At 37.7% G+C, this 245,942-nt stretch overlaps 1 protein-coding gene across 6 annotated transcripts; it reads right to left on the reverse strand.

The window, feature by feature from the left end:
- Window positions 1-14,634: 14,634 nt before the first annotated feature.
- Window positions 14,635-217,731, reverse strand: CNTN1 (contactin 1). Of its 6 annotated transcripts, none has more exons than XM_079303574.1 (24): window positions 217,533-217,731; window positions 159,038-159,083; window positions 84,468-84,597; window positions 76,660-76,789; window positions 75,441-75,613; window positions 73,488-73,583; window positions 72,434-72,640; window positions 71,122-71,218; window positions 70,780-70,961; window positions 69,479-69,603; window positions 67,327-67,444; window positions 65,618-65,768; window positions 65,022-65,149; window positions 64,164-64,339; window positions 52,776-52,896; window positions 49,561-49,719; window positions 46,167-46,316; window positions 43,305-43,375; window positions 39,788-40,022; window positions 36,168-36,271; window positions 30,611-30,797; window positions 29,072-29,184; window positions 27,767-27,923; window positions 14,635-17,203 (listed from the first exon to the last, which is right to left on the reverse strand). In XM_079303574.1, exons 3-24 carry the CDS (start codon window positions 84,577-84,579, stop codon window positions 17,124-17,126), a joined length of 3,072 nt encoding a protein of 1,023 aa, XP_079159700.1. In that variant the 5' UTR covers window positions 84,580-84,597; window positions 159,038-159,083; window positions 217,533-217,731; the 3' UTR covers window positions 14,635-17,123. The 6 variants fall into 6 exon arrangements, with proteins under 6 accessions (XP_079159700.1, XP_079159703.1, XP_079159702.1 ...); XM_079303577.1 differs by lacking the exon at window positions 217,533-217,731 and adding an exon at window positions 189,583-189,599; XM_079303576.1 differs by lacking the exon at window positions 217,533-217,731 and adding an exon at window positions 168,702-168,776.
- Between the last annotated feature and the right edge of the window lie 28,211 nt (window positions 217,732-245,942).

Genomic DNA, 245,942 nt, shown 5'->3' on the forward strand with positions numbered 1-245,942 from the left:
CAGCCTAAATGCTGAAATGTGTTTTCAGATGGCAGCATCACTGAAGTGCTGCAGTGGCCTGTGACAGCACTGGGGATGTACAGGGCACCCTGATGGCCAGCACTCTGCTCAAGCATATAAAGGAGGCTCAGGAAGCACTAACAAACTGCAGCCTCAGCAGAGGATATTCTGAAAAATGTTTCTTCTGCTACCCAGGTGCATCACTGTGCACTTGCTTCTGCCCTCTGCCTTAGCAAGGAGAAAAGTAGGATGGTGGGATGGTGCATGATCCCACAAATTCCACGTAAGCTACATCACCCTCTGCTAGCCTATCTGCAAGCAGAGACCAGAAACATTTCAAAACTCAGCCCAGAACAGCTTTAGTTTTCCCAAGGGACAAACAGACCTTATGCCAACCCCTTCTTCATCAGACTCACCTCTGTCCTGTCTGTCGGACCCGATCTGGCTGAATCTGTGTCTCAGGAGGGACTGTGCAGCTGTGCAGCTCTTCATGGAAAATTTCTCATCATCTGGGCTTGGCTGGGCGTGGAGGAGAGCACCAGGTCTCTCTTTGGGAGCTCCTTGTAGTAGTAGGATATAGGCTTGGCACTGGCCATATGCGAAGAGTGGCTCTTTCCTCTGTCTAATTACCATTTGAGCTGTGGGCCAGGAGAAGTGAGCTCTAGCTGCCAGTTCCATTGTGTGCAGCTCCTGCAGAGAGGAGCCATCTGGTGCCTGCCTGCTCCCTGGTGATGGAAGGAGATTCCTCTGAGAGGACTCCCACTGCCTGCCTCTTGGCTAGGGGATGACTAAGGGACAGCAGTTTCACCCCCAGCCCACCCTGGGACCCTACCTATGGGATCAAGCTCCTTATCACAAGCTATTTTCCTGCTCCATTAGTCTTATGCTCCTGTCAGCAGGGGCTGGGGTCTGACAGGAGCATGGGATGTGGTCCCTTTCTCTGTGCCTCCTCTTGAGGCTGTTTTGCTGCCTAATGTTTAAAAAGATGCATTATAATCCCTTAGGAGACAGAGATTATCCAGATAGTCTAAGAGAGGCTGCAGATCAGATCCTATCTGAGGAAGGAGCTGATACCATCAGAAACCTCAGCACTTCTGCTCATATAGGAGACCATTAACCCTGTCATGAACCTGAAGGTCTCCACATTCCATGGGCAGAGAACAGAACACAGCCCTGCTGTGCTTCAGGGCCAAATGGTGGCATGAATTCAATACTCCTATTCTATCATGTCCTGATGGTGGTTGTGTTCTGATCCTGCTTGATGTGCAAAGCTTTCTGGATCAAGGTGTAAAGGCAGAAATCTTTCCTTGAGTAGGAAATATGTCTTACTTAGGTGGTCTAGATTTTACTGCCAGATATATCTTTCTGCCTGTTGTACCTGTCTGCTTCATGTGTTGCAATCTCTGTCTTGCCCTTAGGCACCAGCAAAAGAAAAGTAATAATCAAGTTTTATATCAACAACTGGTTGGAAACAAACACATTTCTAACACACCATTATTCCTTGTCAGGTAGAGAAGAAAGACCTATGGCACCATAGTGAGAACAAGCCTCACAAATGTGTCTGCTTATTTTCATGTTCCACAGGTAGCAGAGTAAGGGGTGGCAAAAATTTGACCTCCATGCATTCTCTGAAGTGGTCTTTTTCCCACTTCTCTTGTATTTCAATATATTGCCCAAAACACTCAGTTACACATCTGAATTTCCTCAGATTGTCAACAGAAATTTAGGAATTTGGCTCTTTTCCTAGGATGGTATGGCTGCAGCTAAAGGAGAGCAAGATTCTTACATAGCTTTCTAATCAAGTGTTCTCTGTGGGCAAATAGTCCCTGTCCCACCATAAGTGTCTCTGAGGAAAGACACATGCTGTCCCACACTCCATAGTCATCAATTATCTGAGCACTACCAGCAGCATTACTAAGATGGAAGAGAGCAGCTTCCTACAGATATGCATCTCATTTGATTCTCATGTAAAAATCATTTTCAATTAGCCAAGCAAATATATTCTGCAGGGAGCATGTGAAGGCTGCTGGCCACAGCTGCTGGGTGGATTGCTCTGCATATGTGGAGGGGACTCACCACGGGCCTGATGGGGGGCTGTCATGGCATCAAAGTCCAGCCTGGCCTTCACACCACTGGGATCAATCAATCATTTTTTTAAACCAGTGCCACATTGTGAATGGCCTTCAGCCACTCCTCTTTGTGACCACATAATTTACAGCTGTAGATCCAATGATCATATGATTGAGTGTGGACAGCCTGTGGCACAAGCCCATTGCAAAAGTTTAGTCATGCTACTGTGTCACAGTGTACAGCCTTTACAGCTGAATGATCACAGAAGCAGATTATACACTTGTTTTTGTGCATTTCTGGAATCTGAATGAACCTGTGACAGCTGCAGCTGAACAAATTACTCCTCTGCATTAAGGAGAAAGTTGGGGCCAAAGTCCCTACAGCATCCTTTGCTTCCCTCCCTGACTTCTGCAATCATCCCTTTGTAGTAACCACTGGCAGAGGTTAAGCATTTCATTCCTTTCTCTGTCACTCTTTGGGTAGCCAACCTGTTCTCTCTGTCAGTAATACTAATGTAGTAGCAAGAGTAGATTGCCTCAAGTTTATGGATATTCATGTGTAAGAAACCACAAGATTTCTTAGGTGATCCACATACCTGAATTTGCTGTGACACTTTTGTGGGCACCTATAATGAAGCAAAAGCAGAGATCAACCTGCCTTGACCTGTTTGCTGCCTTTAGGACTTTTTCAGCAGCCCTGAAGTTTTGCCTGAAGTAACCCAAAACTGCCTCTTACATTGTCATACTCATTCTGTGGGGCTCACAGCAGTTATCTGACAAAAACTAACCCCAGACATTTCCAACAACAAATTAAATAAAATAAAACAAGTACCAACAATCAAAGATGCATGGATTCTGTGGCCAAAACCCATAACTTATTGGCTGTTTACATTCCTTTAAAAAACTCACCACTTATTCTACAGATGTGTTTTGACGGCAGCATTTTGGGCAGCAGCCAAGTAAGCATAAACACAGAGAGCCAGTGCTTGTAGGGAAAGCACAAGAAATGGAGAAATGAAAGAAAAAAAAACACATGCACATAGAAAACCCAAAGGATTTTACAAGTAGATCAGGAAATGGAGAGAGTATTTAGAAACAAGTCTGTAGCATTGGGAATGACTTTTCTGAGAGAAGCCATCACAGCACTAGGACACGAAAGGTATGACCAGCCAGTGGGCAGACAAGTGTGACCTCTGCTGTCCACAGTGACCTGACATGGAAGCACAGGCAGGTGCTGCAGGGCTGTATCAGCATGGCACTGTGCTCATACTTAGAGGCAGCTGTGAGGAGAGCTGGTTTATGTCTGATCCCACTGAGGGTAGTGGGAATGCTGGGTTTGTCTGCATCAGTGTCTATAAGCCTGGGTAAAATAGCCTGGCTGAGGCACAGACTCATCACAGGCCATGCAGGTTGATGAATTGGATGAATTAAAAGACTAGGATCTCCCAGAATGCAATTATTTCATTGTCAGTTAGAGGGAAGGTGTATTTGGACTTTCAAGTTTCTGAAAAATGTTGAAATTTCTTCAAAAAGAAAAGCTTAGACCATATGCTTTTCTGACAGTTATTTTCTGCTTTTCCACTACTTCAGTTTCCTCCTGTCTGAGTTTTACTGTGAAATCCTTGACCAGTGCCACAACCTAGTGCTTCTCTCCATCCTGGCCCTTATGAACACTTTTTTTCCAAAACAAATCTCCAGATTTTTCTTTGGCATCTTTGAAATGTTCCCAAATCCAAGACCTTTCCCTTCTCACTTTTCCAAGGATCTCCCTTAGAAACCTCTGCAAAAGTGATGGTTATAGAGTAGTCAGCTAGCACCCAAAAGTGTCTGAACAGATACTGAAAATCAAGATTTGATATGCATATGCAGACCTGATATCTGAAAATACCCACCAGTATCACAGAAGAGCCAGGTGAAGATATGACTAGAAGAAAAACCAAAAGCAAGGATGCTGTGTAAGCAGCTTAAATTTCAAAGGACCAAGCACCCAGTAAATTCCACTCAGACCAAGAGAATTATTGTCTGATTGTGGCTGTATTTAATACAAACTCCAGTAACAGAGACCGACACAAAAAGGCAAGATTACACTGGCTTTGAATGTGAAAGCTGATTAAATGTATTTTCCTCAGCCACTATTTGATGTTACTTGTCACTGTATCTACTGATTACTCATTCCTTCTGCATATCATGCTTGTTTTTGCCATACTAAAGCACATATTGTTATTCAAATAGCCCAGATACTGAAACACGAGCCTGTTGCATTTTGTTGGCCAACTGCAGAAGGAAGAGATATTCTAAGCGTATACAAGAGATACTTTTTCTTAACCTTCTGTGTAAGAGGAAAGAAAAAAAATAAAAAATACAATTTCCACCTTTTAGAAACAATTCCCATCCTTTTATTTAAGTCTTTCCTTTCTATTTAAGTCTTATCATGAGGAATAATGATCATAATTCCTTGAATTACTGAACTGTTGCAGGTTGAAATCCATTACACATGGTGAAGTTGTCCCATACCATTGTAAAACACTAATGACAAACACCCAGCTCATTACCAAGTTACATAACTTAAAAGTCACCAACCTGGTTTACCAAACCTACTTATCTGATTACTATAATCTGATGAAAATACAATTTAACCCCAAAATACGTTGCTTCTGGATATTTAAAGATCAGTGCCTGATGTTACCACATACAACTCCTGGTTGCTCATTAGGATGTGCTGTGGAGTAGACTGTGACACAGTGAACTGCTGCTGGTAGAGGTTTACATCCCCATAGTCTAAGCTATAAATTCAGCTCTAGTCTCACACTCCTGAGCTTTGCTGTTCTTCAAACCTTCTGCTCCAGGAATGCTTCTACTGCCACCACCCTTCCCTGCCCAGCCTGTGGCTGCTGTTCTGTTCTCTTGATGGGAGTCAATGGGGCAGGCTCTGGTTAGATGCTACAAAGGCCTTGACTGTCCCTTTTTTCTTGAGACCAGAACTGGAATGTACCTCTTGCTGTTCAGAGAACATAATTACAGGTGAGTTTAATCTTGCTGGCTGATCCCCCTCTATCTGCGTATCAGCTCAGAGTACAACACTTAATGGAAATCCAGTATTTCCACAGTCCTCAGCACTGTACCTCAAGCATAAGTAGGAGGTGTGCAGGGTGTGAGGAATGTATTAAAAGCACATATATTTGAATGCCTAAATGCCTGTATTTGCCAGCCTTGCCTCCCTGGCCTCCCTTGATAGTCAGTGCAGACAGAGCGTCTCCCCCAGCGGGCAAGTCAGAGCCTATATCCAAGGCTTCTCTCTGAGTCACCCCCAGAGGTGTTACCCTCATCCCCTGACTCTGAAGGAGAAGAGGGAAACTTATTTCTCTATATGTAGGCATCCCAGTTCAGTGCATAAGCCTGTCTGTATTACTGTTTTCCATCTTCCCTGGATTTTTTTCCTATCTCAGTTTCTTAAGGGAATAAAAAATAGTGAAAGAAGTGCAGGTATTACAAGCACTTGAACTAAACCCAGACTAGAGAAAATAGACTGTTGCCACATTGGCTTAATGGAGAAACAAGCCCTGGCCAGGAATGTGTGACAGCAATGTCTAAATCTGAAAGACAGACTGGGATGATTTTACATGGTGAAGCCAAACTTCCCGACTTCTAATGAATCCTATGGCATGTATAGGCCCATAAGCAAGTGCTCCATATATGGGGGGAAGCTGGTTGTTCTCCAGTGCATCCTCAACTCTATGTAAACCAGAAGGTGAGCAACTAAAGAAAGATTCAAAATGAGATACCACATAGTTCTTTCATCCAGTTTTAAATATATGAATATATAAATCAATGTGCGTGTTTATGTGTCTGGCTCCAATTAATAAGCACCCGTCCTATGCCTCAGGCTTCCTGACAAGCATCAGAATTAATAATTTAATACATGGAAGAATGATAATCTTGTGGTTAAGTAATTTGAAAGTTGGATCAGTTCTTGGCTCTGCCATAGATTTCCTGTGTGACCGTGGGCAAGTCACTTAATCTCCTTGGCCAAGTACTCAAAGGTATGTAGGTGCCTGATCCCACCAGTTAGGCGCCACTGCTATCTTCAAAAAAGCATTGCTTAGCTGCTCCTTTAGTTGGTAGGTGTCTGATTTCTCTCAGTAGGCATAAACAGCATTTGCTGACATCATCCTACAAGTTAATGAGCCACTTTGAGGCCTTATTCAATTTTAAACTCCTGGGTCCCCACTGTGTCACAGCTGGAAAAGCTAGCTCATGGGACCCTGCATGGAGGTGCAGAGGATGTGCCTGCCTAGCTGAAGAGAAACAAGCAATTTTGGCTGGGGAAAGCACTGCCTTTTTGCAAGGAGTTTGGCTGCTAAAAGTCTGTTCTCAGCCAGGAATGCTTTTTCCCATCTATCCATGTCTGGATCCCTGCACATTCAGTTAGGTAGAAGGTAATCTCAGTATAGGCGACATTATAGGAAGGACAGAGGCTTAGCCTGGGCCAGGGCAATGCCTCATGGACAGGCAGCAGCCATATCTGGGCAGTGTCACCCTGCCCACAGCAGCCCAGCAGTGCCTGAAGGCTGTCTCTTGACTCACTGTCTCCTCTTTGTTGCAAGCATCCATTGCCCTCCCTTTCCCTTTCTCCTAGTGCTGCTGACTTTCCAAGGAAAAAGCTAATGCACATCACTACTGAAAATCCTCACAACAACAGCAGTGGTCAGTGCCCTGCTGAGTCCCCAGGGGAATTGGAGTTGTGATCTGAAACTCAGAGCAATTAAAAAAAAATCCACCAAACATATTTGCCCTTGTGACAGACTGGGGGGACATTGACCAATGCCATGTCAGGAAGAATCATGCATTCCTCCCATTTCCAGCTATTGCCTGAGGGTGCTGTGAGGGGCATCTTGATATTCACTGGCCAGAGCTGCTGCTCAGAGACCCCTGCCCATCTTTGCAGAAGGATCTGGAAACCTGAGCAGACCCAAGTAAATCCCAGTGTGCAAGGCGGACAACCATAGGGAACTACTTCCACATTTTGCTGTACTTTTCCATATTCCTTTGGAAGAAGGATGTTTTTAGACTCAGGAGTTTGGCTTTGAGGACTGGATTTAAACAAGTCAGTCATGTTGTTCAGGTCTTTAGCATACCTTCTAAGCTCAGCCAGTTGTACTTGATCCAAAGAAAGAATAAGGAGCGAAATTTTACACGGAGGAAAGGAGCAAACAGAAAATACAGCAATGAATTTAGCGGTTTAGGAAATTATTCCAGCTAAAAGCTCACTTACTCTGTTAACCCTTTTAAAATATTGCAAACCAATCAAAATTATATAGAAAATTAGATTTTCTATATGTGCTTTAATGATTTCCATAAGAATGTGTAGCTGTTAAATTTCATTAACCATACATGAGAAAATAAAAGATCGCTGAGCACAACTGAAAAGCACTGAGCTACCAAGGTAAGGAGATTTCAAGCTGATGAAAGCTATTCCCCGAGGTCAGTGCATTTGTGGATGCACAGGGCTGCCTCTCGTGCATATATTGTGGGGGTAGCAGGAAAAAGCAGGTCCTAATGATTATTCCTCCTTGTGCTGAAAACACAGAGCTCTCTTTTTGTCTCTTACTGCCCAGCCCAATGGAGTGAGTCTTCTTGCTGCTGCTGCCCACAGGGAAGAGCTCCCAGCATGGGGGATGAAGACCTTTCCCAGGAAAGCTTTGGCTGTCATTCCCTGTACAAATGCCAAGCAAACTCCATTCTCTCCCAGTAACAATAGCAACTTGATGCTTCAGTCTTGTTTTGTTCCCTATTGTGCAATTGTAGCTTCTCTCTTCCTACAGAAGCATACGCAGGGAGGTACAGAAGAATTACACAACAAATCTCAGCTGTGGCCAGGAGGGCAAAGGCTGCCCCAGCCTTGCAGGTGAGGCTCTCCCAGATGTCAGCTGGGATCACAACTCCCCTGGCTCCTGGGTAGATTCAATCAAGCTGGAATGAAAGCCAGCTTTACCGAGTTCATTGCAAAGTTAAATAGACCAGGGTTTGACAAATTAACTCCCCTGATATACATTACAGGAGAGAAGTTAAGGTTCAGGGTTTCTCCTGGGCCTCTATGTTGTCACGGAGTGCAGCATGGCAAAAATGAAAATTTAGGAGCTTCTTTGTGACAAAGTTACCCAGAAAGTGCTTGGGATGCACAAACAAACAAATAACCCCAAAAAACCAAACCAAAACAAAACACGGGAGATTCATTAAAATATCACAACATTTTTAAAATAAATATTGTAGAGAGGCAAGCAATTCATTTATACTTCTGCTGTATGCATCATCCAGAAGCAATCTCAGTCCCAGTCTGCTGTCACTAACTGCCACAAATGCCTTTAGGCAGGATCAGGTCGTTGCTTGTCTTTCTGGGAAGGTTTTTTTTAATGGCTAATATGATGAATAGAGTAAAAAATGTGCTAGTTAACACTTTTCCCCTTCAGCCTAATCATTATAACAGTTGATTTTTTTTTTTTTTTTTTGGCAGTTGATCCAGTATATAGGCATTGACCAAATAAAGAGAGGATGGAAGCTTAGCCAAAAAATTAATCAACCTGTAGATGGACCATTGGTCACAAAATGTGAAAGGCTCCCATGACAGCTCTTACACTACCCTGGGCCAAAGGGAAGGCTTTTCCTCCTATTCACTGAAAAAAATCAACTGTTTTCTTATGGCTCTGAGCCACCTGGTCTAGTGGAAAGTGTCCCTGCCCATGAAGGGGGGCTGTAACTAGATGATCTTTAAGGTCACTTCCAACCCAAGCCATTCTATCATTCTGTGATCATGTTTTATTGTTTAAAGGGTATATAGCCATTGCTTTCCATGCTACATTTTACAGGCATATAAGCACGAAACACTTTGTGAGCTTAGTCATTATTATACCTAATGATAAGCATTTAGAAATAGTTTATTAACATCTGGCAGTCATCAGCTTGTAATGAGAGTTAATTTTAATATATCCATTAAAGAAAATTACTTTTTGATGCTTAATGGACAGAAACATTAGCATCCATAATTGAAAGATATTTTTTTTAAAACATCTTTCTACATATTTTCATTATTTTCCTATTTTTTTTTTTAATTAACAACTTTTTTACTTCTGGTTGAGCACACACTTTGCAAAGGAAAATAATGGAGGCTTCCTGTCATGAGCCAAAGTAAAAAATAATGACATTTTAAATGGGTATTGTCAAAAAACCACATAATTCTTTTTCATGTGTCCTTAATGAAGTGTACATTTGCTTTATCTAGATTTTGCTTGAAATTATACTAGAGAGAAGCAAGAAGCAATATGATTGCATATTTGGTATAACTACTATTTTATCCCTTTGCACAGTCCTTTCAGTGGTTTGCATAAACAATTAACTTACAGGTCCTGTCAGTATCTACTCATGGGATTAAGACCTGCAAGATGTAATATTTTTTTCATATTTATTCCCATGAAGTCATCAGAGAACATTAGACCAATGAAAAAGCTATTATTTAGAAAATCAGGAATATGGAAATCAGAAAAGACATTTTACAAATATACGTGGAAAGGGAAAAGCTTAAAATAATGATCATACATTTGTCATTTTGGAGAAGGATCTACTAGATGCAAGATATCCCATTGTATTCTTACAAATGCTCTTTCTCATGAGATTTTTTTTATCCTGTGTTTACTTGCATTTTTAAATGGCAGAAATGGGATTGACTTCCTTGGAGTTTGATTTTGCATACTAATTCTCAATAGACATAATAGCTTTTGACATAACATCAACATTATCATAGTTTATATGCAATTATACTCACAGTAGGTTCTAGTTCATTAATTTTTGAGAAGCTAATACTGCCAACAAGACTTTACTTTTTTAATGCTATCATTAGAAAGAATCTTTTTACCTCTCAGTTTGTTATTTCTCCAGTGGTATGTTCTACAATAGTAACTCCTTCATTTCAGTTGCCCTGAGGTTCATCTGTGCTAGGATGGTACAAACTTAATTTCTCTTGAGCAGATGTCCCACAGGAACTTACTTTTGGTATAACAAGGTCCAAGTATTTCACTGGTAACCTAAATTTTTGAGCATCTCAAGATCCTGAAGAGGGGAAAAAAACCCCAAAAACCCAAAAAATTCCCCCCCCCCCCCCCGCCAAACCACATATGCTGGCTGCCTTCCCTAGGGCACACAGTCTCCCTCAGTTTCCTTTATAGCCCTAGGAGGCAGCCAGCGACCCAGGTGCTCCAAACTAGCTTCAACAATGAGCACAGCTGAGGTGAGCTCTGCTTGCCACAGGCAGAGTGAGGGTGATCAGCCTGTCTCAGGGCTAAATGGCTCACTGCAGCTTGCCTAACTCCCCAGACATAGTGCTGGTTATGGTGGTATGTGAGCTGGGGTGGAGTGAGTTGTCCATGGCACATAAATCCTTTATTGATGAGAAAACCTTGTAATTCAACACCAAGCCAATCTTAGGTACATCCTCCCCCATTCTGCTACACTGTATGTTAGAATAAATGCTGGCATCCAAATATCCAACATGTTCATTATGAAACTAGATTAAAAATTGCACATTGGCCATTGGGTAATGCATAACACTTGTGGTTTTGTTTAGTTTTCAGAGCACGTGGCTTCAAGTTCTTTAAGATGTCCATGACACTGATGTCAAGTCTTTTTAAATCACTGGAATATATCCTTGGCCCTCCAAATCTGATTCAGAGCTTTGGGAAGAAGCCTATGCAGGGCTTGACAGAGTAAAAGTCATGCTGGTTTTACCTCCCTTTTTGTTGTACCAGAACTGTCCATGAAATTGAGTGCTTGCAAAACCTCTTGGACACCTGGATAGTCATCAAGGGATTTTTTCTTGTTTCAGAGCTTAATTAGCAATAATATTCCCTAGTGAAGGCTTTTTATTATCAGTGTTCAAGTCCCTATTCAGTTTTTATTTTGAGAGAAGGAAGAGAAGAAGGGAAAAGAGGAAGGCAAACAAGGAAAAGGGGAGAGAGAATATAGAAAGAGAGAAAGAAAGAAAGAGAGAAAGAGAGAAAGAAAGAAAGAAAGAAAGAAAGAAAGAAAGAAAGAAAGAAAGAAAGAAAGAAAGAAAGAAAGAAAGAAAGAAAGAAAGAAAGAAAGAAAGAAAGAAAGAAAGAAAGAAAGAAAGAAAGAAAGAAAGAAAGAAAGAAAGAAAGAAAGAAAGAAAGAAAGCTAAGTATTTTGATCATTGAAATATCCATTTTTGTTTATGTTTGCTGAAAGGCTGAGTGCTAGGAGAGCACTAGCCAGAAGCCAACAGGTTATCTAATTGCAGCAAGGACATCCTAGAAAATGCCAAGTAGGGAAACAAACTGAGTTAACTAAGTCCATGCCCCCTGTGCTCCTGACAGTGAAGGCTTCTAGCTTTCTCAGTACTCATTAGAAAAAGACCAAGCCAGTGATTATGCTGTTTATATATTTTAAAAATCCTGTATTCTTATCTCCTGGAATCAATAAACTCCAAAGGAGTAGGTTCTTTTGTTGTATGCCAAGACACAATTACTAACTGTGAAAATTAATGCTATTTTCTAGATTATTTGTATTAACACATTTGGCTCAGTCTTGAGTGTTTGAATTATTGATTCCTTCCTTACTTACATAGAATTGTTTTACCCTCTTCTCCTGTACTGCTGTCTAAGTCATCACCTCTGCAGCATCACAGAAGTCAGTGCTGTAGGTTGGTGATAGAAACCTTTGCTGGGCAGAACCCAGTGGAGTCATTCTGTGTGCACTTACTTGGCTCTTGGAACACAAAGTTTAACCTGTCTGTATAAAAGCTGCCACAAAAAACCAAAAAAAAAACCCTGCAGAGCTCCTCTCTGTTGTTTTGAGCTTTTTTGCTTGAGGTATTAATTTTTGTCAGATTATGTTACAATCCCAGTGCATGCTTTAACCTACTTGCACAAGGCTCACATATATAAATACACCCACCCCCTACAGACCCTTTTGTATCATTCCATCATGAGGTTTTTGCTAGGGATAAATCAGATACTGAAGATGGCTGAAGAGTCTTGTGATTTGATGCCAGAGGAAACATCATCTTGGCTTTGGCACACATGTCAGAGGCCTGAAATTGTTCTTTGGTGCTGTCAGAGCAGGCTCAGAGGAGCATTGTGGAGAACTGGCTGATTTTCAGCAGCTCTTTGAGCTGCAGGTAGATCCATAGGGAGTTTGATATGCATTATTCTGTCAGAGTACAGTTAAATAAGGATCCATAATTAACTGCTTCAGTCCTGTCACAGAGATCTGACAGAGGTTTATTTCTCAGTATCTATAGCTAAAACCTTTCTAGGCAGAGAAAACAATATATGACTTCATGAATATTATTGGCTCATCATCCACTCACAAGACAAATAATAGCAGTTTAATGTTGAAGCACAAAAGGGAGGGTCAGCAAAAGCCTCATCACAGAGTCTTTCCCTAAAGCCCTGTGCATGTCTCCATTCCCTTTTGAATTGCAGATAGAGATAAATTAGTAGTAAGGACTGAACTGTTGTGGAACTACAGCAACCCTGAAGATTTTAAACTGAAAACTAACAAACCCAACCTGCAGCTGGTAGTGCCAGCCCTGGGACACAGACTCCTCCACTGCCAAGTGGCTGCCAGGGGCTCTGGTGTGGCTCAGGGCTGTGCTGTCTGAAAACAAGTCCTGGGAGAAGTGCTGACCATGAACAGTGCCCGATGAATTGTGTAGGAAGTACAAGATTTGAGCAGCTGGGAAACACCATTTGGTTCCACCAGTCCAATTCACCCACCATGTCCCATGAGTGCTAGCTACCACACTGCAGTTAACTGCAGCCACTTTTAGAGAGCTGTCTGGATGGGATGAATTCCCCGAGTCTAGTGACTCTGGGAATCTGATATTTTTTTATGTGTTTCTCCCTGTGAAAATCAGAAATTAATGTCAATGTGTAGCTAGCAGAGTTATTGGCACATGAGTCGTCCAAGTTGCTGTGCATTCCCAAAGGCTTTTTTTCCCCCAAAGGGTAAAGGATTTAAGAAGGATTTAAGACCAGCCTGCAGTCAGGTAATGATCCCCAGTACCATTCACCCTTATGGCATGTACCCACTTGGAGCTGCATGCCACCAAAGAGGTTCTGAATTTGCCTGACCTGGATTATCTCAATGCAATGGAAACACTTCTCTATGTGCTGCTTTCTGCAAGCATCAAATAATTGAAGGACTGAGGTGACACAGGTGAATAGCTGCACCATGACAGCCATGAGCAGGAGATGATGCCCAGTCAGTATCGTTGTATTCTTTGGATTTGCCTTTTTGCCGGCAAATGATATTACATATTGTTGTGTCTGCTACCTGCTTTGATAAAAAAACCATGTCATACCTTTTTGTGAAGCAGATGGTGGCTGAGACAATACAGTAAAGACCAAAGGCATCAGGTGTTAAAGAATCCAATCATCATTTCTCACTGGGGCTTGCCTGTTGAAGTTACCACCTAAATCACGAGCTTTCAAAGTGTTTTGGAGAATAAAAATTGGCATAACTTCCAGTGTCATTCATATTAATCAAGAGAATAAATCAGAGTCAAGACCAGCTAGGGTGAAAGAGGTACTCTTCATGTGTCTTTTCATGACCTTGAGACTTGGGTTAATTGGCATTGAGGTAAAAGAAAAATGTATTAGTCTGGCAAAAAAAATACAGTGCTACTTCTCTTGAGATGTGAACACCATTTCTTGTTTTCTATTAATGAGGACTTTTGTGCATTTTCTCCTTTCTTCTGCTTTTGGAAATAAGAATTTTTAAATGGCAAAGCAAAAAGAGGTAAAAAAGTTAAAAAGACCAACGGATCATCTCTGGAAGAAATGGAGAAGGGAGCAGAAGTTGGGAAATGACAGGTGGGACAGTTGATCCCAAAATGACCAAAGGGATATCCATATAGACCATATGACACTATCCTCAGCATACAGAGATGGGGGAAGATGCAGGGGAGGAGATGGAGGAATGGCATTTGTTTTCCCCCATCACCATAGTGAATCCCTGCTTCCTTGGCAGGGCAAGATGGATGAACACCTATCCATGGGAAGTGGCAAGTGAATCCTTTGTTTTGCTTTGCATCTGTGCACTGCTTTGACTTTTCCTATTAAACTGTCTTTACCTCAATCCATGAGCTTTCCCACTTTTACTCTTCTGATCTTCTCTCCACCCACGTTCAGGCAGAGAGCAAACAGCCATGTGGGGCTTAGTTGCTGGCTGGGGTTAAATCACAGCATATATCTACAGGAATAGAAAATGTTACCTGAAAAAATACTCTCCTTAGTTATCTCTTGTTTCCAGAAGTGCCAAAAAGCTCTCAGGATGCTCTCTGTTTCTGATTTTAGGAAAATCTTTCTATCTGTATCACCTATAATCAAAGCAAATCATCCAGAAAAGCTCTTAAACTCCAGCAATAGTCAAAGAAGGCAGGGCAGGGATACACAGGACTTCATTCTATCCACACCTTTACTAGCAGAGATGACCACATCACTGTTATGAAATTAGAAAGTTCCAATTCAAAAGACAGTTATAATACTTTGAGTAACATTAATACATTTATTTAATTGTCATTTACTTTTCATTCATAAAAAGGACAAAGCACAGTCCTGTTCTACTCATTTGAAAAGAAAAGATAAAAAGTAACTAAAAAACCAGTTCAATATTTATCAGTATCAAATAATAGCAATATCAATTTTCCTGAAATATAAAGAAACAACAAATATGTCTATCTATATAAATTTTAATTAAGAACCTTGCATTTTAAAGCAGATGATACATTAGTTAGTTTTTCTTGACAACAATTTGAAGCTGAAGGTCCCAGTCAAATTTACACAATTATGTGAAACAGAAAAGTCTCCAACTATCTGATCAGTATGTGACACCTACCTCATCCATGTTGCTGATTTGAAAAAAGAGAAGTGGCTTTAATTCCCAGGTCATTTCCATGCAAAAATGAAACAGCTTTGCTTCTTACACCATGTATTAGAAAAGTAAAAGGCAATCATGCATTTGGCAAAAGATGTACTTGTGGTTGTATATTATATAAAAATGAGTCATACTGCAAAAGAACAAAACCAAATGAAACACAATAAAACACATTTTTTTTGTACAGAAGGCTTACAGCATATGTTTCTTATGTATGAAGACAGCTCACTTTTCTTTCAAATAATTATACAATTTATGAAACTCAATAGTATTTGACACTTTGACATTCCTCTATAGGGGAGTTATCACTTTTGCCTATTTAAAAAATTTTCATCTTGTAACAAATAGTTAAAATTAAACTAAAATCATATTATTGATATTTAGTAATGAAGACACTACGTTTTACATGTAAATATATAGTACAAAATATTACAAATAAAATAAAGGGGTGTAAATTATTAATAGACCTATCCTTGCTTCATGTAAATATTATTACAGACCTCTACAGTATCAGTTCTAAAAAGATAAAATCTATTTCTAAGTAGCTAGCAAGGTTGTGCTAATAAAATATGATTCAAAGCTTATAATTCTTGAAGCATCAGACATTGCACTATTACTTGAGCCAGCTGATTCAACATCACTGTGTTTCTTCATCATTCACACTCAAACTAATCCCAGCATACCATGAAAAATGAAAGGAATGTGCATTTCTTTAACAACTTAAAAACCCCCAAACAAACCAACAAAGAAACCCAGCACTGAAACACTCTAGACACAGTCAGAACAAAAACATTCTCTATCTCTAATAGAGTTCCCATTTTTAAAAGGCCATAGTAAACATGTAGATTTGACTAACAGTTGGGATCTGACTTTCACATACTAACACACAGTTGGATCACCCAGTACTCTATCAAATAGAGAAATGGTCTCAGAACTTTAAAACTCTTATTTACAACACTATGAACATTAGAATAACATCAAGTTCTTGAAAAATCATATAGTTCTCCCAAATGTACGCCTTCAATACAGAAAGGTAACACCTGGTGTCTGCAGCATAAAAATGTAAATATAATAATTTTTTTTTTTACTGTGCTACTCTGCTTTTGCCATTTATTGTATATCTTTTTCTTTTTTATATTTTAAATCTTTTCACTTTAAAAAATAACACACGTTACCTACCATTTCATGGTCCACTTGGCTGATCTTAGCATGGACTCACCTCCAAACTCCTAAGTGTTATATTGCTACCTTAATAATAACAATAGGAATAGGACTAAATCAAAACCAATACATTACGCTGCTTCCCTTAAAGCTGACATTTGACTCCAAAACCCAGCAACAATTACCATAACAGAATTTTTCAACAAAATTCTTTTAAGAAAAGATTATAATAAATCTTGGGTCAGTGAAGCACAGGTAAATTCCTTTAAGCTGAGCATGCTATCCATGCCTCAGGTGTCCAAAAAATATTTAAAACAAAAAAATCCTTATCACTGACTTTTATTTGAATTCCTTCAAATTCTATTCAATAACCTCAAGAAATATAACTCTAAATAATGAAATGTTTTTGCTTTGACTGTCTCTCTAAAAACCAGTAATCCCAATAAATGATGACGGGGCTATTCAAAAATATGCAGTACACAAAACATACAGGATAGTACAGACAGACGTAGTACTCTTACATTTATCACATACAATCAACATTTCAATCTCTATTATATTTCACAATTTGTTATTCAAGTTAAAGCACCTACGTATGGTGATTTTACTTTCACTGTACAGCCTATGTTATTGGGTTTTAACACTGTAACTTGCCCCATTGGACCGAATCATGCAACTGTCACAGATCAGCATAAGTGTTTTATAAGGCATATTGGAACAAGTTAAAAATATTTCTTAGCCGTTCAAAAGTTGATTTACTTCATGAAGGAGTTCCTGGATGCCTCAGTCCTCTTAAAGTTCATAGGAAATTGGTAGGGTTATTCTTTTTAAAGTGTAACTTATTTGGCTTAGGATGGTGCCACAGGAATCAAAAAGAAATCGTGGTCCTCATCTTCAAAGGGAGTCCTTTGTGTTAGGTGGAGGACAAGGTGAATCCAGCTACATTCAGAATCCCGAGCAGGCAAGGACACCCAGGGCAGGCACCACTAGGACCAGGAGCAGGGTTGGTACTCCAACAGCGGCACCTGTGCATCAAACAGAAAACAACACAGAATTGGTCTTGGTCTTACTTTAGCACTACTTGTATGGGGGGAATAATCCTGAAGTCCACAGAGTAAGGAGGCTGGAGACCAGGTGGTATATCTCAGCACAGCCCCTACCTGTACAGACAATCTGAAATGGACAAAGAGATTTGCTACAGTACAGCAGAGAACTCACTCTTTTATACTGCAAGAGCTGCATGTTTATGCAGCATGTTTATACAAGAAACAAGGCCATTCAGGACACATCACTGTATCTTGATTTGGCCAGTCCAACAAGCCAGGAGGTTATTATACCAGGAGGCAAAAGGTCAAAATAAATATTTAATCATGGGAAAACAAAATGAATGGAGTCTTTGAAATGTGACAAAGCAAAGAGACACCTTTGGAAATGTTAATGCTCATATGAACAGCAATAATCTGAGAGATGTCAAAGAGCCTGGTCCATTTGTTTACTTGCCAGATTACAAAGTCCAGGTGGCTGATTTCTAGCAGTGTGGCATTTGTGTCTGTTAGAGTCACAAGAGTATTTCTTAAACAAATATTTTAAGACATAAAATATTAATCTATGGCTTACAAACTTTACATGACTCTCTCTGGCAAACAGAAATAAGAATTGCTATTGTTAAGCAGTTTGTGTTGTGATGGTTCAGCTCCCTGTTGAGAAGCATCGATAGAGAAAAAAACCCAGCCAAACTGTGCCTGGCAGTCAGTCGTGGAGATGGGCCAAAGGAGCCTGAGAACTGGCTATTCTTTCATCCCAGAGAGGGCTTGTCTGTATCAGGATGGAGATGTGCAGTGCAGGACACAGCTTACTGCTTGGCTTGCTGTTGAACACTGAGCACAGATGTGCTTGCAGCTGGTGCTAACAGTCCTGAGGCGCTGCTGGAACAGGCCTCCAGAAAATGTTAAATGAAGAAAAACCATACTGAGAATGTAATACACAAACTGAATGGCAGAGATTTCAGCAGGCCTAAAAACAAGCACAGCGTGACAAACTGTGAAAGTACAGGTGTATATACATCTCATTTTTTTAGTGATTTATGAGGCACATTAATATTTAGTTTTTATTCCTAAATATCAAAGTAGAGGTTCTGAATGAATGAAGTCATAGAGGGAAAAAATCTGGTTTTGTGTTTAAGAATATCCATGTATTCTGCTTTTGTCAGACCAGGATAATGCAGTTGGAAAGACACAAATAAAAGTTTTGAACTCCTCTAATGGAGGAAAATGAGACAAAAGGGTTGCTGAGTGAAGTTGAACGATGTGCAAGTATGAGGAAACATCTGTTTGTGTGTTGTTGCTCTACAAAGAGAAAGCAATAATAAATCTTCCCCTGACATGTGCTTACTGGCTCCAGAACAGTTTGCAATTCTCCTCATTATAGTGGTTCCTTACAAGGTTTAGGCACCGTTGCAGAGATATATTTACCAGCTTGCTCAAATAAAGCAAGTCCTATCCTTGGACAGCAAATTAACAGAGCATTAGCAGGATAAATGCACTTTAAACAGATCATCTTATTCCTTCTTGTTAGATTACTGACCTACATGTAAGGATCCATACTTTACAGGTAACACCATTTGCCATTCCATGACAGACAGTACACTCCTGCAGCTCATGAATGGAAGTTAAAACAATTTTCCTAAGAACAGGTAAGATTTAATTCTGTGCAGTAATGCAAATGTGATCTGTAAGCTTTAGCAACTTTTAAAAGCTAGAGAATGCCAGATAAAGACTTGATGTGTGTACACAATAAATATGTGGATGTAAGTTAAAAGAGAATAAGTTTTAGGCTCCCTCTGAAGTCAGACCAGGTATGAGCTGGATATAAGTAGTGCCTGAAGATTCTTTCTCTCCTCAGTGCTATAATGTGTGATCTCTCCTCTAAACCAGCATTTTATGGATCCACTGTGCAAGCAATTGCAAACTAAAGCCATCAATGTCAAAACCAAATCAGCACCACACAACCCAACTACCACTCTAATGTACGTACCGTGTGTGAACTCACTATCAAGAGTCCTCATTTCTTTTAAATAAACATAACACATGCCCTTAAATTTGGCTAGTATTTTGTGGGGTTTTTCGTGTGTGTTTGTTTGTTTGGGGTTTTTGCTGTATTTTGCTTGTTTGGTTTTGGTTTTTGGTGGTTTTTTTCTTTTCTTTCCCCACCCCCCCCTCCGCCCCCAAGAGTCCCAAGCAAAACCAGTGAAATATTGCATGAGCTTTACTACTGTCTGGTATAGAATTACTGCAGTTATTTTAAAGTTTATTAGATATTTTTTAAGTTTAGGACTAAACTATCTATAGAAACATGTAGTCAGAATGTAGTTTAAGATAAAATAAAACCTGTAGGGGATGCATGCAGTTAACCTAACTTTTTTACTGTCTCCTATTCTCAGGAGCCTTTTTCACAGAAGTGATTGTTTATCTGTCTGAGTAAAGGAAAAGAAGAACTGCTGGATGGCTTTTCCTTCAGCAAGATCTTTACATATCACAGGAACTCCTTGTAAAGTCCCACTAATCCACAGCTTTCTATTAGTACTTGAAATTCTCTGTTGCCATCTCAATCACATAATATCCAGGATGAAACTTTTACATTTCTGAAAGGAGATCCTAAATTTTGCATATTGAACACTATGCAACAGTCATCCAAATATACTCAAAAGAAATGAAATCAATGCCTAAATGAAACAGGCACTAAAACAGTTCAGACTTTGATGTATTTCCTAAGCCTTTGTGACAATTTGTTACATTATTATTTTCTTTAAATGTTACTTATCTTTATATGTGATACTTTTGTCCCTTTTCCCAACATAAGTGTCTTTTCATATTGGATTATCAAAAAAAGGATCTCTGAGCTCTGCTGGACCATAGTAAGCTGCAACCTCCCTCTGAGTGGGGCTGCTCAGTCATGCCTGGACCCAAGATACCATCAGAGCCAGCAAACTCTCAAGTTTGCTATGCTCAGAGGACTGCTGATGAATGCCAATGACAGCCTGGGCTGATAATCCCACTCCTTGAGAAGTGCTCAACCTGTTGAGAAGATACAAATACATTCAACACAAGCTCTTCACTGAACTCAACAGGAACATACTCCTTTAGTGTGCATGTGAGTGTGAATATGCCATAGCAATTGTACTGTGAATGTTGCTCTCTTAGATTCACAAGTCAGGCCTACAAGACAGTTACTGATGTGCCTGCAGTAAATTCTGCAGAATCTCTTCTGAAATTGTTCAAGTTAGGCTATTGAGTAAGTGCTGTTAAATTTCAAGTGCTGCTAAAACATTTAAGCCTAAACTGTTGATCAAGTCCAAGGCTGAGTTTGGTAAGGGGGACCCCTTCAAACCTTTTGACACAACTGGAGAGTCTCCCTCATTCCTTTTTATGTTTACCCTTCCTCACCCATATATTTTTCCATTCCCTGCCTCCATGTAGATAATTTTAGGTTGATTTTAGTTTTAGACTGAGTGATTTTATATCAGATTATTCTGATTTCCTAAGTACATTTTGTCATGCCTTCATTTTTACATTAAATCTGTTTTTGCTGATACCTTTGCCGCTGATTCTTCAAACAACCTAAAAACTCATTCTTGACAGTCTGCTTTTCTGTCTGTTTTGCAAAACAGATTTCTGTTTTTCTGAAAGAATGACCAAACTCCTACCCATTTTTCTGCAAATATTACTCTCCTTTTGGTCCTTGATCCAAGGACCTATATTCCATTATGGCTGTCTAGTTTTTATCTCTCATTTTTACTATAAGAAAGGTTAATTGCAAAGCCTTCTCATATTCTGTTTCTCCTTGCATCTAACTACTTTTGTCCACTTCTGTGTGAAAAAATAGCCTACCTGAAAAAAATGAATGGATTTTTGCCTCTTCCAAGTCATTAGTTTCTTTATCAGCTATTAGGCTTCATTTGTATTTGTTTTCACAATGTTTTCATATTTACTCAGGTACAACAGAAAAAACAGAAATGGGGGAGAAATATTTATTTAAGTTAAACTAAACTGCATAAAAGGAAGAGGTGGGTTTTTTGTTCTTTCAACTGGCTGTTGGAAAGCTCTTGTCCCAGCTGGAAATACTGTCTTCATGAAAGACTATTGCAAAGGAAATAGGTAGAAATCAGCTGACATGATTTTAATTCTGTTATACCTATTCATGGTAAATGGAAAATAACAGAACTAATTATAATACACTTATCTTGCATCACTGGCATCATTACTAAACCATGCATCCAACTTTCCCTTGTCTAGGAAACCTTTGTTTGTGCACGAGGAAATTTTCCTCTTGCCTGTGCCATAAACCTTTCAAGAAAGGCCCTATGGAGTGATTCACAACTCTGTGATTTACTGTTTTTGCAGTACTAGATGTATGGGATGGAAACAAAGCTGCCTGTCCATCTGCCCATGTTTTGTGCTATGCTAAGGTTGCTGTGAATCTAGGGAACAGCTTCATCTATCTTAAGAAAAACTTATTTGAATTGCTGCTGATGGTCTGGGGGGTTTTTCCACCCCATGTTAGTCTGTCCTCTCTTACTTGAAAATTCAGAGTCAAGAAAACATTTTGTTTTATTCTGGCAATAGCACCTGGAACCTTGGCATTGTCAGCAGGCAGAAGCTGGGGCTTCTTTTTCATTGATTCTAGCCTTGCCAACATGAAAAGACCAACAAGACCTTGCCAACAAGAATTGACCTGGGCTGCCAACATGAAAAGATGACCTGGACTCCAAGAAAAATCAGAAATTTTTCAGTCATTTGATTATTACTTAGCTGTCAATAAACATAGGTATTTCTCAAATACCTCTTCCCCTTCACATACACTAATATTCAATACAGATTCCTTCATATGGAGTGCAAAGTAGAGGACCACTGGTAACATCTTTTTATAAAAAGTACTCTTTTTTAAGTTGTGCAAGCAACAAATAATAGCATGAGGAGATTCCCCTGTGACTTAGCCAGAGGATCTTCTTTGGCCAGCTGGCATGTCTGGGGATTTCTGAGGGAGGATTCTACTCCTCCTTGTTCAAGAAAATAGGGATCTGTGAATTTTTCTTACAAATAAATTCAGCCCAACTATATACCAGATGTGTCACTCTTTCTGACTTGCAAATAGTCCACATTTTAAAAACCACATGGTACATTGGGCAAACAGCAGAAACTCTTCAGGTGCAAAACAATGGCACAGCCTCACTGCCTCTGCTCTCTGAGCACTGCACCATCACAAGGAATGATCAGTGAGAACAAGAAGCACCTAGGGCTGGAATGCAACAGGAAAAACATGCAGACAATGAAAATAATGGACTGAGTAGCAGCAAGGAAAATAAATTAGTCCAACAGGACAGACCAGCTTCAACTTGGCCTTGGTTTTCAGTAAGGCAGAAAAAAATCATAAATCGGACATTAAAGTCACTGCAGAAAGGAAGAAAGGAAACAAGGATTATCACAGGATAATGCAGTCTAAGAAAATACAACTATATATGAAAAGAATTCCACTGTCTGTTCAACCTTTGAATTTGAATACATGAAAAAGAGAAAAAATTGAAATTCATGAGAATGTGGCTTTTCAAGAAAACACTTGTTCTATCACTGAGTATGTTGGAATGCATGGAACTGTCACCTTATTCAATCAAACTAAGGCCTAAAAGGAGGCAATACCAATAAATTAGAATTGGGATGAAATAAAATGTGATGATGAAGAAAAATCAAGAAAAATACCAGAGAAAATATGTTGATTTAAGCATAGATATGTACCAGGTTAGAGGGCATTCTGGATATTTTCTACTTAATTTTTGAGTCATGAGACAAAAGCAAATGCATTTTGAAAATTACTCCTCCTTTAGAGGAGAACTCTTTTGGAGATGTACTTTTACTTTAGTAGAAGCTTTTTGCTATATTTTTGTACCAGATGTTTAAATCATTCCAAGGTGAGTAACAAAGGACTGTCATGCCCCAGTTAGACATAGTCTGTTTTCTTCAGTATTACAATTTTTACCTGTGTTCTCCTCCTCTTATTACTACAACAATCTTTGCAACAGATGGACACTTTCAAATCACAAACAAAAGATTGCAATTATACCACATGAGAGGTGAATGGTCACCTGACTTACTTGATACTAATATGTACAATAAACATTTGTCCCCTTTCAAATAGTAATTGAAAAAATTAAAAGTTAAATAATTAAAAGGATTGTGTAAATTAGTACAGGAAAATTTATGGATTTTCCTTTGAAAGAGCTGTACTTCAAAGTAAATACTATTTCAGGATACTGAAACATGCCTCTGGCAAATTGAATTCATATGTGTATATATATGTGTGCAGTGAACACAGAGAAACTTTAATTTTGTTCTCTTTCTAGAAGCATATACAATACATAAATTATTCTTTGACCATGTCACCATTTAAACTGAGACATTAACCTAATTTCACATGAGAAGATGAAAGTATTTTCTTTTCTTTCCCAATATTTACCCAAATGAGAAGAGTAACCTTCCCCACTCTCCCATCCTGGATGAAATTTTAAAACTTGAGAGCTTGATTCTATTTTTCTTTATTCTGGCATAAAGCAATTGTACTGAGGCCAATGCAGTTACACAAGTGAAGTGAAAAAAGAGCCAAGCACCATATGGTTTTAGTTCCTACTGATTGCAAGACTGTTTTGATTACACTAATATTAGTAATATGACAAAGCACTGCAGTCCAAAAATCATGAAAGAGAGAAGAAAAAGATTCTCAGTCTTTACTATATTTCAAAAGAAACAGATAAGCCTATTATTAACTGTTGAAAAATACTCTATTGGTTAAAAAAGTTGTTCCAACCTTTATCTATTTGTGGTAACTCAGTAATTAGTTTTAAACTGTGTAGCTCATTAATTCACTTTAATGGGCTTGAAAAATACCCCCAAGCTCCTTATTCTACAACAGGCACTGGCCAATAAAATACAAAAGATCATGGCTGTATTTTACACTGATTACAGCTGTATGCTGGAATGCACATATACAGAGAGCAATTTTATGATAAGAACTTTTATTTCAAGATGTTGACAAAAAAGAAATATATGTGAGATAACTGTGTTTGGTAAACTTCCTTTATATCACTCTCAACTAAAATAGTGTATCCTGTTGGAAGCTGACTGGTTACATGAGAGCAAAGTAGCTGTAGGATATTTGCCTCTCCCTTTTGCAGGTGACTGGATTTTCTGTGAGATGGAAAAGGATGAGGAAAACAAAAAGGAAGTTTTCTCCTTAAAAAAGAGATTGAGACAGAAATAAAATCTACCTCTAGTTTCTTTTCCATTTGACTTTCAAATGTAATTATGTTAGTTAAAACATGCTACAGTCTTAATTCCCATGTTACGACCTCAGGGCCAGTTAGTGCTCCTGAACCTGAAATAAAGGATAAAAGATGTCTTCTGGTGTCCTGTCTGGCCTCCACCTTTCTGGTGTCCTGGGGTGACTTTATGATGCTGAATTCTATTCTCATTCGTCTCTTTATGCCAGAAATAAGTTTTGTGCCTTTGAAACTAGATCTGACAGTGAAGTAGGGGAGAGGGAAAAACTGGGATTTTTTGTGGCTGTATTCAAAAAGAGTTAAGAGCTTCAGCTCTCTCCTGGTGCATGTCGTCTGCAGCACAGGCAGGGAGTGAGAGAGAGCTCTCCTTTGCTTTTAGTTAGTTTTGTTAGCTAGCTGAGGCAAACAAGTTACCTGGACTTTTGTTTTTTATTTTCCTTTATTTTTATTTCAAACATGCTCTGGACCAAAAACCCATAAAAAAACACCAGGACTTCATGTGTGTGGCCCACTGGGGCTCCATTCCAGCACAGGAGGGACTGAAAGACACTCAGTGAGAGCCAAAACACACCCACAGAGGACTCTCTCTGAACTACAGAATGACTTCCTGAATTTGTCAACTCCTCAAAACAGCAAAAGGTTTTATTGTTTAATATTATTCATTTTTCATGCTTATAAATACTTTGCTTGTTAAATAAAAAAGTTCTTTCCACTTTTCTCAAAGGAAGTTTATCTCCCAAACAGGTGGAGGGACGAACTGCTGAATTTTGCCATTTAAGGAATCATCCCTTTGGAAGTTCCCTTCCAAATTTTTCAGAACCAAGACAACCTGCCTATCCAGAAGGTCTCAGGGCCCCCCTATTCCATGCCATGCCTGTCAGAATTGTGTGGATTTCCCTGGTAAACTGGGACATCTCAAATGCTACAGGCTTTGTTTAACATTCTGAAATACACCCTAGATGACAGCTGATCATAATGGGAGCTTAGACACCTTACTCAGCCATATTAAGTAGATTACTTTGGATTTGACACCCAGTGAACAGCAGGAAAACACCCATCTGGATGAAACACTGGTGTTGTAAAACACTACTTGTTTAAGATCTGGCCATTACTGTTCAGCATATAGGCTATTTGAAAATTCTGCCCTAGCTGCATAATTCTGCCCATTTATCTCTGCACGAAATTAGGTAGGTTTGCAAACTCTGGAATCAGATGTCTAAAGATCATGTAAGGCAATATTCTTCTCTGAGTTTGGTAAGATGCCTTATGTTTTGCTCTAACTATTGTTTATATCTCTGTGTAAATATGTAACTTCCATTTTGTCAATCAAGCATCGAAACATGCATTCATATCAAACTTCTCTTCTTTGCAATTCTCTGAGAAAATCCATAATTAAAAGAAAATAATAATTTCAGTACTCTATCATTCTTTTGGGGCAATTATTCTAAACCCTGATGCATTACTGGAAGATTTCCTTAAGGATAAAAATGAGCAGGCATAATTTTAAATGTGTAGGTGTTAAAACTATACCTTGTTCTGCTTTTTGGAAAAGCAGCCTAGAAATAACCTGAAATTCTTGCCTGATATACTGTATCCTATGTATTCCAAAGAGATTACCTTGCCTTCTGTCTCTTTTTCAAACTTTCCTAAACTGAGTCCAGGGAATGCTGCCTCTGTCTAGGTCACCAGAGGTACATTCCCTGTATAGCTGGTGTATGGTAGAATTTGTGCATGAAATCTTGTCTGCAGTGTGAAAGACCTTTAATGCAAAACTCTGCAAACCAGCATTTGTAAGGTGCCAACTCTCCTGGTGGTGCTAATTCTGTACAGGCATACTTGGGGCAGATCATAATCTTGGCAAGACTGATCAGCTTGGGCTTGACCTTGTACTGACACAATGCTTTTGATCTGGGAAGCAAACTGCCAGCTGTGACCTAAAGGGTCTTTGCACCACACCAATGGCAGGCTATAATGCATGCTTTATACAAAGATACTCAGGACATGTCCTGAAGACAGCAGCAGACTCAACTTTTTTACACCATATAAAATATGTTGAAAGTGATTGTCCCAGTGTATTATAATACAACACAATATATTCCAGCTTTTTTAAGCAGTTGACTTACTATCCCAAAATATTCTCATAGAACATGGTGTACACAATTAACATGTATGCTAAATGGATTAAAAATTCAATCACCAGCAGATTTCAAAACACAATTATTGAAGAATGGCCACTGAATTTCTAGCGCAATTCCACACTGAACAGCTGTAGACTGAATACAATCCAAATATTTTTATCAAAAACAGAAGTAAGAACCTACAGAACCAAAATGGCAAATAGAGACAACAACATATTAATACCAAATTCAGACAGCACAGGGACTTGAACTATTCAAACCAACTGTGCTTTGTCATAGTCACAGGCAAAATGAAACATGAAGTTAAAAAGACATGACACTGTGGTGATACTCTGAAAAGGATGAGACACTGCATCCTGGAAAGCAAGGATTCCAGGAAGGATTTAGAGATGGTGTTGGACAAACAAGATGAAAATCATTTAATAGCCCCGTGCAAGGTAATAAATGGCTAATGAAAGCTTTTCATGAATAATGCTGTAAGTAGTTAAGTGTGGGGAGGCAAGAATATCTCTGCAGGCAGCTGAATTGAAACATGGCCTATATAGTATCTACAGTCCTAAACAAAGTCTCAGAAGCTGGAAAGGTAAAGAAAAGAGTTGATGAAATTATTTAAGAGCTGATGAAAATGCAAATGCAGAGAAATTCAAGGTACACAGTCTTTTCAACATTTGATTAGTCACTTGGCTAGTGACATTAGTCACATTTCTTAATGGGAAGAATATATTATATACAAGAAGCCTCTTTAATCTAACAACAGCTATAAAAGGAAACAATGCCAGATAAACACAGATAATAAAATTAGGCAAAAAATGTCAGCTGTGCAGGTGTTCATTAGAACAAAATACACACAAAATACATACTTCATACAAATAAAAATGGTGATACTAATGAGCTCACACCAGGTGATATAAGTTGCATATATTATGGAAAGCCTGCAGATAGGAGGTCCATTCCTTTAGGAATGAGCAGCTTTCCTCACAGTACAGATAATACAGCATAAGCATTGTTCTTTAAAGATATACTCTTATTCTCAGTGCAGTCACTGCTGAAGGGCTACCTTCCCAATTTTTGATGTTCCCATTTCCAAGGGGTGTGGCAAAGGAAAAGGGAAGTTATCTGCTCACCTGAAATTTTTATTTGGGCTACTTCTCCATCTCCTCCTTCACTGTGTGCTCGCACCTCAACAACATATTCACCATCGCTGGGGACTGGGACCTCTATCGTGTGCTTTCCAGTGGAAAACAACTTGCCTTCATGCTGTCCATCTGGCCTATAAAGTACCTAAGAAAGTCATGGTAAATTATTAAAATGTTGCATTTCCATGAAGATACATTTATAAATGTACAGTGTGTCAATGAAAAAGTAGTCGGTTTTTATTCACATGAAACATTATATATATATATATACATACATACACATACATACACACACACACATATATGTATATATATATATAAAAGCTAATACAGCTTTTTTCCCCATTTACATAAGGTGAATCTAGACAGGATGCTTTCTCATTTTGTGTTACAAAATTTTGCCACTTCTGAAAAATAATTTCAGCACTTACATGCAAAATAGGTAATTAAGTGATGGAGAATAATAATGCAGGCTGGCAGAGACCATCAAATAAAAATGTAAGAACTAGCTGGGTTTTCTGACATAAAATTTATAACCATTTTCATAAGTGAAACTATTATAAATTTTAGTATTAACTCTCAATGACACTAAACTATTGCTAATGGGATGGTACATATATTGTGGGACCTTTAGAAAAGATCCCACTTCTTTCTGAAATAAACTCTATGAAACACTATTAGCAATTCCCAGGAAGGAATTCAACTCCACAATCAAATTTACAAATGAAGAATATGATACTAATTTTCTTACTACCAAGCAAGCAGCAATATTAAACAAAAACTAATATCTGAAGATTTACACATGCCCTATAGTTGGTATATACACTTGCTGTAGTTACAGAGTAACAGCATCTAATTATGGCAGAGGCCCCTTCCCTTCCTCTATCTTCTCAGACTTTAAAAGTTTACGTTTCAGGAACTGTAGTCCCCATGGAGATGGGAAAGGAAAACTGGAACAATGCACACTGATACAAGGAAAAACTATAAAGTGTACAACTTTTCTATGCATTATTTTAAGCCAACAGACAATAAGTGTGATTATTTGAGAAATGAGGTTGTTGCAGTCACTGCTACGAACTCTCTCATAAAATTTCAGTGCCCCAATATTTTTTCATCATATTGACTAAGCCCACTGGCTTTGCCCTAAGCCTGTTGGATGGTTGTGATTGTTCAGCACAATACCTTCCTCTTCAGCATTCAAACAGGTCTAAGTCTGATTATGTACAAAAATTCAATACTATCTATAAAATGCACTGCATGAATCATACAGAAAGATAAAAAATATTTACATACTTTGTATCCTTCAACAGCAGATTCATTTGACATTGCCCTCACGTGATCCCAGGTGATGATGTACCTTGAACCAGATCTTACAGAACTGATAATTCTTGGACGTTGGCTTGGAGCTGAAAAGCAAAATATGTATAATGTACACATAAATGAGATTTCATAAATGTTCAATAGTATTTTTATAAAGACATGTAAAAATGTGAAAATGGAAATTAGTTTGCCCTATATATGAGCAAGGAATAGTCTCCTTCCTGGAATGAACTGCTACAGCTCCAGCCAGGCAATTTTGGATGGCTTTGTGCAGTGGCTGCATTGTGGGTCTGCATTTCTGTGTAGCCAGAATGGAAGTGGCCAACATTACCCTTCACTGTGTTTGCTGGTATGCAACTACCTTCAGAACCTCCCAGAAATGTGGCGTAAGCCATATTTATTCACTGATATCAAATATTTAATCAACTTTTTACAGCCATTTCTACATCATTTAATTCAGTTCAGCAGAAACAGAAGTAGCCCACTGCAGAAACCACATCATAACTTACACAAAAAGCTTAGAAAATGGAATCTTATTAATGAACCCTGCACATGCAATTTGTACAATACACTACTTACTGAGATAAATCCTCAAATTAATTGCATGCATTTTTAGCCTGGATAACTGTGTTTTAAACACAGATATTTTTATTACATTGTTCAGTCAATGCTAGTGCTAGGTATCCTCATTGAGTCAGGAGCAATATTCATAAACCTGTAATGGTATGTTAATGCTAGGGTGAGATTCAGATCACCCACTTCTCAAGGATGCCTGAGTCTGCTGCTCTGGTGTTGATGAAAATGGCAGTTGGTCACATTTAAATCATAAGAATCCTTCTTGCTACCGACTAAACAGAAAGGCAGTGTATAGATGTCTAAGTAATAGCTGGTCTCAACTGTTCACCATTGAGAATACTGTGTCCAGCTTTGGGATTCCCAATAGTTGAAACACACTGGTAATCTGGAGTGAGTTCAACAGAGCAATACCAACCTGGTGGGGATCTGGAACACTTGATTTGTGAAGGAAGGGTGAAAGAGCTGTGCTTGTTCACCCTGGGGAGAGACAGTTTTGGAGGGGACCTAAGAGCCCCCTTGTCCCCTGGATCAAGAAGGATTCAGGCTCTTGGATGGCATGGCAGGAGGACAAAATTGATTAAGAGTCTCAGACTACATGCTCAGAATAAGTCAGGGACTGGAAGGGGTTTCTCAGAGAGGTTGTGCAATCTCTATTCCTTTAGATTTTTAAGATCCAGCTGGACAAAACCCTGAGCAACCTGATCTGAGCTTGCAGGTGACCCTCCTTTGAGTATATAATCTTAGCCTCTTTACTGCCTTTTGTAAAACATCCCCATCAAACATGGCAACAAAAGAGAGGAAGGAGAATTTTAGCAGAAATTTTCAGACTAACAAGCAATACCACATGAGGAGACAACATCTGGGATATGAATGAGAAGTCATGGTTGAAAGCATAATGGACATGATTATGCTTAATCCAGTGCTCCATTTACTCACGTGCTTTCCTGGTAACAACATCAATGGTGGTGCTGGGAGGTCCATAGCCTGCACTGTTGAAGGCAGACACATCTACGTGGTAGCGAGTGTTAGGCTTCAGGTTTTCCAGTTTGGTTGAATACTCTTGATTGCTCACCTGTACCCGCTGTGCAGCTGCTTCTTTCTCATGAGCAGCCCAGTAACGAATCTGTAAGCAAGCCAATAGGAGGATTAAATTTAACATATTTAACCATAAAGAAATTTTATAAAAACAGATGTATTCCCATACTATATATTCGGATATAAGCCAGCTAAAAGAAATATAACAGCAATGGCATAGAATTCCTCCTACAGGCTGTGATTTTAACCAAGTTGTGTATAGGCATAAAGAAACTGAAATAAATGTAGAATTTATTATGTATATTTTTCTCACAGTGGTATAACTTGTTCCCAGCTAAGTCACTAGAAGCCTGGGAGCTGGATAATGCCTTCAAAGAACAAGACTTTTTTTTTCTTGCTCTTTTGTTTTTGCATTCTACTCTGACGTTTAGTACTATTTTCTTACACTAGTAGAGACTAAACTCTGATAAAGTTTTTGGTGTATTTTGTTTTGAATGTCTTAAAAAAATTAGGCCTTTTGTACTTCTGTCTACAAAATGCAAGGCATTGAGTCATGTTAGCTGCATGTGTAGGTCTCGATAGGTTTATATAACCATTTTCTAGAGTTCTTCAGCTAAATTCAATCAGGTTTCATAGCACAATATGACATTTATCAAAGTAGATGAACATGAAAATACTTAAAATATGGGACAAACATGACTGTAAGATTGTAACACCTTAAAAACCAAAGCCATTTAAGAGCACACAGAAATTCCAGGAGGATAGTTTTTTCTCCAAGGAACTTGGCCCATCCTACTTTAATTCATTATGCATTACAAAGCACCAGGTTAAAACAGTGTAATTCCTATGGGGTGATGCCATGCCATACAGTCCCTCACATACACAGGCCTATTCTGCATGGCCTTGTGAGATGCAAATGAGAGTGAAACGCTGTCAGTCTCTGGGTCTTGTCTGGTTTATAACCATTTGCATAAAACTGAATCACTGCACAAACCTGAAAGTGCAGAAATGCAATGTGCCTATTACATTTTGGTTCTGAGTGTTTCCACCTCAGCATTTCTGCTCAGCTTCTGCCTGACTTTGTAATGATTTTTGTGTATGCTACATGAAAGCATTTTAAATTTTTTAGGAAGAAGGTAATATTGTTGGTAAATTCAGGCTCTAGGAAAAATCTTACTTGGTAAGACATTACTGGTGACATGAGGTAACCTGTCATCTTGTCTTTTAAATAGTAACTGCTTTGCCCTTCTGTTCTTCTGACATTGTCCATGAAAACTTCATTTAAGGAATAGGTTAAAAAACTGAAATCAAAGTGTTAATATCACAGCTTTCTTCTTTACAAGTTGTGCGTACAACCCTTGTTTGGTGAGGTTTCATTTTCTCACATTTACATTTAAATTACAATATTTAATAAAAAATATTGCTTTATTTTATCTTAGAACACATGATGTGGTTGAATAAGAAGAGACGCAGGGGATTTAGTAGGGGATTTCTCTATTTACTTCAAATGTCTTTGGACATGAGAACAGTATCACTACATAGAGATTACAGTCAACTAAATATTTCTTGTAGCTTGTCTCTTATCAGTGTTTTTTTGCCACAGTCCTTCCCACCAGTGTTATTCACTGATTAATAAATATGTGACATCTTAGTGGCCTTTGTCACTCTTTCCTGCTGCAGGGAGAATCACTGTATCTGCAGACCAAACTGGCCTCACTTTTTAAGTTCAGCACGCACACCTGATTTTCAGCAGGCACAAAAAGATAATCTTCAGTTCTATATGTGCTGCATTCTGTAAGTATCATCCACTAGCATCCTAAATATCAGTTTACTGTAATTTAGTAATTTAGGCAATCACACTCATAACATTTGTACTTATAAAAGTGGCTATTTTCCTGTGAACAGCCTTTACCCTAAAATGAGTGAGGACTCTGCATCCAGTCCATTCTGCAGGCTTCAGCAGTAGAGTGGCAATCTCCACCAGATGAATGGTTTCAAAGTGGCATGGACCTGAAACTGACAGCCATTCAGCTGAAGGTCTGATAGTGATCTTCAAGTCAGAGTTTCTTTTATATGATTACAATTAACATATAGTTCTAGATAAGCAGGTCTTGTTGAATGTACACCATAAGGTGTTAACTGTAAGTGGCTGACTCAGGTGAGAGAGGGTGTGTACATCAGGAGCTAGAGAACGCCATGTCTACCTCTGCCTCTAAGTTCAAACAAGTTTCTAGCCTGCAGCAACAGGATGTCTGTAAAGTTCTAGGTGGCCAAAAGTTTCTTAACCATGACATTACCAATAGTAGTTTTGTTGTTGATTTTAGCTGGCCACTGAAAACTAATTAATTATTTTTTAACATGATCTATTATGTTAATTAAGTATCAGCTTTACCTAAAGATAGATAACATACTTTATATGAAGCTTTTATTAATCATGTGGCATATTCTGGAAGCCTTTGAATTCCTCTACCTTGCAAAGCTTTTTACAATCTTGATGTTTGTTTTCAGAACAGGGATGCTAATGGTGTAATACAAAAGTAACACAGAGCATCAAACAAGGCCAGCAAGAACAACGAATGAAAATGCAAATTTCTTCACTGAGAACATACTACATTTCAGACAGAAGTAATATAATTTTAAAATTAAATAAAATTTCAATCCCAAATACAATTGTTTTTCTACAATGTTGTGGACTTTACTCTTATACTGTGTGAGCTATATCTTATGAACACAGAAAGTTCTTCTCTAATACACAGCCATATTTCTATATTTGGAACATTGTAGCAACTCCTGGAAAAGAAAGATTACTTCTCTGAAAGCTAAGAAAACTACCGTCTTCTTTATAATATTTCTACATTTCTCACTTTATATTTAAATAATTTCAAACATTCTTGAAATAATTTGGAAATTTCTTTCTTGCTTCAGGAATTAAACGTGCCACATTGCTTCAAGAGGTCACATTTCCCCACTCTACTGAGAAGCCCCTCTCTCTTTTTTAAAAGATCTTATATAGTAGCTCCAGACAGCCTTCTAATTCCTGGTGCTCTGCATTTACTTTGTTAGAATAATCTATGGGCAATGAAACCCCAGAGAACACAGAAGGGGATTTTAACAGAACTCTATGGAGTTTTTGTGGGAAATAAGCCAATTGTGATTTGTGTGAAGGAATGCCTTAGCCATCATGCATTAATGCAGCCCTCTGTGTGAAAATCAGGGAAAAACCTGCGTTTCATGGTCTTCTCCTCTATTCAAACTTCAATATACTGAAGCTGTTTCTGTAAGTGTCATGAAACAAAAGCTTCCATATTCTTGGAAGTTCTGCATAGGACTGACACAAATATATACTTATATTAAGAAATAATGCTAATAGCATATTTCAGTCAACAAGAGACAATGGTGGTGAATAATGATAAATTTGTTTAATAAAATAAACCTACATCTGTTACATAAAAGCAGCATAAAATACAGATATTATTGCTCGTGCTGCATACACTGCAGAGATGTGGCTGTTAGCAGTCTATTGTAAGAACTCATAAATCTTAAATCCTCTGTATGGATGGAGATAGTTTTCCTACTTTATCTCTTCTTTAAGTGTGAGATGAGGATACACCTCTGTAATGGCAAAATGTATCAGCTCACACTCATCACCATGGGGGCAGTCATCCTGACAGTATGCACTAGTGTCAGGAAAATCTGACTCCTCCTGGTGTGAGAAGCATTGTGTCACAGGTGAAATACCTCAGGTTCTCTGCTCCCAGGGTACTCCCACCTCTTAAACTCTAGCATTCAAAAGTCAATTATGCAATTTTCAAGTAACGATAAAGACCAAAAGCAAACAGAAGGTGCTCTGGTGAATGATGATTTCTATTAACCTGTGTAATATCTGAGCAGTAATTGAAAGGTAACTATTGTAGTATTTATCAATACCAATAGACACAGAGCCTTCCAGAGATAGTCACTAGAATTTTATAATGCTGTTTGAATACTACTTCCACCACAACTTTTACTGCAACTTCACAAATGCTATCGGTGGCCTTAACCTTCCAGAACAACCCTCTCTATTTTTGCCCTGTCCTATGGCTCCTTCAGAGCTCATGGGGTTTCTGATCTTCAGGAACACAAGTCTTTCTTTTCATTCTCAGTGAAGAAGAATAGACTTTCCTTTTGCTGCCTTCCCCTCTATTAGAGTGAGACTGGTGACTGCCCTGGGGAAAGAGATCTCAGAATTAATAACCTATTGAGCATTGTAAGGCAGTAATTTAGGACCACCAGCCTGTTCATCATCTAACCAGATGGAATTTTTTACATAGTCCTGATAATTAGAAGATTGTCCTAGAAAAAGAGGGGGAAAAAAAGAAGAAATTTCTATTCTAATGTAGCTGCTCACTGTACATGTACAAGGGATCAGTTCACACTGGATTAGTGAAAGTGTATTTCTCCAGGAATAGGTGAATGAAACTACACTACAGCTATCAAAACAAACATCCATAGTCCCTGCAACAGATAGTCCATTCCCAGGATATCCCATCTTTCTAACAGTTATTTTCTTTTCGGCCCAAAGATCCCCCACATTTCTTTTTTTTTTTTTTTCCTTTTTTTCTAAAAAAAATCCAAGTACTACTTATTTATTCATAGATTTTAATTTAAAAAAATACATTCCATGAGATTACTCCTCATTTGTGTGTCCTTATTTTGGAACATAGAGGATATTTTCAAGTTGCAGAAAACTCAAATCACAAGGCAAGTCACAAACTAAAGACCCCAACCCCTATTTTGGGTTGGAGCCAAAGTAAGCAGATTGCATACTGCAGAGTTTGTCAGCATCCACTGTGCATGGATGATGTTAAGACTTCCTTGCTAGAGTACTACATGGCCATTTCTCACTGCACCCAGCCTGTGGCTGTTGTCATCTCTGCAGAAGGACAAGAACAATTTTCACCAGTAACATCACTGAGATGGATCAGATGGAACATGCACCAAAGCTCTTCTTCATGTGGAGAATGGAAACCATCAAGAAAACATCAGTGTCCTGCATAATAGCAGTGTCTCTGTTATACTGGATTGCTGGCATTTGTCAAGTAGTCCCACTTAATATACTATTTGCGAGTGAAATATATTAAAAACTGTGGGTAATTTAAGTGGGCCAGAGTTATTTTAATTTCAATATGTTTTAAGAATTTATAGATAGGCATTCAATTACATAAAGAAATTCTTTCATGAAATCATGAGCATTTTGTTAGTTGCAAAGTACAAACATACATTTCTTAATCAATTTTAGTGTTATGAAATATATAACACAAATAATCAGTTTCCCAAGATTTAAAATCTGCATGGAACATGCTAACTAAAGAGAAGTGAACCCTAAGAGATGGAATGCCAAAGTAGGAATTATTGTTGGCTATAACTACTGATAGTAAATGAGTAAGAAGATTCACAGTGTCACCACCACTAAACTCACCTGATATCCTTCCACAGATTTATCAGAAACATGGTGCCAAGAAACAGACATTTCAGAAGATGACAAAACTTTTACACTCACATCTGTAGGTATTTCAGTTGGAGCTGGAAGATGAAACATATGTTAAACATTCAATCTGATCCTGTGGTAATATTATGCTTGTTTACAAGGACTCTTCTCACTTTAGTATTTTATATTATTTTCAGTATTTTATATAATTTTCCAGACATCACTGAGCCAAGTGTTAGTCTTTAATCTGGTTTTCCTTGAATAAACTTCAAATCCAGTGATGATCTGTAAGGAAAATGACTCTGTAAAAACAAAGCAATGATCCTATTACTTGGCTCAGACTATATATTTTTATGCTTCAATGGATTTCATCCTGAAATTTGTGTAAACTAAAAAGAGCATTTGATAAATAAAATGAAGCATCCAGTGATCTTTTACTAAGTGGGACAGCAGCTCACATATTACATACATCAGATTTTTAAAGTTATTTACATGCAAATACTTGTGTATATCACTTAGCCCTAACAACACAAATTTTTTGTGAGAGCAGATATTAGATACACAGATGTCCAGTGGCACATAAAAACTTGAACATAGGTGTGAAATAATCCAAAGCACCTTTCTGTAAGGCATGCATCATAAGGTTGATTTTGTTTGCATTCTTAGTTCTGAACATCAGCCAACACAGAGTACAGACCATCACAGTGTGAAAGACTTTTATTCAGGGCATAGAATACTAAGGTCTAGTTTCATTTCACTGCTGCTTGAATTTTAAACAAGGTAAGGAGTAAGGCATAAACTTAGCAATGTCTGTTTTCTGTCGTGAATTTTTTTGAAACAAGTTGCAACAGACAGGCATGGCAGACCCAGCTGAGGAAAGTTTTCATACACTTAATCTTCCAACTGGGCATCCAGTCAACTATGTATCAAAACAGCCACTGCTAAGAAAAAAAAAAATCACTAACATCTCTCATGAAAAGTGTCCTAGGTAACAAAATAATCTTATATGCAAACTTACTTTTTGTAATTGTCTTTCAATGGCTGCTCATAATGCAAATGTCTAATTAAAAAATTATACATTATTGCAAAATTGTTTTCACAGTGACAGGAATTTAGATAAGCAAGAGACCTGTGCACTCATTACTAGCCATCATTACTCACTACTAGCAATGGCAGATATGACTAGCAGTTGTCAGACATGGAACTTGGCTTATTACACGTGGGAACATAGAAATTCCCGAGTCATGGAAGGGAATAACAATGCCCACAGTTACAACTAGAGAAACATTGATCTATTATAGAATATACAATTTAGTGAAACTGGCACTATATTCATGTACACATGGATATTTATACATATCTGTATGGAATATTGCATGACCATATTGGTTTAAGATTTCCCTAATACCTTTGAGAAGTTGTGTTGTTTAACAGTAATAATATCACTTGCTAACTCAAAGGTACAGAAGTACACGTGGAATAGCTGTGATCATTTAATCTATCCCCAAAACACTGTCAGATTCTTCTCTATTGTACCAATTACAGAACTTGCAGAAAAATTTCATTCCAAAAAGTTTCAGCTGCCAGGGCTTTTGCTGATACAATACTCTAACAATATTTCATCTGCTCATACTTGTTTATGAGCTGAAATAATTTATATCCCTATTTGTCATTTATGTTCTACAAATATTTTGCAGCCTCTCCTGAGCCAGAAATATAGCATAGCTGCTTTCCTCCAGCCTTCTAATTCAGTATTTCTAGCAATTTTTCCAAAAGGAGGAATCACATGGTCATCACAATACATTATCTTCACTGAAAATACAGTGATCATAACACATGTATCTTCTAAGCAAAACTATAAAAAGTTCAGGCTGGCTGCCAGTAAGCACACTAAAAGGTATGGAAAAGTGATTTTGTTCACATCCTGATGCCAGGAGACAGCACTCAATGCTCTTCAGAGTAACTTCCATTATATCTCTTGGAAAAATTCCTTCTAACCTGCCCTGAAGTTCTGGGATTGGATATAGGCAGTAGTCAGGGTCACAGCTCTGCACAGGAGCTGTGAGCACTGCTGGTAAGGTTTGTACTCTTGTGCTTGAAATCAAAGCAGTAGGTTCACTGAGCTTCTATTTCTTTTGCAGTCTGCATTTGGCATCATCTAACCACAAATGCTTTTTATCAGGTGACTGGACTCTGAACTCTGTGTTAGAACATCAGCAGCCATTCAAGTGACCTCCTTATCTGGATGCTGGCCCTACTGCACATTTGCTCTTTCTCTGTCTTTTTGAGCTACTAGGCTCTACTATGTCCCTGAACTTAGAAACCATACAAACACACTTGCTACTCCTGACACAATATGGATAATCCTAACATATACACTGGGAGCTTATCAGTCAGTTGTTGATAAAGTCTCTGAGCAAGGATTTCAGTGTTATTTGACCAATATTGTTTTCATTACACCATAGCTATTTCCTAACACATTTATACAATTGCAAAAAAATCCTCTGTGTTGCTGCAGCAGCAGTTGAAGATGATTTCCCAAGGAGCAGTTTCCTGAAAAAAAAAGATTAGTATTATCCTCATCAGCCAGCATGGTATTGAGGACTCTTTTTTCTTTACTCTGTGTGTGGCCGATTTGTGAGCAAAGTTCCCATTAGTGCTAATGGGAACCATGAACATAAATCTTCCATAAAGTACACAGAGTACAGAAGAAAATCGGAAGTGTGAGAATGTTATCATATCCCTCCTCTTGGCTCTTTGGTCTACATCAGTTGACTTTGTGAAGGAGATTTTTCTCTGTGGAAAGAAAAATACTAGCAATTCTTTGGGCTTCTGGCAGAAATTAATAAACTGCATTTTTTTAGAACAGGCTTGAGTGATGATAATGCAATTAAAGATGTATATATTTCTCCTGATTTAAGGTATACTTTCTTCCAGTACCTCCTCTCTTCTGCTAAGTTTGGAAATGTCATTTTAACTTCAGTCCTAAAGATCACAGCATGTAAAATAATTGCAGTAAGAATTAAGAAAAATATTTTAATGGAATGTGAAAGAGGTTAATATTAAATTACTCACTTGATAGCTCTAACATGCAAACCATAATAAAGAATATAACAGGGATAATTATATGAGATTATTCCAAACATGCTGGAAATGTAACTAGATACAATTGAACTATCATTCCTTTAAATTTTGGGGAAAATTTTGATACTGATCTACTAAAATGCTAGGCTTTAGTGTGGTCTGTTAAGAAGAAAATTTAGATATGTCAAATACATGTTTTAAGATCACAGAGACATTGCTGAATAAAGATCTAAATATTTTAGGCAACCACTGTGAAGACAATAATTTCTTTTTCGATATTCTGAAATTTTTTAACAAGCTGTGTGAAGAATCCTGCATGCTGCTGTGTATTGCTTATTGTCAGCAAGTACAGCCAAGTGCTCTGCATTATAAAGAAAGCAGAGAGTGGAAACTGGCTTTCAGAACAAGTTTTTGTGCAAGCAATGCACACACTCCCTGCTGAAGATGTGTCAAGGACCAGGTTCTACTGATGTTGGTAGTGCTGATCTGGACCCACAGTGTAAAACTCATCTGGGACATTTACTCACCATCTTGTGCTGAATAAATTACAGCAGTGAGACTGAATGGTCCATCTCCTTTGTTGTTAAAGGCTTTCACTTTTACTTGATACTGAGTTGAAGGGGGCATTGATTCATCCTTGTGGACATATCGGCCAATTTCAGGATTAGTAACTGTAACTCTTCTCCATTCTTTCTCACCAAATGGCTTGAAGGCCACTATATAACCAAAATTATTGCCATAGTGGTATTCTCTTGACAAAGGCTGCAGAGACAACAACAACAAGAAGAAGAAGTTAATTTTTGCTAAACAGTTAGGTCTAGAATTAAATAGAAACAATGCAGAAAGTATTGATATGCACATTGTAAAAACACCGATCTAAACCTCAACTTTGTCCTGGTTTCCTTCAATGGCTTAATTCCACCCCCTTTATAAACAGGCCCTCTTAGATCTGCACTATTAGTGTATTTCCTAGGAAAACGTTTTAAGATAATTTTCCTCATCTGAACTCAGTGCCACACACATAATGTTACCTCCCACAGAAAGAAACCAAGAATAATAGTGCAATAAAAAAATCTGTAGCTAGCAAAAAACCCCTAAGGAATGAGGCACAGGAGATATGTAACACAGTCATATTATGCCAGTATATGGGTCCGTGTATGTGTGGAGATAGATATTTTGAATGTATCTATAAATGAAGAGAAAATCTATGCGGCCAGCCCAAATGATATTAATTTACTGAAAGTTTGTCACCTAGGCAACTGGCACAGCTGATAAAGAGAGATGAACACATTGAAAGAATGACTCATCCTAACACTTTTCACTGATGATGGAGGGGATCCAGCTGCTGATTTAGATTACTTAACTTCTAACTGGTAAATCTTTTAGTGAAATGACTCCCACTTTCAGTACAGGCATTAATGGTACCTATGCAAAATATTTCTTAAAACTTTAGCTAATTTCCTATACCTAGGAATACAAGAAAGTACGAACTTAAGGAAAACAATCTGCCACAATGGATTTTTGCTCTACATTCAGTGATTCCTTCTCAGTCCATGGAGCTTTTACCACAACTATTAGACACTGCACCCAACCAGCCAGAAATCACATAATTCATCTGTGCATCAGGAGGTTGACCAGAAGTATCCTTTAAAAACAAGCTTCCTGCATCACCTTTTTTCCTAATGGAAATTTCAAAGAAATGAAATAGCTTATCTTGAGGCAAAGGTCTTGGAGCAGTGACAGAGAGAGTAATTATTCTCCTTTGGTGTTTGCCCACTACTGCAGCACTTCAGCTAACATGTGTGGAGATATTCTGACCAAGGTTTTATGAAACTTCAATGTAGCTGATCTTCTAAATCTAGCAATGTAACTAGTTGCTTAAAATAAACCAGAATTCAATCTCATATGCCAAAGTAAGCAGACTGGATGAAGCCCTAGCCTCAGAATGTTTTTCGGCCAGAGCAAACTTTAGAAAGCCAGGACTGGTGCTTAAAAAATATATTCTGAAAGGTTTTATATGAAGTTTGAAAGCAGCTTTCCTTCTAATGGCTGCACATAATAAGTAGGTATAAGTAGCTGAATAGTTTGTATAATCCACTGAAAACTTTGAAAAAGAAAATGGGAGAGGGAAAGACAAATTGGGAAAAATGAGGAAGAATGGGCATGCCACTCCTAGCTCTCCTTCTCAGTTCCTCTTTCAAAACAAGTCTTAGAAGAGCTTTGATTGCATCTCTGGCTGTCTCATTCAACCTGGGCTTATGAATCATAGCAGAAGCTGAAAAGGGGTTGGCAGCAACATGTGAACCTGCCATACATTTTGTTCTTCTCTTCTTAATTAAGGACTATTTAAGGACTATTTATTATGCAAATGTCAGCACATTTGGGGAAATCAATATATATTTTTATCTTAGCCTTAAAGATAGATATATTGTTGTCTGTCAGACTCTGTGAATCTACACTCTCTATTTAAATACCCTTGCTAGACATAGAAGATTCTTGGGAAATAAATACTTGAAGCCATGCTTCATTTGTATGACTAAAGGAGCTACTCAGAACAGATGTGAAAAGCATAACATTAGGTAAGAGAAATATGAGAATATAATTCTGCCTGACTGTACAGGAAATACTAAAGTGGTCTTGTACTTCTGATCTTGCATTAATCACTATTGTCCTGGTTATATTTTCTTTGTGTAGTTTGGTCACAGCCAAGTTACCACTGTATTGGAAATTGCATCAGTACCAATCTTTACATAAAATGCAAGAAGCAGCTCTGTAGTTTGTTAAAGCTTTTAGAAGAAAAACTTGTGAAGTTCCAGGTCTTCTCCATCTGTCCATTGCATGTGTTCTTTTGCTCTTCAAAATAAGAGATCAGAATTAAGCCAGATAGGACATTTCATTCCTAACCTATTAATAGGGGAACTAAGATACAACCTTTCCAACCTTTCCCATATATTGTCACAGAACTGTGGACCTTCTTTTTCAGAAACTTACAAATATTTTCTTTACTACTAAAATACTTAGGAAAACTGAATAAATATTTTGGACTCAATGAAAAAAACCAAAAAACCTCAAAAACCCAAAACCCCAAAACAAAACCCAGCCAGGAAAGCCCAAATCTGATAGCTCAAAGATATAGCTGATTATTTCTGTCATACTTGAGAACTTTCACAGACATATGATCAATCCTAAGTACAAAAAGAAGGAAATATGCATATGGATTAAAATCTGCATATTCATAAGGAGAATCCCTACTCAACAATATATGCTATTGGAATTAAGACATCTTTACATTACTTCCCACAAGAAAAAGAACTCTTTCTAAAGATAATTCAGATGCTATATGAAACAACTATTCCCCAAAAGACACAAATGGTATAATGTGACTTTTGTATTTCATAGCCTTATGACGGTGAACAGAGAGGTCAACACAAAACAAACTTGGTAATTTTCTCAAGCATAACATAACCATCTTTCTTTGCCAGAGGTAATGCTGCTGTCACTCTGTTTATCCTGGATACTGATAGGCTATGACATGGATCCAACAATTATTTTTTAAAATTTCTTCTCTCTAGGCTCGCCAAATTCTCTTCAGTAGATTTCAATTCTCTCTTCTATGCTACTTTTGCCTCTGCAACTTTGTTTATAAATCTTTATCCTCTCTTGTGCTGCATTTTGCTTTGCTCTTTTCACTTCCTGCTTTATTTATATCCACAGTATAGGCAAGTTTTGAAAACCATTGCTTCAATAGAAGAATGAAGGCTGCTTTTAATGATGCATTATCACAGCCAGCATGTGTTTCAATCTCTTTGTTTTAGAATGTTTTAGATTATATTCTAGGAATATCCAGCACATAAACCCATAAGGTACTCTCTTTCCCATTCCTTTTCATGTAGTTTTTCATGAGAAAAGTCTGAAAACCTATATATTATGTACAAATCCTGTTCTCACAAGACCCAGAGACAAACCATCCACAGGTTTCAGAAGGAGCAAGATCAGATATGAGATAGTACAGGTTTCATGCCATCTTGCATGTGCCATACTTACCATCCATGTTATTGTCAGCTCTCGATTGCTTCCACCCCCTCCTCCAACATCAGAAGGAGCCACATTAGGAGCTAGTGAAACAGAAAAGAAAGAAAAATTACTACAAAGTATGCAGCAGACAGCTGCAAGGCCAGTGAGCACACGTGGCACACCCAATTAAAGTAATGATGGTGAGCAATCTGCCAAGACTAATGTATAGCTACTGCTTCAGGAAACGTGCCAGTTGTAACCATAGCTAGCAATCATTCTTCCTTTTCCCTGCATTATCTACAAATATTTAACTGAATATTCAGGAATGGAAAATTTCTCGTAAGTCTTCAAAGAATCACTCTGTATTGTTCCTGTGCTTTCCCAGATGTTGGTATGCCAAGGGCTCAAGCACTGTGGACTTGCATGTGTAATTACCTTAACACACTGAGATCAGTTCCACCTACTTCAATAGATTTACTTGCCATGTGTAAGGTTAAACCCATGGGTCTATCTTTGAAATACTGGCAGCCTAATTGTATTCTAGACCAGTGGAACATATCTTCTTGATAGTCATGTTCAAGATTGAGGTAGATGTACCTAAGCAAAGCTGACATAGCACTTTATAATTTACTAATTGCATTTTGCACTGCTATTCTGTGTAATGAAATATGATTTGTTGATCCAGCATTGGTGCACAGCTGGGTGGTAAAGCATGATATTTTTAGGACTCCATTATAAATAATTTCTATTTTGTCATTTCTCTCAGACTCTTTGCATTGAGTGCAATGATTCTGTTGCTGTCCTCTATGGTGTTAGTGTATTTATCTGCTATTACTCAATACAGACACACAAAGTACCACTGAAAACTTAGGACCAGATAGCCTACCTACAGAGCATTAAATATGCCTCAGATGTGCATGTATGAGCTACATGCCTTACCTAAATTAATGTGTTCTTTGCACAAAATAAATCTGATAGGATCAGGCATTTTCTCCACTTATCAGTGAAAGCCTTAAGTCATAGTGCTCAAGCACTATGTAAGCAAGATGTTTGCTAAGGCCTTCTCTGAGGATCAGCTGAAGAGGAACACAAAGCAGAGCAGAACTAATGTTTTCAGACAGGATAAATAATATGTAAAAGTAAATTTGAAATTTAAATAAGCATTCACTGCATTGTTTGCATTATTTATTTCTGGCCTTTCTGAAAACATATTAATTGAGATCAAGACTAAACATACATATGACAATTTGAGAGAAAGCTGGAGTTTGTTACTTGACCTTGTAGTCTCACTATCTATTATAAATATATAGCTTTAGAGCTATGTTAGAAGCAGAGGATTGCTAGAACAGTAGAACAGAATTGCTTAAATAGTCAAAGAAGATAGACAGGATGCCAAAGAACAGAAAAAACCCCGACTGTTTCAAGTCTAACAAGTCATTCTTTTCTAAAGTTTCTTCCTTGTTCTCTCAACCATTAAACCCAGGTTTCTCTCTCTGTTAACACCAGGTAACTAAGTTGACAACCATACTTAAACAATTACTCTAATGCACCCAGAAGCTAAAATACATAAAACCAGACCTTGATCCATTGGATTTCAAGAAATCACTGTGAAATGTTATTGATAAAGCAAGCTGTTTCATTAAAAATAAAAAAACATTGCACACAGTCTTAGCATGCTAATAAGTTACTGAAATTAGTTATCTACCAGAAGAGAGACTTCAAAATTGTAAAAGACACTGACAACTTTTAAATGTAACAGACATTATTTGTCGCCCACATAGTACAACAAAGACACAGCACTAATTGCTGCTGCTTAACACAGAAAATGTTAACAATAACTACAATATGTGGACACAGCTTGTTGCTTGTTATTTATCTTTTTCAGAATTACATGAAAATTGCATTCAGTTGTGCATATTACTTCTGTAGTATCATTGCCATTGACAGTGCAACCAAAATCCTACTGCTGCTTATAACAAATTCCAGCTTCTGGCAGAAAACCCACTTGGGCACAGAAGTTGATCTGTAAACTGTGAATTATTTATACCCTGTTTTGACATGGCAAGAAGTGCTGAATGATGCCTAAGAAGACTACATTACCATTTTCCATGGTTTGCCAAAAACTGTCTCACAGTCTGCCAGAGCACAGTGCTGTGCCTGGGGAGTCAGACAGCAGACTAAATAGACCACTTCTTGCAAAAGAGGTACATCCTGCTACAAAACTGGAAAGTATGCCATTTCTGGGGAGGCAACAAAAAATGCCATGAACATGGCACACAGAAAACTGCAGAACACTACCCCTATTCCACCTGCTATCCTTAAATATGCTCTGAGCTATTAACACTGATTAACCACAGTAATAAGAGAGTGTGTTGTGTTGGACGATGTCACATATGTGACATGAAGTAAGAATACACCAGACTTCAATCACAGGAAATCAGCATTATCCAGTAGAACTCACATCCTGTCATGCATTCTTTAGATAGAATACATACCAAATGGCAAATGGACATTTTCCTTGTTAGATGCATGCATGTGTTTTCCTAAGTCCTGAATCACAGTCCCAAACATGTGCATGCGCTCATACACACACAGCCTGGCTGACGGGGGGATGCCTCTGAAAGATGCAGTATGGTTCTATTTCAGCAATGGAGACAAATTTGCCATATCATGATGTTTATTTTCTGTCTGCTTTGATGCTATCACATCTTCATTTTTTGGTACCTCCTTACCACAATCTGTAGTACTGGGTGGCTGAAAATATATCCTCTGCACACCGGATCTTATAAACTGGGGTTTTTAAAGTAAAACCTAAAATTACCAAACTGGTGAATGAGACTGTGAAAATTAAGAATCACATTTAAAAAACCCTGACATTTTCTGTTTACGTACGCGCGCCTTCAGTTCTAATCCTCTGTGACGGCATACTAGGCTCTCCTGTCCCCAGCGTGTTTGTTGCTATTATCCGGAATTCATATTCCATCCACGGAATTAAATCGATCACTGTAGCAGATTCCATATTTCCTTCAATATCTGATGGGTCTAAAAAAAAGATTAAATGCTTTAGAAAACTTAGCATTTCCATTAAAAATTAGAAATCAGAATTTTTCATTAGAAAGCATTTTCACACTTAGGTCAGGAACAGTGCAGTTGATTGTGACAAAACTTGCACTATTCTGCAAACACACATAGACAACTAAAAGGAAACTTGATGTTGTACATTAGGAATATCACATTTTACAAGAAGCACCATAGCAGTGATTGGGAGTTTGGAAACTATGACACTATCTTGGATAAACCCTTATTGACTTCTACGTTTTAAGTGGGTGTGAACTATACATGTAGTTATGAGATTTGCTTACTAATTACATATTATAGCTGTAGAATTTCATTTTACCTACAGACAAATGTAATGAGAAACCTGTAAAGCAGAAACAGTAAAATACAAACTAATTACATGGACAGAGAAGGGCCAGACATGTAGGGTTTAATCAATTGATGAAGACTGGTTTATAAAAAGTGGTCCTAATTTGGTGCACGTAATTAGTGAGCATGTTACAACTTGCTATCTGGTTCTGATCAACAAAGGTAAATGTTCTTGTAATTCCTGAGAAAAGACTTGTTATTGCCATAAGGATGAGCTTCTTTATCATAAATAAAATGAGTAACTCATTACTATCTGCAATTCATAGACAATAGGGGTTGTTTCTATAGCTGTCTGCACCTATGGAAAGACAGAAGATTTTAATTTATATACAAACAAGAGTTGTTTGTCAAATTAGAGTCTTGTGTTCAGAGGAGGATGAGAACTGAGATATTCTGCACTGGAAAGGCAATGTATTTGGAATTAAAATATAAATGCAATGCCTGAAAAAAAACCAGGCAACAACAATGTAAGCACTAGATGTTGACACCACTTCACTCTCCCTAATGATCATTAAAATTTCATTCCAAAGTGAGGTCCTGAAGGAGAAAGGAACACACTTTCCATTTTTCTTTCTACCTGCCCACCTCCCTCATCCTTACTCAAATTATTTTTCTGTCTAGTCAGTAAAACTACTGCAAACCTCCCATGTCATCCAAATTGTGAATTAAATTTAATGCCCCTTCCTGGGCTACATCTGATTGCTTAAGTTAATTTTACTGTCCCACAGATTCCCAGAAAAATTATGAACACTTAGCACAAGGAGAATTTGATACCCTTAACTGGAAACAGCAACATAAGTATAAAAAACTTCTTACATAATCCTTTCATACATATTTCCATACTGTGAAGCAGAATACAATTCTTTCACAAAACACACTCAATATTATGAAACCTGAGATGAATGATTTGGTTGGGGAAATAATGCTAGTAGTAATAATAACAATACTTCCAAAATGCAGTGCCAAAATATATTTTCTTTTTTCACACATTGCAAATTAGCAGCATTAACTGATAGCCTAAGAATTTGGTGACAGATCAATTTGGACTGCTCATCATGCTTCATTAATCTGAAAGTTAACACTGAATCAAAATGGGAGCAGCTCAGCAATTAAGTAAAAGCTTGCAGGGATACCAGTGTTAGGTACTATGGTGATTTTACCTATTTTCAGGGAACCTTCTATTTATGAAAATTCATAAGTGAGGCTCAAATGAAAAAGCAATGATTTTGAAAACACCAAAATAGTTAATTTTAATTTTTCAAAAATTAATAATGTATATCTTTTGTAAGCGCATTTAAAAAGGATTTCAACAATCTAGAGTCCTCCCTGTCCCACACAAAATGTAAATTCCACTCAGCACTCTTAAGGGTAAGATTCAAAGTCTGACTGAATGTCTCAAAGACTATCTCATTAATTCTGAGAAGCAGAGAACTCCAGTGATGCAGAGAAATTCATCTCATCATGCCTATAACATTCAAAGTAGGAATCTTCCCGAGAAGTGAGAGGAGTGGTTTCAAATCTCTGCTCTGAACCAGACAGAATGAAGATCTGAAACCAGCACTTATGTTAACTCTTACATTTCCAGTTCCAGTAACACACAGGACAAAACAGCATCAGTTGCCACCTGGAATTCTTCATATTTCCTTATTTTCTTTAATTGAAAACTACAGAATGAATAAGAAATAAAATTAACTTATCCTAAGAAAAGCAGAGGCTAGCCTAAAAGGAACCTCCCTCCTGTTTTGTTACTGAACCAAAGAATCAGTTATTTGATTAGCTCTAATTTCTACATTATTTCTTTTTTTAAGTTCAAAGAAATCTATTCTACAGAAGCCATTAAACAAGATTAAGAGATAAGAAGGGGCTGGAGAATCTTCTGGGTTTATTTTCCAAGCTACTTTGACATAAAAAATATCACTGCTGGCTGATGGAGGCAATCATATCCAAGAGAACTATATATACTACATAACCTGAAAGAAAAATATGATCTAAGGCAGAAGACCTACTACATCTAACTTCTTACTCTTAAAAATGTGACAGATTTTCAGTTCAATATGTCAGTCTATTTCTTACATATCTGCAGTTTCAAGTGAAAACTTAAATGGAAGACCATGACTGAAACTATTAATATTCTTAATATTCTGAAATGCTGAGTATGTGATATCTTAATTCCGCGGGAAAGCACTTAAGTTGTAATTTATAAGGGTGGGATAATAAAACATATTGATAGAAAAATTCTGTATAGCTTATGACAATGCTATCCTTCATAAAACATTCAGAGATACTAGTAGTTAAACATATTTTTAAATTTATGCTTTTATGTTAAATTCTGCTAAAAAATTATGTTAGCATGTCCTGTGCTCAGGTAGGTTCCTCTTTAACTGCAATTTTGTGGCACAATGATGACATCCAGTGGTTAAAAGGATAATCTTAGCTATGTTTTCTCAATGACTGCCAGTTTAAATGCAATTGGAACTTAGTCTGCTCTCAGGAAGTAGCAGACAATTTTAACCAGCTTTCTCCATACCAAATGCAGAAACGAAGACATCCATTTTTCATCCAAATTAACCTGTAAATAATTTTTATGATTCCAGTAGTTGATGTTGAATGTCTCAGGCAACAAGGCAAGAGGCAAGAAACCAGGTAGATACTCTAGCCAGTTCTTTCCTGTATTTCTTCATATTCAGTTCAGGCCCTCCAAATGCTGGGAACAAAACTGCTGACAAGACACTAACAGGACAGTAAACCTGCAGCAGACATTAATAGCAAACTTGGTTTCCTTCTACTTTCTGATTAGTCAAACTTTCTAACAATCCTACTTTAAACTTACTGTCCTTATAACTTCTGGCATTACTCTTACCTGTTTTGGCATCTTTCCACTCATCAGATAGAAAGGTTTTTGACTGGATAGTGTATTTAGAAATAGGACTATGATTGTCTGTTCCACGACTCCAGGTAAGTGCTACAGCAGTGTCTCTAATTTCTTCCACTCTTATACCTCCAGGGGGGCCTGGAGGACCTGGGGGGGGGAAAAATAGTACAATTAACAAATTAAATATTCTGAAAATATTAAAGTTCATAAACTTTTAATATTCTACGGAATGATTCATAGGACAGCTGCTCTTGAATTTTATAACTACTATATAAAACTTCCATGATTCTTGCCTAATCAATACTGAGATAATCTTAAGTGAAAATATGATACTTTGAAAATGTTGCTGCTCTTTTTACCAAACAAAACTGAACTCAGAATAAAACCACAAAAAAATTTCCTTCTCAAATTATACCTAATGATAACTTTACTGGGGGCCCATCTTTAACCTACATTTCTGCCTTATAGGCCCTGGCTACAAGTTACATGGAAAAACCTTTTACTTATTTTGGAGAAAAATCATACCTTAAAAGAGATTTCTATACATCTCTTCCCATTTTTGTTGGCCTTCCTATTACCCCCATGTGGTAAACCCTTCATCAGGTTCAAAGTTCCTGCAAAGTTCTGGTTTTGTTATTGTGCTTCTGTTTTATATTATACAGAGGTGTCTGATACATATTAACTGTTGTGTAAAAACAGATACGCTGCATGAGGACTACTGAGACATACCTTCTGCTTCAACATTCAGAGATAATAATATGCCAACAGGATTCAGATAATTATCCAACAACCTGATTGAACAAGTCCCAGAGAATATTAAAAAAGCCCAACAATACCATAATATATTTCTCTGCATTATTTACAGAGAAACCACAGAGAATCAAAACAACAACAAAGAATGGAAGGAGATTTCTACATCAGATCTAAACAAACAGTGTGCCAAATATATTTTCAGCTCTTGAATTCTTTTTTTCTGCATACAGCTGAGGAAAGGACTCAAATGAAATTAACTGAATCAAAAGCATACACTAGCATATGTTGCTGTTCCTTGGTTTCAATGAATATACCCTTCAAGCAAGCAATTTCATTCCTTGGACCTCCCTTTCCTCACTGCATGTGGAAAAAGTTTCTTCCTCTTCACAAAGGATGCACAAAACAGAAATTGTTGTTAAGAGCAGATTTTTAAGATGAGGATTGTTGTTCAGCTCTCCAGCCTGGTAATGTGCACATTAGCTATCCCAGCTCTAAGGACACACATAGGTAAGGTCTAATGAGAGAACCATTCTCCTGCAAGACTGTTCACTGCAGAAGCCCACAGGCTGGAAGGTATGGAAAGGTTCATCAGACCCAACAACTTTCCTTCTTTCTTCAAAAGATACCTTCTTCAAAAGATTATTTCACCATCAGCTTCTGAAAATGGCATCTTTCAGGAAACACCAAGGGCCACAGGAAAAGGGAAAGGCTCCATAGGAATGCTGACACTGGACCCACAACTAACCCCGAAGCTGGTAGTTCCTTTAGCAATGGGGCACAGTTCCACTGGGTCCAAATACAGTGGGCAGAGCCAGGTGCTGATATGGTAGTCCCAGGTACCAGGGGCACTGAACTGGGTGCATCCGGGTGGCAAACTGCTGCACATATCCCAGCAGTCCATCCAGGAGGCAGCAACCCAGAGCACAGCCTGAAGCACATCCTGCAGGCAGAGCTGGAAGCAGACACTCTGCTACACAGCCCCAGAGAGGCCAACACAGACCCTGCAAGGTCTGTAGGTGCACACAGGGGCTGCAGAGTCTTCAGCATACTAACATCACTAGCAACTTAAACAAGATCACACAGAACACTCCATGGGAACTGCTACATTGTTTTGTGGACAAAACATCATGTGCCCACAGTGGCAGTGGCTATCCTTTACTGCTCCCTGATGTGCTCTGGAACACAGCTCTTTACTTACATACTGTTGTCACCTCTTCCTTCCTTCATTACAGCGAAATTACAATCCCAAATTTGTCAGATTTCACAAGATACTTACTCTTGGCCTGGTAAGATGCTGAGTCTTGCCCTCACAAAAAAGGCAGCCATAAGCAGAACTGTGTTCATTGTATAAAAATCTTAATTTTGAGAACAAAATGAATGCTAATTTCTTCTACGAAATAGTCTCTGAGCAATGGCTCTAATTACTGGGATTGAAGAGGAATCAGAAGTTTGATAAAGCACCTTGTCTTTTAATTTTTATAAGGAATTGCTTACACAATACCAAGGCATATGAACAGACCCTACTCTTTTACTTTGCAGATCTATTCTGTAGTTTCACCACTTACCATATTTGCTTTGACATTTAATCCAAAACTGAAGACATTTCATGGGCTGTTAATACCCAGCAAAAATTAAATGCAGAAATGTTCAACTGCTCAACAATCTGAGATGACAGAAGTTCAGAACCACAACAGTAGCTGTACTCCAGCTGCTACACAGCTCTATGGTGTAACTTGAATGTGGGGCAAAACACAACAGCAAGGCAACTCAATGTAGAAGTTATAGTGCCTTTGAATTGTGAGCAAAACAGAGTATTAGCACTTCAGAATGTTATGCCCACAGGCATAAAAGAGAGCAAAATGCCCAAAGGACATTATGCCATTAATACTTCACAGTGTGACAGATCTTGTAGGATACATACTACATGTGCAAGAAGAACATTTTGAGACTTCAGTAACACTTAAAAACATTAATCGAATAAAAACAGAGTGACAAACTTAACCTCAGATGTCTTGGTTTCTGAATCCTTGTAATGTAGGCCTAGTATTATACATAATAATTTAATCCGTACAGCTTTATGAAAAAAATAGAAGTGACTTAGAAATGTATCTAGGAGATATACAGAAATGATCCTTGAAATCAATTTTTAATAATGAATATCAAATTAAAGTATCTAAAAATTGCTTTCACATAAGTAAAATATCCATAACCAAAAACATCTTTATTTCTTTTCAGGAAGACACATGCTCAGTTTTACCTCTGAATGTTTGTTACCAAATCAGTACCCTGAGTAGAGTTTTATGACTTCACATGTTTACGTGCTACTCATTTTAATTTCTGCTATCTGTTGATGAGAAATGACATATCCTAAACGATCAGAAACACTCGTGTCTTGATGTCTTGTCTAGGTGAAAACCAGTCCCATTTTTGTATTACCTGGAGAAGCTTACCTCTTACCACAAGGTCAGCTGAAGCTGAGGAGTTGTCCACAATTGTCTGAGCAGTGCACATGTACCTCCCTGCATGCCTCAGTTGAACATTTTTAATCAGCAGCTCACCATTGGATTTAATCTGTCACAAAAACAACACTTAGTGAAACTGGCAAACATCCCCGTGCAGCTACACAATACCTGTCTACTCTTTCCTCCCAACTGATTTACAGTGGTTGCTATTTCTATAAAGTAAATGCTTACTTTGAGAACACATCACCCTCAAACATACATCTGATTTACAGTGATGCCTGGAAACCCAAGGCATCAATATGACAGCTGTTGAAAGTGTCCCATGTTTCCTGAGGAGCTGCAGCTCTTTACTGGAGATGAAAAAAACAGACACCTTAGTAAAGGATTATTAACAAGTCAACATTTCCCTCTTACTTTTTGAAGTCCATATTTGAAAACTAAACTGAGTCAAGAATTTGTACATAAGCCACAGTCAGATGACTTTTCTGCACCATTAATTGCTTTTTTTAAACATGTTGGCAGGATAGTGTGACATGGAGTCCTACTAACAGAGCAGGATGCTGTTTGGCTCTTCTTTTTTAATCCTGAAGCAGTACCTGAGTTTTTATCTCAGAGAGGCTACAAGCACAGCCTAAACAAAGGTGCACCAAGACCTGCCCTGTACTCCTCTCCCTGTACTCTCCCTTGCTACTGAGGCCCCTGTCAGCCTGCACATGCTCTTCCCCTGGCTCAGCTCTCACTGCTCCTTGGCAAACAGCAGGACTCCAGGGAAAGCAATTCACTGTTCAACAAGCTTAACACTCTTTCACCATTGCCAGACTATGGGAAAATATGCAGCCATGTTTTCAGATGGCTGTGTGGGCCATTGGCTACCTTTGGCTGTACAGAGAGACAAAGAGAATATAGTACTTTTAACCTGTGACACTTCTGAATAACCAGATGTGCACCTGTAAAATAACAGGTAGGACAGAGACTGCTTGATGCACCACAGCTATTTCTTAATGAAAACACATTTTCATTAAGACTTTAACTTAAGTGTCAAAAAATAACACACTTGAAATAATTTGCTTTTCCATTTTGAATTTCATCTCACAAAAAGATTACTAGGCTAAATCAATGGGTTATACATGTGCTAGTCTTAAAGGGATTTCACAAAAGCCCCAAATGTTCTCTCCAAAATACATCTTAACTTTCATAGGAGTAAAAGTGCTACAAAAAATTAATACATGGATTTATATCACACTCTATCAACAGGGGCAACATTCAGATTTCCTAATTCACAGAAAATTGTTCAAAAATACAAATAGAAACACCCTCCCCCAAAAACAATCAGACAGTGAGATAACTTACTGCAATCCATAGACTCTTACAAGCAGGAATAAAAGCAATTCAGATGTGAAGTGGTATGTACAAAAAGAAACTTAAAACATATTTAGGTGTAAGAACTAGTGCTACCATCATCACAGATTTTGGGTAACAAAAAGACCTTCAATACAATCTCAAATATTAGGGCTGTCTCCACATTTAGACATTCAGAAGAAATGAAATAAAGATAATGCATCCAGTTTATGTTTCCTGATAGAAAAGGATAAGGGAAGAAGTAAGGTTAAATCTTTTCCAAATGCTCTGAAACTAGAATGAGAGCTTATAGCCTATATTTAGGGGAGATTAAAATACCCAGATAACACTACCCTTTTCCTTTCCAGACTCCAGTGAAGATTTTGGTTGCCAGCTTCAATTTCTGCTGGCATAAAATTTCAGCACAAACTGAAATTCGTTGACATGATTTTTTTTTAGATCCAACATAAGAATTCACATATTTAAGAAATTACTGTGGTAAATAAATAATTGAGTGAAAGAAGAATCAAGCACACATGAAAGAAAGTGCTTGATTCTGGCTAGCAGTACTTCAGCTGACTGCCTTACAAAGGTCAGCAAGCAATGCAGGTTACACTGTGCCTTCTCTCTTCTTGAGTGACACAAGTGCTGGTAGCAAGATCAAACAGATGTCCTGGATCAGTGAACAATCCAGTATTCCTGGATATATATATATATATATATATATATATATTCCATATAATTTCTCTCTTAGTTGTTGCTATTATTAAACTGTTTTCATGTGTATACCTATATTCATACTTTTCACTCAAAGATAATATGACATGGCTTTTAATTTGATTTGTCAAAGTGCATGCAGCCTTGCAGAGATGAGCAGAGTCTGGGGTAGTGTCATTTCTGTGCTCATGCCTCCCCAGTTTATTCATGAGAACTCCAAGGAGAGAGCATCCTTTGAAAATCTGCTGGAATTACTGCATAAGTGAGCACTGTCTGGCAGAACACCTGACTAATCACATGTGAGCCTCACAGTGGGCTGAGCAATCCTGTCAACAGCTTCCAGGGAGAAAAATCAGTCAGAGTGTTGGCAGCTCCATGGGAACAAAGAAGGCAGAACCTGCTCCTCTGCCCTCCAAAAAATTGCAACAAAGAAGCCGAAAAACATCGAACTCTTTGAGTTTTCAATTCCTGTTTTTCACTTGGTTGTTTTTGCTGCTTTTTTTTTGCTTTTTTTTTTTTTTTCTTTTATTTTTAATTCTGCTGTTATTGGTTTTGGTTTTAATAAACAAGACAAACAGTTCATTATTTGACTGCTGTGCTTTAGTTCATTAACACTAAATGTCATCCTAGAAAGAACCACAGTTCCTGTGATTCCCTGATCATTGCTTGCATTTTTATCTGCAAATGATGGGCAAAGCAAAAAGGTTTAGAAACAGTCCAAAATTCTCATAATCATATTATTCAATAACAAATTATAACAAATCCTTATTAAGACTAGTACTTAATAATTTCTATGTTAGTACCATAATTTAAATACTTTATTGTATTTCATAATGATGTGCCCATATACTTGCACTAACAATAATTTCTCTTATGGGAACTTGGTCTTATAACTTAAATGATGAAAAACAGATGGAAAAATACAACTTAATTTTAAAAATCATCAACCCATAGACATGGTGTTGTATCTTGTTGCTTCAGAAGCTCTCCTGAAACAAGGTCTTGGTAATGAAGCTTTCCATACCTCAGAAGAAGCCCAAGTTCTTGGTGGTAAAAGAAGAGCTTACAAAGCAAAATGTGAGCACAGGCATCAGCAAATTCTGCCCACAAATTAGATATGAATGTACTGTATGTTTTCATCCAAAAACCTCAGTTTGGCTACATTTAAAAATGCCTTCCTTAACTCAGAGAAGACTGAATCACAGACTGGAAATAGTGATAGAAATACTCAGGGATGTTCCAAGGGTATCTGTGGTTCACCACTCAGTATTTATCAAGTTCCAAGCCAATATTTCCATCATATGAGCCCTATATTTATGATTTAATAGTGATGTCAAAAATAGCATTCTATGACCTATTTCTGATAGCCACTGGTTTTTTTGACCATCACCTTTGCCAGTGCACTAAACTGCCAAAAGCCATCAGAATGCGTCCTTGTAGAATTGAGCATCATTTACAGGAATCTAGTGTTTTGATGGAAAACTGTGTTTATCCACTTTGGTTGGGCCCTCAGAGACAATAAAGGAACTTCTGTTAATATGACTTACAAGTCTTTTGTAATAAGAAAGTTAACTGGGCAGAAATAGAAGAACTTGGTAAGCAAATACAGAGGGTTTTTTAAAATTCAGGTTCTAAAATTAGACATCTGATCTTCAGCATTTTTGACACAGAGAAGATGTAAAATTTTAAGAGAATCAATAAAAAGTAATCTGGAAGAGGTGGGATTCTTGGTGATGAGATCAGTTGGTTCAAAGCTAGAAATAATTTTAAAAATCTTTTTCTTCTACCTGTACCTTAAATTATTAACTCTAAATGAGCTCATATGAATTGGTTTAATCCTGCCAGAATTAGCTGTGTGGTTGCTAAAACCAGATAATCCAACAGCTGTTGAGGTATGTTATGTAAATGTGATTATAGATGTTTTCTTGATACTGACATCAGAGACATGAGGACACTACCACCAGTGCAACACTACTGTCTTAACCCTATTCACCTGAGACCTTGTTTTGTGTTATAAACCATAGCTACAGATAAATAAAAAATCCAGCAGGATAATGATGAAAGTCATTCCCACAAAAGAATCTTTTTCTGGAGTGAGCTATATTTATATATAAAGGATATACAGGGTTAATTCTATGCTTTAGATGTGGACTGGGAAGTACTTCCAACAAATACATTATTCTTCTCCATTCAGCATACCACTGAGAATTCCTGAGGACACAGTGCTTTGTACCAGCATCCCAGTGGTAATGGGCCTTGGAATTTCTCTTATAAAAGCAGAAAAAGCCTAGGTACTTGCTCACTTATGCTCATGGCTCACAGCTTTATGACTGATGACAAAAATTCACAATACACTGCAAACTACTCTTCTCTGAGTAGTGCTCACATCTGGCTTTCCCAGCTCCTGCTATCTAACTACAGATGGTACATGAATTTTGGTAGTCTGGTAAGTCTCACAGCCACATAAATGTTACAGTCAACTGTATTTTTTAATTCTAGCACAGAAGTTGGCAGATCTTCATCTTCTAAATGAATTACAATTCTTTGTGCTGTAAGTAGAATAAGTTTCCTCAAAGGCTTCTGCCAGAGAAAACTGCTTGTTGGCTTTGCCCTCAGCATTATTATATCTTCTGCTTTCCTTCCCCTCCTTGCTCTTAACCACTGACTCCATCCATCTCATTCCATGCTCACTAGGTCATTATTAGACCATTGCCTCTAAATATTACTCCAAACCCAGCTTTGGAATAATATTTAGAGTGACTTCCAGCTCACTCATGTAGATAGCACCTCCCTAATACATCAAGGCACTGGAAGCAATGTATTGAGACAGTACCTTGAGAGAGTCCTGGAGCTCTTTCACTAAAAAAAAAACCTAGTTAGCAGTTCATTTAGTTGGTCATTCTTCATCAGCAATCTCCTGCCACTTTAATACATTCAAAAACTGAACTAAATGAGCTCACTACAACTCTGGCTTTGTTCTAGTTCATAAATAATGTCTTCCTCCTAATCAGTGTGTAACTGAGTTTTCCTATTTTGAATAACCTGGTTTCAACAATAAGGCGACCTGTTTACTGGATGAGGGAAAAGCTGTGGATGTTATCTGCTGGACTTTAGATAAATCTTCAACACCACAATTGCCACAACATTATCCTGGAGAAATTAGTTTCCTATGGCTTGGATGGGCGAACTGTTTGATGGAAAAAACTGTCTGGATGGCCGGGCCCAGAGAGTGGTGGTGAATGGAGTTACATCCAGCTGGGCACCACTGGGGTTCCCAGGGCTCAGTACTGGGGCCAGTCCTGTTTAATATCTTCATTGATGAGCTGAATGAGGAGATAAGTGCATGCTCAGTGAGTTTACACAGGACACCAAGTTGGGCAGGAGTGTTGACCTGCTGGTGGGCAAGAAGGCCCTGCAGAGGGATCTAGATAGGTGGGATCAATGAGCCAAGGCCAATTTTATGAGGTGAAGGCCAGGGGTGGGTCCTGCACTTGGGTCACAACAACCCCTGGCAGTGCTTCAGGACAGGAGAAGAGTGGCTGTAAAGTGGCCCAGTGGAAAAGGACCTGGAGGTGCTGGTTGTCAGCAGCTGAACAGGAGCCAGTGTGTGCCCAGGTGACCAAGAAGGTCAGTGCCATCCTGGCTTGTATCTGAAAAAGTGTGGCCAGCAGGACCAGGGCAGTGACTGTCACTCTGTATTTGGCACTGGTGAGGAGGCACTTCAAGTACTGTGTTCAGTTTTGGGTTCCCCACAGCAAGAAAGACATTGAGGTGCTGGAGCAAGTCCAGAGAAGGGCAACAAAGGCTGTGATGGGGTTGGAGCACAAGTGTGATGAGGAGCAGCTGAGGGAATTGGAGGTGTTCAGCCTGGAGAAGAGGCTGAGGTGGGACTTCATCATTCCTCCCAACTACCTAAGTAGTGAGGTAAGGGTTGGTGTCTTCTCTCAAACAACAAGGGAGAAATTTCTCCATGGAAAGGCTTGTCAGGCATGGGAACAGGCTACCCTGGGAAGTGGCTGAATTATCAACCCAAGCACTTAGAGACAAGGTTTAGAGGTGGACTTCACAGTGCTGGGTTAACAGTTAGACTCAATGTTCTGAAAAGGTCTTTGCTATCCTAAAATATTCTATGATTCTATAATTCTATCTAAATATTTGACTCCAATTCTTCAGTTCTCTTGAGCTTTCTATTAATTTCCTAATCTACAGCTGGAGCTAGACTAAACATGCTGCAAGGAGGATTATGAGGGAAACCAATGAATGAAAATGGAAATTAAAAACCATGTATATTTTCTGCTGCAGGCAACAGTAGAATCATAAAATAGTTTGGGTTGGAATATAGATTTATACAATAAAACTGTCTTCATAGCAGACTACTGAAGCAGGACCATGCAGTAGAATAACTTTGTCTATCCATGTCCAGCCAATTAACTGCAATTCAAAATAATGTACAAAAACCAGGCAGCTATACATCTCTACTCCTCTTATCTGATTTTTATAGTTCAATTTGTTCTTTGTTTACAAAACCATCTGTTTTGGAAAAGAAACAAAGTGTTTTGGCAAACACTGCCTCCAATCTAGAGTTCATCTCACCTCTTTCAGAAATAAGCACTGTGAATTTTAGTTATCTGGACTAACCACCTTTAATACTGGACTAACCACCTTTAACAATTAAATAAAGAAACAGGCTATTCCATATGTGCTGCACTTAAATGAAAAGTACCTGTCTGGCTGTGTATGTCCAGAATATTATGAGTGTCATCCTAGAAGACTGTAAAGCTTTCTGTACTTCAAAGAGAGATAAAGTAAAAGGAATAATATTTGCATAAGGAAAAAGCAAGATTTTTCAGTATTTAGAGAAGTCTACACTACTGCAGGTTAACCACAAGATAGCTGCAGGGATACAGAGCTGCTTATGCACAGACACCTTGGATTCAGAAGCTACTTCAAAGCTGAGTAGAGCCTCAGCTATGAGTCCTGCAAGCTCTATGCTGAATACATTTGTCTGCCTTTGTGCCATACCCCTGCACCTACAAATACTGGAGACAACACTCCAGTGTTCACACTCAGGATTCACACTTCAGAGTCAGTGTGGAATCAGCAGGTCTTAATTCCTGATCTATAGTAGTCAAGACATTGAGGCATGTCAGCACCAGCTTGAGAAATTCCCATTTATATGAAAATGTCAAAGGTAACAACTCATTTGTCTCTATGACAAAATTCATCACCTGGCTTTACTGTATCTTTCCATCACCACTCACTCTTTCTTTGAATACTTAAAGAAGAAAGCTATTTTCAAGCAGGTCAACTTTCTGAACACCTGTGCAGCAATTCAATTGAACTTATTAAAGGTAAGGTGGTGATAGAAATATCAGGGTTTCAGGCTCACTGATATCACTTAAGACAAATAATATAATGTAGCAAATAGAAATACTGCTGGGATGGAAAGCATTTTAAGTGCTTTTAAAAATGCATTTTAAAATGCTTCTAAAATGTCATGTCACTAAGACAGCTACAGACTAAATTTGAACTCTTCCTATGTCTGTGTACAAGTTTCTGACTTGTACCAGTTAAATGATGGAGCTCCTTTTCCTGACTATCCATACAAATGGACTAGTGGGACTCAAAAGTGTAAAAAAAAGACTTTTTTTTTTTTTTTTTTTTTTTTTTTTTTTGTAATGAACTTAAAGGACTATTCTTATTAGGATACTGTACGTATTTTTAAATATAAATACCTTTAAAGTAATCTTTTCAATCTCTAAAAATATATGACAAAAATCAGATCTATAAATAACAAACAAACATTAAGAGTTTTCCAGATTACTTGATGAGTATCTTTTTGGGACTTGAAAAGATGTGTTTATGTTCAGTTCCTCAATCAAATAATCAGAGGAACCACCAAACATAAAGTTAGAATTAATCTATTTAATAGTAACATTTTGAAGATTCCATTTGACTCTTTGGAAGCTAACCAATTTTTTTTTTCCTTTTTTTGCCCTTACATACTGATCTCACAGGAAATGAAAACTAAACTGACAAATATCCTTTTGATAAATTAATTTTAGTATTAATATAATGCAAATTAGCTTTGATTTCAGCAATGATGGAGATACCAAAACTTGCATTTAAAGAAAGAAGAATTACACAGGTGTTTACCTGAATTTAATTAGCATTTCATTATGTCTATATGACAATAATAATAGTTTTATTTTGAGAACTGAAATACTGTGGCTCTATCAAGTTTAAGCAACCTGATCTGCATAGTCACTTAAATTAATGGTGATATTATCAGAGGGACAGATGGGGATTCTTCATCAAAAGGAAATTACAGCACAGAGCACATACTTCATATACCAGGCAATCTTAATATTCCTAGTGGAATATCTTTTTCTTCTGTGTTTGTGAAGTGCTGGTAAGCACATTTCAAGCTCAGCAGTTCAGGCTGCTGCTGTCAAGTGTAAACCAGCTCACCCTTTACATCCAAGAAAGCCTGAGCAAACCTGCCACCCAGTGACTTCAGCTCAGAACTGCCAGGGAGAGGGAAACTGGCAAGAGGAAAGAGAAAATCCCTTTGCAATCCCTTTGCTTGCCCAGGAAAGAGAAAAACTCTTAATGCAACAATACAATAACAAATGAATAGAACAGAAATAGTGCAGGAAGTGGATATTCCTCTTAATTATATCCTGCATAAATCCATAAATCCATTGCATTGGATTTGCTGAATTTGTTAAATATTCAGTATTTTTTATTACTTAAGCACCAAGCCACCTAATACCTACAAATGCAGACTTCAAATGAAATCCTACTGTTACCTCTGTCCCAGATAAAGACCAAGGTGCCTGTGGAAGAGTAACAAGACTATTTGCACTTACTTTGCAGAATTAAGCCCAGAATTAAGGCTTAGGAATGCAAAACAAGAAGATGCCTCTGCTAAAATAATTTCTACCAGTATTGACAGATTAAATGCAAAACAAACCAAGAAATATCCTTCAGGAAGAGGTTATATATTGACAAGTAAATTAATTGACATATAGATCTAAACTATGTAATTTTAAAGGTGTAATTGAATTAAGAGTTCTTCAACTTCTGAATCCTGTGGAATATCCATCCCTATAATCTATTCAAAAAGGAAACATTCCAGCACAAGATTCAACACCCACATGAAGAGAAGTATCTCTTTTCCTCCCTCTGGAGACCACAGAAATTTTGTAGAGACCAAAGTAGTCTACTAAAGTTAGGGTAATTTGGTTTTGAAATGAAGCAATTCAATAAAGGGTCCAAAATACTGCGGAGATAATGAGAATTTGAGATCAGGAGCCCAGGACCACTGACTATCTGGAAGATAAAACAGGTAACTGAGAACCAAATACTGCCAATCTTCTAAGAGAATTACACATTTTCTGAAGGCCTTATTTGGACCCACATTTGCCAAATTTGCTAGAATGTGCCTAAAATCAGGATTAAATTTCAGAATTAATTTCCCCTAAAAGGAAAAAAATAATCCAGTTTGCTTCCATTTTCATTATTTAGAGGAAAAAAGTATACATCAGTGATATAAAAATTTTTGTTTAATATGTTTGACACATGACCTACAGATGGAGAAAGCTCAGGTTCCATTCTCTTGCACTACAAACTCACTTGATAAAGATATTTTTACCTTCCTTCCAGACCAAAATAACAGATTCATCAACACTTTTTAGTCTGATTTTGTTTTCTATGGAACAAATTTCTTTGTGTGATATCTTTCAGGTAGATAAACACAATCAGCTAAATAAAATCTGTGATATCTTTCAGGTAGATAAAAACAATCAGCTAAATAAAATCAGACTGATTTTATTTGCTCTTTTTGCTCTTTTAACAAGGAGTTAGTTTACTAGGGCTTTACTTTTTAAGCTCAATTTGTGTCTGACACTCAGACTCATTCCAGTCTTTACCTAAGGACAAACTAATGAAATTAGGAGGCAATTCAAACTTTTTCAAGGTATTCCTATGCATTAATTACTCTACTGGAATGTAAATTTAGACCTATCAAAAGTGTGACTTAATAGCAACCTGCAGGAAATGTTTTGAAATATGCCAGTGCACAGGAGAATAAATACAAACTTATTAAACACAAAATACACTGCAGACTACTTACTACCCTGCTACTGAGTGTGGACATAGACTTCCAGGAGATTTATTGCAGAAAGGAGTGTGTCTTTGGGTTTCAATGTTTAACAGCTGATCTTAGCATACTTCTACTGGCTTGTTGGACAAGGACATGTTCTCTCACTGAAAGAGAGCAGTGTGGCTTCTAAACTGTCTCTTAAAACTCAGCAAATGATCAGACTGAGTAAACTCTTCACTCCTCACTGGGCTGTTTTGTTTCAAATCAGACTAAGATAGCTACATTTTAAACATCTTTTCACATGGAAATAAATAGATACTGAAAGCAAAAAAGAGGAATCTCTTGGTCCATGGATGATCAGATAATATTCCCAGCCTAGCAGAATGTCTCTTTAGGACCACTGGTTCATCATTTTGAACACAGATCTTAAACTAAATGTGATCTCTGGTGTTGTTCCCAGACACAACAACTACCAATAGCAAAAAAAAAAAAAAAAAAAAGAAAAAAAGAAAAAAAGAAAAAAAAAGTATCTAAATATGAAGATTTTTGTATAATTTAAATCCAGAATAACAGAATAAATATTTACACAAATAGGCAACCACTTGGAGGTTACTGAATATTAGAAAAAATTAGCATGTGATTAGACATAACAAGAAAAGATTTCTAATAGAGATATTAATTTTAAATAAACCTGATAAAAGACTCTAAAAACATAACCATATATGAAAATAAAAAGGAACTATGATTGTTCTGTATGCCAAAATTAGTATTTTTGTATTAACTTGTTTAGCCTTCACATAAACTGTTCTTCCTCAGTGTTTACAGACTGTTTGACTCCTATCCACCATCTGGCCCAGTTTTGTGCCAAAATCCAGAAATGTTGATGAGAAAAACATTGGTAAGTAAAAATGAATGCATATGCAAACTTTCTTGAGGTAATTTGGACCCTGTTTACAATCAGGCTATCTACTTACCAGCTACTTTCACTAATAATCAGAGTGAGATTTATCTGAGGTACAAAAATAGTTACATCAATTTAGATATCTAATTTCAGGTATCTGCCTGCAAGTGTGCATGTGTCCGTAAGGTGTCTGAACTGCAATTCTATTTTATGTTCTTGGCCTACTGGACCCCAACTGACACAGAAAAGGCAACTAATCACAACAAAGGAAACCAGGCTTTCAAGTATTAAATAAGGATCTGTAGCATCTTACCATAACATTCCGCTCATAATGTTCGTGTTCTTTCTCAAAATCTATTACAAAGCCATTTAGAGACCAAATAAATGTCAGGTCTAATGTGGGATCATGGGATGCAATGCATTGCATGGTAGCATTCTCTCCAACGGTGACATCAACATTCAATGGAGCTAAAGTAATCCTTGTAGCCTCTGTGAAATTAATGGCAAACATGGAAAATTCCAATAAATAAATATTTATTCAAATATAAGCTTGGCTTCCTAACTGTTTGATCATACATTAAACTACTCCCTCAAAGTCTAGTTTTTATGTTATTCATACAACTACATTTCAAAGGACCAAACTGAAGACAAAAAAGAAAACATTTTGCAACTAAAATACCTGACTTCTGTTTAACTGTTTAAATCTCTGAATCCCATTACAATATTTTTATTCATTGACTATGTGCCAAGTAGAAGGAAGACACATGATGAATCTCACGTGACTTCTGTTGCGTTTCTTGTTTCAATTATAACATTTCCTATGTTTTAAAACTTGTCTCTTTAATGAATGAAAACTTCTACTTGGTCAGGCTAAGCCAGAGAGCTAAGCTAATACATTGAACACATTAAAATATCAATTTAATCTATCTAGTTTAGCAATCTCTTATGGAAAAATAAACCCTGAAAATTGAGATTCAGTAGTAGAACTGATACAAACATACCCAATTTCAACTGAGCAATTGCTTTAAAAGCATTTATTCAGTGTCAATGAGCAATTAAATATGAAAGATGTAGAACAGCTTGAAAAAGTAGTGTAATGCTGGAACAAAAATTAGTCATTTTGAATTAAAGGATTCTACCCAGAACAAACAAACAAAACTCTGAGGCTTACCTGTCATTTCTAGAACACCAGTGCTATTGGCTTTTCCTCGGTTATTTTCTGCAAAACAGGTGTAGCGCCCCTCATCCAGCTTTGTGACATTGATAATTTCCAGGCTCCCATCATCCCAGATGCGTATGCTATGGAAAGTGCAAAAACACACTGAGAGAAGTTAGATTCTGTATTATAAAGCAACACTTCCTGTAGAACTGTAGTAAGTGAAAGGACAAACCACAAACATAATTTGAGAGCTCACATCTAAATACTGTAGAAAAAAATACAGTAAAAATATTTTAAAAGGCTGTGACATGATTAGATGTCTCAGATTGCTGGAGCAAGAGAATGTACTTCTATTCACTTATACTCATTCAAGTATTTTCTTAAAGTTTTATGGTACAATTCAATTCTTAAACCAGACTGGGTAAAGTTGGATACCCTGCTGGCTCTTTGAATCCATACCGCCAACAACATTTTGGAACATTATTTTACTGAAGTGACACATTCTCCTGTCCCTGAAGTCTGCCAAACAGAGAATCATCCTACAGGATAGATAGATACATAATGTACATTTTTAAGGCTCAAAGTGTTCATTAACAGTCAATACTAACCGACTCCCATTTACGAGCAATTCTGTTCCTTTGCTCCAGGAGAATTTTGGCTTAGGAGCAGCTTTAGGCTTGCATTCAATGATTACACGCCCCCCTTTAGCTGCTAGGATTTTCTTCTTCATAGGGTTCAGTTCAAAAGTAGGAGGTGAAGCTGAAAGCAAAAATTAAGACAAATGTTAGTGATTTTACTGCAAAATAGAATTGCAACATACAATAAATGACAGAACTATTGAATTGTTTACAAATGTTCATTATTCCGACTAGTGAGAAAAATATTAACAATACAGAGATGTACTGGGAAGAGCATGCTGATCTACAAGAAACATGAAAAATCATTACATAGTTCTGTGCTGTGTTACACTAGAGCTTTCTTTCTATTGATTTCTGAACTTTCATCTGAGTTTAATCTAACAAGATCAAAGTCCACTGAAAGTTCCTCCATTTCAAAAGGCCTTTTGATCAGTCCTAATAAAATTCAGATTCCTGGAGCTAAATTTCTTTAACAAGTTGCTCACTCAATCATAATTCCAAACAATAGTTGAGTTTACTTTTCAGTGGTTCTAACCCACTCTACAAACTAAAACTGTGTCCTTCTTATTCTTTGTGGTTTTCTGCAGGTCCAGCTGGCTTTAGGTGCACTCTCAGATGTGCAAGAGTATTGAGACATGACTGTCATAAGCACTGAGGTCAGATCTTTGCTAACTAATTTACTATTTGTTTGAAACCAAATAAAAGAAAAAAAGCTTTTAATTATTTTGCATCTTGGCATACCATCAGCAATCATGCCAGCCTGTGCACAGACTGAGGAAATAAGGCTATTATATAATTACAGCAGTAGAGAGCAAAACTCTGACCAATAGCCACATATTGCCAACACTGAATTTTGAAAAGTGCTCATTTTGTGTAAACCAAGCTAGTAGTGAGTACACAGTAATGGAAGAAAAGTGTAGAATGAAGCATTGTTGTGCAATGGGTTGGGAAAACCAAGAATAATTTAGCTCTTGGAAACTCTGAAGGCAGGTGTGAGTTGGAAAGAACAGCAACTACTGAAGGGAAATCTAGAAAAATATGTCATACAGCGTGTCTGCTCTAATGAAATCATAAAAACATCAGAAATTATTTTAAGGCTGAGAACTCCAGATCTGAGAGTCAAACTTTCAACAGGATGCACCTTAGGAAAACACAATGGATTCATAACTACATCCAGTAATCAAATGGCACAGCTATATTGCATACAAACATTGTGACTTTGGTGTAAGGGATTGTAGAAAGCAAAACCAAAGGGGAGAGTGAAGATTAAGAGCTTCAAGGGCCAAGTAAGTGACAACATGGTTACTTAAAAAGTAGATTTTGCCTCACAGAGGAGTGATCATATGTGAGCAAAAATGGAAATGCTTCTTAAGGAGTTTTGCAAGCTTAAAAGTGTAGGCTGTAGCTCTGTGTGCTTCATGTAACTTCAGTACTCTGAGAGGGAACAGCAGGAAACAAAAATCATAAATACAAACAGAAAACATGCCTCACAAGTTGATAAATTTATTCCTCAAATGCTTGTCAAAAAACAGCTATAGAGCTCAAATAAACCCGATCTCACCTAGATTGAGAGTTCTTAGCTTCATCCTAACAGGAATCTGTTACCAAACAGTACTTGCAAACATAACTGCTATCTTACTGAACCCTGAAATAGTAAATAGAGAAATAATCCCACTGACCCACAATCTTCAGTTCAGCATTTGCATAAATAATTCCGTGCATATTTTCTGCTATACACTGGTACATGCCGGCATCGTCAAAGGTCAGACTTTGCATTCTTAGTTCACCTTTCCGGAACTAAAACACAGAATCAATAAAATAACAAGATATTAACATAAACCACAAAAGCTGAAAAATCCACACCCATCCACATTCTTCTTTTCATCTTTTTTTTTTTTTCTTTTTCAATGACATTGGGTTCACCTTTTTTAAAGAAAAATTCAGTGTCATTTAATAAAATTTCTGACAAAGTCCTAGTTGAGTGTCAGTAGACAAATTTACTCTCAAGACCCCATTATAATATCAGTGCAAAAAGTACTGATTCAGAAATAAGAAACTAGGAATTAAATTAATTTTATGCATATAAGCTTTGTTATGCCATGCTCACTGGTCAGTACTTTCTGTTGTTACATTATTTTTCAACAGGAAAACGTGAAAGCAAGTACCAGTGAGGTACGAGTTTTTCAGATTCCTCTGGGAGATAGTACAAAATACTTTCTATTACTTTGTTTTCATGCAAAAAAAGAAAAAAAACCAGTCAATCAAAGTAAAGTAGTTAAAGTGGGGCATTTTGTAAATTACAAATAGATGTTAATCAGTTTTTGACAGATCATGTTAATGTATTCTATTTTTTTGTGAAAGTCAAGCTGAAAGTCTTAACTCCTGTATCTAAAGTATATTGGAGCAGATTGACTGGAAGGTAAAGAGAATAGTACTTAGCTGAAAAGAGAACAGATTAAAGGAAACATTTTCTGACTGTTTTATGTGACAATATTTTAATCAGATTTTATACAAGGAATCTTTGTTGCGTGCTAAATGAACTGCCTAATTACAAGTTATCCGATTTAGAAGCAAATGATATTTTTAAGGCAACAAACATATTTCTGCTACCTTCTATTTGGACATCATCTTATCATGATGGTAACACACAGCATAATCTTCTGGTGTACTACTGGAGACTTACACACTGTGCTCTGCAATCCAGTATGCAGATTTTGTTAGTGAAAGACAAGTTCAGTAGGGAACAGCAAATAACTCACTTGCTAAATTATTTTTTTGCAATAACTACGAAAGCTAGACAAAAGCATTGTTTTTTCCTGGTTTAAGCCACCCCCATATAGCAGATGGTGATATCCCTGCTCTCTCTACAAGATCATACATTTTTCTATAGATATACAGTCAAAAAAACAAGCTGCTTCATTGTCTTCTTTTGTTTGCTTGCCAAGATAAGAGTCACCACAGCTCAACAGATGCAGAACTGCATTGTGCCCTCGCATTCTCGTGTTTTTTAAATGGCTTTTCATATAGTATAAGCAATAGATTTTGAATACACTGTTGAAATGCCTGAATAGGCTTTTCTCAGAGAAGCTGTGGATGTCCCATCCCTGGAATTGTTCAAGGGCAGGCCAGATGGAATTCTGAGCAACCAAGGCTAGTGAATGATGCCCCTGCCCCTGGTTAGGGGTTTTGAACTAAACAATCTTTAAGGCATCTTCCAACACAAACCATTCTATGATTACATGATTCTAAAATCAGGACAGAAAATTCAACTTTTTTAAACCAAGTATCCAATGCAATAGAATCAAATTATCAAACACTACTTCTTCAAATTTCTTTAAAACATCATCTAAACATTTGCAACACTCTGTCTAGAAAAAATGAGAAAAAATACAGGATATATAAAGACCACTGATAATTTAAAAAATGATCTTTATTGTTATATCTCCACTGAGTATTTTGTCTTGTATTTTTAAAGACACATTCATGTTTAATGTGGTAAAAAGGATTAAGAGAAGCTGATAGACATTTTTTATCCAGAGTGAAAAGTGTTTACTTAAATGGGCCAGGAGAAAAAGGGACATCCACCTCCTAAGTATGTGGTCAAAAGTTAAGTTCATAATTCAAAGGTGAATACTAAATAGCCTGAAGAAATAAGAGAAGACTGAGATGAAACATTAAAAAGCAGATTTTATTGCCTTATGCAAGTGTCATCAGCAAATATTTGGATCATTATAATGAATTTTCCTTTAACTTTTTAATAATGCATGCTTCAAAAAACTGTTTTTATGAGCAAACCACTCAAGCCTGTGTTACCTACAGCAATACACTCACCGAGGCACCATTCTTCAGCCACCGAATTGTTGGAATAGGCTTGCCTGTAGCTACACAAGGCCAGTACAGGTCACTGCCTATATCCCTTTCTGTGTCATTGATATGTTCTACCCACTCAGGAGCAGCTGCAGAATAAAATACATGATGCATTGTAAATATAGCACATATGTATTGGTATTATCTTGTATTAATTTCACTGCTTTTTTCCATTATACTTAAACAGGCAACTCAAAGTAATGATGCTAACTCAGCAATGCACCAGCACAAGAAACAAAGGAGTTTTTGTCTTACAACCTAGATTAAAAAAGGCTTCAAACTACTTTTTATGAGAAGAAAATATGGAATTAAAATAACGGCTCCTGAAGGTGTAAGATATTACAACTTATATTGTTCTGTAGATAATTCACTGTGGAAATTACTCAGCAGCACTGTGAAAATGATAGTTAAATGACATGAAATTGTGCAAAACTGTGTATGTACTGAAAGGATCTTCAAGAAATTATTCTCTTGGTTCAAAGAGTATAGGAAAGAAGTTAATATTGAGAATGGTGCAGCATATTTGCTTTTGCTAAGCAAACAAACCATTTTATTAGTTTAGTTATTATAAGCAGTAATAACTTTACCACACTAATTTTTGAGTTTGTTCTACTGAAGTTCTAGCACTTAATTGAGGATCTTAGCTCAGAAGATCTTCTGTACAGCCAGTGAAAGAGACATAAATCTCCTGAGGGTGGCTCAGATGTTATGTGTGAGCTTTACATGTCATGGTTTTGTGGCATAACCTCAGACAAGAAGGAAGTTACTTGGGATGATTTCACTATCAGCAGTAAGATACAATTTTCAGTTGCCTAATTTAACCAAATGCATTAAGAGAAGTGACAGAGGGCAGATGAATAAAGAACTGTGCATAGCTAATAAGACAGAGAACTACAACAGAAAACACAAGCAAAATGAGAAAACAAGAAATCCTAACAAACCTATTGGTCTCTTTTTCTTCCCGGAAATTATTTCACTTCAAGTACTATAAACTGATTTAATTTACATTCTGCATGAGTATATTAACACAGAACTGTCAAAGTGTACCAGCAATCATAACCAGACAAATTGAGAAGTTTATCAATTATTACATAAATATCAAGCCTGGCATTTGCAACAAGAATTTTGATGCTGCTCTATTAGCTTGAACAGCAGTGTGTGAGATGATAGTATGAATCAGCACTGACATCAACTGTGAAAACACAGATATTTCCAACATAAGTGAAAGCAATGCATATCATCAAGAACAAAACTCTTCTTCCTACCTTGCACATAGACTCTTGCTTGATGTTTATCTTTTCCTTTATAATTTTCAGCTTCACACTCATAAAGTCCTTCATCTTCATACTGAATATTGAAGATCTTAAGAACTGCACCAGACATGCTTATCTCAGCAGAGGCTGGCAAGGGTTCAAGGTATTTACTCCATCTGAGTTCAGGAACCGGACTTGAAAAGGTACAGTAAAGTACAAATCAGCGTGTTCAACAACTGGCGGTTAAATTGCAGACTACAAAAAGAGCATTTGATCATGAAATATGTATTTTCATTCCCTGAAATATGAAAGCAATTTCAATTTGTGCTGTACAAAACTTTAAAACACACTTACTTTCCAAGAGCAAAACACTCCAGTGTCACATTTTGCCCCAGGAGAGCATACGTGTCCTTGAACTTCACCTTGATATCAGCAGGATATACTTTTGCTCCTAATATGAAAAAAAAAATTCTAAGAAAAGGCATGTCAGAAAGTTATACAGCTATTAAAATTTCCACAGTTAAGTAAAATTTTACTTAGAATTACAGACAAAATTCTTCTTTACACTGCATAGACAGCCTGTCAATTAATAAAGTCTGACTAAGCACTGAAATTTTACTAGTAAGACAATTGTTTTACTCAGCAACTAGTTATCTTTCTCTGGATGACAAATTCTAATATTTTTTAACAGAATTTCTAATTGCATTTGAAGCTGTGTGGGTAGACAAAAACCTGACTTGGTTTTCCACAGGTTTTTTACTGGATAGAATACTTCAAATTATTTTGAATGTAAGCACAATTTTATCTCAGTAAGGGTAGGAAGGAGCTAGAGCAAGCACATCTACAGTTTAATGAGCACACAGGGATGTAAATATAATCAAATCTCCCTGCTAGCAATCGCTGTAGGAACACTCTAGCAGTTCTAGATGAAGATGTCAATGTGAATACTGGAATATTTGGTCAAAGATGGCTAACTTGAAATTATACAAATTCAACCAGCAATATGGGAAATTGTACAGATGAAAAGGTTGCTTAAAATTTGATAAGTTTATGAGAATCTAGTTACTGACAGCCTGAAGTGGCAAAAGGGAATTTGGTTCCTATTTGGAAAACATGCAGTTCTCCTGAAGAAACGGTGGCAAATAATCCAGCAACACAAGCCAAAGAGGCATTTTTAGGAGATTGACTGTGAGACACAAAGCTCTTAGGCCACCACTGGATAGGAAGTTAAATGAGGGGAAAAGGGCTTTCCTCTTTAATAGGGGATTTTCTGGGGAAAAAAAGAAAATCCTGAAGCTGTTCATCAACAGTTACATGAAGTTTCTGCTTTACAGTCATACTCCTTTGAACCAATGCCAAGACTAGAAAAGATATTGAAGATTTTGGGATGAGATCAGGGGCTTATCACATAAAAGAGATGGGGATTCTGGGGATAAGAACTCTGTTGTCAATCATTTGAAAGGAAGTTTGTGAATTAATCCATGAAGATTTCTTTCACAAAGTTTTCACTGTGGATGGGAATGATTTGTAAATCTGCATCTGAAGCACCAAATAACATTGTGCAGTAGCCATTATAATTCTCCTTACAGAAATGAAAGTAGTTAAGAATTTGCGAAATTATAATACAGTTAAAATGCCGTGCATGGTATTTCCAGTAAATACTTACGATCAGATTGTGGAATAAGTGGAATAAATTTACTGAATACACTCTTTGTTATCGAAGGGCTGGACACAAAACATGAATAATTGCCCTTATCTGATGCTTCCACATTTGCAATGTAGAGATTGCCATTTGTCTGTGACACAAATCGTCGCTTGTCCAAAGCAATGAACACTGGGAACTCATTTAGAAGCCAGCGATAACTGAGGTCATCTGGAGGAAAATATTTTAGTCAATATTAAACCCAACACTATCAGCTATTTAAACCACAGAATACTGTCTGCATATAAATTACTTGAGTCTGATTTCTAGGTTATAGATTTTTTTTTTGGAAGGCAGCTATGTGAGAGAGATGTCTCAGCAGCCAACTCATTCCTGCCTACACTGAACACTGGGGCACTGCTGCTGTCAGTGCAGGTTACTGGGGACCTGGCTACACTGTGAACACCTTTCCCTGGTCACAACCATCCCAAAGGAATTGGAGTGGGATGGGATGAGAGAGGCAGCTGGGTCTTGACCTTATGCAACAGAGAAGCTGGGAAGTTTTCAGCAGTCTTGTGATTTAGACAAAACCTTAGAATATTTTAATTAGTAATGTCTCCATTCTTCAGTTCTTTGCAATGCTTAAACTGAGCATGAAAACGAAATCATTATTCCATTTTACAAGGTAGAAGAGTTGCTAACATTTCATCTCTCATGTTGGAACTCCATATGCTGGAGATTACAGGTATAATCCCTGCAGAGATCTTCAGTAGCTAATGATAAAAGAAAGACAATTCCAGAGAAAAAATAACCTCATCTCTAGGGGTGCTTCTTCTGCTTCATGATTTTAACAGAAGCTCATGATCACAGGAGTTGAGGAGACTTTAGTAGGTGGAATGAATGGTCTATGCATGGTCAACAACAAATATATTTAAAACAGAAATCTAACTTAAGTGGTGATTCTCAATCTGCACAAAGGTTACTGCTTAAGTAAACACAAAGGAAACTTGCAAAAACAAATACTGATTTATTTTTTACTCTTAGGACATTGAAAATTAATCAATTTTAGCTGAATTACCTGGGTAGTGGTAAGGGGGCTCACAAAGAAGCACTGCTCCAACACCTTCTCGTACTTTAACCTCATAACGTTCCTCAGGTGGAAAGGGATCCAGATCTAGTTTTTAAAAAAGCAAGGGGAGGAGAATAGGGGTTTTAACTACAGTAACTTTTTATTATTATCACTACTTTCACTCCTATAGAGATTACTGTAGAAATACATTAATACATGGCAGATAGAAACTTCTTGACCCCTAATTCCAGTTTTACTTATTTGTCATTGAATTTTTTGAAGTTATTTTTGTCATCATAATTATAAATGCCAGGGGAAAGAAATAAGCAATTCAGAATTTATCTCAAAGTAGCTAGGTTTAAAATATTGTAATGAGTTTTGAGGCACTGGATCTAAAAGTATGTACATATTCTCAGATAGCCTAATTGATGAAGTATATTAGAGAAAGTGGGTTTTGCTCCACAGTTTCAGTAAATTAGACAGCAAAACAAAATTACAGCTGGTCAAGACTTTTGAACTTTTCTAAATGGTTAAAGATATTTTTCAATCAGTTTATGCATAAGCAAAAGAAAAAAACTTACACTAAAGATCAGACATTTTCTATATTAATTTTAGCAACTCCATTCAGTTCTCTAAAAAGAAACGTTTTTTACAGGTGATCAATAAAAAGGAGAAAGGAAGAAATACAACAGTATAAAGAAGAATGAAAGCAGGCGTTTTTCTAAAACTTATATTTATAGTTTTTCAGCTATCTTTTTACTATTCCTTACCTCTTTACCTATTTCAGTTTACATATTGAAATCTGTTCATTAGGGTTCTGTTCAGTACACTATCAACATTCAGCTCATGCTGAATGGGAGCTGGTAGGCAGAAAACATGCCTCAGATTGTTTTGGTTCTATTTATTCATCTATTATTATATTTTAATCCTATTGATTATTCAGGACTGACATAACTGAAGCCTGCTTTAGCTATAAATAAATATCCCACAAACAGAATGTTGATGTTTTCTCCATTAAAAGGAAATAACAACCTGGCCTTCAATTTTTTTTTTTTAGAAATATACTGGGTAAATACAGAATAAGACTGTATCAGTGATGAACTGATCCCTCAGCTCATTATAGCTTCTGACTTTCTCTAATATTTGTGGTCCCACAGTCTTACAAGTACTATCAGAAAGCTGAACTTCTCACTATGTGTCTAATCTTCTACAGCAAGGACTTATGGAGGGGCACTAAATCCTTAGTGTCAGGGTACACAGGGCTTTGTGAATGGACCCAGTTAGACTGGGTTCCTTTTTTTGGGATTCCTTTTTTTTGCCCTCTACTGATAAAATATATCTGGGGAGAAGGTAACTTGAGGTAAAATAAAACAAAAATCCCAAACACTGTCTTAAGTTTAAAACATTTTACTTTAGTTTTCATTTAGTACATCCATTTTTTACAATTCATGTATTTAATGATATACAGGTCTTCACAAGACTAGCTCATGACTGTCAGAAGTTGACAGAAATTTCCCCCAGCAGGGTTTATTGATTGCAGCCTAGGAGTCGGGGCACACTTTACTAGCAAGAGCCACTGTGCCTTGCTCCTGCAGTTGTATTTGCATCACCATATGCCCTCACTCGAGTCTTTCTTCTGTGACTATTTGCCCTCTGGTCCTACCATGATTTTAAAAGAGTCTGAACATTATTATCTCCAGATCTGGCTCCATGAGTCTCTTCAATTAATAATTTAACAATAACTCACTGGGAAGGCTATTATGTTATGTCAGCTGAATGCCGAAGAATATAAAATGCTTACAAACTTATTTTGTGTCGATCTCTGCAGACTAAGGCATTTAAGATACTGTTTTTACAGAGTAATACAGATACAGTACATGTTAGAATACACTGCAGTGTAAAACATTGGGCATTCCAACCTAACCATAGCTTTTCTATATTCTAACAAAAACAACAGCTTACATCCAAAACTCAGAGTGGCTTCACTGCTTCTGACAATTCCAAAGACATTTGACACTACACAGACGTATTTTCCAGCATCCCTTGATTTCTCTGGATTACTGATAACAAGTGTGCCTCCCACCATACTGTAGCGCTCCTTTGTTAAATCAATATCCCAGTTGTTCAGTTTCCACCTATTCAAAAAGAAAAGCCAGATGTAAGATTTGGCCCCAAAAAGCAAACCTGGTAAGAAATATGATGTGAACAATAACTCATCAATTCTGACAAACTATGCAGAAAGTTATTAATATAATTATATACAAGTTTTAAGTTTTCCTTCAGTAAGAAATACAGATTTGAATTCCACAGGTCTTTTAAACATAACAGTGTCAGTTCTTCCTTCTTAGAGATGTGACATAGTTTGTTAAAACACAGTTGTTGGCCAAGTAGTAAGAGATGCTTGAGCTGGCTGGGAATGACCTAGCCACTCACCAAGCACACAGATTTCAAACATATCTCCAATAAATATCTAAGGCCAGACAGGATAAAAATGTAATCCCTCTGCACTTTTAAAGTATGGGGTAATGAGAAATTTTTGTAAACCTGCTGCATATAATGAAAATATTTTATAAAATAGAATGTGCCAGTAAAGCCAGTGCAAAAAACTATGGCATGCTTCATGTAAAACCTACTTATTACTACTTCAGTAAGCTGGACACTCTTCCCTTAGTTATGGTAAAACCCTACAGCAAATTCACTGAATTACCACAATTTTCACTTGAGGGATTAAGAGAGAAACTGGCAGCCCGGTTCTGACTGATTTGTACTTATTTTAAAAAATGCTAAAAAACATGGAGTGGCTACCAGTACTCATTATTTATATTCGTGTTTATTACTGGGTCCACAAGAGGGAGCCTGCAACCTTAGAAAGGAACTGCCTGGTTCCTATGCACAAATAGCAAAGATGCAGTTTTAATATATTTAGAGATCATAAAATTATTTCTGCATAAATATTTTCTTTTTTCATAAGGTGAGGTTGGCATTAGTACTGTTTTTAACACTGATTAGACATTTTGTTAAATCAAATCAAGATTAAGGCTTACTCAAAAACTGTGTATCTCCCCATTTTTTCCCACCTTGAAGACTTCACTCTAACCTTTTAAGACAGTTTAATAACACAATCTGAAATAGCTGCTGAATGAAACATGCAAGATCTTAAAATCAAAACAGGAGATGTTACCTGTAAGTAGGAGAAGGAACTGCTCGAGCTCTGCAGTTCATTGAAACTTGTCCATCTGAAGATTCTTCTGGATAGATGGTATCAATAGGTTGCTCCTCAAAAACAGGTCCATAACCTTTGTTTCCTTCCTCTGAAAACAGAATAGAGTTTCAAAGAGAGCCCTTTTTAGCTAGCAGTCAAACTGAAGATGAATTTGTTTCACACATTCAAAACGTGAAGGCAAAATAGTGAATCCCCCAAAGTTAAATTCTATGTGCTTCAGCAAAACTGGAGCAGTATGGGTAAGAAAAGACTAGTCTGTCCTTTACTGCCTCCTGAGAACCAAAGTAACTCACACTCTGTTGCTCTAATACTACCTTGTGTGCCTTCTCTGATGAAATTAATTATTTGTCACTGTTGAGGCCAAATGCGGAGATAATTAGGAACTGAAGATATGTCCCTTAGAAATACCAACTTACTTCACAGAGAAAAAACCATTCTGATCAAAAAGATCCACATCCAAAACAACTACCCAGAGTTATTCCTCATCTTATAGCCTAATCATGTCTAATTATTTTGTGAATTTAGAAGGAATCTTTACTACATCAGACAAAACCCCCCTTCTGTTGTGCATTAAAGCTGAAAATTATATTGCTTCCAGATCACATCTGTCTTTCCTTTTAAGCTGAAGTATGTATTAGCTTCTACACTCCAAAATACAATTTTGAAAAGGTCCTACACTGAAAATAACTTCAATTTGCAAAGTCAAGCACTTAAAGGTGAATAAATGTAAAACAGGTTTGAACATAAATTATATTTTTAAATCTTTAATTTGTGGATGTTGTTGTAAAGTTGGTAGGGTCTGCCCACCCCTGCTGCACTCCCTTCTCCTTTATCTCCTCCAAGCATACAAGGTTGCTCTCTGAGGTCTAAGAAGCAAGACTAAGGGCCAAGGTGGAATGTTCTGGGGGAATTCTTCACAATAAATACAGGATGTAACTAGGTTTTTTTCTGTGAAAATGTCAAATATGCATTCCAGGTACAGAATGACTCTGTCAAGAGGCAGTGGATTCTTCCCATAGATGAAATTTTGAGAAAACACAGTTTTCTAATTCTCACTGAGATTCAAATAACAGTATGGACACTAGTAAGCAAATTCATGGGAGAACAAAGGAGTACATGACTAACAGGTTCACTTTCCATTCAAGTTGAGAGCTTTGCTTCAAATCCTAGAGATGCCAGAGACTTGTAAAATGATTGCAAGAATATTGCAAGGGAAACAAAACAAATACAGTTTTAACCAATAAGGTCTTCAGGGGTGGCTGAATGATTTAACTCAAAGACTGCTTAAGGATAGAAATGATTTTCAAAAGCAATAATCAAGGATGGAAAAATTCTAACATTTTGCTTGTAATTAAAAAAATCTTCTCAGATCAGTACATTGGCCGTGTAAAAGATGAATGTTTTCAAATCAAATTATGACTTTGCCCTTAAAATCTTGTGTGTGGTCATAAAACATTTTAGACTAAATCAGACATTTTTTAGGAAACCTATAAAAGAAGAAAAAGTCTCTCTATATACCTAAGGAATGTGAATTATACCAGTGTAAAAATATTAAATATACATAAAACCACTCTTTCTGCAGATACTTTTTTATTTTTTTTAAATTCCCTATTCATAGATGGACATTGGATTACAGCACTAGAAGAAGACTGTTTACAGTTAGTTCCCTTTTGACTTCAAATCTGGGGTAAAAAAGTCAGCATTTCCCTCGAGGACACGAACAGGTATAGAAGATATCGTTATGGTCTGAGATATAAGGTCAGGCAACATAATTTTTAAAAACTAATTAATGTAAAGAGAATTCCTTCAAAGAAGCAAAGAAGAGCAGCTAGAAAGGCAGAGGTTTTGAAAAATGAGTTGTTTTCTTTCACATTTTAAAGCAATATACACACAATATAAAAATCTACATATTGCTAGACCAAAAGAGGAACTAATTTCAGATTGAAAAGGCAAGATTCACATACTTGCTCAGAGACTGGAATGACTAAGCCAGAAACCTGATGGCATGTTCTGTGCAGTTCTTAAATATGAATACAGAATAACAGCCTCTAGCAGCAAATAGCCATATCATATGCAGCTGACTCTTCACCTTAGGACTCAAAGGATGTCACAGAGCACTTAAGCATATCACAGCATGCATTTTTAATGCTGCCAGAACTATTAATTATATTGAGTGAATGCCTGCTTCTCACACCTATCAAATGTGCTTTATAAAGGCATTTCTGCTGCAATCTATTATGAATCCAGTTTCAGATGTCTTTCTGCACAGAATAAGAATTTCAGCAAACAATAAATCTTTCATTCTCAGCAACAAGGTGAGCATGGACCGGTGATACAAAACAGCAAACAGGAAAAAGAGAAGAGAAAGGGGTTGTGAAAAGATCTGTAAGAAATATTCACACTTTAAGTGAAGTACCATGACTGTGTGACAAAGTTTGAACAGTGACAAAGGGAAGACTAAGAGTACAAGGAAAAGAAATAGCTCACCTACATGAAAAAGAGAAGTAGAGAAAGAAGAAAGTTGGTGCATTAGGCAAACTGAAGATGCAATGAGGAGCATATTTTTGAGTTTGAGTTCTGCTTTAGACAAGAGGATGGACCATCTGACCTCCCAAACAGTGCCCTATGTTTTGGGCAAATTTCTTGTGATTTTTTTTCTTCTTTTAATTGGAGCATAATCTATCACCTGCATAACCTATTCTTCCATGAATTCTGAAAACAACACCCAGACCTTTCAATAGTGTTAAAAAGTATTAGAAAGTCTGTGGAAAGGTCAAGAAAGTATTTTCTCAACTGATGAGATTACAGATCCTGTATAAGAATCATTCCCTCTGGAAGACAGCCCTGTCATCTGCTCTCTGAGTGACATTTTCTAAGGAGTCTTTCCTTCTCTTTGTGCTTCCTGTACACCTATCTATTTCCCTGGCACTTAACACTGTCAAAAGTGGCTGCCCGAGACAGTGGCTGGGTGTGAGTATTTATCTACCCCGACGTGTTGTATCCAGTTACATATTTTAACATGAGAGAGGAACAAAGATCTGTTGACATGGTGCAGGGCCAGATTAACCTCTAGTGCTAAAGGATGTATCTGTTTAACTAAGTTTTCAGGTGCTGCATTAGCCTTGCAAGACCAGAAGCCATTGAATATTTAGAAGCAGATTTTGTACTGTTATCAGTGTCAGAGAAATGAGGACGCACTCATGTCTGAGAAGCTCATGCTCAGAAACAAAGATAGTCTGGGGATGAGCCAAAGTATCTGTACTAGGCATCCAAAAACATAAACAGGGCACTTCCACATTTCTGAGCACTGTGATCACCAAACACATTATGATTATTTATTTACAAATTTCAGACACTCAGTAGTAGCACAAAATGATCTTCTAAGATCCAAGCAACAAGACAGACAAGGTACACAGATACTAAGTATATCCATCCATTTTTTTTTTTTTTAAGAAAATTATTTTCTCTTTAGAAAATGTGAGTAATTCTGTATGATAAAAAGCTTTAAATAATGTAGATCCCAGCCCTCAGTTCAGAAATAACTTTTTGAACCTACTGTTCTGGAAAATGTCCAAGCATTAATAATTTAAGGTTTGGGGCTTGATTGCTTTCTTTACTTCTCTCAGTCATGTGGGAAAAGTTGTACTTGGCATTCACAGGAAGCTTATGTGCTGAAGCAATAACGTGCTCATGTTGAAAAAATTCCTAATGTGGCATCACCATGATGGAGAAGAGAGGGTACATCATAAGTGTAAGTCATCAAGATGCTAAATGAAAATCATTTTCCAAGAGCCAGTCATCACTCAAGCCAAAAAGGTAACCACTCCAGCACTCCCATTTCATATTACATGAAAGACTAGGATTGTCTTTGGGAAGGCTGCCTCTATTTTTCTGTACCCAAGGGAGCAAGAGAATCTATTTCCTATGTGCCAGTGAGGACACTGAAGAACTGCATAGTTCATACTATGAAGAGCTGCATGTAAAAAGTAGAAGTTTTATGAGAAAGAAATAAACAGAGGGACATTTTGCGCTATTGATTCCTTTCATAGCCTAATGTAGTCTACTATACATTAAGCACAGTAAAATCCAGAGTCTTTGCAGCTTTTGATTAGTCTTTTGGAAGAACAAAACAAGCAGTAGCTGAAAAACAGTCTTAATTCTTTTGGTTATAGATTGGTACCCCATGTGAAGATACACTTTAACTCATTGATTTATATGGGAAGTAGCAGATGACAAAAAAGTTTGAAATTCAGACTTAGCAACAGGACATGAATCTAATTGGGAGTCAAAAGCAACTTGGAAGTGCATTGAAGAAATGTCAGGGGGAAGTGGAGAAGAGTCAAATAGTATCACTAATAGGCATGAAATAATTTTTTTGGCAGTGGACTGACTGACATGTTCCCTGAGGAGTGATTTGCTGTTCTCATTTGCCTTGCACTACTCAAAGTGCACTCTGAAAAGCAACCCTTGTAACAACTGTCTGTTCTATCAGTAAGTGGAAGACCAAATTATTCATGGCTTTTTCACCAGCTTATATCTGCAAGACTACATTTCAAGCACTAATTTACCTGAAAAATAAATACTGCTCCTGTCTCATTGCAGAAGATTATCTCTGCCTATGACTCTTATGCACTGTTTCATAAAATCTTTGCTTCCCTTCAGTTAAGTAAGTGCACATTCAACGAAATAGAACTGGCTAAAAAAATCAAGGTGTTTACTCCAAAGAAAACTCTAAATTTCTAAAAACATACATATTTCACTTGGTGAATTATGTATTTTCTTAGAACTTCTTACAACAAGGAAAAAAATTTTGAAAACAACACCTCTCAGCTTTTAGTCTCAGAATACCTGTCATCACTTCAGGTCCAATTCTGAATATCTCAAGTCAGTGCAGCTTCAGGTTGCCTAAATACTTCCAGCTGTTGAAATCTGAAAGGTCTCAACACTCAGTCAAATACATGAGTTCTAAATACTTTGAGGGTTTTTGGTTGATATCTTTGAACCTGGGGACACCCATGGAGACATCTCAAAACAATGTATCTGCAAGCTATGAGTTTCCTGGGTCCAGCGCACTTAATCTAGCAGTAGGTCTGTTTGTTTAAGAAGCATGTGTTGCAAAAATCTAGACTACAGAGTTACAGACAAGTTTGCCATTTACAGAGTAGAGAGACCTAGAACTGTGGATTCAGCACCACCTACAACTGTGGATCCAGCACCACAGAAGGCAAGAGAAGACAAACATACTTCCAAAGTATGTTTTGCTAAAAGGTGCTAAAACAACTTCTTAAAGACTCTGCTTTCAACATGTGCTTCCAGTTAATTTGTCTCTTCATTCTAGAACATGGTCCATCTTGCCATTTAAATAAGAGCTCATGATCTTTACTCAAAAGTCATCCCCAGTTTATACATCCTCCATTACTGCTGACACCACCAGCATTCCCCTTTGTAATATCATGTGTGGAAGAACTAGAACTTTACCTGATCACTCTACTTGTACTTCGTTTTGTCCCTGCAGTAACTTTCACTTTTTAACCACACTGAGAATACTTCTAAGCAACCTGTTCAATTTCATCTTGGTTTCTGCAGACACATATTTTCTTGGACACAATGGCATTTTCATTGTCCAGAAACATATCCAAAAGGAGAATTTGCTAAGACTAACTGCCAGCAGCTCTCACACCCATTTGAAATGAGAAGCCCTCCAGCAAGATTCAAGTGCTGGGGCTGAGCAAAGACTGCAACACCAGATTTACATAACCTAGATAGGCACCATAAACTTTAGATGACAGAAGAAGATTTTCTCTCCACTCAAAAGGCTATTTAATGATTTATGTGAAGTAGAGCAGGTCCAGGAGCAGACAGCATGTGCACTACTCAGCCTTGCAGTAATAAACATCCTCTGATTATATAAAACTAGGAATCTTCCACATTGAAGGGCGGTGCCATGCCTTTAGAGATGGTCACAGGTCTTAACTTTGGCTTTTCATGAAAACTGCAAGCAAGTATTTATTCCATACCAGAAGATAAGTTAGGACATTTCTTTGAACAATAACAGCACTATTAGAACCTGTCCTGGATTCACAATCCTTCACAGCAATGGCTCCTATCTTGTTGTGGGAATCCAAGGCTGCCAGAACAATCCAGTGAGAGATCAAAGGAACCTTGCTATGGCAGTGTGTGTGTACTCACGCTGCACTCAGTGTCATGACAGCCCACTTTGCTCTTCCTATGACACTTAGTTGTGACCCTCACAGCACACAACCTTCCAAAGCTATTCGCAGGCACTTGCCAGCAGCTACATTCTGGGGACAAGGATTTAATTTTTTTTGCTAATGGGCACAATAGTGATGTGCAGAATACAAAATAACATTAATAATTCAATCCTGCCTGTCAAGAAATTACCTGAACATTTTTTCTCCCTGATTGACACTCTCCTTTTATCTACCAGTGTTCAGCATTGGTTTGGCTACTGCTGCTGAATTTTTTTTAAATGTCAACAGGTCTGGAGAAAAATCATCTGTGTAACATTACTGATAGCATTTCACAGTCTTTTTTATTGCTTTTATTCTTTCAGGAAAAGCCCAATATTGAATGAAAGTGGTGAGCTGAAAGTTTTAATTTTGGTGCTATCAGCAAGCCTCATATCTGAACAACAAAAAAACCTCTTGAAACACACAGCAATTACATTGTGAAGGTATTGATTTTTATTAGGCATCAGTAAAACCTCCATCAAACTCAGACATGGAATAAAGAACAGCATTCAAAATCATGGAATAAAGTAATGTTTGTGCTATACCAGAAATAATTCTGTGAGCTCTGGACTAATTTCTTAAAGGCTATGAGCTTAAATCACAGTATAAATCAGATTTTTTTGACTCAATAGTAAGGAATATGGTCTCATGGTAGTGAAATTGAAGCAATACCTGAAACTATATGCCAGATCAAGCAAGTCTGTGGCCCTCCAAGTAGAAAAGGCTCTAAAGCTTATCTTGAAATGAACCAAAACATTAGTACACAATCTTTGCGCTTTTCAAATATTGGTCAATATTTTGTGCATGCTCTGTTTACACTAACAGTAAAATTCATCCCAGCAACTAAAACCCAGCATTCATTTAAATTGACACGGATATCTGAAACAAGCTTTGCAAATCTCAAAGCTGTTTGGAACAGTTGGAATTTTGCCTTTTCACAGATCTTCCTCTATCTCTCAAAATGGAGAGAAAATTTCAATTGCAAACATTTCTCTAAATGCAGGTGCTAGAACTATGACTCTAGAATATTATTTATAGCCCCACATCTATTTATGAAAAAATTCATAATTTTTTAAATAAAAAATTGAAGTCAGAACATGCAGAACTTCCCCACTGTATTATGAAAACTACCACTACACTGGGCTTATGGAAAATTATGAATTCTAGATGGTGTCAATAACACAGAATTTTGTTTTTCATTATTCTAAACATTTTGATCATCTGTACACAATGGACAATTGATATACTTTTTATAACCTAGAAAATATTTCATTCCATATATCAAATTAGACAAAACCAAATTTGAAGTTCAGATCTGTCTTTTTGTCAAACTTTTTATTATGGTAGCCATTCTAATAAATATGCTTCCTGCCAGTTTCTTTATTCACATTTAGTAGTATGCTGTATCTGCACAAATAAATTAAAACCATACAAATACAAACATTCTACTTGTCCTTGAAACATATTAAACTAACAACAGTTACTTTAATGAATTAACGCAGAAGATCATCTTACCTGCCAGGGAGTAGGCAAAACAGGGTGTAATAAGATAATAGATGAAAAACCAAATGGTTATCTTCTGTTCAGCCATTATCTCAAAAGGAATTGTGCACTGCAATGCCATCATTCAGAGAACTAAAAATGCCTGTTAGAGAGAAAGAAGAGAGAGTGAATAATTCTGACATAAGGCTTTCTCTCTTATCATATTTGGCCTGGTAGATTATGTGACTAAGCTGAATACTTAAGAGTTAATATAGGAGAGAATCTTTTGAATAATAAATGCATCATCAGAACTTCTGGATCAAATTAATTATCTCTACTATTCAGAGAGCACTCTATTTCAGAGTACTCAGATTTTCTGGTGATAGTATAATAGGGTAAATGTTAAAACTGAACATCCTTTTTTGCACTTTTCTTCTGGATACTATCCTCCATTTCAGTAAATACTACATTTCAATTCATTATTTCAAACTCTGTGAAAAGAAGATTACAGTGAAACTGAAGTATATGCATCTCTTTCAGATTCATTTTGTCTATACAAGATACAATTAACGGTCCCTTCACAACGGTGATTTTTATGAGTTTCCTTTTAAATACTGAATAGAATCATTATTGCAATGTTATTTTCAAAGGCGTCTCTTTTCCATATGGGATAAACTTCACCCATATATATATTAAAACCAAGCTAAAAAGCATGCATCTTCTTTTGAATATTCTAAGATTTTACAAATTATTTTTCAGATACTTCTGTAAGATTTGTTACTACTTTCAATCAGAATATTTTGCTAGTGTTTGGTTTCTCACTGGGGACTGTTATCTATTTTTTTTAGGGAAATGTCATCATGTTTGCAATGTACAATTTTCTAGGATTTTTTGATGGATTTCTTGTAATGAATATATAAATACATCTTTTACATCCATCAGACCTTGTCCTTGGCTCCTTGATTGGTTCTGCTCTAGCACTCATTAAAAACTTTACACAAAGCAAGGCTTCCAGCTTATCACTGACAATTTTGTATCTCAGGACCATGCTGATATCATCCAGCCCCCTCAGTATATTCATTTTGTTACTATTTCATTATAAAATATGTTTATACATACTTAAACACCCTTCAGTAATATGCATCGCAGGACAGGGTGCATGATAAAAAAAAAAAAAGACTTGTGGACAAGGAACATTATATAGTGATAGACTTGGGCAGTTCTGGGTTAGCAGCTGGACTTAATGATCTCAAGAGGTCTTTTCCAACCTAAATGAGTCTATGATTCTAATAATGAAATGTCACTTTTTTCAAGGTATAATCTCAATGCTCCTGCTTTCCAGCCTCCCATGCCAGCAATTGATGACTCTGACAGTGACAGTCCACCTTTTACCATGATTCTTGCCCTTTCCACATCAAAAATTTTACTAAACTGCTCATTTCCAAAATCCAGACATTTTAGATCTTGTTTTGAAACTGCCCCATTTCCCACCTCCAACATCAAGAAAGGGAAATTTTATATTACAAAGCCTAAGTACAAATACACTTGACTCCCTAAGTACAGTCAGGATAAATCCTGCCCCTATTACAGAGAGTCTCTCATCTGACTGCTGCCAGACATGCCTGCTGCAGTGCATGTGTCTCACATCTCCCCCTAGGAATGTCTTGGCCATTGGGGCCTTTTATTTGTCCCTTCTTTCTCAGAATAAGATGTCTATTTCAACATGCCTCAAATAGTGAACTTTCCTTAGAACAGAGTTTTAGGAGTGTGTTGATGAACTCATAATGCAGGAAAATAACAAGAAATACCATAAGAAATTCTTTTGGCTCAAATTACAGCAGCTGTTGCACATCACTTTTCTTTTTTTCATTTTTTAAGTAGAATAAATCCTTAAAAAAAAGTTAGAAGATATATGACCCTAGAATTATAGCTGTTACATGAAAACTGTGCTCAGCAAAACAAAGACAAGAGTTAAGCAGTGATTCCCCAGAATCAAGATTTATTTAGAAATATTCCCTAGAAAAAGGCTCTTACATTGGCAACAACCAAATTTGCGTACTGTAGCTGGATCCAAGGAGAAAACAATACTAAACATCTTTACTTGCCCACTTCTGTTGGCACTAAAGTTTTTTTCAGATTATGTCACTAAAAGGACATCCACAACTATTTCAGGTATCTACCTTGAAAACATATGAACTACTGTGTCTGTATGATTCATCCAGGAGACAGTGGTAGGTTAGATCAAGAAATGACTTTGTATACTTTTCCAGCAGCCACGCCCTGGCTATGACATTCTCGTGATATGACATTGCTTTGCCCAAAACATTTCTTTCCAAATGACATGAGAAAATTGCATAGTTATGCTGCAATAATGCACATAATTAAATGGCAAAGAAATAGGAACTCTTTAGGGAACAACGGTAATTACACAGCAGCTCATGGTGATAATAACTGTGTTCAAGTGTATTGATAGAGGAGACTGTTAAGAGCACTCTGTTCTCTGACATTATGGTCATAGATGGAAAATCCCTCCTCCCTCTCTTCAGCAGAATTTAGATTTGATTTTGGAAAGATATCATGTCCTCTAGCTCTCAAGAAAAAAAAAAAAAAAAAGGTTTGAACAACGGCTCCAATTGCAGTAAATAAAAATTGTGTCAGTAGATGCTATAAATACTTCATTTTATTCAGAGACAAAAATATCCACCCTGCCAGGATTTAAATCCTTTCCCTACTCTCACTTGTTTCGGCTGAGTGGGTTCTGTATATATAGCACAGCCATCCCTCCCGATTCATCTCAGCTTGTGGGTGAGAAGCTGTTTCCCATCGCTCTGCTGAGTTTTGGCAGAAGTGGCTGCTATGAGATGAGACAGCACGCAGGTGATTGCTGTGTGTGAGGAGGTGGAGCTGTGCACAGTGTTCACAGCCCAAGGAGTCGTCCTGGCGGGTCTCAGGTAGCAGCACTGGTGCCACAGGCAGCCCCGTGGGCTGCAGTGCTCAGGCAGCACCATCTACTTTTGCTTTACAGCTAGCTCTCAACCTTTTTTCTTTGCAGAGTGAGAAAGATATTGCTGCCTAGTTAAAACTCAATTCTGAACAAACAAGCAACTGAGTCACTTTTCTCCTCTGAAGAAGCAGAGTGACTACATACCTAGACAAACTTCCTTTGGTCTGCACAGTACACAGTCTTGTTTCTTCCAAACAAAGCATCACAATTTTAGCATAAAAGTAAGACATTAAAAAAAACCATAATAAAATGAGTAGTCATTTAACTGCAACCATGCTATATTTAATTACTAATGCTCATTAACACAGGTCTCCTTCGACTGTTCAGTCTCTAAAAAAGCTAGTCACCACTACAGAGCCTTTGCTAGACTCAATAAAAAAAGAGTTCTGGTGAGCTGTCTGGAGTGTAATCCTCCCAAAGGAGCTGGAGAAAACTGGGGCATTGGCTATGAACAGGCAGCATGTTCAAGTTTGAGCACAGGGACCTGCCAGAGTGCTTCTGGAGGCTTGCAGTGTCTCGTGATGCTTCATTAGGATGAGAGGTGTTCCCAGGACACAAGGACAAACCTGTCTCTCTATAGTATCCAATTGTAATGATTCTTTACTCACTCAAAATGCACTTTAGGAAAATGTCTGCATTTTCTGCCATATTCTATGTGTCTTTCTTCAGATCTTCAGTGCACTTTGGCATTTAGTAAAGAGAAAAAGTCACCTATTTTACAGCTATGGAAGCAGACAGTGTTTTCCATCACTTCCCTCCTAAACCCAAACATGCAGATGACATCATTGTTTTGCAAGGACATAAAACATTTTTAAGTAGACACAAAAGGAAATTATAAACAGTGGGCAATTGAAGTCAGTTGAATAAAAATTTTCAAGATCAAAGGCAGTACAAATAAGGTACATAATCTACTGGATTTGAAGTCAAGAAGGGATAAGGATAGACAAGGGACTGCAGAGCAACAGTAGGGGATGTTGGAGGGGTGAAGAGAAGACAAGGAAAAGATCTCAACACTACAGAGGGAAGAGAAGCCATGTGGGACATGTAAGTGATCTGTGGGAAGGTGGAAACAATAAACCAACCCAAAAGAGCTGACAGAAAAGAAGGCAGAGAGGGAAAGAGAGAAAGACATAGGTAGATGAAGGTGTATGAGAATTACCAGTCATCTCTGTCAGTAAATCTCAACATTTACCATGAAAAAACTTTCCTGAACCTTGCTTGTCAAGGCTTTTAGAGTGGGAGCAGCGTGATTACTGCATCAGCCCCCAACATCCACTCCAGGCTCCAGTCAGGAACCTCAAGTGCTGAAGGGGAAGAAGGGGCAGAAGGAATTTAGGAGCTCTGACATGGTACACTTAGCTAGAAGAGGTAATGTTGGTAAAGGAATAGCAACGACTTACGAATACTTAGTGCAAGGTAAATCAAGATGCTTGATATGAGCATCATTTCCTGGTATATTATGATAATTATAGACATTCAAGTTTTAGAATTGGTAGAGATTCTGTCCAGATTAGACTGTAAATAGATATAGCAATCTAGAAGAAATATGTGGTTCTCTACCCTTTTTCAAAAAATGAATATATATAATTGCAATAAATCCACTTGCAAATAAACACAGTGGCAAGTTATAATCAAAGTCTTTTAGAAGTCACACAACACTTCATATAATCAGTGTTTTGTATTTGTTTTTACTTCAGACTCTTTCAGTGATTTTTGTAAGCATGTAATTGCTCCTTGTCTTTATTTTCTTAACAGAATTGGCATTTTCTTCTATGCTAAGTAACTCCTAACAAATCTTATCAGTTGCTCAGTATGTAGAAATACCGCAGAATATTCTGATTTTAAAAAATCTATGTGCATTGCATATTATTTATTGTATAATTTGTTGTCCTTTTCTTCTATTGTGCATTTGCAAATTAATTTTGTGATCAATGAATGAGTTCTGACAATCTAGGTAAAAACGTGCCATTAAAAAGAACACTGAATCTTGTTCATAAGTTTGGTTTCCCAACCATCACCCACACACAATCCAATTTACTTCTGAAGCCAATACTTTAGCCACTAGCATTTATAGCTTTCTCTATTACTGGAAAAGTGATGACAGTCAAGTTCCTTGCCACTGCACAGATTTGTCTCATTCCAGTGGTCTGGGATTGCTGTGAGCAAAGTTCCAAGCCAGCCCTGCTCTTACATCACTGCTGCATCTGCAGAAGATTTTAGGTGTTAGCTGGCTCTCACCTAGGAGTCCAAAAGTTACTTTAGTTCCCTTCATAAAAGCTTGTAGAAATACTTCATTTCCTCATGATTTCTATAATTATAATCTTTGTTTTTGACACATTTGTTCAACTGGAAATGGAATCTCAAATCCACCACACACAACACTGCCCACTGGCCCAAACAGTCCATCACCAACAGTCGTGCTTCTAGTATTTTCCACTTCATCCTACATAAAGGACACAGCTACACTCTCCCTTTCACATGAATGAAATCCAGCTAAAAGCACATCAATTTGATAGCCCATAAGTAAGATACTCTTCTTGAACAGAATTTACGATTTCAAGGACAATATGCAAAGACATAACAAAAAAGCATGAAGTTGGAGCAAAGTGAAGTCTAACTCTTCCCCTCCTATAACTCATATTCTTTAACTGCTTAGAGGTGCTAAATAACCAATAATTTAAAACCACAAACCCAGAATCAGTTTATTAATATATTTTAACAGGCTAAATTAGCAAGTGATTCTATCACCACTGGAGTCTTAACTCTACACATTTTCATTTTCAGTCCTTATTCTCATACAACTCAACTCAACTCATTTTCTTCTACAGTCGTTTTTCTTATACACTGTCTTTTTTTCTCATAAGCCTCTCTGTTAGCTCTGTACAACTCTGTCTCCTCTCTGTTAATTCTGACTCCATTCTTTTATTAGCATCTTATACTGATTCCTTTACCTATGAACAGTTTCCATGGCTCTGGTTCCTTCTATCTTTCTGCATGGCTGGCTACCCCAAGCTTTCCCTGTCCCATCTAACCCTGGACTGTCCCTCATACAACATTATCTTACCTTACCTGTCCCTTACATGACTGCATGTCCCTTGGCTCCTCTCAGCACAGCCAGCAGCCTTCTGATCTCTCTGCATCTCCACCTTCAAGTGCCAGTAGAAAGCTGGGCTCAGCAGGTTGGAGAGATGGACAGAGAAGAATTGTCTGAAATTCAATAAAGGCAAATGCAGGCTTCTGCACTTGAGGAAGAATGCACCAATTCAGGCTGTATAATCCTTTCTATTTTCATTATTTTGTCTTCATAGTTCACATAACTAATAGTATGTCTTATTTTTCTTACTTACATCCACTGATTCATTATGAATCAACATCAAGTTTTTTCCCTACAAGGGCCTTAGAGCAGTCACACATCTGTCTCAGCCTGCAGTTAACCAACACCTCTGTAATGAAGGCTCATCTTTTAATGCTATTACAAACATGTTTTCAGGAACATTAGGCATCTTCTAATTTGTGGTAAACCAAACAACTCATCTTTGCTATTCATCATTAATACAGTTTATTTACTTTTCTTAAGTCACCTGTAAAAACATAGTTTTGAAATACTTTCAGATCATGAAGTGTTGCTTAGTGGCACTTATGCACTGTCTTTAATTATCACATCAGCAACAAAGGGGCAGACAGTCCCTATCCACACTATTTGCTCTACCAGCAACTGGTTGCTCTTCTAAGGTAGTAAGAAAAATATCACATACAACTGTAATAACTCACAGGCATCACTCACTTCTGAAAGCTTGCTGTAAGGGCTTTTCTGCTTAAAGACTGCCTAGTAAAATATTTCAGTAACAAAAATCAATAAACCTCTTTCCAAGTCCTGAGCCTCCCACAGAACAGTGTACTCTGTTCCCATATGTACAAGTAGCTTCCAATTATGTCTTAAAGACCAAGCAGTTTAAATTTGACTCCAAGGTAACCAAACATAACCAAGTCTCTAAAATCAGCATGAAAAAAAACATCAGCCATTAATACAAATAAATATCAATGACTAAAACTTCATTATAACACAAATTTTAAAGTTACCTTGATCAATAACTTTTAAGGGACTAAGCATATTAACTTCAGAAAAATTAAGTGTATAATTGCCATTAATTTTCTGAGCTTTAAATTTTGCTAAAGTTTACAAAAGAAAAAACCACAATCATCAGAATATCATATTGAAATTAAATCTTAAAAAGTTCAGTTTCTAAGAAAAGCAATCATTTTATGTTTCAGAAAAATGAAACAAAGACTGTATAAAAATCTTTATCATGCTCTTGGCATTTTCATTTGAGTTTTGCATTTTCTTGAACTTAGTAATACCTTGGTATTCATCAGTAAATGGAGATATTGGAATGAATCATGTATATTCAGTAAGTTCACAGCAGATGTATTTATATACATAAAAATGTAACAGTTTATCCATATAATCTGTAACTCAGGATACCTTATAACATACTTCTTATTACACAGCCAAAGACAAGCTCTGTGGGAGATTTCATCTTCAAAATGCACGTTTCCTAGCAACTCTCTTGAAATCAGAGTAGCATTTTTAAAATTTACATCAATCACTTGGAACTATCGAGAATACTTAAAAACATCTCTTTCATCCTATGAATAAACAGTTAGAATCAGACTAGCAGCTGCAAAAAAGGAGAAAAAAGGAAAATCAACTCAATGTTTACTAGGACTTGCTGGTGGATTTTGGAAGAATACATTATTTGTGCCTTGTGGTTTTAAGCTTACACAGTTCAGAACAGATGTTGGTGAGATCCACTGGCGTTTTTTATAGGTTTGAGCTGCCATCACCATTTCAAAGATCCTCTGTGTTTTAAAAACTACTTTTCAAGGATACATACTCATGAGGCAGGCTTAGGTGTACTCTGAAGATTTTAGCACATGAGTAATGGTTTCATTCTATTGGTTTAATAATCTACAACTAAAGCATTGTTTCTGTGGTCTTCAGATTTTTGGGGAGAAAAAAAAAACCAACTAATTTTTTTGAAAGCTTAGTTTCTTGCCTTCTAGTTGTCAGCTGATAGTTATCACACGAGTTACCTATCAATGCCAGTAGAGCCTCAGAGGCACACATCATGTACAGAAATCTCTCTTAACACTTAGACAACAAGGAGGGACATGAAGACATATACCATCAGAATAGCTTTTGGAAATCTCTGTGCCAAAATCACTACTCCTGGCATAAGAAATCATATTTTCCCAAAGCTACTCAGAATCTTGACCTCGTGATTGCACTTAGATTAAATCAACATGGATCAAGGAAGAAAATGGACAGGCAATGGGACAAAAGGGTCTGGTTGTGACTCTTCTGAGTGATGAGTCCCTATTCTGTGTGCATGTGCCCACCACTGGGATGGGACCATGATCTCTGTGGTGGCAGCAGCAGGAGACAATAGAAAGTGTCAAAGGTCTGAGTGGTGGCAACTGGCTGCAGGGATCCACATACCCAGGCTGCCAGCAGCTAGGGAAGCTGATTAGGTGTGTTGGTGTGGGTGTGAATGCCAGTGTGGGATTGCCAGCAGCCATAAAACAATCAGCAAATACAGCAAGAGGCTTAGGGAGCAGGTACTGCTTAGGCTTGTTAGCCACAAAAAAAGATATTTCTCTTTAGCTATCAAAATTGCATTAGGAAGTCCACTTCAGTCAACTAATTTCAAATATTAAAAATGCTTTAGTTAATAATTATTCTATTGAACATATGAGTGTATTCTCTCACAGATGCTATTTCACTGTGGTGATAAGCCAAGAAATCAAATTAACCTCAAAGTGCAAAAAATTGCAACGTCATGCTGCCACATCTTGCAGCAACTCCATGTTTTTCCATGCAACAGAACAGAATCCCCACAGACTTCATTAAACAGCTGCCTGCAGGTCCTGCACAGCTAATCTGTATTTACTGAATTGCTGCCATGGAGCTGCCATGGCTTCCAACACAGGGGCTTTCCCTGTTTAGGAGCTTCTCACAAAACAGGTATAATGAACACTGAAGTAAATTATACCTGAAAAAGATAATCCTTTCAAAATAGGAATCCTATTTTGAATAATAGCTCTGATTTGAAATGATGAGAAAGTACGTAGTACTGTTAGGGTTCTGTGCTTACTACTGTTTTTCAGCACTTAAGAGAGTTCAAACATACCATGTTTATAGTCTTTGCTTAGTAAAACTTGGACAGACAGTAATTACGCACTGAAATTTTGTTCATTTTTCCTATTATGACCTAAAGTTTTTATCTTTAGCCAAAGAGCAATATTTTCTACTTCTTGATTCCCAACTTCTGGAAAAAAAGAATAAAATAATAGTAGTAGTAGTAATAATAATAATAACTATTATTATTATTATTATTATTATTATTATCATCATAATCATTATCATAATCATTATTTCATTTTCCCAATTATTTAGGTTTATTTGAGGGGTTATATATGACCAAAACTGTTCAACAAGCAAGGCTGGTGATTCAGTACAGTTAAGTACACACAGTATTAATGTTCTGATTTTCCATTGACTGGTACCACAACTGAAGGGCAAGAAACCCACTACCTAAGAAAAAGAAAAGCATATAATCATCTGCAGACATTGTTCTACCCAGTGAAAGAAAAATAACCAGCATATATTCTAATATCACTGGTGGTACGCTAGTGGATCTACAAATTAGGAACATCCACACCTTAATGTCTTTCAATGAAACAATTTATGGATGCTTTAATCCATTAACTTTTACACATACTTTCTATCACACCTGCCTTTGCCCTTTTCCTCAAATGATCAACTTTTCTTAATTGATCTAATTTAAATGGAGAGGCATGCTAGGTACTTTTCACATTCAATTTATTTGCAAAAAAAATTGATAAAATTACCCCCAGATGTACAGCTGAAATGACAAGAGAACAGACCAAGTGTTACTCACAGTGATCAATACCAGAAATAAAATAGCATCATTACCTTCACTGGAATCTCTGTGCTTTCACATTGATGGAGATATAAGAACACAATTTAGCATGTGTAAGAATATTTTAAAAGGCTATATGAAGGATGATGTTATTCACAGCTACCCAGAACTGCTGTACATCACATGGTCTGCTAATGCATCTGTCAAATGAATCATTATAGCAACATAAACCTAGTCATTTAGTAGTTCCATTTCTCAAAATATTTTAAAAGGTTATATTTTTTTGCATGTACAATGTACAACATCTGTTGTCTAACATTGTGGGGGGGTATTTGCCTTCTTTTGGTAAAAGAAAGGCAAATGTACAATTTCCATTACATTACCAACAATATGGAAAAAATCTTTTCATGGAGAAAATTAGTACATAATATTCAATATACCAAATAAACTAACCAGGCATTTTGCATCACAGTTTTATAGATCACCTTTTTCTTCTTATAAGAGAGTAGCTACAGAGTAGCTCTAGGTCACAGCACAGGTAACTTCTGTGCTGATGGTATAACAGAAAAATCCTTTTTTAAGACATTGAAATTTGACAATAAGTCAGTATTATCATCTTACATTACTATTTGCTTTGGTAATTTATTTTAAGGCTGTAATCTGGCTTTCCTTTTATAGCAAACACAGAAATGCAAGGGCAATTTTGAAGAGCTAAAATTTCAGTACTTGTGATCCAACACATGATCTCAATTCCAAACTTTGCAGATCATTTTTTGGGCTCTTCAGCAGAAACATGACAATGACAGGAGCACACAGCCCTTTGTCAGTATGGCATATCAGCACTGAAGGATTTAAGTAGAAGCACAGTGGCACAAAGGAAATAACACAATGGTTCAGGATCCCAGGGCCAAGGTTAGGTTATCATGAAAAGATGAGCTTCAGAAAACATGCAGCAAACTTCACTCCAGGAGACACAAGATCACCTACGAGACCATGTGCCAAAGAATTGAGAATTAATGTATATTAATATATCCCTTTCTTCTACATGAGAATTGAATAAAAGCTAGATTTTTCCTGGTTTACATGGGCAAATTCCCCTTTGTCTATGATTAATATAATGTGGTCAAGAACAGATTTTTTGATACAGACAAAAAGAAATTCTCTTCATTTCTGCCCTCATATTTGACACCTGAGATTACAGTTGAAGAGATTATTTAAGACATTCTGCTATATTCTTCAGTAAATTGTGTGACTTTATACTTGTGTCCATGTCTTATGAGAAGAAAAGCAATTAGATTGAGGAAAAAAAACAAAGTATGGAGAATTTCATTCCTTTGCTTACATCAGCCTTCCTGTCTTGATGTTTGTTTTCCAGTATACAGTTTGAAGAAAACAGTAACTAGTGGACAAGTTTGCTATTCACAAAATATTACAGTGCTGTGTCTATAACACAATGTGTCAGATTATTTCAGTAAGTGCTCCACTATTTTATGCTTCATGGCACATCTAAAGATTATTTTTTCTAACACATCATTTTTAGAAAATGTTTGTGGTTGGCAATTTGGATTTATCTTGCAAAGAGTGTTTACCTACAATGAATACCAAATGCATCTGAATCAAATACAGATAGAAATGGTCAGATGATGGTCCTAAGTGACCAATATCAAGAGCTTTTGGGAGTCCATTATGTATTAAAATTAATGTGATTCATTCAATGTCTCATATATTTTATTGAAATCATTTAGCTAAAATAAAATGTAAAAACATAATAATAAACTAAAATAGATTCTGAGGATAAAACTAAAATAAATTTCTGATCTGAAAGTGATCATCTGTTGTTGTGAAATGAATTTAATGAATTTGACTAAAATCTGTATATATTTTGAAGATATTTTGAATAACTTTGTATTCAAAACTGAATATGTACCTTGAAGTTGGTTCTGAACAGTTGTTTTGTGTTTGAATCACCAACTTTTCATTACTGATTTTGCACATTTAATTCTTCATTTCCTATGTGGTGCATAATCCACTTCTCTCCCAACTTCCCAACAGACACAGGTTAGATCTTACAGTAACACTCAGGTGGAAGAAGTCTGACAGCCCTTGTTAACAGCTCTTACAGCAGGCATTGTGAAAGTTTCCTTCAATTCAAGAAGAGACTTTAAAGTACATCTTTTTGAGGCTATGTGTAAGGGTCATTTTGACACAGGAAACTTCCTTTCTGATGTCTTCCCTTTCAGAACTGTATTGATGTTCATGCTGCTAGGCAGGCACACAACTGCAGGATACAAGCAAAGCTCTGAAGTCTTGGTCTTTCCCATGTAATAGTGTCAAAGGAAGGACATGGAAAAATAAATTTTATTTCAGAGGAGGTTTTTGACCTGTTCAGCTTGGTAATACTTGTCATTTGGAAGTAAATATAAGTTCAGTCCTGGTATAACTGCAAATGAAAAAGTCTGTTTTAAGAAAAATCACAACAGTCAGTACATAGCAGCCACAGTGCCCTTCCATGCTTAAAAAACCAAGGCATTCATTGCAATAAGGAATAAATTATGGAGATCATAAACTAGAATGGGTGCTCTCTGAACAGCAGCAACTCTGATAAACATCTAAGGGATACAGTGCACAAGCAATTTTACTGGGGTTTCCAGGACAATGCTGTGGCTAAAAACTGTGTGACCTTTAGGATTAAATGACTAAGAAGTAAAATTATCATGTAAATTTGCTTGTTAGAAATAAACAAATTTGCTTGGAACTATCATGACTCATATATGAACACTATCAATAATTGTGATGCTGGGAGATATTTGTTTAAAGAGACTTTTAAAAAAAGAGTATGGAGAGATGTAAAATATACACGTATATACAAATGGAGTGGAGAAAATGCCTTATGGCAAGAAAAGAACTTGGCTTTTCAACCTGTCTGGCATACCAAGGAGAGGACTGGGGAATATCCTGGTTACAGGACATAAGTATGGCTTGGAAATATGGGAGACAAAAGGGTACTGCTATCTTCCAGAGAAAGACATAATAAAACTAAAAATCTGGAATTTTATTCCGGAATCATTTAGATGGGATATATGGTAAAATTTTAGCAAGGCATACAGTGATATTCCCAGCTCCTGAGGTCTTCAGTAACTACTGAACACTTTCTTGCAAGGCTGCAAGTACCAGCACTGAGGCAGCTGGCTGAAACTCGCTGACCTACCTTGGAGCTCTCTGCCTTTCAAGACCTTGAGCTGCAGACAGAAGATGTTCTGGCATGGTGTTTCCCCAGAGTGGGATCCTTTCAGACTGACAAGCTTTGTTCCCTGTTCCCAATACCATTTTACAGCCTCTCCCTTTAGTGTTTTCTGCAAAGAATGCTGTGAGTCCAGAAAATAAAGTGCCATGCTCCAGTGAGGTTCAAAATTGATTACTCTTCAGTGAGCAGCAACTTCTGCTGTTCCTAACAATTAAAAATACTCCAAGCTATTTCTTTGCTGAATACTACAAACAGCTGTGGAAGCTGCAAACAAAGTTGGCATCAAGAAATCAAAAATATAGAAATTATTGTAGAAGAAGAACTTCTTGATAATAGCTACATCAATTACAAAAGGTCTATTTCTATTTGCGTAGAAATAAATTACCTGTAAGAAAAATAATCTTTACAACCAGCACACTCATCATTTCACCAGCAGCAAGGTAAAGAAACAGACCTCCATGTACTATGGATAGATCTCACTGCTTCTCTCTTTAAAAACAAGCTTCATGGAACATATTAAATGTATGCAATAGACCACATGACAAAGAATACTGAGAAACTTTAAACTTGATACTTCAAACACTACATGCAAAGATTTTCAAGACTGACTTCTCTATCTATTATTAAAAATACAATTTTCAAGTATTTTTCAAATATTTTTGGGTGCTTTCTTCTTGCCTTTTTTTTTTCCCTAGGCATTTTACCCATTTCCACCAATTAATTTAACACTGATACTTCAAATCACATTACTCAAAATGAAATGCTGCTCACTCTAACATCTTCTGCACTCCCACTCCTTCCCCAAAAACAATCAACTTCTTATGTATTATTTTTCATTTTTCACAGAATCACTAGGTTGGGAGATATCTTCAGGATCATAGAGTCGAACCCATGCCCTAACATCTCAACTAAACCATGGCACCGAGTGCCACATTCAGTCATTTTTTAACACATCCAAGGATGCTGACTCCACCAGCTCCCTGGGCAGACAATTCCAGTACTTTATCACCCTTTCCGTAAAAATTTTTTTCTGGATGTCCAACCTATATTTCCCTTAAGGGCAGCTTAAGACTGTGTCCTCTGTTTCTGTTGGTTGCTGCCTGGAGAAAGAGACCAACCCTCACCTGGCTACAACCACCATTCTGGGAGCTGTAAAGAGTGACAAGATCACCTCTGAGTCTCCTTTTCTCCAGGCTAAACACCCTCAGCTCCCTCAGTCATTCCTCACAGGGTTTGTGTTCCAGCCCCTCTCCAGCCTTGTTGCCTCCTCTGGATGTGCTCAAGGATCTCAAGGTCCTTCCTAAACTGAGGGGCCAGAATTGGATACAGCACTCAAAGTGTGGCCTTACCAGTGCCGAGTACAGGGGAAGAATGACCTCCCTGCTCCTGCTGGCCATACCATTCCTGATACAGGCCAGGGGCCATTGCCCTTCTCGGCCACCAGGGCACAGTGCTGGCTCCTGTTCAGTTGGCTGTCAACCAGCACCCCCAGGTCCCTTTCTGCCTGGGCACTGTCCAGCCTCACCATCCCCAGCCTATGGCACTGCAGGGGGTTAGTGCGGCCAAAATGCAGGACTCGGCACTTGGACTTATTAAACTTCATCTTATTGGACTCTGCCCATCCATCCAAATGTTCCAGGTGTCTCTGCAGAGCCCTCCTACCTTCCAACAGATCAACACATGCTCCCAGCTTAGGCTCGACTGCAAATTTACTAGTGAAAGACTCAATACCCTCTTCCATGTCATGAATAAAATATTTAACAGGACTGGCCCCAGCACAGACCCCTGAGGAACACCAGGAACACTGGTGACTGATCCCCAGCTGGATGCAGCACCATTCACCAGCACTCTCTGGGCCCAGCCATCCAGCCAGTTCTTAACTCAGAGTGCTCCTCTTAACAGAGTGCACTCTTAACAGAGTGCTCCTTTCCAAGCCATGGGCTGTCAGCTTTTCCAGGAGTGTGCTATGGGAGACAGTGTCCAAAGTCCTGCTGATGTCCAGGTATACAACATTCACAACCCTTCCAGCATCCATCAGGCAGGCCATTTGGTCATAAAAAGAGATCAGGTTGGTCAAACGTGACCTACCACTCCTAAATCCACACTGGCTGGCTCTGATATTCTGCCCATCCTGTAAGGGCTAACCAGTATAAACTGGTTTTGGCTATTTTTGCCTAATTTCAAGCACATTCAGATAAACACATGTACATCCATTCAATCTGCCTGCATCTGTCTCGTGCCAGGACCCAGTAGCATTAAGAACCAGCCTTTTTGTACTTTTATTTACTAAACAAAAGCTTCCTCCAATAGCACTTTACCGTTGCTTGCAGGTATTAGTTGAGTCCTTGTAAGTTAAGTACTCTATGGCATTCACCCCTTATGATAAGGCATGCTTTCAAATGCTTCCATTATTCTCATTATTTTTCTATGAAGCAACTCAGATATTTTAAGATCTGCCTGAAAGGCATCTGCAGTGCTTTCCTCAATCTTACTGAATATTTCCTATTTTATTTAATTGAACATCAGAGAAGAATATTTACACACAGCACTAAGATATTGATTATCTCCAAGACTTCCTATGTCTTTTTTAAAGCCATTCACCTCATGGAGATGATAAATTAATCCACAGAAATGTCTGAATTGTACAGATACCTACCTCGAGGAGGAGGAGGAACTGAAAACCCCAGGAACTGCTTGTCTGACTATCTTTCCATTCTGTTCTGCGTTGCAGCTATTCAATACTAAAGAAGAAACTATTCATTCCTTAAACCTGTTTTTAAAAATCATGTGGCATGTTTTTGGTTCTGTGAAATGCAGTTAATGAACTATGCACAATGATTTTCAGTTAGATCCTGGCCTTTCCTATTATTTAATTGGCAATTAGTTCAACACACTGCACCACGTGCACTATTAATGTTACCACATTACACAGACAGAAAATATTTTTTTTTTTCTGAAAGGAGAAAAACAAAGAAAAAGGGTATATGAAATTCCATCATTGGAAAAGATGTTTGAAACCCCATCACTACCAGCCCTTGGCAAAGACTAAAGGCTAGCAGATTGAAAATAACCTGTCTTCCTAGGGAGCATCCTGCCAAAGGGCCAGTGTGATGGTGCATAAAAGAACAGAATAAAGGAGGCTTAAAAAGTGAATACAGCATTCTTCAGATTTCTTGGCTGCAATCCACTTATGAATCTTACAGTTTTTATTAGTTTTCCCTTCTTTTAATGAAAACTGAAATATGACACAACCATTTATATTTGTAATGTTTCTAGCTTCAATAAAAAAGGAAAGGAATTATTAATATATTGGCTGCTGTTTTTTTAGCATGAATAAGGTCAATATGGCTTTGAACTATAATCTAAATTCTTAGACAAGTCAGTCTAAGTGAAGCACAGATTTTGAAAGTGTCCTGAGAAGCCACTTGATTCACCACTGTGCTACTACCCCTCCTGGATAAGGTTATATAACATAAAAACAGAAACAGTGCACCAGGGTACAAGAAGTATGTTTTAGCTGTAAAATTTTCTGTTTCTATTTAAATAATTTGTCTAGAAGGTTTTGTGGGATAAGAAATGTCATTTTAAGAGTTAAAATAGAAAACAGATGATTTTAAACACAGTATGGACTCTTTTTTTTTTTTTTTTTTTTTCTAAGTAGGGAACTACAGGCAACAATCTGTCCCAAATGTCTTGTAGCAGATAAAGAGTAAGTGATGTAAATAACTATTGTGCATCCCTGCTGTGATGCAGCTGCTGCTTCTGTGTCACTAATGGACTCCTCTCTTGGCAGAGAAGGAAACTCCAGTCCTTTTTCAACAGGTGACAGGCAAAAATAAATTGCAAATTCCTGAGTTGGCCTGTCAGGGAGACAATTACCATTTCAGCTGACCAGAATCACTTGAAAAGAAAAGCAAAGAAGAAGAAACATGACAGAATATGACAGAAAAATGACAGGAAAAAAACCAACAGAGCTGGGCAAAAAGGAAAAGTGGATTCAAAGCTAAAAATATGAGCAGTCTCAAAATAAAATTAGGATAGCCTCCTAGTAGTTGTGCTGTTTTGCTTGCTTTCTTTTTCATTTGATGGGAGTAAATGCAAAGACCAGACCCCTGCGGATCTTTTCTGGTATCTTAACAAAACACACTTTGCCCCTGGCAAGTTTTTACAGTTCATTATTTCAGTGATTTGGGTTTTAATGGAGTGCTGCATCTTATTCAGCATTAAGTACTGGCATGAACTTGAGAGGCAGCACGGGTAGAAGAAGAGGAGGAGACAGAGGGAAGGCTTTCTCATCCCTCCAGTTGTAATACACTTCACAGCTTGCCCAGAGGAGGGAAGGGGACTGGCCTCAGCGACAAGGATGCAAAGAAAAAAGGGATAAACATGGTGATTTGGCTTAATAGCATGCTGCCTACCATATCAAACTGGATTAGATACAGTTCATTTCCTGTAAAGGTTTCCCAAGCTTTGCTCTGCATTGCCTTGTGCCAAACCAGAGTTGTTTCCTGCTATCCCATAAATGTGGGTTTAGTAGAAGGATACGACTCATGGTCCTGATGGTGAGTCTCAGCATGTGACACCTCCTACTCTAAAGCTTGCTCCTAAATTGTCCTCCAGTACCTCAGCTGGGTAAACAGTGACACCCAGGGTAGATGACAAAGATCTGTCTCACAGTTGCAGTTCTACCACATGTAAAAGCTTAGAGCAAACCAATCTAGAGACTGTTTAATGAGTGGCAGCCCTAACATAATACCTAGATGTTTCCTTCCTTCAGAGTTTGCAGAAATCATGCCAGTACATGTGGTGTTGCTGGTTTCATAATTCACAGTCTAAGGTGTTTGATTTGATTTAATTTATACATAAAAATGAACTGGAGAGAAATGTAATAGGTTCTCAGGGAACTTTTAAGTGTTTGTAGCTCCTGACATGGCTGGTATCCTACTTTCCACACTACTGGCTTTTTTCAAAATGTTTCATTAGAAAAAAAAAATAAAAAATTGTTCTCTATCAGATCTGAAAACACTTTTCAGAAACTTCCCCTAAAACCGCTTAGGTAAAAAGACAAGCTTGTATCAGTATTCTTATGCTCTAGCACAGAAACACAGGGCTGGCATTTACTTACTGTCACAAAATGGGGGAAATGTCCATTTGTCTCCCCCTAGAATGCTGTGTAGGAAATTATTATTAGAATTGAAAAAGAAGAGCTGGTACTGAACAGTACTCAGTATCTAGGTAGTAAACTAGTATACTAAGTAAACCTGGTATACTACTAGGTATACTAAACAGTAACTAAACAGTACCAAAGATCCTAAAAAAAATAAATAATAAACAAACTGAAAATGGTCTTCAAAGAATTATGTTCTTAGCATATGGCTGCAGGTTACATGGAAAGAAGACAAATATCTGATGTTTTTATAACTGGGATCTATCCGTGTATTTGGTACAAACTGGAAAGTTGTTCAAATTCATGTTTTCAGATATGCTACAAGATTCTGTTTTATCAATGTGTATCAAAGTTCAAGAGATTGTATTAATATCAAATAAACTATAATTATATCCTCTCTTAAATCTCAAAACTCATTTGACTGATAATGTTCACATTTATAAAATGTTGACTGGGGACTCAATACCTCACTGTGCCAAGTTTGCCATTAAGAAGAGTAGGGCAAATTGCTCAAACAGAGCTGGTCTGATTCTATGCCACAATAAAAAAAAAATGCTTACCAAAGATTCTGGGAATGCCCTTGATTAAAGTAATTCTGCTGCTCTTGAACTGCATCTTGGTATTTTCACACCTGTTTGAACACACTCCATAGGTTCCTAACCCAGCTATGAGAATGGGCTGTGAGAAGCCTCCCTGAGGTCTCCACTCATGCATGTGCTGATTCTTGGGCTGGGGGCTATGCTGCACTCAGGCTCTTGCCAGAGAAATGCTGCAGACACCTGTGCCCAGACCCAACCATGCCTTGCTGACTTCAGTCCACATTGGTGATTCAGACTCTTGCCTGATTCCTGATTTCCATCACTGGACCTCCTCTGCTCTTCTTATGCAGTTAAAGATAGGGAGCTGTATGTCTACACACAAGTACATATACCTGAGTATGGTGGCAGTCATAAGAAATGGAACGATCTGCAGGTTTGCATGTGTCTGTGGGTATGAAAGGTGAGTGGGGAAGGCTGTTGCAGTATGTAAATGGGGACTGTAAGGAGGTGATGTGTGTAGGCAGCACAAATGGTACTGGTGTCACTGAGGACACTGGCCCTGCCTTGGCTCATGCAGTGCCTTCCCCTGCCAAGCAGCCTGCTCTTCCGGGCCCTGAGAAATTGCATCATCTCCTTCTGAAAGCACACAAAGAGCTGAGCTTGTACACAACGGGACAGAGACACAGAATAGGTAATTTGACAGAATGTAACAATTCACATCAGACATGATGAAGTCACAGAAATACATTTTGAATTTATTCTATCCAACAGCTTAAATAGCTTACTGCATTTAAATTCAGATGAAGACAACTGGCTAGCTTTCGTATCAGTGAGACACTTTCACACTCTGCATGTCTGTAGGAAATAAAATGAAATTAAAAGTTTAAAACTTTCCCGTGTGCTCTGTAAGCATCCAAAGGATTATTATTGTTCATTAACAGCCAAACTTCAAGTTCCATTTGTAGAGTCAGAGAAGAACTCCAGGACAATCACTGAAGCATTATCCATGCTTTTGTAATTGTGTGGCAAGTTTCCTATGTCATGAAAGCAGCTGGAGACTGCTTACTTCCAAATGCCCCAATGCCAAGTTTGTTTGTCCCAGTTTCAGAATGTTACAGCACAACAAAGCCAATTTGCACACTTTCTTTTCTAGTTTTCTGCAACACTTTCATTTTTACTAGCCTGTTTTGAATTACCAATCTTTAATAAGTGAAGATGATTTTAATCACAAAGGTAGCTGTTCAAAATTTAATTTTGGAGATATCTATTCACTGATGTTGTCTACTGCTAGTATTTAAGGCATTTGATGACACCCCTGCTGTTGAACTGCCTGTAAAAGTACATATAAAATAAAAAAAGGAAAACACATACGTACAGTAAAAGATACATCAAAATTATTTGTATTTTGCTTGTTCAACACTGATCTTGCTTGTAAAAATTCCATCATTTTATTTGACGATGAAAGTATTAAAAGCATTCTACCTCTATTCATCGTAACACACAGAATTGCTTTTTTTTTTATAAGTTTAAATAAAGTAAGGGAAAAGAACAGCAGTGAGAAAAGTCTATCCTCTTTTAGCTGATGTTCTGCCAACACTTAATTGCCATTATTCTGCACACACTGATAGAAACTATCTACCAACTAATCTTATGATTTCCATATATTGAGAAATTAGAATAATACTTGTTCTTAATAAACTAATAATTTTATTTGCTTATGAACAGTTTTAGTACTTAGCTCAAGAAAAAAATATTTATCCACAGAGACATTCATTCAGGTGCAGATTCATTCAATGGTCCTGCGTCTTCTTGTTCCCAAAGCTGAAGTCCTTTATGTGGCTTAGAGTGAATGAAAAATCTTCACACATGCTGTATTTTTCTTTCAAGAGTTATGTCACTTTAAAAATCCTGCTATGGTTCCTATCTTTCCAGGAAAACCTAAAATCTCAGCAGTCACAGTATTTCAGTGTTCTTTGTAATATCATGCTATGTATCATCCCCACCATTTTGTTCCTTCTTTGACACCAAATCAGGTGTGAAGATATGGACAACTGCTTTCCAAGGAAAATAACCACATTAACGCGAACTTTTATTTAGTGGTAAGGTAGTAAAAAAATAAACCTATTTTTGTATAGATAACTGGCACACAGCCTTTTAGTTCCCTCTTGAGCCACTACCTTTTCCTTGCCATTCAGCCTGTAATGAAGGATTTTCTACATGCTTCCTTTTTAAATGTCACAGAAAAAGAACTGCTCATAAAAAAAAAAAAAAGGTTTGTCTCTACAATTTAAAATAAATTCCATCATGGGATTAAATCTGAACTCTATCCACTTCATGATGTGTACAAGGTCACGTAACTCTGCAAAGAAAAACTGTCTTAAGACAAATGTATCTTTTGTCAGTGCAAGGAAAGACACACACAAACCCACAAACTCTCTCTCAAAACTAAACTATAATTTTTTGCAGCAATAAATTAATATTCAGTTCAGGAGGATCATCTGTGTTACAAATGCCAAAACAAACCCAAATTCAATAAGGAGACACTAGTGATGGAAGCTAGATCCTACAATCTGTTTTGTTCTGGTCTCTGGCAATTAGAGAGAAGAAATATCCCATAGCCTACCGGCTCAGGGTGAAGTAACTGGACTTGCTCTGTCTCTCAAACTGATGTCTTGAGAGGCTACCTAGAACAGAGGCTAGACAGTGTTTAAGGAATAAAGGAGGGATTTATTAAAAAGCCTTCAAACAATACACCTTGGGCAGTACAAGAGCCTGGACAAGGCTACACCCAAGAGGGATGACCAGTCATGAGTGTTCACACTTTTATAAGTTTTGGTCTATTTACATATTGGGGTCAATTGTCCAATTACAGCTTCAGGTTATGAAGTCCCACCCTCCCAGTTTGCTCTCCTCAATTAGCTGTTGTTTATAATTTTTGGACCTGAAGCTGCAATGGTGTCCTTGGTTTCTCAGGCTGGAAAAGGATTGTTTTGTCTCACTAAACTGTGAGAAGAGCTTTCTAACACTTTACATGAAGTTCAGAGTTATATACTAATGCAGTACAGAATCTGGAAAATATGAAAGTTAAAACTTAAGGCATCATTCTTTAGCTGCCAAGCCCTGAATGTTCTGTGCCCTTCTCAAATACTTAACTTCCAGGAGACAGTTCTCACTGTTCTGCCAGGAACTGACCAGCAATTCGGAGCCAAAGAAGGCTGTTGTCACAAAATGACATTTTCTATAGGAAGAAAATCCAGGAGACTGCCCATCTCCAAGAGGGGACAGAAAATGCCTTGTAACACATGTTATGGTATAACCTGCTTCTTGTGATGGTGGAAATAGTTGCAATGCCTCTGCATTTCACTTCTCTGCTGTGAAAGTATGTCAGACATGATGGTGATAGTGTTTTTGCTCAATCTTAAGGTTAAGATAATCAGGAATTTCCAGTAAAGTTCACACTTAACAGCAGAGTGACTTGTTCAGTGATGGCAAAAGTCTGTCCATGTCCACCTACCGCAGTTTGGTGGGCCTACAGGCCACCTTAGCAATGCTTTCCACAAGCAGATTTTGCCTTTAAATATGCTGTAATCATGAAGGGGAAAATTATGAAGTGTGCTATATAGTATTAGAAACTAGTGCTAGTACAGTAGGTTAAAAATAATAGAAGAAACACTGATGGAAATTCTTTAATCCCTTTCAACTGTCTTCTGAAGAAGAGAAGACAATTGCCAAAGCATCTCATCTGCTCTAGTCAGCAACATCAGGTAATTGCAATGGAGTTTCCTAGGATGGGACTCTTTTCCATTTACATGGTATAGACTAAGGTTTTACTGTAAATGCTTCCAAATTTCATTATGTAACTATCTGAAAGCACCTCCAATCCTACACTGCCTCAGCTTTATTATTTTAGAGCTATTCACATTTGGACATTTATTCCATTTTATTACCATTGGCACAATTAAACAAAATTGGCACCTTACAGTGATCCTTAAACATAATCATTTAGATGAATTTGGAGACTGAGTCATGGCTAAAAACTGATTTGAATAGACCTTTGTTCATTTAAGCTGGAGGATAACAGTTCCAGAAGTGGAGCAAGGAGTCCACTTCTTTGATTACATTGATTTTCAGTAACTGCGTTGCTGTAATTTCTCAGCAGCGTCCAATAGCACCTTCAAGTGTTTCTGTAAAAAAATTTGGTACAAACAGTAATTTCAGTAGAGTGTAACTGTTGGGCAAATACCTCTTTTTGAGAGACCTTTGCAAATGTTTGAGAGAAATGGGACTGAAAACTAGCAAAGGTATTTCAATAATTAACTAATATAAAACAGAAATTTCCTTAGGGGTCTGTCTGAAAGAAAAGTAACATACACTATAAGAACAAACTGGAGAGCACAGAACATTAGTAATGTGGCATAGGTTCTCTATTAAACCCCTTTTACTTCTTGCTGAAGAAGCTTAAAGAGACAAACTGCAAATCTCATGGCTTCTCCTAAAGCTCTGGAAGGATGTGCACTTACTACTGAAGACAGCCTGTTTTTTTATAATGCAATACAGAATCCAACTTTTCTTGATACTGATTAAGCCACCAGAGAGGTGCTAAAATCCTTATTTCCACCAAATGGCAAATTCCAGGGATACTCATTACCAAACATTTCATTCCAGTGAGTCTCAGTAGTAGTTACAGATGTTCAGCACCTATAAAAGTTAAGTCCTTTATCACTCTAAAGTAATCAATTGTTTTAATTTTAACACATCTGGCCATAATGTGAGATTTTCACCAATTAATGAAAATACATAATAAATGCCATAATAAATGATACTTGTAAGGAATTCATTCAACCATCCTAAGAGATGAAAGAGTAAGACAGTTTTAAAGAGGTTATCTTTGCTGATAACTCTGGTGATTTAATTCTTCCTTAGAATTAAAATTTATGTGAGCATTTAAAAAAAAAATTGTATCTCATTTATAAGAAAAAAAATCTACCAATTTTCATAACAAATGACTAAATGCTTAATCTCCATCATGTGCTACTCTCCTCTACTGTTTACTGTAGACAACAGCATTATCCTGGTACCAATGAGACAAAATCCATTTACTGCTAATGAAGTTAAGCCAGCTTGCCTTTGCACTGCAGAGAAGCTGCCTCCATCTAAGGTGCTAAGGTTCACAAACTGTTTAAATGAACAGAAAAATGTGAAACTGAAAAGAAGACTGACAGAACTAGAAATTTATACAGTGAATGTGTAGAAGATTTTTTGTGCTTGGTGTGGAGAATGACTGTATTATCTCAGATATTATAGTAGTAATGTTTGCAATACACCAACCTATTTAGATCTGGAATGTTTTAAATAGATGAAAACTTGGTAAGATTTCCTAACAAAACTTGCTTTGTTGAATTTTTTCCCCCAATTTAATCCATTTTGTCTTACATATCTTTCATATCTAATGGAGTATACTATCTCATTAAATTGAGATAGGAATACAAACTAAGTATCCTTAAAAAAAAGGTGTTTTGGTTCTCTGGTTGGTAGTGCAGTCATACATCTAATATAATTAGGTAGTAAACATAAATTAGTATATTTGAAGACAAACACATTTTAAAAACTTCCTCCTTGAGGATTTTTCCCTAGGTGATATTAGGACTAGTGCTGGAATGTTCTTTTCTGCCATGTTGGCATTGGGAACATGAATGGACTTGAGTGTTGTTAAAAGTGGCATGTTTTACTAGTAATGACATTTAGTTTATATTTTGCTTTGATTCTTTTTCCTTGTCAACAGACCTTTCCAATAAATGGCTATTGTTAAAAAGATTTACTCTAACAGTGCTGACAGAGATAATAACACTAACAGTTTGATAAATAATTTAGAAACTTACCTATATTGCTACAGGGTCCTAATTTGTGGAGTTTAGACCTAAAGTTCTCTTAGTTAGGGAATTACCAGGAATTAATCAGGAATAAACAGGCAATGTCTGTTTTGCTTCATTAGAAAATGTAAAGGATACTGGTTATCACTATAATTGTGCTATAAAGAATCAGCAGATTTGCTACAGAAGCTGTAATATCCTATGGTTTATAGTAGCAAATTGCATGCCATATGGACTCAGTGGAAAAGCAGCACTATGTTAAAATATCTATTCAAGAAGACCATTCGTGGTTTGGAAATTTAATTAAAAACAGCTAATGATTTTAAACATGCTTCTTCTTTTTTAAAAAAACAAACAAACTAATCAAGTTAATGCTTGGTGGGAAATTACATTTTAATGGGTGATTTTTTTAAATGAGTATCTTTTACAGTTGCATAATCTTGAAGCAAAGGCTAATGCTCTGAAGCACATTCTGAAGCCCTATTATTACAAACTGAAGAGCAGAGTCATTCAACACACTGTCTATAATTGGAGGATAGAGATCTCCTGACCACAAAAACAGCTCAGCCTACTGAAGATCTAAGTGTCTGAGTGGGTGCTCGACTGTCTTTTTCACTTGCCCCCTCCTAAGAGTGGCAAAACAGACTATAAACCTGCTCGTGGATAAAGTTAGGTGTGACAAGACTGGTTCCTGGTTCCTAACATTTTGGCTTATTAAAAATGACAAAATCTGTATCTCCTATTCTTTTTAGAAGCAAATTTTCAAAGAGTCAGACAAAGTGCTTATGAATAGCATAGTTTTGAGACCATTTCTGGTTTAGTGACAGTGTCTGGTTTCCAGTTTTATCTTCTCTGATACATAGCATGTCTGTCTCTTCACAGTCTCAGTTATGGTCCCTCTCTGAAAAGAATACAGCACTCAACAAAACAATGAAGCAGAAAAATGGAAATAAATACATGATTTCTCACTTTGCAGAACTGGTCTGTTCATGTAAGATTGTGTCTCGGGGGAAGATAAAAATAAAGCATCATAATTTCTGTTGGAGAGGCTACTTTCAGGTTTTTTTATAGGCAAAGCCCTACTTCAATATTCCCAGTTCTGCTGATACTACAAAGACTCAACAACACTAAGTTACTGAGAGAAGAATCTAGCCTTTAACTGCTCTCATTTACACCTCCAATAGGAAAGAGCAACCTCAAAAACTGCTGAAATTATTCTTGAAAATGTATGCATTTAAAAACTAGTCACTCCTTCTAATTGATATAATACATCTAGAGGGCAGCTGAATGCCTGACAGTTGTTACTGCCATGAAGTTTTCATCCAGTAAGTGTAACAACATCCTAATTGCATGTGCCTTGTACTAACATTTAGTATCAGGAGACCGAATGGAGCACAACCTGTTAAAAACCCGAAGAGAAATTTAACATAAGAAGAACAGTTTGTAGCCAGCTGATATTTACAATTTCTCTTAGGTAAAGTAGAAGGATATATGGTTTCAGCTTCTGTTGTCAACACAACAAATAAACATGAATTTATCCCTAATAGGCACTGCTGGAAGTCAGCTATGCAATCTTAATGATCCTAGACTCTTTTGCTAAAGCATAGTTTGTAATCTCAAGCAGATTCCACAATTCTATGTCAATTAGGATATCATGCAGAGGAACACAAAAGGCAACACCACCTGGAGGCAGTCACTGAATCTCATTGTCAACGCAGCAATAAAAGAAATCCTGTTCTACCAAAATAGAAAGCATAAAACAAAGATAAGATTAATTGGGTCAGGACGTAAAGCAATCCTAAACTGCCACCTTCAAATGGCTGAGTATTAAAGATCTTTGTCAGCAGGCTGGGAGGTGTTGAACTGGATGGCTCCACCGGATGTCACTGGTGCTTCCACAACAAGCTGCTGAAGAAACATTCATCAGGCTGCTCAGCTTGCAAATGGCAGTACTGGGAGCTGGAAATACTGTCACTAACACTTTTCTTTCAGCTGCTTTTCGCTTTTATAATTTCTCCAATTTACTCCAGAGGCTGAAGTTACTCAGTAAACCTCAATAATAAATGAAGAAGTGAGCAGAGAAATTATCATTTCATAGCTAGCAACCATACTGCTACAATTATCCTAATCCTAATAAAATGTTTTGGTTTTTTTTTAAAGTAGGTATAGCAGGCCTTCTGGAATATCATCTGCTGTACTTACTCTTCTGTCTACTCAACATAGAATAGAAAATTCCCTTACTGTGTGCTAGCATCTTCATGTTCTACCAGCCACGAATTTTACTGGCCAGGTAAAATGTGACACACACTTACTACAAACCTAAACAGCAGATTTTTGCAGTAGATGGATCCTAACCACCAAACTTGACACACTTACTGTTATCTTTCTTAGGAATTCAGTCATGATACAAGTTTCCTTTCAAAAAAATGACAAAGATATGATGGAAGAAATATTTTTGCTCTTATGATTATTTACTGTAGTCTACTGGCAAATCTAGAAAGAAGGGGAAAATAACCTAATCATCTAAGTGTTGTATTAAAGCATCCTCTGCTGCTGATTGGCTCTGTGAAGGAAACAAACCCAGAAACTGACAAGGAAAAGGATCCTGGAGACCTACATGCAGCCTCTACCCACAGCTAACAGGGCACTTCCCTGGAAAATACTGTTTCCTTCAAAAACCTCTTTTTGTAGATTAATAAGCAAAAAATAAAAAGAAAAATAAAGAAGTGTAGACATAACGGGTTGGTTTTGACAATGGAACAGGGTATCAGAGGGAGATATTTGGCTGTGCAGCAGATCCATAAGGGTGATGAAAGGGGGCGCAACACTGAATTGAGTGCTGAAGATAGAACACTCTTCAAGGCAGTAAGATCTAGAAGCTGTCTGTGAAGAATTACAGGAGATCATGATATCAAGTTACTGAAGGTAAAATGGTAAAATACCATTTATTTATATCAGAAATTCAGTTATGATAATAGCAAGTGATGAACATTGGGAAAAGTAACTGCACATACAGAAAAAAAGGGTCTAAATCAGTCATTACCACTCAACCTCCCCTTCATTTTAGCACAAGTCTCCAACAATATCAATCCAGTTTTCAGCAGCAGTCAAAAGGAACTAGACTTGGGAATACTACTGGTCCAGTTGCAGCTATGATAAGCTCTAGATAAAAGCAATTGCAGTTTCACAATAAGAGGTACCTCGCATGGGTGTAAAAAAAACTAAAAAGCCTTCAGACTTTCTGACTCTTTGGCTCTTAGCAGAAGCAGCAGCTTTCCAAGCTCACAACAAGCTGAGAATAATTTTGAGTTCAACTTAACTATGTCATGCAGCTACACCATGTTGAGCAGAAAGGGGGTGTTAAGTATGCTAACTCTAATGGGCAGCTTTAAATGAGCTCTGCAAACACTGTGTGAACTTGCTTTGATGGAGAAAGAAGCCTCCCACTGTCATATATCCACAGATATCACATACAGCCTTCCAGGGGAAATCATACAGAACAATCATTTAAGAATAGTAACCCACATGGAAAAATGATCCTACCTCATGTATTTTTCATCTGTCTCTACTACTCAAGCAATCCTCAGCTTTGCTGAGCTCATGAATAGGAGCAGCCTCTCCTCACACAAACATCTGCTGCCACTGGACCCAGCTCACACTGGGGCAGCAAACACAAGACTCGGTGACTATCTGCACAGCCTGCAAAGGAAAGAACCACCCCAACTCCCACACCCGCACGCTGCCCCTACATCTGATGCAGTGTACCAAATGCCCTTATCACAGGTGTCTGTGTGGTTAACACTCAACAACCATTTTTGCAAGAAGAAACAATTTTCCTTCTCAAATCAATGGAGCTAAACCAAGACGAGCATTTTTGCTGATCTGCAACCCAGAAAAAATATTTTAAGGAGAACATACATTACTGCCTTGCTATTCTGAGGAACTGGAGAGAATGTGTCATAGGACATGCAGGCATCCTCTCCCTACATCTAGTTCACACTGGTTTAGGTGTCCATCTGAAAGATGGACAACAGGCTACAATCTAAGTGAAATTCAGCATACACAGATAGAGAGATATTATTCAGACTACAGTGAGACATTAGCTTCTGCTTCCTCATTTAGAAAATGATCAGTTTCCATAAGCTTCACATTCTCTTGGATTTATCTGCCTTCTACCCCCTCCAGCTCATGAAGAAAGCAGCTATCTTTCCTTGCAACCATGGCAAGGTCACTTACTGCAAACTGGGAAGAGACAACTATCTGCAATTACTGGATGTAAGCACAAGCACTTATTCTCCTCACTTGAGAAACTGAGCTGTTGCTATCAATTACATGTATTTAGCTCTTCCCTGGCAAGCATAAATGATTGCATACAGTAATTACAGCTGCTCCAATGTCCCCAGAAGGAAGTAGAGGAAGAAAATAAATTATAATAATTTGTTTTTATTGCTTCCCACTTAAGTTTTATGCTTTTAATTACATAATGTTACAATTAATAATTTAAAACATATTTTCTTTTTAATAAAACAGTTTTCTCTAGTGTTTTGCAAACTTAGGCCACAAAATACAGTAGCTTTGTAAAAGCTTCTCAAGATCCACTGCAGTGCTTGTGGGCTCAGAATAAATAATTTGATACTCATGGTTAAGCATCCTAATTGATTTGATAGACCGTATTTCAGCTATATATGTGTTATGTCAAAGAAATTTACCACTGTAATTAATAAAAATGCAGTAGAATACATTCTTTTACATCATAACTGTTTAGTAGTTAAGACACAACTGAAATTTACTTACTAAGAGATAAGTAAATACCTCTGTAATAATTCTTCATGCACAGACTAAAAACCACAGCATTTTTATATTCCTTATGTATGCTATATTCATTTGCAGTCATTGATGCTACGTGCTTAGCAAGAGCAAATTAATTATTAGGAATTGAACACAGTATGTAATGGTATTGGTTTTTGTGGAAAAAAAACAGCAGAGAAATTAAAGTATTTATGTATGTTATGACAGAAAGCAGCAATTATTCTTTTAAAAATTAAGTCTTCAATGGAATGACAACTCAAAAATTCTAGTATTTGTTAAGTGTGATATACCAGGGAGGATTAGTTGCATTCATTAGCAGGCAACCATCCCTCCCATTTCTGCTGAAATTCTTTGAGGGACCCAACAAGATAATCAATCTATTACTCATTAACAGTGAAAAAAAACCTCAAAGCTTGCTAAGCATTACTAGGAAAGAAACAGAAACTTCACCAGAAAATGTCGTGATGCCATCCCATAAACGCCGATATTTCCAGCTCAGGTGCTTCAAACAGTTCTGGGATTTTCATTCTCCTCCACACCAAAACACTAGGTGGAAAGGGTGCCAGTAGGTGGAAGGGTACCAGTGACTGTCCCTGCACTGACCCCAGAAGCAGAGAGGAGCAACCACCACCAGGGACCACATCCTCACCTCACACCACCTGCACTTCAGGGTTCCACTTCTGCCCAGCTCCAGTGTGGTGGCACAACTGAACCCTGGTGTGGACCCTCCACCAAGGACTCAGCTGTCTGTGGAGCCAGACTCAGCACAGCCCAGCTGGGCAGCCACTGCTCCAGTTTATTCATGAAGAGTGACAGGAAAGTGAAAACAGTATGTGACCTACATATGTGAGGTAAGAAAAGTGCAGAAAGCAGTGATGTTGAGAAGATAAAATACAACAGCAGAGTAGTTCATAAGAAAGATGTAATGGTTTAGAACTGTTAGGTTTTTAAGGTTTAAATTCCCAAGGTCTAAAACCCCATGAGTAAAAAAACAGGACTTGGAAGATGGCAACTCAGGAACACCAAGGATAATAAATCATCATTTTCCCACATGGCTGATGCCCACTGTGGAACATCAGGACACATGAAACATCTTTCTGAGAGTGGTATTTCATAGCTTTTTAGTTCTATCTACTGCATACATTAAGCAGCAAATCTGAATTCCCAAACTGCATATATCTTGCTTGCAGAGTCTCTTGAAGAACAGGTTACTCATGCAATGTGTCCCAAAGAGAGCATTCATTTAAAATAAAGATGCATGTGAAGCACAAGTTTCACATCAGTTTCCTCAGAAGAAATTCAGTTTGTGTACTGCCCATGCCTTTACAGGGAAAAGGAAAATCTGGCGATTGCCATCAAAGCTCACTCCTCAGTAGGCATGCATACTGTGGATCTCACTACTGATTATGTAAGGATGTCAAGTTTCTTTGAATTAATTCAAAAGCAATTACACAATCAAGCAATACAGAAATCTCTAAAACAAAATTAAGCCCAAAGATGGCAGCTGTGATTTGGGAATTCCCAAAGTAACAAACTTCTGGAGATAGACAGAATAATGTAGGAGTACATTATGCAAACTATTCCTTTTTTAATACTCTTCCTTCTTTATATGTTATTTCAAAGTCCTAGAAAATACTAGATTGACAGACTACTTAAAAATCTTACATAATTCCTGTTTCCACACAGTTTTTATTGTTTGTACTGCATATACAAACAGGAACATTTTATATGCATGCCCCTTTGAATCCAAAAGAATTAAACAGTAGTTTTCTGTTTTCCTTTCATTTTTTATTACAAAATATGAGCTTTTTCAGAGGTGGCTTCTTTGACTTTACTTTGTTTGTCATGTCAAACTGCTGCCTCAACCAGATGAATGAATTTGCTCAAGTATTGCATAGAAGTTAGGAGCTATTATACACATATATATATACACACACTATAAAACCATTTTATACACAGTAAAACATTCAAATGTCAGTGTCAAGAAAAGCCTGGATAACCAGACCTCTTAGTTTAGCCATAATCACACTGGAATACCTCTCTTCCCTGTAAACTCAAAGGACTATCTAATATAGACTATTTCTGTTCAAGACAGAGTATTTTTGTACACTCCCCTGTTCAGTCTGTACTAAAATGACAACATAAACTGAACTCAATCCACACTTGTGTATTCACCATAAGCTTAAACTTCTAGCATTGTGACCAAATGCTGGCCGTGCTGGACACTGTCCCCTCTCAAGAACTGTGATTACACATCCTGTAATCCCATCCTGAGATTACACAAATTCCCTGGTGAAGTCTACACAAGGATGAAGGACAGACCTTTGGTACATACTGACAAAATAATTAGTCCTCCATGGAAAACAATTTTCTAAAAACATTAGCCGTCTATGGAAAACAATTTTCTAAGACACATATTTTGGTTTTTGGAGGAGGGGAAGAAAAGAACACTGTTCAATCAAGTAATTTCAAAGCCAGAACTAAATCAAATGGATTTTCAGGACACTGAAAGTAATTTCTTCTGCTAAAAGCCCATAAGAACCCAACATTTATCATTCTGCCTGAAGTCAATCATTTTACCACGCAGATTTTTGTAAAGAGAAAAAAAAAGGGTTTTCAGTCCCCTAATTATCACATAATCACAAATTTATTTCCACTTTGAAAAAAAGACCAGAGGCAAAAATATCTGTGTTAAGAAGGGTTGTCTAAGAAGATAATTAGTGTGTGGAAACATTGATAATTTTTTTTAATGATCTGGGTGAAGGGATTGAATCTACCACTGGCAAATTTGTGGACAACAACAATCTGGGTCAGTGTGTTGATCTACTGGAGGACAGGAATGCCCTGTAAAAGGACCTGGACAGGCTGGATTGATGGACCAACACCAATGGCATGAGGCTGAAAAAGACCAAGTGCCAGGTCCTGCCCTTGGGTGACAACACCCCCAGGCAGCGCTACAGGCTGGGGGCAGAGTGGCAGAAAGTTGCTGAGAAAAAAGGGCCTGGAGGTGCTGCTTGACAGGGGCTAAACATGGGTCATGTGTGCTCAGGTGGCCAGGAAGGCCAGTGGCACCTGACCTGTGTCAGCAATGGTGTGGCCAGCAGGACCAGGGCAGGGACTGTCCCCTGTACTTGGCACTGGTGAGGCCACACCTCGAATCCTGTGTCCAGCTCTGGGCCCCTCACTACAGGAAAGACATTGAGGGGCTGGAGCATGGCCAGAGGAGTTGAGTGTCCTACAAGGAGCAGCCAGGGGAGCTGGGGCTGTTTAGCCTAGAGAAAAGGAGGCTGGGGGTGATTTTATTGCTCTTGGCAACTACTTGAAAGGAGGCTGTGGAGAGGTGGGGGTTGGGCTCTTCTCCCAAACAACCAGCAGCAGAATAGGGTTTAGTCTTAAACTGTGCCAGGGCAGGTTTAGGTCAGACATCAGGAAGAATTTTTTCACAGAGAGCGTGATTAGACATTGGAGTGGATTGTGCAAGAAGGTGGTGGAATCACCATTCCTGCAGGTATTTAAGTAAAGATTGGATGTGGCACTCAGTGCCACGGTTAAGTTAACATGGTGGTGTTTGGTCTTAGGTCACACTGGATGATCTCAGCTCTTTTCCAGCCTACTTGACCCTGTGATTCTGTGACTGGGCACTAGCAAACTGGGAGTGTCTGCACTGTCCTAACAGGAGAGCTCATATGTGATCCAGTGTCCGGAGCAACCTGTAGTTCCTCCTTTAGTAAACCTGGGTTCTTGAAGGCAGGTTAAAAGTTCAAATATGGTATTTTAAATAAAAATTACTTGCATTTTAACATCATGAATCTACATATCCATTTGGAGTTGAATAGAATTATCTTGTCAGCATTTTTGAAAGCTTAATCGTGTTTACTTAAGGACTTGAGAAACTGACGTTAAAGGTTCAGAGAAATTTCTTCCTTCTTGAAGCTGCAAATGATATAAATACTATCTCAAGGGCAGTGCTCCAGCCTCTAAATGTCCAAAGGTGACAAAGCAAATCCAATGACATTTATTTTCAAAACACCCATTATTGAAAGGCTTCCATTTGATATTTAATGCTTCCAATCCATCCATGTTCTAATTTTACTGATCTCATACTTTACTGTGTGTTTTTGACAATATCATAGATTTATGTATAACAAAAAGTGAATCTTTAACTTATCATTTTAAAACAGAACCACAGAATATCCCGATTTGAACTGATCCCCTAAAAACAAAATCCAACTCCTTGCCCAGCACAGGGCCATCCCCAAGAGTCACAACATGTGCCTGAGAGCACTGTCCAATCACTTTTTGCACTGTCAGGGATTGGTGCTGGGACCACTTCCCTGGGGAGCCTGTTCTAGTGCTCAACTACCCTCTGGGTAAAGAATCTTTTTGTAATATTTAACCTAAACCTCCCCTGACACAGCTTCAGACTATTCCCTCAAGTCCTGTCACTCATCACCACAGAGCAGAGATCAGTGTCTGCTGCTCCTCTTCCCCTCACAAGGAAGTTGTAACTGCAGTGAGGTCTCCCCTCAGTCTCCTCCTCTGCAAGCTGAACAGACCAAGTGACCTCAGGCACTTCTTGTATGGCTTCCCCTGAAGGCTCTTCACTATCTTTGTAGCTTTCCCCTGGATGCTTCTTAATTGCTTATTTTTTCTTATACTGTGGCTCCCAAAACTACACAAAATATTCAAAGAGCAGAGCAGAGCAGGACAATCTCCTCCCTTGCCCGGCTGTGATGCTGCTCCTGATGCACGCCAGGACAGGGCTCACCCTCCTGGCTGCCAGGGCACTGCTGACTCACATTCAACTTTCCCTTGACCAGGACACCCAGGTCCCTTTCTGTGGTGTTGCTTTTCAGCATCTCCTTCCCCAGTCTGTACATCCAGGGCTGCCTCATCCCAGGTGCAGAATTTGGCATTTGTCTTTTTTAAACTTCATTCAGTGCTGATTGTCTCACCCTCTAATTTGTCGAGGTCTCTCTGCAGGGCCTCTGAAGAAATCAACAGGTCCTCACAATGTAGTGTCATCAGCAACCCTATTTAATATACCTTTGCACATCCAAGTTATTTATGAAGATTTTGAAGAGCACTGGCCCTAAAATGGAGCCCTGTGGAATGCCACTAATGACCAGTCACCAACCTGATGTCACCCCATTTACTAAAGCCCTTTGTGCTCAAACCATGAACCAGTTGTTCACCTACCACATGATGCATCTATCCAGATGAGTGCTAGAAGCATCCTGTGAGAGACAATATCAAAAGCTTTACTGAAATCCAAAATGATTACATCAACTGGCTTCCCTTGGTCAACTGGGCAGGGACAATTGGACAACTTAGTTTAAGTTCTGCAATTTTTTTAAATTCCACAAAGTTTTACTATCAAGCATCTGCATAGATAACTCTTACAGCAATTTCTAACCCATCCAGGCTGCAATTTTGGGGAAAATATACTGAGGTATTATGTAACCTGAGATCAGAGAAGAAAACACCCTCATCCAAACACCTACTTGTAGACAATTATTTGAGATTCTGCAGTTTGGGAAGGCAACCCCAACTGGACTCCAGCCTAGGAACTGATATAGCCTAAAGCATGGCAGATCTGCAAAAGCCTGAAGCACTCAGAACACATAGAGACAGGCCCAGGGCCTGGCATCACTGCACTGCCAGCTTCCTGTGGTATAACTGCTGTGCCCACTTGTGATGTGTGGTGTAGGAATGGCCTAAATACTTCATGTCTGAGCACTAACTAATATTCACAGAAAACAGATGGGTTGGAGGAGTTTCCAAATGCTCTTATTTGTCCTCATCCTGCTCCTGTATGGAGTATCTGGCAGCTGCACTCTAATGTTTTCATTTGTTTTGAATCAAACTTCTCTCTGCTCCTGTCCTATCCATTTCTTTATTCATACTCTGCTTGTGACCCTCAATGCACATGGGTCTGTTTTAATTATGAATCTGTTTGAGTAGGGCAACCTGGCTTGGCTTATCATAATGTTTACCTGCAGGTCCTGGGAGATTTTTTAAGCAGCACTTTCAAAGCTAGATTAATCTGTTACCTTGTTCTACACTATGGTTTGCTACAGAAATCCTCTTAGAGGTCTTAAAAAAATTTAACCATGGTTTAAAATAAAATAAAGAGGATTTTCTTTAAATATGACCTCTGAATTTAGCCAATGAAGTTAAAAACACTTCTGCAAACTGCCCTGGTTTGTGTAACAAAATAATTCAACCCCTAATAATTGTGTTCCTGCATCTCAGAGAAGTGTGTAGCTCTTAAAGTCTAATCAATCTGGGCACATTCCATTAAAATGAGAAAACATTTCATTGCAAAGACACAAAATGAAGGCAAAGTCTTTAAATGACTCAAGCATGTGTTATACATATATGTGAGAACTTGTATATATACACACACTGAAGTATAACAGATCTAGATGGTTAAAATAAAAGACTGACTTGCCTATTCTGATCTGATTCATCACCCATTTATTATTTAAATCTGATAAGTATCTTAGTTTGATTCAATGTCATAAATGAATATTTCTATTAATGCTTAATAAGGCATAAAAGTTACCATGAAAAAGCCCTTCTGACTACTGCAATTTACGGTTGCTAGAATTAATATCAAAATGAAATTATTTAAAGAGAATTGAATGCCACTGAAGTACTGAAATTAATTTTCTTTTTTTTTCCTGAGATATTATTTTAGACTGAAATCTAGACTAAGATTCATCTGTATTTTATGACTTCCTGATGTCCATTATAACTCCTTTAAGTTCCTCTAGTTCTGCTATTCTTTTCTCTGATTCAAAAAATCAATTTGGACCACCTTCTCCTCATATTCTTTTTATTCTAAGTAAACATTAATAACAAGTAGCTCAAAGACAAAAAGGAATTAAATTTATTTTTTATTAGCCTTCTACAGGCTTCATCTGCTTGTACAAAATACAATGTTCACCACTGCAGCCTTGGCACGGTGCATTACTGCTGTGATTGGCTACGCCAGCAGTCCTGATAGCCTGAGAAACCTCGATGGCTTATCTCACTGCCAAGGGACTCAGAGGAAGAGCAGATTCAGAAACTTGACAGAAAAACAGTCAAGAGGTTTCCTGCTGTTTGGTTTCCTGCCCCACTCTCATTTTATGCCTCTCCAACACCTGATTCAACTCTATAAATCTGGAACTGCTTTATATACTGAAAAAGGCTGAGAAGCAAAATATGGATTTTTGTAAGAAACTGGTTAGCCTCACTGAACAACCAGTCTAATCAAAGGATGACCTTCTTGAGTTTAATAACTGAACTACAGCAATGTTTGAATAGGCTGGACACCAGGAAAGAACACCATTGTATTCATGTTGGACGGAAACCTTCAAAAGTTTGAAAAAGGTCCTGCAAATTGAAATAGGGTAAAAAACCAAAAAACAAAAACAACAACAACAAAACCCTAAAAAAAAGCAAATCATCAGCACAAAAGCTGGCCTAACTTGCTCAGTTCTGAATGAATGAGACAGGAGCTACTTTAAGACACAAGAGTTCAGCCTTGACAGGAATTTTTAGCCCACAGGGTTTTAATTCTCCTCTGGCTCAGAGGACAGAGGGCACTTTATGGTGCCATCTGCTCTAGACTCCAGAACTGTGACAGAGTAAAATACCACAGAGCAGGTTCCACCAGAGAGAATTTTTGTCTGCTCATCACTAAATGTGTTTGATGACCTTTCAGAGCCCTGGTAACATCAGGTAGGCTCACACATGACTCGTCATAGGTACATGCCTGACGCTACCAGTGAACCTGGACAATCTACATCCCACTGTCTTGAAGACATTTTATTGATCTGATTATCATGAATAATGCACTAGATGCTCTCTCATCAACCTTGCACTAAGAGAGCAAGAAGCAAAACCCAGACTTGTCCCTGCTTGTGCTTTAGAATGAATAACTTCACAAGGCCTGAGAGCTGTAAGAATGAAATGCAAGGGCAAGAAGAGATGCTAGTTTCATAATGATATAATGTTAAGGACTTCAGGACTTTAGAGTTACTTCTGGTCAGGACAAATAAAAGTGGGACTGAAAGATTCCTTAAAACTTCTCTTAAGTGAAATCTTTAAAGATATGCTGTCCCTAACAAATTCTTTTGTAGGCTCCCCTGCATCTACAGAATAATTGGAACAGAAGGACAATAAAATAACTTTAAAAGTCTTAGTCACAAAACTTGCCATGCTGCCCTAAACTGCACTAAAACCATGTGTAAGAGCACATTCAAATTGTGTGGATACTGCATCTCAGAACAGCAAAGCCGGAGGGCAGTGATACTATATTTGAGAAATGAGGCAGAAGGAAAGGCTTGGTTGGGTGCCTAGGCACGTTTTCTTTACATGTCTCTGATCTAATGTACAGCAGTGGTAAGAAAAGAAGCAGAGAGAAGCAGGAGAATTTCCACTCCTGGGCATATGATACAAGGTAACTTAATGTGCACAAACACATTATAACAAGGATGGCATCTAGAAACCAGAAACCAGACTTCACAGATAACTCTTCAGAGAAGTATTTAATTCCAGGATCAGCTTTAGAAAAATGAATTGGCTTTTCAAAGAATGAAATCTATACCCACCAAAGGAGGGGGATTCTGGAACAACCTTCCAAAGAAAAAGCCAAAGAAAAAAACACTCTTAAAAATTGAGATATTTTTGAAAGAAGTTAAACAACAGAACACTTTCCTAATTCTACATTTTAAAATAAAATTATTATTAATAAAGTACTAGAGAATGCCACATTAAAAAAATTAATTCAGCCCACAGGCAGCCACTGCAAAGTGGTTAAGTGACAGCTTATGAGAAGGGATTGTTAACTTAAGGGATGAGGGATTTACAGCTTTCTTCTTCTATTAGTAGCAAATTTTGGGCTAAAAAACCCCCAATATTTGCAATTAACCATTTCTTGAACAAGACAAAATAAGTTTTTCAGTTGGACCCCTTAGACAAAATACTTAATTTTCATGTTAATATCTTAACTTTTTTTAAAATTATATCCAGATAATTTACAATCTAACATCGTTTTAAAATGAAGTGCTGGAGATGATAATGTCTAAGCATAGTGCATAAATCACATTATTCACTCTTTCTGGGGAGAGAAAGAAGAGCATTGCTTGCTGAATATGAAATCAGCCCAAGTTCTATTAACTCAATATCTCAAAAGAAATTAAAAGAGCAAAAATTGTAATTCTCATGGTATAAAGCCTTAGCATTTAGTTCTCAGCCTCATCATAAATAACTTATAAAAATTAACTGAGTCCATTTTAAGTAGACTGATCTATATTGCATGAATGCTGTATATATTAAGAATATTATCTACAAAAATTAGCAGGAAAAACCTTAAAGCTACTCTTAAAGTTTTAATTTATCCCAAGCTATCAAAATATGAATAATTTTTAAATTAACCAGCTGTTCCCTAATTTGAGCTGTTTCTGAACTGTCAAAGAAAAAACATTCATCCACTTCTATTTTTAGATTGTTTTTACCTTTTATAATATGTTGGAGCCAATAAGAGAATCTTACTGGTATACAGGGGAAGGATTTAGATGAATCAATTTACTTCACACTTTCTTACAGAGTTTGTTTTTAAGATATTAATTTTAAAAAATGGCTGTGACTCTACAACATCACTCACAACCTCAGCTACTGAGAATTTCTTGTTACATTTTTTATGTTAGATCAAACAAACAGAGCTTGAAGACGAATTTTAGTTTTATTCACTCAAAGTCATACAGAAGCATGTCATATGGTTTGACAATGAAGAGGGCATTGACCTCACCATCTTTCAGGTTCTCTGGCTATTCCAGACCCTGGTGGCATTCCCAGAGTCTTTCACTCCAGTGACAGAGCACACCACAGGCCACAGCTGCCTGACAGATGTGGCTCCACAGCCCATCTGAGTTTGCAACCTGCAAAACTGGGTATTTTTCCTGTGGCTGAAAAAAAATTGAGTGACTAAGCAGAAGTCTTTTTAAATCCAACTACTCAGTATTCATTAATAAGAGGACAGGAATTGAATCAAATCAGTGAAATGACCACACCCTGAAATTTAACCATCATTTTCAAACTTGCAATTCATCTCAGAAATCCCTCATCTCAGTCTGCTGCTCCAAAGACATCACTTCTTCCCCTTATATTTTACTTAGTGATTATTTGTAAATTATTATGAATAAATGAAAATTTTATTTATTCATTTATTATTATTTTGGCTTCTATGAACATACACACATAAGCCACTGATGTATATATATCTGGTCTGTTCCAGCACAGACATTACTGCTGAAATGTCTCTGAATAATTAAGTACAGTGAGTGGGTTATATGTAACCATTGCCAGCTGGGCTCCAGACAGAAAGAAATACTGACAAAGATGTAGAGAATATTCACAGAAAGAGTTCTGACATCTTTCAGTGCTGGAGAAAGTTATTAAAATCAAGGACACAGCTATCATCTGTGCTACATTAAAGTCATAAGACTCCTAATGAAGGCTCCAAAAGCTGCAGTTCTGCATGCAACAAAATCTATAATAGAGTTTCCCAAGCATTTTATTCTAAATAAAGAAGTTCAATGAACATGGAAAGAATGAAGCATTGCTATGCTCACATTAAATTTGATGAACTTGAGTAAAACAAGAGCTTAGCATGTTTGTCCTTCACTGCAACCAAGAGCAGAGCCCAGTCCTTGTATTTATTCCCCAAGATAAATCTTCAGTCAGGAAGGAGGAAGGATTGCCCTGCACAACTACATGGCACCTACATTTAATGACTGGATTCACAGGATCAGGCCACTGGGCAGGCAACAGGTCTCATTTCATAACTGGCAACTTCTAGTGACCAGTCTCATTTTGCCATTTGCTCATTTGGTCTGAGAACCACGGCTGTCAACCTCTTTCATCAGAAGTTACGGTTGAAACTTCATTTAATATAAGTAAAAGTTTTCAGATGTGCACAAAAATCAGACCAAGCATAGAAGGTCACTACAAATGGAAACTACAGCATTAAATGTATCCTTTTACTTCCGGAAAAAAAAAAAGATGTCTGGAGGTTTTTTTCTAATTCTCATAATAACTTTCACTTTTTAACAGAATTTAATTTTAAAACATTAGTGCAAAATACTAATATTTATATAGGGCTCAGTTGTCCATACTTCTTTCAGGCTAAGAGAAAAAACAAACATGGAAAGTATAGAAATGAGTAGCACACATATGCTTCTCTTCTTCATTTCCTCCAGTCTCCATTAAAAATAGCTGACAGTATAAGGCATTCTATAATTCAAGGTAAAATGCATGCCAGAACCAGGGAAACAAAGTCACCTGTGAAGTGTCTGCAGGCACAGCAGAGATACAGTAAAAGAGAAAAACTCCTGAAAAGTCACCTTGGAAAGTACTAAGGCACAGCACTTATCTCCACTGTGGGAAACAAAGAGGAAGCACATTATAGCATCCAAGACACCGTGGTAGTTAAGAGAATGGAGTTTCTCTGAAAAAGCACACATTTCTGGATTTAAAATCTTTTATCTTCACACTTTCCCTGCCTGAGGTAGTTTTGACAGAATTTTCTAAACTCCCATTGGATTGAAAACAAGAACATATTACAAGTACAGAGAAGAGTGTCATGAGAATGCTTTTCCAAGCATTTGAAGAGAAAAACCAGTTCAAAAAGAGATTAAACAAATTCCTGGTGGACGGGTTAATCACAGACTACTGAACACTCACCAGCTGGCTCTGGATCAGGGATTCTCTGAGTAGCTGAAGGCTGGAAGGTAAAGCAGGGGAAGCATTTGTTGCTAGTGACTGTTCAAGCTGGGATGCTGGACTAGGTCTGGTCCAGTACAGCCCTCCCAATGGCCTTGCATTGCTCCCAAAAGATGGATATGCATATGCTCCCCAAAAAATCTGAACTGTATCCACTTTCACCCAAAATATCCTGTGAGATAAAACTAGCCCTGTGTGTCTTTGATAGGTATAGATGATCTGCAGGAATGATGGCAGAAAAAGAACCAACACTACCAGTTTTCTGAATACTACTAAATGCTTACTTGGATGAAGTCCTTGGCAAAGGTACTTTACCAGATTCTGGAAAATATTGGTTCTCTTTTTTCTCAACAAAAGTTCATTTAAAAAAATCTTCATAGTCTGGATTATTACCAGGTTACCAATGAACTTCAGGTTGCTGTAGCCCAGGCAGATCTTTTGAACAGAAATAACAGGCAAGAGAAATCTATATTTTATGACAGATGTCAACTGTTTGGCATCTCCTTCTTTAAAGTGTTACCTCATTAATGACTAGATTCCAGGTGAAAATGAAGGTAGTCTTTTTATTTTTAAATGTGTCCCAAATAGACATTAAAAGGATAAGATATTGGGGGGAAGAGGAGGAGAATATTCCTGTCTTCTTAGTATGTGATCTATAGCTTGACTATAGCTCCTGCAGTATATGTAAGCAGTATTTTCACACCCAAGTGTGTCTGTGTCTATTTCAATTTGGAGTGGTTTACTTTATCTGACTCGTGTGAACATGCCTTAATTTTATAGAACATGCAATGTCTAGAAGGATTTTTCATTACTTACTCTATAAGATTATAGCAAACAAACATTAAAAACAAACAAATATCCAAAATGCCAGCCTCAAAATCATAAAGATGATCCTGCTTTGTAAAATACTAGTGAGTGACAGAAGGTACACATCCTCTGAAGAAACTATCACCAATACCAGGAATAGTAACCTCCTGAGTTTGGCCTATAGTTTTGGCTTGTGGCATAACCCAGAAGGTGATGAGGACTTTGGCAGCATCCCAGTGCCTGTGATCACCTGCATATGGACAGCTCTGCTGCCCAGAACCTCCACAGTACCACACACTGCAGCTCATCTGGCCACCAGCCACACCGCTGGCAGACCCACACCGTAACACCCGAGAGCAACATGCAGGCTAACACCAGGGTGTATCTAATCTGCCAATCCTGCCCATAGCAGGGTCCAGAGAATCTGACCAGGATGCTGCCCCACACTTCCCCAGAACAGCCTGTCCTTACAGAATTTGGGGATTTTGGAACTTTCTGCATCAGACTTGGCACCTTTCTGCCTGACAGTCTTTAATGGATTGCTCCTCTGCAAATTTGTCTCATCACCTTCTCAGCCTTGTAAGAACATTTTGCACCTATACACTCTGTTGCAATAAGAAACAGTTAAACTGTTTGTGTTAAATTAAACATACTTTCTTTCACTTATTCTGAAGCTTTTCTCACTACAGAGCAAGATTTGAATGAAATAATTACAAGAAACAGTGACAGTCACTCCCCTCTGCACACTCTGCATGCTCCTCTCACCCATCTGCTCCCAAGGCTAAGGACACATGTTTTATATCTATGCTATTTCATTTGTTTTCAAGAGTCAGATTACTGCACTCCCCAACAAAATTCTTCCAGTTTTATACTTCTTGCAATGTTGCATCAGGCTTCCTCCTCTCAGCAATACCAAAGAAGTAATCAGACTAGATATGAACAACTGGAATACAGTAAATTATATCTGATGAATCAAGCACTTCTGGTAGGTGCTTCCTGTACATAAACTGAAGGCCACTAAAATTACTAAAACTGATATGAGAATTATTTTCTCTAAATGGGTACAATTCAGGAGTTTAGTGCTCCAGTGTGTAAGAGTCAGAAACTTTTTGTAAAATGCATGTGTGTCCTTTGTTGATATCTGTGTTAGCCCCAGTTCAGGAAACAAGCAAATCTGGAGGATTTAACTGAAATACAGCTGGAAAGGGCTGAATTCAGCGCCTTGCATCAGCAGTGAGATGCGATTTTTGAGGCAAAATCCTGCCCCCATCACTTGCAGGTATGGCTAAAGCCTTGCTCACAGAACTAGGGCAAGTCCTGGGCATGAAAGGCAAAGTACCATTCTCTTGGCAGGCAGAAACTCCAGCAATGGAGTATTGCAAGTGCAGAAGATTGTTACATTTTCTTGCTTTACGAGGACCATGAGATGACATAAGGCCTCCTTAGAAAAACTTTATTTATATGGTTTTCCTTATAAATTGTCTCAATTCTGAAGCTCTGTTGTGGGTTGCAGCTGCTTGTGCACTGCCATCAAGATGAGACTTCTTGCCTATTTAGTAAATTAATCAATAAACTACAATTTCATACAGTGCATGTGAAACCCTTGGGATGCTAAAAATAGACTGAATGATAAATTTCTTTTTCTGGATTTTTCTATGCTTCTTACTACTAAAACCATGAAGAGAAAATACACAGGAGAGTATCATACATCATTGGTGTCAAATTATTAATTAGAAAAGTCTAACTTCTGTGATGAGAATGCTGCCTGTAGATTTCAAAGCAGTTATGCAGGCTAGGAGGACAGGAAGAGAGGAGGGGGCAACATGCTTTCCCCGAGTGTTGAAGCTGCCTAGTAAGAGGATGAAGAGCTTATGCTCAAAGGTCAAAAGGGAGGATGATGTGCCCTGGCCCCAGCACAGATGCTCGGGGTGCTTTGGGGTCTGAGGTGCTCTCACTACATGAGTTCTGGAACAGGAAAGCAGAGGAGGCAGAGCAGAAAGAGAGGCTAGCTCGAAGATGAGGAATTGAGAGAAGAGGAGGAAGTAAGAAGGAGAGAAACTCAGCAGGAACTGATGTACTGTTTTTTCTCCTGGTACCTTGGCTCTGCTGAGCACGTTTCAATGCCTACAGCAGGCGGTCTCAGCAGATTAAATTGACTCCATGCAGACACAGCGTGCTGGGAAGCATCAATGCTCCCCTAGTTAGGGTGGTGTAACAGGGGAAAAATCCCCACTGGAACTCAGACACCTTTGGCTTGTATAGCACCTTATTCTTTAACCTCTAAGGAGACTAGTAACTAACAAGTATTTCTCTACAGCTCTAGCAGAACAAATGCCCCATTTTCCATCCCCAGGTACTTTTCAAATGGATGCTTCAAATCAGGGGAAAAAAAGGAAAAATCAGGTCAGGAGCTCTAAAAGATAAATGGCAGAACATTCCTATTTGCACTGCAATGTTCAGTTCTGGTAAAAACAAAGATTTGGAATCAAGTAAATAGGAAAACTAATATTTTTTTTCTGGAATAGCAGCCGTGATCAATACAATGCTTCATTACCATCACAAATGTTGTAATACCCTAAAAAGCCAATTCATTATTTCCTTCTGTCTTAATGTAAAAAATAATATATTTATGTGGGTTAACATCCCAAATTTTCTTCCTTTCCATGAAAAAACCTGCAAAACTCCCAAAGTATGATGTTGCTGCAGGCAAGAGATCAGAAGCTACTGATCAGAAGATCAGTGTTGGCAGTAGCAGCCAATGTGAAGATCCTGAGCTACACATAATTAATAACCAGTTCAGGTACATCTCCTAGGCTTGGCTTACAGCCTCCATGGACAATGTGGCTGTCTGAAACCTTAGCTGTGGTAGGAAACCAGCACTGTGTTGGGCTGAGGCTGCCACTGCCAGTTGATGTTGAGTCCCATGAATCCCAGTGCAGGGAAGCAGAGGGGCTAACATTTCTATACTATTATTTCTGTTCATATTGAGCTTTGTTTTGAAGTGTCTGATTCATGCAAGATGTAATAATCATAGAAGAGATGATTGTGTTGCCTGGACAAATCAAAATACCTCAACAATACCAATCAATGCTATCAGTAATTCACGTACTCCTAATTTGTGATATTAGATTCATAGAATCACTTAGGTTGGAGAACACCCTATCCTAAAATATTATGAGAAGTTGGCAAAGCTGTGACCAAACAGGTGCCACTGTATTCACAGAAAACTGTTCATTATGAGACCTTCAAACCCTACCTCAACCTAAATAATCTCAACCTAAATAATCTTCCAGTCATTCCAAACAGACCACCCTGATAAGATGTGAGGGAATCTGGAGGTCTTGCTTTTCCTTGCATGGCTTCCCTTTTTCCATTCTAAAACCTCATCCTTCTGAAAGACAGCAGAAGCAGCAGCAATGGATGGGACCTTCTACTGGCCTAATTCCCATTAAATTACACATTAATATAGCAGAAAGGACTCAATTTATGTTACTCTAAGAAACAGATTTTCTAAAAGAAGTGAAAACAAAGTAAAGCAGAAATCCTTCTGATACTTCTGTCCTATTTGGCAAGAGAAGCTGTCTGCCAGTTTCCAGCTCACAGCCCTTGGCTGTTTCCCGGCTGAGACTTCTCCCTGAGACTGTCCCTGAAACATTCTCATCAAAGAGCACAAGGGAACAGCATGCTCTGCCCCAGGAGGAAGACAAAGACAAGCCAAATTTGTGCCCACTCTGCAGTCATTCCCTGAAGCTATGAAATCCCACTCATCCCCCACTAAGAGCATTTTCAAAGGGGCTCAGTCTTCCAGACCTGGAAACTTAAATCAAGAGCAAATTTAGGAAGAGTCTGGTTCCAGCCCTACCATGAAAGTCTACATATTTTGGTCCATAAGATCAGTTCAACCTTCCCTGCAGATCGTAAACTAGAATATGTCACAGGCTGGATACAAGGTCCTGAAATATCTAAGCACTTTCTGATGATGGTGTCTAACATATAAGATCATTATTTTGCCTGTCTAATGAATTAAAAGACTAATTTTCTTTTCAGATGTCAGTGTTTTCCTGTGAGGAAATATGACCTAAACTTTCCCCAAGTGTCTGATTGGATGCAAAAGTGAACATCACTACCAGAACTAGATATGTACATTTAATAACACAGTTTTTTATTTCCATCAGATAACGTAATGGAATTTTGTATTTAATTTCTAATATTACTTTCTGATCAGTAACAAGTATGAAATCTTGTGACACAAAAATGTCAAGCTGATGGCATTCATCTGATGTCAAGAGCAGCAATAGCACTTTTACAGTCTGCTGGGTTTCTCCACACAGAAGCAAACAAGCAAGATCACCAAGGGTAATCTGTTTCATCCTGTAACAGGGTGCAGTGGGAACAGCCTCGTATCTAACAAATAAGATCATTGCTGCCATGCCTTTGAAGAAGGACTCAGGATGGGAGGTTGGTTGCTGGACTGGACAGAATAAACATTGTGGTTGAGTCAGATTCCAGCACCCAGAAGAATGGCCTGTGTTTGAACTCCCGAGGCAAATTTTGGTGCCATTATGTTATGTAGTACACCTGCTTCCAACATCAAACCTTGAGGAACAGATTTTGCTGTGTACAACCATTTCATTTTCTGCTATACTATTCCTCCAGTCCTTTATGCTTTACTGTACCCCTTCCAGACCAGGTTTTCAGATACTAAACCCATTTTTAAAATAGAGAATGCAATGTAGCTCAAGAATCTCAGCTGAAAAATTCTAAATAATTTCACTGACCTACATTAATCAATGAATTTGTAGCCTCCAGCCCAACAGGCAGGTGAGTAATTATTTTTATAAAATAATCTTTAGCGTGCCAACTTTTTTTTTTTTTTTTTTTTTCAGTAAAAGTGCTACCAGCAGAAATCCTATGACATAGGCTTCTCATACCAATTTCTCCTAAGAGACTGAAGACCTAATTTCCAATATATTTCAATATTACTGTACTGTGAACAATATTTTCAGTAAATGATAGAGAAGTTTCAGTTCTCTTTTTGCTCATCTCGGTCCAATGAGTTTTTGGTGCTATCCATAAGTGAAGTTTAACTGAGCTCTGTAATCCCTTTAATTTTATGCATAGAAAAATGCTAAAAGCGGGAAAATGTGCCTATTCTCAGTTACTGCTGAAAAATTAGTACTTAGGGAACAGATTTGTTGACTAAGCAGGTATTACATACAGATATATTTTTTGTTAATAAGCACTGGTAATGTATCTGTATGTTATGTGCTTTAAATTATTTTGTGCAATTGCTAATTGTTAAGTATCTTAAGACCTATTTAACCATTCAAAAGCAATCTCATTCTCAGTGATTACTTCTCAACTATGGGATGAAATGAAAAAATAAATAAATTACTAATATCAGTTTATAATACAATGAATTACAGGAAAAAATATTTTTTAATGTGTTATGAATAATTTAGAAGCATGTTCCTGCTTGCAAAGATACATGCTGAAATATTTCCTTACAGCTAATCTAGTATTTTGCCACCTTTGAAACAATACCAACTGCATGATAATTTAATATACACTAATTCTTGTTATTAATTCTTCTTACTAATTTGCATTAATTATGCTTTCTCTTTATAGTAACAAATGCAAACCAATATCGAGCAGAAGAAAATTTTCCTTTTACTTATCACAAGGCCATAACTCAGAAGTATGACAATGCTACTTTACTGCAACAGGGAGTGAGAGCTGATCTGTGTTCATTCGAGTTCACATGATGCCTAAGCATCAGCTCTTAAAGCTCCTGATTTTTCTGCCAGTCACCCCTTCAGTTACCAACTGAACAGAATGGATCTGCTCTACAGCCAAGAGCAAGAACAAAATCAATAAGATTTGGTAGCATGCATCAATTCTCTGACTGCAAATGTATTTATCAAAGGACAATTTTCCAGAATTAAGTCCAAGTCAGTTAAAATTTGCAAAGTTGCAAATTGAGAAAACTGAATACTGTAATTGAATCTTTGGCTTTATAATGTGAACAAGAAAGACAATATTCCAACACTTTATTAATGGATACTTTCATCTGTATTAAGCTGCTTTTTCCCCCTAACAGAATCCCTTACTAATAAGATGATTGCAAGATTGTCCCTTCTTGACCCGTCTCTGTATAGCACCATGGATTACTTATTGGTACTTTATATTATATAATTACCCAGTTATCTGAGGAGATTGTGCTCCAGAACACCACCACCATCAACGACAAAAAACTGTTCTTCCTCAAATCACCTATATTAACAGCAAATAGTTACTGGGCTGCCTTTGCTTTCCTCTTTTTATTCAGGCTGTTTGCTCTGCAGTGACTAAAATATTTATGTACACTCCTCTGAAAATCTCAGCGACTAATAATCATGGTCCCTAGGCAATTTCAATGGGCCCTGACACACATTGGAAACCCAGCCATTATTTTTTAGAGACTATTCGTATTTCCAGTTCTTTACCTTTAATTGATATATCTGTTTTCTCATTAAACAGGTAATTTAAGTACCTCGCCTTCAATGTGAAAAAAAATGAGAATGTTGTTATAAGATCCAAGTCACTGTGATTATGGCTGTGATGCTTTTTATTTATGACAAAGAATGCGAGCAATGCTCATTCACGGATACATCTGGATATAGTAACAAAGCACTGCAACAGCTGAGCCATACTTCAGTAAATCACATATATTCCAAATTCACTATTTGAATGTGCAATCCTTAAATACACACACGTGAAATTCTCTCTCACAGAAATACATTTCCATTAATTTACTTAGTTTCCATTAAAACTCAAGTTAGGTATTCCCTAATTAACTGAATTAATGAATTTAGGAGTTTTTTTTTCCTGCTGTTAGTTATTCTCATTTTTACATCTGCAAATTGCTCATTTCAGGTAATATTTCGTGGCAGAAGCACAGAAAATAGAGTAAATCCTCCATGGCAAATGACGCCTGACTAGCATCTTTGCGAGCAGCCAGCTATGGCGCGCATCTCCCTCGTTAGCCCCGTGTAGCTGTCCCCGCCGCGTTCGCCTCCAGCCCACGCCAGAGCCGGGCTGTGCCAGGCGGGGTTTTTAACCCCTCTGGGTGCGCTTTCCCTGCCCTGCCGCTGATCTCGCCGCCGCGGCCGCTCCGGGCCGGCCCCGCCCCGCCCCGCGCTGTGACTCAGCATCCCGCGCTGGGGCCGGGCCCTGCCGCCCGCTCCCGCCGCTTCCCCGGCACCGGCACCGGCACGGCGAGCCCCGGCACCGGCACCGGCACCGGCACGGCGAGCCCCGGCACCGGCACGGCGAGCCCCGGCACTGGCACCGGGACCGGCACGGCGAGCCCCGGCACCGGCGGCACGGCGAGCCCCGGCACCGGCACGGCGAGCCCCCGCACACAGCGGCGGGTTCAAAACTGCCTCAGCCCCATCCACGATGGCTTGGTTCCACTCGGGCAACGCTAACAATGCCTGATCTCTGCCTGATCAGCGTTCTTCCAGCTGATTATTCTGTAATTAACAAGCGAACACACGCTGTTCACTGAGGGTTCCGTATGTGTTTCCGCGCAATTGTGGCATAAGGACTCAGGGACCAAATCTGGCCCGTCAGTGCAAATGCAAATATAAAATTACAAGGTAAACTCAAAAGAATAAGGCATCTACCCAAGGAAGGGTGGCATCCTGTTGTGAATGCCTCTAATGCTTATTGGCAATACCTTGTTCTTTGAGATCAACTAGGAAATAGCTTTCAGGTTTATTAAACTAGCTATTTCTCAATACTCTCTGACAATATATCTCTTTGAAACTATGGGTATGACTTCAAGTTACTGAACACAAAAGTTAAAGCATTTGTTCTCCTTTTCCAGAATACGAAAATCTACAAGTGAAATGATACAGATTTTTTCAGCATTTACTGTGGTAAATAATTTAATTTAAAAATGTAATTTAACTTCTTTAAAAAGGTGGTGTCTTTACTGTATATCTATATTAGTTAGACAATTTTCCTGAATATATCCAAAATTGTCAAATTACAAAAATGTAGAATGTTTTAATTGTGAAGATTTCCAGCAAATTCCATAATTAGAAATAGAAATAATTACAATAGCTGTACTTATATGTAAAATTTCTAAGAGTACATAGTTTTCTGAAGGACAGTAAGGACAGGCTTGTCTATTCACTCAATGCAAGTCTAAATTTTTATCCAAAATATAACAGTATGATCACCTTTGTTATTTACAGGACAGAGAAGCAATAGATTCTGGAATGCATTTTCCTGGCACACATTTTACTGTAGCTTGCAAATGTTACAGAAAATGTACAGAAAGAGGAAAAAGTCAATAAAATTTCATTGTCATTATTCATTTAGGACCTCTAATGAAATAGATCATATTATTATATTGATCACCTCAGTGACTGTCCTGCCCCTCCCCACAACACAGTCACCTATAGCAGACAAAAATGGATCAGAAATGTGCACTCTTGAACAAACTGCAATATTCAAACACAGTGTTCAGTCTTAGCAACATTTAAACAACTATTTTAAAATAATCAGACTAGTAGGATCTCTGCAATTATATCCACCTCAGAACCCTGACTCTGCATTCCAGCCCAGGTATCTGAGTCAATGTAACCACACTGCATCATAATCCTGTCTCAGCATAATGCCTCTGCTGCACTCAAAACCACAAATAAAAAATTTTACCTTTTTATCTTAGATGGTGAATTCCTTCTTGTTCTTTTGTTCATAGTAACTATTCCAAGTTTACATCTTTGAAAAAATACAAGGATAGTTAAACCAATAAACTTCACAGATCCTCTCCTGCGGCAGAAAGCAAATTACAAAAAAAAAAAAAAAAAAAAAAAAAAAAAAGACTTCAAACTGTGACCTCAGAGAGCACAGCCATTAGCATCCCTCAGCCAACCTTCAGTAGAGAGCAGGTTTAGGCAGCACGGAAACGGGCTCTGTACATGGCTGCAATGCTTTAAAATCAAGCTTTCTGTGCTGTAAGCTCAGGGATTTATATCTTCTTAAATAGGCCGTCCCACTCAATGCTGCTTGTGTGCATGAAAATATGAAGCATTTCACTGCAGTCACTTTATGCAAGAAACTACCCCAGTCATCTTTACAATCTCTGTCACTATGCTCTGAGACTAAAGAATGAGGACAGCATGCATAATTCATGCATTAAAATTTTCTGTGCACTTCCTGCAGCAACTGTTACATCCAGTAATGGGGTATCGATCAGCTCATCGCTAAAACAATTGGGGCTGGGCAATTGCTTTGCTGCAACAAACAATATTCCATCCAAAACAGGATGCAGACACAGGCTTCCCCCTGCAGCACTCAAGCATAACTCCAACATACATGGCATGGTATTAACATATTGCAGGGTATTTAATCAGGACTCTGCATTTCTTTGACCTCCAAAAAATGCTGCGTTATCTGAGCATTTTATTTGAAGTCTGCATTCTCAGCAGACTGTTTCTCCTGTAACCCTGTGCAGCATGAGAAGCAAGTATGTTTTCCTAACCCCATGTTCAAATCACAGTGAACCTCTGAAAGCACAGAGCAAATGTAAAAGCTTTCTACCCCATTCTTTGGTGGTAGAATATTCTTTGCCCCATACACACCTGAACCATGTTTACACCAGGAAACAAGTCCATTCTCACTTGAACCCTTTTATTGGAGTGCATATATTATATTATATCTGCATAGAGATGCATAGATACACCAATTTTGTCTAGCACAACACACAATTTGTATCTGCCAGGTCAATTAAAACATGTCCCAGAGTTTTTACTTCTTCCCACAGATCTGAATATCTTCCAGACTTTTCAGCATCGTCCTTTTTCCTGCACTCCTGTCAGTCAAACAACATTCATCAATAGTGTATCAACCCTGTTTTCAGCAGCCTCTGAGCATTCTCCATCTCTGACTACCATGTGCTTCTCTTCCCATACTCAGGAAAACCACAACTGCCACTGTTTCGTAAGAAAAAGATGGACAAAAGGAAAACGATAAAGTCAATACTGAGGTGAAACTTCAAAGCAGTATTGAAAAACAAAATAACAAGCATCTTTGATTACCCTGGCATTGCCAAACAGCATAGACACTGGTGTGTGAACCACACAGACCTGTCGTTTCTTGAAAGTCATGGAATTATTCCTTAACCTTGACATTTTGGGGCTGCTCCTTAATCACTAAAATATATCATCATCACTAAAATAAAGAACTCTTACTGAGGTTTGGTAAAATATATTCAAGAGGGTAGTAAGATAATGATAGTTATTTACTCCTGGCAAAACAAAAAATCTTGATGAAATGACAGCACAGAGACACTCACATATTGACAAAAACCTGAATCTGGGCTAAAGTATCAACTCGCCTGCATTGTACCCATTCAGAGTCCTCCCAAGTAAGTTAATGGAAAATTGTCTGGAGTGAGCAGGATTTGGCATACAGTCTGGAAACTTGAATGAATAGAGGCTTTTTCAGCAGAAATTTGGGAAGAAGTTCTTCTTTGTTTGTCTCTCACCAAAGCAATCACCTTTCAGTGCATCCAGTGTCTACTGCTTTCCCTTGTGCTAAGGCATCCCCATACATTTCAGTGGGTTGGCAAATGCATCTCCAAGAAATTCCAGTATGTCTATCCGGTATGTCTATCCTTTCTCAACAGCTACCAAAGCTATCATATAACAGCAGTTAATCACTACTTTGGGATACATCAAATCAGAAGTTTGGTTTGTCAAATTCTTCACCATTACCATATTGACTATAGGTCACAATAACCTCTGACAAGCATTAAGCTGGAAGTTACAAGTCAGATCAGAAAATGTGATGCTGTGCACCTGACTAATTAATCCAATTAGAATGGGAATAAACCTCACAGAGATGAGAATCATGCCCCAGGTCATGCAATTACCATAAGTTTACTCTGGTCTTACTCTAATCAGTTCTAAATAGGAAGTTTACTGGGAAAAGAATGCTCATGTAGACTAGTTCATCCTGCACCTACCATTACTGTGGATATCTCCCACTTCTCACTATGTTGGGAGTGTGCTCCAGATGGGTGTCTAAATTTGGAGAGATAGCAGCACATGCCTGTGCAAGAGTAAGATGCCCATTCTCTGTCAGAAGTCCATCAGAACCTTTTCAGCTCTTGTAGTCCATTAAAGGGCAAGCTGAATAATTCTTATATTTGTGGACTCTGTTGATTAGATTTCTGCCCAGTATGAATGTCAATCACATCTACTAACATGTAGATCACTCAATTTACACATTTCATACTGTCACAGAATCCCCTTTCATGTCATTTAGCAAGAATATTTCCTGGACGTAGGTTAGGAGACATGGCAATTTTGGGAACAGGATCACTCTCCCTATTCAAGCTATGTTTGGGATTCCTTAAAGAAAATGAGCAATTGCCTAAACCAGATTCCATATGTAAATGCCACAACATAAGTGACATATTGGATAGTTGTGTCCAGAACATGAATTTTGATCATTAGCTCAGAAATAAGCTAGCTTTCTGCATTTTATTATGAAATGAAGTTAAATTACTCATTGAATTCAGAAATTTGAAATGAAAAACGTCTCAATCTGATTGCCATTGGTACTGTAATACATCACTTAAATAACTGCTTCTGTGGAAAAAGATATTGTTAAAATGTTTACAATACTTGCCTGGTATTTTAGAACTTGTATGTAATATGGTGGGTTCCTCAATGGAAGGCTTAGAAGCTCTGGAGAATAAAGTCAATCTTACATCTATCAGAGAATTTCAAAAGAAGCCCAAACAATACAAATAGAAACTGGTATGCTTTCTTTGGAAAATAACAAAGATAAGAAGAGGTTTACAATTTAAGAGCTAGAAACTGGACAAACTAGTGGTTTCTTGAAATTACTGGCATCAGCAAATACAAATAAGAGCGTTACAGGTATCATTACACTGAAGTACTGCTTAGGTATTTCACTGTGTTAGGCATCCCAAAAAAATCTACCAATCCATGCTGAAAGAAACTGTGACAGTATTACAATTCATGCTGATTGCCTTCTCTGTGTATTTAATTGTATTTTTAGCATTCCCTGACTTGCTAATGATGAAAAGAAGATAATGAAAATGTCCTGCTCTCCTTGCTTTACTCCTCCTATTTCACACTTCTCATGTAAATGAGACATTCTCATTTTTACTATGCCTAGATAGATGTCAGTACCCCACAAGAAAAATTACAAAGATTTATCCTTCATCATGAAAACCAGTTCCAGTACAATACACACCCTCACAGCCCTCACAGCAAATTACCCCTTCAAAGCAGAAGCTCCAGAATTGGGAGCTTTCTCTTCAGTTTGGAATGGGAAAGTACTCATAGCATGTAAGATTTTAAGACATGCTATGTAGCAGACTGCCAGGTACTTTCGATCACAGGATGCCACTTTTAGCAGAGTGTATTCTGAGACCACAAAACTATTTAATACAGCAATTTCTTATGAAGATCTTACAACTCTTCATTTTATTTCAATAGATTTTTCAAATTCTGTTGTTTCATGCACCTCTATTTTTCACTCACTATTCTCTTTTACTATAGTCTAACCTCAGCCTTGATTTGTAGAAACATGCAAGCATTTAAGTTGAAAAGATCCTTGAGATCAATTTCAACCATTAACCTAGCACTTCCAAATTCACCACTAAACCATGTCCCTCAAAACCATCATCTCCATCATCTTCCTCTTCCTACACTATGCAAACCCTTATTTTTCACAACAAATTACTTCTGTTCTCCTTCACATTTTCTAGGTATAAATCTTTAATTTTATCATTTATTTATAACATCCATGACCATCATTTCAACTCCAGTGTTCAAATCCTCCTGTTTCTCCTCTTTTTTCTCTGCCTATTTCTCCAATAGAAATAATGGCATAATAGACAGACATAACAATTTGATTTTTTGTTTTTCCTTTGCTTTGCCTTCCTTTGCCTACCTCATCCCCGAAGAACAGAAAATTATTGTGCTCAGTCCATCTATTTGTTCTTCCTTTGGGGCTCCTTAGAGCCACACCAATTTCAGTGTTTACCAGTCCTTCAGAAACTCATTTCCCCACTGCTGTTTCATTCTCTTCCCATTCTCACCACTTTTACCTTTCACAAAGGAAAAACTTCCCTAGTGTTTCCCTTTACCACCAGTACATCTCCCTGCTTTCCTGTTGCTTTTTAATAGCTTTAAACTACTGTGTGAAGTTTTTCTCTTCCTTTCTAGATGGCTTTTACCTATTGCACTCAAAAAAGTACAAATGGAATTTTTTAGGTATCTATCATTTGCAGTACATGTCAATAGTTTTTTATTTTAGGAGTTTTTAGTTCTGATGTTTTAGCTGGCTTGGGACAATCTTATCCTGATGTCCCTAACTGTTGTTCTGGATATCATTCAAAGGAGCAACTCCATGGTTTCTTCTATGCTTCCTGGAGAAATTTTTGGTCTTCTTTCCTCCTAAAACTTTACTCTAGTACAATCTTATCTACAGACACAGTATCAAATGCTATCTCCTCTTTAGATGCTGCACCTTTACTTCAATACTACTTCATTCTTTTCAAATTGATATCTCAGACATCAGCTTAGGCTCCACATAGACAAATGAGGGTTTTCATTATCCACCCCCACAAACTCAATCTGCCAGATCCTTTCTGAATCACTGTGTACAGTTTGAGTGTTATCTCTAAGCCAAATTATCCTTAGATCAATTAAATACAGACTTGCAAAATCATTCTGTGTAATATTACTTACATAAAATCTTTCAATATGCACTTAATTAATAACTTTTTCCAGATCCTCATAATCTCAGAAACAAATTAATCCAAAATCTTGTCCTCTGGCCTGGACAAACACAGCACCTTACCAAAGTGCTGCTGCTCTGAGTGTGTGATTTCTCTCCTTGTCTCCACTTCTTACTTTGGTCTGTCAAATAAAAGCAAGTTCGCTTTGGTTCCATGGACCACTCTCATTATTATTCTCACTTGGTACTAAACAGCCAACTTAAAATTAATCCACAAGTTATTCTTCATTATGCCCTTGTTAAATTCTCAGCCAACCACTTCTATGCTTCCTTCCACTACACTTCACTTTGGAAGAACTCTGCAACACCTGCAAAGTTACTGCATTGCCCTCCTTCAAAACCTTTCTTAAATCTTGTTTGCTATGATAATTGCAAATTAAATTGACAGCATGTAGGCTGCTCTGGAAAGCTGAGACCGCTACCCTCAATGGCTGATTTTCTTTCACTCTTTCTTTGCAATTCCCCATCTGTCTTTGCTTTTATGTTATACTTCCAATCATAACTACTATGAGTAATTCTCACTGGGAGAGGCACAGACTTCTTGTCTGTTCAAAGGGATCTCTGTTTGATGACTCTGACTTTTCAGCACTACAGTAATGGAAAGCACCAGAGGGCACAAAACAACAGAAATTTAACCAGGACTATCTCATAGAACCTATGGAGTCAGACACAGAATTTGAACTAGCCCCAAATTCTAACCAAGAAATCACATGAGGCTGAACAAAATCAAGGCTGCCAGTTCAGTCATTTAAGCTGAAAATGAGACCTTCATCTTCTGAAGACCACTTTGCTACCAATGCCTAAACATGTACCACAACAAAACCATTGCTCATTCTGCTTTACTGTTTAAGTTTGTGTTCCAAGATGTCAAAGATGCTGATTATATGAAAATGCTTTCTTTCATCATTATTCACAAAAAATAATGAAATTTAATACAATTATATAAATCACATGCCAATATGATTGTCCCTTCTACATATACTGTATTATATTCTGTACTATAGCATAGGTTTAAAATATCATACTATTTACAGTTACATTATAAAATAAAAGAAGACTAAAATAGTAACCACAGTTATAGGTACAACAGACTACGGACTACTATACGTATCCAGCCATATTTATAGTGTAAAAGAGATTATATATATACTGAGAAAAATGCCACTTCAAATGTCCCAAGAGCTCCAAGAGCCAGTTACAGCTAGAGAGCTTTGATAGTACTACTTTCATGTTCTCCTAGGCCTTTGCACTAAAACAGCAATAAAGGCTGTATCCAAGATGAAACATAAAACTTTCCTCCAAATGGTTTACGTTTACAGAGTGATTTACTTCATATCACTACTGATCCAAAACTAGCATCAAGTGCAATATGACTTGCTGCAGGGTATTACTCTACAGACTGTCTGTAATACTGATGTGAAAATTCTCTTCTTCAGGTCTTCTCTTCATGTGGTTTTTTGGTCATAGCTTTGTCCTTGGGCCAACTGGCCAACCCTTAGAACAACTGAATATCTTCATACATTTTGAGCTTAAGAAACAATGTGTTTGATATAGTTTTTTTCCTGGAACTTTAATACTGCTGGTTTTGCACTCTATTACGCATGCTTTGTCTACTGTGTTCCTGACCTCTGGATTGATTGTTCTAGCTGTCATTAGTTAAGAACTCCCTTTATTTGTTTTATTGGTCATCACAGTAACAACTTACATCACTGGATAGACAAAGCAAGCCTATGCCTGATCCAGCAGCAATTCAGTGCAGGGCTGCCTGGCATTAAAGCCAGTCTCCTTCCCATATCCTGATCCAAAGACCTAAAAAAATTCAGGTTGCACCACAGGAATCAACTGAATTATGTGTTTTGCTGAAAAGTAGAAAAAGCCAAGTATCCATTACTGTGAGCAGAAATTCAGGGCCACTGCCTGTGCAGAGCATAGCAACAAGTTCAGGGCTGCCAGCTCTTTTTAAGCATGAAGCTCAAGCCAATAAATGTTTCCAGCTGACTGAAATGCTTTAATGACAAACCCTTTACCATACAAACAAAAGGCAAACTGCTGCATCCAAACATCTTGCTGGGGTTGGGTGGGAGGGGGCACTGGGTGAGTGCAGGGGCAGGGGTAGCCAGGGGCCACAAGCAGCCCTTGCCTTGGAGGCACAAGTCCACAGCCCCTGAACCAGCAGCGTGGGGCTGGGCTGATGGCAGCCATGGATCCGGATCACTGGACAAGACCATTGCAGCAGGGCAGGCCTGAGATCCTCCCCAGAGCACCGCATGTAACCCATGATAAGTGTCCATGAAGGAAGGTAGCAACAAATAAAAATTACAAATATGCAAGTCCTCTAGCTACCCCACATGAAAACTCTAACTTTTGAAGAATATCAGAAGGTACTAATCCTGTTGTGTTAGCTTAACTGAGTGTTTGAGGGTTACAATTTTTATAGTTTACAGAAAGCAATGGATTTCATTCTGTATATAAAGCTTTTATTTATATCAGCAGTAGAAGCTATGGGTACTGACAAACAATGAATCTATCACCAAACCCTGAAATAAATTGCAAATATACCATCTGGCACTTAAGATTTAACTAAATGTCACTGATACAGCCCACCTGTTCTGAGAAGTTTTGTTATATTTAAGTTTCACCCAATTTCTCAGAATTTATTTATTTCTTTCAAGCATGAGGATGGTCTAAAATAAAAGAACTGTAGGTATATAACTTTAAAAGTAAATAACAGAATTTATTAATCAGAGAATCAAATATAAATTTATTTAGTGACCTCTAAAGAGCAAATTAAGTTAGTCTTGAACTTAAAAGTGATATTGGCCATATTCCTCCTCTTCCCATTGTTTTCAGAGCACTTTCTGCCAAAAAGGTTTTGTTCCTTTCAGATTGAGTAATATTCTAAGATAACCTGACAATGAAGGTCAGGAGTCTTCTAACCAATTCAATTTTTATCTTACCAGTGTGTTTCCAGACTAATGATATGTTATCACATCTTAAAAGCTAGTAATCTCTTGCAATAAGAGCACCAAATTTGATAGATGTCTCTTACCAGTATCTTCCTCATTATTTCCTAATACAAAACAAAACTGCTGCACAAAACATAGAGCACTAATTAGTGACATTTAAAAGACTATACAGGCTTAAAACTGTGGCCAGGGTTTGAAAAAAATCATTTTTCTAATCTATAGGCTCCAATTATGCCATGGAGCTACTGGCAATTTTATGAACCTCAGCAGGACTGCAGGATTATTGTAGAGTGGGAAATGTTTGTTTTGTAGTAATTAGTTATGTTTATCACAAAAGTAGATACTTATGTTTATGTGCTATCTCCATAAACACAAGCTGAGATATCAATTGCTCTGTTGCTTTAAAAGGAAACATAACTAACTGGAACTATCAATGGGAGAGGACAGAAATACTTTTTGCTTATACCTGTCTAAGGCTGGATGGGGGAGGTGGGTTTGCACCAGCAAGCAGTAAACACTGTCCTGCATCATGTGCAGTGACTGTGACAAAAATCTATGTAAGGGACACCCTGCATGGAGGACAACATAATCTGTCAAAACCAAACTCTATGAAATTCACCAATGACAGAGCTTTCACTGGCCCTATCTCCTCCTCTAGTTCCTCAGTGATGTATGTCTGTCTTAAATGATGGTTTTTAGAGTAAAAATACTGTGCATAATATATTCTGTAGAGGGCTGAGGTAATTGAGTCAGCTGCTCAAAAGGTAGTTTTGTTGCATATGTTGCACAGAGGAATCTGGGCCCTTGGAAGGCAGGGAGGGAAAGAGCATGACTTTTCCATGGGCTTTGCTCCCCAGGCTCAACAAACTCACAAGGTGCTCCCTGCCTCCTTGGAAAGCCTATGTCCCAGGATGTCACTCACCCAGTGTGTGGTTAGCTGCTGCAGTAACAGGGGTGAACCAAGCTGGGACCCTGTAGCTCAAGGCAAGTAGGAAATCCCAGACTGGATCAGCAACTTTCATGAGATAAGGAAGAGCAAATCAGAATCTTTGGAAACAGAGGGAACTTCACACTTGTTTCACCATACCAGAGGAAAAAGCCAGTGCTGCAAGGGTACAATGGGAGTGATGGGTATTCAAAGCCTTTTATTTTTATGCGTTTGCCTACAGCTTTTCTTATTTAGAGTTTATCAATTTGTGTTGTAATGAAGCTACCTTTTAAGTCCCATTTGGTCTACTTAAGTATCAGATAGGAACAAGGTAAACCTCTGTTACTTACCTCTGTTCTGCAAACAAACACAAGCTTGCCACATAAATGGATTTAAAAAAAAAAATCTTCTGACTTCTCAGTCCATCTTTCTGTTATCAGGGAACACTTCTCTAAATGTAAGTATGCTTGATACCTTGTTCAGTATGATATATAGGGTCTCATTCAAAAAAAGAAGTATGCAACTGCTGTTAGAGGAAATCAATAACCAGTATCAAATGCTTGGAGGTGTGGGACCTGTCAGAAAGATGGCACAAATAAGACTTCATTTGTCACAACATTAAGCCCAGAGAACAAACCCATCAGAGATAAACTGGAGAAAATGAGTCTCATACAACTCTCTCTGTAGCTCTGCAATGTGTCTGGAAAGTACCTACAGTGTTCATTAGAAAATAATTCCTCAGAAATATGTCTAGACATAAGGCAATACAGGCAGTTGTAGCATTGCCCTGTGATAGCCTTTCCCCTTCATAACAAACCAGGTCACTTTTCTGGGTTTTCCTTTAAAGATGCAGACGCAGATCATTCTTAAGGGAAAAAAAAAACTAAACCAACAAAAAAATACACACCAAACAGAAACACAGCTAAAACCTAGTTGCATCTCCAGCTTTTATGGTTCTCACTTCTGTCTTTGCATGTACTACAACACATGACATTCACTTCATATGTGACTCCAGCCAGTCACATTCTCTGTGCCCTTTCCAGCTTTCCTTCCACCATAGCATTAAGCTTCTCTTGGACACCAATCATCTGGGAGCACTGCTGGTATGGGAAGCTGAGGTGTAGGACTTGTGTTCATAACTTTGGCACCCAAGCCTTGAACTTTATCAGAATCTGTGGCCAGGAGAAAGAACCAGCTCCCCATCATCCAACTGGATGAGGAAAATATGAGTTCTCCTGGTTGCTGACATCCAGAAGTTTCCTTGCAATTATCCTAGGCTTATTAAAACAAAAGTTAAAGAATATTGCTGAATATCGTTCCATGCAAGCAAAAGGAGACCTGCCCTGAACTGCTTCAGCATTCAAAATTGCCACGGACAGCAATGGACACTGGCAGTAAAGACTCTTTCCTGCATGTTTATCCCAATGGAGAGTAAAGAATCAATGATGCATAAACCATCAGGGAAGATAAAGTGTGTTAGTGCTACCACTTCTCTTCAGTGTTCACCTCAATGTGGTTTATGCTCACTGAAAAGCAAGAACAGCTTGTCAAGATGACCCAGCCTTGATTTTGTCACTATGTAAAGTCATTTTTATTCTCAAATTCTCCTTTTCACTGACACAGAGCCCTAGATCTGAGATACATTTGAAGATTCCTAACTTCTCAGTCTCTGCTGCTTTTCTTCCTAGATTTGAAAAGAAAGAATTTTACCTTTTCAGGGTCAACTCAAAATACTCAGATTTTCTTGCTTTCCTCCACAAGGAAAATTTTGAAGATTTATTACCTACTCCCATGTGATCCAAAAAGTCCACCTCCAAGTCACAAAGGATTTATTTTTACCAGAAATAGTAATAATTATCAGTAAGCAAGAAAGTAAATACATTGCATTAATATTGCTAAGGCTCGTTTATAAACTAAAGGAACCAATGCTTTAATTCCTATATGCAGCTAGATTCACAGGGGGATTTACACAGTAAATTTACACAGTAATACTATTAATAATTATTGCTATAATTCCCTTATTATGATGATCATGGAAGCTTTAATTTTGAAGATGTAACAATCATCTGGGCCCCAATCCAGCAAAGCACTTTAAAATGTTAATTTTCATCATAAAAATAACCAACTGGATTTGAACAGGACTGACATGCTTAAGATAATCTTGGCTTTGTTAAGCCTATAATGGGAAAATCAAGTAGAAATGTTATAAAGGTAGTCCATGAAATCCTGCCAGAACTTTGCCTCAATATTACATCATTATCATACATTCTCCAAGGAGCTGCTTCCTGCTAGGAGACTACCAAGTAAGATGAAAAACTTTTACAGGAACTAATTTAGGAAAAAAAAGTCCATTATGGAGCCAAGGACTTTTAAAACAAACATACAAAGAGCCAAATAATCACAAGATCCATTTCTGCTACTTAAGGCCAAGATTTAAGCATCTGACCTGAAGCCAAACTCTGAACCAGACCTTCCACATTTGATTTTGAAATGTGTTTTCATTTTCTTTACTCACATTCTCCCATAAGCAGTTGCAAAAGCTCCTTCAGAATAAAAAGACTTGGGATAGGTAACTGGGTGTTCAGTTGCAGTTAATGGGAGAAAAGGAAGAAATACAGGAACACATTTTATTTAACATATTGGTGACATCTGCCTTTGGACTGAGTAGGAGCTGATCACAGTAGTTATGGACAAACTGCCAATCCTCTGCAATCCAACTGGAGAACAGACCAAGACTAGCTGTAGGAGGAAGTTTTAGGAATGTTTTTGGACAAAAAATTCGATATAACTCAGAAATGAGCACCTGCAGCCCAGAAAGTGAAACATATCCTGAGCTTCATCAATAAAAGGCATGATAAGCAGGCCATGTGAGGTGACTCTGCCCCTCCATTCTGCTAAGACCCCACCTGGAGGGGGTGTTTAGCTCTGGGGTCCCCACACAAGAAGGGCATGGACCTGTCAGAATGAGTCCAGAGGAGCACAAAGCTGATCACAGAGCTGGAGCACACTCCTGGGAAGACAGGCTGGGAGTTGAGGCTGTCAAGCCTGGGTATGAGAAGAGACTAGGGAGACCTTATAGTGCCTTCCAGTATCTATTATCCTACAACAAAGCAAGAAAGGGACTTTTCACAAGGGCATGTAGTGACAGAACAAAGGAGAATAGTCTTAAACAGAAGGAGGGTAGGTTTCAATTGGATACTAGAAAGAAATTACTGTGAGGGTGAGAGACACTGGCACAGGTATACCAGAGAAATTGAGCAGAGAAAACACTCACTATCCCTAGAAGTGTTCAGATTGTATGAGGCTCTGAGTAACTTAATGGAAGGTGTCCCTACTGAAGAAGGGGAGTTGGAAATAGATGATCTTTAAAGTCCTTCCACAAATAATTTTGTAATTCTTTGAAGGGATCCAACCCCTTTTATCTTACCTGATGTAGAGTGCCTGCCTCTAGGGCTGTGAGCCTGTCAGAGCATGACATTAAAATGCTACCTACCTATCAGCTTAAAAGAAGCAGTGCACCTCTTTAGAGTCCTCTAAAGACTTTCTTCAGTTCACTAAAAATTTACAAAAAATCACTAGTCATAGTGTTCAACCTTAAATTTAGAGGCTTTTTGGAAGCGTAGACCTTCCTTTTTTTTCCACAACCATGAAAACAGTAGTGGTCAAGGAAGTGTGTCTCTGAATTTTTGCAATAAAATTTAATCTGCATTTAGTTGCAGCAGGATGAATTCTGAAGAACCCAAATAAACTGCCAGCAGTTTTTGAGAGCAACATGAGCAACTTGCCTTTTTATTCTACAGTGTTTGATCATGCTCTCCTTTTTTCTTTTGCTCTTATTTCAGACTAATTACATTATCTGGTCATATATTTAAACATTTAATGTTATATATAGAGTCCAGTGAATTCATCATCAGTATCTGATAATAAAACATCTGCCTACACCTCTTGGCTCTTACCCTATCCTAGACAGACATTTCTCCTTCTAAATTAATTCAGCATAATTAGGAATGGAATACAATGAGGAGTTTCCTGTAAAATCACATTTCAAATGTTCTTTCCATGTTCCAGACCCTTTTATAATGTAACTTACCAAATTCTAAGTGCAGGTTCCTACCTCTCTTCTCCCTGAGTAGCTAGTGACCACTAAGTTCTATTCCAGTGTACACAGCATTTGGAGACAGCCATTTCCCCTCTCTCTCCACCTCCCATTTATATTACACACATCTCAATCAGCCCTTACACTCACCTTTGCACTTAAAATATTGAGGTTCCTAAAGTAATGTTGAGGGGTTTCAAACATTATATACTTAGAACCTTTAATTTCAAATCATACCATCTCCCTCTGCCTACTCGGAGCATAAAGAACAACCAGAACAAAAGGACATCATATTGAGAAGGCAGGAAACTGGGAGAAGATGTAAAGGCCATTTTAAGGTTTACATGTTGCATATTTCAACTCTATTAAATATAGCTCAGGACCAGAAAATATGATTACATATATATTAACTGTACTAAAACAAATTATATTAGAGCTGCTGAAACTATAGTGCACTGCTAGTGGAACATAAGTGGATTGTCTGACTCATTCAGGCTGAAGGTTAATCCTAGATGTTTCAGAAACCAAATGGAATAGAAGCAAAAAAACCACCACTGAAGAACATTTCACTAATTATATGCACTTCTATAGAGCTTCGAATCTTGATGCCAGTGCTTTACAAAGAAGACCAGGGTGACAGTTCTTTAGTTTTTAAGTTGTGAAGCATATCTCTAGGCCATGTACTCAGCCAGCTCTGGAAGCAGCAGCAGGTGACCTGTCCCCAGCCTGCAAGGAGAGCCCAGTAGCTGATGAGTGCAAGTTCACCTAACAGTCCTTCCCACATCTGCAGTGGTGGCACAAACATATTAAACATCTTGAACATGCCATGGCATTGTATAGGCTGGCTCATACAAAACAAACTATATTCCCTTTTTAATGACTATGTTGACATTGCTCCAGCTATGTCCTAATTTGAGATGATACCTGAATGATACCTTCTCCTTACAGCCTTTTCTTCTTCCCCTCTTCTCTCAAGGTGCATCACTTTCCTAACACATCAAGGCTGGAAAGAAGTAATGTTGTATTTAAGGAGATCCTCTAAATTAAAAGTCTAACAGGTAAGGACTATTGGAGTGTGCATGTGTCCCAAGATCAGGATTTTGGAGTATGTCACCGATGGCATAAATGCTGCAGGTATCCAAAGCTTAGCTTAATCTACTCCAACATCCTAAAAACAGCAACTAGGAACCTAAAGAGAAAAGCATTTGGATTTCTTCAGTGAACACCTTTGTCCTAAACATTTTCTAACCTTATGCCCTTAAAACACAAAGAAATGTATTTTTCCTACCCTCTATCAGGGCTATCAATATTTGGCTGTCCTTTGGAATTTTGTTAACCTCCTTAGATATACTAAACCATGGTGATAATGTCAATAAATAATTTTGCAATATATGCTTCCCTTTATTATTTTTAAACACTTTTGAAATAATTGGATTATTGGATTACAAGGTCACTTCTTTATTAATATTATTGGAAAAATTAGGTGGAACTTTATGGCTAACTTTGTTCATCTAGTTTTCCATTTATACTTTCACTGGAAGTATTTCATCTGCAAAATGAATTGTCCTAAAAAATTACTTTGCAAAATAGTTCACCTGTGCATCAAAACATTTTTCTAAAATGTCTATTTATTCGCATTTTTTAAGGTATTGTCTAACCTGTTCCAGGTATGTTTGTGCCTTTGTGCTGACAGATCACTTACCTTTGATTTTAATCCTAAGTCCTCTTTTTTGCAATTGTTCTTCACATGTCATTCAAAGTATTTATACTTTTATTAAAACTGATCTCCTCTAGGTGAAATGCCAATTTTTCTGTCCCTCATCTTACCACAGGCACTCTGATGAGCTCTCTGGCACACTGGTGACACCAGAAGGACAAGGGCAAGTCAGTGGTACTCATGTCTCCCCACACTGGGAATCTACATCTCTGTCAGATGTCAAATTTAACAAACTTTACAGCACTCATAAAGGCTTTTTCCTTCACTCAGCCTGGATAAGACACGTTATTTCATTTCCTTTTCTTTATTCTGGCTTGATACCAAAGGCCATTCCAGCTTTTATAAAAGCAAATCTTCTGAATGTTATGCTTTGTTTTTAGAAATCATTCATAGGACTCAAATCCTGTAAATATATTGATACTAGCAAAAATAAGAACATAAATTACTAGCTCTCAAAATATCACCAGTGGTGAAGTATTTAAATTCACTTGACTCCATACAGAAGTCTAATTTTTTTAATGTTCTTCTAGAGTGACATTTAATGAGGACTAAAATTAATCTGTTGAAAGACCAAACAAAAGTATTTCTGAAGCTGTACATCAGACAGCTGAGCTGTACCTCAGACTACTGTCAGAAAACAACAAAAAAATCACAGCTAATAATTCTGAAGTAAAAAATTCTAAAATCTAAAATAGCTCTAGCTGCATTAAGCATAAATGTACAGGGACTCAATTTTCCACTCGTTCTCATCTCTGAGGCATCTTATGTCTAAAGCTACATGGTTGGTGAATTCAGTAATTATGTTACTGAAAACTGAAAGATGAATGGTGAGCTGGAAAAAAAAAAATGCATTTGTTCTGTGGTCAACATATGCAATGAAACAAGATTTCCTATAGACAGATGTCTTACTCCCCTCATGCTTCTTAACCAAAATAATTTCAACTTCTCTCCCAGCACATGTATTTTCTGACATCTCTTCTGGGCAGGAGACATCACCTGCTGTGCTTAGCCCAGAGTTATGAACATGTTGGTTGCTGCCAAGAAAAATATATAACAGTTTTCCACTCAGGAGAGCACTGATTTGGGCTCTTCCTCTTTACTGAGCCACGGGCACTGTTAAACTTGTAAGAACTTAATTCTCTTCAAGGCTCACAGAAAACCTCCTTCCTATTAGCAGTAGTTAATTCAGCAGTTCAAAAGTTGATGGAGAGGACTGACAGGCAGAAAGTGGTTGCACAATCCTTGTTTCCTTAGGAAACAGAAAAATGTTATACCAACTTAAAGTTCCATTACATTAGCAGTGCTGGCAGCACAAGCTCTATGAAAAGTTCATCAGTTTATTAAATTTATTGAGTTATGTAAGATTGTCATAATGTAGTTAAATATACATTGAAAGTATATCCTAAAATGCTTATTTTTAATTTTATATGTACCCTGCACAGCATAGTTTATATATGTGATGTGTTGTCATGTGAAATAAGTCCCCCAAAGTATTTTAATTGTATTCATGATTTTTTTTTCAGCTGTTGGTTCTCTTCAAAATAGAAACCAATCTAAATGGGTCATGAGATACTCTGATCCTTGCACACCTCCAAGGCTGAGCAGCTCAAGCATGAGCTGACAGTGCCTGGTTCCACAGGTGCCTCTGAACACAGCCCCAGGGCTGTGCCTAAACCAGGCAGAGCAAGGGGCTGGAGTGGTTCCCAAGCCATTTCCAAGAGCTGTTCTGTTAGCTACTCACTCATGATTCTTCACAGCTTCTACTTCTAATATAAATTTTATGATGAATATAAAGAAGCTTTAGATTTACTTTGTGCTGAAAGCAAAGGTCAAACAGGATTAAGACCCAGAGTTGCTTAAGTATTTGTTTCCTTCCTACAACTTACATGACTGTTCATTCCCTTCTTAGTTACATCCCTGAGAAACAACTAGTCCAGGTTTGGTTTGAGCATTTTGGACAGATAATGTTCCTTGTTTTGCTTTAGGTGGTTTCCATTCAGGAAAAGCCTCTGAAAAACCCTCTGACACATCCTGGTTTCTGCACTTCTCATGAGGTATTTCCAGATTCTCCTTCCCAGCCCTACTCTGTGAGGCTGAGCAGTGTTGCTGGCAACCAGCTGCTTGTTTCACCTGTAAAAACATCCACAGTCTGATTGCTCCTGTCACAATTTCCCTGATGCAGTTTGGCTATTACATGCAAATGCCTCTTATGAAATGACTATACAAAGCTAAATGAAAGCCTCCTGTCAAAACAGAGATTGTGATAAAGATGTTGCTCACAGAACCAACACCAAATTCACATAGACATATTCCCAGCCTGCACAAACATCACTCACTTTGAAAAGTACTGCTTCTCGTTTTCAATAAAATGAGGGGAAGAGAGAGATCAGAAATAGGTTGCATCTTCCAACTTAAATATGATCTTCAAGGTAATTTCTCTAAGAATTGGTTATCAGGAGGCAAGTAACTGATAGCAAGTTAATGCAGCTCAGAAATGTACTCTAATAACTCACACATGGTCTACTGAAGCACATAATTTAATACTTGAGTTTCCTAAACAATAGGCATGAAATATCAATGCCATAAATTTCACTCTTCCAGGACTTCTTCACAAATGATTGTGACCAGTTGGTACAGTATTGTTCACCTGAATTTCACTGCAAAAACCAATAACGGCAATTTTGTAAAGCAGTTTTGCAGGCACACAGACACACACATCTGGTATGTACCTAAGACATGCATACAGACACAACAGTGAGCAGGGCCCAATAGCTTAAGCAAGAGGGAGATTTCAATCATAAGCCACAGCTTTCATCTGGGTTTGAACTTCAAAATATAAATTAAATAGAAATAAGGCTGACTTTCCATAATCACCATGAAATGAAACATATAACATTGTTTTCAGTTTCTATTACTGTTTAATTTAAAACCTTTATTAACTCCAATGCATGCTGTGGCTATAGAAGAACATTTTAATTTAGAAGAATATTTTCATCTTCAAACTCTGTTGTGAAACAGAAGGAGGAACCTTTTCAAGATGCTATCAAGTCTGTGGCCATAAAGCAATGTGCTGGCCATTTTTGCTTTTCCCTGGGCAGACCTGGTAGAGAGATGGTAGCTGCTAAGTTTGTCACCCTCAGTGCTCCATACCTGTGATTTTTTATGGAAGAAAATTTCTCACTGCTTATAAGATTACTGCATTAGGTAATTATTGCTATGGTTGTGAACAGGTTGGTATCTGGCAGGAATCTGTAAGATATGTAAGGGATAGATGTGGTTAAGCATTCCATACTTTCAGTCTTCTTTGCCTTCTTTAGGCAAACCTAAGTGAAGAGACTAATAGCTGGTGACAGTTTAGTGGCCTAAAATTCTTTTTTTCTAATGTCAGATAATTGAGGACTGGATTTTATTGGAAGCAATTACTCCAGAAGGATTGAAACAGTGACAGAAAGAGAAAACTGAGCTAAGAAAAATGAGGTAAAATGGAAAGGAGGAGAATGAAACAAAAAATCTCAGCAGGAAAATAGAGATAGGAAGCACTTGGGCCATCTAGATCATTTTGTATACCTCAGCAGTATACATGCCCTGCACAATTTCATACTTTGAATACCTAGTTTTGATAGAGCTCTAGAAACAAACTCAAGTTTCAAAATGAAGTTATCCCTAGCAAAAACAAGAAGTCCTTGCAGAGCACCACCCCCCCTATGTTTCTGTGGAGAAGATCATCTGTAGCAATATTTTTTTAGCAAAGCAGATTTCCTTTGCCAGTACTCAAAGTGCTCTGCAGTTACAGACTCTGATGGCAGACTCAAGTCTATCAAGAACATTGGCCAATCCAGCTAATACCACTATCACCTCCAGCTGTGGAAGCCACTTTTCTGATCCATTATCTATCCCATACTTATCTCCTGGGAGAACAGCCCAAAACAGACTCACTGCTTTCCCATCATGATGGATCACATCATGCTCTGCATTTCAAGGTACATGCTGATGAGTATTGGAGAAATTTTCAAAGTTAAAACAGTAGCCAGGATACACTCTGTATTAACCAAATACTTCAAAGCAGATTATTGATTCTCTGAAGCTTATTATGTGAAAGCAATCAAATACAACATCCTACTGCATCCACAGGAGTGACTAAAACAGGTATCATCCAGGAGAGAACAATTCCATTAAAATCTCTTTGTGTGTATGCATTCATTTATGTTTGTATAGGTATGCAGGTATATGCAGATGACATTAGAAAGAGATAAGAAACTGTTAGCTGTTTAATTTACCATGGTGCAGGATTAGCAGAGCATGTGTAACTCAGCAATTTGTAATACCTTATCTGCAAAATCAGGTATGCACTGCTCAGTCATTTATAATTCATGTTTAGATCAGATTGTTGTCCAGCTCAGTTACAAAGTATTATGCTTCTGCTATTCTTTTTCAATTTTAGAATGGTATTATTTTGAAGAATAAGCATGAAATATTATCTTTAAAATGGAGAGCCATATCCCAAAAGGCTCTCAAGCAAACTCAGCAAGGACCTGGAAACGAGCTGAAAGTGCATTTCTAGTGTGCAGTTTTAGTCATCCTTGAAGTGATAAACAAGAGAATTGTATACTAATGCATAAATATTCTTAGAATAAATACGTAATTTATGCTTTTATATCTAGCATAATTAGGATAGTACATGATATTAATAAAGTCATTACTAGTATTCTGCATTTAGCCCTTAAATCAACACCTTAAAATTATATTTATGACCAAATGAAAAGCTACTGTTAATCACAGTTGTCAAACTTGCCTCAGGCAGGATTTAAAGAACTTTAACCTATCTGGTTATTCAAAAGAAAACTAAGATGAAATTCAGCACACAATAACAGATTTCATACTATCTGCAGTTGTTTGGGGTGAGATTCATACAACCTATTGTTAAAAAAGTCTGTAGTGTCAACATTAATCTGTGATCTCGAGTTGCTTTATAGTGAATAAGCATTTTTAATGCAAGTATCAACAAATGGAGCATCTTACTGAGACATCTTTAAAAAAAAAAAAAACCCAATGCATTTCAAATTAATGTCTGCACTGAGGAAAGGTTCTGTGTTCTGCAACTAGCTAGTAATTGCTTTTGGGTCTTAAAACCTACAAGTAACAACTGTTTTGCATAATTACTGGAAGGTCCAGTAAGCACTATTTTGCAGAGTTAGTCTCTTTATAATGAAAAACACACACTGTTCTTGATGCAAAGTGAAAAGTCACATACCAAAGATGTCAGAGTTCTGCAAGGCCATTTGGCACATTCTATTTTCATCCATATGAATCACTTGTTATTTACTTGGCAAAATTGGCAACACATAAACGTGCACTAATGTCTTGCCTTGATTCAAATACATATCACCACACCCATGATTTAAGTGCCTGACACAGATGCTTCTTTTCTCAAGAAAAGGAGGTGGTGTTTGAACCCAGCATGAATTCCAGTAGTTGGCTAGGAAAATATCTGGATAATCTTCCTCCCACTGGCTCTGTCTAGGGAGTGCAGAATGAACAAAGGAAACGTTCTGAGCATCTGCAAGTATTCTGCTCCTAATCTACAACAAATTATTTTGTTTATGCAAACAGTGCTGAGAAAAATACAGTTTAATTTTCCTATGCAAATGAAGGGCTTGTGGGTTATTCTGGGAACTTGTATACACCATCTCTGTAACTTCAGTTACTGTGTTTCCTCCAAGGCTACTGGCTTTTGTGGTCCACTCTAGCAAAGATGTCTATGGACACCCTCAATTTTTAAATACTTATGCCTGACACTGCTGCTGGTTTGATACTGATTGCACTCAGTGCTTTGCAAGAGCTACATATGTGCTTCCATACTGTCTCACCAAAGTCAAAGGACTTTGTCACCAGTGGCAGTAGCACTTGGGAGGTGCCTTTCAGTAACACACCAGCCACATTTTAACCCCAAGCAGTGTGGAAAAGTACTCAGGCATGTTAAGAAAGTACAGCAGTAACTCCACTGAATTATGCATGTAGTAAACACAAACTTTTAAAAAATTTAATTTCTAAGGCACATGGTCCTGTCACCTTCAGAAGAAAATTAGTCAAAGACACAAATACAATTGATTCAGGCAATCTTAGGCCTGTTGCAATGTATCAGTGTATCGATCAATAACTCAATTTCTGCAAATTTGTAGCAGTTAGGTAAGATACTGCTGTGCACATTGCTATTAAAAAAAAAAAAAAAATGGTTTTCTTTTAAACATAAAAATCCCAAAAGCACAGTTAACTGAACTGTTGGGAAAACTAGTGCATATCCGAAACAGCTCACAGGTGAAAACCTTTTACCAAGAAGTCAATGCTATACATTTACATTTCTGCCAATTTGCTCCACAAGAGGAGCAGACCACTCCAACAGTACAAGGATAAGAATGAGGAGCAGCAGAAGCCAAGGCAGTTGAGTAATTCATCTCTCTTGAGAGGAATAAGACATGACTGCACTCTGTACTGGCTGGCACAAACTCTTGAACAACAGTCTACTATTTGGAAAACAGATTGGCCTTTATACTTTGCTTAGGCCTTTACCAAGAGCATCTTAAAACACTTCAGTAATTTGAAAATAATGCCTCCAATATAAAAGGCAGATGCACAATTATAGAAATTAATGTATAATAAGCAGAATATATCCTATGAAGGCTTTTCCAGGGATATATTTATTGGACCTATTTCTGGTCATTTGAAAGTATCCAAATGGAATTCTGCAAGACTGTTGGCAAGTATTTAGTGTGAAGTAACAGTTATAACCAAACAGATCTAATCTTTCATGCTAAGAGGCATTGCAAGGAGGAAGAGAGTGTGCTGCTCCACAGAAATGCAACTATATTTGAAAAGCGCTAGTTTTGAATCTGGATATTTAATTAGCACATATAATGCCTCAAAGAGATTTCTAGATGAGATGCTACAGCTTATGCAATCATAACACATCACTATTACTTCTGCTGAATACCTGAAGGATGATATGCTTTCAGCTCAACCTTCTCTTCAAATACATGAAAGCCATCGTGCTTGGTCTTATCACAGAATCATGTCTCTGAGTCAGACACAGAGAGGCACACAACAGGCACTTTGTGCCACTTTCCTACAGCCTTGGCCTCAGTGCTGGGTTCTGCCAGATCGCTCCTCTGTGGCAGCTCAGCATGGCTCAGCATCTCTCCACACCTGAACAAAACATGAGTGACTGGCAGATCCTACAAACACTGGCTAATCCCTGTAAGGTCAGAGAGTAATAGGGAGGCTTCAGTGCTGCATTCCAGCTTCACTGCCTACCCCCAGCCTCTGTCATTTCACATGACAGCCACTGTCTAAAGATGGTGATCAGAGCTATATGCTTAGCATGTGACCTGCTCCCTCTCGGCATCCCAGGAGCGAGCTGTGCAGGAGACAAGTGGCTTACTCCCAGCTGCTTCTTTCCCTGAGGAAAAGTACTGAATTACATCACACCTGACCTGTGGCTCAGTGCAGCTGCAAGGACCCACAGCACTACCAGAGATTAAGCAATGCTATCTGCCACTGAAGGGAAGTGCACACTCCCACACTTCTACCTTCCACAGCTCTATAAGGATCTTTGTTCTTAATTTTCCCCTCTTTTTTCCCAGGCAAAGAACAAAAGTAATATTCATCTTTACTGATGAAAAAATACATTAGAAACAGCAGGAGATTGTGGCCATTTTGAATGAAGACAAAAAGCAGCAGGTATATCTAGCTGCTCCTGGGATCACGAGCTCATTCATACAGAAAAATAAGCAGTTCTTTAATAAGAGAACAACAGCATGTGCCATGCCAGTTATGGGTTTATTGGTAAGGAAAGTATAACATGTACTTGGAAAATTGAGTGTGAGGAACAATGCAACAAGGGTGGATAAACTCTTTCTCAAACAGAAAATGAGCATGTGAACAATTTAATGGATCTCATCTCAGATAGGCAATAGCTTTCAGGAATCAAAGACCTGTCTCATAAATACTTGTTCCACGTAAAAAAAAGATGCCCTTGTGAGCACAGAGGGCAGAAAGCCTATGAACATCTACTTGCAGCAGTGTGCATTTGCTGCAAGTCTAAGAAATGCTAATGGCTCCAACAGATAAGAAACTTCACTTGTATGTGAATCATACTAAGAGCCTAAGCACAGCTGTGTAAGGACTGGAACAGCAAGGTATGATATGATACTCATAATCCAAATAGAAAAGCATTGCCAAACTTCCAGAGCTCTGATCAGACAACTACAATCACAAAAAACTATTAATAAGCTGCACTTACATCTTTGTGAAGGAAGAAACCAGTTTTATAGAATGCAAATAAAAAGTTTAACATATGAGTTAGCTCTCTCCAGAATTATATGATAAAACAAGGCCCAAAGACTGAAATAATTCCCAAAATGTATGCCATTTCATTAGCATTGAACATTCATGTCATACTATAAAATACATATATATTAATGAACCAGCATATAATCTACATACTATCATATATACAAAAAGTCATATCAAAGTGATTTGGAAATGGATGAAAAATTGACTCTGTAAGAATGAATTAAAGAGTAAAACTGGGGATTTTTGGGCTATTTGTCAGACAGGTTAGCTAAGGATGACTAAAAACTGAAGTCTGATCTACATTAATTTGTTTAGTAACTGAAGCAGTATGTGAAACAGAAATGCAAGGAGGCATTTCACAAAAAAACCAAACCACAATGAATATGAAAAATTACTGTCATTTGCTTATATTACACAGATCCCTTAGGTCCAGTACTACAGAAACATTCAACAAAACAGCTTGTCAATATATCAGTCAAAGACACCAAGGTTCAGCCTTTCAGAAATATTGCTTTAAAATTGTATGTAAGAGCTGAAAAAATAAAAGCCACCAACCTCTAATAAGGTAGACTCTGTTTCACTGGAGATCCAGAGGCAGTATCTAGAATTGAATAAAAACAGGGTTCAGTTGTTTGTCCAATCCTCAATTTTTCAGATACCAACTGTTAGAATCTTTTATGCTCATTTCTGTAACATTCTTGTACAATTGGCTTTTCTAAGACATTTCAAGCAATCATAAATATGTGGGTTTCCAGTTAGTACACACCCATAAAATTCTTTTAAAATAAAATGTCAAAAGCAGAGTTTACTCATGTGGTTTTATTTTTCCTGATTACTCCACAAAAAGCTATTATAGGCTGCCTTTCCAAACTGCTTGGGTGAAGATTTAGCTACTTTTCCAAGTTATTAATACTTTATCAGAAACACTTGATCCTGAAAATTACACTGAGATGCCTGCTCAGATACATACTACCACCAAACTCTTGCTCTCTATAACACATAATTCTTCTCTCTGTGCTATCTCTTCTGACCCCTCCTTATATCTGTCTCCATCCATCAAATTTTGGCATACCCTTCAAAAAAAAAAAAATACACAACTTTGTGTATGACTTCTACATACCAACTCTTTTCTGATTCACAGCTGTAGATGCTGTCAAACTACCTCCAAATCTCAATTGCCTCACTTAGCAGTTTGGGAGCAACATCCACTAAACATCTTGATCAGTCGACCAAGAGTAGGAACACTCCATTGCTCCACTTGCAATTTTCAAATGCTTCAAAGATCTACAGCAACCCCAACCACTATACAATAGAGAATTCACTTCAGAAGTTTGCTACATAAAAGGAAGAGATTTTCAGATTTTAACTGTAGTTCATTCATATTATAAATATGATTTTTAATTTGGGTTAATAGCCAAAAGGTCAACAATTTAGGTATGTAAGATATGGAATTATTTTATATATCTAAAGTCCAATTCCTAATTCTACAAGTTCCATAAAAAATCCAGGCACTTAGGCTCCAAAGCTGTATTACTCTGTAGGTAGCTTAGTCAAGGTGTGCTTGTTACTCTGTTCCTCTTGTACTCTGACTTACTGTACTACTTTTCACTGTGCTGAGAGAAGATGAAGATGATGATGATGACTGTACTTTCAGGCTCATCCTTCTCCCTACTTATGAGTCAGAGGACATGTTAAGACACCCAGGCTTAATCCTTCTGCTGTTGATGACACAATATCAGGGTATTTCCCATCTATAAAACTTTATTATTTCTACCTTTTTGTAAATTACTACTGAGAATATGTGGATAAAAGTAATTTTAATAATTTTAACTATTCTTACAGAGTCACAGACAGAAAAATACTGACTTTGCCATGCCTAAGTTTTGTTCTCCATTCACTTCCTTGCTGAGTACTTATTTGCATAGTCAGAAGTCTTAGTAACTCTAAAAACCGGTTTTCAAGAAAGACATTTATCTTGAGTATGTAGCTCTTGGAATAACAAGTTATTGAGTACACCATCAGAATAATGCAATATATTCTGTCGTTCTTTCAGCTCTAAATAGAAAAGTCTTCATGCTTGCTTCAAAATTGATTAGCTGGGTTGGAAAATAAATTAAAACAAAAAAATCCAGCATCAGGCTTCTGAATGGTTTTCTAAAATGGCAAGCATTTTAAGAATGTAGATTTTTTGAGTTCTCTAGGCTAATTATGTATTTTTCTAAAGCAAAGGCATGAGAACTATTTACTACCATATTCAGTGAAAATCCCTAACACTACTAACAATAGTATTTCTATAACTTTCTCTATGTTATTTTCTATCATCCCTTTATTTTACACTAACCTTTGCATTTCTTGTTAAAAGACTAACATTCATTTATTTCAACTAAAGCTTATGACTGCAGTGCAAAGTAATAAGAAAAAAGAAGGTTAAAGAAATCACCAGCAAATTTAGTTCTCCCAGCTCAGCGGCTCCCCTGCCCACATACCAGGACACAGCAAGGCAAGGAGATGCTCCAGCAAGATTCATTCCTGGTGACTAAATAAGCATCTTTCACAGACAGCTCTGAGAGCCATCAAATCATACTCCTCTTTCATATTTGAGTAACAACACTGAAGTCAAAGTATTTCTACCTACTGGTACCTGAATCAAGACACTGAATTAGCTGGGAAAGCAATCACATTCATTTTACAATGACTCACAATATTGCATCAGATGTCATAAAAATGTGATTTGATAATTTTAGCCTGTAATGTAATTAAATGAAGACAGGCAGAATATTTTCATTTTTTCTCCACTTTTCCCATTCACAGTGGGCTGTAAAATATAATGAAGTGATTTGTATGAATCTCCATACTTTAAAACTTATAGAAAAACATACTGAATTTTAGAACATCTTCGCTTCTTCAGCCTTAATCACACTGTGAAGTAAGAGAGTGAGCTGTGATGGATAAAGATTACTGCTGAACTCAGTAATGCCAAAGCAATCATAAGGAGATCTTGAAAACACCACTTGCAGACTTTGTTAATCAGAAGAACCTACCAGTCCAGCACCAGGCACTGGCTGTGCACAGCAATGGTAAAAAAAGCCATTATAAATTAATCTCCACTCAGAGAAAAGCCCTTTTGTAGTACTTGTCACATATATGAATATATTGTGATGACACTATAGGAGGAGTATGTAATGCAAAACATCACCCACAGACAAAAAACACAGGGAGTGTCAAAGATGCACAAAGTTGTTACCTACCTAGTGATATTAAGGCTCAATTAAAATAGCAATATGCTAGCTTGTCACAGAAAAAAAAAATCTTGGTATGAACCATTAGACAAAGTTTGTACCATTTTTAAAGGTACAAACTGCATTAAAATTTCTGTTCTGACTCAGAACAGTAAGGACTTCTGACATTTTTCTAGTAGCTTTAGTCAAACTGCTAGCAATAATTTCTCACCCTTCCATAAAGCCCTCCTCTGCATCTCCACATAATCCTTTTAAGTATCTTTTTTGTTCTTCCCACACATATGGCCTTTCCTACATATCCTTCACATACCAAAATATAAGCTTGAAAACTGGAAAAATTATTAGGGTAACTTAGCTCTTTCTGGGACTATTGTGTAGAAATCACACTAGTATTCCTTAAGTTCAGATGTTAACTCACATCATATGCTGAAGGCCAGGCTTAGATTCACATGAAGCTATGCACTGGTGTAAAAAATTTCCAATCATCAGAAGCCAAATATTGAAAAAAAACCTCCTTCATAAACTATTAACTGTAGTGTCATGGAAAAAAAATCACAGAATTATCTACAATCCTAGAAAAACCCTCAAAGTGTAGCACAACACCAACACAGGAAAATACCAAAGGCATGAGCCAGAAAATGTAAGTCATAGTGTAAAGGAGTGAGTCAGGTAAAATCAGTTTTAGCAGAAGTAAACAGACGAAAAAGTATGATATGAAACAGGGAATCAATTAAGAAAGTACAAGTAAGCCAACTGTGCTGGAAAATGCGTAAAAATGTCCCTTAGTGGATTTATGAGAAGGCAGTCAGGGACCCCCACTATTAGCATGCCACTCGTCCTTGCACCAGTGTGCTACTGACCCATCATTAGCATCACTCATCTGCCCCTGCAGCTGTTCTTGAGAAGTATTGACACCACCAGGCTGCAGACTCAAAGGATGCTGAAAGAATGAGTGAATGGAACACGTACTAGGAAGTCTGTGTATAAATTGTATCAATAACTGTAAGAAGCTGGGCTGAAGTAGCAGTTGTCTCTTGACTAGAAAGTTAAGACTATAGCTAAAGATAAAACACAGGTCCTTGCATCACTCAGCATTTCTCTGTCCCTGTAACAGAGGCACAGCCCCTGCAGTCCCAGGCTAAGTACCAGAACCCTGCCTGCCTTTGGCAGAGCTGCTACCAAAGACATGAAAAACCACACTTCCAGCTGCCACCATCAAGTTACAGTGAGATTAACCCATTTTTAAAATTGCTTTCATTAATCACGGCAACATCTCACCATGTTTTACTGGCTGCAGGCTGTTCCATTAGCTACTGAGGTCTGCAAACAGGGGCAACAAGATCTGTGAGCACTGGAGATCCAAGGTCTTGCCCTTCTACAGATGAGCTCGTTGCACACCCAAGCTATAAACAACTCAACCCAACAGTGCAAAAGAGAACTGTCAGTGTGCCAAGAGCCTGTGCAATGCTTGTTCCCTGATTATTCTGATTTTAACTCGGGGCCAAAGCTTAAGTCACTGCTTTCGCAAGGAATTAAAACTGAGTATTTAAAGTTCATTCATACTGGAGGTATATCACAAAGCAAAGAGACAGATATGGCTCCTGCCTGGGAAATTACAAAGGCTCTTATCTTGAAAAAAATTTACATATCAGGAACTTTATTCACATAAATATCATGAAGGACCAGGACCTTATTTAATCTTTTTTCAGAAACTGAGCTTATACAAACAGCACGCAGATGCTGCCTCCACTTCCATCTGCAAGTCATTCATTTTATATTATCACTTCACTGCTAATTTAGCTGTAGCGTTGCAAAGAGGATTTCCAACATATTAAAGTACTATTGAAATAATATAAACTATTTGCATTTGAAGAGTATATTGTCTATTCCAAACAATACAGCAGGAGATCCCCTCCATATATTAAGAAATCCCTAACTAATCACTTTAAGGCAATGATACCCATTGGAGAATACATAATTCTGTTCAAAATCTCCTTGATAAACCATTCTTTATGCAAGACAGAAATGGCTTCTGGCAAAGCCAGAAAGATCTGCCTGTGGCAAACTGAGTGTATGCATGAATTTCTTTTGCTATGAATTAAAAAAGAGGTTAAAAAAACCCCAACAAACCAAAGGTGCTTGCCTTTTGACAGACACTAAGTTTCTTCTTTTTGATTAAACCACCCTTTATTCTAGAGAATCTTGGAGCTTGCTTTGCTGGTATTGTTTCAGAAACCATGTGATAACAAACTTTAGTTATGTAAATTACCATCTACCACATACTACAGCACTAGAAAACATTAAAAGTCTTTGTAATGTCCTCTGGGTATGAGATGGAGTATTCCAAATGTCTTAGTGGGAAGCAAGTTAGAGTCACTCTAAACTGCAAGCCTCCTCATTTCTATACTATTTTAATGCTGAAGAAACACCAGAAAACCAAGAAAATCCTCTATTTCATAGCTACCCTTACCACCATTTATTAACAGTTGGGCAATTAAATATTTTTTATAAAAATATGGGACTATTTTTAAATGGTAACCAATATGTTGCAGGAATTAATGAATTTTATTCTATACTCAGAATAAAGAAATTTACTTTGTGCTATTTATTGTTATAAATAGTGGTAATAGTTATAAATATAAGTGGCATAAATAGATATAAGTGGTGTATTCAAGCTGGCAACTGGTCACATTCATGTATCTTTAAACTGCCAGTTCATTGAAGGACAAACTAGTTTATTAGTTATTGGATTTCAGTGATCCAATGAGCATGTTTGGACAGCCACAGATTTTGCTTATGCATTACTCTTTGAGCATTAGATGCATAAGATTCTGTGAGATGTCCCTGTTCTAGCATGTGTCTGTTGATTATGGCTGGGATGGTTAATTTTCTTCAGAGTAGCTGGTGTGGGGCAGTGTTTTAGATTAGGGCTGGAAACAGTGCTGGTAGCACAGGGATGTTTCAGCTGTTGCCAAGCAGAGCTCACCCAGAGTCAAGGCTTCACTGCTCCATCCCTCACCCTGCCAGGAGGAGGCTGGGGGTGCACAGGGAGTTGTGAAGGGACTCAGCCAGGACAGCTGACCCCAAGTGACCACAGGGACACCCCAGACCATGTGGTGTTGTGCTCAGCATACAGAGCTGGGGGAAGAAAGAACAGGGAGATGTTTGGAAGGATGGTGTTTGTCTGCTCCAGTCACTGTTACCTGTGATGGAGCTCTGCTTTCCTGGGGATGGCTGAACACCTGCCTGCCCATGGGAAATGGTGAATGAATCTCTTGTGTTGCTTTGCTTGCACACACAGCTTCTGCTTCACATATTAACTGCCTTGATCTCAGGCTGCCAGTTTTCTCATATTCTTCTGATTCTGCCCCTCACCCTGCCAGGCTGCTGGTGCTTAATGGCCTGCAGATAACATAGCTGTTATCTGGGTTTGGTCACAACCACAAATGACTCAGACAAGTTTCATTCACATAGAAGCAATAACAGCTACACACCTGAGATCACTCTGTGCACCAGGTTATTATAAGGGTATATCTATAAAGAACAAGGTATTTCAATGAGGTACCAGTATTTCAGCTTAGGGTGGTTTACCCAGTATTTAATACAAAGGATGTTCTTCACCGTTGACCAATTAGAACAATTACTAGCCCAGTTAAGACTAGCTTTGAAAAGTGCTTTCCTATTTCACACAAAATGTATCAGGAAATGGAAAAAAATCACATTTACTGACTCCCTCATTTTCATGTATTGTATGTATCACTACTGTATTTGCTCTGAAAGATAAAGGGACATTTGAAAAAATAGCTACAACAGAAGCATCTACAGAAAACAAAAAGCATCAAATAAAAAAGGTTTGCCAGAGTGAACCAAGCTCAAACAATTTATCAAGGGCCTTCAAATTTAGGGTTGTCAAAGACCTGTAATATATTTCTCCTGGTACACAAAAGGAAAATCATCTTGTACCCTCGAGAATAATGTTAGCAAAATGCATTCAACCAGCTCAGGCTGAGTTATGCTAACAACCCTGTTCACCTCTGGACATGGAGACCTTCAATCCATCACTGTAAAATTTGATAAAAATGTTCTAGGAACTGCCAAAAGGTTCATATTTTAATTATCGCTGGAATCAACAGAAAGAAATATTGCAGAAAATTACATGTTCTACATCATTTAAGTTTTCTGATTCCTGACTTGTGGGCTTCAGAGGTAGCCTGTATTACCTTCTAAACCCTAATTCAACTGATTTAGAAAGAGTAATTAATTTCTACTCCGAACAACATAAAACTGTCACCACTTCAAAGTATGTTCCACAAGTCTGGATTAACTGGGAAGAGCAAGGAGCTGCATCTGCCTTTGTTTCTATCATGCAGAACACCCATTAAACAAATGATCCAATTCTTCATTACAGGCTTTTCAGCTGGTGTGTGCATGCCCAAGAACTAAAAAGAGATCTGGATTTAACTCTACTTACAAAAAGAGAAAGGACATTGTATCAGCTCCTTGGGAGCAACCAAAATATTTTAGCAGGAGTTGGAGAAGAATTGCCTTAAAATTTCTGTCAAGAGGCAGAATTCTAAATAACTTAATATAACAACTCCAATTAGAGAACAAAAGCACTAATTGTGCAATCCTTAAGGTATGTTTCTATGATAAAATCAGATGTTATATTCAATACATTACTACAAGTATCAAGCCTCAGGAATAAGCATACTAGTGCTGAAATGGTACACACACACAAAAAAAGGAAATTAAGTATTGGGGTGTTAACTTTTTGTGCATGGCACTGAAGAGAGCTGCTAAAAGAATGACACATTAAAAGCACTTCATTTTAATTTGTGAAATACTGTTAAGACATTTCCATTAAGAAAAGGTACCTGTTTATAAGACAGAAGAATATCTACCTCTAGCTGTACTAGCAAGTAAAAAACCCTCTCTTATATCTGAATTCTGCTTCCATCTTGCTTAACAATTCACCTACACATACTAAACCAGAAAATGCTTAGCAAATTTTCTTTGCATTTACTTGAATACTCATAGAGCAAATGCAAGTTGCTGCATGAGCAGATGACTGAAGAAGCCTTAGATACATGAATCCTGCAGCTTCTCCTGTCTGCCTTGCCTCAGTAAGAATTCCAGCTTCTTTCCTCACCGTATGCCACTATCCCATGGCACCTACAGCTGATGTCCACACTCTGTAAATCACCCTTCCAGTATCCCCACAACCTGCCTGCCATGTATCTCTCACTTAAGAACTCAACAAGGTGCAGCCTGTTCTGCAGGTGTGTGTGCTTCCAGCACAACAGGTAACCATGAGGTAACACTCCTCACTGGTCAGGTGCACTTACTTTGGGAAATTGCATTCATCCTCAAACTTGAGTTAGAAATCACACAACAGCTATAAAAGTTACCACATAAACACCAGTAAGTGCACAGTACAGTCATCTATGTCTCATTTCCTTAAAAACAGGCTAAATAATATGTAGGCCCTTGTTTTTCATTAAATGTTTCTCTGCAAAACTAGATACTGATGAAACCCTTAACATGTCATGGGATTTTCTGCCATTCTACTAATGTAAACCTCACATTTATATATAGCCAGGGAAGATCAGCTTCTCCTGGGCTAATAAGCAAAATAATTTTTACTTTTTGCAACTTCTCTGAAATTAACCAATAAATGAAAGTATCACTTTATGCAAAATTACTTCATTGAGAAATGAACTATATCATCAATTCCTGTAATATGAACTACCATCTCTAAATATCAGATATTCATTCTAGTCAGATACTGATCACTTGGATTAGAATAAATCTGAATTAAAATTTAAATAATTTCTCTACTGTCATGTGCTCCCTGATCAAACTACCTTTCCATAGAGGATTTTTTTGATAAACATAAACCAAAATATGTTTCCTTTAAGTTTAAAAACGTCACCAGTAGTAAACATACCTTTTCTTTCCCTACCGCCCAATTGAAATGCCAGCTCATATTCTATGTTGAATGATTTAATGATTTTATCTTGATGCCAAATTAACCAAAGTCTGCTCTGTAAAATCAGTATGGATGATATCATGGTTTGGCAGAATTGGCATTGTAGACACAGAAAATGCTAATGCTGTTTATCACATCATGCTTAGAAGTCCATCTCCTCATTTTTCTATTAAGCCAGCCTGCTGGGCTTAAAAGATGAAAGTTAGAAACCTATCTATTAGGCATGTAGCCAGATCAGAGCCTCACAGGACTTCTTGAACCCATTAGAGAATGTATTTTACTGCCAGGGGGTCATCTCCCTTCTCAACCAATGCAGTAAAAACATCAAAGTATGTATCTTACTGTTATGGTATATAGATTTGGACTTATGCTTAGCTTCACAATAAAAATATAAGATCCTGAGTAAGTATCTTCTGAAGAGACCTGTGCCCCAAGACACACTAGACAGAACCATACACTTGTACACCTCACTACCTCAAAGGAAGGCAATGTTTGAGTGAGTATAGGTGGAAAGGAAAAGTGGATGGAACACAATTTATCTTTTTTATGCATAGTTTATGGCAACAGTTAAAATTTCCCCAAACTTCGAGGAGAGTGAGAAGGATGATGACATAACCACTATGACTTTAAGAGAATAACTGTGCTGAAATTCTGTTTTCATTAGTCTTCCATTTCTACAATTCATAGAAAACAGATTTCTCCACTGGCAAAAATAAATAAAACACTGAATTTTAGGATTTTGGATGACATCACTGACAGGAAAAAAAAACTAAGATAAGCTCTCAGAGATATAAATGAACCCATATAATGAAAAATGAGATTAAGACTGTTAGGAAAGCACTATGAGAGCTTTCCTGATTAACATTATGTATATTATGTCAGATCACAGAATCCAGAGAGACTGGGGCTCTGTTATCTGTATCATGTCACACAGCACCAACACAGCTCAGCCTGTGGGATGCTTCTATCTAGCCTGTGGGGTTTCTTTTACCTGATGCAAAAGATGCAGATCAGCTGTTTGAAGAGTAAATCAAGCTCCAACACTAATGCTCCTCTCCTGTGCTTGCAAATGGGACCATGCCCATGGCTGCTGCATGCTCTGCCAACACATGACAGAAGTGAGAGGTTTCCTCCTATCCACACATGGGCTGCCAAAGCTCCATTGCTGCAGCTGCCAGTGAGTCATGAAACTTGGATCCAGCAGAGCTTGAGCCATTTCAAAGTGAGTGCTCAGTCCCCCCAGATTTCATAGTCAGAGGAAACCAAGACAGGCAAATGACAGGTGGGAAGGAATGAAGATACAGTAGTGCAGCAACTTGTTTGTGAGTGTATACATAAAGTGTCTACTATTCTGATAGTAAGTGGATATTTTTTAGTCCATGTATCATGAAACACTAAGAAAATTCTTAAAAATAATTACAATGAAAGAATATTTAGCTTCTAATTTGCTCTCATCCCTCACAAGGGAGATATTCTGTGACTGCTTTCAGAAACAAGCTAATGAATTATACCGATTAACCACAATTAATTACCAGTCTGGTTTTGTCCTCTGTTTCATCTGTTTTACTTTATTGACAGCCATTACTTTGCTCACAGCACCATGAGTGCCTGCCAGAGGGAAGAAAACCTCTTTGAACCCCAGAGAACTCCCTGATCTTTATCAGGCTAAGAAAATAACATTTACCTTTGCTTTGCTTTCCAATCCTTCTCCAGTTAGTAAGGATAAGGGAATAATAAGTACAAGGAACAAGCAATAAACCACTACTGAATATTAATTTCTGATAAAAGAAGGACCCACATCCCAAAAACAAACTTATCCTTATATCAGAAGAAAGGAGAGAAAACAGACAAGTCAACAGTGGACTGTGGCCTCCATTTAAGAGAGGACACTGCTGTTCTGGCCCATCCTGAGAGTCATGCTACTCACTACCATCATGGACTGCAGAATGGCTTCTGCAGCATCTGCCAAGAAAGAAGCTCTCCCAGACTGTCCTTCACCTTAGGAGAACATCAGATTGAGTAAATGCATCTCCTCTTCTGCAGGAGACATCTTTAAGGCAATTTTTTCACTGCACCCACTCCCTCCTACCTCTCAGGAGGTCAGATCTTACTGATTCTCCTTGACAAAGAGAAAACAAAATCCTTTGCCCCTACTCCAGAGAGTCTACAGCTCTAACAAGTCTTGAAAAGTCTTCTAGTGCTTATATCTCATAAAGAGTGAGAATTAAGAAAATAAATGTTGATTTCATTATGTGATGCTATATTTATGTTACAAGGTTCTCTCTTACATTTATAGTTATTTCTAGAAAGCTTGTGCTAATAAATAAATCACGTCTTCCATCTGTGCTTTGTTAAGATTTTGTAAAATAATAGCCAAATTCAGTTCTGACTGAAATCACTGTTAAAATTTCCACTGATCAAACTGATACACCACCCTATAATAACTGTATGATCTAAATGTCCACATCATCCTAGGTCTCCCTTTAAAATATGAACTATAGAGAAGGTCATTCATGGTTGCATATTACAACACTACTTCATGAACAGATGTGCACTGCTTAGGAAACTATCACTCTCCCAAGCATGGTGCTTTGAACCTTGCCCTTCCCAACATGGTCCCTTGAAAGCAGGGAGCTTGGATAAACCAATGATGGATTATATGATGTGCAAAATCTAGATTTGATTTATTGTTTGCTTTTTTCCTCTCAGAAGCACACATACATCAGATGTATGTTGATATATCAAGGCTAAATTTCAAAATCAAAGGTTATATAAGAGAAAACAATTTTAAAGGAAGTTATAACATGCTTTTAAACACAATCAGATGACAAACTTAAATTCTGTTTGTGTTAATGCTGAGTTGTGTCTCACAACTGGCTGAGCTATACCTGGTGAATTTCCATGCCTCCTATAAGCCTTGGCCTGGTCTGACTGCATGGCTTATGAAATCTGGCTATACTGTACCAGTTAGAAAGCTAAAAGCCAAAAACAGCCTTAGAAAAGAACATAATAAATGTCCCATGTTCCAGAGATTAATGGACTTTGAAACGTTTTTTTTTTTTCCCTCAAAAACTAAGTGGATTTTTTCAATGAGTTATGAAACATTATTCACAGTGGGACTGCTTTTCACAACTGATAGGCTGGAAGAAATCTTCTCCTTGGCCAAGATACCAGTTTTATTGTAACTGAGAACTGGTTCCTCCAATCTATTTCAGATCTGTCATTACTAGGTTAGAAATTAATTTCTCATGCTTTGTTTTCATTTTAATTCTCAAAAATAACTCACATGAGGGGGGGGGGGAAGGCACAAATTTTGAAATGTTTTCTAATTGCAGAAAGAGTTTGGGGATGTAACAACTTTTTGAGTCAGTAAACAAAAGCTTTTTGAAGGGGATTATCCTGTATGTTATACATTTACTAAGAGGAAAGTGGAGGAGCGGTAGAGGAAGATAAACCACAAATAAAGATAATGAAGGCTTTATGTAGATGGGAATTTCTGGAAGATCAAAGTGGTTTATAAAATATTATGGAAGTGCCTGCTACAGGAAAAACACTGCAAGATCTATACAGATGGTTAATGTTCTTTGCTTACTTATTTTTAGGACTAAGAAATTTAGTTTAAGAAATGCTTCTCATTTTGTTTCCTAGTATACCTCCTATAATTATATATTTTTGATTAAAAACTCAGAAGAAAAACTTGTTTGCATTTGCTTGAGTGGTGCAATCTGCTTATTCTTTTATTGTTTTTAAAAATTTTTATTAAGGAAGCCTTAACAATCCACCTGCAGACCATGTTTTTCTCAAATCTAATTTCGGCTCTGCTTTTTTTTTTTTTTTTTTTCATAGATTGCAGAATGAGGGAGGGGAAAAAACTGTCCAACTCCTATGTCTATCCAGTATGGTTTCATGAGAATCCTGTCCAGAAAATCATTTTGCTAGACCACAGTGTTCCCTAGCAAGGAAACTACATTTTTGAAATTAACATAAATAACTACCAAGAAAGCTATGTTTAGCAGAAAAAGAAATAGGAGAAATAGCCTGCCACAATTCAGATGGACACAGTGACAGATTCATTGCTAAAAGTATGACATAATCAAACTGGGATGGCTTTTATTGTATTTTTTTTCCACAGTTAAATCTATTCAAATAAATAAGGTTCTTGGACAGCTGGGAACCAGCAAAAAATACAGCAAGGGACGAAAACACTACATTCAGTGTAACTAACATATTACAAAATCTGGAGCTCAGTTCTGTATATGCAATTTCATCCGAGAAAAGTATCAACATTGCAAAAACTCTCACTCTCTTACAGTTAGAATCATGTTGTCATTGGCCCTTCAGCATCCTCAAATTTCTTCTTTCAAAACCAAAGATATTTCAAAACTATGGTTTTACTTTCAGCTAAGAAAATCCACTAAATAGCCTGTTACCTGGGTAGGAAAATTCAGATATTTTCGCTTTGGTTTCATACTAGGTGAGCTCAATTAGCAGACAAGATATTCCAGGCAGTCTACTGCCTAAAACTGTAAAACAGAGCTGCTTTTGTGTAGCTCAACTCAACTATTGACTAAAGCTTTCACTTCTTGACACAGAACTCTTTCTATCCCAAATGAGAATTTTTTTATGTTTATCATGAGTGAGTTGGAATTGATAAAGGAAAATATCTGAAGTTTCTTCTAAAGTTGCTTCATTCTCAAAAAGAAATTTTTATTCCTTCATCTCACTGCTTATACCAAGGACTGTCTTGAAAATCTCCCTTGAGAATATAACTGTAGATGGAAGCTGAACTGTACTCCACTTTTGACAGATCCAGCTAAACATCTGAAAGCATCCATGAATATCAAGGAATACTATAAAGCTTTGCAGCAATGTCTTTTTGGATGCTCTAAATTCAGAGTATTTAACTAGTTTAGGTTCCAATTTGAGCCTTTGTTATATTGCATATAAAGTCTCCTGTGTTTTACAGAAATTTATAAAAAATGCTTTTACAGACTTTCCCAATACATGTTAAATTATTTCTCATACCTTTTAGTTGTAATTCCATGGCCATCCAAGAGATGCCTAACAGCCTGCATTTTAACTCCTCCCACAGTTTAAATATATTATATATATATGTTTTCTGCTCAAAGAATTTTAATTGCAATCCTAAGAATTTGAATTAAGTTTAAAAAAAAAAAAAAAACAAACTACTTTCCTCAGTGAATAGAGAAACAGAAAGTAAGGCAGATAAGTCTTGGTTAGAAATATTTCCATATTTATTTCCATTTATCACCCTGAAAACCTATTGGAAAAACATCCCTTTCCATGTTTTTGCTTTGTTTTGTTTTACTTCCACTGTTATTTATTTTGCAAGAAAAAATTTCCACATTGGACAACAAAAATGTTTTACTGTATCCTCCAACTGAAGGACAAGAAACAACTTATATTTTTCTCAGTTACTAACCCTGCACTTTTCCCAAAATATTTTCCAGAATCGATGATAAGCTATTTCTTTCCTGAGTTAAAGTAGAAACAATGCCAATATAAAAATCAGTAAAAACTGCCTGTAACTGTAACCTCTACTCTACAGATCCCCACTTTCATATCAATTTGTGGTATGTTTGGCTGTATGTTTTGTGTTGTGCAGGCCTTTGAAGTAAACTGGTTGGTGTAGCATCCCTGAATGCCAAGTGGAGACAGCAGATACTAGGAGGAAGCTCACCAACAACATTTGTATTAAAGGAGCAGTGATGTCTCCTGTCACCTTGTAACATCTCTTAATGCAAAGGAGAAAACAGACACTTACTTGTCACTAGAGACTGAGGATGTAACTTTCCTTCAGTATTTTCTACAAAAATGATTGTTCTACATTTTCTTTTGACTGCTTCATCAGTTTGCAGACTGCTGAAGAAAACTTCCTATTTTAGGCCACACACTACCTTACAAAAAATCCCCATGAATGCAGGGAATAAACAGTAACAAGAAACCACTCAGCACAAAAGAATATTAGCTGTTAGAGGAACTCTCAGTGTTCCAAATAATAATGCACTATCCATCTCTGAATTCTGACAGACAAGAGTTGGCAAATGCTGAAGTTTCTTTTCTTTTTTTTTTTTTTTTTTGTTCAACAGCTGCTTTTCCAAACCATCCCCAGCTGAAGAACTCCCAGGACTGTGGCATACATCACAAATCCCAGCTCTCAGAAGATTTTGTCAGTACAGTATCTCCCCTCACACAGACTTTTATTCACATGTAACCTCAATAATTCAATTAAAACCTGACTTTGCAATAAATGAACTTAGGACATGGCAAGAACAGCTTATAAAGCTCCTGGGCAGTTATCACATTTCTAAATCCCTTCTAGCACGTGGAGAAGAAGGGCTGATGACACCAAGAGGTGCAGCAGAAACTGTACAGGACCCTCTGTCCCAGAGTGCAGGTGCCTCCTCAGAGGGAGGATTACACTGACTTTTGCTGACATTTGCAGCCAGCCAGTTCTGCAACAGACACACACACACACACACACACAGGGTGCCAAGTCTCAAATTATGCTAAACAGACCCAGGGGTGCTGAACTACACTTGAGGAATTAAAGTTCTTCTTTCTCGACTCCCTTTTCACATCAAAGTGGGGTCAAATTCTTTGGTTTCTGAACTATTTCTGATTGCTCTTTAGAGCAGCAAGTGCTACTTCAGCCCTCCTACAGCTATCCTGTGCTTCAGCTTTTTTATGATATGCAATTGACAACATTGCTCAAATTAGCCCTGACAAAATATACATTATACACACCAATAGGCTGAATTGCAGGGCTGGTTCTGGCAGTTGTATGACAGTTCTATTACAGCACAATTACACCAGAGCCTACAGGAATGAAAATGAACAAGACTTATTTTTCTTCCAGTGACATAAAATACTTCAAAATTGTATGATGAAAATAATGCTCTGCTCCTTGTTGTCACTGCAAATGAATGCATACATAAAAATTAAATCCACTGGACTTCCACTGTAAGACAAACTACTTTTTTCCAAACAGAAACTCTGGCCTATACTTGGTGTTTTGCTCTTCCTGAGCACACTGGAGAATGTGTTGGAAGCATGAGCAACCAAAAAAAGGGCACGCAAACATGCTGATGTGCATTTCTGTAAACAACCCTCTTGCTTTGAAAGCAACTAGATGTTAGGTCCTAACACACAAGGCTAACACACACACAATGATTCAAAACAGGCAATAAAAAAATTGGATTATGCAGACTGCAAATACAAATGGCACCATGCTATCTCACATGGCTTTAACATATGAAACAAAAATGAAAAAAGAAACATGAGAAATTCAAAGAAAAATTAGTCAAATTATACCTAGCAGCCCAGACAGCTGTATGAATCTTGTGAATGTAGTGCTATAGTATCTGAATTTCACACAGCATTCACATGGCATTTCTATAGTCTACATAACAAATGTAAGATTATATTTTTTATATGAGGCTTTAAAAGAAGTATTTGGGTATTGGCTGCCAGAAGAAAAACAAGTGAAGCATTCCTTAAGCTCCTTAGGAATTCATATCTCACACCTCTTTTTTCAGTCCTGTTTCAATCTTCCCTATGTGGCTGGAGTATTTGATTGTTTACTGGTCTTAGCAGTCACAAAAGCCAGAGTCTGAACATGACTTGCTGCCAAACATACTCTGACATCACCTGTAAGCATAAAGATCAATGACTTGGCTTGGGGGGAGAAAGAAAAATCCTCTTGAGTATTGATATGATGCAAAAGTTCTTCACAATAACCTGTCCACTGGAGTCTTCAGTGAGGTGTAATTATAAACTTCTGATTAAAAGGTACAATGAGAAGAATTTTTTGTTTTTCCAGATAGCAAGAGTTTTGGTGACAGCTGAGTTGCATGCAACCAATGCTGGAATTATCAGGCTTTGCTTAAGAGTTCCAAAAACACCTGCTGATGGCAGGCTTTGGAGTCTGCTTCCCCCATGGCTATGGCTGGCACTTCTTGCCTGAGAAATGACCTGGGGAAGCCAGAAGACTATAAAATATACTGTTCTTAAATGCAAAGCCTCTGGCATCCTAGGACCACTGTATGTAAAACATAGAATCAGACATTTTATTGTAAAATTATGAATCCTTCACACTTTTGTACACAGGAGGGCAGATTACTTCCCCAGAGAGCAGAAATAAGGCAAGCAAATACTTCAGCACAGAGCCTTGCCAAAGAGAGCAGAGCATGCTTGAGTTTTACTTCAGAGCAGCACCACACCAGCAGATTCTACAGCTCCCTGAGGCAGCTTTTTCTAAATAAAAAGTAGAGTATCTCTGTCAGTGATGTTTTTCTTATAAAGCAGGGAAGAAGGCAGGGTTTCAAGTTTCCCCTGGCAGCTCTAGGCCACCAGTGCTGCTATCACAGCTGGGGCAGATGTAGCTGTCAGCAATAGCCAAGTGTTTTGCAGTCAGGTGTATTTCCAGTTTCAAACACTGACTCTTACACTTCTGGGGCATCTGTTTGGTTTTGATACCAAACAAAATCTGTGGCTAAATAAAAGGCAAGAATATTAAACCACACAGCCGACTCCTAAGAATGAAATTATAAAATAGAAGAAATTTCTCTCTGATCTTGAAGAGACTGATCAAATCCTATTGTAAATCTGAATCAGAACCGTATCTTTACTGTGCAAAGAGAATTGATCAGCAATATAAAAATAGATCAGCAAAACAGTAATTTCTTCTCCATTATGGGAATTGTACAACCCAAAATAAACATCTTCCTATCCACCAGCTGAATGTGAGAGTTATTTTCGAGGGTGAAAACTGCCTGCTCTATTTATGTAATTTAGAAGTCTGAAGTATTTATATCATAAAAATCCAGCATGTGGTAGAGATCTGATTTTATTTGAACAGCTCCAGGACACAGACTATACTAAGATGTACTTTTTTCCTGACAAAAATGGGGAAATGTTACTTGACTGAATTTCTAGCTAGGAATTGTTATTTAAAATAACAACTTGGGTAGTATTGGAAGGACCAGTTTTATAGCAAGACAAATTCTTGTGATCTCCCCAAGTTTCTGTCAAACCCCCATTTCCAAATTTGAGTGTTAGTAGCAACTTCAGAGAGATGGACAGAGTCAAAAGAAGTGATAAATCTCTTCACATCCTCCATTAGTTTGCTGCCCAATTTCACTGCATATAGAGAGCTCAACCTTGTCTTCTAAAGTTCATAAAAAGAAGGCAAACTCTAACTCCAATGCAAAACATCTGTGGTTTTGCTTTTTGTGTGCTCAAGCAAATTATTAAAATTTGTGTAAGATTAAATGCCAATGCTTTCATGGTTAATTGACGTACATTATCTAAAGTTTATTTCCGTAATTTCATTTTGCTGTATTCCCTGCTCATTTTGCATTCTGAAGGAGGAAGGGCAGTTTTTCAGCTGACCTAATGAAAACACTGCCATGACAAATGGGAAACCAACCTGTGTGCAGCGGAGTCTGGCTGGAGAGAATGCTAATTCTCTGCCTCAATACTGCCTTCAAAGAAATTATTCAAGGCTCTCTCTGACATGGAACACAGTGACCAGCCAGCAAATGCTAGAGATGAAAATAACCTTTATCTGTTTTAACAAAAAGGTGAACAAAAAAAAGCAGTCAGTCTTACCCTTAATGTTTACTATTAGCAATGAACAAAGTGACTTTATTTAGTGCTTATTCAGTAACTTTCACTGACAGGGTTTTTAACTGTATTTTTTAAACTATTAAATCAGAATAATTTATCTACATAAGGCAAAAGATGAAGAAAATAAGCAATAAGAACCAAATGCTGCTTTTTTTTTTAATTACCTGTTACTGAGATCTAGCAAATGAGTAAGAAATCTGGAAAAGAGATTCAAGCTACAGCTTTGCATACAAAAACTACATACACTAAAACTTTGAACCTACTGTCCTTGTCAACTGGGTGGAGCTGTTACAGAATTCAAGTATCAAACACCCAAAAGCATGAAGACAACTCAAAGGAAAAAATGAGACTCAGGTCCAATCAAAGATGCATGAATGAACCAAAGTCAGCAAATTAATCAAAATATTAAGAGTAATGAAAACCTTCTTAAGGTGACAAAATGTACAAGCGGAGAAATGACCTGAGAATTCTAAACTTCTACGTGCAGAAAACCAGACTGATGTACAGTAAGTAGCTTATACTACCATGAATGCACCTAACTCATTAATACTAACTTTTTTTTTTTCCTGAGCAGTATTCTTAATGAATTTTAAACTATAGTAAGTACTAAAACTTAAACTATAGTAAGTACTACTAAATTACAGTAAGAGGCCCTAGCCCTCCTGAGAACAGAATCTTAAAACAAGACTCTATTGTGACAATTCTGTAGGAAAACACAAGTTTTTAATATCTAAAATTGAAGTAATTTAAATATATGACAAGAAAAACCCACAGGTTGCCAGCCTCACATAACACATATTTCAAGGGCAGAAATGAAAACTATATATTGTGCAGGTACAGCAGTTCCAAAAAAATTAATGAAGACTTACTACCTATAGCAAAGAACTTCGAAAATTTGCATAGCTCTCATTATTTTAAAATATATTAAATTAAATCATAGAAAATACAAAGCTCTTCTTAAAGTCTCAGAAATAAGGTGTATAATACTGTTCAGGAGTTTGTCAACCCCTCTAATAGGCAGATACAGGTGGTGAACTCCATAGCTCAGTTGTACTTTGCATCCTTTCCTCAGGGCACACAGCTCTTGCTGCTGCTGTCGGTATTAGAAAAATATTGAAAGAATTAATCCAGAAACAGCTGTTAACTGTCCCCCAAAATGCTCCTCTGACAGAGAGACAACATAATGCTTCACTTGTGGCTTCCCAGGATAGATTCCCTACCTTGAGCCATCTTGCCATGTTGCATGGTACAGGTCTGCTTGTTTCTAGAAGATGTTTCTCCAAACCATTCTGATGTGCTGTTATTCTTCAAATGACAACCATATGTGAATGGACTGTGGTCCAAGTTCACATTCTGTATTACAGTGACCAGCTGATAAAGCCTTTAAAACCCCTCAAGTGGATAACTGCTTCCTGATTCCCAGGAACTGCTTTCCAATCCAAGACTATTATTAGCTAACTAATAACTCTGATGGCAGAGCTGTTCAACAAACCCATCCTCCCTATCTTCGGCCTGATGATCATAAATGTCAAGACAGCATTACTCATCATTATCTATCCCTCATTTTTTCCCCTTTGTGTTCCTTGGTTCCAGCAGTTTACTGTACATTAACTTCAAAGGTGGTAATTTTTAATCATCATGTTTAGTTGCATGATTTGTAGTTTCCTATTATGTTTTCTTCCATTACACTTATAAGCAGGAAAAAGTAAAAGCACTACCTTTCTACAGCCATTTGCCATCTTCTTTACATCAGCTTTTTCTTGCCTCAATGGTCTGAAGAGGTATTGAACTAAGGGCTTTGATACTTACTAAATGCTCTTTTTACATTATTCATAGGCAACTGTCAAAGCATCCATAGAGTCAGTAAACCTTTCTGCACATGAAAAACAGAAAGCTACAAGCCACACTGCACAATAGGTAGTTGAAATTGTTTTCTACGTAGAAGATTTACATTTTGCAGCATCAAGATGGATGTTTAACGTGTTTCAAGGATGATGTGAACACCGCCCCTGGAACCCTGCTGGCTTTCTCCCCCCCACCTTCAGCAGTTTTGGGCTTAGCCATAGAGACACATTTGAACCATCCCATGAGCTGCATTTGACAACTCAAACTCTCTGGCTTGGCCAATTTTACAGTAACAGAAAGGGCAGATGCAGTGGAGAGGTCTGTTTTCACCGAAATGTAGAGTAAGACAATAGCACCTTGAAGAAAATGCTGTTTGGCTTTCTCATGTGATCAGAACTAGGTTTCAGCCCCTGAATAGGATCTTAAAATGTCATCCCAGTTCATTCACACAACAGACAGGAACATGGGTCATATAATGATCCACCTTCCAGACATCTACATCAAGAAATCACTAACAAAAGACATCAGTCTACAAGGACCTATCCCATACTGTTTCTTCCTCATTTACTTTCTCATCTCTTTAAGATCAGAAGTTTATAATTGCTTCTGTCTTAAGAGATGGTAAAACAGGCAGTGATCTTATTGGCTTATTTTATACAAGGTAACACTACAGCAACATTGTCATGAGGAGGTCCCTTCCTCTCTGACACTTTCAGTGACTGTAAAATTCACCTGTTTCTCTTCTTATTCAAAAACCTTGGTTCTGCTGTGAACTAGCACTATCAAACGCATAGCAGGAGAGTACTGCTGTCCCTGTGCTCCTGAGAAAACATTTTTTCTGCATGAGGCAGCAAAAAAATTTAATAAGGGGTACAGAAATAGATCAAAATGACTAGGACCTAGTTTTAAGAAGCAGAGGTAAGCAGAGGTGAGGCAAAACCAATAGCTTCACTGTCTAATGGACACTTGGATAACTACTTGAGAGAATGGAAACTCACTTGTGCTACCATGTTTCAGCACTGCATATTCCCAGAAAAGAAATGCATACACTCATCATTGGAAAAGACAGAGCAGAACATTATGCATTCTTTTAAAAAGATTATTTTTGACACAATATTCATTAATTGCTTATTAATTTTAAATAATATCTAATTAAATCTATTTAGTAAATATAATTAACTTCATTAACAATTTGCCTTTGTCTTCAAAACTGGGAGTCACCCCTCATACACATTCCCACAATTTCACTTAGTATGCAAGAAACTCATCTGAAGCAGAAAAACCTCAACTGCATTAGGCTGAAAGTCAGGTCTTCCAGTTCTTGGTTAGTGCTCTCCAGAAAAAGACAGCTAACCCATCCTCTGATTGTAAAAGGTTGTTTCTTTCAAAAAAACCCCAGCAGCTGAGACCATACTGCATTTGCTGTAGGTCTGCTCTGAGATGAAAGCATGAGATGTTCTTTCTTTGAACACATGCAGGACACTGATCTCTTCAGAGGATTTAGGTAAAGCAGTACTTAAATCAAGATTCATCCCATCTTATTACAGCACTTCACAGAGAAGTCCAAGTCACAAAAGCCACCATGCCGTGTAGGCTCATTATGCAATGAGTGAAGAGACACAGGCACTTTCAGGCTGTGATTCATGTGTTAGGTATGTACTGGCTGCTGAGAACAGGAATGTTTGAAGAGGGAACAGAGTCAGTGTAGGAACCTGGGCAATTATCAGTCAGAGAAAATCCCACTGTACTAGAAAGCTCCTGTTAAAGTGAGGATTGGGATTTGGGCACCAAGCCCATTATTAGGCAGAGCTCTCATTTACATCTGTTCTTTTGCCTATTTCTTAAAGCAAATTAAAAAATTAAGAACTAGAGTAACATTAGAATTAACCAGTTTATTACCTGGATTTGCAGATAAAGATGCAGTAAGTACCCTGTGCTTGACTCCATTCATAAGAATGTGCATTTAAAGTTCTGAGGGCAACTATCAACACTGAAACACCCTATTCTGCATATGTCATCTTTGCTGCTAAATTAATATTTATTATTGCACAAAAAATAGCTGCAAAATGCAGCCACTCATTTAAATTGTCCTCAGAAGTTATGAATAATGACAGGTACAAAATGGACTAATAACTTATGGTCAAAAGCTATTAAGATGAAATTACTGTATTTCAGAGTATAAATGCAAGAGACAATAAAAGTTTAACAATGAATCAGATAGGAATTCAAATAATAAAATAATTGTTTTCTGGCTACCTGCATCTTCTCTGAACTTGTCAAATTTATTTAGACAAGTTATTATGTATCATATAAATCTGACAAAATATGTTCTTATTCAAATATAAATAAACTACTCAATTATATATAAATAATAAAAACTTTCTCTATACTGGACAGTAGATGCAATGCTGACAAATGATGGCCCACACAAAGATTCCAGAGCAGGAATGCAGGAATGGTACCAATGTATGAATTATAAATACTTTGTATTATTATTTGTAATATCAATACAATGTATGAATTATTAATACCCAGCTCATAAATTACTCTGATTGTGTACTTGGGAACAACAGAATCCCTATTTCCCCTCCCTAATTTTTTCTCAAAATATAATATGTATCTAGTAATGAAAGCTAGGTAGTCACTAATAAAATATTAATTTTAATGATCTCAGTTTTTAGATGGTTGTATTCAGCAAAAAAAAAAAAAAAAAAATAGCACTGCTTTCACAAAACTGTATAAGAGAGTGATTGCTCAATATGCAGAACTTCGCCTCTAAACTTTCTCACAAATTGTTAACAAATTTCCTTTTCCTGTCACTTGCTGATCAGTTGAACAAGTTATGGATTTTAAATGTCAAAATGAGAGTGACTCAAGAAAGTGAAGTATCAAAACTACACAAAGTTCAGGGCTGACAATCTGAGTACAAAGCAAGTACAAATGCTGCTGCCTAAAAAAGACATGTGCTTCATCATCCAAATCAGTCATCTGCACTGTTGAACATGTGGAGGAAGGGCTCTCTTTTGGAGGAGCCTCCTTCTCACTGCTGACTCCAGAGAAAGCACAGAACAGTAGCTGAACTGGACACACACCTTCAGATGACTGAGATTTGCTTAAATGTCTAGGTGACTCACTGCTTGCCACCAGCACCATGGGATTTTTCTAAAATTCTTCTTTTTAACTGCAACAGTACAATGATCCAGATAATTGTGAGGTCTTCCAAGTACTAACACAAATATAAGCCAGAGGACAAGAAGATCCAGTTCAAATCAACGAGGATGCCAGACTTTCTCTATTGATGGCAGAGCAGATTTATAGAATAAAGAAAATTGCTTCTCACAGTACAAAGAATGCCATTACTTTCTCAGTGTTTTTGTAGCAGAGATTCTGCCTGCACAAGCAAGGAATTCACTTAGTAGATTCCACTTATAAGTATATAACTCTGCTTCCTAGTGATTTCTAATAAATAACTTTTCTGATGTTTATTTTAGCTAATTAACTATTAATTAATAATATTTGATGTCAAAATTATACTCAACTAAATCCAATTATTTTACTTGATTGTGACCAGTGATATATAAATAATTATACTCTATTACTATTTCACAGACAAAAGAAAATTATCTCAGCTTTACAGTTCTAGAAAACAACCCTTATAGTTTTAAAAAGCATCAGTATCAGATATAGGAATCAGCATTATCAGATGCAGGAAGCTAGATCTTGGAGCTTTAAGCAGGTGAATGGATTAAAATGACACTGAAGAATGGAAAGTAGTTTGGGTCACTGAAGAAATTGTCCCAGTGAATAGACAGCCTTATACAATTACAGTCTACCACTAAAACAGTATAACAAAATTCTGCCAGGTTGTCTTTCTAGTTTCTGAAATAAATGTATGATTTTAAATATTCAATTATAAGATAAGGAAATTACAAAATCTGAAATGTTTGTGAATAGTGGCACAAGTTATAACAAGTTCCAAACAACAACTGGCACAGGACTAACAATAGCCCAGTAGATAGGAAAGGTGTCAACAGTAAGATTATTTACAATGTGCAGCTGAACAGGAACTGGCAACATCCCGTATGTGTTAAACAGCTGGAAGTGCAATCCCTGCTCCTGCTCTGAGACAGGGTTTCTACCAGCATCCCAAGGGCTGACACCTCATAGGGGCTAGAGAAAGGCAGGGGAAACTGGCATCAGGTCAAGAAATGCTATGAAGGAGCTGTACAATTGCAATTTCTTCAAGGCAATAAAAAACCTACATCTCTATTTTTTGGGAGAAGCAGTTAGCCAATTGTAAAAGCACAATACTCAGGACAACAGCTGGTAGGTGATGCATGACCTGGAAAACAAAAACCAATTCAAACATACACAGAACACAAACGTAGCTCAAGTGTAGGCAGCTAGACCCCACAGAGCAGCTCTTGAGCTGGGGCACAATATTCAGCTATCAACTTATCTCAGATAAAGAAGTTTTTGTGGCAAATCCTCGGACAATTTCCAGCCAAAACTGACTAAACCTAGTCCCAATAAGACAGAGGACAGCACACAAAGCAAGGACCATCCGAATACACCTAGTAAACTCACAGCAGCCCAGAGCACCAGCAATGGAGCATAGCCCTGGCATGACCCACAGCAGCCAGCAGGACCACCTGGAAATACAGGCATAGGAAGACACAGCCAGAACAAGAGTACTCTAAACTCTGCACACAAGCTCATCTCCAGCAATGGCCATTGCCAAAACGAGATGCCAGCTGTAGATGGTAGACACAGCTGACTCCCTCTGAACACTTCAGTTCAGGCAGATTCCATTGTTACTATTTAAAATTTCGGAAACAAAGCTCCCTCCTAAGTCCACACACTCCAAGGAGTAATATGAGGGAAGAGATGATGAACACTTTGCTGGATCTGCACAATAAACACTTTGAGATGCAGGAAAACAAAGAATTACAAAACCAGCAATGGAGTCGATATTGCAGAACAGCTATCGAAGCAGCTTTATAGATCTAGCTTCAGATGCATAGCAAGCATAATGGCATCAGTTACATCTAATTCACATTTTAAAATACTGAGTGCCTACAGAACAAGTACCAGTGGATGAATGGTATTCTACATAATACACTGGACAGCAAGACAACTTCTTCAAGGAACTGCTCTTTTTAAAGAAGATTCATAAAAAGATCTAGTCTCTAGATCTCTCTCTAGTCTCAGTATTCTGACCCTTTAGCAAGGGATAGGAAGCAGTAAAACACAGGGTAGTTTCCTCAGCCTGATGACAAAGCTCAATGAAACAAACACATATGTTGCCACTGGCACAAACCTTCAGCTTCTCAGTTACTGTACAGAAATCTGCCTTTTTCATCTCCATTTGATTCAAAAGCTTCCCAGGTGAAAGACGAAGTAAAACAACTTCCACTCTTCTCACAAGTGTAGTTTCCACACTCTCAGTTCCATTCATACAACTAAGGACCTTAACTTCAGTGACCAAAAAAGTTGTGTGTCAGCCCTGACCCCATAAACCCCACGCCACATTTCACTTAGTGCCTGAGTTTATCTATTCAAATCCATAGAAGGATTAGTTAGCCTTCTGCATCAACAGTTAAAGTCTCTTTTCTCCCTACTCCAGAGTGCCAAGGGGTAACCAAGAATGCAGCAGACTCATCACGCCCACGTCTCCTGTCCTAGCAAGCAATCATATATGCTGGGTTGATCATCCCACAGAGAAGATGCTACCTTTTACTCCCATTATTGAATTTAATTTTCTCAATTTCATGCTGAAGCTTCCCTTAATGGTTTCCTTAAATTCACAGACTAGGCTATTTTTCATGCCACCATGTGAGTAGGCAAATGCGTAATAACAAATTTGGTTGTACATTATCTATTTGCTGGGGAGAAAAATCATTGTACCAAGCTCTTGTACCACTAAAAAAATAGTAATTCATTTGATTCATTTAGTAATATTGAAAATTCATTCAATTGATAATATATAAAAAAATTGATTAATGTTCATAGCAATTGATTAATTACAAGGATATTTCAATGTGATTGAGTACACAATCTCTGCAGCAACAGTCATACTTTAAAAATAGCAACCAAGTCTGTTTCCCTAACCACCAGCTGGAAGTTTAATTAGTTAAATGGTAAGTTTTAGCACTTACTTCCAGAAGAGATAAGATAAATATGAATTATTTTTTCCAGTAATGTGCATATTGTGCATGCCACTCAAAAAAACAGCAAATGCAGTTTGGGAAAGTTTGCATCCTTTTCATATCCCTTGAGGATATCCCTATATCCCCTGAGCCACTTACTAAATATAACCAGGGTAAATTTTTTCAAACCATTTATTTTTCAATTTATTATGACTTCATACTTGGTGATGCCATATTTTAAAATTATATTAGGCTGGTTTTAGATAGTAATTAGTTCTATATAAAACCCAACAGCCTCATTGAACATAAAGTAATGACATTATCCCTTCAGAGTACAAACTGAATTGAAACTACCTAATAAATTCTTTGAGCAAGGACAATACATATCAGAGAGAATATTATTCTACCATTATTTTTTATTATATGAGCAAAAGTAGATCACAGCAGCACATGGGCAAAAAGAGCAAAACCAGATGCTGGAACTGTAAGCACACTGTTTTAGCTTCTGTTAGTAAACCAAAATGCTAACAGTTTTTTGTGTTTATTATGTACATTTGTATATAATATTTAATCTGAGGTAACTGACACTTTTCTTGGTAGAATGGGAGCCGTTTGTTCATTCTGCACAAGAAACTGCTAATGAAGGAAAATGTATTACTCTGCCATAAGCAACTTTTTACAGCATTGCACGTTAATTTCTTTAGCAAACTCCTACTCTTGAACAGCACACAATATTTACTTTCTTAGCCATATAAACCTTCAACCTTTGCTATTTTACTTATTTCAGTTTTCTAAAGGAAAACTCCAAAAAGCACAGAAAGGAAAAAATAGAAAATACTTTCACAAAAGTAACAATTTTAACTTTTCTCTTCCATAGTAAAACACTACATTAATCAAAATTCAACTGAAATTTCAAAGAACGTTAAATTCTATGAATAAACTGAGTTTATTTTAAAAGTGGTTCTTCACTGTCCTGAAACACTGGATCATCAGTGTTGTAAGATATTACGTGCTTAGAAATGCTAATAATAAAACATTTTCATGCTAATAAAAATCACATTAAAACACCCAGATAAAATGAAGACTGTAAGAGCTCTGAAAAGACTCAGTGTTTCATAACCATTTCTTCATAATTTTTCCTCTAAAATGCCAGCTAATTTGCTGGCAAAGTATTTCTAGTAAAGCAATAATTTATGCACAGAGTATTTTTTGTAATATGTAAGCATGCTTACATTCTTGCATTACTGCATTCTCAGTACAATTTCAAAGCACTCCACAAATAAATAGTTCAAATCTCACATGAAAACTTTTGTGCTATGTGAAAAATTACTAGAAGAATTTATCATTCAGGTGATCTCTGTTCACCTTCTGCTTAAAAAAAAAAAAAAAAAAATCACATCCAAAATGGTAGCTTCAGTACAAGGAAAGCAGATTTTCATACACAGAGAAAAGTGGTAAAGAAATGTTTAACCAGGTCACACAGAAAGAATTCTGATCATCTTTCTTAGTCGAATCGCATTTTAAACCTCAATATCCACAGAATGTAAAGGAAAACCAGCCAGCAAGGATTGGTAGAGCAAAAGTACTTCTTATCGCTAACACCACTAGTCATATGTCCTTTTGCATTAAGTGAAATCTTCAGTCAAAAAAAAAACATAGAAGGAAAGGCAGTGAGAAGAGATGCACAGCAGTGAAGCCGCAGATTGTAGTGGAAGAACATTCCAGTCTCCCAGCGCCTGGATCCCCCAAACCGAGTTGGTAAATAGTCCCAAAATAGCACAGAAAGGTGATTGGAAACTCTGTGCAAAGCAGGCCAAAAATGAAGCATTTAGCATGCTCAGGTTCAAAGACCAAAAGCAGCATTTTCCTGCAGAGCTCCCTGCAGAGCCAGCCACAGGCAGCCCCACGCACGGGGTCTGTGTGCGAGCAGCAGCCGCCCCTGCCCAGCCACTGAAGCACATTGAGGACAAGCTGCACAGCACGGCAGCATGGCCTAATCAACACAGAACAAAGCCATCCCGGGCACTGCCAGATCAGCCTTTGCAAACATGTGACTAACATGAACATAGTGCTATCTTTGTTCTCATTCTGAAGCAATTAGCAAAGAAGATGCAACGTGAAAAATTGATATAAAGGCGTGCGCAAGTAGGAAACTCTTCACGGAATTTATCTGAACACGGGCTTCAAAGACTAGAGTTTCTCATCTAGGGACTTAATATAAAAAATACTAAAGTTCAAACTGCTTCATTGTTCTGAAATCATGGCATGATAATGAACTTGCTTTGAAAGATTTAAAAGTAATTATACATTTACTTAACTTTTATAATACTACCTATTTAGGAAATAGAAAATGTGACTGCACACTTACACCATTATGACGTTAAGTATTTCCAGAAGAAAGTTTAAACACTGACTTTTATTTGGAAAACCAGTTTAAAATTTGAAATTAAAATATCAGCAGAAGCTGATTTATGACATCACAGTATCAAAATATTAAATCACTCTCCTGTTTTGCTAATTTCCAGTGCTCATCTACAAAGCAAGTATAACCATCAGCAGCTCAGCTCTATTTCAGAAGCCAAGGTACTTCAGTGGTCTGGTGAAAGCTGTTCTTCACACATCCAGAAGCAGAAGAGAGAATCCCAATGAAGTTCACCTCCTCCAGCCTTCAGAATGTGGCACATGAGATAGTTACACCACCGCCTACAACTGACCTGCTAAGATCATTCTTGAGTGTGATGAAAGGTGAACCCAGGTTTGCCATCTACCTGTTGATCTGGATTAAAAGTCTTAAGAGTTTATCAAAAAGTAGTATCAGGCTACACAGATTGACATATATTCTAGAATGCTTATCAAATAAGTAACCTGCCCTAAAAGAGGACCGACATTAATAATACAAAAAGGAGTGGGACATATCATCTCTTCAGACATCTTTTTCTGTCCCTTATGCTCTCAGCAATTTCTAAAAATATTTCTGCCAACATATTGTGTTGTGTCAAATAAAAACTGAAGACATTTGAGGATATGATCCCTGTTTTTTATGCTTCATTGTTATAAAATTAGCCTCAGATTCATTATTTAAGAATAGAAACAGTTTTAAATGTTTAAACATAATGAGTGTGCATCTAATACTTGGATCTGTGTTTTACCTGCAGAACATTTTGCATCCTGTTTGTGCCCTAGGAATTGAGTTTTATTATTTTCAAAAGAATTAACATAGTTTTGATCAGAGAAAAACAAAACAAACAAAATAAAAAACTAGCCTACATTAAATTGTTAATGCTGAAGCAGATCTGGTACAAAAAATAGGTATGCAAAAATGTGTAGTCTATTTGTGTTTACTTTCAGCACACTGTTTCAGAAACATTTCTTCCAATAGCCACAATATTAATATATGTTCCTCATTTAATTAACATTCATACTGAATAGTTCCTGAATGTTCAGAGTGTACTGAAAAGATTTCTTTTTTCATTTCACTTTCATGTACTTACTATTGTAAATATCATTGTACTGCAACAGGCATTAAAAATATAAAGTGCTGGGTTGGTTGTTTAGGGTTTTTCTAGTGAGATAGGGGAACAAATGGAGCAATTCTTTTTCAAATAAAAATTAGTAAAAACTATCTAAAAGCTCCTTTAAGACAGACACAATTATGAAATGAACTTTCAGGTATGGACAGATGCACCAAAACATCAGCAAAAGCGTGTTTTTAGCTTTCCTGGCATACCTGATTCAGGCATCACTTGGCATTGCAGAACTGATTTTCTGCATACTTTTCAGACAAATAAACTGAATGGTTTAAGTAATGCACTGGACTGTTTAAGCACATTTATCACCTCCTATCACAAACTTCCTTCCGAACCCCTGTTCTGGATAAAGGGTGCTTCCTACCTATTCAGTTTCTTATCCTAAATCACATCCTGACCCAGCCCCTCTCCCTTTCATCATGAGTGAAGAGTATACCATTTATGGCAAACCTGGGCTAAAGTCAGGTAATGGGAATATTGTTATTATGCATCTCCACACTGGGTAGTTTGAGAGAGATTATTTCAAAACATAATGGTGGAAAAAAAAAAGTTTGAATTCATCTGACCTAGTCTTTCATATTTTTTTTAAATACATGGGTGTCAGGCACTTACATTCAATTGATGTTCAGTGAAAATTTGATTAAGTGAATCATTATGGAAATATGCCTACTCCTCCTGAGTAACTCAGACAGATACTCACCTTTTAGATACCTCAATTGGGTTAGATGAGTATCAGCAAAATATTTAAGGAAACATTCTGATGGATCATGAAAACATCCCAGACATCCCCACACTTCCAAAGGCCTGAGTACAGACCTGCAGAGGAGCAGAGCTGCCACAAGCAAGGCAAAGACAGCAGCAATGGATCCACACTGTGGGCACTGTCCAGATTTTCTCAGCTTCTACTTAAAAGAAAATTCTTTGCATATGAGACTCAGCTGACACAACTCTTTTGCCTTTAAGAGGAAGATAAAATCATCTAAGGGAACTTAACTGTGGAAAGGAACCTGTGTATTACTATAGAAATAATATTTTCTTACTTGCCCAGGGAGATGGGGCAAAAATACTTCACAACATTTCCAAGGAGTTAACAAAATTTGTTTGCAAGCTGTTCATGGAGAGAGATGAAATCAAGATTTGATCAGGAGGTCAAATTTAATGAGCAAGGGTATGCCTAAAAGGAAGTGAAATACAGATCTGACGGTACTTGACTGCAGCTCTACAGCAATCAAGCATATGAAAATATTTAATAGGCACGGAAAGCTGGAGATAAATGAACACTGGAGAAAGCATTTTTATTCACTCAAGTAAATTCATAAAAGGAACATAAGAGTAACTTGATTGGGATCATGCAGCTTAGTAATTTTTACAGTAAGAAGGCTTTTCCTTGCTTATTAGATTACTGGATTAGGTGCTTGAAATCAAAAGAACTCTAATGTTCTTCCAAAAAATTGAGTGAAATTCATTAATTCACCTGATTCTATTTTGAAAATTTCACATGAACTGCTACAACTCATTCTTAACTGTAATATCATGTCAAGAACAATAGTAAATAATACGGGTCAGAGGCTTTGTCTGGATATTCTGAAAGAATCTACTTTTATTCTAGTATTTGCTGTGCCACACAAATTGTACTATGCTGAGGATGTTGCATACTGTCACTGTTTATTTAACTACTGGAAAATTGCCAATAGAAAGAAAAATGGGATATTGTTTTAATGAAGTGGTTTCCTGAACAGTCTTGGATGAAAAGTCTCTCTCCATATGACTTTTGAGCTGCACCTCTAACACTTCATCTCTATACTTCTGTAGTCTCTATCATCTAAGGATCTTAGAGCTTTTGCCAATATTTATTACACTTCCCAGCAATCTTATATGGAAAGAAACTAATCATATCACTCCATGATAAATAAATAATGAAAATGTTGTAAAGTAAGACAACATTAAAATGGTTTTGAAAATACTTCACTTTAAAAAAAATCTAGGCTGTTAGGTTTGTTTTCATATAGTATAGATTAATTTAATAGATTATGTTGGATCTTTTATATATAGTTTATGCTTATAAGAACTTAGGCTTTTCAAAACTGGTTTTCTGTTTCGACTAACATAACATTACCATGAATCCAAGTTTAGTTCTTTTGCCTGTATGTCTCAGCTATGATGCAACATACTACTACTGTAATTCTTTGCCAATATACTCCTATAATATATTATGAAAAGCCATGTATGCTAGAGAGAAGGATTCTTGCTGATACACACTTAAGGACTCTAATCCACAAATTATACTTTTAGCTTTCTGTAACAGCAAAACTGTGCAGTGATAGGACCACCACTAGGATATGCAGTTAAAAAAGACTCTATGACCAAAATGGCCAAAGTAAGAGCTTAGTGTTTGCAGGTAAAATGCATACCACCAACCATTATCAGTAATTCTTGCATCAAGCTCTCATAATTTCTGAAAAAACTAACAGCTTCCAGAAAATAGATTAACCTTAACCAAGATTGACTAAGAGTAAATAACCCTTCTCTTTTAAAAAATACATTTTACTGTACTTTACTGGTATATCTTGCATTTTCTAATTCCAGCTTTACAATCATGCTGTACTTTGTCAAATTAAAGGGCTCTCTAACAGGAGCTTTCTCTTCCCAGTGTAGGTACTCACAATCTTTGATCAAGTCAATTCTGAACTCCTCTTTATAAACCAAATAAATTGAGCTTCTTAAGACAGTCACTGCAAGATGTTTTTGCTGGAATACAAAGTATTTTTGTAAAAGCCATATGCCTTCAGATCTTTCACAGTAGTGAAAAAAATTCTTCTGCTTTGGAATGCATGTGCAAGAACTAAACAAAACACTAACATGCTTTCTTAATAAAATTAGCCTTTATTATTTCATATGATCAATACATGAATTTGGAGACTTTTCATATGTCTATAGGCTTTCACATAGTTGTAGAGAGAGCTGGACTCAATGATGCTTATGGTTCTCTTCCAACTCAGAATATTCTGTTATTCTGTGGAGCTAAAAGGTCTCCTTTTTCTAATTCATGATTTCACATGTTCCCATGAACATACTCCTCCTGCACATGTACACACTTCATGTTCAACAATGCTGATTCAATTACTTATGTTTCACAATAACTTTACAATTACTGCTATTAAAGTAACATTTCAGCACACAACACAACGTATTTCCTCACTGTTAAGGAAATCCTAAGGTTCTTTCCTTTAATAGATTTATGGACTAGTAAATGCAATTAATGAAGCTTTAGTTTAAGGAAGTTACCACATTTTCACAGGATTAGCAAACTTCAAATTGTATTCAATCAAGAAAAGCCTTATTCATATTCATCTACCTACATCTTATAATTTTCTAAGCATTTTCTCATGTGAAAAAATTTCTGCTTCATCATTCATTTCCAAGAAGCATGAATTCACTTTTGTGGGTGCATTAAGTCATCACAATATTTACTTTGTCAATGTTGCTTTATTACTAAGCACTTAGCTGTATACTTGCATGGAAGCAAAATTAAATCATTTTTGCAGCTGACAATGTGACACACATTTCTACAGTACCAGATAAATCCATAATCATGCTGCTGATTGTCAGCAAAACTACAATAGACAGTTTTATCACTGCTGGCAAACAAATGTCACAGAGTCCTCTGAGAGCCATGCTGTGCCATGACTGCTGCATGCAACACACTGGAAAATCGTATCTCTGGAAGGGTTAACCACTACTCCCCTGCCAGCAGAGACTGTAGGCCACATTAAAAAAATGAGAATTGACAATTAAAGTGTAGGGAGATTGTAAGTGGTTCAGTCATTACTGGGCTTGATCCAAGTCTGAAAGAAATAACTGGAAGAGTCCCCCAGATGATGCAGACTGTAAGTAACATGACTTAAAAAAAACTATTCAAGAATAGGCTTGAAGTTGGCTTTTATATTTTACACATTTAGAAGTACTAAGAAAAGAAAACTGCTACCACTTATAAGTTTTATTTTTAGCACATATCCCTCTGAAATACTTAATTAGGTAATCTAATGTTCCACTTTACTACGACATTCAGCTCTGCAGGAACACCAATAAATGGCATACAAATTAAACACACAGCAAGGCTAAGGTTTTTTATGACACCTCCCTGCAATTCAGAAGGCACAATAAACATCAACCAGTTCACAAACTAATCCAAAATTGACACTTCACCAATAAAGCAGGGTATCTAGTAGAATTAGTGATGAAATTAACAGGAGCTAATGCTGACTGCATTGTTTTTTATTCTTTGCCTTTCCCACCCTTTTTCATTCTTCATCCACTACCTGTTGTGAGCAAATAGCTTATTTTAAGGACCATGAGGGATTCTCCATGAGCACACTCAGTCTTTCACCTGCTTTAAATGACAGTGTTTTCACTTAAATGTTACATTCTGGAATAACTTTCCCAAGACCAAAAATGATTTTTTTTTTTCTTAAATACCAGTTACATTGGGCCTGAGTAGTTTTTCCTCAAACATATGCTTCAAAGCCATTGCTTTAGAATATCACTTTATCCTAAAAAGGTGTAAAAGTTAGTGTGACCTACTTTATGATACTTGTATGCTGACACTGCTTTCAAGTGAACATCTAATTTGCACAATTTAAAACAAAGGTGAACAGTTTAATAGGATAGGGGAATTATTCACCCTGAACTTAATGGGAAAATATAATAAAATCATTCCACAGATACAGGAAGAAGAGGTGTCTGTTAGGGGGAGAGGCTTGCATGAACTAATCACAAAGCTAGGAACCTTGTTACCCAAAAACTTTCATTTGTAGCTTCCCTATAATTTTTCTTAGGCAAAACTATGCCAACTTAACAGTACTCATCTCCTCCTTAATACCAGAGTATGCCAATAAGACCTCTGTGTTGCTCTATCCCAGTTACTGCAGTCACTGTCCTGGAGATGTAGACAAAACAGAAGTGTTCATGGCAAAAACAGTGCCAATCTGCTTTGGCTAAAAGACATCCTTTCATAATAAATGAATGTTTTAATTTTATGGTACCATTCCTAAAACTACTTATGTGATCTTTGCAAAATTATAATTGCAGCATACTTACACTATCTACGTGCATTGTTGACAATACCATCAGTGTGGTAGCATGGAAAAAAATTGTTGATTAATTGCTCAAGAATTTTTTCAGAACTGTATTTTGCAGCTATTATTGAGCCTTATTCTCCTAGACTGTCTCCTTAGAAATTAACCCAATTAAGAGAATTTAAACTTAGGTCATACAGATTTATGACTGCTAACAGTAGTGTTTCTGACAGTGGATAAGGGACCTGCTGCTATGCACCTATATTGTCCTGAGTTTCCATGGGATTTAGCTTGTACTGATTTTTTTTTTCCAAAGCAAGGATGAAAACTTCCTAAATCAAAAGGATCACCTGTAGCTCACTAGGAGCCATATATTTCCAGGTTAGTAAGCAGAATGAATAACAGATCTTGAAATAAATCACTGAACTTCAGATCTGAGGGAAATGGGGGAAAGGGCAGGAGGGTGTGGAGGGAAGAACAAGAAATTGAAGTGGAATTAAATTACTAAGAGCAACTATTTTATCCACAAACAAATCTCACGACCAGCATGCAGTCAGTGAATTACACTCCACTTGAGCTGGAGAATGTTAAGAATGCTTGATGCAGTCTGTCAGACTGGGCTGAAAATAGAGATGTGGTCCATGCAGACCAGAAGATGGCCATTCCTTTTTCCTCATAGCTGAGGATGTGCCATTTTTCCTTCATGAAAATGTAGGGTGTATGCTTAGCCAACAAATACACTGAATCTAAACACAAAGTAACATGATCAGTATAGTTAGATTTACTACGCTCCCCTGTTTGTCCTTGGATAGAGTCTCTTAAATCAACTATAATATCATTTTCTTATGGAGGACTACTCTTGAAGTGTTTCCTTGTATTGATATTGGAACTCTACTACTCTTCTCAATTTGTCTCCATGACTGTGTGATATGGCTTTGAGTTTGTCACATGCTTTGATGTTTGTCACACACTCCATTATTTGCCATGAGTCTGTAAACCCTTCAGCATGTCACTGAGAAATAAAAGAGGTGGTTAGGTCAGAAGGGCAAGTACATCTCAAAATTTCTTTTTTAAAACCACTTCTTCCTCTTGAATCAGAAAACAAGTTCTCCTATTCACAGGAAGAACTGCATTGGGAAAGATTAACTGCTAGCATCATCTGTTAATCCACAGTGAGCCACTACAACTTCCTTCCACTTCAGAACAATTCCCAAAGAAAAATGTGATTAGCAGGTTGTTGGCACAGTTGAATCCACACTCACTCAGGCTCATGCATTTTCTCTGGAAATAGAGAAAATATTTCTGTCTCAGCTATTAACTTGAAGCAATCACAGATGGTACATTATATTACATATGCATTTTTAAGCCAACAAACCCAAAGAAACGCCTTTTGTAGAATAATATAGAGCCTAGTTACCAATAAAAGTTTTCCAGAGTGAAAGAAGAAAAAATTTGTTGTGAAGGATGGGAAAAAAAATAGTCACTTCTACTAAAAATCTGGCCAAGGCACACAATACTTGGAATTTTTTTTAAATTGTTCGTCAAGTTAATTCGTATGACACAGCTGTGTCTACTCTAGAAATTAAAGTTGCTTAGAACCATACTACCTGACATAGACCATTGCAGCCCATAGCCACACTACTGTAACCTTATACAGTGGGGCCAAGCAGACACAAACTCTCTCCTGGGAAATGGTTTGGGACCATATTAACTTTTAAACTATGCTCAGGATATTGATATCTGTTTCTTGTCCCAGCAAGAAACCCTTCTAATGAGTTAGCAGGACAAGCAGCTGAGCATAGCTCTCTTAACTAGCATAGTGCAGTTATAAGGCAAGTGTTCCTAAGATTATTTCCAGCAAGAGTATGAAGACTGAGTATTATTCCTACACATTTACATACTAAGCAGAATCAGTATTCCAAAAATCCTGCAGTTAACAGTCTGTGATTCTAAATGAACTTGGTAGTACCTTGAGTCTAAATGATAGTATTTGTGAAACTTACTTATTTCCATTTAAAAATTCATATTTCTCTTTGGTCTCAAGACTTTTGTCTAATCTCATTGGTAATATTCAAATGCTCATCCTTTTGTGTCATTAGAGGAGCTGCACACACGATTTCAGATTAGCAGCAAGTCTAACCACACAATTTAAGATGTTCTTTACCTATAAAGCCCATTCAAATTTTGAAGGTTATCTCAGTGTGCACTCAGCATACACTCACTGACTGTTTGGCATCCTCAGTAGAGTCACCACACTTGAAAATGAAGATGCTCTGGCAGACAGTGCTGTGATAGCCTTAAAGCTGTACAGCATCTGGAAACAATAAGGATGCAATTTTCATAGAACATGCATACACGAATACACACAAGTGGCAACATGAATTCATAGCTCATATGAAAAAGCAACTAGCATTTTAATTTCCATGTCATTACAAATAATGACCATTGTCAACTATATATCTATAGTTCAGATGTACAGAGATATCATATACATCTCTACACATCTGGACCCCACACTGAAGTCATTGTGCTCTGTGTATACTCCATTACCAGATGCATTGTTCTCAAGATAAAAAAGAGCTTGTTGTCTGGCTCAGACTATGTTCTCTGTAGACATTCACTTCCATCCACAGTCACATCTTTACAAGAGAATAAATTTTTAATTACAGACTGTTACTTCAAACGCAGACAGTCCTTTTGGTCTTTCTACAGTAAAATCCAAAACCAGAATGAATATTAGAACTAATAAGTATAACAAGGCTTAAGATATGCTTTCAGTTCCCAGTGTTATAAATGGATATTAGATGTGTTCAATTTTGTCCAATTAATTAAACCATAAAGTTCAATTTAGCAGTAATTTATTAATAATAGCAACTGTATATAAATCAAAATATATGAGTTATATAAATTTGAGTAAATACAAAATTTAGCAGCAATTTAAGTATAATAGAGGTCCAGTGGTTTGGTTGAATAAAGCATAAGCAAAACCAACCAGGGGATACCTCGACTGGGGGAACGGGCAGGGCCATTCCTCTCACACTGTACCAAATCAGTCAAGCTAAAATCTCACTTATATACTGTTTACTAATGCATACTAATACAGAATCTTCTAGAAAGCTCCTCCTCATTTCTGTTCCAAAAATGTATGTCACTCTGTTGTGTTGTGCATGCGTCACCAGTGGTGGGGGTCTCTCCTCCTTTCAGGGTCTTGTTTTGATGAAGGTTCTGAGTCTTCCTCAGTGTTCACTCCTCTCAGGTAGTGCAGGTGCACTTAGCTTCAAGTTACATAATTAAATATATGTTCCCACAACAGGCCTTAGTCCAGTGTCCAATGCTTTGGAATCATCCCAGTTTGGTCCAGTTCAAGGTCAAAAACCTATTTCTACACACTGCTCTTAGGCCTATACCCTTCTCATCCTGCCTCCCACCTAACATCTGGAGGCTGATTTTTTTTCTGCTTTAACCATTTCCTTTATTTCTTTTTGCTTTATAGCATTTAAATACAATTTTTGATTAATTATAATGCCACAATTTTGCCAATATTGTTACAATTTAATTAGTACAAATCACATATATAACACCAGCAAAGCAAAATAATATCTTTATATGATCCTTGAAGTAATTTTTTGTTCAATTTATGCACCAACCATGAAGATTCCCTCACTAGGCTCTTGTTGGATAGGGGTGCATAGGCCAAGAGCTGGCATGGGCAATGGATACACTACAATCTTCAGTGTAAATCCAGACAGCACTTAAATAAATCCAATTATAAAGCAAAACTTAGATATGACAAATAAGCATAGAGACGATCATTTTGCACATTTTTTTCTTTCAGCATAAGAGTATCTTTACACTGCTTTTGAACAAATTAAAAAATCCTCCATCGGAATGAAATAAAAATATATTGTTAAAACCTTGTTCCACTCAGAAATTGATCAGACTCAAATTATTTTTAGAAGGTTACATTTCATGATAGTGACCACAGAAATGAAGACATTTGAAAGATCAGTAATTATGCTGCTACTGGTCATGAAGTTCTACAGCATGTAAAAAAAATAAATTTGATTAAATACTTATGTTAAAGATAAACCAGTCAATATTAAGTCAAGTTTAACATGACTTTTTTAAAAAGTTCAATTCTCTCTTGGATACAGGAATATGATATTCCAACACTGCACAGTGACTCATCTACCTGACCAGAATGCACTAGAATGCTTTGCCTGCAGTAATAACAAGCAGCATATTGAGACAATTATGATCAATTTGAATAACTCCTGTCTTACTGATCCTCTGAAACATGCTTGAGGAATCTTTTTTACCCGAAATGTCACAGGGGCAACGACAAGGAAAAATGTAGTGATATCCCCTGGATATTAGTATAGTATTTGAAGCATTGATTATACTACATTAAAGTACAAAATGCACCTTATGCAACAACAGCAGAAAAACAATGTTGCCTTCTAAATTCATGAACAGCCAGCAGAAATAAAATCAAACCACTTATTTAAACAGATAGCTATTTTTCTGCTTTAAAGGTTTGGCCCAAATCTAAGCTGTAATAGAGCTGAAAGCACTAATGGTTAGAGAATCAATGTTTCTCCTAAATGATAAGGCAGAGAAGGTTGGAGAACATTTACATGTAGCTGAGATATTAATCCATAATGCAGTTCCCTGTTTCCATGGCAACTATTAGAGAACAGTTTTCACCCTGAAGAAATTTTTCTTTCATGGTACTACTGGAAAACTGCCATTGGAACTGTGTTGGTTATCTGTTGCTCACAGCACAGGAAATTCAAGGATAGTTATAACTACATCCTAACCTTGAGAGAGCCCACTGAGACTAGAGGGGGAAAGTTAGACAAATCCACATGGACTGTAGTATCTAACTTTTCATCTCCTTTCACTCAATTTCCCCCCAAAACCCCACACATGAAAATAGGAGCACACAAGTAAAGATTCATTTCACCTGAACAAGATCATCATAACAAAAGAAAAAGAAATTTGAGATAATAGAAGTAATTCCACACAAGAGACACCTCACATCAAGTACAAGCAGAGTCCAGCCCCTCCTCCAGATGTAGTTTTGTGTTGCTCTGGCAGCTTGGCCACCCACCCCATGGGGGCTCCTGGCCACGCTGCTTAGGTGCCTCTTCCCTTGCAGGCCAGCCAGCCATACAGATGGAACAGCTGGAAGGAGACAAGGCTTAAAGTTTACATATCACAACTCAGGAATGAGCCAAATAGCATGCTATTCTCACACAGGATATTAAAAAAAAAAAAAATTAAAACACAACCATTTTTGTAAGGACATGCTTTATGGTGCATTTGAAGGAGTTGAGACTTCCACAATTATTAAAGAACTGTACTTTGAAGATGAAAAACTGTCATTTAATGTTAGATTAAAGCAGCTTCCCAGGAATATGCCCTCTACTATAGCAAAGTTTAGATCCCATAGGAATCTTCCTTAAGAACAAAATCCCTGAAGTGCCCTCTTCTGAAAGACCTCCCAGATTTCATCATATCTCATGAAAGCTTTCCTGTACCCCGCTGGTAATTCAGGTTATGGGAGGGTAACAGGTAGGCCCAAGCTAATGTCCTACAGCCGATCAAAAAAGACAGCCTGAATCTCAGGTCAGAAGTTTCCTGAAGAAAAAAAAAAAAAAAAGAAAAAAAACCTGATTCATCAAATACTCTACAAGAAAGGCCAGAAAACAGGGCTACACATTACAGCCGATTGTGATAGCTGTCTGTGGCAGAACAGCATTTAACAAACTATTGCAGAGTCTGCACTCTTCAGTTTTTTGAGGCAAATCAACAGCAATCATATAACTACAAATCATAAATACTCTCAGACTGAAGAGGAAACTAAAATGTCAGTAATACGAGATTTTACCCCATAATCCAATTATTTATTTAAAAACAAAGTAAATTATATTAAGGGATCATTTTCCCCAGCTACTCAAAACAGGAGGTCAGCTTTGAACTCTCACCATTTATGTGTGATAAAAACACCAAATTTCTGCCCATTCATCTGCTGTAACCAGTATACTAATACTTCAGTATGTGAATTCTAGTAACTGAAATAACTTCTAACTTAAAAATATGACAAAATATTACTTTCATAACAAGCATAAAGTGGTAACTCAGACACACATATCCAAAAAATGTAAACAAAAAATCAACAACAAAAATATAAAACATTGCTTCCCCACTGTCTTATGGTTCAGAATACAGAAGTTCTGTGTTTGCTTACTATCTATGCTGGAATATAGGATAAGAAGTATGCAGAAGTCTTTTTAAAAAGAAACACCATAACAAAAAAACCCACAAAAAAACCCCAGTGAAACAAAAACAAGCAAACAAATCTCCAAAACAATGACAAAAATCTCAACACAACACCCTCCCACAAAAACCAAATGCAATTTTTTTTCAACTCAAACAAGCTTCTATTACTGTCTTTTAATTCACAGATCACTTGGGATGCTTAGAGAGAAAATCAGCTGAAGTTAGTTTATGTGGTGGGTTGACCTTGTCCCCTCCTCAGCTGGACAGAGGTGAGAAAACAGAATGCAAGGCTCAGAGAGCAATCATTCACCAGTTACTATAATAGGAAAAACAGATTCAGCTTAGAGGAATCAGCTTAATTTATTACCAGTCAAATCAGAGATAGGTCATAAAGAGTCACTTTGGCCTTGGCCATGACCAGCAGCAGGTTTGTCTTGGAGCCAGTTGGCACCTGCTCTGTTCCATACAGAGGAAATTTCTGGTAGCTTCTCACAGAAACCACCCCTGTGGCCCCTGCTACTACAACCTGCCCATGCAAACCCAGTACATGTCAGTAAATTCTCTCATTGCTCAATGAAAATGCAATTTGTTGAAAATACATCTGTTGATTTATCTGACTTCTACCTGCATCAGCAGCTGGAGGATGCCAAATCAAAATACTTAAAAGTCCTAAATTATAATAACTGGAAGACTTAAATGTTTGAGTCATTAATATATATTCACATTTATCTAAAATGAGAAAATGTATGATTACTATCTTTTGTACACCTAAAAACTTAGTATGTGAAAGCATATTTGTCAAATACTCCTCTGATCATAATTTCCTTATGCTTCTGTCTTCCTAAATTATAGGGAAACACTAAACTATCACTATAACAAAGATGGGAATAACTCATTAAAAAGTATTTTTAATCAGCTAGTTTTTATTCATGTTTTTCTAAAAAACTTTATGTACTTCTTGCTAAATCCTCCAGGAACTCACAAACACAGTCTGTAAACAAAATTTAGTTTCTCAATAAGACAAATATTTCTAGGGAACTGAAACAAACCTATTACCTTCCCATTTATTAAAAAAAAAAAATTGAATACATTTCCACATCTTCCACACAAATACTCAAAAAGGAATGTACAACTTAGGTTAAATATTTTAATAACTCTACAATGCACCTGTTTTGCTTCAATGGGACATGTTTTGTGCCTCAGGATCTCTAGGCTGCTGATCGTTCAGATGGCTCACTCACATTTATTTGTATCAACAAATAAACAACAAGTCTCTACTAGGGGATAATTTCAGCAGTCTAGGGATGCTTTTTCTCTTTTGTAAGAGATCTCTAACTGAAGTATCTTAAGCTGCAATTAGTTGTAAAAAGTGACAGTTTTTAAAAGCAATTTCTAATGTATTTTTCCTAGAATTTACTAAGTCACTAAAAAGGTGATCACTATTAAAAAGCAAATTCTTCATGGACAAACTGAAATACATTTCACATCTACATAGTGGGAGAAAGAGCCAAAGGCAATCCTCACTTCTACTTGACTAGAAATTCAAGCTGCAACATCATCTCTTTTCTCAGGAAATCCAATCATGCAAATACTTAATCAGTGACCTGTCAAACTCCTCCTCATGACAGTATCAACAATGATGCCCTGAGGTTTCAATATGCTTTTATTTTTCTATTACTTCACTTAGAGATAAACCCAAAAACCAGAACATAAACGATAACCTACTTCTTCCATTTTAAAGATTTCATTTACTGCCTCTAGTGATAACCAGAAGACTACTCTCCAGGGACTACATCAGCATCTGAATCCGAGAGGGAAAATGAACATAATCCCAAACTCTTAACAGTCAAAGCTGAAATTTAGTCCCAGAGAAAAGAACATCCTTGCACATACTGTACAGAACAACCATCTGCCTGATTACATCGACAGAATATTTTTGTCGCAACAGCTACCAAAATCCCCAAATGGAACATAAAACTTTCTCAAAATTAAACACAGTAAGCATTCTAAAACTACCATGATGAAAAAAACCCATCCCAAAACATAACATAAAAACCCTGCAGCATTACTTATTAATTTAAACTGAAATAGATCTTCCTGACATCAGGCAATAAAATGCAGCATATTTCCTCCTCCTTTGCATCTATGATAATTATTCATACTTTGTTCTATTTTTTTGCTGTGCTTACACCTTTCATTTTAAGGACTGAGGGGGAAAAAGGGAAGAATTGGTCAAAAATACAGGACATCAATAAAAACAGCATGCTCACAAATCCCCCATGCAAACATCTACAAGGGCATTGCTTGGTATACCACTCATACAAGGACCAGAAACCCGTATCAAATGGGTTCACAGGAGATAAAACACTGTGCCTAGAAAGATAACAATTACAAGCACTGTCTTTAGGGGATTATGTGGTCAGACTCTGCACATCTGTGAGCTAAACTAAGCTAGAGAGGCAGCTGAAAGGAGATAAATGACACTGGTATATAGTTCAAGGGAACTTGCTGTTAAAGTACCATTGAGACTTGCACTGTTCAGATAGTGGGATAAGTGTGCTCTTCCTGAAGAGTTTCAATACCTATTCATAACATGTCCATATTAACAGTGGTGACAAATTCAAATTGTTTAGTTACATTTACATAACCACCTGAACAAAAGTTAAAAAAGACACAAATATTATGTCCCTGAGGTAGTATAGCTTTTATTTTTAATTAAATTTAATTGTATAATTTACTTGCAGGTTCTTAAAAAATTAATGCTAGACTCAGAGATACTAATATAGCATTTCAAAATACAGTTTAGTGATTCTGAAAGAACCTGAACTAGACTTTTTTAAAGAATTAATGGGATTCCCACTTCACTGTAGAGTTATGAAGTATGGAATGACTCCAGAATTACTGAGCTATTCATCACATTGAATTGACAACCCCATATAGTGAAACCATCAAATGAACTCTCTGCAGCCAATATGTTCAAAGGGACATATTAGATCCAAACAAAATACTCAGGTAATTAAAAAACTAGAAATTAAATTAAAACATCACACTATATTTCAGTCTATATCTAAGGATATATTAAATACTAAGTACACAGGAACATCAAAAAAGCATACATCTTAACATACTTCTCTTGCACAACAGTAAATCCAAATAGCTTGCTATTTCCTCTCAACACTCACAAGAAATTAATTTCTTTTCAGAGGTGCAAAGCAGAATCTAAATATATCTGCATTCTGAAGCATTAGAGATGCTTTTACAACTTATCAGTAATGAAATGTATTACATCATAAGCAGTATTTTAAAAATACTTCTTCAAATATAGTAATTCATTTGCAGCCAAATCACATGAAAAAGCTAGTGAAATGGCTTTTGTACACTGATAAACAATTTCATCCTGGGTCTACATATCTATGCATGGAAACTGATAGAGTACTACATGAGAAAGCTCAGAGATCATCTGATGGTGATCATAGTGATGATCATAATTACAAGTTCTGGAAAATGTCAACAGTGGTTAAAAGAATCTACACTAATACCTAGAATGACCCCTCAGTAACTAAGACAGTGGCTTAAAAAGGGATCATCTTAGGAGAGGGTTTGGATATTGTTCAAACACATAGAAATGCAATATATGGGGATAATTTTATGCAGTAAGATTAGTTGATAGAGCAATATTGAATAGCATTGACAGAATAGGAATTGTAGTGCTTTTAACACTTAGAGGTCACATCTTTTCATCTTACCTGCAGTGAACAAATAGCATTTTGAAAGTACTGTCCAATTAATAGCAGCTAAAAAGTTGAATAAATCACACTTCAGCAGACAAAATAAGATGTTATGTAAATTACTTCTCATCTTCAAAGTTGTCTGCGGACAAAGCTCATTAAAAACAGTTTTATGCCAGTGCCACTCCCTTGATGTCAGCTAAATTATTGCCAATGCATACTTGCACATGTGTGATTAATGTCAGACTAATAACCAGCTAGTAACAGTGAAAATCCATAAAACTTGCTTCAGATTCTTTCTAGGAAGTACAAAACTTGCAGAGGGTACAATGTAACTTAAATTATGGTAAACCGTAGATTCAGCTTCTTTCCATTTTTAGCACCAACTGGAAGTTTCACAGTACATAGGCATCAATGGCAGAAATTCAAAATATAAAAGTTTGATAAAAGGGAAAAATAATTAATATTGGTGATTGAGAAAAGGGAAGAACAATCTTAAAAATAAAGATGAATGCTTCTGCAGAAATAGTTAACTAGTTATAATAAATATATTTGTGTTTGAATTGCATTGAAAGGTTATCTAAAGTTGTCATGAAATGCCTTTGATGTGAGAAGTTCTTTTGTTAATATTTTTATAACAATTGGAAAATGGAATTGAATTCGGTCACAGTGGAACAAATAGCAATACCTCCACAGAAATAAATTAGCACACAAAAAGGAAATTGAAAATTCAAACTGATTACAATTCCATTCCAAATATAATAAAAAGATTGAAAGAAAACTGAGGAAAGTGTTTCAGAGGTCAAAGACATCCCATTGCAGTTTTTCAATAAAGTATCAGCTGTACAAGGGTTCTGTTGTCATAAAAAAAACCTGTTGCTGGGAATTTCTCTAAATGGACTCACTATAAAAGAACAAACTAGAAAGAACCATATGTGCTGAGAAGGTGTCTAACAAACACTAACAGGCTATGGAGATTTGTTGTGCTGTTGCCTTCCCAAGACATGGGAGAAGGTCCAGAGCCTGTGGCAGGTGTGTAAGGCCATGTCAGTGCCAGGGAGGGCTGTGCAGGTCAGTCCCCATCGCAGGTGGGGCTGTGCACCCTCAGAGACACCAGGTCTGTGTGTGCTGCTGGGGGAGCAGTGAGGGACTGTCACACCTGCCCAGGGGTCACTGCCACCAGTGCAGCTCCCGTGGGGAGCCAACAGCCAGCTGGAATCCACACGGGGCACTGGGAGGGACAGTGGGTGTGACTGGGGCTGGGGCTGTGTGTGCCTGCAGGGGTGGGAACATGCCCCATGCAACCACCTACTTCTAATAACAGCCTCACTCTATTCATAAAAGCTTAATTGATAGAAGTTGTTCTAATACATTTTCACTGGCATCTGTCTCTCTGACTCGCTCCTTTATCAGGGAAAGGAGAATTTACAAGCAGGTTTACTTACAAAGATGGTCTAAATGAGATCAGGGCTTAATCTCCTGCAACCCCTGACATGCATTACAACACCTGCAGAACAAAATATTTTGTCAACATGTAATTTTGTTCTTTATACAACTCGTCTCTGAAAATATACTCAAATAAATGGGTTTTTCACACTTTCATTACAAGAAAAGGTACAACAAACTCCAAGACACCATCAGTTCAGATCTCATATGTGATGCATAAAGAGACTCCACTAGCCTCACACAATGAAAGATTTCTCTGAATTCTGTAATTCTGGCTTTAAGTGCACTGTGATTTATACCCATACACACTTACCACAGTTTCCAATAACTGTTCAAGGCAAAATATACTTTTAAGTATCTCTCAACAGCAATATCCCACAACTCACTGTTAACTTCACTGCTGCTCCATTTAAAAAACACACAAAGAAAAAAAATCCCAACTAACCAAAAATATTAAAGAAAGATTAAAAAAAGTAGTAAAGAATCCTATTTTCAGATGCACAGAATTCTGATTTTTCATGAGGGAAAGGAGACCTTTTTTCTATAACTGCAGACTGACAACTTTTTTCTTCCTTATACAGCAATATCTTTTGCTACTGGTTACACACAGGTACCCTTAAAGTTTTTCCCAGTTAGCACCCTCTTCAATTTCCAAACATTCTTAGACTGGTTTTTAGAAATATAGGTGAGACTGAGCTGCTGGCTCTTAGTGACACAAGTAATTCAGAGAGCAAGCACTTCTTCCTCATGCTGCCCACACGTATACCCTTTTTCTTTGCAAAAATTTAATAATAACTGATTTTCTCTGAAAAAGGAAAAAAGAAAGAACTTGTCTTAGCCTGTATTGTAGCATAAGAGAAGGCAGCAATTTCCTTAGTCAATTTCAATGCCAATTACCAAGCTGTGCAACTTACAGCTCTCGCTGGGAGCCAGCACCTGCCAACTGTCACTAGACCAACAGAGAGAAGAGACATACAGCAGTGTTTTCATACACTTCTGCAGTCAGAATTAACAACATAAAACAAAATAATTATAAAAAAATCAACCAAAACACTACTTGCAAATGTCTGTAAAATGGTAAGAGAGCATTTCTAAAAGTCTGCAACAAATATTTCTGCTTTTATATTCCACCGCACTGAGAAAACACAGCAAATTTATAAGTCTTAATCCAGAGGAGGGCAAAACCAGACTACTTGTTTTAAATTGTTGATGTGAATTTAAACTCATGCAAACAACTTCAGACTGAAGAACAGAACAAGATAGGGAAATTAAGAAATGTGTGTTTGCCCTTGTTAGCTACTGCCTCCTCTGACCCAGCTCCTCATCACTCCCTAGCCTGAGATACAAGATTACATGTACCAAAATTCTCAGGCCATCAAGAGAACTTCCAGGGAAGATGAAAGAACAACCCAGGATTAAAACCTGGTTTGCAAGTTTTAATGAGTCTCGAAGTCAGAGACAAGCATAAGTACAAACAATGTATCATATTAATATAATCAGCAACAGAAAATTTTGCTATGTTTCAAGAAGTGTAAGTTTTAAAATGTTACCCAAAAGCACACGCTGACATTTTTTCATATGTACTAAAACTCCCAGATAAAGATCCCATAGAAGAGAAATAATGAAATAAGATTCAATAAAATCACCCTGTATACCAAGAGACATAAACACACAAAAATAAATACCCTATTTACATAAGTGCTTAGCAACATCCTGAAGGATTGTTTAGGGGAAGCACAGGTGTCTGTGTTCTGTGAAGTTACTTCCAACACCTAAATATTGATATTCTATACTATGGTAAACATCTTTAACTAGAGAAAGCTCAGTCCAATCCCACATTTGCATCTGGATGATAAATGTTGAAGGACTAATGTTAACAGTGGACCAAAAGTCCTCTCATATAAATTCACCTATTTTTAACTCTGAATTTTGTGTTCTGACAAAACCTTCAGATGAAGGTCCACTGACAAGCAAAAAAATACTGAGAATGGGTATTTAATAACTGATTTTCCCAAAAGAGGCAAGAATTAGCACCTGTATTCTTTGAAATGATTACCTATGTTTTATGAACCTGAACTGAAATTTCCCTGCTGGTACACCCTCATTTCAAAAATTTAATTTAGTAGCTAAATATATAACCATATTTCCTTTTTAATTATTATATTATCTTAGATTACAATGGATGCAAGACAAATGCCAAATAACTGCCCTTTGGCTGCCTCTACACATCATTAAACAGCATGGTATCTAGCCAGTACCCACACAATAAATGTTTTAGAATGCCTTTTAGAAAGGCATTTGGTAGTTACAAAAAAAAAAGTTTAATACCTCCATAAACATGAATGTCCTTGAAAAATAGGCCAAGAACACCCTAAATGTTTGGAGTGCTTCAGTTTATACAGTCACAAACAAGTACTTAAACTGTTCTACCTGGAAGTGTGCTAACTTTAACAAGTGGTTGTCTAGAGAGACAGGTACTCAACTGCTGGAATAAAAATTGCATTGCAAGGTACTCTATGTCTTTATATAAATCCAGTTTTCTTTCAGGGTGGTCTAGAAAGAATATGTGAAAGCTGATTAGTTCTGTTACATAAAATATGTAGGTGCTTTGGCAGTATTAAATAATCACAGAACAGTAAATTCTAATCTGTTTTCACTGCTTTACATGGTTTACTAGAATTTTTTTGACTGTGGCCAAAAACCACAAATTCCTTTCACACTCTCCTTTCTTCTCTTGGCACTTGTACCATACCAGAGTGCTTGATATTTGATGGGTTTGGGGGCCTGGTTTGCTGATGCTTTTTAAAAACAAAAAACCACACAAGATGCACACAGGAGACCTTAGTGACTATTTGCAGGCATTATCTCATCCCTGTCAGTTTAAATACTATGTTAACAACACTGCCAAGGATAAGATCAGCTAAAAATATTTAGCAGGTCACAAAAGCCTGCTAAATAAATGTAAATAAAACTGAGGTAATATGTAAGTATATAATAATGTACTGAGGTATTTCTTTCAGAGTTGTCCTAGTTTAAAAAAAAAAAAACCAACTAAATCCTATGCAGCTACTCTGTGCTTCCTTTCAGTACATGCATAGGCAAAGTCTGGACCATATGAAGATGCTGTAACTTTAGATACAAATATCACATTTGACTGGAGTTAACCCTTCTGAAGGAAAAAGAGGCCTTTTTATCTTTAGAATGCTTCAAATAAGATCTCATAGAAACAAGACAAAACAGGTTTTATGGTTCAGTCACATTTAAGACTGGGTCAGCTGGTCTGTAGAGAGCCCACAGAATGTATTAGTGTAAAAGAATGTGAGCGGAAGTGGCAACAGCTGTGCTTTATTACAAACCTGAGGCTGTTTTAAACTACAAAACTTTCTTTATGCTTTAGGATTCTGTATCAGTCTCTGCCATTCTGAGCAGTAGATATGTAAACTCCCATTTTCCCAACAACAGAATACTTTGTTTAATCAAATTTGCCTTCTTCTGTGCTTCATCTATACCGTTAAATGCAAATTAACCCTTTTTCCTCACACATACCACTTTCCTTTATGCTCCATAATCACATTTTGGAATCACCCAGCCCAATAGGAAATGGACCAAAAAACTCCTGGTAATAAAAACACAATCATGACTTTTTCACTCAAACCCTTTTAGTTATCTCAAGTATTCTTAGCTTAGAAACATAATTTAGAAACAAAAAACTACTTAATATTTTAAAACAATTATCCAATCTACAACCCCAAAGGGAGAATTTATATTGTTCTTGCTCCTGTTTCATAGTAAATATGAAATTTCCAAGAAGAAACACTTCAGTCCAAGAAATTCCTGAAGTAATGACCATTTTTTTTCACATATTAATAGAAGATCCACAGAAGAATAAAAAGCATCATCTGCAAATGCACCTATTCATTTCAGCAATACAATGCAATTAAGGCAAAGCAGTTTTTACACTAACATCTTAATAATGGAATTAGCCACTTCTAAACTCAGGTCTTCAAAATCATCCTACTTGATATTGTCTACTTCCCTTTTGTTTTTGAGAGTACTTAATGTATTTAAGAGAGGTAGCTTTCTTCTTCAGTTCACTATCTTCAAACAAATAGGAGTGCATGGAGAGAAAGACCTTGTATACAGATGTGTGAGTATATGAATATAAGTTAATGTAATAGTGACTGGATGAGGTCAATGTGGCAAATAAGACAGTTAAGTATTTTTTCCATTAAGAAATTTATTTTAATTATTTTAATTAGGTTTTGCCAGTGCTTTACAGGCTCTTATTTTATGAATACCAGCTACTTAAAAGGAAATTAATTTTTAATCTCAACTCCTATATGCTTACACATATAAACTCTTTATAGAAAGACAAGAATTATCAGGTCAATTGGTTGTGATAGGAGTTTCCACATGCATGCATTTTTCTGTTAATGCATCAATAAAGCTCATAAAACTCTACTTTTGAATGGAGCAGATCAACACCAAGAAATTAGACTATGAACTATTATGATGAGGCAAAGGAATTTAATCTTATTCAGCGTTCCCTGAAAATAAACTTTTACTCCTACACTGACTGAAAAGAAACCCCAACTAAATAAAGAATCCACACCAAAGTAACTGAAGAATCCATCTAAGAAAGCCTGATGCAAAACAGAAAATGCTTACACAAAGTGTAAGTATCACCCCAGATGTTTAGAATGGATGTCAGTACTGGCACTGTTCCAATAGTTGCCCTTCAGTGGTTTTGTCCGCTTTAATTTCTTTCTTGACATAAGTACTCTGCAAGTACTATAAAACAAGCAATCAAAACCAGAATCATACATAATTTTTAAAGTGGAGTAAGTCTAAACTTCCACCTTTATTTCAAAAGCAACCTACAACAGTCAAGTTGTGGGTTAATTGTGCCATTGTGATGACCTGTTCATGCATTTCTCAGGGATATCATGACCTAGTCTATGTGGCAGAACTGGATACTTCTCCAAAACACCTTAAAAATCTTTTAAAAACTGCAGGGCCAGGAAAAGTCAGAAGGAAAAGGTATAATAAAAATACAGAGCAAAGAGTTCAGGAAGTGACATCAAGAAGGCAAAAAAAGGAGTGTTTTAGAAGGCCTGGCTTCCCAAGATCTATTTCAACAGCAGCTGGTCTCCCTGGGAGCTCCTTTATAATGAAAATCTGAAGTGGAAACTGTTCAATATTCCAAAGTTCATTTTTATAAAAGAAGTAAACTGTAGACTGCTGATGAAAGGGAAGCTGGGCTTCTGGCAATAGTACAAAAGAGAGATGACCTTATTCTTCAGAAGAAGACATTCAGGAAACAAATGTGTTATTTCTAGCTGCTCTCATTTATCTTGATTATTTTCTTTTTGCTTTGCTCAGAAATTATCATAGTGAAAAAACACAATGCTTTCTCTAAACTAGTAAGTAGCAGAGAGCTCACACTTTTAGAAAAAGCAAGTCATACCAAGAGGTGTGTTATCCTTCCAGGCACATTTACAAGTTTGCTTACCAAGGTAAAGGAAAATAGTCTTGCTCTACAACAAACACATTTAATCTATTTTTAACCTTTATTCAAGATCTTATCAGTGATTAGTTGGCAGGACATCTGATTGCCTTTATCAAAACAAAGTCAGCTTTATTCCAAGTCTCAAAGAAAGCATTCTAGTTGGAAATACAGATATCTAGCAGGAAGTCTTCATCAAGAAATGTCTGAGGTGTATGACTGCTTCTCTTTTCTCACAGAAGAAAAAAATAAAGCTTTAGTCCTCCTAAGTGCTGATGAATCTTAAACATTAAAAGCCTCAAGAAAAGACAGTGAAAAACAAAACTTTATATGAAAGGTTAATTTATGGTAGTCATCAAATCAAGAAAGCTTTCAAAAAGTTACATATTCTTCACTGCATCACATATTAATTGAATTGTAAGTAGGCACTAAAAACAATTTTTAAAAATAGCGTTTTTACAGTACACAACAATTTAGAATTATATGGATTTCTGTCCTGAGGGTGGAAAATACCAAATTTCCCATCTCACTGAAGCCGATGTGTTAGAACCAGTCACTCTTCTGTTGTTCCATCCCTTTGGTTAAGAGAAGGCACCTACTTATCTCCCCATTCAGTAAGGACCCATCATTCCCAGAAAGATTAGCTCCCTAACTAGGAACAACACTGAGACAACATGATCAGCCTGTTCCTCTTAGCGGCATCAGTGTTTGTTTTAAATATTTACATTCAGATTTTGAGAATTAGATTTATTTTGTATGTAAAATACAATTTTCATAAATAACAGTTGTATTAATAATGTAATTAATAATATTTTTTCCTATTAACTTGAAGTTGAAGAACTACAACTTGTTACAGCATAAGAGTTAACTGATGAAGCTACTGAACCCTGCTATAATCTCCCTGAAAATAAAGCTATAATAAAACATCAAGCCTAACTAATCCACGGCAAATCAGTGATGCATTTGCATTTAAATACAATTACCAATAAAAAACATAAAGAGAATTCCATCTGTAATATTATTTCATTCACAAGTTGACTATTTTGTCAGTTATCCTTTGCCTTTCAGAAAGTACTGTTCAGACTGTATATTGACTTTCTCCTCCCACTCTCCAAGAATTACAGAATAACCTCATAGGAAATTTTGCAAGCGAAGTCAGAGCAGGGGATGTCATAGGTTAATTCATATTGTAAGGGACATCAGGAGGTTTCAGCCTGACCTGCTGAAAGCTAAGACACTTGGTCAGGTTACTGGGGGCTTTATTTGTTCAGCCTTGAAAACTTTCAACTCTTTTGAGTAACCTGTTCCAATGCATGACTGAACATATAAACGCCTCTTTGACTTTTACAAACAAATTAAATTTAGCAGCTGGTAAGCTGAAGTGCATTACTCATATTTTATGGAAAAGAAAACAAATTTCATGCAAGTTCATGTCTAAAAACTCTGTACTGGCTTGACTAGGAATAACTAATAGTAACACTTCTGTTCAACTCTTGCTGAACTGGAGAAAATTGAATTGTTTATGGTAAAATAGGATGTTTCCAATAAAGCTGTAAAAATATCACCTCATCTCATGACTAAATCCTGATCTCATGCACCAAGCTAACTCATTTGCATGGGATAAGCATATAATCTGTCCATTATGTGTTACTTATGAAAACATTATATAAATAAAAGCAAAGAACTTGTCAAATATGTATATTTATATTTTTCATTTTAAAATACTGTTCCACATTAATTACTCTGACTGTAGTGCTAACCACAGCTCAACCATGTCCCTTATTTCAGACAGTAGCTACTAAGTTATGGCAAATACTATTTTACCACATCCAAGACTACCTTATGTAAACAAAACTAGCATGGTGCAGTGGTAACTCCACCAGTTTTGTCCAGATCTCAATTCAGTGAGATGCTTACGTCATCTTTTTGTAAGTATTTGTGTCAAGAAGTTGTAACAAATCCTTGAGATAAAATGAAATTAGCATGAATACAAACAAAACCCAAGTCATCCATTATTTTATTTGCCAGCACAGAACCCTGCAAAACTTAGCTAAATTAAGCAAAAATACAAGATATGCTACAGTCAGAATTGCAGATTTCTCTGCATAATTAGGACTATTGAGGTTGCTCAGCATTTCTATAGTTTACTACTACTTACAACCTTGTTCTAAGTGTCCTGTGTGTCCTTGTTTTCTGCCAATGCATATAAAACATATACTTACATGCCACATTGAAAAATACAAAAATTTCATTTTTTAAAAAGGAACAATGGAGGAAAACAATAATAACTTTCTTCAAAAAATGTTTGTACTATGGCTTGAAGCCACCAGCATATAGACAAGCTTCGAGTTAATGTTATGCTCTTTCATTTATCTCCGAAAAATGTAATGAAGACCAACTTCTAAGACAAAAGTACTGTGCTGTTTCAGTGGAGAAGAACAAAAGTCACCTTAGAGTGTCTGAATAAAAATAAAAATTGAGACCAAGGTCTGCTAAAAGCACAGAAAAAGTGACTAGAGACTGCAGAAAGGAGACTAGACTGGGCTGACATAACAAATCAGGATGAGAGCTTCCAATGGATAAAGGAAAGGAAACAGAAGGAAAACTGACAGGAAAAAAACAAGGAGACAGAACAGGGTGAGACACTAACAAAAATCTAGAATGGTAAAGACTAGGAATAGCTAAGACACTGAGACTGGCTACAGGACACATAAAGGTGCTGGCAATGGGATACCAATAAATGACAAAGTGAAAAGAACCATGCTTGCAGAAATTTAGCAAAAGAGCCCTCGTACACCACAACACATTTTAAAGCCTACAGTACAAACAACTTCAGTCTTCCACCACTTGAGCAAATGCACTACAAATTATGCAATTCAGTTTTACCACTGCTGTACATAAAAGGAACTGCACCCTTATAACATCACTCATAATGGAAAAAGGTCAGGAGCTTTTTGCAAAGGATTACACTTTTTCTTTTCTCTTTGTAACCACTGTAGGTCCAACACAGTGCAACAACAGGAAATTTACTTGGAAAACTGAAATTTTTCTGCAATTTCATGGTTGTTTGTTGGCTTGTTGTTTATTTTTTTTTTTTTTCAATTCCCTAAAATTTAATTGTCTAGGTTTTAAGGACCTTTATAGGACATGTATGTGTCACAGCTAAGGCAAGATGGACAGGGGTGGAAACACCATCAGCCCCTCTCACTGGCATTCCTTACCAGTTTTCATTTGCAAGCCTACACGCTTTCATCTTCAGTCTTTATTCTCATACAACTCTGAACTCAACAAATTTTCTTCTACAACACTGTCTCTTTTTCTCATAAGCCTCTCTGTTAATTCTGTATAACTCTGTCTCCTTACCTTGTAAGTCTAGTTCCATTCTCTTATCAGCAGCTTGTACTGATTCCTTGACCTATGAGCAATTTCCATGGCTCTGGCTCCTCCTTTCTGCATGGCTGGCTACCCCAAACTTTCCCTGTCCCAGCTGCCTAACCCTGGACTGTCCCTCATACAACATTATCTTACCTTATCTGTCCTTTTCACGACCACACATCCCTTAGCTCCTCTCAGTACAACCAGTAGCCTTCTAATATCACTGCATTTTTATCTTTAAGTGCCAGTGTCTAGTGGAAAGCTGGCCCACTCCTTTATGTCCTGCAGACGGATTGGCTGGGCACAGATGTTTCTTCTTTGGTAATCAGTACAGCTGCAAGATGTTGGGGAAGATACTCTCCTGCACTACCCTAGCTCTCCACAGGTATCCACATTTTACTTCACAAACAATACAAAAGAATATTATTAAGGTTACTAAATCAAGCATTCAGAAGGTGTAAAATGACAAACTGTTGTCTGTGCAACCATAATTAACTTCCCCTGAGTGTGTCTGGCATTTTACAATACTTATGAAATCATGTGCTTCTTATTCAAAGCTACTTTGCCCCTGAAGATGATACAGAACTTTAGGCAAGTAGGACTCTTGTTTTATCTACTGAAGAACTGAGCTTGCACAAAGAAAAAGGGACAGGGGTGCCGTAGTGTGTCACAAAGACTTTAATGGTTAACATTCTCTCTACTGCAGTTTCCCTCACCACCCTTACTGTATGCAGCAAACCATTTAACCTAAAACTTCCGTAGTTTGTAATTAACTGTAAATTTCTCTTTTTCCCCACTCACTCTGCTTACACTCATAGACATGGAGCAGTTAGGACTATTAAAAGAAGCAGTAGCATGTATAACTTGGGTAAACATATTTACAAGAATTGTAGAAATTTCAAACTGGACACCAACAATGATTGAATACTTTTCACCTAATCCTCTTTGTGTCTTTCTCCACCATCTGTAGAAGTCTTGTCTCACCTTAAGTAGTGTTTGATAAACTACTAGTACTTTGTGGGGCACTCTGATCACATAATGATAACCACCTTAGCAAAGCTCATACAGATGTTATCAGTTCTGTCTTCAAAGCAGAGCTGAGTAACACTGAATGAATAAATCATGGGCTCACACAATGATCAATGAAAAATACTGAATTCTCTTAAGTGAGCTCAATCTATCCCATGCAGTGAAAGACAGGATTCCTGTGGAAAAAAAAAATAGTATGTGATCATGTAAAACTGTATCAGAAGCACATGCTCAAAAAGGAACTTAAAATCTCTTTGTTCCATACCTTTAACAATGTGGAAGTTCTCTACAAAAAGTGTTTAAGATACTCAATTAAAAACTCTATAAAATCAAGTGGGTTCTTGCATTATCATGAAGTTGTGTTGGGGTTGCATTACTTTTCAGCACCTCTCAAAAGTGAAACTGGAAATCCCTTGCTGGTTTAGAACAGCACTGTAGATAATATAAATATGGACCAGGACAGAAGTGTTTTGCTTAGGTTATTTATGCTTTTTGCAAAATTTAGAGACAGAAAAGGTATCCTTTTTAATAATGTCAGCTATCACTAAAGAAAACAATGTAGCAACTGGTAACATATAACAAATAACAAATCTTTGAATGTAAACGACCAGACAAAAGATTCATTCTTTCAACAGTTTTCAGAAACATTAAGGTGAGTTCATATTCAAGAAATTGTGGTGCATTATCATTTATACAACATGGGCCAAAGATCATCCTTTCACAGAGGTCTGTAGAGTATTTGCAATGCAAGGACATTTAAAAGCTACTAATGGTAGATTAAAAATATTGAGAATTTTTATAACTTCAAATTATTTCAAAAAGCTTTTTCCATTTTATGTAATTTCAAGGCCTGTGTTCATGATTTTTACTGTTTTACAAGTAATTCTATACAAAAGAGTGAAATTAAATATTATACTTGTTAATACCGTCTTTGATACAGCCACCTCTGCACAGGTGGCTTCATTTTAAAGGCATATTTTTTCTCTACTAATAATTACATAATGGCTTATTTTTAAAACGTTAACAAACCCTTTTTATCTGCTTTAATATAACTGTATTATAATATTGTTATATAACTATGACTATGCTAGAATATAACACTCGGAAACATTCACAGCTCGGAGGTCACAGTTTACTTTCATTACTAAATGGAGCATAGCTGATTAAGAGCATAGATAATCTGCCGTGGATTTCATAAACAGAATTAAACAGCGCTTCAGAGAGCAGCTGCAGTTCCTGGAGAGCCGCTCACCGAGGTGCGGCTCAGGCGCGGCCCCCTCGGGCAGGCTCAGCTTTTCCAGGTGCCTTTAGCGCAGCTTAGCAAGGCTCAGCTTTTCCAGGTGCCTTTAGCGCAGCTTAGCAAGGCTCAGCTTTTCCAGGTGCCTTTAGCGCAGCTCAGCAATGGCATTTCTGCCCTCACCAGCAGGTTATTACAGCCGCTCCGAATTACTGACATGTACGCCGCACTGAAAAAAGGCATTACTAGCTTTTTACAATGAGAAAACAAAGTGAAACGTTGTTATTTTTACTGCAAGAAGGTGGACTAAAAAAAAAAAAAAAAATAAAAAAAAATCCACCCTTTTTAGCCCGTCACCACTGAACACACCCAAAAGGCAAAATCACCCAAATCAGCGTACGGCGCAAGGCACATAGACCGTGGTGCTGAAATGATGCGCTGGATAGACCGCGGCACGGACGCGTTTTCACACACGCTGCCAAAATCCATCCGTGTGCCGTGGGAAACGGAGAGGAAACCGCGCACGAGGCTTCCTTCTCCTGCGGCAGCATCCCGCTCCCTCGCCAGCCAGCATCCCCCGCCGAGCCGCGGCCGGCGCGGACAGCGCCCGCCGGGGGATTACCCGGGGCAGGCGGCCCACTTTCGGCAGCCCGGGGTGCCCAGTAATCCCGTGCCAGCGGGCAGGCGCCTGGGAGGGGGCAGCTTCGCCTGCCCGCCCGCTTCCCGTGCGGGGTAGGGGCCGCCGCCCGCGATCGGGTTCCACCCCGGGCAGCTCGGGGCTGCCCCGCCGCCCCGCACCTGCCCCGGCAAAGTTGTGGCTCCCCCGCCGCTGAGGGCACCCACCCGGGGCGGTGCCCCCTCCCCAGGGCCGCGCGCCGCTCCCTCAGTGCCGCGCCAGCGCGGGACCCCGCTGCGCTGCGCTGCGCTGCGCTGCCCGCCGCCGAGCCAGCCCTGCCCTGCCTGCCCTACCTGCGCAGTGCCGCCGCACGGCCGGGCTGTCACCCCGCGCCGTCCCCACCCCGCTGCGCACCGGGCACGTCTCGGACGGCCCTGCCCGGACGGCGCGGCTGGCGCGGCGCGGCGCGTCCTTGCCGGGCTCGGCTGGGCTGACAGCCGCCCGCGCGCCCCCGCCCCGGCCGCGCGCGGGGCCGCCGGGGCCGAGCGGGGCCGAGCGGGGCGCGAGGAGCGGCGGCGGCTGATTGGACGGGGGTGATGTCACTCGTGCGCGCGCGAGCGGGCGGGAGCGCGCGCGAGCGGGGCGGTGAGGCAGAGCGGGGGGCGATGGAGGCAGAGCGGGGGGCGGGCGGGAGCGGGTGCCCGTGTGCCCGCGTGCCCGTGTGCCCGTGTGCCCGTGTGCCCGCTCCCGAGGCGCGCCAGGAAGCCGCGATGGAAGCGGTGTGGGGAAAGCGCAGTGAGAAGTGCCGCGGGCGGCGGCGCGCACCGGCCCGCAGCTCTGCTGCGTGGGCGGGATGAGAGGGGCCTCTGCAGAGCGGGAGGGGCGACGGTGAGCGGGGCCGGGGCCGGAGGGGGCTCGGCACCGCTCCGTCCGCGCCCGTCCCGCTGGCCGGCACATGGCTGCGGCTGGAGCAGCATCCTGCGCTGTCCAGGCAGCGTGTGCGGCAGCGGCTGCTGCTCTCCCAGGGACACACACAACCACAGACACAGACCCAGGCACAGACACACAGACCCAGGCACAGAGTGACACGGGCACAGCCACACGGGCACAGGCGTGCGCGCTGCTCCTGCCCAAGGGGCGGGTGAAGCCCAGGTTAAGTTGCTCCCCTACGCCCGAGCGCGGCTCTCGACTGGTCCGGCATCCACGGAGCGCATCAAAGCACAGGCGGGAGACGGGAGGGACTCAGGGGTGCAGCAGTCGTGATGCTCGAGACTCCCGAGGGATGTGCTCGGCAGGGCCAGGTTCAAACTTTCAATCCATACCCTCCTCACAAACTAGGAGAATGGTTTTGAAATGACACGATTTGTCTTCAGCCTCAATTTATTTTCTGAACTTTGCATCTTCCACGTAGGACCATATTTCTTAATTCTTCTTCATTACCACAAAAACGAGCTATTTATTTGTAAAGCATCTCCTTGTCCCTTGAGCCCAAGTCTTATGGTACTTTCCACATTGTAAATTGCAGAAATCAAAACACCCAGAAGAAAAAAAAAAAAGACAAATACAGGACTTGCTGCATATCCCCTTGTAGAAAGTAAACAGATCCAGAGAAGGGGAGACATGATCCACTGAACAGTCATCAGCTGCCAAATTTGTGACAACTGCTGCAGGAAGAACCCAAGAGAAACAGAACATGAAACTTGCGAAATTTCGAGACATGAGTTCATCCTGTATATGTAATGCAATTTTTGATGGTACCATGGCGTGCTACCTTGACATTTTATATTTACAGAGAGTGACAGATAAGACACAGTTACTAGCAGGCACAGCAGAAATCACACTTGACTAGGTTGCACCACCTGCATGACAATAATGACCAGAGAGAGTGAAAAACTTCAGCTAGTCCAAGACTCTCTTGTTTCTTCATGATCAGTCCTCATGGTGGGGGTAACACCAAAGCAACATACATTTCCTCTTATGAAAAATCAGGTTTCTGCAGTTTTTTTTCCCAGCCACTTGAAGTAAGGAGGGCAGGACTGCTTCACTTGTAGCTGTCATCTAGAGTAGCTGTCACATGTCTGAAAGGATTTGAGCTCTGAAACACAAGACAGCACTGACTTTACAGCTTTACTGTTTGCTTATTGCACCAAGTATGGTTATGTCAAATTTAGTGAGCTCATGCTCTCTCAACAATATGGATCAGAAACTTGTTAAAGAATAAAAAAGGTGGTTCATTAAAAACCCAAACCAAATAAATTTTCATTTAATCATTCCAGAGTTGGAGATTTAAACTTGGGTCTTTAATTCCTGTGTCTTAATCCAATACTGTCTATTGTTATGTGTACACTAGCATTCAGAAGAGGAGAAGAGCTGTCACTGCTGGTGTGCTCTCAAAGCATCAGGGACAGAGATTACATGCCAGGGAGAAAATTGGGTGGTAGCAAAAGTGCAGGGAAAAAAATGAGAAATAAAGGCTAAACAGCATATTAAGGTAAACAAGTTAGATTATGCATAGTGGCACGGTGCACAGTAATGAAACAGAAGGCATTTGAAGTATTAGTGAGTTTTGAATCTCTGGCACAGACCTCACACGAACGTCAGATTTTAAACACCTTAACTGCTTTCTTATAGTGAGGACTGTAAAAGTGTTTCAGCTCTTACCAGGATTTAGAGCAGTCTTACAGCTGCTCTGAATGGCATTCAGTCGCCTGAGGCTGCATTTGCTGCCAGGAGCTCTAAAACACACAGTCAGCTCTAGGATGAGCTGGTGAAGAAGTGGTGTGGCATGTCCCCTCTAATGTACAGCATGGGCTGCTATATACTCTGCAGTATATAACACTTACAGTACACTCCTAAGGACATTCCTCCCTAACATTCAGTAATATCAGTTTATGATTCCATTGCCAGAAGTTAAGATGGCTGTCTTACACATTTTGAAGCAGGGTAATTTTTTTACTTAAATATACCAGTGGGTGTCTCTGCACTGCACAGAACATCTCTGTCTCTCCCTTTTCTTGATTCAAATGTCCTTCACTAGAATCAGGCAGTCAGTAAAGCAAAACAGGAACAGAAGACATGCAGAAAGCAGAAACAGAGTGCTTTCAGCACGCTGAGCATTTGCAATCATCAGCTGCTCATTATTCCATAACACTCTCCCTATGATCAATGTATATTTTAGTTCATACACATACCTACATCTATGGGCACTTGATTTCTATGGGGGATTTGGTCACTAGAAAGAGTCAAAAGTCATTTGGGATCCAAACATAAGGATGAAATAGACACAGATTCAGCCTGCAGCACTTACAGAGGGACAGCAACCACTGACCTCACTTCGTATTTTTACAAAACTCATAGGATCCGTGGGAGGAAGGGGGGGAAGGGAATATGAAGCAGGGACAACGGCTTTCTGTTATTGTAATAAAATGGAGACAGAGGCCAGCATGAGCTTTATATACCCCTACCCAGTCCCAGCAATCTTTTAGAGGATTAATGAGATTAGAAGTCCCTATTGTTTTGCTGATGGCTGTTTATTTGAAAAATGGCTCTTCTTGTAAACATACAGAAATGACCATATGTTACTCCATACCCCAGTGCTGCCTTGGGATACTACTGAAAGCAAAGAATGAATATCATGTTCCAACTGCAAATTTTGCAAAAAACAATTCAATTTCCCTTCAACTCCGTGTCTGTGGAGTCTTACCTGGTTGAGGGTAATGCATTAAAATAGACTAGGAGTATTCCTTTGAAGAATCTTGCTGCAGCTTATGCTGGTGAAATAAGGCTAGCAATGCTAAGAATCCCTTTAAAAATCCATGGTTATTTGAATTCCACATGTATATTTGCAGAGATAATTTGAACTCGGTCTGTACCCAAGCCTATCATCCATGAAATTGACACATACAAGTTCCTTTTCATTGCTTCCAAATGTTGCAAAATATTTCCCATGGTATTAAATATTTTCAGATGAAAGGAAGTTTTAGAGTCAGACTTAACTGAGCTGAACACTATTCTTGTTGAATTGCAATCTTTTCAGAGTGAATGGAACACACCAGAAAGGTAATTTTAATTATAAAGCTTAAAATAGAACATACGGCAAGACTTAAGGTTGAAATTAGATTCTGTATCATATGAGTCTATTCTTAATAGCTTGAAGTTTAATCATTGAGGCTGTTATTTCCTGTGCTTGATCTCTTTCATGAACAAAATGTTTTTGGAAAATGATTCAGACACTTTTGAGGATGCTAAAGTATTAAATTAGATACTTTTAATGAGAAACAACTTTTTCAGCCATTCTTGTAATGGGAATACTGTCCCTATATCCCTCCTCAGAAGGGATTAAGAACTTGAGGTCTGGCAATAAAAGTAGCTTAGAGCTCAGACAGGTTTTTTTGTACAAACAAAAATATTAATATCTGACAAAGAACTGGAGCAGGAGAGAAATTAAGAGGATGACATGATAATATGTTTACAATCTGTTGGTCACTGACTGGTACCATATGCTCTGGATACCAGTCCAACTTTGGTCACTAGTTTGCTGTAAGTTGCACTGGAGTTTGTTTAAAAAGCAGTCACATTGTGTCATGGGTTGGGTGAATATAAAATTAGATTTTCCTCTCAGCAGGCAGATCTCAACTTTCCTGTGGATCTATCAACAAATTAAAGTATTTAACATTCTCTTGAATTTACTTTCTCTATGAGGTATTACTAGGATACCACTGCACGGTGACTCAAGTGCAACTTCAGAGAAGCTGAAACTGCCCAGATTCCCTTCAGAGTCAAAAGCACAATCTGTCATCAGTCCAGGCCATATATCCATGAATGCACATGGCCAGATGCAAAGACAAACAGCAAAACAAAGGAGGAAACCAAACCAAAGATTTTTAGACGGTAGATTGTGTGGCCCTCTGTGGGAATGATTCTATTGATTACTGTTGAAGCCCACAGTTTCTCATTTAGGCCAGGTGATAGACCATCATCTCATGAACACAAAATTTACTGACAGTTTCATATATTAGGAAGATAGTTCAGGTTTTTTAAATATATGTGAAAATCTGCATAAACACCATGGAAAAAGAATACTAGTATTTACTGCTGTTGCAAGTATTTAGATGTAAGAGGTATTGTGTTACCTTAATTTTTTCACCCTGATCCTTTTTCTTACCCTTATCTTATGCATTGTAGTTTTGCCAGGGCTTAGTGAGTTTCCTTCTAGGAATTCCTGTTTCATTCACTAAAAAGTGAATACAACATCTCTGTAATATTTCTTTATGTCTAAAACAATCAACTGATTCAAGCATAATTTACAGCTAAATGGTGCTAAGTAAAAATTCCTCTTCTTTTTTCATTGTGACCATGAGTGTATTTCCTGATGTTCTCCAAGGTTCCTGTCCTCAAAACCTTTTTTCCAAAAATTCAAGTTTGACAAGATTTTAGTATCTTCATTTCAGTATATACATCTAGGATAAAAAGGGCATGTGGAAATTTCTAAATAAATTGAACACATCTCAGCAACTAGCTGCCCTGTTTTTTTCAGAAACGCTAAACATTTTCCATTGCCATTTCTTTATAGGCAAGGGAGAAGGTAGATAAGATTACCCAAAATCAGGGCTGACACTGGCATGTCAAGCTGGTTGAATGGAGAATAAAGAGTACATCTACTGCCTTTGACAATAAAAATGACTGAAGTGGTTTGCACAGTAACACATAGACCATGAAAGATATGGAGCCTAGTTCTCCTGTCTTGATAACTTCTTTTAAGCACTTTCTGCTATTGAAATCGTGCTGCAGTGTAAGGCTTTCACAAGAAAATACACAGTTTTCAAAGAGTTATTTCATTCAAACCTCAGTAATAATGCAACCATAATCTTTACTTTGGACTCTGGATTTTTGTGTTATTTCAGCATCATTTTGTGAGGGGAAATATATAATGCATATTTCTATGTCAGTTTTTATTTGCTTTTTAGTATAAAATATTCATCATACATACAAAAAGAAATAATTAATTTACTTCAAAGAAGAGGAATTTCTGTGCTGTAGAGTTCAGCATATCTGTAAAGGCTACAGCATGCTCCAGTTTTCTGAATAGTATTAAACAATTATTTTATTCTATTTTGAGAAGGTCTTCTAGAAGGAGGATCTCTAATGGAAGTCTCTCAGTCACTGCAGGTATTTGTGTATTATATACTTAGCATTAGTATCAGACACTTTCCTCTAAGGTGTGGCAGATGCCTTGGACTTCTAGTACATTTATATTTGCACTAGCCTACTAATCATTGATTATTAGCAACCTCCTTTAACCTCCTTTTCCTAAATCTTATCTGAAATCTGCCTGACAGGACAAGATGCAGAAGCCAATACAGCTCAGCCTGTTTGTGGGAGGAAATGGGAGAAAGATTAGTGCTAAAAATTGTATGTCCACTGTTACCTCTGCTGTTAGTTGCCATCAAGGTCAGTAGTGGGTGGCTTCTTTGTTACTGCTGTTGTCTTTGGCGGGGGAATATGGGCATGTCTGTGTCGAGGCTGGGATGCCACAGTGCTTGCAAAGCTAATCTGAGAATATCTGACTGTGCAAATGTCTAAAACCAAACAACCACAATATCAGCTCAGTGGGAAAGACACAGCCAAGATTGATGCTTGCCAGTAGATTTGCCTGTTGATCACCATTACAGGAGATAAGGTGTATCAAAATTATGTGTAGCATCAAAATATATCACCAAAGACTATCATCATCTTCACGTAGTTTTAATTCTTATTTCATTAGCTGAACATCCCTGCTTAAATACCACATGTTCTCTGTACCTTTGTTTTCTTAATATCCTGTCTTAGGTAGCCTAACTTCAGTTTTATCAGGTTCAAAAGTTGCACTACAGCTTTTCTTTCCTTGTGTCCTGATAAAATAGGGCATTGTGTGAATGCCATGGTGAGCTTTTTTGACAATGTAGATGCTGAAAAGCAGGCTGTAGCCCTACAGCTACAACATGAGGGACATAGAATCTGTCACATTCCTGCTAGTGCTAATGAAAAGGCTACAACCTCCATTCATAACTGAAATCTGCCTGTTCACCTTATCTTGATTGCATGTTCATATAAGTAAAGATATAGATGGAGATGGAGATAGAGAGAGATGATATTGAGATAGATGCAGGCATGTATACATGTTCCTGTGCACAAATGGATTTCGGACAGTTTTCATCTGGAAAAAAAAAAATGAAAAGGACCATGTCCTAATTTTCATCCAATCAAATCTTTTCTTTATGAGCTCCAAAAAGTCTTTAATCTTCTCAACCAAAAATGACAAAACTCAGTATAAAGAATTCTCATGGGACTGATGCAAATTGGTTGCTCAGTAGTTGAGATCTTCTAATAAAAGGCTAATCTTTAAACTCGATCAGAAACTTCCACTTCAAAAGATTTTACTTTTTTCACTCAAGTTTTTTCAAGCAAGGTATATTTTTTTCTAAAAGGACACAAAAGTAGAGAAATTAACGGAGAGGTAATAAAAGGCTCCAGTGAAGTTAGTATTTGTTCCTTGGTGGTTTGGTGTGATTTGTGCTTAGCAGATACAATACCTAAGGGGACAAAAAACCCCAACAATTGCAGTTGACAATTAATGCCTATCTAGTTCCTAACATTTTTGTGACTAATCACAACAAACTGCATCGTTACATTGCAATGCACACAATACCTCTGTTCAAAGGGTCATTTGGAAAGAAAAATTTAAATTCAGCCTGTCATCCATCTGTTTTGGTTTTTTTTCATCCAGTGACATTCTAATGGAACATGTAGAAAATGTTCTGAACAGCTACCAAAACTTGAAGGTCTCTATCCTGGATAAATGACATAATTTCTTCTTCATAATTTCTCTCCCATTAAATCTTAATTTATTTTCCTCAAAGCTTCAGTTGGAGACTCTTAATCCTGCTGGGATTTAGGAGCTAAGTGTTACTGGGGTGCAGACTGTACTTGGGAAAATGCACACATTGTACAAGAAACATAAAATCCAGAGAAATTAAGTTATTAGAAGCTATGAGTTTGTATGAAACAACTCTTAGATATCTGAAATGATAGTTATGTGGCACTTAGGTCCTTTTGTTAACCTGCCTGTCTGCTTCTCTGCAGATATGTCAAGACCAAATTGTAACAGATTGGTCTAATCTAACCTCCTCATACAGCAGCCTGACCTATACTGAGGAAAGATAAAAGGCAGGTGATGTTAAATACTGGGAGTTTTTTAAGGTTCCTCATAATAGATACTGAGAAGACTGGGCAGGGTGATTTAGATAAAAATGCTGTTGCCTGCCTAAAAAAGCAGTTGGAAAAGAATACTCAAGGTCATTAGAAGTGACTCAGCATCAAGATGGGAAGGTGTCTGAGAGATGTGACAAGGGCCTGCCATGGCACGGTGTTAATACTTGCCTTGTTGAGAGGAGCAATAGGGAATACCACAGGGCTTACAGTGGCAGAATAGTGGAGAGAAGGCTTTCAGCCAGACATGAGAAGTAGGACACAGTGATTATGTGAATGATGGTGATTAAATTTATTGCTAATACAGTATCTAAATATTGCCAGTGCAGCATGTAAATAACTTTATCATCTATTACATGGATTATAGTGTGCTCAGGTTGTGGTCCCTCCTGTTGAGTCAATAGCTTCAATGAGACCCACTTGCTTTCTGAACTTTCAGGTGTGGCTCAGTCCACCTAGTCTCAGATTTGATCAACAGTTTCTTTTTAAAGGGTTATAATATAAGCTGGTTCAGCTAGAAACATACAGGTTCACAGTCTGTGGCCTTTTAGAATTCACAATTAAAAGCAGCAGAACATCTGTGTAGCTACTTCTGGATTTTATCTGGCTGTTTGACTGGATGTTTTTCATTCACACATACGAGAGGGAGTGTTGCCTGTCTTTGGGCTGAATGCACTCTGCAGGAGTCCCTGCTGGGGTGTGTGTGTGTGGAGGGAGCAGTCCACATTGAAGCTGCCTGTAACATTAGGAGACAAGTTTTCCCAATTGGCCCAGTCTCCAGCAGCATTTTATACCTATATGCAGGCTGATGACCTCCAAAGCAAATGGCAAACTCTTCATCTCCCCATCACCTGAGCACCTAGATGGTTCCTCCTGCAATACCCACCTGGTGTTTGCATCTTTGGACAAACCACATTGGCCATCAGAGATGGAGAAGGGGGATGGGAACAATGCCTGCAAAGACCCATTACACTTACTAAATTCAAACATGGTCTAGATGGCAGAGACTTAGCCTGACAGAGGACAGATTACTGCAAAGTAGAGTGGAAAGTGGAGAATCTATCTAAGGGAAACCAGTGTACTCTAGGAAAGGATCTGTGGGTTATCTGAGATGATTTCCAAGCACAGGCAAACAGTGTCATAGTGCTTCAAGAAAAATCACACATTGTACTGGGACTTAGAAACAGCAACATACACAATTATTATGCCAGTCCTTCTACCACCACAGGTCTAGCAAGGTTTTATAACAGTACCCCATTTATTTTTGGACGTGGAACAGTTGGACAGAGCAGAGACATGCTGTCTTCAGAGAAGAGTCACTGTGTTGTATAAAAAATCAGACAAAATGGAATTTTTTAACTTAGAGAACAGGAAACTAGCTGATAACATGACAGCAGTCTGTTACAGAAAAGGTGGAAGAGAAGGAGAGTCATCTGTTGTTCACGCCCATAGAGAAGACAAGAAGTAACCACTATAAATTACAACTAGGAAGCAGCAGCTTAAATACTAGCGGTTTCAAGTTTGAAGTCTCCTACTAGGGAGCTTTGTAAAAGACAAAAATAATCTCACTAAATATGACCTTGCTTCAGGAGTTTGTGGCAGGTTATCTCTTTAAAGCTCCTTCAGCCTCATGATTGATCGTCTTGTTGATGTCTAAATCTCAACTAGGCTGTTTTTCTATCTCAAGAGCCACAGGCAATAGCAAAACCAATCCTGGGTATCTTCAGTGCCAGTTTTAGATTATCCAGGCCAAAGCAATATTGTATTCTGTAGGTGTAAATTTTATTTTGCCTGTATTACTTTGCATTAACTGAATGATGGTGGAAACACCTGCTACTTTCTGTAAGAAGATAGTACAACACAAACAGTGGCCACTTCATTTATTACCCTGCCTGGAACCTGCTCAGCCATACCATAACCTGTCTGTTTTGAAACAGAGAAAACTGCTGGAAATGCCAAGGCAGTGCCTGGATTAATCTCACCTACCTTCCTGTGTCTACTGTATAAATGCTTACAACCACACAGCTGATGCTGATCTCTGTTCACCGTGAACAAAGAAACCAGGCAATTTGAGGATGTCATTCATTTATCTTATTGTAGATGTCCATATTAAGGTGAGATGAACAGAAATGCTTATTATTCTCCATTGACTAGAGGGAGACTTGATGAATAGTTAAGATGGAGAATTCTCCATGGTAAATATCCTCATTTGCTAAGAAAAAAATGTATCTGGTGTGTCTGTATTCAGAGTCCAACAGTATTGACCTATCAGTATTAGATAAAACTGTGATGACCAGCAGCTGTTTGAAAGAGAAGGAAGACCTCACTCCCCATCTCAGTTAACTCCTACAGTGTCAACTGCAGATAAAACTAGGAGGTAGAAATTATAAAGCTGTAATGAACTCACCCTGTAAGAAGGAAGCGTCCTGTAAATTATGTTAAAACCAGAGAGTTAGTATGTAAAATCAGGGCAAATAACTTTCAGCTTAAGACTCTGTTGATTGAAACTGCTGTGTACTGGTGTTTATTTTGAATTAGAATGACTACATGGATTGCAAAGCATAATGTTCCTTCTTTTGGGCTCCCCAGATGAAGTGTGAGGGTTAGGCTCATGTTATGTCTAGAGTTATATATTCATTATCAGAATATTGTATTTTTCAACCATTAAAAAATAATCTAAAAGGAAGGAGCATGTCACTTCTAGCCTAAGATTTTTTTTCTTGAGAATGTATCCCTTTCCTATGTTAGGATTTTCTGTAAAACATTATTTTTAATTAAGAAAAGAATATAAAGCACTCTTTAGCCTCAGTGTTTGGTTATTTAACCCTACCTTCATCTACAAAATCAAATTTCTTCATACAAGATCACATAGTTTCCTTTTCCTCTGAACTCGTCAACTGCGTTAAATTAAACAATATAGCATTGAAACCTTACCAGATACACAGGTTTCTTCCAGACCTTCCCTTGAAGGGTAAGGCAGCCTGACTGGTTCCATGATTCATGACTGTTCCAGCTCCCCCTTCTTTCTTCTTCTCACCTTCTCTCTCTCCAGCATTTCCCCCTAGCATATTTCTCTCCCTTTATTACAATGGTTCCATTATGAATATTACCTTGCACAGTGCTAGAATCATTTTCAGTCAGTTACTTGCAGGAGAAAAAGAGAAGAAAACTCTAAGCTCTGGGGCTAGTAGAGACAATTTTTCCTCAAGTGGATAAATTTTTAGTTGTGTTTTTATTTCCTGAGGATCCAAAATGCAGAAGCCAATCAAGATGAACAAAGATCACCCTCTAGAAATTTGCCCTACTCACAGACCTCTGAATACATATACAGCATCAGACTACATTTCTTTTTGCCATCTTGAAAAACCTCATCAAGTTTGACAGGAAATAAATAGTTAGTATACAACACAGACTAAGTTAATTTAATGGAATAACTAGGGATCACAAGAAGATTTCTGTGAGTTCAATGTATATTACCCAGGTGCATTGGAGTCCTGAAATAGCTGGTTGAAGAACATTTCTCTGTACAAGAGGGTGTTATGTAGTGGTCCCTAGAGCTTCATTATAAACATATTTTTAGATAGCTACTTGGAACTCTTGTTGAGATAAAAAAAGACTGTGTGTAGAAGAGATACTAGTTAATTCCACTCATTTTTGTAACAGCTACAATACTTTCCTGTCCTTTACCATGAAAAATTGAATCCTCAACAAGTTTCCATGGATTTTTCCAAGGCAAAACCCTATAATCTTGGAAAGGAAAAAAAACCAAAAACCATACCTTGTAAAAATATTAAATTTTTTTTGCAGTATGTAGTGTTTGTAAATTGGTGTGCAACACTATTTCATTTTGACTGCACAGCCAGAACATGCCTGTATTTCCTAAATATCAGCATATTTTTAAAAAGTAATACACTGAATGTGGTTTTGCCAAAATATATCACAGATAAAGCTATTATGTTCCCCTAAACTGCTAAGCGCTGAAATTCAGACATTGTTAGAGAAGTTTATTGATTTTCTTGTCACTGTCTCACACAAAGATTGATAAAGACCCTTATACACAAATGCCTTTCATTGCTGATGAGGTTAATGAAACTACCTATGTGGTGAAATTTGCTGGATCAAGCTCCTAACGTCCAGCTTAGCATTTTAAATAATAGGAAAAATGATTCATCAATATTTAATGTGCATATTTACTTATTTTCCAGTGACCTCCAGATAACTGACATGTTCCCGACTGCAGTCACTGAAATTGCATTATAAATAAACAATATAGACACAAAAAGCCAAGTGCACAGGTGGGTAAATGAGCAGATCCCAGAATGCCACAGGGTTATTGCTCTCTGGAGTTAACACTGAGAACAATAATATATCCCCTTACTGTGATTTAAATTGTCTCCTCAAAAAAAAGCAGGTGCTGCAAGCAAGAGACCCAAATAGCTGTGAGATATTCTGTAACACTGTAGGAATACAAAACAAACAAAAGATCAGACTGAGTGCAAATCAGAAGGGACTGCAAAAGTCTCTGCTTATTCCCCCAGTGTTTGGCTTAGGCTGAAGCAAGATGCAGATTGCTCCTGTGTGGGTAAGCAAGGACTGCCTTGGAAGCAGATGTGGGTGAACACTTAGGGCTGTGGCCAGGCTGCTTCTGATCTGACCTTTATTTGCAATGCCAGTGGTGGAGAACACTGAGACACCATGTAATGGCCCCAAAGCACCCATAAATCCGGGGTCATGTATGACAGGAGATTGTGTATTTTTTTCTTTCGGTTTCTGTTTTTCAAGCAGAATCTGAAAATCAGCTATGTCCAGTTAATTCCAGCTGCATTAAGGACTTTTGGACTTGAGGACCCATTTCAGGCATCAGCAGTGACACTGTCATGCTGTTAGGTGATACTTTCCAACAGACCCAGTCATCTCCACAAAATGCTGCAGCTACATGCCAGAAAGGCTCCTTCTGTGTACAAACCTGACACCAGTTAGGCATAAAAGATGGAATTGCCAGTAATGATCCCACTGCAAACAAGAATTTTAAAGCCCTATACACAAAAAGCAAAAAATGAAGACTGGAAAGTCACTGTTAGATAGAAAAACAAAGAAATAATCCACACACAAAATCCAACAAGCCTGCAGCTTGCCAGCAATCTTTTTGGAGCTCTATACTGGTTTTCATCTCACAGCTGTTGAAAACCAGCTGCGTGCACCTTATGTGGCAGCCCACATGCTATTCCTGCAGCTTTCCAAAGGGCCTCTCTTGGTGAGCTGACCTTTTAGAGAGATTCTGGAGAAGGAATGCAATGTTTTCTGCCTGACCAAAAGGAAGGTAAAGTTGCTGAAAATTAAGGCTTTGATGTGTCCCAAATATAAATTACTAGCCAGCAGTGTGCTGCAGAGAACAGAGAGGCTGCTCACACCACATGTTCAACACTCCTGAGGCTGATGGGCTCTCTGCTGCTGTGCTGGTGGAACTAAGAAAAGTAAGGGTAATCTCTACAGCCTTACTATTGCTTATGCTAAAGAACTTCCTACAGGTGTCGTCATTGGGGCAACTGTAATATCAATGTCACCTTATATTTGCATTAGGAAATTTTGTTCAACTTGCTTCTGTTATTGCCAAACTAGGATGTTTTTGGGCATATAGCTTGATATTTTCCATGCCTAAATACAGTCTTTAACAAATTCCTAAAATGCTGATGTATCTCTTTAGGAAACCCTGGAACTTTATCCTTTGGAAATGGTCCTGTCATTAGAAGGGGATGTAGTTTTTGTGCTGTTATATGTGTAATTTTGGTCAAACTCAGGCAAATGACTGTCCAAATGAGTAAAGACTGTCACTGTTCTACAGGTTAAAGGTGTAATGTGTCACGGCACAACAAGCACAACTGAATCAGAATATTTTCAGGCAAAAAAAATTTAAATGTGCCATATCTGGTACAGAGACCAGCTGGCCATGTTGCCCATGGCATCATTATAATCTTTCTCTGTGCAGCAGGGGGGCCTCATTGCTGCTGCCTGCTGGGAAAGGTTCCTGGCTGTGCTAGTTTCCAAATGTGAAACTGTTTGTCAGAGTGCTTGTTGGTCCAGATCAAAACTGTGCCATCACTTAAGAGAGCAGACAGGTGGGTGTCACTACCCCAAGACTGTTTAATTTACTAGTACAGCTTTGACCTCAGAGCTGCTATGTGTTATCCTCATACACAAACATGCTTCATACTCCCTGTTCTGTAACAAGCTTGAGTTGCATGAGCAACAGAGAGGAAATCTCCTTTGACCCAGAGTTACCTAAAGCAAGCCAAACTTTCTTTGAAACTGTTTTTACCTAACTTTAGGACACCTTTATTCTCAGGTCCTGGTATTGTGCTAGAAGCAGCCTGACTCAATACCTGCTAGATTTGATGTGCTGACTGAGGTGGTGCTGGACCAGAGAGGTCAAAGGGGAACATTGGAGAGCAATCAGTTAGAGCTACTGGAGAGACAGGAATGCCTGGGCAGGGGAAACAGCATCAGGTGGACAAAACTGTTTGAAGCTCCATTCAGTTACATCTCCTGTTAAATAATGCCAACCCATTCCCAGAGTATGTCCACAGTGCTACTTTGCATACTACTTAGCATATGCCCACTGAAACAACATCTTAGTGGAAAAAATAGTCTATGCCTTTTTTGTAACAAATTACTATAATCCATAAAAAAGGCTCTGGTGCTATGAGTAAGTCAAAACACTACAGGAAATGCTATTAGAAATTGAAATTGTAGGTAACAATGTTTTGGTTTAAATAGTTTAAGCACATTTATTGTTTATTTTTTTCAGGCAAAATTGTCATAGGCCATCCGTTGGGCTAAATTCGGGGAGGATGACACATTTACAGTTGCAGTGTTCTGTTTGCCCCTGCAAACATTATCAATTTACAGCTGTAGTAATAAGCTGCTGAACAGCATGTTGTTTTAATATTGGAAAAATGAGTTTAGAACAAAGACAGGCTGCAGTTAATTACAAACACACTCAATGTACATCTGAGAGCTTTTCAATAGTAATGCCAGCAGATATTCTATATTTGGTACAAGACATAATAAAGAAATTTGACAAACTGTCTGATGGTAAAAATAAGGACTCATTGACTCTCTGGGGTTCTTAGAGTTGTAAAGAATTGCCTTCGGATAGATTATTTGAACTCTTGTGTTTTGTACCAGTATCTGTGCAAAATCAAACCTGAGGAATGCAATGTTGGTTTTATCTATACAGACAACCATCCTCCAGCAGCCTTTCCTGCTTTTCTGGTAGGGAAGCTGTGTCAAGCTATCTCAAAACTTCACCAAGCTTTAGACATAAAAATAAAAGTGATGACCTGAGAAAATACAAATGAGATTTGGATCTCTTTTAAATATTACATGAGATGGACTAAACTAATGAATATAATTGAGCCTTTGCTTTGCAGTAACAACATAGGGGATAATTGAGATAATAGGTCAGAGAAGGAGACTTAAGAGGAGGCAACCTTTTAATACAGAGCTTACATTAACTTTTATTTATTCATCAGATCCCTTTTTGAAATTATGAGATTTGGAGGCACAATATGTACTCATTCTGTCACGATGGCATAAAACCTTATTGTTTGGGCTCAGTTGTAAGTGTGCATATTAAATAAAAAGCTAAAACAAGATTAAAAATGGGGTCAAAACCAGGGTGATTAAATTTTTTGTTGCATCTGGCATTTGGTGATTATTTCAGTGTGTTACAATGCAAGAGACCAATTCCATAGAAATTGATTATCCATGCACATATCATGAGGCAAACCCAGACTCACTCCTCATATTGAAAAACGTTCCCTTATCTCCCAAGAATGCACTGTAGATTCTCCAAGATTCCACATACCTGTTGGTGTATTTCTGAACCAGGTGCAGTGATGAAAGTGCAGTGCCACTGTGACGACAAGGTTTGCATCACCAGCAGACATCACCACCTCTCCTGACCTTTATTTTCCTTGACCCTTTTGGACATTGGTCAGTGTGTGATTGGGATAGTCAGAGGGTTAATGAGGATTTGGCTGGCAGTCCAACAGCTTGTGTTCCTGGGGTTCCTACAGGGCCAGTACAGGGCTTGATTCAAGGCTGAGAAAAAAATGCTCACCATTAAGATTAAAATGCAAATTTCAATTGAATTTTTAATTTAATTAACATGCTCATGAAGGGAGCAATTAGACAAACTGCATGGCTTTGCAGGACTGCATTTATGAGAAATGCTCCCAATAAATATCAGAGATTACCAATACAACTGATAACCATTCAAACAATTTTTTTCAAAATGTCTGTCCCACACTGAAACCAGAAATTTCTTTTCTCTCATGTGTTTCCCTGTTTTTCCCAGGATTCATTTTTCAGCTCCACAAGATCCTTATCCAAGTACTTTTCACCAACTTCATGTCCCAACTTCTGGTCATCTTCTCTGCAGCCTGAACACCACACAGCTATTTATGTGCATCATTAAAGACTTCTGTGCCTCTTGAAATCTGGGCCTTTAACACTTAGGTGTCTATTGTTTTTATCAAAATTAATGTGGTGCCAGAGGGAGGTCAGAGGATTAATGTGCACCGTGTGTTCAGGGTTGTACAACATGGGCAGAAACTGCTCCTTAGATTTCAGGTTGCATTCAAGGACAAGCTGAGTGTGCTCAGGAGCATCTTGGATGCAGCCCAGATTCCAGGTTCTCTTCAGGTTCCAGATAGCTCAGCAAAGCATGGAAGTGTTGATGGGGGTCACAGTCAATTCAAACTTTTGTGAAAGGGAGCAGATATTCTCAGCAACAGGCCCTTTTCCTCACCATCTGCACCATTGTACAGTACTGCAGTATCTTACAGCCAAAAAAAGGGAATAATTTTAGGCTCTATTTTCTGTTGTTTCTACACAAAGAGACAACAACAATGCACTCTCTGGAAATGCAGTTCTAAATATTCTCTTTGGTTGCTTCTGAGGTTGTTTTTGAACTTAATAGATTTCAAGTATTCATAAATAACTCTGCAGGTCAGTAAAGGGAATGCAAAACTGTTCTCTAGAAATTGTGTCCCTAGATAGAGCTGAATCCCATGTAATTTGGGAGCTGATGAGTGTTTCTTCGTTTTTAATTATGAGGGAAGCTTTCTGTTAGAATAATATTTTGTCCAGAATTACACATTCCCTTTATCTACGGAGCTGGCAGGGCGAGAGGACAGAAGCTCTTCAGGCAGTAGAAGCTGAATTTAATGGGATTCACAGAAGAGATTTAAGGAGCTAATCATCCTTATAGCTGCTCAAGTTCAATTTTTATCCCCCAAAGATACTAATTTTTAAGCATGTATTTTTGGCAGTGCTTTGCAGCAAATATCTCCCCTTGGGGCACTTTGAAATGTGCAGGCTGTGTTACATAAATGAGCTTCTTTGCCATCTCAGTAACCTATAAATGCCAGTGACACATAAAAGTAGGTATTCCCTCATCTCAGCAGGCAGGCCTAGTCCTAGCCTGACACTTAATAAAATCTGAGGAGGACACAGTGGCAAGCAGAGCTACAGTCCTTAGATGCCAGGATCCAGAGTCAGAACTGAGAGTATTGGATGCCCACAAAGTACCATCCAAACATGAGGAAGGCTCTACACCAGGATTCAACTAAAATGGCACTTTAACCCTCTGTTAGCCAAAGTAAATGCCATAGATGTCTGTCTGTTTGATATTTCAAACATAATATCAATATACACATGTATTCCATTTAGAGGAAAGAAGGTTAGAAAATGCAAACTAAGCAAATTATTTCTTTGCATACATTTATCCCTTCCTCAATTACCTCTATTGTGAGTTCAGTGTGATTTAAATTAATGGAGTAAAAGGAATATTGTCCACAATTTGGAAGGCGATGTTTTGGCACTATTTGGGCCCCTCTTTTGCCTTATAGACACCTTGTTCTCAGTAACAAAATGCTTGTTAAGGAGCTGATTTTAACAGGGAGTAAATAGGTAGGAAAGGGAAATAACTGTGAGTTTTGGGATTTTATCAACTCACTTTAGATGGGAGAGATACACAGCCCTGCTTTCTTGAGTTCCCAAAATTCCTGGCTTCTTTGAATCTATATTGAACAAGTCTACTATCTCTGTAACACATCCTCCTTAAAACATAAGGGCATTATTTTAGCATACTAAATGCAAGGACAGCTGAACAACTCACCTCACAGCAGTTCCCTTCAAAAGGAATGTGTGTCCTGTGTCTATGTGGCAGAACAGGGTCATTCATTGGTGTCTGGGCTCACAGCCCTGCACTGGGAGACAGCCAAGATTTGTCTGAAGCTGGCAGCCTTGCTGCCAGGGGAGGCAGGCTCTGGAGAATTTCTCATCATCTCATAATTACTGCAGCACACTGAAAAAGAAGTAGGACTGAGATTGGCCAGAACTGGAAGGGTTGAGATGCCACCACTGTTTTCAGCAAATCTTACAAAGCTGAAGGCAGCCCACATGCAGATGTTAGAGTCTTTCCTTTAGCTCTGTCTCTCCAGGAGTCCCAGAGGAAGAACTCCCAAATAGTTCCAGGGCACAGGAGGGAACAACATGCACTGAAAACACTCAAGAGAAAAGTAAGTCCCTCTGCTAACCTCAAGTTCCACGTTAGAGAGCTGCATAAAAGAAATAAATAACACAGATTTGACTACTTCGGTTTTCAGAATTAGCACACAACCTTGCAATGATCCTCCCAAGAGGAGCCACATCCTCAAGTCCTCCTATGAGTCCTTACAGGTTTTCAGCTACCAAGGGCTTGGCAACACTATCAAACATTTTCTGTATTTGCTTGGGTAGAAGCAGTTTGAATCTTGAAGGTCAAGTACTGGGACAAGGCTGTGAAGGTTAGTAAGGGCTGTGAAGACACAGTGAAAAACACTTGGACAGTATTGGGATGTTAGGCAAGATTTTCAGTGATTGTGGAAAGGCCAATAATAAAAAGACATCCCAAACAGGAAAGAAGTCAGTGAAGATGAGGAGCCAAGGCTTTATGAGTCTTCTGGTTGGTACCTTGCATGTAGCAACTGTAGCCATGTTGAGTAAAGCAGAAAGAGACATCAGTCTCACCAGATGAATAAGGATGGGGAATTAAATGCCAGAGAGAGTACCTGGATATTTTCAATTTATTTTAAATGTATTTATTATGTAGTCACAACACTGAAACGTTCACAACTGTACTTCATTTATTATAGCTTTTCTACCTAGGTAGAGAGGCCACTCAAGAAAGGCAGGTTGGTATCAATGTACATTGCTCATGCTACCTGGAAATAAAACATATCCCATTTCAGGAGCATCCCTCTTTCTGAAATACTTATCCTTGCACTTGAAGGAAAATATATGTAAATTGAGATTCCCAAGATTGTCTGTGGATTTGGATGATAAATTTGTATTTATTCCAATAGAATTTAGGAAATGGAATGTTTCATAGCAATTTTGTATTATATTATTTTAAAGGTCCTTGATTTGTTTTCTTTGTGCTGCCATGTTGATAACCTGAAAGATATGCAATATCACATACAATAACAGAAACAATTGTTACACCAGTGGCCTACTAAAGGCTTATCACATTTTTGTCATTAGCGTGCTCATTAGAATACATGATCATGTATATCAAGTGAATGCCAAACCCCATAATCACAAAGTCACTAGGAGCTACTCCTGCACTCCCACAAAAGCTGCACTCATTTACTTTCAAACCTGTGGCTATGAGCCAGTGTACATGGGCAGCCTAAAATTATCAAACAAGGAGCTGCTTTTTCAGTTGTGAGAATCTTGCTGGCTGGAGACCTTCAGTAACTTCTGCGGCCACAGAATAAAAAGCCTGACACAATTCCTGATACTGTGTGGGAACCTGCTTAGATTTGCTTCATTTCTCACTTAACCAGAGCTGAGCTTTCAGACTTGCACAATTTCTGTGATATTTGTAAAATGCTGATAATGTAGAACTATACTCATCAAACATTGTTTTGCATTCTGGTGAGAAAAATAATTAGCATAAGCATATTTCTATAATTACAGTAAAAAGCTTTGCTTTTCATGGTGCTAAAACTTATTTTTAATTGGATTTACAAACTGAATTAATTTTATATAATTGCTTTGGATTCTCTAGTTCAGCTGTTAAAAATCATTATCCCAGCTGGCCCCTAGCAGTCTTACCCCATGTCTGACCAACCAGTCCTGAGTACAACACGTGTGAAGTGCAGCCTCATGCTCCGGGGGTGATGGAAATGCAGGAAGCTATCAATAGCCAGCTCAGGCTAATGAAAGCACATCCCTGCAGGGCCTGATCAAGCTGATGATTGGTTGTTAATTATGTGGGGCAAGTTCAATGGCATTTCCCTGCATTAGGTTATGTCTGCTTGACCATGATATCTACTCAGTTTATACATCCATTTAATTACATTGCTGTTTTTATACTGACAAAATGCAGAAACTCCCATTAAGTGAATAATTCAGAAATAAATGGGGTTTTGCCAGTCTTATCACATAAACTCATAAAGAATTTTCATTGTGTATGTATGCAATGGAGCTACCAAGGCCTACTTACTGTTTTGGTATCTAATGTCTTCTTTCCAAAAGAGAGTTCCCACCCTGTTCCATGTAGCCCCCCTTTTCATCCTTACCTCTGCATTTCTACCAGGTCAGCAATCTGTGACAGCCTCTAAAACCCCCTTTGCCCACATTTTTCCTTGCTTTGTGAAACTTCTCTGCACAGAGCTTCTGCAACATTTATGGAAGAAGAAATATTGCAACATCCAAGTCAGTTTCTCTTTGCTTTCAGCACATCAACCATTAAATATTTTCTTGCTATCCCATCCTATGTGAGTTTTTATGCCTCTCTCTGTTTAGATTTGGGTCTCATCTTGTCTCTCCCTTGTCTGAATCAGAGTAATAGCTCCAGACAGTAGCTGCATTCCTCTGCCTCCTTCATATATTTTTTCTCTCAAAATATTAGTACTTCTGTCAAATCTCTGTCCATCTCTTTGTCTCTTGGAGAAGGAAAATTGTCTTTATTACAGTAGAAATGGAGTCCTTTTGAGGGCCACACATTTTCTGCACTTGGTAATGTACAGCTCATGAAATTGGAAAGGGACTATTTTGGACCAGTGAGAGTGTATAGGGGCTCCTTTGACACTGCAGAGTCCAGATTTGTTTAGTTCCCAATGCAGGAAAAGAGTGCCAGTCATGCAGTAAAGGATGTCTACTCTGATATGTACACTTAAGGTAGAGCCACAGGAAGCATCTTTGCTGCTGAGACATGGTCTGAACCCAGCCAGCCCATAAATAATGATAAATGGTTCAGCTGCAGGTCTGTCTACCAAAAAATCATTTTATATGTAGCTATGGAAACATTCCAGTTAAGCAGTCAAACATGTTATCATAGCACCAAGCTCTGACCCCTGGGGTTACATATCATCTGCTCAGAGCTGGAGTCTCAATAATGTTTTTTTCCTACCCTTTGCAGACTTTTATACAGCTTCCAAACCTGAATCACAGTAGCTGTATTCAGTGTCTGGAAATACAGTTCCTATTCATTATCATCCCTCCAGTACTCCTTAGGCTGCCAAATTGCCATCAGTGCTTTTACTCTTAGTTTGTATGTATCTTCCTGTCCCACTGGCTCAGCCTCTTCTTGTGTTCTGTGTTCTTTCTGGAATGCTAATTTTAAAAGATACCATGCATTTGTTTGAAATAATACCTTTTCTCAGTGTCCAGCTGCAGACTAGGGTGCTGACTTGCACATCTCCTACAGCCATTCATTGCAGTACAAGACTGTGAAATCACATCACTGATAGCTGTGGACCTGCCATGGGAGAGGGCTGTGGGACCTCACCTCTTTTTATGTCAAAACAGAACTGGGCTCCAAGGGTGCCAAAGAGTCAGGGTTCAGCTTTCCATTCTGCAGCTGTGTGGACAAGACCAGAAGTTCCATGAAGTATTCTCTTTTTGCCCATTTTTTGATTCTGGATGGTATCTAGACATTCACACTTGATAACTAAAATGGGTGATGGATTATTGCCATCAATATAAACTTGACATTTTTTGTATGATACCCATATGTGTTTGTAGCCATTTTATCTTCTTGGGCATAATGTCAGACTATTTTTCAGGTACAAATAATGATTTATGCCCTTTCTCTTAGAGTGAAACTTATTTCACTGGAGTAGTCACAGTTTACAGTCTGCCTTTTATCAATGACATCAACTCATTCACCAGCCTAATGCTGCATTATCCCAGGAAAATCATGTTGTTGTGGTATTACCTTTCCCCAGAGGAGGCTGAATTGCTTTTATTACTTCCTGCTTGAACAACTGCTAATCTCATTTCTGGAGTTCTTCCAGCAGGAGCAGTATACTTCTGACAGGATGGATTCAAATCACCCTTGCCAGGATTTAACAGACTGAAATATCTTTCTTCAAGGGCAGAGATTTGATTTCCTACAGAATCTGTGATTTAAGGATGAGTGTCTTTTTTTGTGCAGTTCCCCATTTATCCTCCTTTTTAAATTAATTTGCCCATATTTTGAGTTTTCTGATTGCAAGATGATAATTAATTTCAACTACAGCCAGACTCTATAAAGATGTACAACGTGTAAGTCCCATAATTTCTGTCCCTATTCAAAATGTAAACAACTCAGAATGTGTTGTTCAATTCCTGTTTTCCTGCATTAATTTTCCAGACTGTAACATTTTATCTTGCTAACCTGAACTGCTACATCATCTGCTGATTTTTAAGTCTAATATTCACATTCCTGACCTTTATTATGTACAAAGAAGTAAGATGTACAGCCAAGAGCTTATGAGCAGTCACAGGACAAATCCATATTGTACCCAAACTCCACCAAGGTAATGCTGTGGCTGTATCCTCAAAATACACTGAAGGGACACTCCAATTTCTAAACTAACAAAATAAATTCCCCTGAGATTAGGCAGTAAAACTGCATCAATGAACTTCTATTCAAAAAGCTTTCATCTTTCACATTGAATACAGTGCCTACAACAGGGCTCTCCTGGGTCTGGGGAAGAAGAGATCTGAGGATGGTGGCAGAAGAGAGTGGGAGCCTTTCCCTTGACCCCAAAATCTCCTCCCCCCCCACACATCCTTCCCCTTCTCCACCAGCCCTCACACAGTTCCTGCAGTTTCAACTACACTGTATGTCAGCTTGCTCAGGGGTCTCTGAACTGTATTACTGAAGAAGTTTGTGTACCTTAACTTCTGCTTTTAGCTGGAGGTAATTATATTTTTTATAAGAATCTGTCCCTTAAACAACACTCTTTCAGTTCTTGGGAAGAAAAAAGTTAGGCTGGTTCCTTCTGCAATGAGAGACTGATCCAAATAAATATCTTAGAGAAGTAAGTGGATAGTGGCAAGTCCCATGGGTCCTGCTGTGTCTCCATTTTGTCTCCCAGTCCATAATGTGCATTTTTACTCTTAGCAGAAGGAATTAAAACATGGGTCTGCGACTCACAGTTGGCTGCTGTTTAAGAGAATTTTCAAAATAGGGGAATATCTTATCTGTGCGTCTTGTGAGAGGATAAAGATGAATTTAAAGTCAAAAGCTAAGTTGGTTTTTTAAGCAACTTAAATTGGATTCAATGGGCCCAATCACATTTTTACTATCACTTAACAGATTGGGATTTCTAAAAGCCTCATTGTACTTTTGCAACATAAATAGTAACAACCATAATGGATTCCTTCTAATGATGGATGTGATCTCATGGAGGAAAATCACAGATGTAAGAGTAGCAAAAAGAGACTTATTTAATTATGTTGAGAACTCTTTTCCAAGTTTCCTGAATTTTGACAGTCCCAGTTTCTCATTTTTATAATGGGTTTGGACCTGTCTGTTTCCTGCCTGTTCAGTCCTACTCAGTAGAAGCAGTTTGACATTGATTGAGGAGCAACTCTGTTCTCTTTCACTACCAGATGTGCACATGGTGGTCAGGGCAGCACAACAGCAGGCTGAACCCACTGGAAAAATATATGGTATGAACAGTGAAAATCTGATCTTCTTTCCATAAACTTCACTGCCATATAAATTTCAATTAACCCTTAAGGCTATTACCTACAGTAAGTTGCTAATTTTGAAGCTGATAACATGCATGTCTGTAGTCTACCCTTGTGTTTGACTATCCAAAACATAAAGCAGAGTTTTCTCAGCTCGGAGGTTTTAGCACAGTATGAGCCTCCTAAAGGGGCTGGATTCTGAGAAACAACTGTCTACCCAGATATTAGGTTCATTAACAATGAACTGCATTTCTAAATGGAGAGTGTGACTTATTTGATTATCCATTTAGTGAGAACATGATTGCTGAATACCCTTTAGAATAAAGTATTTAAATCAACTCAGTTCTTCTGGATGTCTTATTAACTACTATTTGGTAGAAGAGTGGCTATTACTTGGGTCTAAAATTGTTCTTTTCCCTCTAACAAAAACATTTTAAGGCATCATACAAATGTACATACAGTAATGGACAGATAGTTTCCTTTTAGACTTGGACAGTCAGCCATTCATCTCTCGCTTTTTGTTTCAAGGTTAATGCTTCCTTCATGTCTTAGTGGGAATAAAGTTTTTCTAGATGGATTTATTCTTGCCTATTCTTGCCTAGAATACTAGTGTGAAGATCTTAGAGATTAATTTCATTCAAAGCTGCAAAAGTAAATGCATCTGTAGCAGAAAAGTTCTGTTTCGGTCACTTACACTTTTCTTATCTCAGCCTTTTTTCTCTGATCTGTTGCTTACCTATAATCTCACTATCCTCCCTCCTCCTATGCTCTCTTCCCTCCTCCTATGCTCTCTTCTTTAGCACTTACCCCTGAATTCTGTTAATTCTTGAATCAGTGTATATGTAAAATGCACCTTAAATTGGGTGTACCTACATCATACATATTGGCCATCCTATTACATGATACATGCATGTTCTCTGACTTGTGCACTTTGCCCTGTTCATTTTTGTTGTTAGTTCATGTCCTTAAAAACTAAAATATTTGGAAAACCACACTTTAAATTGACATCTTTAATAGTGATGATTTATTGTATCTCAAGAAAACTGGAATTTAATTGCATATTATCTTAAGAAATAGATCATGCCATGTGAGAGAGAAAAGAAAGCAGCCTTGGAAAACTAACCTGTCATAAAACTCCTCTGTGATCACAGAGCAAAAGCTGAGCATGGCAATAAAATACGTCAGCCACAAAGATTAATCACTCTATACTGTCATTAGCTGGGAAAAGTCTTCAACTCTTCAACAGAAGAGTGGAATGTTCTCCCTACTAGCCACTATGGATTTTATTTCACAGTGAAACTCCGTGGGATCTTGCTTTCTAGTAGGCATGGTCACTGATCTGCTTGCAAAAGTACACATGCAAAGATGGGTTTTCTAAAGCAACTATTTATTTTCTCAGAAAATATGATTGGGTAATTTTGGAGTGCGTTTTTTAAAGTGTTATTGTTGAAAGATCCCTTCCCTCTCTCCCTCTACTTCCCTTTTCAGGGTGGAACATTTGTCAGAGGACCAGAAAAGTGCAGCTATGTGTATGTCCTCAAATTAAAGAAGGTGTAGGATAAGGTGGTAGCCACAAGACCAAGGAGCACAGACCTGGTCTTGACAGCCCTGTGTAGACCCCACTTTGCAGGGGATGAGCTGCCCCCACTGAGCCTCAGCCTGAGCCTCCCTCCCCATCCCCAAGTCTAAAGCTGTGGTACAGGATCACTTTCTTCCTGCAGCATGACTGTAGCACATCCTAACTTATGGCATATGGAACGTGCTGAGACAGCACTGAAGGGAGCCACAGCTCACACAGTCCTGTCCCTGTTGCCAACTGGAAGCAGGTACCTCTGGGAGCCTTCACAGCACTTGCAGAGCCCTTCAGGACAGCCTGGTAATGAGCTGACAGCAGTGCTGTGGGGCTGGTTGGGGCCCCAGAACAGAGCCTGAACCAGGGATGCTTCTAATTAACAGAGGAGACAAATCCACTGAGGCCAGTGCAGAGTCAACAACACTCCAAATGCATGTTTGCACTAGGGCCTAGCTTCAGTTGTTTGCTCTAATGCAGAATGATGCAAACTAACATGTTCCAAAGCTACACTGAATCTTAGGATCAAGGGGAGGCTTCAGCACTGGTTTGAATGTTCTAAGAAATTATGACTGAAAATACCTAGGTATATGTATATTTCAGTGGACATATGTATACATGCTGAATGTGTTTTGAGAGAACCTGTTGAAAAGGTAAGGGTGCACTTGGTAATTATAATATCACATTATTAACATTTGGACACATGCATCTCAGCTATGTGCAATTTATTTTAATCAGTAGATATTTCTTTATCTGTGACAAAATATGATTTGGACTATCACTTCAAGGTGAGGCATGTTTTCACCTTATTATTTCAGTATCTTAGAAGGTGAAAAAAAATGTAGCAGAGAGATTACTTAAATTGACAACCTCTCTTGGAAGGGTGATGCATGGACCCATGCCAAAACTGAAGCAGAATGCCTGGGGCTATTCAATCTGGACAGTAACCTTTCAACGAACATATTTATCCAGGCAAACCATTTGGAGAGAGCAGCTGTGTGGTACTGAGTTGCCAGCTGGGGTTAAACCCAAAGACATTCAGTTTTACAAGATTTGCACCAATGCATTTTTAGTTTGTTACCTGTTGCTGTTAGGAGAGACCTGCTCCTGAGCAGAACTGTGATTCACAGCCACCAACCTGCAGCATCTCAGGAATATAGTCATTCTGCATGACACAAACTCTCTCAGGATTTAGCTCTCTGACTGTTTAATGCAGTGAGGAAAAATGGTTTTTTGTTTTGTACAAAAAAATTGCGTGTGTGTGTACTGATTTTTAAAGGGGTTATTTGGAGGTGAAGATCTATTGTAATGTGCTTAGGAAATCCCTGCTGATGTCTAAGTTCCTGCTCCTTTACATGGGCTTCAAGTCTCTCTATCAGAACTAAAAAGCCAGAAGTCAACAGAGTAGGTTCAAGGTTCTGTTGTCCAGCATGCAAGGTAAGAGCACAACAGTGTAACATGCAGTGACAATATCCTGTTTATCACTAGTTCAGGAAGGAGCACTGATGGGTGGCCTATTCACAGTATATTCAGGGGTTCATTTCTGTACTTTGTTTGACTAAGTACTTTGTCCTATCCATAGCTATTGCATCCACACTTACTACACATAACAATGTGGATTAATAGAAAAGCACAGTATCTAACCACTTGATTTTACATAAATCACAGCTTTTCTTGGGAGTCAACCACAATGGCAAGACAAAAGAGAATGACACATGGCTCTCCACACCAAAACATGTCCTTCCTCAGCAACCATGATACCCTGTTGTGGCATTAGCACAGTTAATTTGTGATCATTAATTCCAGACAGAGTAAATCAGGAAGGGTTCAGGCACTTAGCTCCAAGTCCTGCTCTGTCTCTGTTTTTGCCCTGCAGCAGGGTTAGTGGATGCTTGCTGTGGTGACAGCTTGACTGCCAGCACCAATATCACACTGGCTCAGAAAGATCTGGACTCTGGGTGGTGCTGGTTTTCGCTTTTTCTGACCAGGCAGGCTCTTCCCATGCTGGCAAAGGAAACACATTAAATTACTCTTTGGAAATAATGCTTTTTGCACAATGTCTTTGAGTGTGCAAAAACGGCTCGAGGTTTACTCTCTATTCCTTCCCTTTTTCTTTTATTTATTTATTTTTTTAATATGAATAACTCCAGTGTCAGTTCTTTATAAAGTTAAATTTAAAATACGTAACAAAATACTTGTTAAGACAAATTAAACCAAGTGGCCACAGCCACCCTGTTTGCAGGAACTCTTTCCAGTGTGTGTCTGTTACTGTGTGAGATGTTCATCTAGCACTTTAAAGGAGTGGAAAATCAAATGTGCTTCAACATTTCAAATTCGGTATCTGTGTATTTCCATACCAATTCAATTCTGACATGGAGAGCTTCTTTGACATTAAAATCTGAATTACAGAGAAATGAAGGACTAGGTTGCACTGATTGTCACATCAGATTTTTGACAGACAAAGTCTTATGGTATACAATAATCTTTTCCTTAACATCTTACTGAAAACCTCACATCCAGTGATGAATAGATGTAAATCACTCTTGAAACCTATCCTACTAGATGTATTAAAAAAAAAAGTCTGACACACAACCGAAACCAGAACTAAACCCTCAGAAAAGCTTATGAATGATAGTGAAGTTTATCCCGTTTCTTCTCTTATTTTTTACATGGAGCATCAAATTCCAGACATAAAAACAGAAACTTTTATCTACAAGTAAAAAGGATATTGCAGTGATTCTCTCCAAGCTTTTATGTGTAGAATTAAAATGTGCACCCTGAGAGCAAGCCTCATAAAACTATGGACTATACTTCTGCAACGGGCTTGTTACATTATTTATATCATTAAAAATTCTTAGTGAACAATGATAAGCAATAATCTCACCAAAACTAGGTACATAATTAAAGTGTTTTGCTTTTTAAATATTAT

This window comes from Erithacus rubecula, assembly GCF_903797595.1.
Source record: "Erithacus rubecula genome assembly, chromosome: 4".
Classification (NCBI taxonomy): Eukaryota; Metazoa; Chordata; class Aves; order Passeriformes; family Muscicapidae; genus Erithacus; species Erithacus rubecula.

Excerpts from the sequence above, each read along its gene's own strand:
- CNTN1 (XM_079303574.1), bottom strand. The coding sequence starts at position 84,579 with ATGATGGCATTGCAGTGCACAATTCCTTTTGAGATAATGGCTGAACAG. Across the intron at positions 75,614-76,659 it reads GTTCCTTCTCCTACTTACAG|GTGGAAACTGAACAACTGGG; the intron begins GTAACATCTCCT and ends CTTTTTGAATAG. Across the intron at positions 65,769-67,326 it reads TGCTGAACTGAAGATTGTGG|CTTCACCTCCTACTTTTGAA; the intron begins GTCAGTGGGATT and ends TTTTGCTTTCAG.